Genomic DNA, 251,785 nt, shown 5'->3' on the forward strand with positions numbered 1-251,785 from the left:
AAAACTATCCAAAAAAAAAAAAAAATACAGACATTCAAATGTAGAAAGCTGCAACCCATCACTGGAAAAAGTACAAACACATTTTATGTAAATACAAACATTGATTTTGGACGCCATTAATCTTGTTCAGTTTCTGCTCACCAAGGCTATTTATTTCATCAAAAGTACAGTATAAACAAATAAAGTATTAAAATTGTATATAACCATTTTAATTGTAATGAATTTTCAAAAGTAATTTATTGCTAATGGTAAAGCTGAATTTTCAGCATCATTATTCCAGTCAAATGTATCTTGATTTGATGCTCAGGAAAACATTTCTTATGAATTTCCTTATCATTCATTTATTCATTTTCCTTCAGCTTAGTCTCTTTATTAATCAGGGGAATGAACAGCAGAATGAACCGCCAACATAATCCAGCATACTTTTTACACAGCGGATGCCCTTCCAGTTGCAACCCAGTACCGAGAAAACATGCATACACACTCATTCACACACATGCACTACAACCAATCCAGTTTATTCAATTCATCTTTATAGCGCATGTCTTTGAACTGTTATGGCAACTGGAGTGAAACTGAAGGAAACCCATGCCAACATGGGGAGAACATGCAAACTCCACACAGAAATGACAACTGACCCAGTCAGGAACTTGAACCACTGAGCCACCGTGTCGCCCTTTCCTTATCATAAATGATGATATTTCTGTGAATAACCTGATCTGCACATCTTTTTTAACGGTCTCTTTAAAACAGCATTTTTAATAAAAAAAAAATGTGACAATACAAATGTATATACGATCATTATTATCATCCAACACACAGGGATACAATGAAAACAATATTTTAAGTATATTTTAGCAAATGTCCTGATATTTACCAATTGTCTATGAGCACAAATGGTAGTTCATGAAATTCGCCCAGAAAACGCAGGCAATAGCACTATTTTGAAGAATCAGGCTGGATAAAACACGAAAAACGATGTCTATAAATCCCTTCAAAAAGTATATTTGTACTTTCATCATGGAGTTGAAAATCTCTGGACCAGAACTCAGGTTGTCAGAGACTGACAAAGACAGATGAAGGCAATAAACTAGCAGTTGCAACAAGCACAACAGGTATATTTACCTCAGAGAAATAGTCCATGGATTGTTTTTGTTTCACATTTTTATTTATCCTGATTTCCAACAGCTTCTGTACTTTTGGTAGGCGAACTGGCGAGAACCGCTATGCCAATGAACAATAAATTCATGTATTGTTATTTTTAGTAAAATAAAATTCTTCATTAACAAACTCTAACGTTTTAACCCAAATTAGAGTTTGCACATTCAAATTCTCTCAGATATAAGAAATGAATCAAGCATAATATCCAGTCATTAAAGCATATGTCAAGAATTCACACTTAGATATGCTTGGTGTTAATAGCAGATTTGGTATGCTGTCCTAGGAGAGAACCCTGAGCTCCCACCTGGTCAATAAGCGTGCAAGGGGGGTCCGAGATCAGGTAGGTCAATAGTTCCCCCTGTAAAAGGGAGTAAAAGGAGGAGATGGGGTGGAAGGGGGGATTCTTCCAAAACGAAGATAAGGCAGTAGGGTGAAATCTGTCTATTTATTGTAAGCTTGGATCAGTCTGATTGGATTATTACTGATTATGGATGAGAAGCCAGCCATTATCAATCATATCACATGCTCCTCTCGAAAATTAGTTGATTTAGCTCTATTATGAACTGAAAGTAAATGACTAATCAATTAGGCATCTAAAATAATACAAAACAAACAACAACAATAATGTGCTTTACCCTTTTTTTCTCTTTCGTACAGCAAATTTTAACAAAATGTATGTAAAATTTAATTTTTGCAAGCTAATGTGACTTCCCAGTGGTGTGTTGCAGCTGGTAGGGCATCCTCTGCATAAAAACATTTGCTGCATACGTTGGCGGTTCAATCTGCTGTGGCGACCCCAGATTGATAAAGGGACTAAGCTGAGAAGAAAATTATTGAATGAATACTACTGTAAAAAAAAAGCTAACACAAACTGATAGATTAATAATTATAACTGCATAAATCTGGCACAAAATTTACATATTTGGTGGTATTACATATTACAGAATTGCTAACCTGAACAGTTTATCTGAAAACTGTCAGCTACTGATCAGGCAGACAGAAAATCCCACCACAGACTTACATGATTGGTTAAATCAGTTTTGATCAAATAGATCAGAATAAACAAACTTTTTTAATCTATGGACTGTATGTACAGCGGAGAAAATAAGTATTAAACACGTCACCATTTTTCACAGAAAACATATCTCTAAAGGTGCAGTTGACTTGAAATTTTCACTGGATCTGGTAACAACCAAAGAAATACATATATGCACAGAAAAGAAAATCTAATTAGTTTACAAATGAAGTTATGTGTACTAAAATGAAATGACACAGGGAAGAAGTATTAAACACATGAAGAAATTAAGGTGTAGAAAGGCAGTGAAAGCCCAGACAGCAGCTGAAATCTCTTAGTAGTTCTTCAACAAAACTCTGCCCTTCGTCTTTGTAAATGAATATTAGCTGCTTCAGTCCAACATCTACATAAGCAGGATGATGAATATGAAACCAGGGTGGACATTTTAGCAAGGAATTGATCCAAAACACAGCCAAGGAAACTCTTAAATGGTTTTAGATGAAGAAAATCGAGCTGTGGAATGGCCCAGCCAATCACCTGAGCTGAATCCAATATAAACTATTAAAAAAGGCTCATTTCATAGACCTACAGAACCATCGAGATTTTTTCCCCAGAAAAAACAAGACTTTTTCAATACTTGCTTACGATGCATGTGTGTATTTCTGTATGTGCGAGTGCGTGTGTGTCAGTGAAATCAAAACTATGCCTTTTCAACCAGCACTGAGGAAACTATTTACAATAAGCAACTAAAAACAGGAAACAACGATTAACTCATTAGTTATGCCATTAAACTGAATAAGCAAATACACTTTCTCATTCATGCGCTATCACATAAACAGCTCTTTAAATCTTATGAAAGCCTGATGACTGTTTTGACGAAGGTTTTCATGCCTACCCCAGGTATTTAGCAACCAGGGAAGCTGCTAATCCAAGCTAGCACACAGCGCAGTGGGGCGACAGGAACAAACCCAAAACCTCATTACCAGCATTCTAGCAGTAAGCATGTCTGACCTGGAAAAAATTAGCTGCTCTAGCCAGTTCCACACAGCCCGCTTATGAATTCGCTTTTTTAAAAACCTATATTTCATCTGGAGCAGCGAGGAGAGTTGGTGCAAATGCAGGTCAACGCTTTATCAGAATTTGGTGGCTCTCAGAGCTGCGAGTAACGATATCAAGGACCAACAGAACTTTATATTAGATAGCCAAGGAGAAGAAAATTTGTCTCAAGTGAGGCCTAAAGTCAGGATGGCATAATTAAGTCTGAAAGGGCACTTCTAAGCCGTTGCTAAGGTGGTGTAGGTTGCTAGGGCACTTCTTGGTGGATTAAATGAAAGAGCAAGACTCTTCTGATCCCTGAAAATGGCTTTTGTGGAATTTTCCCCATCTTATATATCATAACTTCAATCATCAGTGTTTTCTGATTCGACAGAAATCATTATAGTTTGCTGATTTGTTGTTCTATTATGAAAGATTATTAATACTTAATCATTAATAATTCATCTTAAAATGATCTATGTTTACATTTGGTTTCTGCTTTACGTTTTAGGATTATTTTATGAAAAGAAATTTAAGGTAACAGGATTTATTAAATTTTTTACATTATTAACTTTTTTGCCATCAAACAATTTAATGTGTCCTTAGATGAAAAAAGTATACAATCCTAACAGTGTTAGGGGTAACGAGTTATAGCAATTAGGGTTGGGCCGATAGACGATGCCATCGTCGATGGCAGATAGACAACATAATGCTGAGCCGACACCGCTGATCTTCCGCCCCACCCCCATCGCAAACTCGCTCACGAAAAACACGAAGCCAAATTGGTCGACATAGCCCAACTCTAATAGTATTGCATGATACAAAATAATATTACTTTTCCAAAGTAATAAGTCATATAATGCAATACTTTTCAAAGTAAGTCATGTTATTTGAGTTATGTTTTACCCTCCTTAAATGGCTTTAACAAAATACATTGGAGAATAAAAATGACCTTAGGTTGAATCACACACTCAATGAGAAAGAGCGTGCTGTGAGGGAACAGGCAGTCGGTATGCACTCATCATCATCATCATCAGGGGCCTCATGTATCAACGCTGCGTACGCACAAATACTTTGCGTACGCCGGATTTCCCAGTCACGTTTGGATTTACTAACGATGAAATGAACGTAAGAATGTGCGTTGGTCCATGCCAACTTCACGTTCATTTCTTTTGTGTGTTTGTTTTAATTCCATTGGTGACTCCTTGAGGCAGTTGTGTAAAATTGCACACTACATTTTTGAGCCATGTAATGGCAGCTGTATGGGACAGGTTCATCCGCATGTCTAGCAGGTATATAAGGTTTCCATACCATGCAGTTGACCAGCCAAACATTTAAGTGCAATTTGAAGCGGTCGCCGGTTTTTTCCAATGTAATCGGAGCAACCTACTGCACACACATTGCTATAAAGGAACCATCTGAAGACGAATTTGTATATGTGAATCAGAAACATTTCCATTCAATAAATGTGCAAATAATATATGATGCACAAACTTATTAATGATTTCTACTTACTTGTCTTCCTCGTGATGAAGAGTAGCCAAAATCTGATATGTAGCAGGGGAAAAAAGAAGAGTGATTCAGCGTACGCAGTGTTTCATACATCTGAATTTTTTACTATGATTTACTATTTACTAAAGTTTTAGTATGATTTCAATGCAAGTCTTCGTACATGAGGCCCCAGGTCTCTCTTTTTTTAGAGCAGATAAGTCAGTGTACTGTGCTACTAACTGCATCTTCCAACTGACTAAATGTTCTACTAACTGATATGGGTTTATTTTCAAATCAGAGGGAGTATCCAACACAATCTCACGGCAATTTGTAACTTTTTTGACTTAGTGGCTAATTCGTATGAATTCGACGATCTAATTTGTACAATTTAGTCTGATTTGCTTATCCCCCAATGTGGGTTAGGTTTAGGGTTGGGGTTAGGTGCCACACCTCCTTTTTAAAATTATACAATTTCGTACGACTGAACTCATACGAATTCATACAAATTAGCCACTAAACTGGCAAAACGTAGTATCCGGTATGTTAGCACTGTTTGAAGATGCAAACCATTTCACGACAAGTTCAATTTAAAGCACTGGTTCGACTAGTTCACTTAGAACAGTGGTTTTCAAGCTGTGGTACGTGTACCCCTAGTGGTACACAGGCTTCCTTCTAGTGGTACACAGAGGAATCCAATGTGTCATATGTACATGCAACATATATTTCAAAATTTATCAAAAATGATTCATATATGAACAATAAGGCATATAGCCTATATTTATGGGGTCCAAGCAACATTTCTAGGTTTTGATGAATAGGATACTATAGGTTAACACTTTACATTTAAGGACAGGAGTTTGTTTTTTACTTTTTAGGAACAGTAGCCCACCCCTTTTAATTAACTTTTAAACGCACATTTTAATTGAAACATTGATATTTTATTTAGTTTTTTTTACATATAAGCACAGTACAGTGTTAATGTTCAAACAATTTATAATGTCTAAAGTGGCTGAAAATATTAATTTTCTTAATAATAGTAGTTAATCTGCCAAGTTTTTTTAACTGTGCAGAGTTGTAGCTGCTTTACTGGGCCGACTACGCTACTGTATTTCAATACTGGTCACTATGGTGGTACTTGGAAGGACAATTTTTTTCTGAGGTGGTACTTGATGAAAAACTTTGAGAACCACTGACTTAGAAGATCTGGTTAAAACAAACGATTCATACGGGAATCATCTGTCATCACTACAGTAAGAAACAAATAACGGCAGACCAGAAACTTACATTTTTGCAGAGCATTCTTTGTTATTTTGAACTCATAGAAGAAAAGAAGTGTTGTTAAATGCAAGTTATGTGTAAGCAAATCTCTTAACAACTGCAAGAAACACGACATCGAAAAAACAAAAACAAAACTGGATGCAAGCACTACACACTTACCCCACATTCAGCTATGATTGACATCAGTTCATGTTCTCCAGGTAAAACAATTAATTCGACTAAACACAAAAAAGGTTAATGCATTTATTATTGAGGAGATGCAGCCACAGTCTAACATTACTGTAAAAGTGACTACGTTTTGTAATATAGTAAGATTTTTTTTCTCTGTTAAGGCCACATAAAGCAATTTATTCAACGAATAAAGCTAAAAGATTTAATTTGATTTGCGGATGTTTTTTTCTCGTTTCACTGTTCATTTTGTTATTAAACATTTCAAAGGTTAATTAATTAATTAATTTCTTAATAAATTATTTAATGTTACCTTGCAATATTTATCTCAGTGGACAGTAAATTTACTTAACGAATAGCGCAAAACATTCCAAATTAACAAACACATTACTGTACATGCTGTCATAAATTTGTATATACAGCATCTATAGCTCAGGCCTCAGAAAGTTCTCAAAATATAAATGTATCCTACATTTTTTAAGAGATGATGAAGGTGTAGGTATTATAGGTGGTTGTTAAATGCAGAGCTTTTGTATAAAAAAGTTAAAAAACACCTGGGAGTTCTGAGATAGATCAAACCTTAGCCAGGAAAGGAAAGGTAACGCAAAAGTAACTCAAAAGTAACTCAAAAGTAATATAACGCATTACTTTCCATAAAAAGTAACTAAGTAATGGAATCGGATATTTTTATTTTTTTTTTCTTGGGGGGGGGGGGGGTTAACTCAATATTGTAATGTATTGCTTTCAAAAGTAACTTTATCCAACACTGAATCCTAATAGCTCTGTTTCTACAGCAGTAAATAACTCATCAGAATATTTTCTGAAGGATCAGTCATTTTCAATTGAAAGGACAACAACAACTACACACCAAGCAATTTTTTGTTTGTTTTAAACAAGTCTAATAGAAGTCTAAACATGGACGTTTGGCTAAAGCAAGGCTACATTTGAGATGTCATTGAAAAAAAAATGTACAAAACGTATCAATTAGACAGACCATAGTCTATTTTGAACAATTGTTAGAAGTAGGATTTCCGTGAGCTGCCCAAATTTAGCCTTGCTTTAGCTAATTTGGCTATTATATTTAATTAATATTATATTTATTTCTATAGCACTTTTACAATGTAGATTGTGTCAAAGCAGCTTATCATAGAAGATCTAATAAATTGAAACCGTGTCAGTCTAGTCAAAGTTCAATTTAGTTCAGTTCATTGTGGTTTAATTTTCACTGCTGAAAGTCAAAACACTAAAAGAGCAAATCCTAGTATATCCATTAGACTTGTTTTAAACACATAATTACTTTGTGGGAAGCTCTTGTTGTTTAACCTTTAAGAAAAAAAACTGACACCCTTGTTAACAGGTGCATGTGAGAGAGGTGTAAAATATAGCCATTGCTGTTTTAAATAACTACAAAAGACATGTGTTTCACATGCATACACTCTCACATTCACATACAAATTAATAAACTACGGCCAATTTGGTTTATTCAATTCACTTGTAATGCATGTTTTTGGACTGTGGGGGAAACCGAAGCACCCGGAGGAAACCCATGCGAACATGGGGATAACATGCAAACTCCACACAGAAATGTCAACTGGCCCAGCCGGAAGACCTTCTTTCTGTGAGGCGACAGGGCTAACCATGAAGTCACCGTGCTGCCCATAATGGTTTAATCTCTTAAATTAAGTTTTAAGCCATAATAGTAGATCCTTTAAGTGGGATATTACCAAAAATAATCAATAAACTGCAGATCATCCACAAAGTCAGAATTTAATTTGTGACATTTTTTTTTTTTTTGTATCTTGCTAAGTCCTCCTGTCTAAAGTAAATCCACATGAATGTAAAGCAGCTGTGACAATTTTGCTTTCACATTAACCTAATTTAACAATTTTTAAGCAATAAAAGCTACCTACAGGGTGAAACATTCCCGCTTTATCTGTATAACAGCTTTCATTTCAGACTTGGCGGCAGAGGGAGATTAACGGCAGAGTCGTTCTTAATTAGCCCAGATAAGGCACATTGTCAAGACTCAGTCTTGTAGCACACGATTGAGAACACGGGAGATCTCTCTCTCTCGCATGTTCGCTTCGGCGGAAATGATGGATATTTGTTGTCAATTAGGCCTCTGAAAAGCTTTGTGTGAAATCAGACTGCTGGAATTGGAGGCAGTAACATTAACCTTCAAGCTCATTATTGCTCGTAACGAAGAAAACAAAAAGATGTCTTATTGCTGAAGATCAAAGCTTATTTCGAACAAATAGTTTGCCCCCCAGACCCCCAAAAAGTTAGTTACTCACCCCTGTTTAAAATCTATATGCTTCTATTAAACAGAATTTTAAAAATTATTTTAAAAACTCCGTTTATATTGTTCATGGGCTGATAAAAAACAGGGTCAACACCAATAAAAGTAGATATACAGTGAATATTTTTATCCATTCTCAGTGAATATGTTAAATATATATTGGTGCATTTTAACAAAACAGATTTATTAAACATATATATTTATTAAAATAATACTTTAGTCACAAAAAATATTTAGAAATGGAACGATTATACATTTAAAAGCATGTACAAAATATTACTATTAATTAATATTAAAATATTACAAAACTACATTTCAACAAAATTGTATATATTTTTTGTCCTCTTGATTTTTGCTATTTTTGAAAATGTTATTTAATATTTTCCCCAAACATATATATTTGGTTTACTAATTTCTGAACCATTATTACAAGTTATTTTGTTAGATTAGCTCCAGAATTGACTTCTGAGTAAACCAGGGGTGCCCAAACCTTTTCTTTTGAAGGACCAAAAACCAAACTTGATTGATGGTAGTGGGCTAAATGTAAATATAAAGCCATGGGTAATTTCCTAATTTATTTAATAACATTTAAAAATGACTGGAATGCATTGCTTTACATTAAGTAATACAGTGTGTTTTTTTTACATTTTATAATAAACTTATTACAGTAAAAACAAAACAATCTTATTTATAACAGAGTTAGACTAGCTTTTAGTGTGTTTTTTTCGCCGGTGTCTTCTGTGTAGTCCTTTATCTGTATTTAGATTTTTTTTTAAATTTGGAAGGTTTAGAAACCCCGGACAGATGCATTTTTAAGTCCCAAAAAGGCGCATCTATTTGTGTTTCTGCAGAGCACATGAGATTGTCTGTGGAAGTCTACGGGACTTGTGCACACACAACGAGATGCAGGAAACCTAAATGGGGAGAGGAGATTTTCCACTAGTTAATTGATTGTGGATGTTTGACTATTGGGGAGATACAAAAAAAAGTGTAAAAAGATGATAATAATAAAAAAAAGAAATGTCACCAAATATGCTTGGGCGGCCATTAATATGAGAGGTGTCTGGCTGCAGACTCGGTGCAGTGCAATCTGAGCTGCATCTAATGCTTTTAAATGGGCTCACCTAACCCTACCCGTCACAGTGATGTCACTCACTACATTGAGTGCCTTGAGTATGATATTGCATCGCTGAGTGATGCAGTCTCAGCTTGCATCATAAAGGCTGCATCCAGATACTATTGATTAATATACCTGGGTGGCCCGCCCAACTAAAGTATATACAGTATGTGCAAAGCACTTACCTAAATACATGAACTGTTTTTTGAGTGTAATTTGATTTATTAGTTTGTGTGTTTGATTGTTTTTGGCTCCAAAAACAATCAAACAAACAAACAAACAAACGATTGCTTATGGCTTTGGCCATAGAGGTTTGAACCACTCAAGGTGAATAAACGCTGAGTAAATTTCTATTTTTGGGTGAACTGTCCCCCTGGGGACAATTTGATTGGCCAAAACAAGCTCATTTGGAGATTTTAAGATCTTGTTTTGTGAACGTGTTCTCCAAATAACCTTTCAAGACAAGACCGTTGAACAGCAGGGTATCACCAAGAGTTCAACCATCAAGCAAACATCACTTTTCCACAACAAAACAACAACCTAGAATGAGTAGACAAGTATAAAATGGGGTAAATACATCTGGATGATTCAGCTTGTGCAAAAAAACAAAACAAAAACATCACATCTCTATCTCTTCGCTGATAAAATAGTATACTTTAGTAGCAATGCAAACATTTCTAGGGTATTCCAGGACACACACCTAGAAATAAAGGTACAAATGCTGTCACTTTAGGCTGGTAATTTTTTAAAAGGTAGATTTTTGTACCTAAATTGACCATAAATGTACATATTACAGTAATTCTGATTGGTGCTGTACATTACTGTACTTTTTAGGTACTAAAAGTAGGTTTAAGTTACCACTATATACTCTATAGGTACAAAAATCTACCTTTTTAAAAGAAACCACCCCAGTGACAGTGTTTGTACTTTTATTTCTGAGAATGCAGGAGAGAAATTGACTATAATGCTGAAAATACAAAAAAAACATGCAGGTATATAAAAAAAAAACAGCACGATGAACAAATATAACCCACACATCACAGATATTGAAAACAGCTTCCGTCTCTATGCGGAAAACGAGACCTTCTGGAAGTAGACAATGCTCTGTACACATATTTGTTTTTCTGCTCCATTTATTGTCCGACTCTTTCCCAAGGGATATTTAAAAACACAAACAAACAAAAAAAAACAAAGGTTACACTAACTGGACAATACATTTGTGAAACCAATGTACTGCATCTTTCATTGGCTATTGCTTTTTGCACATTGAAAAGTGCAGTGCCATCTACAGTACATGGATACGCATGATGCTTTCATCAATGCAAACTGAATGAAGAAGGATTTTGTTTTGTGTACATACAACACACAATAAATATGGTGCATACAGCTTTCATTGTACATAGATTGAATGACATGAGGGTAACTAAATGAAACAGATTTTTTCATCTTGTTTGTTTTTGGGATGAATAGGCACTCAGAATACCTGAGCAACATAGTTTTGTTTTTCAAATCACTTTTGTTAAGTGACAATGTGACATAAAGATGAAATAAAAGCAATAAATGTAAGAATAATAAGAATAATAAATGTAAGATTAGGAGTCTAAAAAAAGAAAACTGGAAATGCTCCTGTGCATGTCGGTTAATTATATAAAACCTTACTAAAGTACTAAAATTGCTCTGGAAACGAATATAGAAGCAGTGTAAAAATGCTTGTAAATTTTACACCAAATTACAAAGAAATGGCAATGATCTTTATTTAAAATACTGGCAAAAATATTTACAGTATAAATTAAAGAAAATTATTACATTTAAACAGAAATGTTTTAAAAGAAATTTAAGTGTTACTTAAAGTAATACAATTAAAATATTAAAATGTTTTATAACCCAGAAAAAGTGTCACTGCAGCGCAATTTAAATAGGCATCTCCAACATTTTTACCATTGATTTTGATAACGATTTCATTAAGTATACTCACCGGCCACTTTATTAGGTACACACCTATCCAACTTCTTGTTGACGCAAGTTGAAAATCAGCCAATCACATGGCAGCAACTCAATGCATTTAGGAATGTAGACATGATCAAGACGATATGCTGCAGTTCAAAGAAAGGTGATTTAAGTGACTTTGAACTTTGTTAATAATGCCAGACGGGCTGGTCTGAGTATTTCAGAAACTGCTGATCTACTGGAGTTTTCATGCACAACCATCTCTAGGGTTTACAGAGAATGGTCCGAAAAAGAGAAAATATGCAGTGAGTGAGAGTTCTGTGGGTGCAAATCCCTTGTTGATGCCAGAGGTCAGAGAAGAATGACCAGACTGGTTCTAGCTGTTAGAAAGGCAACAGTAACTCAAATAATCACTCGTTACAACTGAGGTATGCAGAAGAGCATCTCTGAACAGCATTCAATATTCAAATGGTAGGGTCAGAATTTGGTTTCAACAACATGAAATCATGAATCCATCGTGCCATGTATTAATCATTTCAGGCTGGTGGTGGTGGTGTAATGATGTGGAGGGATATTTTCTTGGCACACTTTGGGCCCATTAGTACCAATTGAGCATCGTGTCAACCTGAGAATAGTTGCTGACCATGTCCATCACTTTATAACCACAGTGTACCCATCTTCTGATTGCTACTTCCAGCAGGATAACGCGCTGTCATAAAGTGTGAATCATGTCAGATTGGTTTCTTGAACATGACAATAAGCTCACTGTACTCAAATGGCCTGCACAGTCACCAGATCTCAATCCAATAGAGCACCTTTTGGTTGTGGCGGAACAGGAGGTTTGCATCATGGATGTGCAGCTGACAAATCTGCACAACTGCGTGATGCTATCATGTCAATATGGACCAAAATCTCTGAGGAGTACCTTGTTAAATCTATGCCACGAAGGATAAAGGCAGTTCTGAAGGCAAAAGTGGGTTCAACCCAGTCCTAGTGAGGTGTACCTAAAGTGGCATTTTGGTATACATTTTGTTTTAAATCACTTTGCATGTAAAAAGTAAAATAATGCTAATGCTCTTTTCTCTATGTGGTGTTTTTACTTCAAAATTCAGTGTTCCAACAAGCTACACCTAAAGGAAAAGTGAATGAAACATTTTCTAGATATTTTAGACATTCCTAAAAATGAATAAAATAAATAAACTTATAGTTATTATAAATAATTATAAAGTATTCTATAATTATAAACTACTACAAATTTATAAACTTATTAAAGCTTAACTATTTTATTGAAACTCCCTATTAAAATGTGGAAACCGGCCGGCTTGATTGACACAAATGACACAAAAAGCATTTCTAGATCCAGCTTTGAAAAGTTTCTCTACCACAGGCTTTTGAAATTCTTGTCGGAGATTTTCAATTGTTAATGCTCTCGGTTTCCTATCAGCCACTATTTCACCACCCACAGGTCTGAGTTTTAAAATACCCCAAAGAAACAAAAAGCAACTTCCCTGGATGAGAAGAAAAAGGCTCTGAATGTATCTTAGGTTTAAATTTCACACACGGAGCCAATAGTATCCTTCAGTTAGACCAAATCTGGTTTCTCAGCTCTACCTCTTGTCGCACCTAGTTGAATGATGGCCCTATTTCCTCTTCCTGTTCGATCACATCACCCTGTCCAACAGAAGAAACGCCCGTGACACATAGCACTTCCCAAGTGACACAGCCGCTTTGTCAAAGTCTCTCAGAGAGTCTGGCGCACAAGATTTAAAGTGCCGCAAAACTACAATGTGACAAACAAAGAGTAACTTCCTCTGGATCTGATTTAACAACAGGATAAAGTGGAGTGAGAGCGGTCAAAACAGAGAAAGTAAATCTAGCGGGATCAATTCCATTACACATCTGAGTCACTGCACACTGGAGACTCCAGCGATCAATTCCTAATCGAGATATCAAAGTAAGCCATTCTGCTCACACACTGCACTTCTGACCAGAAAAACACCGCTAACACACTCACAAAATCACTGGAACTATGAATCGTGCAGGATGTTTTGACAAAGGGGTCGTTATATGCATTTTTTACTAATGTACAGTTGAAGTCAAAATGATGAGCCCTCCTGTGATTTTGTTTTTCTTTTTCAAATATTTCCCAAATGATGTTTCAAGAGTTCCCACTTAGATATGCTTGGCACTTATAGCAGGTTTGGCATGCTGTCCCGGGAGAGAACCCTGAGCTCGGAGATATTTGAGCCCAGGGCTCCCGCCCGGTCTAGAAGCATATCAGGAGAACCGAGATCAGGTAGGTCTCGATCGCTCCCCCTTTAGAAGGGGAGAAAAAGGAGGAGATGGGGTGGAAGGGGGGATTCTTCCAAAATGAAGATAGTGCAATGGGGAGAAAGTGATCCATTTATACTAAGCTAGGATCATTCTGATTGGATTATTACTGATTACGGATGAGTGGCCAGCGGTGCACAATCATATCACGTGCTCCTCTCGAAATTAGTTTATGAAACTTCACTTCAAGAGTTCCCACTTAGATATGCTTGGCACTTATAGCAGGTTTGGCATGCTGTCCCGGGAGAGAACCCTGAGCTCGGAGATATTTGAGCCCAGGGCTCCCGCCCGGTCTAGAAGCATATCAGGAGAACCGAGATCAGGTAGGTCTCGATCGCTCCCCAAAAAATGCCTCTAGCTCGGGACAGCAGCCGAGTATTTCAAAGAATTTCCCCCAAAAAGCTAGAAAGTTTTTACTATATCCGGCTGCTGGATATAGTAATTAAGGAATGAAGAAAGAGTAGGGGGCTCCAGTTGGAGCAAAGTTTGAAACTGACTCCTGTGGAAGCCAGAGCGGGGGAGGGGGTTGGGTGGAGACTAGTGAAGGGGGGCCATAAGGGGTGGGCGGGGTTGGCTCATTAAGAGTCAAAAATGCTCGAGGAACACTCCAAACGGAGATAGAGCAGGGAAGTGGCAGCGCTATATATAAATATATATGTATATATGAGAGAGTATATAAATATATATATATATATAATGGGAAAATCTAAGGCCTGGAGGGGGTGATCAGGAGACTTCTGTGAGTCAGAATGGGCGCTGCGGGAGTTGGGTGCAGCAATTTTTTATTTTGCCATCTCTAGCAGAAATCGTGAAGTGTGATTTGGGCGGTGGAGATTTCTGCTAGAGGGTGAGTGGCAAGTTTGGCCAGACTCTTGCTGGAGTCGATGCTCGTGGAACACTCCGACTGGAGATGGAGCGGGGAGTGACAGCGCTCTATATAAATATATATCTATAAACGAAAGTCCATAGATATACATATATAATGAGTTTCAGTGGCCTGGGGGGGGGCAGTGACTGACCCCTGCGGGGGTCGGCGCCCGGGGAACAGGGCAAGCTGGCCTACTCTAGCAGGAGTCTGGGAAAGGGGATTTGGACAGTGAAGACTCCTGTTAGAGGGTGACGGGATAAGTTAGGTGCTCGAGGAACACTCCGTTAGGAGATGGAGCGGGGGAGTGACAGCGCTATTATAAATATATATCTTTGTACAGGTGTATATAGATATATATATATATAAATAAAGATTGCTAAGGCCTGGAAGGGGCGGTAAGACGACCCCTGCGGGGGTCGTAGCTCGGGGTAACACTTCTGCGGAAGTCAGAGCTTTAGGGGGGGGCGGGGTCCGGCAGGAGTCGGGAAATGGGAGGGGGCTGTGAAGACTCCAGCGGAAACGGCCAGGGTGGCGGGGTGACAGGGGGCTTGGATGAAACTCCAATTATCTATGTGGCTGGGGGAGGAAACTGAGTGTTACTCAGGCTAGAAGGAAGAAAAAGAAGAAGGTAAGGTGGCTGGGTCATGCCCTCGCCCTTGAGTGGATGTGGGATTATGGCTGACAAGAGACATCTGGGCTTCTTTGGGGGGCCAGTGGCTAGGACGCATGTCTTGAAGGCATCAGGTGACCACCTTCCTAGGATCTGGATTTGTTGCTGCCCTTTGTACTTCTGTGATGGCTGCTCATATTCTGAAACATAGTATACAGGAATAAGAGAAGTAATTCCACACTTTAATACTTTTCCCACACATTTAAAGACCTTATCACCATTTTCAATCAAAAAAGCTGGCGAGATTTATCTTACGGAATATTTACTAAATATTAAAATGTAACAAATGAATCCAACTAAACATTCGAATACAGACACATGTATATTAAAATCTAGCCGATTCGACAGGTTGTCACCTATAGAGCTGCAGACTGATAGTGTTGCAGTAAACAAGCGGCTAGCTGTCAAACCTTAGTAGAATTTTACTGATTACGTAACTACCTAGTATCCTGATATTCACGGCTTGAACACAGTCATATGATGATACCTTGTACAACAATAAATGTATTACCTTGTAAAGGAATCTAAGACTTTCTAATACTTTAAGCCCTCAAACTCCTCTATATTGACTTATCAGCCCCCAACACCTTCTGATACTCCGGAGACACCCTGTGTAAGAGTGACTGGGAGTTGATCTGGGGAATACCTGTGGAGCAAAGAACTGCTATAAGCATCTCTTAAATCAGAATCGTGTGACAGGGCGGTTGTGTCATCTATAAATGGGAAGAAGAGGGGGGGGGGGTGCAGAAGGAGAATGAGGCTCGGCGGAGCAACTCTGCTATAGCGGAAGTACAAATGATAGTCAGCATTGGAGCGTTATGAGTGCTAAATATTGTCAATAGTGATATGAAGAGTAAATGGGGGGGGGGGGGATATGTGAATATGGTATCAAGGGTGTGGGCTGTATAGGCAGAAAGTATCTTTGCGAAGAGTGTAAATGCATTAGGAATGGATGAAGAGTGTGATGGGTTGAATGAGGGCAGTTTCAGGAGCTGGCAGTCTTGAACTCTGATATTCGTGGGAGGAGTCTTCATAAGTGTATGGATGATTGTGAATGGAAGCGCCTTTGTTAATGCATGTTCCAATACTTAATGTCACAATGTGCCAGGGTTGTAGAAGTGGGCATTTGTCCTCCTGCAGGGTGGTAATTAGAAGGAGAACTGAGTGTGTGGGGCGTTTCTATGCTGGAAGTCCAGGAAACCTCTTGGAGAGCTGGTGAGATGATGATGGAGTGGAGTTTAAACCCCTTACTGATATAAAAGTTTTTTAAAACTCGAATGTATTTAACACAAAGTATAAGTATGAAAGGCTACTCCATGGCCAGAAATGTCCTCCTCTTGTTTGTTGCAGTCGAGCAGGAAATTGTTTTCTTACTGTCATTATAAACTGACTGACGTTCAGGTGCATTGATATGAGAGTCACAATTGGCGTGATACAAAAGGGTTACTGCTTGATGTGTAGGTTGTCTATCACTTGCTGGGTAATACTCATTTCAGAATTTAAATTTTTTTTTTTTTTTTTTTTTTTTTTTAATACATGTATATATAATTATTAATAAAATGTAAATATATCAACTGCCTACATCATACTTAAAAAACGATGTTGCCACTTAATAGGAACTGTGTGAATGTAATGTTTATCATGGCTTTACTCCATCCATGATAAATAACATGTCTGTAATCTCAACATGATTATTTGGCCAGATTCAGTCTCTGCACGCAGTCCATTCATGAATTTGTCGGGAGAGAAGGCGGGACCGTCTCCAGTTTTGGAAGCTCATTGGATGGTGATACTTTCCCTTTAAGCTATTGGCTCCTTGGAGTCACGGTCAAGAGTTCAGAGTGCAAAGGCCGGCGGCCATTTTGTAGATCAGATCGCTACAATGTTTATTCGTGAAAGTATGGCTCCACTCTCACCAGCGGCTGGTTTGGATATCAGTGCACCTTTTCATGGATGTATATCGACGAATGAAGGTGTTGTGGACATATGTTTATGGATTAGATTGCCTTGTCATTTGCCTTCGAACTATTTCAGCTGTCGAAATGTTATGGATCTGCTGACCAGCGAGAGGCTGAGAGGTGAGTTCTTCATTTAAAGCGTTCTATTCACGCTGATCTTCAGACTTCCCTTTAAAGCATGCACGTTACCGAAAGTGGACCGTTAACGTTAGGTGATCTGTGAGTTCGGCTTCTCTCCGGTGGCTTGAAATCGCCGGCGTCATAAGTTTAGACGAAGTTGTGGCTTGTGTAGTGAGGGGCAGATGAAGTAGAAGATGGAAGAGTTGATATGCCGGCTTCTTGCGGGGATTCTGGCTCGATTGCTGGCGAGGCAGCTGCTGGAGTTTTGGGGAGAGCGGGGTTCTGGTTGGAGAAGTTGTTGTTGTTGATTGTTTGTTCTTCCATGCCAAAAGGTTGAATGATGCTGAAGCGTAGTTTAAATGCTGGAGCGTTTGTAGCGGGAAGCATTCTTCCAAAATGAAGATAGTGCAATGGGGACAAAGTGATCCATTTATACTAAGCTAGGATCATTCTGATTGGATTATTACTGATTACGGATGAGTGGCCAGCGGTGCACAATCATATCACGTGCTCCTCTTGAAATTAGTTTATGAAACTTCACTTAACAGAGCGAGGGATTTTTCACATTATTTCCTATAATATTTTTTCTTCTGGAGAAAGTAAGACAATAAACAAAAACAATAGTCCTAACGTATTTTCTGTTTTACATTTTTAATTTCCACAGCTCCTGAGAATCCTAAAAGGTCCACATATTGATAAATAACGTTACGACAGCTGCTTTAACGTTGAGATATGATTGAATTGCCTCTTGTTACAGTTATTAGAATAGTTTGACAACATGCAGGAAATGTTCATGGGCCATTGGCATCACCACATTGAAATGGTCTATAATAAATTACTTGCACCTTAAAAGATGAAATGCAACAAACACATGGTGGACTTTGGAGGCGCGAGATGCTCTTTGGGATCACAGTCGCTCAAGAAAGCTATACAAAACCATTTTGATGAAGGCATTTTAAAATGACCAAAGCAACATTTTAGATGTCTTACAATCTAGTCTGTCTGCTGCTTGACCATTAATGCCTTCTTAGCCACATAATTTGTTAAACCTAAAATCACATGATTTTTTTTTGATGTGCATATTGGAACATTCATTCATTTTCTTGTCGGCTTAGTCCCTTTATTAATCTAGCGTTGCCACAGCGGAATGAACCGCCAACTTATCCAGCAAGTTTTTATGCAGCAGATGCCCTTCCAGTCGCAACCCATCTCTGGGAAACATTCACACACACACTCATAAACTACGGACAATTTAGCCTACCCAATTCACCTGTACCGCATGTCTTTGGACTGTGGGGGAAACCGGAGCACCAGGAGGAAACCCACGCGAAAGCAGGGAGAACATGCAAACTCCACACAGAAACACCAACTGAGCTGAGGCTCGAACCAGCGACCCAGCGACCTTCTTGCTGTGAGGCGACAGCACTACCTACTGCGCCACTGCTTCGCCCATACTGGAACATATTTGGTCAATTTAATTCCATAATGGTTTGTGTGCAATCTTTATCATAAAAAAACTGTATCCTGTGCATCCGTTTTTATACAAATTTCCAAAATATATGTACATCTTGGCATTAGCTTGAAGCACTTATTTATGCAACATCCCAAAATATTTATAAAAATAGGTGGATGGAAACATAGACACAGTGACTGTTTTCTGTAACATCTGAGATCTATTTTACGCACATACATAGCATTATGCATGAAAGGAAGTTAAAAGTGTAAAAAAGCATTATGACAATTTTTAGGACCTAAATCTTTGTCTGCACTTTGACAGTCACATCATGACTTGTGAGTTTGCTTTTCTAGGATCATGAAAGGTGAGATTAGCATCGGTGAGCAGTTTTATCACTCCACGGTGACTCCAGAGACATTTAAGGTCGTATTTAAAGTATCGGAACACTCTTCAAGTCACACAGGATGATGCGTTTGTCGTGACATGTCGAGGACTGCAGCACGTCTGCTGGTCTGATCCCCGTCTGAATGGGTATTTAAATTAATTAATCTCCGGAGCAGGAACAATGAGAATGTGAATATCAATGTTCAGATATGTAGAGGTTAAAGAAGGTTGGCACACTGGAGAACTGGCCTGGATCTCACAGGTGGCGTCTCTGACATGATAAACTAATAAAAAGAAAGGGGTTGAATGAATTGAGTGCTTGAATGAAATGAAACATTTAATCAGGTTCATCATTAAACTATTATACGCCGGTCAGTCATAAGTGTTTTGGTCTCAAATTGACAACACAATTAAAAAGACATTTTTTTTAAAAAGTCTTTCTGTGTACTACAACAGAAGCAATATGTAATGATTCTTTACGTTTGTAATGGGATTTTGTCTAATCTGGTCAGTCATGTTTTATAAAAACTGATGGTTTGTCTTAGCTTAATGAAAACTTCTTGCAAATGCAAACGTCTTCTGTCTTTCAATTTCTGTTAAAAACCTCTGTTAAAAACTTTTAAATTGACCAACACCTGGTTTATATTTAACAAATCTGAGTTAATATCCAATTTAACATGACAAATTATTATTATTAGGGACCGAGCACCGGCGGTGCTTATTGCATTTTTGATGGTCTAAACATGCCTGAAAACTCATAAAACTTTGGACACACATCAAAAGTGTTAAAAATGTACATTTGTTATAGGGTTTGGAAGTGGGTACGGCAAAATGGCTCGACAGCGCCACCTATGCACTTTTGACAAAGTGGCCCCTAAGCTACAGTACGTTTCATCCACACATACGAAAATTGCCACACACATCAAACATGCCAATACACACAAAAAAGTTTTCTGTCATCCCAAGGCCGCCAGGCAGTGATGAGCCCGGGTGAGAAACCCTTTCATCGCTGCTTGCAGCTTTAACTATTATTATATTTGATGTTTGTACTGAGAGATTATAACACAATTCTGACTTTTAATTAGAAGTACAAGCCTAGAGATGGTTGTCTTTCTGTAAGGTTCTATCCTCTCCACAGAGTGACCATCGGGTTACTGATCACCACCCTGACTAAGGCCCTTCTCCCACGATCACTCAGGAACTTTCAGAGCAGCAGAACTTTTTCTGTAACCTTCTCCAGCTTTGTGCCTCGAGACAATCCTGTGTCGGGGGTCTACAGACAATTCCTTTTTCTGATCAACTATAATCCCAACTCAACTTTGCATATCATGCGATGTGTCTATTGCAGACACACACATTGCGATAGCGATGCTGAAACAATATTTTGTGAATAAAAGTATTTGTAAAAATCAAACAGAAAATCTCTCTCTTTCAACAACTGATGACTGAACAGTGTTGTTTCGGTATATGAAAATAGATGTTGTCGATGTGTGAGGACACTTTCACAAATGATGGTTAAAGGAGGGCCAGTAATTACTGGATCCACTGTCAAATCAGAAATGCACCCTGGCGCGCCGTAAACAGCAACACCTGTGAGCTGAAGAACACACCTGTTGTCTAAATGCTGTCAGCATCATCTCCTCCACTCACCGTGAGCTGCTATTGTGGGAGACAGACAACAGTCACTAAACCTGCACCTGATGCTGAGCTCTACTGTCCCGGATGAGCCACACATTCCTCAGGACAACACATCAAACTCTGCAGATCCATCAAGTTTAGTGAAAAGTCACACCAAGGAGGAGAAATGTCTTTATTCGGTTGGTCGGTTGGTTGCTTGATGGCTCATTACTCAGGCTATGACCTCAGAATCACAACAAGTACTAAATGTTTGCAATGCTAGAGTTAACAGATAATTAATGTTTGACCGAACACCCTGGGGTCTAGGGTGTTCGAACACAGTCAGCAAATAGACTATTAACAAAAGACTAAAGTACATTAACTAAACAAGTGTGCCACTTAGGTTTTACACAGCTTTTCAGTGTCCAACATTGCAGGATAATACCACAAAACACACACACACACACACACACACACACTTCATGCATGACGAAATATTTCAGGAAGCTTACACGTTTGACACTAAGTACATAAAATCAATTCCATGATAGCATTTAATAATGAATATATAAAAGAAAAGTATTTGAAGAGAAAGTTCCAAAAAAGGTCATTTTCAGTTACTTTTTCAGGTTTGCATGCTGCTCAAAGCATTTCATAAAGTGAGAAACTCTTGAATCTCTCACACATATATTGTGTACAGATTTACAGATGTTGGAAATGACTTGCCATATTTATTAATATTGTTTATTTATTTTGTTTGCAGAACGTTAAGCTTTATCATTTTGATTAGTCAAACATATCTCAACACCCTGCCTAATTGGTTTATTAATTTGTTTAAATACAATATATTACAATATAATCACAATTATGCAAACAAAAAAAAACATAAGCCATTCAAATGTAAACATTTACTTCCAAATATTGCATTTTAAATATAATCTAGTTTTGAACTCATTGACACAAAGTTCAAAACAAAGTCCCATCCTGAATATGTAGGTGTTTTACTGAATTCTGCAATGTACCATACTACAGGTAGCATGTAAACTATAGTAGACACCTGCTTGGTTTCTGTTAAAAAGCATGACAGACACGTTGCCATATGTCAACGACTCTAATGAGAACATAAGGGCAGAGGCATCATCCTACACTCAGTCTGTGCTACAATATCACACCACCATTCATTCATTGGGGTACAAACAATGTGACCCCCGAAACTCCGTCTCAACAACAAACCAAAGAGTCCAGCAGACCGTTCAAAAACACTATCTAGCAGTTAGCGAGTTCAGCAGGTTTAGAAACACAACCATAGAAGTCTCACTTACCAGATTCAGCACTGTTTCCACTATATCTCTATTGCTGACCTCGCCGACTTGAATGAGACCGATGAGCACTGCGAATTTCGTCTTGATATTCCGAATGGGAACCGAAGGGTTTATCATCCCGGCTGGTAGCACCACCGAGCCGGAGCAAGACATCATCATTATGTCGCTGGTACCGGAGCTTGTAGCGGCGGTGACGGCAGCTCCGTGCTGCCTGTAGCCGGGAGGAGGTGCTCTGTCGCCCGGCGTGGCCACCGGCAGAACGCTCGCCATATCGATCAGCCGCGGTGTTTAAAAACAACGCTGTATCATTAAGAACAGCAGGTGGTTCAGTCAATTTGAGTTCGACGGTATATTTATAGACTCTTTAAGCGAAAAGATCTAAAAAAACAGTGATTAAATATCCACCGGTTGGAGTCCAAACGCATGTGGCAGGTTGACAGTACTCTGATGCTCCGCTCTGTACTTGAGCTCCTGCTCCTCTCCTCTCTCTGATTTGTGTTCAGTGGTGTAGTATGTGGGTTTGCATTACCCAGCTGGGTGTACCGATCAAATGTTTGTCATGCTGGGAAAACGCCCTCTATGTGCAGTAGACTACCGGAGGCTGCAGTGTGCGTCCTGTCTGCACCTACAGTGCACGAGGCGAAGGGAAGATATAATAGATTATAGATGGATCCCTGCCGATCTGACAGGTGAACGTGGGGTGCAAATGCAACCTAGTGTGAATCACTGTAGATTTTTAGATCACGGCGTAGCAAACATGAACCAGTTCTCATTTAGAATAAATATGTTATTTTTAAATATTTCTCTAGATAGATAGATAGATAGATAGATAGATAGATAGATAGATAGATAGATAGATAGATAGATAGATAGATAGATAGATAGATAGATAGATAGATAGATAGATAGATAGATAGATAGATAGATATAGATAGATAGAGAAGTTTTTCGTTTTGCTTTTTGTTAGTGCAAAATCTCAGGGTGAACAATTAATCTGTGCTAGTTAATATGTTTGTATCATTCATTTATTAATTTTCTTTTTGGCTTAGTTCCTTTATTAATCTGGGGTTGCCACAGCGGAATGAACCGCCAATTTATCCAGCATATGTTTTACACAGCGGATGCCCTTCCAACCGTAACCCATCACTGGAAAACATCCATACACACTCATTTACACTCATACACTATGGACAATTTAGCCTACTCAATTCACCTGTACCACATATTTTTGGACTCTGGAGGAAACCCACACAAACAGAGGGAGAACATGCAAACTCCACAGAGAAATGCCAACTGACCCAGCCGAGGCTCGAACCAGCGACCTTCTTGCTGTGAGGTGATCGTGCCACTCACTGCGCCATCATGTTGCCCATGGTTGTATTATTCACCTTATTCTTCGCGTATGAGTGGGCACAGCCATTTGAATCTTTTGGGCTCGAGACTTTCGGTCTCATTCACTTTTCATTCAAAAACAGCTCGTTCTGCTGCTTGATGTTGCTAACTGACATATTCTTATTATATGATTGTGCTTTGTTTGTATAATCATGCAAACACTTTTTTGTAAAGCAAGTCTGACCGTTTTCTGCGATTAATAATCCTAGTCATTTTTTCCATAGGGAGCTTAGTCGGAAGTTCTAAGCAATCGCAAAAACGGCCGTACTTCCACATTGAAGAATAAGATCAATATACACAGTATTTGGGCTTTAAAAAAATTAATAAATAAGTAAATAAAAAAGGGCCACAACCTGTAGTTTGCTGCAAGTGAAAAATGTTAAATCCAGTTTCAATCTGAAATACATAAATATACTGAAATAAAAGTCTGCAACAACTTCTGCTCCATGTGGACTTTAATTTAATTAAATGTTTTAAAGAATCATGAAATTTACCAATCAAATAATTTTTGTTAGTTTTGTGGCACCATTGGCAACATATAGGCTTACTAGTTTACATTTCATCTAGACTAGGCCTAGTTAAAAAAATAAATTCAAAAAATAATATTCACTGATTACACAGAAAATTTGTTATATCACACTGTAGTTCAGTTTCAATAAAAACAAGAAATTGAATGGTTCACTTTGTATCATATATCTTTTTATATTGTTCTTTTTACATTTTTATTTATTTGTTAATACTGTATTGGTGTTGTGTATGCAGCCTATACATACACTTGCTGTGCATTTGTATGACACTTGAGCACTGAAGTTTGAGGAACTGTTAGCTGTTAGGGGTGTCTGTTTATATGTTTGTTGTTTTTTGTTGTTGTTGACTTTGTTTTTCGGTTTTGTGCAAATTTTTTTTATTCTATAAACAAAGTATTGAAAAATATATATATAAGAGCCTACGGGCAGCACAGTGGCGCATTGGGTGGCACTGTCGCCTCACAGCAAGAAGGTCGCTGGTTCGAGCCTCAGCCCCTGTCTGGAGTTTGTTCTCCCCGTGTTTGCATGAGTTTTCACCGAGTGCTCCGATTTCCCCCATAAGTCCAAAGACATGCGCTTTAGGTGAATTGGATAAACTAACTTGTCCACAGTGTATGTGTGTGAATGAGAATGTATGGGTGTTTCCCAGTGATGGGTTGCAGCTGGAGAGGCAAAAAAACATATGCTGGATAAGTTGGCAGAGAGACTAAGCTGAAAAGACAATGAATGAATAAATATGAGTTTACATTAGCCAATTTAGCCACTCTAAATGTAAAAAAATAAATATAAATATAAAATGCAAGTTGCATATGTATCCTATGTATTATTTACTTCCTATCTGCATCTGTGTTTTGCGATAATGTCTGTCATTTTACTCACATATCAGAGGCCATCGCTACACACAGATGCACAAAATAAATCTGCTAAATAATAAGTATTGATGGCGCAATCAATACATTTAATAACCGTGACATTTCCGCAAACCACACTGAACTTTTGAATTATATATGTGAAGACGGCTCAAAATCTCAAAGGTGCCATTGTCATTTGGACTGTGACTGTAACATTCACAACCTCATCAGACAGAGTTTCACACTTTATGCAAAAGTCTGACTGCATCACAAGGATTTTAATAACGTTATTAAACTTTTAGAGTAAATGTGACAGATGGTCGACCTGGCTCATTTCTGATGTGAATGAACAGACAGTGCACCGCATAATAAACATGAGATGTTGTGTTTCCCAGAATAAAAAACATGGGCATTCTTTAGTTTGTTTGTTATTTAATGGCATCAAAGTGGTTTGTATACTGTAGGTGTCGTTTCAAAAACTGTTTTTATTATTCTGTCAGTCTGGTGCTCGATAAACCACACATCGACTAAATGACAGAGGTCAAATATCTGATATCTGATGGATGTATTTTTATTTATTTTTTGGTCCTCTATTTAAAACCACCACATGATCTTTGATCTTTGAATGTTGTGTCTGCGTCCATTTATAATGCTGTCAGATGTTTATTAAACCATCTACATGTATTTGCAGCAACAAAGTGTTGTTCAAAGTTCACTTGGTGAAATCAATGCACTCTATTATTATTTAAACAAGCATTAAAAATTCATCCTTTTTGTTTGTGGCGTTGTTTCCCATTCCAACATCTAGACACATTTGGTGCTGAAGCATTTAGATATCAAACATGGTAAACAAGCTGGGTTATTTGTTGAAATAAAGCAGCTTTAAAGACAATTTTTTTGGTATGTTTTTAATGTTTACCATTAAAATCTGGCAGTGATCGAGAAGAAGGCTTGATCATGAATAAACACTGACATCTAGTGGATAATAGAAGAACTTCAACTTTAAGACATTTTAAAAAGCTGTGGATTACTTTCTGTACTACAGGTTTGCTAAGTAAATGTTATTGAAGACTACTAGAACAAAATAAGTAATAAAATATTAATAAATAAATGTATGAGCAATATCACACAAGAAGCAGTGTAATGCGACCAGCACTGGGGGGAGGCAAGCGTTGGCAGGTTAGTGTCCCACCAGTGAGGATATAGACACATCGCACTGCTACGAGTGTGATATTGAGTTTACATAACAGTTTGACGGCATAATTGTGTATAAAAACGAAAATTAAACACGGATAGTTTAAAAATCCTTTTGCAAGAACTACTTTCTTCCGCCATTCATTCACATCTGCAACTGACGTCAGAACAGCAGGAACAGTTGCTACTTTACCAAGGTCATTTTAGAGCTAGTGTTTGATTCTCTAGCATAATGTCTAAAGTGATGACAAAACAGGTGATTTTGCCATCTCAGTCTAGAGAGATTTCCCAGTTTATTTTTTACAGTCATTGTTTCCCAGTATTTCTCTGTTGTAATAGGGAGATCACAATAATTAACCCCAAAAAAGTCAAAGCAATCACTACAGGAGACTCATTAGATACAGATTGCCATCTCCGGTTTTAAGACTTTAAGAGGAGTCCCATCTCACACTCACTCTACAAATACTATGGTATAAATACAGCACTACAACATACAAAAGAAATCGATCGACTTAGAAAGTCAGTAACCATTTTTATAATGATTTGATAAGCTGTGTTTAAAATTACGCTGGGATTTTCCTCTTCTATAAGGGCTTTTTATGCATCTCTGTCGCCATCTTGTGGATGGACAACTTTTATCTTTGGCCTGCACAATAACAGGCTAAAGCAGGTCGCACACCAGAAGCGCCGCTCGGCGGCGCGCCGCGCAGCGCCACGCAGCGCCATGTATTTTAGAATTCTAAACATAGGTTTCTATCAGGATACACACACCGGCGCCGCAAGTCGGCGGCTGTCGGCGGCGCCCGGCGACGGCTCAGGACGCTGTTCATTTTTCAGCCGCGCCACAGAGCGCCATCTGATTAGTTTCATGTTAAATATCATTCGAATGTGCGCGTCTGGTGTGTGATACTTTAAACTGTCATGTACGCGCCGTGTCGCGGCGCCGAGCGGCGCTTCTGGTGTGCGACCCGCTTAACAACAGTGTCTCTCAGAAATTATAAATATTTCAAAATAGGCACTATCCTTATAAATTAACTGCAAGGTTTCCATCTAAACAACTATTCTTGACTAAAAAAGCCTCTAAAATAGATTATTATGTCCAACAGCAGAAATATTTGTCAAACTGTAGTGTCCTCTGCTTGTTGCTGTATGTGGGCAGAGTAATACATAAGGGTAAAGGGTAAAGAGGCTGGATGGCTCAGCAAATTGGATTCAAGAACCAGACAGAACTGTTGTGTCACTCAGTTCATTGTAACTGAGGCAGAGTATTATTCTGTAGCTTGTGAAAATGAACATTTGTAAAATTGTTTTTGAAGAATATTAATAATAATATTAATGATGATGATGATGATAATGATGATGCCATTTAAAGGAATAGTGTTTAATTTGAAAATATTTCACATGACAATTCACAAACTATTCAAATATTCTGATTTGTTTAGAAATAATGTTGTAATATTAATGTTGAAATATTGCCTGCTGTCATTTTACTTAATGGTTTACTGTATTATTAAAGAGTGTAAGTATTAATGTTACATATAAAAAAATTAATTAAGTAATTAATACATAAATAATTACATATGATCAATATAATGCACCATTTCCGAATAAAATATTTTTTTTATTACACAGACCTCAAACTTATGCATGATGATGTACTTAGTTATATTTAGGGATACTCCGATCCGGATGTTTGCTGCCGATACCAAGTGCCATCTCCTTGTGATGGTGATCGGTTGAAACCGAGTACCGATTCTGATGCTTCAAGCTTTATAATGCATAAAGCACATTTTCTCAAGTATGCTACTTAAGTGTAGATCTCTCCTGACCCAAGAGAATAAAGGAAGAATGTTGAATATTCCCCTAAACATGTCATTCATAACCAGTTAGTGTGAACATGTCATGGTCAGAAGCAGCTTTAGAGAAAATAATATTAAACAGATAAAAAACGTTAAGGAAAACATTGCAAATAATGGAAGAAGAATTCAACATGTCTCAATCAAGAAAACTTTGGAGTGCATATTTGATGCACAAGATGTTAAAATGCAAACCTTTATATCCCTTACTTCTTTAGTTCTATAAATTATAAAAAAAAGTCTATATATTTTACCACATGTGTTGTGAGCCCATCGATTGCTCACCCATCATTTACCTTCTCACGTGTTTTCGCGTTGCTGATGTGTCATATATGGGGGAGCACATCTGTCTTCCTCTGCATGTAAACTCATAAACAAAAACACTTGTGATCGGTTCATGAGATCAGCCAGATTAACAAGTACAAGTTAATATGACGTCATTTTACATAGTTTAATTAAGAATCATTGTCTTTTTGTCATTATTGTAATCAGGTACTACAAAAGCAGGTCTGAGAAAATCAAACCCAAGTCAATTTGTCCATCCTTTAAAACAAGCACGTAAAAATCCATAATATTACACCCATTCGTGGACAAAGATTATTAAAAGAGAGCAAAGTAGACCCAGTTTACAACTGAGTTACATTTTGTACCATATGAATTACGCTGATATCTGTGCAGACGGACATATCAAACACATGAACGCAAAATGTTTGTACTACATGAGTATTTAAATAGATATATATATATAGTCTATACAAGATTTACACACGAATACAAACACATACATGGAGATGCAGTGCATGCATGTGCAAATATAGCTTTCTTTTTTGCTTTAATTAAATAAAATATAAGCTTCCCAGAAGCACTTAAGAGCTTAGGTGTCCTATACATTGTATAAGATCATATAAAAGAATAAAATAATTAATTATAATACAAATAATGATAGTTACAATAAGAGTATATTTAAAAATGTACAAGCTGAAGGTATATTGGTGAGTTGATGATTTTCCTGGTGAGTTTATGCTGCCCATTGTGCAAAAGGACATGAATTTTTTCAGTTTTTATAGTCACTCAACTGAGATTTCACTTTCCAGGATGAGAAATCGGCTCAGATTTTAGTTTCTGGACCCTCTGTATGGATTGGCTGGAAGGAATTGCGGATACGAGCAGCTTCGGCTGCGCAAAGGTGTCCAAATGCTTTGTTGTACCATTCTGGAGTTCTTCCCCTGAAATAAAAATAAACACAAAAAATGTGAGAAACCTCTTTTCTATCATATCTTTTTATATTATCAATCTTACAAGATGTTTTTAAGCATAATAACTTTTAGAAACCATTCTTGCATGTCAATTTTGTGCTTCATACATTTTGTTTATAAACTGTATTTATAAAATTAAGATGAATAACAATCAGTGTATACAAAAAGTGTAGCATACACTGACTGGCCACTTTATTAGGTACATCTTACTTATTGTGGGTTGGCCCCCCATTTGCCTTCAGAACTGCCTTAATCCTTCGTGGCATAGATTCAACAAGATACTGGAAAATTCCTCAGAGATTTTGGTCCATATTGACATGATAGCATTCCGCAGTTGCTGCAGATTTGTCGGCTGCGCATCTATGATGCAAATCTCTCGCTCCACCACATCCCAAAGGTGCTTTATTGGATTGAGTTCTGGTGACTGTGGAGGCCATTTGAGTACAGTGAACTAATTGTCTTGTTCATGAAACCAGTCTGAGATGATTCACACTTTATAATATGGTGCGTTATAACATGGTGCTAGTAGCCATCAGAAGATGGGTACACTGTGGTCATAAAGGGATGGACATGGTCAGCAACAATACTCAGGTAGGCTGTGGTGTTGACATGATACTCAATTGATACTAATGAGCCCAAAGTGTGCCTAGAAAATATCCCCCACACCATAACACCACCACCAGCAGACTGAACCGTTGATACAAAGCTGGATGGATCCATGCCTTCATGTTGTTGATGCCAAATTCTGACCCTACCATCCGAATGTTGCAGCAGAAATCGAGACTCTTCTGACCAGGCAATGTGTTTCAATCTTCCACAGTCCAATTTTGGTGATTCTTTGAGAATTGTAGCCTCAATTTCCTGTTCTTAGCTGGCAGGAGTAGCACCCGGTGGCTTCAGAGATGCTCTTCTGCATATCTCGGTTGTAACGAGTGGTTATTTGAGTTACTTTACATAAGCTAGAACCAGTCTGGCCATTCTCCACTGACCTCTGGTATCAACAAAGCATTTGCACCCTCAGAACTGCCGCTCACTGGATACTCCCTATTTTACAGACCATTCTCTGTAAACGCTAGAGATGGTTGTGTATGAAAGGTCCAGTAGATCAGCAGTTTCTGAATTACCAATAACCATGCCACGTTCAAAGTCACTTGAATCACCTTTCTTCCCCATTCTGATGCTCGGTTTGAACTGCAGCGGATCATCTTGACAATGTCTACTTGCCTAAATGCATTGAGTCACAGCCATGTGATTGGCTGTTAAGAAATTTGCATTTATGAGCAGTAGGACAGGTGTACCTAATAAAGTGGCTGGTAAGTGTATAAGAGAGTCGTTTTACAAAACATTTTTGTTTTAATCAATTTTGAAAAAGTGTAGTTGCATAAAGTTTCATTGAAACTATAAGTGTATTAGGGCATCAGTGAATGTTGAACTATGATTTATAAATTCTGTACAAGTATTGTTCATGTTAGAAAATACAATAACATTAACTAATGAAACCTTATTATTGATTGGGATACTTCTGATTAATTTATCATTCATTAATAAAAATATTAATTTCTTTAAAAAATGTATAACAGATATGGTGCTTATGGAACAATTTTGGTATTATCTTGGCAAGGACAAAGAAAAAAAAAACAATAAATACATAGTAGAAAATTAATATGAACTAATTTATATAACCTAATGAAAAAAAATGCAAGCACACTGACAGGCATTCATTTCTCCTGTAAGTGTGTGTGTGTGTGTGTGTGTCTCACTCAGCCTATATATCTCCATGCACTCACTTGAGGTCGACTCTGCAGATGTGTGTGAGTCTGGATTTGCCAGATCCGCAGGGCTCCAGTAAGTAATTGGACTCCATCACTATGGCTCTGATTCCTCCGACAGGTGGACAGTCTTCATGCTCGATGGACACAGACACCAGAGAACACGTCCCTCGTGGAAGATCCGTCCTCCACGACCTGAACACAGACATTACAGCTTTATACCACTCTCCCTGCTGCAAATTAAACCATCTATCCAGCTAATACATTTCAGCATTTACACTCTTTCTAACAAATTTAATTAGCTCTTTATTAACCGGGCATTGATGTTCAGTGTGTAAGGATATTTGAAAAGAATTGTAACTTAATGGATTTGTTTTATTTGTTAAATATAATATAATATAATATAATATAATATAATATAATATAATATAATATAATATAATATAATATAATATAATATAATATAATAAAAAAATAGAAAAATCTAAATATAATATAATATAATAATTAAAATAAAATATAACAGAATTATAATAAATAAATTATATATATATATATATATATATATATATATATATATATATATATATATATATATATATATATATATATATATATATATATATATATATATATAATAAATTATAATAAAATAAAATTCAAAAATGTTTCTTGAATTACCAAAAAATGTATGATTATATATGAATAAAATATATAATTAAAAAATTTCATATTTATTTTAAACTTGTTTTAAATAACACTAATTTACTTTCATTACCAAAATGAAACAGAAAGAGCCATGATGGTCGCTGTTTGAACGGACTTACCTGAGCACCACAAAGTCTCTGCTGGGATGAGGAGGCATACAGTTGAGGACATACTGAAACACTTCAGTCTGCCGGTCCAGAACCTCACTCACTTTCCAGTTCATCAGATCAACGTCCCACATGTGACGTTCCCGAAGAACACGGTTCAAAACCACAGACGGAGGAGCCTCCACCTCTACTGAGACCCGCCAGCGGCGCAGAGGATTCCCATCACCCACCTGGAAATAAACCACAGACGATTACTTCATCTTTAACATTCAATTCAATTCAATTCAGCTTTATTTGTATAGCGCTTTTACAATGTAGATTGTGTCACAGCAGCTTCACATAAATGGTCATAGTAACTGGATCAGGGTAGTGCAGTTTTTAGTGATTAAGTTCAGTTCAGTTTAGCTCAGTTCAGTGTGGTTTGAAGTCATTACTGAGAGTCCAAACACTGAAGAGCAAATTCATCGATTTGATATCATTAAAGTTCCCCTGAAATTAAAATCACACTCTATTGAGGGTTAGTATCAATATGTCTTAAAGAGACAGTTCACCCAAAAAAGACAATTTTACACACCCACAAGTGATTCCAAACCAATGAGTTTATTTTTTCTGTTGAACACGAAAGAAGATATATAGAAAATTGGTTAAAACTTGTAACCGTTGACCTCTATAGTAGAAAAATCAAATGCAATGGAAGTCAATGGTTACTGGTTTTCCTAATTTTTCAAAACAATTTCTTTTGTGTTCCACAGAAAAAAAAAGTCAAACAGGTTTGCGGAAAATGAAGGATGAGTAAGGAGCCTTTATTCTTCTGTGTGGATTTAAAATCCAATAACGAACGCCAAACTGTTGATCATGATCCAGACAGTCTAGTTTAGTGTTAATGTCATGTGAACCTAACCTCTATTGACTTATTTTTAAAAAGGGTGAGGAGGTACTTTATAGTCCCACTCTGTCTTTAGATTTTAGTTATTTTAGTTGAAATTAAAGCTGCGCATTTCAAGGTACTACAGTGAAACTTTAAATTCAGCATGAACTAGAAGTTGCTGAGACTTTTTTCAGTATGTTGATGAAGTTCTAGCTCAAACTGAATATTGAGTAGTGGGTGGGGCTTTGTTTTGTGTATCATTCCCTCATAGGAAGCTAACAGAAAAAGGGGCTGGGTTAGGAATAACGATAAGCAGTTGCTATGGAAGCCCTCAACTTAACATCAACAGAAGGATTGCCACTCCAAAGGCAGAAACAAATGGTCAGACTTTGATTGAAGCTTAACAAAAACATTTTTTATTGGATTATTTTGCACAGATTAATTATTGACTTTAAGAATAACAATGTGAGCTGGCAACATAAATATTGTGGATTTTGAGTCTAAACGAATGAAAAAGCCTGGTTTTCTTTATTCTTACTTTCTTATAGGACAGCTCGGTGTTGCCGGTGCTCTGGCAGGACACCCAGCCTTTGGCCTTCTCCCGTGAGTCTTTGAGGAGACCCTGTAGTCTAGCCTCCATGAATGCAGGCCAGGAGCCTTCATCTTCCCCATCATCTTCCGGATGCTGCCGCTTGCACAGCTCCTCAATGGTGGGAGCCTGAAGCTCGGCCTCCACGTACGAATTACGCGACTGTGTCACCATTTCGTGAGGAATCTAGGGGAAAAAAGGAACACAAGTTAAATGAATAGGCAAATGAAAAACACATTTCCACTCAGATTAGGGGTCCATGATGGTTTTCTTGGACACTTTCGAATTGCATTCAAATATGCCTCATGTGAAACAGATATGTGTCTCACCTCAAACAAGCGATTACACTCTGTGATCATGTGTGCCAGGCCCTGCGTGGCAGCCAGGTTTTCATTCAGGTCCTTTTGGTCTGGCCTCCCTGTGGCATACTTTTTCTGCATGTGCATAGCTCTGCAGACAGATTTGGAAATCCTTTAAGATTATATCATTTAAATATTAAAACAATCAGTTGTTTTTAAAATGTATTTATTTTCTTCTTATTATTATTAACTACAACGTTAAAATAATCATTTTAAAAGGCAGAAAATACACAAATTAAATGTATTATTAACATATGACAAAGTTGTATGACATTTCCAAATGTCCAAATACAGTTATCGTATTGATAGATGGATGTTATGGATGAACTAGAGCTGTTGAAATATACTAGTATTCACAATGATTTTGAATTATTATCATTATCATGTTATTTGGGTTATCATGATATAACTATATTGACTATAATATGATATTTGATACTAAAAGAATTACGAATATACAGTACATAATATGCCACACTGCCACATTAGCAATTTTTTATTATTTATTATGTAATTTAATTAATATATTATTTATTTTATTTTTGGCCATAATATTGGTGAAAGTCCATGGTTGAACATAACTTTACACATCACAGACAATCAAAAGAAGTGTTTTCTACCTTGGCGTAAGATTGTCCTTCTTCAGGATGTTGAGATGAAAAAGTGAAGGTGCCAGACACACTGCCAGGTTCATGGGCGTCATCTGATTCTCTTGAACGGAGGAAGTGACATCACTCAGGAAGCAAAGCAGTGTTTGCAATACCTCCCTGTTTTCATCTGACATCAGCATGATGGCCGCCTGCACAGCCTGTAAGCGCTGCTCTTTGGGCACATCTGAAATGGAAAGGAAAATTGCTTGCATTTATTTTTCTGAGAGCAGGAGAAGGGTGGGTGTTAAAGTGAGAGTGTTTCTTACATTGGTAAATGTGGAGGAAGGTTTCACCCAGTTTGCTGGTCAGAAGTGGCTCAGGCAGATCCCTGAAGAACTGTTTGACCATGTCAGCAACATCATATGCAGACTGATCTTCATAGTTAACATCATCTGGAGAACTCTCGTTCATCTGTCGGAGTGCTTGGATACGAGACTTCACTCCTGATTTGCGAAAAAGACCCACCTAGGAAACAGAAGCCATATTATATATTGTTTTAGTTCACATTTCTACATATGAAACAATTCAAATACAAATTTATTTAAAAAAAAAAAGAATACTTTAATGTTTAGTTTCTTGTACTGACTGACCTGATCGAGGCATTGGCTCCTGAGGTAGCGCAAAGCCTGCTGCATGCCGAGAGGTAGAGGCTGACCGAAGCGTTGTACATGCACAATCAGCGGGACTCCAAACACATTCTTATCTTTATAGTCTGGAACCTTCATCCTCTTCATAAACTTTGGCACAGACCTGACACATTCAAAACACCACGCTTAGTTAAATACATATTAGCTTCTTCTATAAATGTCATCACTGCATCTTTTATATTGTATATTTAGAGAGTATGAGGCATCGATACAAGTAAACAAATCATATCAGAGTTTTGCCTGCAGTAACAATAGTGACCAAAAGAGGGCGGACATGATAATATTTACTGGTGCTCCCTCTCGAGCTACAAATGACACAACCACGTTTTAGAAGGATGTTTCAGGCTACAGTAAAACAGTAAAATAAATCTCATAGGGTCTGATCATTTTTCCAACAGATTCTTACCAGGTCCAGCCATGTTTGTTGGACATGGAGTACTTCTCCATGATGGCAGTGAGACGGAGCAAGGAAAATTTTTGTAGCAGGCTGAGCTGGGCTGCAGATTGGCTGGTGATCTGGAGAGAGGCGACTGAATGGCTGAGGCGGTTGGAAATCTGGAAGCTGGGCCATCGCAAGCTAAACACAGAAAGGAGAAACATGTTAGAGATTCTCAACTGGGTGCAAATAAATAATTAAGCAACCACCTAAACTTGCATTTGGACCAGAGGTGTCCATTAGTGTTTGTGGAAAGTCATTGGCTGTATCTGAAATCACCACTATACCCTTAAATAGTGCACTATTTTAAAGAGCAGCCATTTGCAGTAGTGTCTAAAATCATGTTGGACGTTCTAAAGTGTACTCAATCAATCCTACAATGCACCACAATAAGAACAGCTATAGAATACTTATAATGACTTGAGGGAGTTTGTGCGCTGAAAAATTTTCTGTCTGACAACAAAATAGCATCCACAAAAAAAAATCTGTTGGTATAATTTTCTAAAACAATATTTAGTTGTTAAATTAACTTTGTATACATAAAATTTTGTTTGCTCCAATACCTAGACAATTTTAGTGGACTAATGAAGGAAATAGATAATGAGTGTATATGAGGCAATTACAGATACAGTCATTGTCTTAAAATGTATTATTTCATTCCCCATAAACGAACCTAAACCCACTAATGCTAAGTTCAGACTGCTCGATTTAGCCCTGATTTGGACTTGCCGACATGTTTTGAGAAATCGCTGACAAATACCGGAAATCACAGTCAAATCGGTGCTCGTTGACGTGAGTGACAATCACACAGTACGAACTATAAAGCATGTGAAATGAGAGAATCGCAGATGAGTCGCCCACACCAGTGAAATATTTGACATGCTAAATACCTGGAGCTGTCAGCGATTCAAATCATGCTGTGTGAAATATGTTTTGTTTGAAAATAACATCGGTGATTACCTACAGCCAATGACAGAACAGAATCTGTTAGTATGGGTAACTGCAGGCCAGCGGGAGGTGAGTGGAGAAGTCAAAAACGCAAATTTTCAGTTTATTTGGACCCAATAAATATAGGAAAAACTAGTGAAAATTTGGCAGGAGCACCGTGTCTGTTTGACGTGTTATCTGAGCAATATCACAACCAAGTCATAAAGAAATAGTTAATTCTCTTTAAAAGCCAGGTGAGCAAAATAAGTACATATTCTAAAGCTTAAGCCTTCTTTTTCCATTATGTAGTAAATAGCGAAATATATATTATGTGACTTTGCAATGTTTCCATGTCACTTCTCAATTTTCTTTGGTTGTGAGATGTAGTGACAAAGTTGTTGGCGATTATTCCTATTTTAAAGTTTTGCAGTGTGAAACCTCCTGTCCCTGATCCATCCTACAGTGAAAACACAGCACCAACAGAACGCTAACCTAGATAGTCATTCAGTGTGAAAACATCCGTGACACGACTACTTTGAAAGTCATGCAGTCTGAACTCAGCATAACCGAGGTCTTAGTCTCACAGGAACCTTGCAAGTAAGTGTGACAGAGCTGGTACGAGTTAAACTCTAAAGGACAGTGACTTTTCAGATGCAGGATCTGACATTTGAAAGCTAAAACTTCTGCATAGTTTTTGGTGTCTTACTCTCCAATCTTAACTTTACAGTTCTGCATGCAACACTTATAGTGAACATAGCTCTAAATCTTACCGTTTTGGTCTGGTAAGTGAAGCACCGACCCCAGAGTCTCTCCTTTCCCTCATTCCTGTAGATTCTGTTTCATTAAGCGACACCCCATCCCTCTCTACATCACTGGGGGTAGCCTGACCCTCCAGCACTGAATGTCCCTCAAAGTCCAATGTGATCTGGCTAGATGACTGCAAGTCGTCTTGCCCCTCGACATCAAGATCAACTTGCCCCTTTCCTGCATTTTCACTATTAGGCAATACATTTTTGGACCAGTGGTCCACAATCTGTTGCAGTCCGTTAACATGTTGCAAAATATCATCCAAATGTGGGAAAAGGTCTTCCTTTTCCAAGTCTATAAGGTCGCCAGTGCTGGCATAGAGGTGCGAGCCGGGTACATTGTCATAAATGCTGATCCGACTGCCTCGGGTGCAGCACTGCGTGACAGGACGAGGTTCTTTGATGCTAGGTGGACGCTGGACATCCGAGTCCATGCTTGCAGAGTGCCAGTTGATGGAGGTTGCCGTCGAGGGTGAAAGACTCTCAATAGACAGAGCTTTGGGAAATGTTCCAGGCTTGTGATCTTTAGGAATATGCACCACCAGGTCTTCATAGGACCGGAACTCGTTGCGGCGGTTCTGCTCGGCCACACGCTTACCTTGGATGAGACTGGAGAACACATCCAAGTCCTCCAAGTACATCCCGCTTCGTTTGTGATCAGCCCGGTGGACATTGCGTTCCTTCAGATTTGGTGTACTAACAGCACTCCCGCTCGATTGACTGCTGCTCCCTTCACTACTAGACTGGGATAGCAACATCCCTGAAGGTGGTTCCGCTAGATGCACATCTCCATTGATGATCTCCACACAGCGGAGAGTTTTCACAGTCTGAGGTTCTTGTTGGAGAACCGGGGCACTTATAACAAGACTCCTGTTCCCTCCGCTACTCATTGCTCCCCGTAACTGTAAAGCTTCCATGCGCCTTAGGAATTCTTTAGCTCGCGTCCTTCCTCGCTTGCCATGCTTTACAGGCAGAGAACCATAGCTTGAAAGATCAGATGAGAGATGGGCCATGCCAAGTGACGTGTGGTCGGGCATGGCTGCAGAGTCCGAGCAGGTGCGGTGTGAACTGTCCGAGTCTTCTGCGCTGTGAGCACGAACACCACCACTTCCACCGCTGCTCTCGCTGTGAAGAGAAGAGATCTCCGGCTCGCTCAAGTCTGTCAGAACACTCTCGCTGCTGGTTGTTGTCCGCAGGGCAGAGTTTTCCGCAGGTTTCCTGTTTTCCACACCCCTCAGCAGACAATCAATGTCTTGAAGCCTGGACCAGCGACGACTGCTCCATTCAAAGGTCCATTTGTCACTGATGGCAAAGAGGTCATCTTCATCTGAGTCTTCGCTCTGCAAGTTAACAACAGAATTAATAAATACTTTCTTTTTATTGCCTTACCTTTTTCTTTACAACATTAACAATTCAGCACAATACTTGTCTACCATCCCAATCCTTCAAGAAAAACTTTCTTTCACCCTTTTTTTTCCTTTTTCCTTCTCTACAATCCAGAACCCCTGGAGCTAACAGTTTAGATTCACTCAAATGGCTTTTTCTTGTTTTGAAAGGGCACATTCCTTCCTACGTTGAATCATTACATAACCAGTGTGATATAACACTGTATATCAGTTTCTATTCTAGTCTTTAGGTGGTACAGTAAGTGATACTGTACATAAAGAGCAAAAACAGTTGCATCAATTAACACAGATCGTGACATTTTCCTATAATTAAGCTTATTAGGAATAGAATGCCTGTAATTTTCTTTCTGCATTACACTGTGGCAATGATGATCACTTCATACTTACAGGCATTATTACAATACCCCTAATTATTTCCACAAAACTACTACAGTATAACATGAAATCGATTGAACTATGGACATACACAAGCAGAAATGTTGAAGAAATGATGCATCACTTACTTTTTTCTTGGGAAGATTTACATCAAGTTTCATAGAGGCACACTTGTTCAACGTATTCAGTCGCCTGAATGGGACAAAAAGTAGAAACAAAAATATTAGAATCCCTTTCACTTTGACTGCTTTTATGTTGCATTGCTGATACCGTGGTGATGTGGACACAATATCAGCACAGTTTCTGTGACCATCTCTAATATAATCAAGCTATAAGATCTATGTCCCTGCTATCCAATGCTTGGCTCTGGTGAGCAGCAAACCTAATTAGGCACAATAATTGGCCAATGTCCTACTCTCTCTCATGGTGGCTTGCTTTTAATTGGCAAAAGCTTGCAAGCTGCAGTTGTCATGGTTTTCAATAGCCCTCAAGAGCAACTAATGTGGTGTTGATTCCAGCTGCCACATAGTCACTCATCCAGGTCTAAGAGGCCTGTTTTCCCCCCTCAAATTCACAAAACCATACAAAAACGGTAAGAGCTTGCTTTTCTTTGATGCCATTCCCAAAATGTCTTGATAAATAGGTCATTTGTGTGGTCCCTCAAATATGAAAAATGATTTTGAGGTGAAAGTGAAGCAGCTTCCGGAGTTTTTGACAAAGTGGTGGGCTCAAACGGCTCCTTTTTGATCGCAGAGCATTAGTTTCAATTTTGACCTTTTACAATAAATACATTGAATCAACACTTTAATGTATCAGTATTTCCAATAGATATTTAAAAAGATAAAGTCTTCCCATAGATATGGAACCATTAGATTTATAACAATCTATTGGTACTGTAAAGGGAAAGAAAAGAATAATGTGGAAAAGACGACAAAACATTGCGTGCCTCAAGCATCCACTGAAACCGAGCCACTGCTTCTGATGTAATAATCATGACATTTTATGACTCTTTTTATTGTTCAACCGTCTGTGTGTGCTATAAAAATAAAGACTGCAGATATAAAGCATGAATCGCAAAAGTCTGCTACCTAATTTTAGCTATGATGTAAGATTAAGGCAGGGGTGTCCAAGCCGGTCCTGGAGGGCTGGTGTCCTGCATATTTTAGTTCCAACCCCAATTAAGCACACCTGAACAAACTAATCAAGCTCTTTCTAGGTATACTAGAAACTTCCAATCAGATGTGTTGAAGAAAGTTGGAGCTAAGCTATGTAGGACTCCGGCGCTCCTGGACCGAGTTTGGGCACCCCTGGATAAAGGATTTGAAATATGGTTGTACATATTAAATCAGTAATCAATCATTCATTCATTTTTCTTCGGCTGAGTCACTGATTTATCAGGGGTCACCTCAGCAGAATGAACCACCAAATACTCTGGCATATGTTCAATGCAGCCATTAATCAGTATTAACAAATTAAACATTGAGAACTAGTCCCTAAAGCTAAAGTGTTTAGCTTTCATTGTGTTAATAAAGCTTACATTTCTTGTATGTTGGTTGAACATTGCTAGTTAACGAGACTAAGTTAATGAATTTGGTAACAACCCATTAATTACAATTGACAGATTTGTGAACTAAAATCAGCAAACTGCAGAGAGTAAAGTGTCAGACAAAGGTTAAAGATGTTAGCTTTGTCACTGGTGCTCGCAAACATCCGCAACTAACTGACTCCTCCGCACTCTTACTAGGCATGTCGTGCTAGAATTGTTTACCAAGTTGTTCCCCTCCGGGGGATGAAGAAAAGTGAGAAGTCAGGGGGAGAGGTGGGAATGTCGGACATTGTTTCCCACACAACAGTAAACAGGTTTGGAATTTCGATGAGTTGCTTAAGGGTTGTTTAGAGTCACAGTAGACCGGCTTGAGTGCACCCCCTTTGCCCCCAGTGCTCTCCTACCAGAGCAGTATCCAAGGCAACCAAAGTCACTGGAGGGCTCTTTTCATCTTAATTTGGGAACTCAAATTCAGTGTCTAAACAAAACGAAAAGCTAACTCATTGAGAACATTCTGTACTTAATTTCTGGGGAAACACAATGAGTGTAATTTACAAACTTTATTGAGTCACTTGTTGCTTTAATCATGACATTATTTACTCTACTATTACAAGAAGATTGACATGAGAGAAAGTCCTCCAGACCTGAGCTTAATTGATGCAATGCATGAGGGAAAAGCAGACTTTTAGGACTTGTTGTCATTACAGATGAAGAGGACTTTGATAAACCTCAACCACTACAAAATACATGTTTTGAATATGAAATAAAGATCTAAACCCTTTCATCCATTAACTTTATTAACACTCTTGTTTTTGTAAGTGGGATATGATTCAGCATTTCTAACATCCTCTCGGTTACTATTGTGCCTCTTGAGGTAAGGGGAGTAAAAATGAATGAATACTAGAAACTCATAGACCGCTAAAAATATTAAAGGGAATGTGGAGACAACATAAAAAAAATTTTTATTACTTTATTACTTACATTTATGAATAGAAATGTTTTATTTTTTTTAATAAAGACTTTTTCTGATTCAAAATATAACAAAAAAAAAAAAAACTCCCATTTCTTATCTCGCGCACACGGACCTACTTGGACAACACTGGAATACATCACATCCGGTCGGCCGGTCGCATACAGTCTAGTCCCAGGAGTTCAAATATTTCAACAGGTCCACAGCTCAATTGGAATTTCCGCATACAAAGATGATCGGAACTCCACGCAGCTCCCAGACTACTCTTCATTGGAAATTAATCACTTCCGGTCTGTCGCTTGTCGTTTGTTATGTGCAGTGGAAAGAAGGCTTAAGGTTTACTTTAACAGCTCCTACTAAGTGGATATTTGGTCTATGTGGCTTTCATTGCACTCACACCTCTAAAATTCATTTCCATTTAGTTCACACCACCAAAATAGCCCCTTAAGTTCTACTGGTCTGGAGTGAAATTCAAACTAAAGTTTTGGGCCTGGGAGGTAACTGAGTTAACAAGGCTGCAAAAGACCCCATCCCTTGATGAGCATAACATCTTCATTGTACTCTCCTCCTTAAGCCTTACTCCTGCCATGGTCATAACATTATTGTCTCCCTTTCTGTCCTGCTCTAAATGTAACCCCGTCAGTCCTGCACCACCCAACCCACTCCGAGCTGGGATCGAACCGACAACCCTCCACATGGGAGTTGGTAGCTACAACAAGGAGGCTAAACACTATGACCGTAACACTCACCCCTAAACCTCACTCTCATCCTAGTCACGGCACCAATAAACCCCGCAAAGTCCTGCGCCACCCAATCCGCTCCGACCTGGGATTGAACCGGCGACTCTCCACATAGGAGTCGGTAGCTCCAACAAGGAGGCTAAACAGCATGACCTCTAGCGTCTGTTGCAAGAGCACCTTTAGGAGGTCAGAAGAGTGAGGTTTACCTGCACAGCACTTCACTAGATGGCCTCAAAGACCACAACCCCTAGCATTAATCAAAATTGTGTCTCTTAATGCCAAGTGAGTATGGTTTACTTGCACAGTTCCTGTTTGCTGGTCTCGATTGCACTTTACTTTCAACTGGGTCACGGCACCAATGTAACCCCGCTAAGTCCTGCACCACCCAACCCGCTCCGAGCTGGAATTGAACTGTTGACTCTCCAAATGGAAGTCGGTTGCTCTAACGAGGAAGCTAAACACAATGACCCCTAGCAGTTCCTGTTTGCTGGTCTCCATTGGCTTCACTTTCAACCGGGTCATGGCACTAATGCAACCCCACCTGAGTGGGATCTGATCCAGGGTTTCCAGCAAGTCATGATAACAAGGACATTAAAGACACAAATCTATAGTGTCAGTTGCTGGTGCATCTCCAGGGAGTGAGGTTTGTACAACTCCTCTTGATGGCCGCCATTACAACAACATGGTTCTAAAAGTATTTTTTCCTCTGTTTTATTGCTGCTGTTATCTGTTGTATTTATTATTTATTATTAAGCTTAGGTAGTTTCAATGTTTCTCCAAAGATATGGCTTGATTTCTTCAGGGTGTCGAGAAGACTGTAGATACAACACAGTTCTTACCGGCATAGAGGTTCCACAAGGTCTTTGTCCAAGAAGTCATGGTCTTTCTTCACAGGAGAGATGTCAATGGGAAATTGAGAATCTGCAAAGAAACACAGGCGTATCCCATTTCAACAATCAAGTCCATTACAGTCCAATTCAGGAAAAAACAGATGTCTTTTAAGCACCATAACGATTTCCTTCTGATTCGTTAATAGGCCAATCTTGCATGTTCACAGTGAACACAGAGGAATCCAGGCGCCCACACTCTTTAAAAAAACCCTGACAACACATTCTTTCCAGAGCGATAGCCAAGACACAGAGAGTAGCTAACTTGTTTTAAACTTCCAGATGCTAATAAAGTGAGACAGGGTTTGCCCCCCAAATTCTGAGCTTGGCTTTGAGAAGCCATTACGTCTTCAACTGAGTATAGTGTCCAACTTATGTAATGGGGTGACTGGATCCAGACCCCGCCAGAGTTGACATTCCACTAGTACAATTAAATGTTTCATCATATTTTTTTGCCTCTGCTGAATGAAATAAGTAAAATCACAGATTCAAAGAGAGACACTGTGTTCTGGTTTTAAGCTGCTGGATATTCCAAAACAACACTTCTGAAGAGATGCATTATGGAAAGATTCTATTCTGCACTTTGATTCCATGACCGCAAGTATTATTGTCACAAATAAACAAAGAAAGGATTGTATAATAAAAGACCATCTATTTTGCTAAAAACTCTATATTGTTTGAATTATTTTTATGCTCCAAAACATCTGATGCATCCATTTATAAAACTGTATATTATATTATATTATATTATATTATATTATATTATATTATATTATATTATATTATAATTAATTATATTATATTTAATTTTTATATTATATATTTTAAATGAAAGTCTTATAAATTACATTTTTATTATTATTATTATTTTATTTTATTTTTTTGGAGGGGGTGGGGTGTTTTATAACTTTAAATAGACAAGTAACAGAGAACAAAAAAAAAAATCTGGGGTTTTTACTCCTAAAACATGAAATGAAACAAGTGAAAAAACTAGAAAGCTCATACAATTTCATCTAAAGACCAACACTCCAAGATCAAAAGCACTTGCCATGAGCGACTGAAAAAGGCAGCGTTTTTTGCGGCAAGGTTATTCCCATGACCTCTGTCTCTCTTTGAAGATGTCACACTCTATATGTACAAGCGGTACCTCTTAACCTGAACCTGTTTGACCAATGACCTGTACCTCCCAGCATTTCAGATGTAGGGGGTATGAATGCTCTGAGTAAATGAGGCCTTTTTCTGAGGTGGAACGAAACATCAGATCACAGGGAAAATGAGTGAGCTTAAACTAGCTAAACAACATGAGGTCTGACAGACATTAAAGCGCCCATTTAAACATCGGAAACCACATCCCACATTAAAAGCTTGTTTTTGCCCAAAATGACACTCATTTTGGGAACAGGTTGACGTCATGCGATTGTTTGGAAATCTGAATGAGAGTACTAACCGCTCTTTAAACAGTTTAAATCATACTAAAAGTCTAAGTTTTTGATCAGTATGACTGTTAATGGTTTGAAAGATGCCTATTTTACTCATCAAGGTTGAATTATTTTATAATAATTTAACTGTTCTTAATTGGTGTAGTTTAAACTGTATTAATAAAAGTTTTTAATTCAATTAAATAAACTTTATTGTCTATCCCACAGAGGTTAGAAATTTGTCTTTAGACATAGGCTCACAAACAACAGCAAAACATAAATATTCTTACAAAATTATTTAAAAAGTCACATATTTATATATATATATATATATATATATATATATATATATATATATATATATATATATATATATATATATATATATATATATATATATATATACACACACATATATATATATATATATATATATATATATATATATATATATATATATATATATATATATATATATATATATATATATATATATACACACACACATATATATATATATATATATATATATATATATATATATATATATATATATATATATATATATATATATATATATATATATATATATATATATATATATATATAAAAAAACAATGGCAGTGGGAATAAATGTCTTCTTGCACATAGGCTTTTTTGCTAATTATTTTTACCATCTGCCAGATGGAAATAACTTAAAGGAACCATGTACAGGATGGGAAGAATCTTCCACAATAGTGGAGCTTTTTCCTTTTTTAACTGCTATAATTAAATTAGTAAGAAGAATTTGTCTCCAACCAATTATTTTACTCGCTACATTAACTAATCTTAAAGGGACTAAGCCAAAAAGAAATGAATGAATGAGTTTACTAATCTTAAAAGTGTATTTTTACTTTTAATAGAGAGGGAGTTAAAGCAGGCTACAATCTTAAAAGTAAGGGCGGATTTAAAAGGTGATTTATATACAACAATCAAAATGTCCTTCTCAATATCAAAATTTCTCAGTTTTTTCAACAAACTCAACCGACTGACCGATACCCTGACCCACCCTCTACTCCAAACCCAACCAATAGTGTTTTCAAAAGCAATCCAGAAAAAGAAAAGCCACTAGACGAACTGGAAACAGCGGAAAAGTGGTCCACACTGAGATAAATGGAAGCCTTGACGGCATCATACCGCCCTGTATCGTTCATTTTAAAGACTAAATGCAGCCATGCATAGCTCTGACTACATAATTCTCACTCTCCAGAAATACATGGCTTTCATTTTGGGTGTAATAACATTTATGATCCCTACTAATTGTATATTTTCGTGTGGTGAAGCGTTACCTTCAAAAAGTTGGGCGTACTGGGGGAATCCTGCTGCCCGCAGCCAATCACAAGCTTCCTTTGCCTCGATTTCTGCAACACAAAAAGTGTATACTTGTCAGACTCATAAAACATGTCTATCTGTTTAATATATAGACTTCATAAAGACAAAGAAGAAACAAGATTAGAGAGCTCCAATTTCATGGGTCGCTTCGAACTTTGAGATCATAATGACCACATAATGACAAAGTCAGGCATCTTTCTTAAACGGCTCTCCAAAACAAAGCCAAAGAACTTCATATTCACATGGATATTTTCTGCATAGAGTAAATTAGCATTCATAATCCTGTCCACTTCAGCATTTCTTAAGATAAGGAACATTTGCTGTTGTTGTTACAAATATTACACATAAAAAGCATTGATTCAACTTTTGGCAGATTTATTATTAATCAAGTTTTATTACTCTTATTTCCACTGTTAATGTATTTAATTGAATTATAACATTTATTTAATGGTAGATATTAAGAATATTTACTTGTAATATTTTAATATAACTATATAAATTAAGCACAACTAAATAATAACAAACAATTACAAAAACAAATAATAGAATAATTTCTTCTTATAAAAAATATTGTTTTAAATCATTTGTAAACATGTAATTATAATATCTCTAATATACTATACAGATTTCCTATCTTGTTTTAAATGGATAGTTCACGTAAAAAAAAAAAAAACATTTTCTATTCATTTACTCATTTTTATGCATTTCTTTCGTCTGTCGAACACATGACAAGATATTTTGAGATTGGTGGGAAAATATGGAGAGCTGGAAGGGACATGATGGTGTGGAATAAAATGGGTGGAAGAAAAAAAAACTGAGTGATAAGAAGATATATATTTATTTAAGTTTGACAAACACTTCCTGTTCACTTCATTCATGTCAACCCTCCCGTTTTTGCCGGGATTCTCCCATATTTTACCATTCTATCCCTCTATTATCTGTCATTAAGTATTTCTCCCACATTTTTTGATCTTGAAAGCTCGTTGAAATTAATATAAAAATGTCTGAATTCACTTTCTTTCCATCAAAGCTGTGTGTTGATCATCGCCCTTCATATGCAACCTCTGAATCAGTGAATGGATGTATAAGCGCTGACTGACGGATGTGCTCTGTATAATAAACTGATCCCAGATCAGCTTCTGTACACGGCATTTAAAGAGGAGCTAAAGTGCAGGACACTTTGGGATTCAGGTGTGCATTTAAGCAGACAAATACACTTAATAATATGTAAACATGTCCGCCCTCTGTGTTTTATTTTAAACACACTTAATTTTCTCCTAAATGAGCACAAACTGTATCGAAAGTTATCGAATGCTTTCATTATAGATCTGTGTATTCTTACAGTGACACCTCTGTTATCAAACAAAACAAAATAAGAGATTCATTTACTGCTCTTCACTTGTTTAACAACAGAGGTGTCCCTTTAAATGTTTTGAAGCTGATCTGGGATCAGTTTATCATACAGAGCGTGCCCGTCAATCAGCGCTTATACATGCATTTGCTGATTCAGAGGTTGCATATAAAGGGCGATGATCGTCGCACAGCTTTAATGAATAGAAAGAGAATGCAGACTTTTTTATAGCAATTTCAATGCTTTTAAAATTAAAAATATAAGTAAAATATGGGAAAACACTAGATGATAGGATGATAACAGGATAGAATGGTAAAATATATGGGAGAATCCCGGCAAAAATGGGAGGGTTGACGTGTATGAAGTGAACAGGAAGTGTTTGGCAACAACAGTTTTGCGAGGGAACGCAAAACCTATTTGCGAGATAACGCAAAAACTTTAAAAATATATATCTTCCTATCACTTGGTTGTTTTTTCTCTTATAATTTTTTTTTTCGCCCATTTTTTTCCCCACAATTACATCCCTTCCGGGTCTCCGTAGAAAGAAGCAGCCACTGGCATTCACAGTGAGAATATAAATACTATGAAAGTCACTGTATTTTTTTATTCTTCCAAATATGATAACATAATTAAAATTTTTGCGTGAACTAACCCTTTAAGAATGTTCAAATCATCTTACTACAAAACCAAACTACAACACTGACACAATCTTGCTGTTGTTTTGTCAATAAAACTGTGTTGTGTCCAACCAATGAAGCTAACACACATTTTCACAGACAGTTATCATGAGAATTATATTTAGAAACACTTGTGTGCTCTTGGACAGGAAGAGAAGGAGGGAGATAGCGAAGAAAAAAAAAAAAGAGTGAGCAAGTATTACATAACAGCATCAGTTGTGTGTGATTTAATTATGTTTCTCTTCCTGCCGCTGCATGAACGAGGTTATTCCTGTAGGTCAGATAATACATAATAACACAGTCCTGCGAGCCTGTAAAGTCTGCTCATAATCCCACATGATAAAAACCAGGACAGCTCAAGATCTTTGGGATTAAGTGATCAGTTGCATATTGGCATTATGATCCTGTTCATAAAGCAGCAGACCTTTACGTGACGTGTTGCAGTTAATGGAGGGTTAACAGAATGTACTAGAAGACTGTTTGGGATTTTGAGCAGTCAGATTTGGAAAAAGAATATAAAAAACCCCACTGGAAACTATGTGATTCCAGAAGGGAAGGAACATCATATTGATTTATAAGGGCTCTGAACAAAACAACCAGAGCTGACCACAGCAGGTCAGAAACACTCTGGATATTAAGGCAAAACAGTACATAATATTTAAAAATAAATAAATAAATAAAATCTGAAAAAATATCAATTAATTCTTGAAAGTATCTGCAATAAAAATCGAGAAATGGAAATGGAGATTATTGCAAAAGTCTACTTTTTTGGGGGGGAAATATATAAAAACCTACATTTAAAGGGATGGTTCACCCCAAAAAATACAATTTACATCATCATTTACTCTCCTTTTACTTGTTGCAAACCTTTAGTAGTTTCTTTCTTATTGTTAAACTAAAAAGAAGATATTTTGAGAAATGTTAGAAAGCGGTAACCATTGACTTTCATAGTTTTTTCTTTTTCCTAATATAGATGTTAATGGCTAACGCATTTAGTCATTCTTCGAAATATATTATTTTGTGTTCAATAAAAGAAAGAAATAATGTTATGTTTTTGTAATTTTTTGAGCGAAAGTAAATAGTGAGTACATTTTCATGTTTGGAGTAAACTATTTCTTTAATAAATCTCATATCCTCATGAGATTTCGGTGAAATAGAATGTACTTCTCAAATAAAAAATAATATAAATAAGTATTTACAAAAGCATATTGATAAAGATGATGATCATTCGACTCCCAAAATTGTATATATATATGACAAAATTGAGAGAAAATTGAAACAAAAAAAGTTATCTGAACAAATAAAACTTTTGGGAGAAAAGAATATATAACTAATTTCATAAGACACATAAAAACCTCAAACTGTGCTTAAATATACTAATAAACTATCTGCCAATTTCAGAAAAATTACTTAAATTTTTCTCATCCATTTTAAACTATATAAGCTGGGCCATTCACGTCCTTTTACGTGTCAATAATTGTTCAGTTTGTGTTATTCTCAGAGAGAATTTCAAAAACATCTAAGACAAGGTGAAGACTTTCTGAATGACAATGACAAATTCCAACATAATAATACACAAAATGTAATAGAGTCAGCCAAAGACTCAAGAACACACTGTTTGGAATTGAAACAGCTCAAATCTGATATTTACCAAACAATATAAGCACATAAGCGCATACTTTCCATTGTTTAAGACTGCACTGCATTTCAGCCAGCTATCGAGTTACTCAAGTTCACTGACAAACAAATCTAACACCCAGTAAACACACCGTAAAATTCACATTCAGTTCAATTAAAATGTTTTTTTAAGATCTGTTCTCAATACAAAACATTCCCTAAAAAAACTGTCGAACAAACTAGAAAAACGCTTATATATATATATAAACAGTGTAATTAAGTTATGATTTTGTTTTTTACACTTATGAAAGAAAAGTTTTGCTCAACAACGACACAATTATTTGAGTAAAAATACAAGTAAAACTATAAAATTGTGAAAAACTATTAAACTTAAAATATTTTTATATACTTTGAACAAGTAATTTATATCTATTGTATGAAAATAAAGCTGCTGAGGAAAACCAATGGGAGAAACCAAACACAAGTTTAAGCAAATCCATATAATTACTAAACACATGATTACACTGCAAAACCTCATTAACAGCGTCTGTATTTTGTCATTATCAGATTTATTTTGTTTATTTATTGTTATGAATTTCATTCAGGAAACTTGATCTTTGCTATTTCGATTTTTGATGTTGAAAATTTAACTCCTCAGTTTAACAAAGTGACTGTGTTACCATTTTAATAGTTTCAAACATTAAATTGTAAAATAAATAATACAGAAAGTTAGGTTCTATATGGAAAAACAAAACTAGCCAGTTTATTACAAGGTTTTTGTACCATAATATACAACACCAACCCAGACAACATATCACTGAAAACTATTAAATATGTTATTAAAAGCCACTTTGTTAATCTTTTCAACATCAAAAGCTGTTGGAGGAAACATTTAGGTTCCATAATGCAATCCAAAAGAAGAATACAGAGAACTGAAATCTTTTACAGTGTATCAGGGTTTCTGCAGGTTTCACCAAGTTAAATTTAAGACTTTTCAAGACCATTATGAATAAATGTTAGACTTATACAAAGCTAAATGCTAAGGATTTAACATCCCAGTTAGAAAGATTTTCACTTACCCTATCAAAAAAATATTCAATTTGAATAAATTTAATAATACAATTATAATACTAATTTTTCTTTGAATATTTTTTATTAATTTTCAAATACATCCATTAACAAACCCTAAAACCCTTAACAAGAATGGAACAAAATAATTTAACAACAATAATTTAATAATAAAAAATATTGATCAGGTCAGTATCCTTAGCAGTAAATAAATGGAGAACCTTTAACCAAAATGTTTCTGTAAGGAAAGTAATTAAATGCATTTTTTTTTCTTAAATGTAAAGTTTTATTGAGATGGAATGTTGGTGGTTATATTGGTGTTAATGGCCAGATTGGTAGATATCCATATACAAAGGAAAACTAAGACCAGTTTAAAATAAAGATTTAAGGTCTAAAACATAAAATTTCAGTAGATTTACAAATTTTTAAGGCCTAAAATTTAGTTTTTAAAATTTAGGACATTAAGACTTTTTAAGACCCCGCGGATAACCTGATGTACAAATCACCCCCTACATCTAAACATCATCAAAAGAGATATATCTTTTCCTAAATCCTTCAAGATCTATAAAAATCATTCTCACCTGATTCAGTAACAAAGAAATGACTGCACAAAGTCGCTTTCAATAATCCAACAACATGTAAATATGATCCAGCTCAAATTCCAAACACATTCTGAACCTCTTCCAACCCTGCCTGATGACCCTAATCATGTCTCAGAGGGTGTCCTGTGGGTTACAGGGTCTGTGCCCATCCTCTGAGTGTGCGGAGAAGACGTCAGAGCGAATCGCCTGGGTTTTCATTCATATTGACAGTAGGATGGAAAGAATTCCTGCGCTGCCTCCACCCCACTAAGATTACCTTTCTTTTGTGTCGCCTCCTTTACCGAACAATACGGTTTGTTCAGTTCAGTAGCTCCTGTGAGATGGACTAAATGCTCAAATGATATAAGACCGTTCTTTATGAGCGTGTCACGAAACTCGGTCTATAGCAGGAACCTCTTTTCTTTCTGAGAGATGTAAACAAATGTATGTAACTAGCAGATCTGTTGGCAAATATTAGCAGATGAAATGTCCTTGAGGTTTAAAACCCTACGATATGATATGAGTGTACAAATATTTGATGCTATGTATTTTTACAAGGTCATGTCTAATAGTGTTGCTAAAAAACTGCCTATTAGTTCAGTAACACAGAATTGACAATTTAGTTATATAATATTCTCTTAACCCTTTTACATGTAATAATTCTGATTAAGTTTGTAAATTTGATCATGATTAAAAATTTTCATGGTTATGCATCAGTTTAAAACGTAACACACCGCAGACATTTTTTTTCTTTCCTACAAATTGACATACAGTATGTTGTATTTATATTGTTCGCCTCACAGCAAAAAGGTTGCTGGTTCAAGCCTCGGCTGGGTGCTCCGGTTTCCCCCACAAGTCCAAAGACATGTGGTACAGGTGAATTGGGTATGCTAAAATTGACCGTAGTGTATGAGTGTGTGTGTGAATGAGTGTGTATGGATGTTTCCAAGTGATGGGTTGCAACTGGAAGGGCATCCGCTGGGTAAAACATATGCTGTATAAGTTGGCGGTTCATTCTGCTGTAGCGACCCCAGATTAATAAAAGGGACTAAGCTGAAAAGAATTGAATGAATGAATGTATTTATATTGTGAAATGTTGGATATTTTGATTCTCAAATATGTGTAATAACATGCGTTTTATAATTTAAGCAACTTATATCAATATTAACATATTTCTTGATCTATGATGAGTGCCATGTTAGTCTGCGCTGCAGCAGAGAGATTTAAGCTGCTGGATTTACAACATGTTAATTTATCAACTTCTCCAAAAAATACATGAAAGCAAGTGGCTGTTTTATTGGAAGAATAGAGTAAATGTTGTAGTTACCTAAACAGTGTGTATATGATGTAAATAAAGCAAATAATCAGATAATGTTTACAATTTGCACAAAAAAAATGGAATCTGATTGTTCAAAAATATCTAAATACTTAGACAACATCCTTTGAAGCTGTCTAAATAAACACTCTCTAAAATAAAGGTACAAAAGCTGTCACTGGGGTGGCAATTTTTCAAAAGGAAGACTTTTTTTTAAGGTTCAGTTTTGTAATTTAAGGTACTATGAGTTACAGATGTGTACTTTTAGGTATTATTATGTAGCTTTAAGGACCTGTTAGAACCAAAAATGTACCTTTTAAAAGGTAAACCTTTTGGAAACCTGTAACCCCTGACTGGCATTGTATTTGTTTTTCCTACTATGGTCGCCAATGGTTGCATATTTTCAACATTTGTCAAAATATCTTCCTTTGTGTTCAACAGAAGAACGAAATTCACAAAGGTTTGAGGGAGTGAGAGTAAATAGTAAATTTTCATTTCTGGGTGAACTACCCCTTTAAAACTTTTTTGGCATTTATTTTGACATTATATTTTGTCATTCAGGGTTATAAATGGTACAATTATTATATAAAAAAAAACTAATGCTCGTGTGAAAATGCAGAAGTGAATTTAGAAAAAAAACACTGAAATGAAAACAAAAAATTGTCAAAAAGCTTGACCATTAGCCAATATTGTAACATATTAAGTATTTAGAAAGATTTTTATAATAATAGCAATTACCTAAATTACAATAAAAGAGTAAAAAAAAACATCTTTCTAAATATCTAAATATCTCAAAACATCTCAAAATATCTCTATCACTATAACTGTTATGTAACTATGTCAACTAAGTCAACCCAACATAGTGACTGTATTTGAAAGCTGAGCTCTATTGAACAGAAGCTGAGGAAACCTCCTTCGTGACTAAGCGTTCATTCCCTAGAGAGCCGTACAGTACCACTGAGAGCAGCGGCATCCACGTCCCACAAACTGCATTTCGAAACCCAAGCTGCCAGATCCACGTCACACAAGCATTCCGTAACACTATCCTGAAAGCTACTATTTCTTTGCCATCATTGTCCTTTCTCATGGAATCGGAAGGATGAAGAGCTGAGCTTCTGGCTGGTTGCCAGCGGGGGAACTCTTGCTTTTAAATGCGACCAAACTGCGTGCAGTGTCCAATAACTGGAATAACAATAACTTGGTAACATAGCACGACAACAACACAATATGAAAAGCAGAGCGACTATGAATATGTGGGAGAGAGAAAGACACCTTCTTTTCCTCATTGAGTAATCTGATGTAAAAATGAGGAGGCGGGATGTGCTTTTCCCTGCAGGTCAGCCATGGCACACGCTGGCACTCTGGCAAGCTGTCACACGTCCAGATAGGAACTTAATACAATCAAGGATTTTTCATTCAGAAGTTCGACACAAAAATGAAAAAGAAACTAGACTAAAATTGTAATTTCACTTTATGTTTTAGTACAATTTTGGCTATTATTAAAGCATCAACTATGACTTTTAGCTCAACAAATGACTCATTTGCTGCTTATAGTTATTAAAGAAGTGTAAAAAATTAATCTTGAGGCTTGTAATTTTCATTAAAAAAATGTATGTCATTAAAAATAATGTGCATATTTTCTTTTAAAAAATTAATATTTTGGATTTTTTATAAAATATTGAGAAGAATTTGCTAATAAAATCAAGAGATACATTTTACTTATTTTTTAAGCAAACCAGTGCAATTATTAGGCTTAATTTGAGAAACCTATTAAGCTAATAAAATTAAGGAAAGACAGCTTCACGTTTATTTTAAGAAAATTCACTGAATTATGCAGATTTGATTGAGATGTTTGCATCTGAATTTCAACAACGGCAGTGATCAGACGACATTTTGTAGGAGCGGATCAACAGTGAGCATGTTAAGAGGTTAGCATTAACAGTTTATCATTTCTATTGTCTTAAATAAGCTCTCTCAGGAAACACACATGCTGTTCAAGCTCATTCAGGAACCTAGTTTTTGCCATTCGATGTATACAGGGATACACAGGTATTTTTAACCAGCCATTGCTATTTGAAATTTCTTTGTTTATTCTGAATTATATATTGAAATTGAGCAAATTATTTGCATTGTAAAATTGAACAGCAATAATCAGGCAACATTTAAGTGTGGTGGAAGAAAAACAGGGATCTTGTTAAATGGTAAGCCAAGGCTAAGCTAAGTTAGCTATAGCTTTGCAAAGTGTTTTTCCATTTCATAAGGTTCCTTTTACAGCATTGATGATGTAATGTAATTAATAATTAAAATACGTAATTAATAAATAATTAAAATACGTAATACGTAAAAAAAAAGATTATATAATGCTCTATATAAATAATAATATTTGTTTGCTTTATTTTCAGATTAATGAAGAAAATGTTCACAGCATTTTCCCACAAATGAGGAGCGGTTAACTCAGGCAGATTTTGATAGAGAATGCTTGCCATACAGAAGGTATTTTTAATTATGTTATTTGTTTATTATAATGAATTTTAATTACAATAATGCATTAGTAAATGTTGAATTATGAATAATAATGTTGAATAATGCAGTACAAGACTGTTCAGACTTAAAGTGGAATGATTGAAATGTAATTTTCTTCTTGAATTTACTGCAATATTTAATTAAACTTGATTTACACAAACTTCAAGAAACTTCATATATATATATTAAACTCTAACTTAATTCAGAAATGGCTAGTAAAGAAACTACAAGTAGAAATTGCATAACCGAATATTGAAAAACCTAATCCTTTTTATACAGCTTTAAACAACATGTAATCGCAGAAAATAATTTGTAATAGTATATGCATCAAGATATGCACTGCCAACTTGCCATGTTTAACTTGACACAGTTGAAAGCATAATTATTAACCTTCATAAATGTGCAATAATTAGAAAAAAATTATTAAAGTGTGAGTTTTAATAACTTATTTCTAAGAAACTTATTTAGTCTTTGCCATGATGTAATTAAGTTAACTAGACAAGTGAACTTAATTCGCCAAGTTATTGAAAAACTGTAACTTGTTCTGTAGCCAATAGGTAAAAGAAAATACTAATTATATTGACCTTAAAATTAATTAAAGCTGCTTTTATGCCAGCGAAAACTAAAAGAAATAAGACTTTTCCCAGAAGAAAATAACATCATAGCAAATACACTGTGAAAATGTCATTTTAAACATCACTTAGAATTCATTTATTCATTTTCCTTTATTAATCAGGGGCTGCTACAGCGGAATGAACCGCCATCTTAAGCAGCATATGTTTTACGCAGGGGAGGCCCTTCCAGCTGCAACCCAGCACTGGGAAAGACCCATACACTCTTGCAATCACACCCACACATAAACTACAGCCAAATTAGCTTATTCAATTCAGCGATTGTCTTTGGACTGTGGAAACTGGAGCACTAGGAGGAAACCCACACGAACGGGGAGAGCATGCAAACTCCATACAGAAATGCCAACTGACCCAAGTGCTACCCACTGCACCACTGTATATCGCCCATCACTTAAAACTCTATTTTGAAAAAAAGATTTTCTTTGAAAAAGTAAGAATTATACATTTTTCTTCAACTCTATTGTGGAAGTTATCTAAGAATTGTTCAGGTATGAAATCAAATTCACAAATCAATCAAATTACAAACAGAATGTAAAAGCAGATCGATAAAACTCAAAGATGTAGTTTTACTTACGAGAGACTTTCATCTTGGTAAAAACAAACAGTCCTAAAACGCTTTAACCCAAGTTTCCTCCTCATCAAACATCTTGTCTGCGCACTCCAAACTTTCTCCTCATCTGCTTCTCCCTCCTCAGCTTTTGTGTTTCTCTCTCTCTCTCTTTCTCACTTCATTCCCTCCCCTTTATTTTTCACTCGCTCTGTCTTTGGTTTACTCCACCTCTCATTGGTTCTGAAGTCCAAGCCCCTTTCCAGCATTCCTCCCCTCCACTCCTCATGCTTTCTTTTCTCTAGCACTTTAACCATCACAACTCACTCTTTCTCTCTTGGCACTGCCCTTTCGGACGCCCTCCAAGTGGCAGGACACTGGCGACGTGGGACTTTCTTTTCTTGCCGTCTTATGATGTAATCAACCCCCCACTGATCCCATCACACCGCCAAACTCTACAATCTATGTAGTAAAAACTACAGGATGTTTTCGCCTCCCTTAACTTTGAGTTTTATAGCTCAGGGGTGAATTTGTTCTTCCTGGCAAACTCTTCTTAAAAATAAAACTTCTTTATTAGAATATTGTTGTGTTCAGGACCTTTAAAATTTCTGTATTGGTTCATTAAAAGTTTTAACTTGAAAACAAAATAGCTTTTTTACAGTGTTAATCATTGGTATTACTATTTTAATTTAATTAAATGATTTGATTAATTTTAATTTCAGTCAAGACTTTGGAATCAGTGTTTTTTAATGTTTTAATAAGAAGTCTATTATGCTTAGCAAAGCTGAATTTATTTATTAAAAAATACAGTAAAAACTGTATACAAAAAAACTGCAAACGTGAAATATTATTAACAGTTAAAATACCTTTATTATTTTTTAAAATATAGTTTCAAATGTAATTTATTCATGTAATTTAAAGCTGAATTATAATATTACATATTTTTATACGCTGTCAAAAAATGCTGGGTTCCACGTGATTCCTTCATATTGTCTCTGCAAATAGATAAAGTTACTTAATTGTTTTAACAAATTTAGTTGGATTGAACACAAAACCATTAAGTTGTCCCAAAACATACTTGAGAATTGTGTTGGTTCAGCTCATTTTAAGTAAGTAGTTTAAACAAGCAGCAAAATATATATATATATATTTTGAGTTAATGATTTCAGAAGGATCTACGTATTCAGTTTTTACTTACAGGAATAAATAATTAAAATTTAAACTACATTCAACACTTATTTTAAATTGTAATCAAGTTTCACAATTTTACAGTTTTTACTGTGTTATTATAATTGTTAATAAGTCAAATGAATGCTAAAATAAGCTTATTATAAAGACTTTTGTAAAAAGAACGCACTAGACTAACATAAATAGCTCATATGACTTAAAAAATAGTTTAAAAAGTTTATTATTATTATTTATTATTATTATAATTGATCTATTTTAATAAAGTAATATGTACTTTTACTTTAATAAGTAAATTGTTGTCATTACTTACTGAATATAATATTCTTTGGGGAACCACGATTTTTTTCTTCTTTTTTCACTTGATAAAAACCCTCTTTATTTTGGACATGGTTCTGGGGAAAAAGGAAAATACGGGGTGGACTATAGGAAACCCAGATGATCCAAAAATTCCTAAAATGTCCAAATTCCTGCAATGTCTCTTGGTATGATGGAAAACATAGGAGAATGTGACATCACAAGAAGACAAGCATTAAAAATGATTCACCAGGGAATATTGGGCACATTTCAACATATTATCGAGTGTCAGATGATTGTCTGCTGCCCACCCACCATTACATACATCAGCAATGTGACCCTCAAAGCATCATGGGTGGATCTACGTGGGCTTCAGCTTCTGTAGTGGGATCAAACAATAAAGAAAGAAGACAAAAGACTGTCGCCAACTGAATACCAGCTTACATTCCTCTGAACTCAAAACAACATCTTTGTTGTCTGTTTGCACTTCAGCAATGGTGTTAGACTAGATTATAATCGCAAATACATTAAATAGAAATATTAAAGCATTATTTAATATGCTTAATATACAGTACGCAAAATAAGTATTGAACATGTCACCATTTTTCTCAGAAAACATATGTTGGTAACAACCAAAGAAATGCAAAGAAAACCAACCCAAGCTCATTCTGGAAACGTAGCCCCGCGGACGTTTCTGGAGACTGAGATTTACGTGGCCGGAGGTACGTAAAGGCCGCGTTTGGTTTTTTCAAGCGAACACTGCGGGGCGGTGTGGCGCCGCTCCGCCCCTCCTCTTCGCGCTCGCCGGCCGACAGCTCGCCTCCGAGTGGAGGGTTTTCCCGACGCAATCAGTTTGTCCGCCTAGCTCACAGCGTTGCGTCGGCGGAGCGGAGGCCCCGGAGGAGGAGGAGCCGGAGCCGGCCGCGGTGGACGATGACCGGGATCGAGTCCAGGGAACAGCGGGTTCCGGAAATCAGGTGAGACGAAAAACGGAATCCGGAAAATGAGGGCGAGAACACAGCGGGATCCGAAAACGCGGTCGAAATCGAAGACGAGGGCTTTTGCTTTTTTTTTTTTGATCCAGCGGCTTTTCACGCAAAAACGGCGCGGGCGCGAACGGCGCGCGCTCCCGAGAGGCGCCCGCCCGAGACGCGAATAAGCGCGCACAGCGGCCTCTCGCGGCTCCGCGAAAACAAAAAAACGCTTGAATACGTACCTCCCGGGAGGTAAAACGCGGTCTGCAGAAACGTCCGCGGGGCTACGTTTCCACAATGAGCCCGGGTTGAAGAAAACAAATCTAATTAGTTAACAAATGAAGCTAAGTGTAATAAAATGAAATGACACAAGGAAAAAGTATTGAACACATGAAGAAAGGGAGGCACAGAAAGGCAGTGAAAGCCAAGTCACCAGCTGAAATCTCTCAGTAGTTCTTCAGCAACTCTCTGCTCTTCCTTATTGTGAATGAATATCAGCTGCTTCAGAGTCCAGAGTGGACATTTCAGCAAGACAATGATCCAAAAAACAGCCAAGGAAACTCTCCCACAAGACCCACAGTCTGTGAAAAACTCTCCATATGAGAGTCGTCTTTAAACTGCCATCACCAAAAGCCTTTTATATAAAGTATTAAATACATTAGTTTAGCACTTTCCCCTTGTGTCATTGCATTGTTATTGCATTCAACTCATTTTTCAGATTTGTTTTGTTTTTATTTTTTTATGTTTGTATTGTTTGACTTTTTATCAAACTCTGGTTCAATTCAGCCCCTATTTTATACACAAAAACATATCTGGCAGGTTTCATTATTGAAATTACTATTGTTTATACAATACACAATAAGCAAGACAATGCAAATATAAATAAGCAATGCATAATATACAATCTCATCTGATTATCTAGGTAAGATCTTTTTTTTTTGGTTGTTTTTAACATTATTATTAAAACCAGGAACAGGAATAGAACAGATAAACATGCAAAAGCAGTGAGTGTTAGTGTTATGAATCAGACAGACGGGTTGTTAAATGACTGAAAACAGTGGTGTTACCAGCTAACGGTCTATTACTGTAAAGCCCGGTGCTCTCATTGGAAAACACCTGGAACGTAATTCATGGCACAGAAACTAAAGTTAGAGTGGTTGAGTCAGTCGCCCCGAGGAGACGCAGGTTTGACAGACGTGTGCTTTTATCGACCGCTGAATTCAGAACAGACCAGCGCTTCAATGTAAGAGGAAACTGCTTCTATACTGAATGACAGACGAGCATGATGAGTGTGTTGTCTGTGGAAAGCTTTGTGTGTCACCGTAAAACACAGTGATAAGAGAACGAAAAAACTATGCATCAAAGTCAGTCGAAGATCAGTGAGATAAAGATTTCTGGATACACATTAACAAATGAGATTTTCACAGCGTTACTTTAGCATTATTAAACAGCCACTGTAGATTTTATTAATATTTTGAGTTGTTTTTTTCCTTTTCATCTGTATAGTTTTATTTCATTTCAATTTGGTTCAAATTTTTAGTAATTTGGTTCTGTTTTGTCATTTTTGTATATTTTTTTCTTAAGTATGTCTATGTATTTATACATAGCTAATAACTATATAGTATATATATATAGTTTTTTTTAGCTAAATTGAATGCAAATATTTAAGGAAAAAAGCTGAGAATGATAAATAATCTGGAATATGCAGTATGTAAACTTTATATTAGTTTTAGTTATATTAATTTTGAGTTAAATGAAAATGAGGAATAACAATAACAATCTTGGCAATTAGCTTTAAATAAAAGTTATTTTTAAATTGTATTAATTAATTTATTTATTTACTGAGTTAACAATTTATTTTAGTTCAAGCAACAAAACAATGTTAGTTTTATGATTAGGTTAACTACAATATACATACAGTATAACACCACTGAATAAATCTTTAAATGAAGACATTTAAAGCACATATGCAAATATATTAAAACCACAGACTGTAAATAAATAAGGATAATAAGGAAAATAAGGAAAATATTATATATATATATATATATATATATATATATATATATATATATATATATATATATATATATATATATACAGTATACTTTATTTATTTCCCTTGTTTATTATTATTAATTATCTCATGCCCCACCAATATTTATTTATTTATTTATTTATTTATTTATATGGCTTAATAGGATGTAATAAAATAATTAAAACTTAAATAATATTTATTACACAATATCGTTACAAAGTCATTACAAACATAGTTTGTTGATTTGGTGTTTCCCAAATCCATCATTCCAACGAAAGTTTGCATACTACATCGCAACTATACCTCTGGAGCTGTAGTTAGAACAGCCGCTGGGTTTTTAAAACAGCATTCACTGTATGTGTGTCTGCGTCACATGAGTCTATAGACGTCAAAGAAGCGTTCATGCATCAGCAAAACACATATAAACTGGTAATGAGTCACATCAGGCAGTATCTAAAACACATCTGACCAATGCAAGAAGGTCATGTGGCTCTTTCAGTGAGGAATCAGCAGTGAAAACACACTTTGTGCCCTAGGCCTGATAAGAGCTGTGAGTAAAAGCCTTTTTATGGATGTTCTGGTCCAATGCCGCTTTATATCGTGCATCTACCATTTATTTTGGACACTTTTAAAATGTTTTTTATGGACAGATTTAGTAGAAAAAAAAAAGAAGAAAAAAAAAGAAAAGAAAAAAAAAAAAATATATATATATATATATATATATATATATATATATATATATATATAAATTAAAAATGGTGGCAGTTGTTTATTGGTGACAGCAAGGTGACTTATTTTCCGAACGCTTTTATGATCACCACCTCACATCCTGATCTAAATGAAATGTTTTTGAGCCACAGCTAAATATTTACACATTTGAATGCGTCTCAAATGCATGAAAACAGACGATGGTGATAAGACCACAGCAAAGGTGACTAGAGCAAGAAGGTCAGTGGTTCGAGTCCCGGGTGGGCCAATTGGCATTTCTGTATGGAGTTTGCATGTTTTCCCCGCGTTTGTTTGGGTTTCCTCAGAGTGCTCCTGTTTACCCCACAGTCCAAAGACATGTGCTATAGATTAATTGGATGAATTAAATTGGCCATAGAGTATAAATGCATATATGAATAAGAGTGTTTACTGGGTTACAACTGGAAGAGCATCCACTGCGTAAAACATTTGCTGGAATAGTCGGTGGTTCATTCCGCTGTGGTGACCCCTGATAAATAAGGAAATAAGGGACTAAGCCGAAGGAAAATGAATGAATAAATGTTGTTTACTCTCCACGGTCACAGTTTTTATCTATCCATCCATCCATCTATTTGGGTTGCACAACTCCACAGTAGGTGATGTTATGCTATTGGCTAAAGAACTGAAAATTCAATAAGAAAAAAGGACATGTCACCATTTTTCTTAGAAAATATATCTTTAAAGGTGCTAAACTAAACTAATTAGATTACAAATCAAGTTTTGTGTAATAACATAGAATGACACAGGGAAAAAGTATTGAACACATGAAGAAAGGAAGGTGTATAAGTAGAGATGGTTCGGTAAAGTTGCTTGAATGACTATTAACAAATATCTAGAAGTGTCACCGTCACCAGCGATCCAGCCTGTGCAGATAGCTGCTATACACACAGATCGCTAATGAACTACAAATCCGTCATTTCAAGAACTACAAGTTCCAGTCACGCACCACACACACACACACAGGTTCCTGATCCCGTTTGATTACACTCACGCAGCTAAAGCTGCTCAAAGACTGATTAGTTGGACTATTTATACAGCACACAAACACACAGACTTGGCTGAGTGTTGTTTATCTGTCAAGTTAACATTACGACGCGTTTTCATTGCCTTGTTTGTTTGTTTATGTTGTCTGCTGCCTGCCTGTACTGACCATTCGCCTGTTATTTGACCATGACTCGGGATTCCCTGTAAACATCTGTTTGCTCCTGATTGTGATCACTGCCTGCCTGACCATTCTCTTTAAAATAAATCCTGCATTTGGATCCGCACTCTGTTGTCAGCATCTCCTCTGTGACAATAAGTATGCGAATTAGGACACAGAAAGAGTGTTAAGAAAAATATCGCAAGAACTATCAATATCACAATCTATTGCAAAATGTAGGGGAAATGATGCAACTGTTGTTGTCAACAATTCTGAGAAAAATTAGAAAGTGTATATATTTTAGAGTTATTCTAGGTAAAAGTGTCATGTAGCTAAATTTAAATCAAAATAAACTAAAAGAAAACTAGAATAAAAATTTATTTACACTATTTAGACATTTATAGAATATTTTAAATTATAAATTATATACTTTAAAACAAATACCAACAGCTTTTAACACCACAATAATCAAAACTCAACTGCTGGCACAGCAAAACATGGCTCTGCAGGGAAAAGCCCTGGGTCATGATGGAAACAGTGTGGGAATCCTCGTCTATTATTTCGCAGCCTAGGTTTTAATTAACAAGAGCGTTGGTGATTCAGGAACCCCTAATGCTTGACATCCGACATACAATAGTCAGGAGTTATTATTAAAGAGAGGTGCCACTCACTAATCTCACATCGTCATCATCGTGTGCCTTTCTTTCAGTTTTGCCCGTAGAGAATCACAGCTGGGACGTGGGCCAAAGGAAATTACAATCACTAGGAAGTACGCACAAAAGCAGCCCTCCAGATAAGATGCAATAAATTCTTCTTTCTGACAAAACATTTGGAAGAACCGCTGCCTTCACGGTTGGCAAAAACAACAGAGATTAGGTCAGCTGGGCTTTTTTTGGTCATACTCATTTCCTGACCATCTCATGGCTTCCAAATGAGTTTCATCTTATGACGGAAAACAGTAGGTACGTGTTTAAATGGAATCAAGGATAATAAAAATTTTTAAAATGATGAAAAGTCATAGACAGTGACTACGTTTGCCATTTTAATGACTCTCCTTAATGGCATAATGTTGATGCAGGATGTCTAGTTCATACTATAAGCCAAAAAAAGCCATGTCTGATTCTGATTTCCAAGTATCTAACCTCTTCACTTGGGTAAAAAAAATGTTCAAAGGCACACAGTGAGAGCTCATTGATTTTGAGGGTGAAAAACACTTGTTGACTGCTGATAAAGCTCGCTGGGTCATAAGTCGCTCTGTATGTTTTCGTCCTGAAATGAATTCAAACAAGACTGGTGCAGCTGTTGTAACACACTCGTCTGCTCCATTCAAGGACGCCTGCTGACTGTCTGCTTTCATCCACCAACCTCACTAACGCGAAGCATTATTCGAGGTCACTCTTGCTAGTGTTTTCTTATGGCTGGGTGGAGTGTAAGAGTGAATCCAAGTGCCTAACATACATTTTGGCATCCTATTTGTTAACTTAAAGAAACAGTTTACCAAAAAAGAGACATTTCAAACATTGAAAAAAAATGAAAGTAAGTAAACTGGGTGAAATAAAAGAATGAAGGGTGGATGTAAGAAAAGATGAATGGATGAATAGGTGGATGAATGGGTAGATGCAAGGATGGATAGATGGATGTATGTATGGAGGAAAAGATAATAGATGGATGGAGCAAAGGATAGATGGATGGATGGGTGAAATAAAAAAATTATGGGTTGATAAAAGAAAAAACGGATGAATGAATAGGTGGATGAATGAGTGGATGGATGGATGGATTGAAAGAGTGATGGGTGATGAAACAAAAGAATAATGGATGGATGGATGGATTGAGCAAAGGATGAACGGATGGTTGGATGGATGGATGAATGGATGGATGGATGGATGGATGGATGGAAGGATGGATGGATGGATGGATGGAAGGATGGATAGGTGGGTGAAAAAAAGGGTGGATGTAAGAAAAAATGGATGGATGAATAGGTGGATGAATGGGCGGATGCATGGATGGATAGATTGATGGAATTATAGATGGACTTATGGAAAAATATTGATGGATGGATGGAGAAAAAATAATGGATAGATAGATAGAAGGATGGATAAATGGAGAGAAAGATGATGGATGGAGCTTAGGATGAATGGATGGATGGATGGATGTAAGGGTGGATGGATGGATGGATGATGGATGGATGGATGGATGGATGGATGGATGGATGGATGGATGGATGGATGGATGGACAGATGAATGGATGGATGGATAGGTGGATGGATGGAACAAAAAAGATGGATGGGCATGTGTTTAGATGGATAAATAAGAAACTAAATATTTAAAAATGTAATCAAAAACAAACAAGCAGGGGATTATAATCTCAAGAGTACTTTTGTTCATTATAAATGAATCAACAAATATAATACAAAAAATAAAAAATAAAACAAAATTTAAATGAATATACAGAACAACTCCATGAAAACAAACATTTTGGAGGATCAACGATCTGGTTAGTAGGTTTATTATAGAAGATATCTGGGTGATTCTTTAGAAAATTCTTGATTTGTTCCACACACAAAAAGAAAACTCAGTTCAGATTTAATGTAAGAGTGAGTGAAGGTTAAACAAAAGCCCCATTAAGAGTAAAACTGGACACAAAATAAAATCATTAATCTGTTTAATGTATAGTTTTAACAGTGTTTATTGTATACTATTAATAGTGTTTAATGATAATTTTCACAATGTCCATTATTCATAAGAGCACTGTTAATGCTACTGACATCACTGTTAACCTAACTCAGACCTACTTTGTTTGAATCCTAACAAAGAAAGGCTGCTTAAAGTAATCTGTTCATTTCAGGAGTCCAGCACGTGGTGGAAGAGCCTCGTCTAGTAAATATTTGGATCGCTTTGACCACGGAAAATCGCTTTGGGTTGTTTGTCACAGTAGACATGCCTCGTGTAAAATATGATACACAACAGAACGTTCCTCCACAAAAGGAAAAAAAGGAAATATATGGGAGGATTAGAGCCGTATACCAAATAAGCCAATGACGTCTTCAGCATCATGGGTCTTAAATTCAATGGCCCCATAGCCGTAAACTGATAGTACATTTCTTATGGCTGTTCTGAACCAAGCCTAAAAGCTAAAGCAATGAAGCATGCCAGGACTATACAGCAAAAACCAACATATCTCCAATTTCAAGCAAAGCCGAGATGTTCATACTTTATCAGCTTTCCTAACCACAGAATGGATACTCTAAGCTTCCCAAAAGAAAGAGAGAGAGAGATTAAAAAAGGCGAGTAAAATTCAATGCTCTGAATGTTCTTAAACATTTATGGAATGTAAAACGTGACACTTTATAAACAGGTAGAGGTTGTTTTCAGGATGGAAATATAGGATTTTCAAGATAGGAAAAGTGCAGCTGGGATTTCACCAAAAGCTTAGTTGATGTTTCTTGACAATCTAAATATACTGAAATACTAGGGCTGAATGATTTTAGAAAATAAGCTAAGTGAGACATTTCTGACCAATATAGAGATAGAGTTTTTTAACAAAAAGCTCTTGTTCTTTTGTGTTATTCAACAATGACTAAAAATTAATCATTATATTTATAAACAATTTAAGTGTGTTGTGTAATTAATAGCCACCTTCCTAACATATAGTGAGATCCAAAAGAGTTGTTTAAATGTATCGTTAGTTAGTTTAACGTGTACATTGTGAAATTTGCAAGTTTTTTTTTTTTACCAGGAGGCACATGTAAACTGCAGAATATAAGTGTTTAATGCAGGTTTATGCATTGTGTCATATCACTCTGCTCTTTCTGGCATTAAAGGACAGCGATAAACTTCAAAGACTCTGATTATGCACAGGTTGAAATTTAACGCTGCCTGTGTTTTCAAATGTGTTAAAACCACAAAATAGAACTTCAAATACAAGTCATACATATCTAAGCCGGTCCTGTTTGTTAATTATATTAATAATTCAACCTATATTTCATCGACAATACCACTCAGGAGCAAACTTAGTTTTTATAATGCCATAAAAATAGCTAACTCGCTCCTTCTTGCAAAAATAAACCACTCTAACACTTCAGAGATTTAACAAAGAATTTCTAGCATATTATATTAAGACATATATTGCACTATGAAAATCATTACCAACATGTAGCTAATCGATATTAGCACTTGGCTTATCATTGTTACCATGCATTGTAGACAGAAAGTCCCATTTGCTTGCATACGTCAAATGAGCCAATACCCAGGTCCCTACAATGTTCTGAGGTATTGCTGTTTTTAAATGGTTGCTAGGTTAGCCTGCTTTAGTGCTATGGGGACAATTGACAGCTTAGTGATCATACATCAAAGCTTCTTGCCAATATGAGTGATATAAACCAACCCAGATGTCTTTATTAGTCAAAAACTTTACTTGAACATTATGTAAAAATGGCTTGCCATACTTTATTGAAAACACAGTGCTTAATATGTGTGTAATTGATACATGCAAAAATGGTTTGCCATATCAGTAAAAAATGTGGAGTTTGAGTCTGTTTAAGTGGAGTTTAAATTGTTAAAGGTTTAGGTTATTAGTTACTATAACTATACTTACTTTCTCCCAAGGCCGTTTATATCGAAGTTGATATTTAGCCGCACGTTGATGTTTCGTAATATGTCATTTTTAGGAAGTGGGTCATTAGCCTAACGCTCAAGCGCCAACCTGAAGGACCAGGACATACATTCATACACTATGGACAATTTAGCTAACCCAATTCACCTATAGCGCATGTCTTTGGACTTGTGGGGGAAACCGGAGCACCCGGAGGAAATCCACACAAACACGAAGAGAACATAAAAACTCCATACAGAAATGCCAACTGACCCAGTCAGGACTTCTTGCAGTCAGCGACCTTCTTGCAGTGAGGCGACAGTGCTACCCACTGTGCCACCGTGCCGCCCCCACAATAACTTTATTAGTTACTAATAACTTTAGCTAATTAACTGGAAACTAGCTAGCTTTTAATATGTGCATTATAGAACTACACAATATGAGTATATTATATTTACACTTACAAGGCATCCCAATGATGTCAGAAAACGCAGAAATCAATATTCTGATGCTTCCTCTGCAAATTGTTTAACTCTCATGCTTGACATGACCACAGTCTAATCACAACTTTGTGGTTTACAAATTGCAAAAAAAAAAAATCACAATATTACTGCAATTGCAATTAACTGTTCATCCCCAGGCAAAACAACATTTTAGAAACTGTATTCGAAAGTGTTAAGAAACTATATTTTGGAGCCACAGAGCAGGTGTTCACTGTCTGACCTCAAGAGGTCAATAAGTCTTACCACCACACATGTCTTGCATTAAAATCTCTCAAGTGAGTGGCTATACAAGGAAAGGCAGCTCAGCCTGAACCACAAGAATATCTTAAGACCTTCCCTCCAGTTACCAGATCCCTTAAACAAGGCAAAAAAAAAAAAAAAAAAAACATCGGATGAGCTCCCTGAACAAAATGCATCCAACAGACATTCTCCATGTGCCAGATAAACACTTCCAGACGCTGGACTTCAGCCATTTTCCCACATGCTAAAGTGTTTTGACAGCCATCTCATAAGCTCTTCTGTTTATATTTTCAGACGATGAACAACATTTCAGCAGAATTTGTTCATCAAAGCTCAAAGCCGTTTACCGCTTCTGGAGAACACTCAAAGATTTACAGGTCGATTTGTTGGGAGAATGGGTTAGCACTTTTTGAAAGCCGCGTTAAAATAAACACACTATCATCACGCTTGCACCTGCATGAGACAGATAAATGGGTCTGGGTAAAGGAGGAGATGAATTTATCTAGCAGACGACATCAAAATATCTCACTGCCAATGAGTAATAGTTCATCCGAAATAAAAATCGGGTCAGCTTTTATTCACACTCGTGTCGTTACAAGCACGTTCCACTTCCTTTGCGCCATACATAGAATACAAACAAAAATGTGTCAGTGTGAGATATTTATTATATATGACATCATTGTTTGTGTATGTCACACACTCACTCGCAAAAAACAAAACAAAAACAAAATTACTCAAAAAAGTAAGACTTTGTTGTATGGGTTTACAGTTCATAATTCAGTTGCAGAGATCAGGATAAAGGTCAGTTATGTGTTCAAGAAACTGTCAACTAATGGTTATAGTTGATTTTTTATTATTTTTACAATGAATACAAGGAAATCTGATATAGGAATTAAGGGAGTGTGAATTTTCTTTTTGGACATGCTTTATGGAATTTTGTGTGTCAACATTAAGCAATAAGTGAGTAAAATAGGCATTAGCTGGTTTCAATTTTTCAAATTTTACAGTATTATTATCATATTGACTATAGCGACAAAAAATGTTACTTCATTGTATAATGACTAAAAAATATTTTATTGTATATACACAGACCGGACACTTTAATAGGTAGACCTTACTGGTACCGGGTTGAACCCCCTTTTGCCTTCAAAACTGCCTTAATCCTTCATGGCACAGATTCAACAAACTATTCCTCAGAGATTCTGGACCATATTGACATGATAGCATCACGCAGTTGCTACAGATTTGTCAGCTGCACACGTTCCATTCCACCACATTACAAAGGTGCTCTATTTGATTGAGATCTGGTGACTTTGGAGGCCATTTGAGTACAGTGAACTCATTGTCATGTTCAAGAAACCAGTCTGAGATGATTCGCGCTTTATGAAATGGTGCGATACCCTGCTGGAAGTAGCCATCAGAAAATGGGTCCACTGTGGTCATGAAGAGATGGACATGGTCAGCAACAATACTCAGGTAGGCTGTTTCGTTGACCCGATGCTCAGTTGGTACTAATGGGCCCAAAGTGTGCCAAGAAAATATCCCCAAACCATTACACCACCAGCAGCAGCCTGAACTGTTGATACAAGGCAGAATGGATCATGTTTTTGATGCCAAATTCTGACCCTACCATCTGAATGTTGCAGCAGAAATCAGACCAGGCAATGTTTTTCCAATCTTCTATTGTTCAATTTTGGTAAACCTGTGCAAATTTTAGCCTCAGTTTCCCGTTCTTAGCTGACAGGATTGGCACTAACTAAATGCTATTAGTTTTCAACTTTTTTTGGCCCAGTCCCTTTATTATCCTGGGGTCGCCACAGTGGAATGAACTGCCAACCTATACAGCATACATTTTTAAGCAGTGGATGCCCTTTCAGCTACACCCCATCACTGGGAAACAGCCATACACACTCATTTATACACATACACTATGGGAACAAGAGGGAACATGCAAACTCCACACAGAAATACCAACTGACCCAGCCGAGGCTTGAACTAGCGACCTTCTTGCTGTGAGGTGATCGTGCTACCCACTGTGCCACCATGCTGCCCTAACTCCATTTAATATAATGATTATGACTTTTGATTTATTAATTAAGGCATCTACTAAGAAATTAACATTGAAAATGAATTTTGTTTAAATTAACTGGCAATTTAAATTAACGAGATTTAACAAATAAAAGTAATATAAATAGTCACAATTTTTAATGTTATGGGTTGTAATAATATAAATACAACAAAATATTCTATAAAACAAAAATAAACATCCTATTAAGATCTAATATTATTAAAAGGCACTCTAAAAGTTTTTTTATAATATAGTATATGTTCATTATCACCATATATTGAATTACTAAATATCGGTATGCTAAATATCAAGTATACTGAACATCGATATTGAATAATTCTAAAAATAAATCTCTCTCTTTTTCATACACTCTCTATTTTTTCTCTCCGTCTCTTCAATTTATTTCTCCTCCATCTTAAGCCATGTGTGACTATTTTGAGCTTACTTACAAAAACCCAATGACAGCCTGTACATGTGTGTTCAGAATGTGAGAAACACCCCGGACACTGTTATAATGGCATGCCGAATCTTTGTGCTTAAAATCAATACTGTTTCACAACTATTTTCCATGTCATGACCACAGTGTGCATCCTGTAATTCGCACTCCTCTGTGATATAAACACACTCACAACACTGCAATTTGGTTTTCCGTGCCAATGCCTCACAGCTGTAGGATGGTGCAATTATCAGCATACGTGTCTCAGCTCAGGTTGAATGGGTTCAAAAAGAAAACTGCAAACTGGAGAACTGTCCCTATATGCAGGAATAAGTCTTGTGTAGGGAACAATAGTAAGTTGATAGTAACAATATATCATAACATCAATATCACAACATAATAAAGTGACTATATGTATCGTTGACGTTAACGATTTGATTCATAATACTGAGTTTGTTTTATCCAAGAATCAGCTTACTGTATTTATAAAGTATAATTCAAACCAAAATGTAAAGTCTGTTTTTATTTTCTCACCCTCATAAGCTTCAAACCTGTATGATTTTCATTCATCTTTCAAACACAAACAAGAATGATATATGAATTATTAGCCCTGGTTACTGATTTCGGTCACACTTTATTTTGATGGTCCGTTTGTTAAATTTAAGTTACATTGCATTTACATGCAAACTAATTCTCATTGGATTATACAGTAAGTAGACTGTTAGGTTGGGGTTAGGGTTAGTGTAAGTTGACATGTACTTGCAGAGTTACTTATAGTCAGTTAAATGTCTGTTGAAGGAGCAGTATCAACAGATATTAAGCAGACAGTCTATTAATACTCAAATGGACCATCAAAATAAAGTGCTACCCTGATTTCTTTTATCTCTGCCATGATGACGGTACACAATATTTTACTAGACATTTTTCAAGATAGCCAGCCATCAGAAAATCATTCATTCATTCATTCATTCATTTATTTTCTTGTCGGCTTAGTCCCTTTATTAATCTGGGGTCGCCACAGCGTAATGAACCGCCAACCTATCCAGCAAGTTTTTACGCAGCGGATGCCCTTCCAGCCGCAACCCATCTCTGGGAAACCATCAGAAAATATGTCACTGAATAGTTCTTCAAAAATGACAAATCTAGCAATGAAACATGAAGTTTTATGAATGAACCGAATCATTTATTGAAAATAAGACTCAATATACATTTAAATACACTTTTTTTTTTTTTACTAAATATACACTTTATACATTTAGTGCTATCAGCAACAGTAGTAGTAACTCAGTACTGAATATTTTACTATTTATATTTATTCAGCTTATTAATTCTACATATTATTTTTAATACAATTACAGGTTATGAGTTCTGTTTGTTAAAACCGAAAGTTTCTCGCAGCGCTGTTTTTGTAATAAATGGAAAGCAAATTAAAAAATTTTTCGTCTCTTTTTGGCTGATCTGAAAAAATGGTCTGATCCATAACTAAATAACCATAATGTTATCCAAAACATGAGCTTTGTGATGCGATTATTTTTTCGTAGCGAATATAACGTTGTTCCAAACTGTTGTGGACTTGACAGTAGAACCAATTTTTTAAAATATAAGGTTGAATATTATCTGATAGTGACAAATGACTGCTTTTACCAGCGAAAATGGTGCATTTATATGACACTTCTTACAAAAAATAGTACTTTGTGTGGCTGTTGTAAAAGCCATAGGTGTATTTTTTACTACCAATCACTTAAAATATTAACAACAACAAAAAAACTCACAGTGTAATACACACTATTTCAAAGACAGCAGTTTCATTGTTAAAAAAAAAAAAAAAAAAAAAAAAAAAATTTGTTATACATTGTATTCATATGTTAGAAATTATTTTAAATAATTTATTATTTCAGTTAGGGTTTGTAAATATATATTTTTTTAAATACCAATAAAATATATTTTTACAACCTTCTTTGCTTAAATTGACCAACCTTTAACCAACTAAGGTCACCATTGCATTGCACATTCACAATTGCACCAGCAGGAGTCTCTCTTCGGCTAAAAAACACTGTCTAAGCAAATGCAACCTATGCAAATGAAAAAAAAAACTCTTAAAATGGTTAAAAGAAGAAAAAAATCAACCAATACATAGAAAGAAAAGAGACGAGCCCATTACTTCTAGCAATCAAACTTAATTACCATCATATATTAAAACCATGCCAGCAGAATATGTGAAAAAGCCAACAAAGCACTATTCACTGAAAGGGAAAATACCTCAATTACTTTACTACATTAAACACATTCTTCATTCTATCGTTGAACAGGCACTGAAATAATTCTCTGTCATTGGAGATTTATTAATCTCTCTTCGACTTTGTCAGGGCCAGGGTTATATTTAGAAATGCAGAGAAAGTCACGGCCTGCAGGTCTGTTAATATGTCACGTCATCCATGGTCACTGCATTCAGACTCTGGCACACATTAGTAAAGGCTGTCAATGATTGACTGCTGTGTGACACAGATTACCCTTAACAGCTGTCCAGGTACACCTTCACTGAAACGGCAACACAAAGCCCAGAAGCGTGTGAAATGCAGAAATACAAAGAAGTTACAAAATAAGAACAAATGTTTTTTTAATAATAATAGATAATAATATTAAAATGTAAGTCATTTATTGTAGATAAATGAAATCGTTTTGAATTATAATTACTTATACACTAAAATGTTCTTGCTGCTTAATTTTTTGTTTTGTTTTATCAAAGGAACTTTACGGTCATCTGAATTGACATCAGTCAAACTAACTAAAAATATTAAGTTAAACTTTGTATACTTTGTATCCCACGGCCATTTATATTGAAATTTATATTTAGCTGCACCATATTGGTGTTTCGTAACATCTAGTTTTGTTTTTGAACCAGCAACCTTCTTGCTGTGTGGCGACAGCGCAACCCACTGCCCCACTGTGCCGCCCTATAACTTGTATAACTACATAAAATTAAGTTGACACCGAATTAACTCATTAATATTCATTACAACTCATTAATAAGTAAGATAAAAATGTTTGTTTTCGACTTTTTTTAAAATCATTTTTGTACAGTGTAATAGCTACATACAGCTGAAGTCAGAATTATTCGCCCCCCTTTGAAATTTTTTTCTTTTTTAAATATTTCCCTTATGGTGTTTAACAGAGCAAGGAAATTTTCACTGTATGTCTGATAATATTTTTCTTTTGGAGAAAGTCTTATTTGTTGGATTTTGGCTAGAATAAAAGCAGTTTTTAATTGTGTAAAAAACATTTTAAGGTCAAAATATTAGCCCCTTTAAGCTATATATATATTTTTATATCTACAGAATAACCATCGTTATACATCGTTATACATCATTCTCCCAGCCTCGTGATTGTGAAGCGCTTTGGGTGTATGGCTATACACAATAAATGTGCTATATAAATACACTTTACATTACATCTACAATACCTTGCCTAGTTACCCTAACCTGCCTAGTTAACCTTAAGCTTTTAAATGTCACTTTAAGCTGTATAGAAGTGTCTTGACAAATATCTAGTCAAATATTATTTACTGTCATCATGGCAAACATAAATCAGTTTTTAGAAATAAATTATTAAAACTATTATGTTTAGAAATGTGTTGAAAAAAAAATCTTCTCTCCGTTAAACTGAAATTGAGAAAAATAAACAGCGAGGCTAATAATTCAGGGGGTTTATAAATTCTGACTTCATCTGTATATAATTTCAAAAGGATTTCAGACATGCATTTCATAACGGTTCTTAGTTTAAATATTGGTTTTGTTTTGTCTAAAAATGAATATAATCATAGCACCTTTTGGATGTTGTGTGCAGTTTGCAGACTAAAATAAAAATCATTTATTCAAACACATAATGAATAAATAAAAGTTATGGATAATTTTCTTTAATAAAAGGTTTTAAAAAAAGTTTTTAAAAAAGTTTGTTTTAACGTGTTTGTGTTATATACAGTGCCCAGCAAATATAAGTACACCCCTCACAAATCGCTCATTTTAATTAATATTTCCAATAGGATGCTTTACAATATTACATTTGTGCATATACATTATTTAGTCAGTAATGAAGCCTAATATGGAGCTTATCTAACAAAATAACTTAAAATAACGATCCAAAATTAGTACACCCATATATATATGTTAAGGAAAAATATTAAATATTGAATTTAAAAAAAGCCAAATTCAAGATATACAAAAAAATGATAAAATGTTGTTGAAATTTTGTAAGTTGTATTTTTCCCCTCAATATTTTACACGAATTTAATTGTATTATCTTTCAATTTCTAAAGATGTTTTGTGACTAAAATCTTATTTTAATAAATATATCCGTTTAATAAATTTGTTTTGTTCAAATTCACCAAAATATATTACTTATCACCACTGAGAAATGGATACAATATTCATTTTCAAAATATGGTGTACTCACATATGCTGAGCACTGTATATATTTATTTATTATGCATATGAGATACACACATACTGTACACGAAAACAAAATTATACAGAACAATTTTGTTACTTGATATTGTTAATTGATATACAATTCATATATATATATATATATATATATACTGTAAACACACACACAAACACACACAATATTTAACACTCATTTTAAATTATCTACAAAGCAGTTACACAGAATGCTGGAAACTTCTAAAGTACGTAATGATAAAACTTGCCCCATTCACTTTCGCGATTAATGACTTTACCATCACAGCCGTTGACGGTTTGCCACTGGAAACATTTATTTATCCTCGGTCCACACATTTTCCTCATGCCTTGTCTACCATCTCTAAATCTGAGGAGTGCTAACTCTATAATCTGAGGGAAAACCCGCCGGATTCCATCCACACTGGACCAGAGCCACTTCTGAGAATAAATCCTGGGGATACTGTTTGCTTTACAAACTTTTTATTAAGTTCTCTGGGAATCATTTGTCCTCCTGACTAATGAGCACTTAGGCTGGAAATCAGCACTCATTTTCTTGTGGTTTCTTCACAGCCTATTGCCCCTTTCACTTTTGGACTTGTAGTACATTAAATGTTAAAAACTATAGGAAGGAGTGATATGGATTGCGCTATAGATGAATTGAATGAACTAATTTGGCTATAATGTATGTGTGTAAATGAGTGTGTATGGAAGTTTTCCAGTTCTGGGCTGCAGCTGGAAGGGCATCCGCTGTGTAAAACATGCTGGATAAGTTGGCGGTTCAGTCCACTGTGGCCACCCCCCCTTATGAATAAAGTGACTAAGCCAAAGTCTTATGTAGGATTTATTGTGATAACGATATTAGTGATGATGATCCATATGTCTCCACTGAGTCTTGTATCTTGAGTAGTAAAGCAACTATTATCTTTCCTGTTTTATTATATATACAGTACTGACGAAAAGTTTGGGAACACCTTCGCATTCCAAGAGTTTTCTTTATTTTCATGACTATGAAAATTGTAGATTTACACTGATGGCTTTAAAACTATGAATTAAGACATGTGGAATTATATACATAACAAAAAAGTGTGAAGCAACTGAAAATATGTCATTAAGGGTTTTTCAAAGTAGCCACCTTTTGCTTTGATTATGCACATTCTTGGCGTTCTTTTGATGTGTCAAGAGTGGCAATAGATGGTTTATCTGTGTTCTTCAAGCCATTTTGGGTTTTTAATATTTAAATTTATCAGTATATTTTAATGCAATGCTAATCTACATAACCTTTTTCCCAGTATACTATAAAACACTATCATTTTTCTCTGATTCTGTGATATAAAACGACGTCTGGTCATCAAGTGAGGTTGTTTCAAAGTGAATTGGTTGTGAAAGTATGTCAGTAAATCTCTTTGATGGTAATACGGTTCATACTGTACACATGAAAAACTAATTCATTTGATAAATTTAACAAATCTAACCTTTAATTGAAAAATCAAGTTATTAGTTAATAGAAATCAAAGTGCATTACAGTTTTTCTCAGTCGCTTTGGTGCATTTCTCACAACACTATTTACATTTGCACAACAGTTAATGCATTTCTCAAAACAATTAGTAATTTGTGCACATCCTAGTAGCAATTTCTCATTCTTTTCAACAAATTGTGAATGCTTTTGGACAAGCATCAATTGCTTTCATAGAACTCTCTGCTGTTTAGAACAATATCATTTGCTTCTGTCATGTCAGTCAAAATGAACTAAACTTGTGAATGCTGAGTAGTCATTCTATATAAAACTAATAGTCCTCATTTCATTACTTGAGTCATTACATACAAAAATGGTGAACTAGTTGTCAAAATCTGTCAAAGTAATTTTATAAAACAAATTTAAATCTTTATTTACCTGAAAATGTCTTTAAAATTGAACAATTTGTTGAATGATTTACAGGCCTGTGTATGTTGTAGGCTCAGTTCTAATATGTAATGCAATATTGTGTACAGGTGTGCACAGCTCTACCTAAAGGGAGTTTATGTTTGTTGTAAATAAGGTTGTGTTTATTCTTTTGCACAATGCTGTGAGTAAATTAGGATTGCAAAGAGCAAATGCAGAAAAAATGTGAAACATACATATTCAGTGTCTTGTACTCAGATAACTCACTCAATGCAGTGATGTCTAACTTTACTGTAGTTTTCAAATGGCTGTGCAAATAGTATACAGTGCTGTCTTGAGCATTTTTAGGAAGTGTCACCAAAATCTGACTTTTTTTGCATTGAAAAAATGTACAGAGTGAACTGTCATAATGAAAACATGACTAAGCCATTTGACTATTTTGTTCATAAACAATGGTGTCAGAACTTTTCATTTTGACGATACTGACTATTTGATTGACATGAATACTTGCTTTTGAGGAATGAACTATCCATTTTGAGCATGTGACGCGCTTTTGCAGGTTATCAGCTAGGTTTTGCAGTTTGCACTAATTGTTTTGAGAAATGCATTAACTGTTGTGCAAATGTAAATAGTGTAGTGAGAAATGCACCAAAGCGACTGAGAAAAACTGTAACTACAATCTAAACAAGCACAAATTAGAATTTTAATAATGCATTAGCGTTAAATTGTTAAACTAAATTATCTAAATTAAATATTGAACTACAATTGAAATATTGAACTGTATTAATAAATGCTGTACATGTATTGTCCATTATTAGTTAATGCTAGTAAATGCATTACAAATTGAAGCCCTATCATAAAGTGTGACCTATTTATATATGAATTAATTTCTCACTAACTTTCTTTATTTTGTAAAGCAGTGGTCTTCCACCACGAGGCCACGGACACAATTGGTACCGGGCCTCACAAGAAATCAATAATTAATTCAGTTTTAATTATTAATCTTGTTACTTTGAAAAATGATCGCATTTTCTCGCTTACATTTCGGTCACTTTAGCGGCCAAATTTCTCAAACGTCTTTTGAAAGTTTCTTTGTTAAGGAGAAAAGGCCCAGTGAAGGACCCACAAACTGCCAAGGAATAGATCCACAAGACATCTGTCAACACATCAGGTGAATCCACCATGTCTGTGCAAGAAGATCAACTGCTGGAGATCGCAAATGACAGCGGCCTTTCAGGAGGCGTTTGCATATCGCGTCTTTTCTAGTGTTTGTGCAAGTTTGTTATTTCAAATGGAGATCGACACGCAAGTGGCGTTACGCGATCACGTCTTCGAGACGCACACAGTTGAAGGAGCACACCACAAGTCAAATGGATGGTGGCACAGTGGCTCAGTGGTTTAGCACTGCCGCCTCACAGCAAGAAGGTCACTGGTTCGAGTCCCAGCTGGGCCAGTTTCAGTGTGGAATTTGCATGGTCTCCCTGTGTTCATGCCCCCCCCACACACACACACAGTCCAAAGACAGGTGCAATAGGTTAATTGGACAAACTAAAATAAGCTGTAGTGAATGAGTTTGTGAATGTGACTATGTTTGGGTGTTTCCCAGTACTAGGTTGGGGCTGGAAGGGCATCTGCTGTGTAAAAAAATATGCTGAAATAGTTGGCGGTTCATTCCACTGTGGCGACCTCTTAAATAAGGGACTAAGCAGAGGAAAAAATTATGAATTCATATTATTTAAATCACCTGAAAATTAAATGTTATCCCTTTTACTTATTTAGGGGAACATATTGAATTACATTAACTAACTAAACCCAACACTGTGTCCATCCCTATTACGAACTGATGACTCCAGATCAAATGTCGCACTGTAAAAAAATGCAGGGTTCCACACAATTCATTTATGCTGTTCCAACTCATATCAATTAAGTTTATTGGTTTTGACAAATGTAAGGGAATTAAACATAAAATAATTAAGTCCCCCCCACAAAAAAAACAAGAATTCTGTTGTTTTCACTTATTTTAAATAAGTAGTTTTAACAAGCACCAAAAATATATATATTCTATTTTTCTCTTTCGCAACAGACGGTCTATAGTCCCTTCTGAAGTGCACTACACTTTACTTTCCAATAAAGAATTGAGCATCAGAAAGAGTTTGGGCCTCATGCAACCGTTCCAGAGCTCTTCTGAGGAGACTATTTCAGCAAACCTCATATCTGCCACTTCAGCAAGCCATCGTCTGGATGTCCAGAGTGGCACTAAGCTTTTAGTGAATAGATATCCATCCAGTGAAGGAGTGAGAGAAAACGTGAAGTGATTTTCCTGCTATTGGCTCGAGTGGCTCAGGCCTCTCCTCCACTTAAACTTCCAAAAACACACAACAGGAATGTAAAGCTCCACTGTCAAGCTTGTCAAAACCTTCCCATTGTGATGCTCGAGAGGAAAAACCAAAGTCCCCATACTAAACGACTGGCTCACCTTCATAATTATTTCATAATAAAGTCTGTAAAGGCTTTTTCCTGTAGAAACTTTTTTGAGTACACATAAAATACAATAAAGTAATTAAAAATATATGTAGACACCCATAACTGTTGTAAAACTAACTCAACACATCTGTCAATATGGACTGAGATAATCATATGCAAATGTACCAGTTTTTGCATCTAAATCTAGCTGCTCATTTGATTGTAATTTGAATTTGCTGAAAAGTATATAAATAAACTGCACTGCCTTTTTTTCATTCTTTCTTTTTCTCTCAATATATTGCATTTCATGATCCTAAGAAGCTTTTCAAAAAACTATTAATGGCATTAAAGAACTTTAAGCATGTCAAAGAATGAGTTTACAAAACTGCACAAAACAACAACAACAAAGTAAACTGCAAAAAAATGAAAGGTTTTTAGGCAGTGCAATAATATTATATTTTTTCCTAAATGCCACAGTCTATCACTATCAGAATAAAACTACAAAAAGAGCAACACTAGAGCACATAACTTGGAATGAAATCTAAGAAAGTATTCGTTCACTAAGAGATGATGGATGGATTCAGTAAGAATAGATTAATAGATGAATAGGTTGATGGATGGATGGATGGATGGATGGATGGATGGATGGATGGATGGATGGATGGATGGATGGATGGATGGATGGATGGATGGATGGATGGATGGATGGATGAGGTATTGGTGGATGGAAAAACATGATGGATGGTTGGATGAATGGATAGATGGATGGGTCGACTGATGGATGAAAGAGTCATGGGTAGATGGAAAAATAGAATGGATGGATGGATGGATAAGGAGTTATGGGTGGATGAAAAAATATATGCTGGATGGATGGATAGATGGATGAATGGGTGAAACAAAATAATGGGTGGATGTTAGGATGGATGGATGAAATAAGTGATGGGTGTATGGAAAAACGGATGGATGGATGGATGGATGGATGGATGGATGGATGGATGGATGGATGGATGGATGGATGGATGGGATGAGTTATTGGTGGATGGAAAAACATGATGGATGGATGGATGGATGGATGATGAATGGATGGATGGGATGAGTTATTGGTGGATGGGAAAACATGATGGATGGATGGATGGATGGATGGATGAATGGATGGATGCATGGATGGATAAGCTGAGTTATGGGTGAATGGAAAAATAGATGGATGGATGGACGGTTAGTTGGGTGTTTGTGTGGATGAAAGGATAAGAAGTGTTATGGGTGGATGAACAAACAGATAATGAATGGATGAAAAATTGATGATGGATGGATGGATGGATGGGTGGATGGATGGAAAGATTGATAGGTGGATGAAAAAACAAATGATGGACAGATAGATGGATAGATGGATAGATAGATAGATAGATAGATAGATAGATAGATAGATAGATAGATAGATAGATAGATAGATAGATAGATAGATAGATAGATAGATAGATAGATAGATAGATAGATAGATAGATAGATAGATAGATAGATAGATAGATAGATAGATAGATAGATAGATAGATAGATAGATAGATAGATAGATAGATAGACTGTTACCATTGGCAGCAAACAATGATTTTTTCTAAATGTCTCTCTCTCTCTCTAGAATCTTGCGACCCCTGCCACACAGATCTAATCAGCTAGAGCATTTGTCAGATCATTAGTCTGAGAGAGGATGGGAGGTGACAGCAATACAACAGTGAAGTAATGATCTTTGCATGGAGGAGCCGTAAAGAGCTGTGTGGGAGAGGTCAGGACGACACTGCCCTTTGTCTTGAATCCTGACCCCTGCACTGCATATGATAAATAATGAATGACAACTAATTAGGCTGGCTTACTGTACACTTCAGCTGTCTTTTGTTAACACTGTCTTAAATAACACTCTGTTGCTTGGTACCTCCCGCAAATCCATTTGATGGATCGAGACCAGAAATTAAAATTGAATATGAGCTCAGCCTGTCTTAAGTTTCAGATGAATTTTCAGAAGCATTTGACATTTTCATTACCTATTTAAAAAATTAAGCAAAAACTCAAATTTCATTGTCTGGCATCCTGACATTTGAATTACATATACATAAAACTATTTTGGAAATAGCCGCTAGTTCAACCTGGGGGAAAAAATGAGGGGAAACGTCATTAAACATTTTTCCAGAGATATGAATAGCTCATTGATTTTATGCTCTGACAAAATGTGTGTAACGGTCACTGGGTATGAATTGGTGTTTATGTGGTCGGACGGAAATTTTGGAATATTGCGTGTGGAGTCATAGCAGATGTGCAGCAAAGGGTCTGGTGTCCAGATGGGCATCTATTAAGAGGCAAGAACCCAAAGCACCACAGGATTCAAAGCAGCTCCATTACTATAAACACCACTAAAGTATCTAGAGCTTCATTTCAGATACCACAAAACACACACACACACTTTATGGAGACTATGACCTATTCTGATAGACTCTCAAAAAACAACATAAAGTTTGGCAAATGTTTCGTCCATGTAGTTCATCTTATCATCCATTCATCCATCCATCTTTCTATATGGACATTTATTTCCTAAAAGCAATTCAAACTTGTGCTAGTCTCTATTTTAAAGATTTTGTCGACAATTTCAAATCACCCAGCATTTTAAATAGATTGGGCAAGGCAACAAGATAGGCGCAAGACACGTTTGGCGTGATTTGTTGCTATTTTCAGACCAGCGCAACCCTAATTTTCACGTTTTGCGCCACATTCTTTAAACAGCAAATTTAAAAAGGAGGTGTGCAACTAACTCTTAAACGGAATGGGAGATGAGACTCTGATTGGTTTAATGCACGTTATGCTCAAAAAACATCCATAATTCATTACGAGAATAAGCACAACCCCGTAAGACCATGCACTGCAGCGCAAACCTTATTTTTCTGTCCTTAAAATAGCAAAAGGGGATTCGGACATCCCCCTAATGCTTCTGGCCATGTACTTTAGACTTTGTGTCTACATCATTAAAATAGAGCCCTTAATCTTGATGCCTTTTATTTAAACAATAATGAGCTATATGTGCGGAAGTGTTTTTGAGTCACCAATAAAATTACAGTGACTAGTTTTAATTTCATAGGGTTCTTTTTACAGCATCGGTGTATTTAGTTGCTCCTCAAAAAAAATGAAAAACTGTTTAAAAGAAAAAACAATGAAGAGCAACAGGTGAGCTTAGATAATCCATTGAAAATACTGTGGTAAAATTAATGATCTTTTCAAAGACATGGTGATGCTTCTTGTCTGGTGTGAGGTGGGTTTCAGACAGACAGACAGACAGACAGACAGACAGTGTGAAAGAAAAACACACTGCTAAAAAGCAGTTTTGCTGTCAAAAGACTACATTAAGTTTTGAAGTATATCAAAATTGAAAACTTTTTATTTGTAATTGCAACAATATTTCACAACCTGAAAATTATATAACCTTGATGAACATTTAAAAAAGAAAAGACATCAATCTTTTTAATGAAATATTTCATCATTTAACTAAAACACTTTGAGTAATAATCTTAGTTTGTAAATAGATGAAATTAAAGACTGTGTGATGAGTCTTTTGCCTCTGCCTTCCACTGCGGCATGAGCTGATCTCACACTTTCCATGCCAACCGACAGGAAAACATCCTTCAGAATAAGTCCTCAGGAAAAACCTTTACTGTGTAAACAAACAATACATCAGACTGTTTTACAGCTGTATACGTGGCTGACTAAACAAGAATTTGCAATATACTATAGAGGCTAATTGTCAATAAAACTAGTGAATGGACTTCCTGTTTTGAATGGATCGGTCTTAAAACCTTTCCCCAACCCTTCGTCCCACAGCAAAAAGCAGAGCCATCAACATTTTAAAGCCACTGAAATGTCACAACTAATGGTGGCTGTCTGTCTAGTGTTTTCTCTTGACCTAGATAGCCCTTGATGACAAACCAGACCCAACATGTCCTGCTTTTTGCCTTATCACAGCCCATCAAGATCTTAAACACCAGGCATACAGCTGAGAATCTCTGAGAACATCTCCATTCAAACAACAAGCAGAACATTCTGCGTCAGGTAACATGAGAACGCTGCGGAAATGACTCTCTGAGGTCAGTTCAAGAATGTCTGCACGACTGACATAAAAATGAGGGATTCAAACTACACGAGATACTTAATGTGTCGATTGAGTCTCGGTAAACGAAGAGCAAATTTACAAACTGGAAACATTTTTGTTTTGCCTGTTAGCTAATATGACAGAGTTTTTTCAAACTGAAAACAAAATGTAAGCTTCTGAAAACACAGTTGTCATGTCCATGTAAACACATAAAAACAAGAGTCTTTGAAAACAATGACATCATGCGCGTTCATTGTACATGTTTAGAGAGGCGTAGATTAAAGGCAAGCTCAAACAAACATGCATCAGTTTTGGAGGACGTGGTGTTGTTGTTGTTGCTCAAGTGTCCTAGCAGTTCATCAGCCAAGTGTGGATATACTTCACATTACAACCAAGCAGAGATACATCTTACACGCATGGCAAATTGTACATACATATTAGTGTCAATCGCAAAATAGGCTCATTCTGAAAACGTAGCCCTATATACGTTTCTGGAGATTGTGAATTATGTAGCCAGAAGTACGTTTGGCTGCTTTTCATTTTTAAAATTAATGCTACGGGTTGAATAATGCCGTTCCTTTTCACGCTTACCAGCTGACTGCTTAAGTCTGTTTGAACGGCTATCTCGCTGTAATCAGTTTAGCTCGTTAGCTCGTAATGTACATCAGCGGACTAGAGACGCAGATCGTAGTTGACCACGACGACAAAGTTCGAGTCTGATGAAGAATTGTCCCAGAAAGCGGATAAAACATAAACAGAAGCCAAAAAAATAAAAATAAAAAAGTAAATAACTGGGTGAGAATGTGGTATAATCTGAAAATTGTGGTAAAAATCAGGCGAGAGCTTGGATTGCAGGATTGCTTTTGAAAATTGTTGGTTGGGTTTAGGAAAGTGGGTGAGCATGTAAATCAACACAATTGGTTAGGTTTAGGAAATGAGGAGGGTGGGTCAGTCAAACGGTCAGTCATTCAGTCAATCAAACAGTCAACAGCAGCTTCTGGTGGGTTTACGTGGAACAGCAGGCGCGAATGGCACTCACTAGAGAAATTAGAGATCTCAAAAAGCAAACACAGCGGCCTCTGGTGGATTTGCGAAAACAAAAAATACAAAAAAAAAAACGTAGCTCCTGGGACATATTTGGCAAACTCCAGAAATATAGAGGTATGTTTTTAGAATGAGCCTGGGTTAGTCAATCATTTGCCGACTGCATGTCGTCACTTTCCTACAGCTATTTTCTACTATGGTGACATCCCCAACTACTGCCCTGGCAAATGAAGTACAAAGATTTTTGTAATTTTCATAAATGTGTAAATCCAGATCATATTAAAAACATTGTCATGTAAACAATGAAACTTTTTAAAAGTTTTGTTTTTGACAGCATTGTAATATCACATTATATATATATATTTATATATATATATATATATATATATATATATATATATATATATATATATATATATATATATATATATATATATATATATATCAACCAAACTTTCTAAAGAAATCAAATCTGTCCATGTCTTAAAGGCATAGTGCCCTAAAAATAAAAAATAAAAAGATGTAGGTGAGGTTCTTCAGTCAAAATTGAAAGAAGATTGCTGCGGGTAATTGTTAATTCATAAAATGCAAGCCAAAGGATACCATGCCATTGAGAATATCTATATATTGAACATTAACAACAAACTGAACATTGTTTACTAGATTATGACCTTTAACAACAGCCTCAGTCAAACACAGTCAATCTTGTGGATCAAATGTTGTAAGCAATGTTCATTTTCTGGCTCAGACAGATCATTTATTTTAATAAGAACCCATTGTATCATCAAGAGACACAGTTATTAATTTAGCTAAATTTGTATATGCTATTATGTACTCTCATAGTAATGATATTGCCACTGAATTTTCATGAATCAACTGGGTCTATGATTTCAGTCAAAAAACCTTTCAACAATCTACTGGAGAGTCATCCACACGTAAAGGGTCTGTAAGCTAATTTGCAAAACAACCGAACTAGTCTGGTGCTTTAACATTCTCCTAAAATTCTTCCAAACCAAATAAACAGTTAATAAATCAATTAATGTAAATGTACAAATGTGTTCTCTTTATATTATTACAATTTCCTAAAAAAGCTATTTCAAATGACTAAAACAATATAACTAGAGAACTCTTCGCTGTGCTGAGCGAAAGCGCTTACTGACCAGTGCATCATTGATGACATAAGCTTGCCCAGGCCTGAATGTAATGAGTGCAGGCCGTTGGGGGAGACGGGAGGGGGGACAAGCATGCTTTGGCCCGGTTCAAGGCAACTGTACATAGTGTGAGTACACCCTAAGGCCCCGTTTACACTAGTGCGTTTTAGTTTTAAAACGGCGTGTTAGAATGAAAACGATCCGCGTCCACACTCGTTTTACCCAGCGTTTCTGAACTGCTCACTGTCCACACCAAAACGCTGAAAACGCACATCACGTGACCACACAGACACTCTCCGGCAAGCGCTGTAGCCCATCTACCCAGATGAGAGCTGTGCTAGTTGGACTTCTCATCAAGCATCTCCTGCTGGATCTAATCTCACTATATTTATTAAACGTGATATTTCATTCATCTTGTTGTCTTTATATAACGACATATTCCCTGACTTTGGTCATTGGAATCTATTACTTGTTCTCAGGTAACGTGTTTTGGCTGAGCGCAAAGATAAGTTAATGATTAATGCAACCACGTAGCCTATTCTGTATATTGACTGATCGCTTGCCTTTATTTCCTATAATGTATAAACTTATTGTATGTTATACTTTTATAATGGCCATTATCGATTATTAAAACTAATATTCAGCAAAAGTGAGGGTGTGTTTCGTATTTTGACTGAAATTGAAAGGAGGCAGTTGTTATAGGCTCCGTTTTGTTATAAATATTCACACAGTGAAGATGACGCTCATGCAGCACGACGCCTCAACATTTCTGCTGTCTGTTAAGTTGCTAATATTAAAATGAAAATAGGCAGTTCCTTAAATCATGTTTACATTTTATTGTTAAGAAAGTGAAACAACGTAGCCAGGGTGATGTGAATTAAGTTATAAAGTACACTGTTCCCTTAGAAGATTTAACCGTGTCCTCGGTATTGTCTGTTTTCCATATCAAACTGAGAAGAAGAGACTGCAGCCTTGATCAAACTTGCGAAGTCTGAACTTACAACGAGAGAATGCAGGACTGAACTGTGTGTTAGGCTACTTAATATTCAGGAAAAGCCCCAATCAGAGAGGCGAATGTCTGCAGCCCCGCCTCCGTTTTCAGATGTCTCAGTTTTTGCTCATCCACACTGAGACGGAGCAGCAACGTTTCAGAATGAAAACGGCCTCTCCAGCGTTTTCGAAACGCTCCGTTTTCGGCGCTCGATAACTCCGGCGTAGTGTGGACGGTTGGCGTAACCGTAGCAAAACTTGTGCGTTTTCTAACTATAACGCATTAGTGTAAACGGGGCCTCAGTCTCAACAAGTATTGTCTTTCTATAAACAAAAGTAAAATTAGAGGTAAGAAAATGTGTTATCTTTAAAAGTTAAGTGAGGTCAGCCATTCAAGAAAGTGAAAAGTCTGTGAGGGTCTTAATCTCCTTGTAATGTGTGCAAACCCCCTGAGGTAAATCTCACCGATCAACAAAGCAAAAGGGAGGAGCTAAGATGTCAAATGCATTTGCCTGAATGGTCCACCATTGTCCCCTGCAGAAAACAACAGCCAGAGGTGTGACAGCAATGGAGATTCCAAACTAAACATACCTTCACTTCAACCTCAATATAACGCCACTTTGAAGAAGACAAAAAAATTACAGACTTGTGAGTCGAACCAAAGTTTAAAGGTCAAAAGCTAGTGATTGCACTGTGCAGCTCATTCAACTTCATTGCTTTCATACTGAATAACTAGAAATGAATGAGTCACAGAAATGCGAGACCTGACACTTTCGCATTTAAAGTTTGGGGATTTTCTCAAACTAATAAAGGGATAGTTCTTTCAAAAAAGAGAAAATGTACTCAGTAAGTCTTGAGTAGTTCCAAACCTTTTGGAAATTTCTTTTCTCTGCTGAACACAAAATAGGGTATAAGAAATTCTGAAACTGGTAGTCATTGACTTCTAAATTAGGGGGAAAATAATGGAAATCAATGGCTACCAGTGTCCAAACTTCATCAAAAATATCTTCTTTTGTGTTATACAGAAAAAAAACTAGCTCAAAGAGGTCTTGAACAAATGGAGACAATATAAGTAGATGAATCCAATTTTTGGTTACACTTTATTGTAAGGTATAATTCTCTGGATTAATATAAAATTGACAATGGCTTTTGCTTTTAAAAACCTCCTTATTTGCAGCTACACAGCAAAAAAAAAATCTTACTTTGATTTCTTGCCTTGTTTCTAGTCCAAATATCTAAAAATTCTTAAATCAAGAAGAATTTTCTAGGCAAGAAAAACATATTGTCTTGTATTTAGAAATTATATACCAAAATTAAATGACTTTTTACTTAAAACAAGCCAAATAATCTGCCAATTGTGTAAGCAAATAATCTTATATCAAAAGGAAAAACAAGATTATTTTGCTTACCCCATTGGCAGATTATTTTGCTTGTTACAAGGTAAAACTTACATAATATTAGCGTATTATGAATGAAAACAAGAAAATATGTTATGCTTGCCAAGAAAATTAGTAGATATCTGGACTAGAAACAAAAAAAATCAAATTAAGAAAAGCATTTTTTCAGTGTATTAATGGTTATTAGGGTAGACACTGGGTAGGATTAGGGATGTAAAATAAGATTATGAACAAATATGTACTTTATATGTACTAATAAACAGCAAATATCTTAATAATAGGCATGCTAATATAAGCAACCTGTTAATAGTGACAATTAGTTCCTATACTGACGTGTTACCAAACTATAATTCTTGTGTGAACAAAAAACAAAATTTGGTGTATAATGTCACAACAAACACTATTAATTCCTGTATTATGCATCTGAAAATGACTTAAATGGTTAAATACAAAACATTAAATACAAAAAAACTGGTGATACTTTATAATAACTGCAGATTATAAGTGATTTCTTAAGCATTAGCAAATAGTAAATGCATAATTTGTTAAGCATTAAGTCTACATTATAAGACTTTAATTTATAAATACTGCTAGAAATGCTGTATTCTTGACTTTTATAATGTATAATGAGCTTAATAATTGTACTTTGACACTTTGTTACTGATTCCTTTTTCATCACTAAAAGAAGCGTTGCGTTATTTACAAACCATTTGTATTTAAGAGTAGTTGGTGGTTTTTAAGATCATTCAGAATGAGCTAGTAGATGATTAATAAACCAAATCAAAATGTATATATCTTACTATTTAGGAATATAGTAAACCTATACCGTCAGCCATTTTTCCCCTCAGGACGTACCTGCTGCTATCCTTTTAAGTAGTTGCTGACGGGCAATGATCCTGCCCAGCCTGTACCCAGAGCGCCGTCTGAGGTGATCCATCCTCAGGTAGATATCCTGTGTCTCTGGGGTCATGTTGCCCAGGCATTCACTGCTCTCGGTGCGTGGCAGCTCCCTATACATGATCACACAATCGTCCAGCGCCCCCTCCCCGAAAAAAACAAACACCTGAAGCAGTCACGCAACTGTGAGTCTGTCTACCAACAACCCCACACGTGTGAGATGTGAGTCTTTGGAGCTCTAGTATCTGGGAGGAGAGCCAAACGTCAGCCCCGCCTCTATTCCCAATCACGTGACAGGAGGTGAGCCAATGGGAAAGCAGGGTGGAGGGGGTGGGGCTTGCAGCTGAGCTGAATTCAAGGTCTGTGTGAGCGCTGCTCAGTTCAGGAGGGAAATATAAATACCAGAGGAATGCCTGTGAACTGAGCGAGTGGAGAAAGCTGGAGAGCAGGGGGCCGTGGGAGGGGAAGAAGAAAAACAGCGTGGCTCAGATGAAAAAAAAGAAAAGAAAAGAACAAGCCTGCCGCTGTGAAGCCCCACTCAGGTGCCAAGTTTGCTCAGGAAAAGTTTGTTACGAAGGCGAGACACAAATAGTTTTTTCATGCCCCTCTCATTTTTGAGATGTTTTCATGTTTTTTATTTCAATCTAATGTAAAGAATACATCCAAAAAGCTCTATTTAGAGTTAGTTCTGTTGTATTTTATTCATTTCTACTTGTATATTTTAATCACAATGCATGTTTTAAAGGTATAATTGTTTCCTTACGTTTATTTATTTTTCTTCGCATGTACAAAGCTATACATTTGTACCTTGAGCAGCACTTACATACACCAAAAGCCCTATCATACCCAGCGCAATAAGGTAAAAAATGTGTTTTGCGCGATTTGTTGCTGTTTTCAGGCCAGTGCAACCTTAATTTTTCACTTTTTTGCACCACGTTGTTTAAATAGCAAATCCATTTGCGCTGTTTTGTGGACTCATGGGTGTTCCAGTCCAGAAAGGAGGTGTGTAAAGGCGCATTGTTGACGTGTTGCTATTTAGAGAAACTAAAATAGAATATGCAATTGACCAACTGAAAGCAGGTCTAAAGTCCATTGCAGATCACATTAGTTGTGTGCCTTAAACTCAAACACATTGCTTAATACACACCGGATGTTCAGCAATACGCAAATATCTTTACAAATGAAAAAGAATTAAAGGATTAAAATATTACAAAATTATTATTTTCTACTTAAATATAAAAACCACTGCCTTCATGCCTTCTTCATCTCGGGGGGGCTTTTTTCGTTTTTTTTCATGACAATTTGCTTTTGTATAATGTTATTATTATAAGCAGTATTATTTATTATAAACATATTTATATTTGTTTTAATAAAAACTAGTTTACATTTGTCCTCCTGTCTGGTTTTGGAGATGTCTACATCACCATCTGAGGCATAAGAATAGGAGAATAGGTGTTTGGAAAGTTTTTTGACCACACTTCGTTATTATTGTTCATTTAATCATTTGCTGGAAGTTAGAACTGAATTTAGAAATAGTTTTGAAACAAATCTTTGTGCTCAACCTACACAATTAAATATGTAGGCTAATAGATGTCTTCAGTGGAGTGCACATAACACTGTTTCCTTATACACGAAAGTAAAGAAGTAAAGAGAAAGCAAAGAGGCCGAATGGAGGGGGCTCATTCTTTATTCTTGCTGCAGATGGTCTTTTTAACTGTATTCTTGCTAATAAAGCATTGAATACGCCATGTAAATAGCCAATGTACCACGGCGCAATAGGAATGGGAGACTCTGATTTGATAAATGCACGTTATGCTGAAAACACATCCACAACACCCTCATTCTACTCTTATAATAAGTATATATATATATATATATATATATATATATATTTTTTTTTTTTTTATATATATATAAAACTATAGATAAAAATATATAAACAAAACAAAACAAAATAAAAAACAATTATAAATGATTATACATTTTTTTCTGGATGTTCACAATGTGTTTTCTAAATGATGAATTACGATAATAAAAACGTGATTCTCAAAATTCCACTGTGTAAAAACAAAAACATTCAAAAAAAGAAACTAGAATTGTGAAATAGACTTCCATCCAGTGTTTACATTTCTGTGCTAGAAATGTATGCAGATTGGCAAATATTTAATTCAATAGTGCCTCATTTGCATTAAAAAATTATTTTTAAGAAAACTTGAAATAAAAAAACTACATTTTTTAATATAATCAATTAGCTGGGGAAGTATGGAAATAACTGTTAGTTCATCTTTTTAACCTATGCACCTTGTCTAAAAGGGGAAAATAGAAAGTAAAAGAGTGGCAGAAAGAGAGAAATGTTTACTTCATTTAAATGGTTTTGGTTAAATAAAATGTGTTCAAATAATCCACTAGAACAACACAACGGAAAAACAGACCCGGAGGTGACGGTGAGTTTCACTGTAGATGTTAATAAAGGTGTCGTGTTGGTAAACTTGGTCCCCAACCCCCTGTTTGCTTTGAGCTCAGTGGGGCTTCAGCTTGTGAAACGACCATTCAGAATAAAATGGCCCATTTCACACGTTAAAATAGGTTGTACAGGAAATGTCTCAACTCTAGGCTAAACACAAAGAGCTTATTTATGCTGTAAATATGCACTCATATTTATAAAATAAAATTTTATAAAATAAAATTGGGCAGCTAGTGGCGCAGTGGGTAGCACCATCGCCTTACAGCAAGAAGGTCGCTGGTTTGAGCCCAGGCTGAGTCAGTTGGTGTTTATGTGTGGAGTTTGCCTGGGTTTCCTCCGGGTGCTCCCCAGGTGAATTGGATAAGCTAAATTGTCCATATTCTGTGAATGTGTGTACGGGTGTTTCCCAGTGATGGGTTGCAGCTAGAAGGGTATACGCTGCGTTAAACATATGCTGGAAAACTTTGCGGTTCATTTCCCTATGGCCACCCAAGATAATTAAATTAACTAAGCCGAAAAGAAAACTAATGTATGAATGATAAAATAAAATAAAATAAAATAAAATAAAATAAAATAAAATAAAATAAAATAAAATAAAATAAAATAAAATTAAATTAAATTAAATTAAATTAAATTAATTTAAAACAATGTGTAGGAAATTTTCTTTTGTTAAAAGTAAAAACTAAAATACTTTAGTAAAACCATTTATATGAACTATTTATAAAGACATATTATATAATTATAGAAAGAAATGATGACAAAACTTAAAATAAATAATAATATAATAGTAAAAAAGTTCTTAGTTCCACTTATTTTAGTACAAAAATTATAAAAGTATATATTTATTGTTATTATTTATATATATATATATATATATATATATATATATATATATATATATATATATATATATATATATATATATATATATATATATTTATATATATATATATATATATATATTCATTACAATAAATACATATACAGTTACTTTTATTTTTTATATATTATTTATATTCATTTTATATTTGTTTAGAGATTTATTTTTGGAAAAATAAAAAAATTCAAAATTCAAAATTAAATATTTAATAATATTTATTATGAAATAATAAAATGTATTATCTTCAGGCTGTAAATAGTTCTTTGCTCCACCTACTACTTCTATGTATCGATTGGTGTAAGGAGACACCAAGCCCTCGAACTCAAACAACAAACCACACCCTGGCAGTGAAACATACAATCTTAAACATCAAAACCAAGGGGCATGGCCAAATCAAACATTATGAAACAAAGAATATACTACTACTACTACTACTGCTGCTATTCCTTCTCCTCCCCCTATAAGAAATACTACTACTACGAATAATAAATTACATAAAATTCATAAACCATATTTACAAACATACATATTTTTACAAAATTCTCTCCCAAAATTAACTTCCGTCTTATAACGTCTTATAACAAAAAGACGTTTTTAAAATCTGTGTGAACCGAAAGTCTCTGAGACTTTTAATTTAGTTAGTTGATGTCCTTCCAACTGCAAAATGTAAAATATTGTGTAGGGGGTGCGCTTTCAATTTGCACATTAATCCCTCAAAGCAAACTAATCGTAAGAGAGTGAATTAATTATGGATGTCCCGATCAGGTTTTTTGCCCTCAAGGCATTCGATTTTGAGTATCTACCGATAACAAAACCCGGTCCGATATTTCTATAATACACAAAAAAAGAATAAAGAAAACTGATCCAGGATGTTACTTATTTTTTATTTAATTTACCTTACTTTAACATTCAACAACTCTGTTAACAAACAGAGCACTTCTGTAAATAAATAACATAAATTCTTCACTTTTGGACTTTGGTGCAACAGTAAATATAAAAAAAAAAACTAATATAAAAACAAAAAGCACCTCAACTAAAAATACCCAGCAGTCAATCTCAAGTTTACATATCTCACCATTTGCTATGGCAATGTTGTCGTCATCAACTTTATAATACCTCCAGACCCCAGACATACTCGTGCTTTTCGCTTCAAGCTGCTTTCGTGCTCTACTAGCATTTAACCAATAAAGTCTCTGCAACAAAGTGATGTCCTGCCGCACACGTTGCTGTTTCTGTGTGAAGTCAAGAAAGACCTCTAACTCTGTGCCAGCGCATAATTATAGATGATACACATATATTTGATCCTGATCGGGAGGTAACATCTGACTCCTATCAAGTCTGAAACCGCTTGATCAGGCCCAGTTTCCGATCAGATCTGGATATCCCTAGTATTAATATGCAGTTGATATGGAAACCCTCAGGTTGATGTCAACAGAAGGACTGCCGCGGAAGCAAATGTTCACACTTTCATTAAAGACTACAAAAAAAAAAAAAAAAAAAAAATTCAGTGTATTAACTAGCACAGATTCATTATTCACCTTGGTGAAAAATCTACTTTTCAAGCTGTTTAGACAGACGTGTATGTATATATAGTGTATAGACTGTCATAATGGGGTGATATAAACACACACAGTCCCTTTTTTTCAATTTAACAACATAAAAACGTTGGACCAATTGGAGCGGTTTTCAGACCGACCAAAACTTTACATAGGAAAGGGGTCCCCCCGTCCACCAATATTGATTGACAGCCTCACATCACGATCATATCCTCAGTTTCTTGTTTCACATCCGCCATTTTCAGTGTGTGAGTCAAAGCGACATCACTAAAGGAACACCCTTGCTCTATTTTTAGATGAAAGGCTTATTGGGCTCAACACAAGATCAATATTCTCCACATTACCACTCTAATCGGAATTATTGCTTGTACCTTCTGCGTGGCGCGGCGCAGTGCATATCGGAGGTCTGGGCGTGGGTTTCTGTCGGGGTGCACGTGGCGGAGCTTCAGGTTGGCGGCTCAGTGACCACGGCGCCGTTGTGTTTGCCCTGGTGGAGGCCTGTGTTTGGAGTTCTGGAATGCGTGGCGGGACGATTCGGGACACGATTCGGGATGTTTCTGCCGCACCACTGAGAGTGTCTGATGTGCCATGTTCGGGGTGCATTCGGTGTCTCAGTCAAAGTTAATTCAGTGTGTGTGGTTATCAATCTCGGTGTACAAGCTCGGCACTTGTACACCGAGACTATGCAAACTATACAAAGACACAAATGATTTTGTACTCTCTGCTTGGTCTGTGTCCGACTCGTACATGTACGGCTGAACGCTGATCCTAGCTTATCTCAGCTTCTCTCTCTCTGTCAGCCTGTCTGTTGCAAACAGAGCGTGGGAGCTTTTGGCTCCGCCCCCTTATTACGTTGGGCAGGAAACCGAAACTAATGTTCACGTGAAGAAACACGCCCCTAAAATAGAAAACTGTGTAAACGCCATTCAACATGACACTTTTTAACACATTATGATAAAAACATCTGAACTGTGCGCTGAACTGAACCTAAACTGGCTCACTCAGAAGAACCATAATATTAATATTAAATCATAAAAAAGGGGTAAACTATGTGCCCTTTAAAAAAAACAATGTGAGCTAGAAAAATAAACTTTGTAAATTTCACGAGGACTTTAAAGAGCATCTGTTCCATTGATTTATAGAACAATCTTCTGACTGAAAATATAGTGTCTCCCAAATCGCATAATTAAATATGCATTATTGCACTCCATTTTGCAGTATAAAAAGTAGTAGTGCAATCACACTAAAATATAATTTTTTTATCATAAATTCTTAGTCTTTCTCATTTATTTCACTAATTTGGCAACCATCAAACATCGTCTGGGAAATGGGTTAGTTAAAAAATGTTAGCATTCCAATTGGAATGCCACTAAATTCATATCCTTTGCTGTTGAGTGTGTAAGTGCAGAAATACATAATGCATGGGTGTATAGTGTACCATTTAGGAATATTGCTGTTGCCTGAACTCCATCACTCCACAGCATACATTCACTGTTAGCATGCGTTATATATCTAAGTGTGAGCGGACACATAAACACATGATCACAGTATACAAATGGGCACGACACCAAGCCAAACACTCTCTGTGCCTGTTCCAGGACTGGCACACACACTAGTACCAACCACACAAAGACCGCAATTCAACCAGCGCCTGCAAACCCTGATGCTATTTATACACAAACTACGCCGCAGCAAAGTGCTGGTGTTTTCTAGCCTGTGACGGCTGTAAGACGCTCTGTTCAGGTTGTGTCGCTACATTACAAATGATCTCATTTGTTGACCCAGAGCTTGAGCTTATAAACAGTGTACAGTGGACGCTTTTGCAGATTCATAACACACAAAGCTGCTCTGTTGAGCTCAGGTGTAACTCTATGAGTGATGGAGTAACTGTAATGGTGCGGATGATTTTCTAAACATGCCTAATGTAGTTGATTAATGATTGTGCTGAATGGGATATTAAACATAATATATTTTAAATCTTTATGTTTTTTTTTTATATTTAATATTTTATTTAATTTATTTAGGATTTTCTTGCGATTGGTTTATTATATTCTTTATGTCTATATTAAACTAAAATTGAACTTAATGATCCTTGCTCATATTAATAATAATATATTTCTTAGTTTATCTATTGTGTTACATATTTTTGTGGTTTCCTTTATATTTTGTTTTAATTAATTTATAAAGGATTTTCTCCCAATTGGTTTATTATTTTATTTATGTCTATAATTATACTAAAATTCAACTAAATCAAACTATATTTATTTCTGCTGATATAAATATAATACATTCTAGTTTATTTATTGTTTTATATATATTTTTGTGTTTTTTAATATTTTGTTTTAATTAATTTATATAGGTATTCTGCAATTTGTTAAGTATTTTCTTTGTCTATATTAAAAATTCAACTAAATGAAAATATATTCCTTTCATCCTTGCTGATGTTAATTAAAATATATTTCTTTGGTTATTTATTGTGTCACATATAATATTTTACTTTATTTATTTAGGAATTTCCTGCTATTCTTTATGTTTCTTTATTTTTATGTCTATGTTAAACAAAAATTCAACTTAATGAAAATTGATTTTTTTTATAATTATAATATATTTTTCTGTTTATTTATTGTGTTACATATTTTTGTGTTTTATATATATTTTGTTTCAAATAATTTATAAATAATAATATAAATAATAGTATATAATTAATAATAAATAATCATATTTCTCCCTATTTGTTTATTATTTTCTTTGTCTATATTAATATTTTATGTATATGTCTGTAATATAATATAATGTCTATAATATAATATATGTCTATATTATACTAAAATTCAACTAAATTAAAATATATTCCTTTCATCCTTATTATTGTATTAATTCTAATATATTTCTCTGTTTAATTATAGTGTCACATTTTCTATTTTTAAAAAATAGAAAAAAATATTTTTTTTAATTTATTTATTTAATAGAAATTTTATTTAAAAAATAGGTTATGTTTTAATTTATTTATTTAGGATTTTTCTGCAATTTTTCAGTATTTTCTTTATTTACAAAAATTCAACTAAATGAAAATATATTAATTTCATCCTTGCTGATATTAAATATATTAATTCCATTAAAATATATTTCTGTTTATTAATTGTTACATATTTTTTGTGTTTTTTATTTTATGTTTTAATTTATTTATATAGGATTTTCTCACATTTTTTTTATTTTCTTTATGTCTATATTGTACTAAAATTCAACTAAACTTAAATTTGTTTCTTGCCTCCCTGCTTTTTTATGTTTTCAATAAATAAATTATTAATGACATTTTATGTCAGTTATTATCCATATGACTTGTTAACCAATTTAATACTATACTATATGATTTTCGGTGTTCAAACTTACCTAATATTAAGGAAAAAACATCTCTAAAAATATAATAAAATAAAATCTTTTCAATGTTTATTACTGTAATTCTAATAGTATTACTATTATTAATAAGACTGCAATAGAGAACTAAATAATATTTCAAATTTATATATATATATATATATATATATATATATATATATATATATATATATATATATATATATATATATATATATAAAACATAAATGATTATCATATCACTACTTTGCCAATATTTAAAATAAACATAAACATATAAGCATACATATAAGCATACAATGCAATATTACAGTATTTAGTGCAACACCTGTAGTATTACATTTACATACTTTTGTATTAAATATTATTCAATAATCAAACTCTTTAAAATAAGGTTGTATTAGTTAATGATATTTACTATATTTACTAATATGAATAAAATAATGACAATACATTTTGTTAATGTTAGTTCATAGAAACAAAGTTAACTCACAGTGCATTAATTATTAACCATTGTAATGTGTAACCAAATATTTAACATAAAATAATACATAAATAAATATGCATAAATATGACATATTTAGCATATATATAATATTTAATAATATTATGTATTATTATTATTATTATTGTTATAAATTATAAATTATGATAACAACAATAATAATAATAATAATAATAATATCTACATTAACAGATTTCAGAAGTAATATAAAGATTAAACTTTATTCCTTCATGAACTACTGACTGGAACCGGCCTTTATTTGAACACATTTTCAGCTTCATGTAGGAGAAGATGTGTTATTGAAAACAGATCAAACGTCTTTGTCATGCAGAACTGAGTGCATGGCCAGATTTAGCTGGATACTGAGAGCCAAACGTGCCTTTGCCAGACCTCTCATCATCTCTGTACTGAAGCCAAAGAGTGTCTGACAGCTCACAATAAATACATGCTGAAAAACACAGCCTGAGTCTATGCGTTTCAAAAAAATATGAAGCTTACTGTGAAAATAAACAGTTCTTTAACTAAACATCCAAATTTTGGTTGGAAAAAATTAACAGGATATCAACTGTTTATTTACTAGTATATTTATAGGTATTTACTAGATCGATATTTGTACAAAATAACAAGGAAAAAATAACAAAGTTTAATTAATCAAGTTAATAAAATAACATAAAAAAGAAAAAACTGGATAAAGAAAAAAATAATCAAATAAATAAGTGTATGGGAATATAATTAATTAAAAGATAAATTTAAAAACATTAATGAAATGAATGAAAAATAATGGACGATTGAAGCAAACAAATACAAAAATGAATGAAAAATTTAGATAAAATGGGGTAATAACGAAAATAATACAAAATGCTAAATAAAAACAGTAAGGGACATATAAATATTAAAGTTTTGAAATAATAAATAAATAAATAAATAAAGGGAATAAGAAAAGAATAAAAAGGACAAATGAATGAATAAATAAACTATTAAATCTATTTAAAAAAACAAAACAATCCATGACATCATAATCAAATAAATTCATAAATAGCAGAATAAAAAACAAAAAAGAAAAGAATAATGAAAACAAATAGATAAAAGCAAGAACAAGAATAGAATATAAAGGATAAATTAAAGATGAAAGAACAGTAAACTATTTTAATAAACAATAACCAGATAATAAATAATAACCATACAAGCAAACATGATGCAAAATTAAGGGGCTAAAAAAAGATATTAAAAAAATCAATAAACTAAAAAGAAAATAAATGAATAAATAAACTAATAAACAGAAAAAAGTACAAGGAAATGTACTTAGCTTTTCAAAACATGTCTAAAAACATGTTATGTGAGATCATAATGAAGCAAATACATGTACAGTACATCAACAACATCAGCCAAACTCCTCTGCAAGGATCCTTCTTAAAGGGACAGTTCATCCAAAATAAGTGCTCACCATTTAGAAAAAAAAAATACTACGGAAGTCAATGGGAACATTTTTCAAAATATCTTCCTTTGTGTTCAACAGCAGAAAGAATCTCAAACGGATTTATGACAAATGGACAGTGAGTAAGTGATGGCTGAAATTGCGTTTAATTTTTGAGTAAACTGTTCCTTTAAGAACCCCCTGCTCCACACTCAACCTGCCTCAACAGGTCTGCACTCAAATGGCAACAGCATAAAGAAATCTACATCTCAGGTCTTAAAAGAGTGCAGCGTTTGGTTTACACACCGCACGGTCATTATGGCTCTTCATTTTTGTATTTTTCCACTAGCTGAAGTCAGAAGCCAGAAGCATCTGCCAAGAAAGCGTAACCGTATTTGTACACCTTCAGGAATTAATAGCTACATTTTGATGAAAAGAAAAATAAACAGTTCTTGTGGCTCTTCCCCAATCAGGTCAGATGAGGATTTGCCACAAGAGAATATCTGTCAGAACCACAGCCAGTTCCTATACTGCACAAAAACAAATGCCCTTCTTGAAGAATGCTAGACACTCTTATATAAAGCTGAAGTCTACTAAAATCACACAAAATAATTATTAAAAATCAACATGAATAAGAAAATAAGTAAATAAATAAATAACTTAATTTATGAATGAATGAATAAATAAATAAAAATAGCAAAACAGAATTCTTAAAATTAACAAACATATTTATTCCCTAGCAAATACTATAGCACATTAAAACACATAAAATTATTATAATTATCATCATAATGTCAAAACAACACCAATATTATCATAATACTAATATGATCCTATTCATAATAATCAATGATATTCATTGAAACATTATAAGATATATTAAAGTATGTTTAATAATGTCATTATTATTTAATATCATTTATTGAATATATGTAATTTAAATGTAATTTTATAATATCATAATCATAAAAATCAAATATATAATATATTAGAAATACATAAATTATATATGTATAAATATAACGTATAATTACTGTTAATATAAATAATAATAATTAACAAAAAATACTTTATACATTAGACTTTTATTTAGATTTTTTAGGGTACATTTAATTTAATGGATTTTTCAGGTTTTTTTTTTTTTTAAGTGTGTTCTTATTATTATGATTAGCAGCAGCATTCTGAATCTGAAAAACTGCTTTAAAGCTGTCACATTATTCTACACTGTAAAAAAATCAGGGTTCCACCCAATTCATTGATGTTGTAACAACACAAACCAATTTAATTAAGTTAATTGGTGTTGACAAATGTACAACCCAGGCTCATTCTGAAAACTTACCCCTGTAAACATTTCTGGAGCAATATTTTCTTACAGTTTCTGTTTTCGCAAATCGAAAAGAGGCCGATTTCTCTCATGAGTGCCAATAGGCCTGCTGTTCTTGCATAAATCCACCAGAGGCCGCTGTCAACTGATTGTCGACTGACTGATTGACGGATCGACTGACCTTCCTCTTTCCCTAAACCCTAACAAAAGGGTCTTCAAAAGCACAGATTGACCCGCCCACCCACTTCCCTTAAATCCAACCGACAGTTTTAAAAAGCAATCCAGAAAAATTAAAGCCCTCGCCTGATTTTTACCACATTCTCATCGTGTTATTTACTTGTGTATTTTATTTTTTGGCTTCTGTTTTTGTCTTACCTGATTTCTGGAACTGTTCTTAGCTGGACTCGAACCCCGTCATCGTGGTCAACTTTGATCTGCATCTGAAGTCCGCTAATGTACACGATGAGCTAACTAGTTAAACTGGTATTAGCAGGAAAGCCGTCCATACGGAGCTGGTAAGCATGAAAAGGAACGGCATCATACCGCCCTGTAGCATTCGTTTTAAAGACAAAATGCAGCAATATGTACTTCTGTCTACATAATTTGCGATCTCCAGAAATGTATATAGGGCTACATTTTCAGAATGTAAGAGATAAGAGAATCGAACATAAAACAACAAGTTGTCCCAAGAAAAATCTCAGGAGTCGTGTCGTTTCAGCTTATTTTAAATAAGTTTGAACATTGAATAGTGTTTTGAGTATAGTAGCTGAAATGTAATGTAGCTTAAAATGTGATCAAATTTACTTGCTGAGATCAATCAAGACCAGTCAGCTTAAAATAAGATTTACAATCTATGATGACATTTTATAAAAGACTCTATATTTCACTGCCCAAAACAATTCTTAGTTTTTGCAAGTGTAATAAAGCCTCCTCCATGCAGAGAGAGAGAAACTGACGACTCCACAACTCAGAGAGCTGAAGATATCAACACAGCCCAGTGGAAAGAAAAGTTATCGGCATAATATTTACTCTGTGGGTTTCTGGGAAGGGCCGCTGAATGTGGGCAGGAGCCAGATAAAACCAGCAGGTGCTCACGATTCGCTCCAGCAGACGGTGAAATGTTTCTGCTGTCTCCTCTGAATTCTGCTTGAACTCAATCTCCCATTGAAAATGTCAAAGCCGCGTCACTTTTATGAGTCTTCTCTGCTTTGAGGAATCTGTTCTTTTCTTTCAGCGTAACTTTATATGGCAAAACCGGCTAAATGTTGCTGTAATCCATCTTTTCTGTGGCCCTTGATAGCTGTTAAGTGATTATTTTGAAAATAGCTGGGCAGGAGATTTGAATGATGTTTCGGAATCGTAGTAAGAGCGTGTAATATTTTTGGGCAGTGTGACATTGGAGAAAACTGACATTGCCATATTTTTTCTTTTCTGCTATAATGCAATAAGAAAACATTTTCACCAGATGAATTAAAAAGCTCTATATGGAAAAAAAAACTTACTATTTAGAATGATTGTGGTGATTTTATAGGAATATCTATCTATCCATCTATCTGTCCATCCGTCCGTTCATCTATCTATCTATCTATCTATCTATCTATCTATCTATCTATCTATCTATCTATCTATCTATCTATCTATCTATCTATCTATCTATCTATCTATCTATCTATCTGGAGCGAGCTATTATTACAACAAAGTCAAGTAATTCTGCACAATAAAAATAGCTTATTTTTCTACTATTCACTACCATTACACAATTTTTAAAAATTAAAAATTACTTTTATTCAGCAAAGTGTGCGTTGAATTGATCAAATCAGGCAGCAAAGACATTAAAAACGATTAATTTTACTAACGATTTCCGTTCACCAAACATTCATGATTTTGCGCACAACTAATCAGCAGCTAATTTCAATATTGCTAATAGAAATAAGAAATGACTTTAAGCACCAAATCAGTATTATAATACTTTCTAACTAAACATGGTAATTATACTACTGTACAAATTCAGCTTTGTCATGTTACAATAAAAAACAGGTCATTTACACTCACCGGCCACTTTATTAGGTACAGCTTACTAGTACTGCAGTGGACCCCCTTTTGTCTTCAGAACTGCCTTAATCATTCGTGGCATAGATTGAACAAGGTACAGGAAATATTTTTCAGAGTTTTTTTTTTTTCATATTTGTTTGCTGCACATCCATGATGTGAATCTCCCATTCCACCACATCCCAAAGGTGCTATATTGGATTGAGATCTGGTGACTGTGGAGGCCATTTGTATACAGTGAACTCATTGTTATTTTTAAAAACCAGTATGAGATTATTTGTGCTTTAGAAATGGTACATTATCCTGCTGGAAGTAGCCATCAGAAGATGGGCACATTGTGATCGTAAAGGGATGGACATGGTCAGCAACAATACTCAGGTAGGCTGTTGCATTGACACAACACGCAATAAATACTAATGGGCCCAAAGTGTGCCAGAAAAATATCCCCCACACCATAACACCACCAACACCACCAGCCAGAACCATTGATACAAGGCAGGATGGATCCATGGTTTTATGTTGTTGATGTCAAATTCTGACCCTTCCATCCGAATGTCGTAGCAGAAATTGAGACACATCAGACCAGGCAATGTTTTTCCAATCTTCTATTGTCCAATTTTGGTGAGCCTGTGGAAATTTTGGTGAGCCTGTCTTCGCAGATCGTCTTGACCATGTATACATGCCTGAATACATTTAGTTGCAGCCATGAGATTGACTGATTATAAATTTGCATTAACGAGCAGTTGGACAGTTGTACCTAATAAAGTGGCCGGTGATATATATATATATATATATATATATATATATATATATATATATATATATATATTTATATATATATATATAAATTGCCATAATAATTATATTATCATGATGAATGCTTAGCTTAAATGCAAAGATCTTTAAGTATATTTCATGAAAACATTTTGGTTATTAATGTACATTGCGAAGAACTTTTTTTGGACAAATAAAAAGCTATTTTTTTAATATTTTAAGTTGTTTAAAGCCTTAAATTCCAGATTTTCACATAATTGTATGTTGGTTAAATAATATCCTAACCTAACAAACCACACATTAATGGAAAGATTATTTATTCAACTTCCTGATAATGCATAAATATCAATTTTCAAAAATTGACACTCATCACTAATTCACACATATCATGCCAGCCCCAAATATCTGCACACTAGAATATATATAGTCCGCTCAAAAGAATTAAAGCTTTGAATGGCAAACTTTGTTGTGAAGGACAGAACTGAAAGGTGGAGCTCTTTCTGCCAGAACATCCTTCATGCTTGAACTTTTAATAGAGGCTCAAGTCAGACTGAAATATATCCCTCTTGGGAGCCGCACTGATCTCTCCACCGTCATGCCTCAAAAAGCTCCTCATTGTTTGGCATGTGAATAAACAGGCCGCGCACATGACTGCCACCTACATAGCACACAGCACAACCCTGAAATACATATATGGAAATGAACGTGATAAGCACGCCAGCAATGCCTCAACATTTCATCACCACTCCTAACGTGAGCCCAAATAAACAAAGAGCCTTGAACAAGACAAACACATGAGCTGCTAAAGGTCTAGCTCTAACTGCAGACTTTCAATTACTGTCCGATAAAACAACAGATGGAAACGCATAATGCATGCCAACAGCAAAAATGAAATTATAATATGAAGAGTGATTAGTGTTTTCCACTATATTGGGACAGCATTGCATTGACTGACATCTAGTGGTCAAATCATGCAGTTAAACGTCTGAATCCATCAACAAGAGTTATTAGTAGTAAACAGTAGTTCCTTCAAATGTTGCACATATGCCAGTTAAAGGGAAACTTCTGGCACGTAGCCAGAGGGGGTTCGGGTGGTTCGAAAGACACACCCCCTCACCGACAGAAGTCCAGAATTTTTCCCATACATGAGCTCATTCGTCCTATTTTAACTGCTATGCCTTAATAAATTGTGAAAATAATCCATTGAAGAAGACTTCAACACCAAGCAGAATCACGTGTTGGCTGTCACTTCAGCATGACTGAGGAATGTTAAATGTGCTGGCCAGCATGTTATTTATATGAAAGATATTTAAATGTCAATAGGCTGCAGTTTTTTATTTAAAACTTTAACAAATTACTTTTTTCTAGCGATGTATGATGTAATAGATTTGTATTAAAAAAGTATTGTATTGTTCTCATATTTCTTTATTCTATATATTTAGGAAATGTTTATGGTACATCAAAAAGTCGTTCTGAGACCCATCCAGCATAGTAATCCAGCAAAAAAACTAGTGCTTAAAATGTCACTAAAATGCAACCTATTTAAACCTCTTAATAAAATAGAAAAAGAGGCAAAAAACTGAAAAGGAAACCACCTCATTCACCAGGCTGACTACAGGCCTGTTATTAAAGAATTTCAGTATAAATATAACAATAATAAAACCTGTAGAATGCTAATCAATTGCTTGCAAACATTAAGATTTGAAATGTTTTAATGTAGCTAAAGTCTTTTCTCACTAAGAATGTGCAAATTTGCTAAAAAACACAACAAATAACGGCAACATTGTGAAATATTATTTGAAGTATTTAACTTTACCCTGTGAATTAATTCCGATTACATTATTACAATACATTCACATAGATTATTATTATGGTTTATATTGTATTTTTGATAAAAACAAATGCAGCCTTAGTGATAAAAAGAAGCTATTTCTTTTAAACACATTAATAAATCTTTAATGCAAACATTTCAAACTTTTGACTTAGTGTAGATGATTCAAACTCCAAAGAATAATGAAAGAATGAAGTTGCTCTCTATAAGAAAATATAACCAGCAGGCATAGGATGTCCCCAACCAAGGGGAATGTTGCATTTTGTTTGGAAATGAAAATCAGGTAGACATCAGGACTCAACGTCAGACCGACGTCAGTCCAATGTTGGACAGATATAGCATTTTGGTTACTTTCTAATGCAACCTAAAAACAACCAAATATCAACACCTATTTTTGTTACAGCTTGGCTTTGTCTGGACATTACCAATATGACGTCTATCAGACGTTGGATTTTGAAGAATAAATGTCAGTATTTTACATTAATATGACACTGGTTTAAGAGGTTGGCTCGATTTTTATTTTGGTCACTTTTTAAGACAATCTAAAATTATTAATATAAACATCATTTCACGTCGTTATTGAACATCAAAATAACATTGTCCTTAGATGCTGGCGACCTAAATCTAACCTAATATTAGCATCTTATGATGTTATGTGTCAGCTGGGATGTATTATAGATAGCTAGAATGTTTCTACATATGTTTTGTCCAGTTTTCAGCTTTGTTTCCACTGACGTTACCACTTTATCTGGCTCGTTCATATTTGTTAAAAAACTGTGTTTTCATATCTTAGTATCTAACATTTAACATGTATGTTATGTTTTGAGAAAAGTTATTGTTAGCAACGTTTTATAGTATACATTTTGCTGAAAACGTATAATGATTGTGTGATGATTCTTCTTAAAAAAATAGGTGGTGTATTGCAAGTGAATTATTCTAGAAGGTAAGAGTTCAATAATTTATTTTTTTTTTGATGAGAAATTTTGATAAATTTATCTGTCGATTGGAGAAGAAATTATTATGAGCACTGAAATAGTTTATTATAATAATTTCTAATTAAACAGGATAATTATACTACAGCTATTTTACAATGCAACACATGTCATTTATATTGTAATATTATTTGATGATGCGGCTTTTTATTTTTAATTTTTTTTTACAGTTTATATCATCATAATAATTCTATTATAATAATGAATGCAGCCTTCACAAGACTTTTTGTGAATAAAATTCTAAAACTCCAAAAAAAAAAAAAAATCTAAAATGTGATACTTTATGGATCAAAATTATAAATGCTTAGCTTACTCCAACAATCATTACAATATTAAGCAAAGATCATTTTTTTATTTAAATATATTAAAACTAATTTTTTTTATTAGTAATGTACATTTATTAGAACTTAATTTTGACAAATTAAAAACAATTTTCATGATTGGAGAATTCTCAGAATAGCATTGTAATAGCATGTTATTGATGTTGCTGGCTTTGATGAAACATTGGCATAACTGTCTTTTTAGATGTACATCGTGTGGTTTGTATTGTTTTGATGGTCTTTTGTGCTATTGGACCTAGTGCCTGGAATAAAGAAAATAGTATAAGGTGTTTGATGACAAGTTCCACTAATGACATAAAAGAACTGTATCTCTTTTTTGTAAGAGGTGAAAATGAGGAGTTTAGATGCAAAAAACTCTAAATGCCGTTATATATTTTCTTCTAAAATTTGCATTGGGCTTCGACTTGCTTGGGCTCAGAAAAGTTACTTTAATATTGACGAACAAGTTATTTTTATTGCATTTAAAGTGAAATACCATTTAAAGGACTCTTCAAATATTCTATTATTTTAGTAGTCAAAGGTTAAAGTGAGTAGTAAAGGTTTGTGCCTGACACTTTAAAAAATAAACCTACTCTGGAAAATATTTGCATTGGGGCTAGTTTTCACATTTTCGCCACACTATATCGATCACACACACACACACACACACACACACACACACACACACACACACACACACACACACAAAGGTAAACAAACACAAACTTCGTTAATCCCACGTTGTGCACATCATCATATCACTGTCATTTCACGCGAGCGTCACACAACTCCGTGAGCGTCAACTTTTCCTTCAGTGTCACTAACCTGCAAGTCGTCTCTCTCTGACACTTTTCCACAGTAAATCCCAGGCTTTGGTCGTGGATTCTCGGAGCTGCTCGCTGAAAGATCGTCTGAGTGTCAGTGTGAGAGACTTTCGTTTCGCTGTCATCGTCAGTCCGCGCTCATAATAATCAATCAGCGACTCGCGCGCGAACTCCGGTTAAATCTCCAAGACCGCTTCTTCACTTGCCCCGCAGCCACAGACCGCACTTAGGAACTTTTCCGAAGAATAGAAGCATATCGAAAGAAATGAATAATGTGGTAATAATCTCCCGAATAATCCAGTTTGAGGCACGCTTTTGGAGAGAGAGACGCGCGCACTCGCTGTCTGCAGCCGCCGTGTGTTTCACTACAGATGTGGGTTTGTTTGAAGTTTCTCCTCCAACTCGTAACATACGACCACTCTCTCTCTCTCTCTCTCTCTCTCTCTCTCTCTCTCTCTCTCTCTCTCTCTCTCTCTCTCTCTCTCTCTCTCTCTCTCTCACACACACACACACACACACACACACACACAGACACACACACACATTCTCTCTCAATCATCACTCTCACCGCTGCAGGACTTCATTTTACAGCTCACCGTCAAACCTCAGCAAAAAAACTATAATTATTCACAGCAAAAAAGCTAACGAATAAATAATAAAATAACATAACGAACAACAATTTAACTTTATTGGTGAGATATACAATTAATGATTTACGGGTCATTTGTTATAATGTTATAAATACAGCAATTTAATAACAATAAACTGAATACACCAACATGAACAATTTGCCTATGATTATTTTTTTATATCCTTTATTTAGCCTGGATGAGTTCCACTGAGATTTATTAGTGAGATAATAGCAGTACATGAAGTTGCCACAAAACAAAATAATCACACAAAACAGTTACTTTGTAAAGTTCATTTATAAACTAATTTCGAGAGGATCACGTGCTTATGATTGCTTGAAGACGGCCCCGCATTATTCAATTTATAATTCGCCAATCAGACAATTCCTTATGCCGAGTTCAGACTGCATGATTTTCAAAGTAGTCGTGTCACAGATGTTTTCACACTGCTTGACTATCTGGGCTTGCATTTCGTCGCTGCTTTGTTTACACTGCAAGATGGATCGGCGACAAGGACTTTCACATTGCATGACTTTACTATAGGAAGAATCGCCGACAACTTTGTCCAAACTACGTCTCACAGCCAAAAACACCTAGTATATCTTTTATTATTAACTACATAATGAGAAAGAAGCCTTTAATGGGGTAGAAAATGTACATATTGCTCACCTGCGTTTAAAGGGAATTAGCCATTTCTCCTTAACATTGATATAAACTAATTTCTTTCTGTATGAAACATCAAACAGACACGGTTGCTCCTGAGTCCTGTCAAACTTTCACTAGTTTTTTTACACCATTTCGTGGGTCCAAATAAACCGAAAAAGAGCGCTTTTAACTTTCCCCCCAGCCTCCTGCTGGCCTGCAGCAGGTATACACAGTCTATGGTATACACACACGGATACACAAGTGAATGCTGCTCTCTCATTGGCTGTAGGCGATCGCCGATGTTATTTTTAGTCAAAACTCAATTCACACAGCATGATTTGAATCGCCGACAGCTCCAGATATTAAGCATGTTAAATATCTCACAGGCATCGGCGACTCATCTGCGATTCTCTCAGATCGCGTTTTTGATAGTTCATACTGTGTGATTGTCACTCACGTGCACGAGCACCGATTTGCCTGTGATTTCAGGCATTTGTCTGCGATTTCTCAAAACCTGTAGGGGAGCCAAAATCGGGGCTAAAATCACACAGTCTGAACTAGGCATAAGCCACTATAAATACCCTAAATTCCATATAACAGCCATCTTTGTTTGAAAGAATCCCCCTTCCACCCCTCCTCCTACTTTCCTAGATTGGTGGCACGGAGGCTCAGTGGTTAGCACTGTTGCCTTACAGCAAGACCGTCATGGTTCTAGTCCTTACCAAGCCAGCCGACGTTTCTGTGCAGAGTTGACACGTTTTCCCCGTGCTCACGTGGATTTCCCCCCGGTTCCCCGGTTTCCTCCCACTGTCCAAAAACATGCAACTTAAGACAATTGACTAATCCAAATCGGCACCATAGACATGCTCCTATTAAGTAGTTATCTCTTAAGAGCAATCACTATGTGTTCAATAGTTGCTACAGTAGGGGAGTTCTCGAGATCTACCTGAGCTCAAACTCCCTTCTCGCCTTGCAACAGGTGGGAGCCCCAGGCTCGAGGATCTTATGAGCTCAGGGCTCTCTCCCGGGACAGCATGCCAAACAAGCTTTATAATCAATCATCAGCTATGTGTGAACTCTTGAAAAATAAGATGAAGCAAATTAAGCATGCCAAGACTCAAATTGAGCAGATCATACTAAAAATGTACGAATGAGATTGTAAGAATTAATGTGAATTAGCCATTAAATCAAAAAGTTAGGAACTGCAGGGAGATTATGTTGAATACAGTGACAACTCAAATTTCAATTTACACTCAAAAAAATAACTCATTGGATGAACTCAATTTAATTGAGGGCAGGATTTCTATCCAATACATTTGTTTAGCACCGACTACAAAACAACTATTTACACAAATAAATGCCACTAAGTTGGTCCAACATGATTTTATCAAATTAAAGTTTAAATACATTTGTATTTTTATTTAACTTATTTTTTATTAAACCAAAGGTCTGACAATATCATTATGTGTCGTGCATTTCAAAGTCTCTTAGTTTTATTTATTTGAAGTTTTCCTAAACTAACCATGAGTTACATGTTGATCGAAACTGAGACTGATCTCAAAACTAAATTTAGGACAGTTGCAGTATTGGTCATTGAGCAAAGCAAAAAACTGCATTTTTACTTATTAAGCTGCCAACACCCCTAAAATGGGTGCTTCTGCAAGTTGATAACCTCAAAACTCAAAGCGTAACATGAAAATCTTCAAACTAAAGTGAAGATTCTATTTCTAAGATTACTTTTATTGTCAACATTTTACTCTTTTAATTCAATCCCATGCAAAGCATTCTGAAAACTACAAATCCTCTAACCAGGTAGTTTGACCAATTCAATTCCTTCATGTTGACCCAACAAAAATTGCTTAAGTAACTTAATGTTTTAAAAATTTAAGTGGACTGAACATAAAACAAACTGTCTAAAAAAATTACAAGAATTGTGTTTTCAGCTGATTGTAGTTTGAACAAGCAGCAGTAATTATTTTTTGAGTGTACAGTTTGCAGATCATTCCAAGCCCATAAGCAACAAAAGGAGAAAATATTGTTTCCAAATTGGAACTTTTAATCAAATACCTGACTAAGATCGGGTACAGTAACAAAACAAAACAAAAATATTTGATATAGAAGGCATCTTACTAGAAGTGCCTCAGCAACAAACAAAACACTATTTCTTTTGAATAAACAATTTTCAAATTATAATAATAAACAGGAACAATATAATATACGGCATGCCTACTCTTAAACAGAAACACGATCAGATTTTAAAGCACAGCCAAACCTAACGCTAAATTTAGGGTGAATAGATTCTGATAATAATATGAGTTGAATTAAACATGGTCAGACTATTTCTCCATTAGACTATACCTTTTCCCATCACCTTTTCCACCCAAGAAATTCTCAGTTTGGATCATTTCTTCACATTACAGACAGAAACGCTGTCACACAAAGCACTTTCCTCTCTGTTATGAGGATGATGCCATGCTGAGAGCAAAATGGAGCCCGCAGAGGCCCGTAATTAAATAAGCCGTCAGTGTTCACCGTATGTCTGCCCTTCCTCAGCATGAAACTCTTTACCTATAATCAGGTCCTCTGTGCCTCTAAAAACCAAAAAGAAAATGTGAAAAAGAGCATTAGGAAAAGCCAACCCAGGCTCATTGGAAATACGTGCCTTGGCTTACATTTTTGCATAAGGTAAAATACATTGCTTCGGGTATGTTTGGTTGCACGTTTCAGATAAAAAAATACAAGTTTATTTTTTTTAAGATACATTACTTAGGGTACATTTGGTTATGCGTTTCAGCTACATGTACTTTTTGTGCATGTCTAGAAGGTTGGGCTTTCGCACAAATGACCTAGCGAACCGCTAACCTAAACCCTTAACTAAACTAAGCCAATAGCGTTTTCAAAAACAAGCATGAGAAAATAAAGTGCACTGTGACCATTTAGTTTTACCTTTATTTTACATTGCTTTCATCTGTTTTCTGTAATCTTTCCTTACCAGACTTGAAACTAAAGCAATCAGTACATATGACAAGAACAACACTGCACCGTGAACTGACCATGCCAGAAAAGTTGTCCATATGGAGAAAGTCAGGTGAGGCAAGTATTTGATTACAAATAATAGACACAGTTAAGTTATTTTGTGGAATTTATGTGGTGTTGTGCAAAGACCTGCACAAAAATAACCCTTAATTTGTCGATGTTATGTCACTGTACATATCATTAGTGTGAAAAGAAACCGAAGTTGTTGGTGTCACACTGCCATGTAGCTTTCATGTTACCTAGAAACTGCAAATGTATTTTTAAGTGCAGTTTTACAGTGTTACTTTACAGTTTACAGTAAGTACAGTTTCACAAAAAAGTAGGCTGAAACATGTATTTTTAATCAGCCTGAATTGAAAAATGTTCTGTTGGTAGATGTATCAACACCTGTAGGAGCCTCCCAAGACTCCTATCATCCGAACAACTAAAGACGGAAATGTGCTGAAGAATGTCGATACAGTGTCATCTATTGGTCAAATTTACAATTTACAAATATTTTATGACAGACTGCTTCCCAAAAAGACTCAGTTTAAAATTGTTTCTGAAGGATAGGTCAGTGCCTACACTTTTTGCTCGAACTTCATACCAAACACTAAAGAATACACAAGTCATGTCACTCACAGTTTTGAACAGGGCTAAAATGTAACGGTCAAAATGGCAAATAAAGCCCCGCCTACTAGTACAGGAGCCAATCAACAATCACAATAGACTGACAATTCTATTGGGGAGAAACTCAGACCAGACATGTGCTTTTACGACAGTTTTTTGTGGTCAACAAACACACTAGATTCTCAGCGAATACTTGCTTCACAGACATAAGAAATGCATATAAATAAAGTTTTAAATCTGTACTTTTAAATGAACCAAGTGCACTTAAAAACAAAAGTTTTTCGGTTTTGTAATCTTTATGAAACAAACGCAAGGTACAGCAACTACTCAAACGCCTACAAACTTGTAAACAAAGAGTTGCTGTCATTTCTGGAGGAGATTTGCCTTTAAGATCAAGCTGTGAATTACTTTAAAAAAAGCAGAGCGAACTGACCAAGCATTATCCACAGGATGATAATCTGTAGAATGGCCATAAATAAGGTTGGTGATCTCGTTACTTTCGAGTGCGCATGCGCATTAGCTTAGGCAACCTGAAAATATGCAGATTTTGTTTGATTCGGACGTTTGTATGATACCGTTGTTGTTTCATTTCATTGGTGATTCCAAATATGTATTGTAATTGTAAGCTTGGCAAGCAGTTTTATGTTTCCCCATTTCCCCATTCATTTAGTCAGGTAGTAGAGTAGCCTTTATCAAGGTGAGTGTTATTGCGCATGAGCTGTAGTTAGTAATGGAGTCATCTGATGGGAAAGAACACGCGGCTCATCTGCTGTGCCTCAGCTTACGTGTCAAAGGTCAGAGGTCAGGGCCAAACATTTCCCCTCTTGCAGGATCTGCACTGGAATGCCTGGCGTGGCGATATGACTGTCTGACCACTGAAAGAAAGACTAGGAATTGGTTGGATTTGGTTGCTCTGTTAAACATAATTTGGGAAATATTTGAAAAAGAAAAAAATGAAAAACAGGCTAATAATTCTGACTTCAACTTTACATATTTTAAAGGGAAAATTAAAATAATTTTTTAAAAATATATAATAATTTAATTGTTAGCCCTAAAATTCGTGTTTTTTTTTTTCATTCAATTTTTTTTGAAAAAGTTTCTTATCAAAAACTTGCTAAGTTTGTTTAAACAGAGTAAAGAGCATATTTTCAAATATACCCATTAATATTTGATATTTTGGAGAAAATCTTATTTATTTTACTTGGGCTGGAACAAAATCAGTTTTTATGTTTTTTTAAAACAATTTTTAGAGTCAAAATTATTAGCCACCTGATTATGACTAAATTATATTATTATGGTATTAAATTATTAATTTGGCGACGAAGTGGTGCAGTAGGTAGTGCGGTCACCTCACAGCAAGAAGGTCGCTGGTTCGAGCCTCGGCTGGGTCAGTTGGCGTTTCTGTGTTTCTGAGTTTGCATGTTCTCCCTGTGTTGGCCTTAAAAAATACTCCAAATTTCACTAATAATTTTAACAGCAACTGCATAATACTGTATAATATAGAAAGTAAATATGTATAACAGACTTTTACATTACACAAATACAAAAGAATGCTTTTTAACTAGCCTTCCACTCCGGGTCTGCATGCTTCTAAAGCTCTCAAGATAACACCACCTAAATGATGACCTGCAGCTTTCTATTCTCAGCTTCATTTGTCCAACACATAGACTGCTGTCCGTTTAATAGCGCAGACTCAGGTCGTGTCTGTCCACCTCAGCAACTGTCTCTCTTCATCAGTGCTCCAGCTGCCTGATCTGAGCCCTTGATCTCCTGTCTGTCAGCAGCTGAGAGACCCGTCACTTTAAACTTCAGCACAGCCTTTCCATTACAAAACCAGTCTACAGAGCAAAAACACCAAACAAGTGGTCAGCACAACCTTGATAAGCCAAGGCAGAAGCGGCTTCCTCTGCTGTCATGTTGCATTTCAAGCAGTCTACAGTTGAGATTTACTTATTCGACCCCCAAGAGATCTACAAATCTACAATTTTCTTTACAAGATCTGCAGTTTTTCAATTAAAAATCTGTTAATTCTATTATTTTTTACTCACTCAAAAAACTTAAAAAGTTATCACAAATACTGGGAGATGGAATTGCAATTGCCGAATAAACTCTGACATAGCAAAGATAACACCCACATGACTAATCAGCTGTTTACATTAAGCTTACCTTATTAACTGTTGGTTACTAGGTTACCAATACTAATCAGCCACTCTAAAAACTTGATGGAAATGCATCTGAAGCCCCAGTCAGATCACACCAAGTTGTCACGATTTCGGGATTCGTAAACGACAAATGAGCATCTTGATACAATATTCAATCGTTTCTTCTCGTGTAATGTGGCATAGGTCATGACAAATGATACATGTGACACCTCACGACACCATCGCAGAAAGTCTAGCATGTTTATTTTTTTCTCGTTCCTGACAATGAGTTCCATCACGTGGGTGGTACTTTGCAATAGGAGCACATAATTTCTCCGTTATCTCAGCAGGTGCTGCCGTTAATGCGCTGGTCAGGTAATCAAAAAATAGGCTGCATATTTACTTATGGGTGGGTCACAGGTGGATAAGATCAATCATTAGCCCCTTTTACACAGTGATACCGATACAGTAATTTCCGGAACGACTTTACCAGTATATTAAAAAAAGCGCTGTTCACACATCCATTCCAAAATACAGGTAAATTCTGACATCATTAACCAGAAATGAGCACTAAATTGCTGCGCTTGTATTTGTAAACATTTGACTACATAACAAACTCTGGATGGTAAGTTCTGGGAAAAACTTTGATAAAAACATATAAAGAAACACTTTCATGTGTCAAGATGTATATATGTGTGTGGTAGCGCTCACTGGCTGCTTCACGTGCACATGCGTGAAGCGACTGAAGCAGAGCTTGAAGGTTAAAAAACAGCAGTTTATCATAAGCATTTTAACAATATTTTTTTTCCATAGTTGGCATTAAGAAGGAACATGGGAATGTTATCTGACTAACATTTAGCAGCTAACTGTGTGTGGAAAAATAATAAAAGGCTTTTATTTTCATTTTCAGTGCGGATGTGAATCAGTCTGAATATTCTGATTGACTGGAGTAGACGTCTCACGTTCTAAGCATAAACATGCTCTTTCCGGCAATCTTCCTTCTGCGTTTACACAGCGCATCATTCCAGCAATTTAACAGTAATGTTATAACTTCTCTTTCTGGAAAATTGCCGGAACAAATTTACCGGTATTGTTAAAAAGGGCCCATTCACACATGATCCCTTTCCAGAAAATTGCCAGCAAGGTTTGTATGTGTGAAAGCGGCTTTTGGTTATGCAAACTTGAACTACCTTTTCTAAAATATTAAGGTGTTTAAGCAGTTTTATCAGACAGACTGGCAAAAATATGCAGACATCTTCATTCTCAGCAAGTTTCTGAGTTCTCTCAGCCTTCCAAAAGAATTTGTTCTTCCAAGGTAATCTAGGAACATGTTCAGGGCTGCATATACATTGCAAAAGCATTTCTTGCTTATTCAAATTTGTCATTAATAGTGAAAACAGTTTAATATAGGCTTCTCTGAACCTGTAAATATTTCACTTTAATTTTATTTAGGTTAGTCTATTATTTTATTTAACAAACCAGTACAATCTCCTGGCAATTTGTGCTTTGGCGCATATAACAGACTTGTTTTGAAGCACATCACCTCAGATGTTATTTGTTATTCTAGTTTATCTAATAGATAACTAACCAACAAAAAATACATTTAAAATTAGGATACAAATGATTCCAAACGAAATTCGTTTCAAAGCATTATTTTTTCCAAGAAAAATATATGAATTATATTTTTGTTTGTGCCCCTCCACTACTTAACTATACGGGTGGATGATTTGTTTCGCTTTGAGAAAAAGAAGGATTTAAAGAACACTTCACTGTGACAGCTTTAAAAAAAAACTCAGTTATATATTTACAAATTTTTTTAATGTCATTATTTTAAAGATTATGTCTTGAGCATCTGATTTTTCTTGTTGCTGATGAGCTTTCATTTTCTCCTCACTCGCGGCAAGTTCATGTGTGTTTTATAAGCAACCCATAGCAAAAAAATATACATTTAGATTACAAAGAAAATATCTTAATATTAAAAAGGAATCATAAGTTTGATCCTATCCATGCCATTAAAAATGCCCTTAAATAATGTGGTTATTAGGTGTCTGCACGCATTAGTGTTTATTGAGATAAAAATAAGATTAAAAAAACTGAAATTGGGATTAGAAATATTGTTATAAAAACACTTGTGACTGCTTTGGGAAGTAACGCTTGTCGTAGACATCACAAGATGACTGATCATGAAGGAACGTGTGGTATTGCACATTTGTTACCCACGACAAGTCAAGATCTTATCAAGAAAAAATTGGTACCACTTTATTTTGATGGTCCATTTGATTATTTCTGTACTGTCAGCTTAATATCTGTTGATATGCACCTTTAACAGATATTTAACTAATTATAAGAAACTTTGCAAGTACGTCAACGTACACTAACCCCAACCAAACAGCCTATAATCTGAGAATTAGTTAGCATGTAGATGCAATGTAACTAAAATTGAACATTCAGAACAAAACAGACCAAAAAAAAAAAAAGATAATCTGACATAGTGACTTTAGTAATTGACAATAAAAATTGTGTGATTTGACCGGGGCTCAATTTGCAATGTTTTTGTGAATTTTGAAAAATTTGTTAAAATGGAAACCAATGGAGTCAATTTTGATGGTCACTTTTATCTATAAACTTCATATCCTTAAAATCGCACTTATTTATAAACTTTTCATATTAGTTTACCATTGCTTTCACTGAAATGAAACAACCGGAAAGCACTGAATCATAACTGGATACATTTGCAACGGTTCCAAACGTCTCATTAAATAAACTGATTTCTAAGATTAAACCCGAAATGGATACTGTGAAAGAAATACACCAGCCCAGATGTGAATCTACGAGTGCTTATGTGAAGTAATTAGTTTCACAGAATTACAGCGCAAGCCCTCAACGTTTGCCAGCGAGAATATGAATGTGGTACAGATGGTTGAGCTTCAGCGTCAAGAAAAACCCAATGGGACTTCGGCCAGGCAGCACATTTTGCACAGTAGCCAAGTTGGTGTCTCTGCATTCTCAACCAGCGTCAAGCTACGCAATTGAAACCACATGGACTTTTCAGATTGCCGAAATTCCTCGTTTAAAAATATTTGAGCCTCTTTAACGCAAACCTTCAGACGCTGTCTGGTCCTGTGCTCGGTAATGGGGTCAAGCGGGTCATGTTCCTGATCAAAGCCTTTGACAGGAAGCCCTGCGCTCATGGCTCTGCGCTATCATTCCTTCTGCATTGAAGATTCCTGCATCTTTTTGGTTGATATCGAGGAGGAGATTATTCTGGCTAGACTTTAGGAGGACACGCAGAGGAAGCAGTGACGTAAGCTGCAGTCACAATGTGAATGACTCTCCACACAAATCCACTGGGGTTGCTTGTTTTGGCAAAACCCCCATCAAACTCTTATCCACTCTCTAAGCAGACCCTATAGTCTGCACGTGTGTGAATATAACACATTTTACTCTCTAAGTGATGTATAGGCAAATGAAGCTCTTGAGTAAAATCCAGTAAATCAAGTATTAATGGTAATTTTTTCATTATTTTTCTCATTATTTTCATACCAGATACATTGTTAAAGGTAATTAATAAGCTACTTGCACATCATTTTTTGAGTCTCTAACAGTATTAAGGTTTATAATACTGTATTATTTTATATTCATATTATATATATTATTTAATATCTTATTAAATAGGCAGACACAGTGACTCAGTGGTTAGCACTGTCGCCTCACAACAAGAAGGTTGCTGGTTTGAGTCCTGGCTGAGTAATTTCTGTATGGAGTTTGCATGTTTTCCCCGTGTTGGCCTGGGTTTCCTCTGGGTGCTCCTGGTTTCCCCCACAGTCCATAGACATGCGCTATGGGTGAATTAAATAAACTAAATTGGCCATAATGTATGTGTGAATGAGTGTGTATGGATGTTTCCCAGTACTAGGTTGCAGTTGAAAGGGAATCCACTGTGTAAATCATTTGCTGGATAAGTTGGTGGTTCATTCTGCTGTGGCGACCCCTGATGAATAAAGGGACTAAGTCGAAGGAAAATGAATGAATGAATATTATTCAGTAATAAAGTAGCACTTTAATGTGTGCATGTTGTACACTTGTCTATGACCTCAATGGATTGAACATACTGTATTCGTTTATTCAAATGTAACATTGAATCAATTATGAACAAAGACAATATTTGGCTATTCTATTTCTATTAATTTCTGTTCAATTTAAAGTCTACATAAACTGGAAGTTGCTAAGGCATTTATTTCAGCTTGTTGATTTACTTCAAACTGAAACAGATTATTAAGTAGGGGGCAGGACTTTCTCTGCAGCATCATTCCCTCATACCTAAATAACGATAAGAGAGGGGTGGTTAAGAATATCGTGGCTGAAGTTGTCAAACTGACATCAACAGATAAGAATCGCCACTGCAAACAAAGAAGCAAATGATCAGACGTTAATTGAAGAATAACCAAAACAATTGTTCAGTGGATTCACTTGCATGGATGAATCTATCCCCTAAATAATAACAATATGTGCTAGCTAAATAAACATCATAAATTTTAATTTCACATGGACTTTAAATTGTACTTTTTAACCCAATGGTTGGGTTTGTGCATATTTTTTAGAATGCAAGAACCTAACCAGAAAAATGCAGGGCCTCAGACACAAGCCTATATTACATCATCACCATATAACTTTAATGACAAATTTTTGTTTTGGCTAGGACTGGGCGACATGGCACAAATACAATCTCAATAATAATTTTCCATATTGAACAATAACAATATATATTTCAATATGAGTTGTTAATGATTCCATATTTAAAAGAGTATCACAACAATGACTGAAGCCACAAAAATGCTAAAATTATTAAATGGCATAACATATTTTTGGCTGATACCTTTTCGATGGCCAAAAATTCAGAACATTTCTAATTTCAACACATTTTTAGATTCCCATTGTTGCACATTTCTGCTATGCGATTGGCTATTAGAGCATTATAGAGTAGAAACGTCCAGATCCTATTATTGTTATTGACAAATTTTATCACGATTCCATATAATATTGTTTATCGGCTCAGTCCTGGTTTTGGACAAAATTCATTTGAAATGACGTCACTTCAGAGTGTTCTTTGATTTAGCTTGAGCTGCACTGGTGCTTTAAGTTTTGTACACATGTAGAACAATCAAACAAAATGAAAATAAAAAATAGACAACAATTCGAAAAAATAGCAGAGCTCACAACTAAAACTAAAGCAACTCATATGAATGATATTGATGAAATCACTTATTTTTTCAAAACATATCAGATTTTTTTCTGTTGATAAACACTAAAAACATCTACAACCAATGAGAAATCCTTCCTACTTGTAAGAATTTCAATATTTAAAGTGGACGATGACAAACCTGCAGAGCACACACTTAAAATGAACCAAATAATATTACGAATTGGTTTGGTTTTGGTGTGAATGAGTCTTTAATCTATACTCAATGCTCTGCGATAGTTCCCACACACGTACTAATAAAATATGTATTCACCAGCAAGAGGTTTCATTTAATCTGCACTATGAATTATACATGAAACCGCATCTTGATCTTCTCTTGCACCTCTTGTTTGTTTGGCTTCAAGCCCGGCGAATTGAGCTCCAGACTGACCACTGAGCTGGAATGAGAAAAGGCCCAGATGTTGGGAAGCTGGGCTCCGATTTGGCCGTGAGGTCCCAGGCCAGGCTCCAGGAATTCTCCGGGGGGATCACGCTTCCCAGCTTAATGCATTCAAGGCGAGCAATTCTTCCCCCAACCATCCTTCTGCTCCCACTCACACATACGCACACCCGTCTTATGTATGCGCTATAAATTTTCTGAGCAAATATTCCCAAGCCGGGCCAGCAGTTTTCCAGAGAAAATCACAAATGTAATGTATATCTACTTTTAGACTGAGGGCTGGAGGGGGAGGAGAGCCTTAAAGCAATAGTTCACTCGAGTGAAAGTGATTCATTGTGGTAAACATCATCAGGTCATTGCTTTACAATCACGAGGTCAGATGTACACTGTAAGAACCGATTAGTTGACTTCATTTAAAAAAGAGAGTAAACTCATTGCCTTATAAGTATTAAGTAAACAAAATATGTGCATAATTGTAAAAGTTCAATGGGTTTACTGAGCTTTTAAAAGTATAATCAACTTGTTGCTTTTAAGGCAATGAATTTACTCACTTTTTACAGTGTAAATTATTAAATCACTGTCCCAATTCATGCAATTGAGTGACTGTGGTTGTGCTAGGAATAACACATTGGTCAATACTATTTTTGTGGTATACAATATTTGCAGTGCTTTCAACTTTTCCAAAATGACACTAGTTTGCTGCTTCTTAAAAAATGATAATATGATAGAAGTTACAATATCTGGAATTGCTTAATACTGTAGATTATTTGCATGCTAGCTGTAAGTTAGCCTGAGATATAGAGCCACATTTGCTAGATTGTGTTGAACAAACAAAGCAAATAAACAGAATTAACGAACACACAACTGCATGAATTAAACATTCCAACACAAACAGCCAGTAAACAGTGACAGAATCAACAGTAATTATAATATTTTGCTAGACAAATGGTTTAACGTCTCATCTGAAAGAGGGTGCTCACTGAGCAGTATAGAGTCACCATCAATATACTGGGGCATTAAGACCCACTCAAACCGCAGGTTGAGCACCCCCTGCTGGCCTAACTAACAACCACTTCCGGCAGCAACCTTTCCCATGTGGTCACCATCCAAGTGAACAAGACTAATAAGTAGGAGTGTAATGATACATCATAATATCAAGAAATCACAAAATAAATACGCACCTATCGCTGATGTAAATGACAAGATCCACAATATTGAGCTTGTTTTATCAAGCCGTTATCTTACTGTATTTATAAAGTATCAGTGGCGGATTTAGGCATGGGCAATATGGGCAGTACAGGGAAACGGTGTAAAAAAAAAGAGCCTCAGTAAAAGCTTTGAGATACACTTTACTTTAAGCAAGATCAATAATTTACAGTGGTAATCCCAGAATAAAGACATAAGAGGCCATTCACATTTGGCGCCTTTTGCACGTGCAAGTTTGTTGTCCTCTGTGTGCAACCAAAACAGGGCTGATGAAAGCAAACTGACACATGCGCACAGGAATGCCTCGCGCGCTGTTCTGCTCCCCGTATGAATGCCGGTTGTTTACATGCACGCAAATAAAATACACGCCGCTTATGCACTGTAAAACCAGAGTAACTTTTATGCAGAGGTGTCAGCAAACAGCGAGTTTTGCAGGTCGACAAAACTAAAGGTATAATATGACGATAATCTTATTTTGACTAAACAAAGCTATGAAGCAGAATGTAATGTAAATGTAAATGTAATGTGTATTTATTGTGTATGGCCATACACCCAAAGCGCTTCACAATCATGAGGGGGGTCTCTCCACACTACTACCAGTGTGCAGCATCCACTTTGATGATGCGACGGCAGCCACAGGACAACGGCGCCAGTGCGCTCACCACACACCAGCTATAGGTGGAGTGGAGAGACAATGATCGAGCCAATTCGGTTGAAGGGGATGATTGGGAGGCCATGAACGTAAGGGCCGATAGAGGGACTTTGGCCAGGACACCGGGGTTACACCCCTGCTCTTTCACGAGAAGTGCCTTGGGATTTTTAATGACCGCAGAGAGTCAGGACCTCGGTTTAACGTCTCATCCGAAAGACGGCGCCCACTGACAGTATAGTGTCCCCTTCACTTTTACTGGGGCATTAGGACTCACACAGACCACGGGTTGAGCGCCCCCTGCTGGCCTCACTAACACCACTTCCAACAGCAACCTAGTGTTCCCTAGTGGTCTCCCATCCAGGTACTAACCAGGCTCAGCCCTGCTTAGCTTCAGTGAGTAACCGGTCTTGGGCTGCAGGGTGATATGGCTGTGGCATATCACCCTGCAGGCAACGGAGGAAAGGAATAAGGGAGGTAAGACTTAACATTAATTCTAGGCCATGAGTCGGGTCTACAACAACAGATAGTTACATAAAACATATTTTTTTGTATTCTATAGAAATGTCATTAATTTTCAGGCAAAAAAAATTTCATATCGCTCCAGTTGTGTCTTTAAATCGTTTTTCAGTTACATTTACGATTGATTTCTGTTATTTACTCTGGTTTACTTTAATGGGCTAAATGATGATATAATTCATGACTTTGCAGTAAAAAAAGGCAAGGAAGGTGGGGGGGTTGTATATGGGGCTGTATATAAACCGCCACTGTAAAGTATGATCCGCCAACAATGCCAAATTTGTTTATTTATAGTATGTAACATAATGACATGTTAGTGACAATAAATATAACTGAATCAGACAACCGAAGGAAAGTAACACATTTTACTTTAACATTACTGCACAACCCAGGCTCATTGTGGAAATGTAGTCCCGCAGACGTTTCTGGAGACCGCGGAATACGTCCCGGCGGGTACGTACGGCTGCAGTTTTTGTTTCCGCGAATCCGCAAGAGGCCGCTATTGTGCGCACCTCAGACGCCTCTCGCGAGCAAGTTCGCGCCAGCGCTGTTCTCGCATGAACCCGCCGAAGGCCGCTGTCCGACTGACCGGATGATTGACTGCGCGACCGGCCAATCGGCCGACTCGCCCTCCTCCTTCCCTAACCCCCCCCAATTTTACCAATCGACCTGGCCGCCCGCCCGCTCGCTTCCCTAAACCCGAGCAACAGTTCACAAAAGCCGTCCAAAAAAAATAAAAGCCCTGATTTTTTTTTTATTCCACCGCGTTTTCGGATTTTGCCGCGTTCTCACCCTGTCACGAAACTCGTTCACTTAATTTTTGGGATTCTGTTTTTGTCTTACCTGATTGCTGGAACCGCTCTTCCCTGGACTCGAAACCGGTCGCTGTGCTCACCCCTCTCCGCATCTCGAGCCTGCCGACGTACACGCTGAGCTGAGTGGACAAACGGGTTGTAGCGGGGAAGCCCTCCACAAGTAGGTAAGGCAAGCGCGAAAGAGAACAGTGTCACACCGCCTCGCAGCGTTCGCTTGAAAAAAATTAACGCAGCCGTACGTACCCCCCGGGACATATTCCGCTGTCTCCAGAAACGTCCGCGGGACTACGTTTTCAGAATGAGCTTGGGTTGTTACTGCATGGTCAGATATTTGCGACTGAATGAATAAACAAATAACTGAACGGAAGCCATTCAAATTCAGAATAATATTTAGCCAAATGTAAGCATTAACAGAATGAACAAATAAAATGAACATGAGTAATTTAATGACCTAAAGAATAAAAATTAAATTAACTGTATATTAAAGTATTTTAAGACACAGCATGTTACATAGTGGACAAATGTAGACCAGGACACAAAGAATTACACACACATGTCATGAAGGAGCTGAGGGCTCTGTGAACGCTATTGTTTCACTGTTGCAAAATAACAGTATGACAAAGCATGTAATGCTGTCAAGTCAGAATCTGTTAGGACTCAACCAACCACAGAAATCCATGGGAAAACATTTACAGTCACACACACACACACCACTTGGCTTCTATTAGCAGAGAGGAGATTATAACACACACACATATGTATACACACACACAGTGCCCTCTTACCCAATTTGCATGTGCGCAGGCTGTGATTTGCGCAGAGGAACACACTGTAAGTGCAAATTCCCATTTAATGGAAATGACTTGAGCTGCTTACTGGCTGAATGCAAAAATAAGTGGTTACCATCTGATTTCAGACAACATCTGAATTGATTTAAATCAAACAGATGACAACTGTACAGCTCAATCCGACCCAACACAAAGCCAAACAAGAAACAAGCAATAAAACGAGCAAATCCAATGTTCTTCTTTCTTTGCAGCTGACTAAATAGATTCTCTTAGTGAAGCAAGATTAAACCTTACTTTAGATGTAAAACATTTCTGACTACAGATGTGTCGTTCATCAACAAAGTAATAAATCAATACGACAGCATTTTTACAAAAGAAACAGAAGGCAATTCAGACAAGCTGCTTGGCAAAGCTCGGAAGCTCAACTGAAAGTCTGTTTATTCTCTCTCGTTCGTTGCCTTTTTGATTACTAGGCCAAATTGTTTAATAAGCATTTAACCACAAGAAAGCCCTCATATCCCACAGGGACACAGCGGGATTATATAACTGTGCAGGCATGAGACTTAAGAGAGGCAAGGTGTTTAGATAGTAGTGCATGAAGTATCCTGCTCTGCAATCTGCTCTTCTTGTATCACTACATTGAGTGCGTTGAGCCAAGTTGTTTATATTACCGAGTAAGCAAGAATGTCCTTAAAATTAAACACTGCAACCTATTAATAGTAACAGAAAAGGGAAAATGACTGAAAATGCTGACTTCAGCTTTATGTCTTCATATTTTAAAGGGATTGTTCATGCAGATATAAAAGTTTGCTGTTGATTTACTTATTTATTATGCCATATAGGTTGTAGCTGAAGGTGAAACCTTGCTGATTCATAATAGATAAAGCAAGTCAATTGCTACAAGCATTTTAAGAGTTAAAAAACATATAATGGTATAACACGAAATACTTTCAGATGTTTTATGAAGTGAAAAGATCAGTCTGTGCAAGAAACTAAACACTATTTGTAACAGTTTTCCCTGGTAAACTATCCTTTTAAGTTTTTAACTTGTAAATTTCACTAATTTCCTTACGAAATTACAAGACAAAGTAGTCACACCTGTCATCAAGGCTTTAATACTGTAGAAAAACGTTTAAAATGCTGATTTATTTGTTGCTTTTTGTTGTTGTTGTTTTGAAACTTACTAATGTTTTACGCACCATTGCTTTTTTCATTATTACAAATTATTTACATATTTTAAAGCAATGCTTAAAAAACACTGCTGTATTTATTATTTCTTTAAACAAGACAATATTTTTGACATAGCACTTCTACTACCTCTTTTATTACAAACATTTAGATATTTGGACTAGGAACAAGACAACAAAAATCTGAAGCCACTGAAGTGAGTTATGATATGGGGATGGTTATTTGGCTATTTGGTTTTTAAATTTGGCCAGGATGCCGGGGTTAAACCCCTACTCTTTTTTGAAGGGCGTTTTTAATGACCACAGAGAGTCAAGACCTCGGTTTAACATCTCATCCAAAAGATGTAGCTCACTGAGCAGTATAGAGCCCCCATCAATATACTGGGGCATTTGGACCCACACGGACTGCAAGCGCCCCCTGCTGGTCTCACTAACACCATTTCTGGCATCAACCTAGTTTTCCCATGTGATCCACCATCCAAGTGAATAATCAGAATAACTAGGGCTAGATTCTCAATATTAAACTTGTTTTATTAAGCAGTCATATAACTATGTTATAAAGTATAATCCACCAAAAGTCTTTGTGTACTACATTGCATAATAATGTATATGTGACCACGAAATGTAACTGAATCAGATACACAATATTTATATATATTTTAAAGCAATGACTAAAAACTGCTGTATTTCCTATTTTCAATTATTAGTATTTTATTATTCAATTACTATTATTAAATTATTTTATATTTTAATTTCCTTCATTAATGTTCAAAACATTCATTAAAAAAATAAATTTCTTGTACATCAAATCAGCAAATTAGACTGATTTCTGTAGGATCATGACTAGAAATTTTAGGGAAAATTTCACTTTGCCATCACAGTGAATTGCAATTTTAAGCATTAAAAAGTCGGCGATTCATTCTGCTGAGGCGACCCCTGAATACTAAAGAGGTTAAGCCGAAAGGAAAATGTATGAATGAAGGGTATTAAAAAGTTATTTAATATCTTTGTTGTGATCGCCAGCAGTGTTTTCTCCGCAGGAGATTACAACCACTATTTCAACAAACTACAACCCCCAGAACTCTTTGCGCCCATCAACTCCTGCAACAGCTGACAATAATCCCACAATAATCTCACACAGACACAGCTGTAGCTCATGATGGACTGAAATATTAACGAATTGTTTTTCCTTGTTTGTTTTCCCGTGTTTTTGATTCTTGACTTGTTCCCGTTTTGATTCTTGGCCGCCTAGCCTGACCTCTCACCTGTATTTTGACTAGTGGTGGGCAAAGTGAGGCTTAATGAAACACTGAAACTGTCGTAGCAAATGTGTCAAAGCTTCGAAACGTTTCAAAACTCGTCTCTACACTGACATCTAGTGGTCATTTTTTAGGTATTGCTCTGGAAAAGCTTCAGCAAAAAAAAAAAAAAAAAACAGTATTAAACCCCATGTTGAAGAGTTGAGGTTTCAAGTGATTTAGTTGAGATATGAGAGTCCCTGACTAGCATGCTGAGATAATGGGTTCAAATCCAGTGAAATGCACCTGTAGATGTTGGTTTTTAAATGCTCTGCTTTGTTTTGTTTTTGTTTTAACATTGGTCTGACATCTGAATGAAAACTGTGAATAAATATGTCTTTTTTTTGGTCATAGAAAGGAAACAATAATAAACTACATCAAGTCATAATCATAGAGTATTTGTACAAGTCGGGATTCAAACTCGAGCCGTTTGCTGGACAGTTACTCCATGCACACACACAGTCCGCTAGGCTATTTGAGATAGATATGTTTCCGAACCTGTTAGTCAACCACAGATTCGCTAGGTCTCAAAACGCTTCTGAAATGGCTGATTCATTGAATCGCTTTAGTCAGGTGACCTGGTGTTTCGAAACACTATAGTCATGTAACATGGGTGTTTCGAATCACCTTAGTCATGAGACCTGAGTGTTTCAGATAATGCTTCAGTGCAGTGTTTCAAATCCCTTCGGGATCTCAACACTATGTCGAAACATCAGTTTCAAGTCAGCCATCCCTAATCCCTAAAACCATGTTTATTGGAGTACCTTTTTTCTATTGTTTTTCTGCTATTTTTTACCAATGCCTGTACGACCTTGCTTTTAATAAACTGCATTTGAATCCACACATCTGTTTTCAGGATCTGCTTCGTAACAATCCTAATATTATATATTATCCCCACCAAAATCTAAATGTATAAGCAAGATTTCACAGTCAATTAATCTATGTATTCGGCATTTTCCATTTCAGTTCTGACAAGAATTTAAACCCCAAACACTCACAAAGAGTTCACTTCATTTAAAGAAACAAAACAAAGCTCAAAGAACAGAAAAGAAAATGTCCAACAGCTTCGATAGTCTTTGGATGTTTATACATCCTGGGATTTGCAGAGCACTCCATGTAATTGCTGGGGGTTGCAGAGGTGACAAGTCCTGTACAATGGGGCCTGATCCAAATTAGTGACCGTTCAATCCCTGCAAGACACCTCCTATTGAGAGGACATCACAGTCTGGCAAGCATGAGTTAATTAAATTATAAGAGAATTATTGAGGCAGATTCCTTACCGCAAGAACCTGCATTGGAGCAGTAAGGGCAAATTAAAATGTTACATTCTGGAAATTGCTTTATAAACACAAAGGCATGGTGAGCAGGCAACCAAAACAACCCATCAATCCTCATGCAAAAACAATCACAGGATTTATAAAACTATCAGGACCAAAAAAGAGCAATTCCAAAAGGATAGAATTCCAAAGTGCCAGTGCCAACAATAGAAGTACACAGGAAACCACTAGCCATTTTCCATCTTTCCACATGTGGAATATTTCATGGCAGTGTGGCTCTCTTTACTGCACAGCCTGCCAGGCCACATGACGAGCTGCCTGTAAATTTAACTCATGATGTCATTCATTTTGCAGGAGCAATAAGATCACATAATAACATAATCGCATAGGCCTACCCTCAAATGTGAAGTGAAAGACCGTACTGACTGGAAGCTTACAGACAGGTAAGTTTTCAAATAAACAAGTGGTTCACAGGCCCCATGTACTCAGGGCGAGATTTACCCAAGTCACACCCACCCATCATGTAATTTACACACGGAACAATGGAACAATGGTAGTCCGGAGGCGTTTACAACAGAAGATAACTTTTCAGAAAAAAACTCTCTAAACAAAATTGATTGCTAGCCGGATTTTGTTCATCAGTTCTTCTTTTTTTTTTTGCTTGATGCTTGAAATTTGCTTGAACAATTTCAGAGACTGAAAACTTGACAAAATCTAATCATTAAAAATCCAGAATAACTCAATCTAGGCAGAACATTCACTTTTGTTAATAACTCTAAACTGTAAAAAGAGGAAACATCACCATTCAAAAAAAGAAACGATGCGTCTGAAATCGCGTACTTCCATATAGTACTCTAAAATCATTATACGAGCCGAGTAGTATGTCCGAATTCATAGAATTCGAAAATCTGTATGCGAGAAGTACTCGGGTGGCTTACTAATTTCGTCAAGATTCTGGAGTGATTCAACCAACCAACAAACCAATGAACCAACTTACAAATCACCCAATGAACCAACCAATCAACCAACCAACCAACCTACAAATCAACCAACCAACCAACAAACCAACCAGCCAACCAACAAACCAACAGACCAACGAACCAACCGACAAATCAACCAATAAACTAACCAACCAACCAACCAACCAACCAACCAACCAACCAACAAATCCACCAACCAACCAACAAACCAACCTACAAATCAACCAACCAACCTACATATCAACCAACCAACAAACCAACCAACCAGCCAACATACAAATCAACCAATAAACTAACCAACCAACCAACCAACCAACCAACAAACCAACCAATAAACTAACCAACCAACCAACCAACAAACCAACCAATAAACTAACCAACCAACCAACCAACCAACCAACCAACCAACAAACCAACCAATAAACTAACCAACCAACCAACCAGAAAACCTACAAATAAACCTACAAACTAACCAACCTACCTACAAATTAACCAACCAACAAAAAACCAACCTACAAATAAACCAACCAACCAACCTACAAATCAACCAACCAACAAACCAATCAACCAGCCAACCTACAAATCAACCAATAAACTAACCAACAAACTGACCAACAAACAGACAAACAAACAAACCCAGCAACCAACCAGCCGACCAACAGACAAACAAACTAACTTACAAATCAACTAACCAACCAATCAACCAACAAACAAACCAATCAACTAGCCAAAACTCTTACATTTCTACCTGTTGTATGATCTCTACTGGAATTTCCAAGTCAAAACATTACTATACGAGGACTATATTTACACTCTCTCTGAAAAAATGTACATTTGTCCTACTTCTGTTAAAACAATATTAGAAAAATAATTTTAAACAGTGTGTGAAGGATATTAAGTTAGTATGTTCTTTTTTATCAGTTTAATGTCAATCCAGAGGTCGCTTTCCATTAGGAAATGTGAATTTGTAAAGCGAAAAATTCTGGCTGCCATTCAAATAACCACATCACCTTTTGTACCACCAAGAAGCGTTATTCTAGCTCAAATAACAATCTGCAAAACTATTACCCTCAAAGGCATCTCAGCCCTCGTACAGTGAAAATAATGATCTAACAGTATTTATTTGTTTTGCTTCTCTGCGCGATAGCAGCCAGCTACTCATTTCTTTTGACAAGGGTATTTTGAAATTTGTGGTGGAAACCAAGGTCAGAATAATAACTTCTAGCGCTGGGGCTGTTTTTACAGTTCCACCCTAATTTTCGAAGCACAATAGGATCCAACAGTAGAATTGGCATGTGAAAATATACACCTTCAGCGAACATGATATAAAAGCACTGGCGGAAAAGACCAACCAGTTTCCTTCAAGGACATCACTCCCTTTCATCTGACGGTAAATCAGGCACAGATCTGCTGGTTTGTGTCTTAAAAGGGCCTTAAATAAAGAGGGCTCCACAGAGACGGAGTGAGTCGGGCTAGACAGGACTGCATGGTGAGCGGCTGCAGCTGTTGGAGGTCACTCGCACAGGCCTCTCAGAGCCACCCTGGATGAGAGAAAAAAAGAGAGAGCCCGTCTGGGAAAGCAGCTGGCCAGAGAAATTTCCCCCAGAATCACCCTGCACAGCATAGAGGCAGAATGAGAGTTCACAACATCACTGCTGACAGATTTAGACTACAGTAGAATTGGAAAAGAAAGAATAGAAAAAGAGAAGAGATGAAAAAAGAAAAGAAGACAAGAGAAAGGGAAGGAAAAGGAACAAAAGGAAAAGAAAAGAAAAGAAAGAAAAATAATTAAAGCAAAGGAAAGAAAAATTAAAGGAAATGAAATGAAAGAGGAGGAAAAATGAAAGGAGATGAAAGGAACGGAAAGACAAAGAAAATGAAAGAAAAAAGGAAAAGAAAAGAAAAGAAAGGAAGAGAAAATGAAATGGAAAGGAAGAAGAAGGAAAGGAAGGGAGAAGACCAAAGGCAAAGAAATTAAAAGAAAAAAGGAAAGGAAAAAAGCGAGAGAAGAAAAAGACGGGAAAGGAGAGCAAAAGAAGGAAGGAAAGAAAGAAAGGAAAGGAAAGGAAAGAAAAGTGAAGGAAAGGAAAGGAAATTAAATGAAAGGGAAAGAAAGGAACAGAAAAGGAAGGAAAGGATTGAGATGAAACAGGAAAAAGGAAAGCAAAGCAAAGTGATGGAAGGGAAATGAAAGGAAAGAAGAGAAGAGAAAAGGAAAATAGAAGAAATGAGAGGAAAGAAAATGAAAAAAAAGGAAAGGAAAGGAACGGAAAGGAAAGGAAATTAAAGGAGAGGAAATGAAAGAAAGGAAAGAGAAAAGTGAAAGGAGAGGAAAGGAAGAAAATAAAATAAAGGAAATGACATGAAAGAAAGGAAAAAGGAAAGGAAAGCTAAGAAAAAGGAAAGGAAAGAATAGGAAAGCAAATGAAAAGAAAGAAAAAAAGAAAAGAAAAAAGAAAAGAAATGCAAATAAAGGGGAGGGGAGTAAAGGAAATGAGGGAAGAGAAAAGGTGAGCAAAAGAGAGCAAAGAAAAGGAAAGGAAATAAAGCAAGGAAAAGAAAAGAAAAGAAAAGCAAGGATAAGTGAGGTGAACAAAGGAAAGGAAAGGAAAGGAAAGGAAAGGAAAGGAAAGGAAAGGAAAGGAAAGGAAAGGAAAGGAAAGGAAAGGAAAAAAATAAAGGAGAAGGAAGAAAGGAAAGTAAAAACTGAAAAAAATCTTAAGGGCGAAAGAAAAACAGGAAATAGAAATGTAAAAAAGTAGCAGAAACAAGTGTTAAGCATTCGAAATGGTACAAGAGCTGTAACAGGTCTTTTCAAAAAGTCTATGTTTGTACTTTTTAGGTGTTGTTATGTGTACCTTTATTTCTGAGAGTGAAGGATAATAAAGGAAAGAAATAATAGGAAAATTAAAAAATGACAAAATGGAAGAAATGTGAAGGAAATTAAGAAAATAAATGTAAAAACAAATCTGAAAATCTAAATGAAAATAGAAATGTAATGGTGGAAAAGGAAATGGAAACAGGGAAAAGGGAAAGGAAGAAAAGGACAACTGAAATTTCGAAGGGTCAGAAAGGGGAAGAAAATTAAGACAAAAATCAAGACAAAATAAGAAGATAACAGATATGATACACAGGTGAAAAGAAAAACCACAAAGGCAAAAAGAAAGAAAAAAGATGGCAAAATAAACAGAAAAGGAAAGGGGAGGATTAAAGATGGAAATGGAAATGAAGTAAAGCAAAATAAGGCGAGAGAAAGGTAAGGAAAAGACAAAAGGTAAAAAAAAAAAACAGAAAATCAGAATTAGATCAAATAAAAGAAATGATAAGAAAAGAGAGAAAGGAAAGAAAATTAAACAAAAAAGGAGTAAAAATAGGAAATAAAAAATGTTAACAAATTAACATAAATGAACAAAATTGGAAAAAGGAAAGAAACACGAAAGAAAGAAAGAAAGAAAGAAAGAAAGAAAGAAAGAAAGAAAGAAAGAAAGAAAGAAAGAAAGAAAGAAAGAAAGAAAGAAAGAAAGGGGAAAACAAGAGGTTTGTAATGCTAGTGGTGATTGATGTGCACTTAAATCTTCTGGGCATATATGTGGTCAATACAAACTGCATTAGCTGAATTAGCTTTCCATGATCGATATTACCAAAGAAGCTGGAAATTAATTTGATCATTACGACTTGATTAATGCAAGATAAAACTAAAACAGAAGCACAAGATCAATGAGGTGTATAAACATAGCATTCATCATATACAAAGAGGCCGACTGATAATTTCCTCACAGTGACAGTCACATTGATCATTTTTGTACATTGTCTTCTATTTGCTCTATTACAGTGACCCCAACTGTGAAGCATTTTCCTTGCAGCAGAAACTGGCAATCAGTTAAAAAAAAACATAAATCTGGCTTTAAAGGGTTAGTTCACCTAAAAATGAAAATGATGTTATTAATTACTCACCCTCATGTCATTCAAAACCATTATTCGGAGCATAAATGAAGATATTTTAGGTGAATCTCAGAGCTTCCTCATCCTTCATAAACAGCACTGGTCTAGACTCCTTTAAAGTCCAGAAAAATACCAAGAAACATCCTCAAAACAGACCATATGCCTTCAGTGGTCCAATGGAAATATAATGAAGCTTCCAGAAAACTTTTGTGCTCATAAAAAGCAGAAATACAGACAGTTTCTTATCCTTAGTGTCAGTATAGAGTGCACATTCCCCAGAGCTCTGTGCTGTTTATAAGGACGTTTTATCTTGGATGCGCCTGTTCTTTATTTCAAACAAAGTAAGTCAGTCGTAGTCATCCGGAGTATACATCAGTGCACAGTGCTCATAAACAAGCTCCTACACTGACACTGAGGAGAAGAAACTGTTGAAAAAAGTTGTCATTTTTGTCAGCTCTCAGATCTTACTCAAAATGTCTTAATTTTGTTTCGATGTTGAACAAAGGTCTCAGGGGTTTGGGATGACATGAGGGTGAGTAAATAATAAAATCATGTTTAGAGGAAACTAACAATTTAAATTGCAATGATGTTTTATTTTAAGCAGATGAGGCGAATTGCTTTACAGTTTAATTCCATAAAATGGGATGGATGGATGGATGGATGGATGGATGGATGAATGGATGGAACAAAAGAAAGATAGGTGGATGAATAATGGATGGGGCAATGGATAGATGGGTGGATGGATGGATGGATGGGTGAAACAAAAGAATAATGGCTGGATGGAACAAAAGAATGGTGGGTGGATGGATGGAACAACAATGTGGATGGGTGGATGGATGGATGAATAGATGGATGATAAGTGGGTGAAATAAACGGATGAATGAATGGAACAAAAGAATGGATGGATGGATGGATGAATGGGTAAAAACAAAAGAATAATAGCTGGATGGAACAAAAGAATGGTGGGTGGATGGATTGAAAAAATATGATGGGTGAATGGACTGAACAAAAAAATGATGGGTGGATGAATGGAACAAAAGTATGAATGGACAGATGGTAGATAGATGGATGTATGGATGGATAAAACAAATGAATAATCGGTTGACACAAAAGATGGATGGATGGATGGATGGATCAAAAGAAGGGTGGATGTGTGTAAGGAACAAAATAATAGTGGGGGTGGAGAGATGGAAAATGTGATTGGTGAATGGATGGGACAAAAGAAAAGATAGCTGTATGGACGGATGGACAGATTGTAGATGCATGGATGGATAGATGAATGGATGTATGGATGGATGGATGGATGGGTGAAACAAAAGAATAATGGCTGGATGGAACAAAAGAATGGTGGGTGGATGGATGGAACAACAATGTGGATGGATGGATGGATGGATGAATAGATGGATGATAAGTGGGTGAAATAAACGGATGAATGAATGGAACAAAAGAATGGATGGATGGATGGATGGATGGATGGATGGATGGATGGATGAATGGGTAAAAACAAAAGAATAATAGCTGGATGGAACAAAAGAATGGTGGGTGGATGGATTGAAAAAATATGATGGGTGAATGGACTGAACAAAAGAATGATGGGTGGATGGATGGAACAAAAGTATGAATGGACAGGTGGTAGATGGATGGATGTATGGATGGATAAAACAAATGAATAATCGGTTGATGAAACAAAAGATGGATGGATGTATGGATGTATGGATGGATGGATGGATGGATGGATCAAAGGAAGGGTGGATGTGTGTAAGGAACAAAAGAATAGTGGGGGTGGATAGATGGAAAATGTGATTGGTGAATGGATGGGACAAAAGAAAAGATAGCTGTATGGACGGATGGACAGATTGTAGATGCATGGATGGATAGATGAATGGATGGATGGATGGATGGGACAGAAGAATAATGAGTTGATGAAAAAAGATAGATGGTGGATGGATGGACGGATGGGTGTAACAAAAGAAATGTTGAGGAATGGAACAAAAGATTGATGGGTGGATGGATGGAAAAAATATGGGTAAATGGATGTAACAACAATGTGGATGGATGGTTGGGTGGATGGATGGATGATAGGTGGGTGAAAAAAAAGGATGAATGGATGGAACAAAAGGATGGATGAATGGATGGAACAAAAATGATAGATGGATGGATAGAACAATAGGATAGATGGTTGGAATAGATAGATGACAGAAGGAACAGAAGAATAATGGGTTGATGAAACAAAAGATAGATGGTGGATGGATGGGCGGATGGATGTAACAAAATAATGGTTGAGGAATAGAACAAAAGAATGGTGGGTGTATGGATGGAAAAAATACTATGGGTGAATGGATGTAACAACAATGTGGGTGGATGGATGGATGGATAATAGGTGGGTGAAACAAAAGGATGAATCCATGGAACAAAAGGATGGATGGATGGATGGATGGATGGATGGATGGAACAAAAAATGATAGGTGGATGGACGCACAGACAGACTGATGCTTATCAACATATCTTCAGTGTGGTCATTTAAAGAATTCCTCCTAAAGCTGATTTGAGAACTGGGTGTCCTGAGCAGAAAAGAAATGTTTTCAACCTCCTGAAGCCGTACATTGTTTTGATTCACGGGCTGAATGGCTCTGTATTTTCCCTGTCAGAGTAGAACAAGAACAGCGAGGGAACTCTGCGTTCAGACTGTCTGTCCAGCTTCTGGCTTCAGCACCAGTGGCCTGCAGCTGACAGTTCTGGGTCGCCTTTTCCTCCTCGTCTCGCTCATGTCTCTCTTTGTGAGACAGAGGTCTGACAAGGTGACGTTTACCATAACAAAAAGACTGCGCCTTTTTAAAAACAGCTCTAAACGGGACAAATGAAGGACATTTAAATCCAAAGTACTAAAACAGTGTTTCATCGCACACACTTGAACACTGACTTAAAATAGTAGGAAAATAGTAGGAAAAGGGTATTATAGGACGTTTTACAGTTAAAACAGTTGATGGATTAGTGTATTCTTTTTCTTCTACAACAATTTTCTACAACAAATCAGGTTTACATATTGTTTACTTTCATAGATATTTATATACTTATATTTTACATTCAATCTTCGGTCACTTCTGTGTATATATGTGTATTTATGTGTATGTTGTGTATGATGTGTATGTTGTGTGTATGACTTCACTGTGGACGGCAAAGTAAGAATCTCACTGTACAGGGAGACGTGTTTCCTTACTGTGCACATGACAATAAACAGTTGAATTGAATTGAATTGAATTTTAAGCAGTGTGGTGCACTGTAACAACAAAAAGTCAAGACAACAAATATGTCTGTATTGCTACTTATTTAAATAAGGTTATCATGTCTGTATTGTAACTTACTTTAATATGTTAATCAGGTCTCAACTTAAGTGTTTTTAAGCTATACAAAGCCCAACTTAATATTTTGAGTCAGTTTAGTTTATTTGATTGAAAGTTATTTTAATTCAACAACAACAAAAAAAAACTGAAGGCAGCAAGAATGTTTTACAGTGTGTTTTGGAGAAGAGGTCAATCTCTTTCTGTTTATATCCGAGGAAAGGCAAACATGTGAAAAAAAATGAAGCGGGTCAGAGGGGTTGAGTATTTTTCCATGTGTCTGGCTGTTTCTTAAACACGAGAACAGAGGAATCTGCTGTATAAGTCATGTCATCCCTGCTGATCCAGTCATTCAGCGTGGATTATTAATTCACATCTGCTCATAACCTGGACCTCTCAATCGATAACTGCCATGTCTAGACGTGGATAAAAACACGTTCTTTGAGTGCAGACCTCAAAGTAGGGAGAAGGAGGATGTGCGTTTTATGTATGGTCAAGGAATCCAAGAGTTGAAGCGAGTTCTTGAGTTCTTCACAGGGGTCTGGCGCTGCTGGTCTGCATCACAGCTAATGGTCTTTACGAGGCGCAGGGATACTTCTGTTTATAGGACCCTGCGGGGCCGGTGGGCTGGTCAAAGTGACCATTATAGACAGGAACTTGGTTATGTGGCCTCAAAGTTCTCATTCGGAAACAGTTTTTTGTTTAAATTGCTGTGTTACTTCTTTATGTGCGTTTAAAGAAGGTGTGTAAAAAATTTAGCTAAACACATACTGCAAATTTCTGTTGAAGAAAATATATATTTTTTAAAATTCTGCACACTCTTATGCATTTAATTTGAGCATTTAGGGATGACTTTAGGGATGTCCTTTCCAGTGTCTACATATTTTGTATCCTGTTATTTTGTGAAAGTCCAGAAAAAATAATAAGACAAATAAATGTTATAATGTATAACTATATTCTGTAAAGGGTTTATTTAGGGTGATACATAAATTGCACATCCTCACATCCTAAAGGGACAGATTTGATCACAGATTTAATCAATCCGTATTATTTACATGTAAATGTGAAACATGTAAATGTGAAACAAAACGTAAAATATAAAAACACATAATAAATAAATAAATAAATGAATAAGGGTAAAATATCAATAAGTAAAAATTATATTATTAGTGAAATATTATTATTACTGTACTTATTATTATTTTTTTAACTATTAATATTAGAATTAATTAAATGTGAAAAATTGTAAAATCCAAAACAAAATAAAATAAAGTAAATATCAATAAATAATTAATAATTTAATAATTATTAATAACTATTAATAACTATTATTATTACTATTGCTATAATTAATATTACATATTATTATTATTATTATTATTATTAATTTCATTGTTGCTATTTTTATTATTGTTGTTGTTATTATTATTGTCATATTATTATTATTACTATTATTATTAATTGTATTATTATTATTATTATTATTATTATTATTATTATTATTATTATTGCTTTTATTACAGTTATTATATTATTATTAAGTCATTTTGATTATTATTGCTTTCATTATTGTCATTATTATTGTTGTTGTTATTATTATTACTTTTCTTATTTTTATTATTATAATTAATAATAATAATATTATTACTATTATTATTATTATTATTACAATTATTACATTATTTTTATGTCATTATAAAATTATTATTATTATGTCATTATTGGTATTATTATTATTAGTAGTAGTATTATTATGCCATTATTGGTATTAGTATTATTATTATGTCATTATTATTATTATTATTATTATTATTGATATTATTATTATTATTATTATAAATTAAATGTGAAAAACTTTAAATATAAAACAAAATAAATATCATTAAGTAAAAATGAATATATAATTATAACTATTATTATTAATGTTATTATTATTATTTTTAAAAGTGCTATAAAATAGTAAAAATGTCAAACAAAAATATCAGAGAAAGTATTAGAGGAATTTTTATCTAAGTGGCCACTTGTCATACAAAACTCCATTCTGTCTCAGAGTTAATAAAGTGAAAATAGCTGAACAGGTGGCCCACAAGGTGGTCCGTGTCATGTGACCAGGACACCCAAACAGTGACCTAGCAACCTCTGTGTTTTTTTCCTTTCTCCCAAGTCCCAATTACAGCATCTATGCGACTACTAAAAAAATGATTTAAAGCAGTATAGAGCATGCTAATTTCAAGTGAATGAAATTGTAAAAAAAGAAGAGAGAGAGAGGTCATTTTTTCTCTTAAAGGTCACATACATTTACTGAACAGACTTTTATAGCCACTAAAACCTATTTTTGCTCTATTGCGTGATCTTTAACCCCATCAAATGCACGGCACTGCACTTTAAACAGCAGCAAATGATCTGAAAGCACACTGATCTGAATGAAATAACATGTTTTAATTTTAGAAGTCATCATTAAATGCTCCGGTGCCTGTACGTGAGTTCTGGACGGAGTCTTTCTGGAGACTGTCACCATAACGAGGTGTGTCGTACATTATGGAACCGCTCGGCCATCTGGCTCTGCAGCACAATGACATCATACAGTCAGTAAAATACGAGAGGGGAAATACTACACCGCATGTGCCCTTCGCTTTACGTGTTTCTTTTACAGCATCATCGTTAATACTATTAGCATGGCTATCCAATTTAAAGACGTGGTTTGTTTAGGAAATTTAAAAAAATATGACATCCAGATAGGCCAGACCAACTCACTTTTTTACACACAATAAAAAATATCCATAAATGATCAATTTATCATATTTTGTAATACATGTTTTTATTTTTCTCTATTTATTTATGCTTTTGAATCACATTACGACATCTTGATCTTTCTTCTGACAACTTTTAACTTTAAAAAGTTGGAAAAGGGGACTTTTATTAACATTTTAAATAGTGTAAAGAGCTAAATTGTCTGGGTTGGTGTTGTATATTATGCCACAAAAACCTTGCAATAAGCTGCCAGTACATTTTCTGTTATTTTACAGAATTATTTCCATATATATTGTTTATTTTCTACTAAAATGTCAATAAAAGTCACTTTGTTATTGTGGAGTTGAATTTCCAATATTAAAAGTTAACAGAGCAGAGATCAACATCCTATAATGCAATTCACAACCGTAATGGAAAACACGTCACAAAATACGGAAAGCGTTAATTAGCAGATTTTTTTACAGTGCATGAACTGTACAGACCTGGAGAGGAAGCAGGAGTTTGGTCACTTAGGGTGCTTTCACACCTACACTTTTGTTTCGGAACGTGTCTCGATTGCCCAGTTAGCGCGGTTCGTTTGGCATATGTGAACAGGGCAATCGCGCTCTGTTACGCGCCAAAGTAATCGCTCCGAGATCGCTTGAATGAGGTGGTCTCGGCTCGACTGAAACGAACCCTGGAGCGGTTCGATTACAGTGAGAAAGCGATCTGATCCGAGCGCGGTTATATCACAGTGTTTTATGGATATGTAATAGGCATACAGCTATATGAAGAGAGAATTATGAGCATGTCGGGAAGTTTCGCGAGTCTTCTGATGCACTCGTCTTCTGAAACGAGTGATGATCTCCCGGTAATCTCGCCTCTCCCTCCCGGTCCTCAAATAGGCTACGTCGCGCACCCTTCTCACCCCTCCCCACCGCATCTCTCCTCAGACACGTCGCGCGCTCGCGCACCTTGTCAATCACCACCAAACCACCACCTCTCCTGACAGCTTAGCGGGACGCTGCAAAATAAACCCTGACACTCTGACCAATGTGAGGAGAGTTTACTCCCACGTGACTTGTTTTAGCTCTTTTGGTCCGATTAGAAACTTTGCAATGTGAAAGCGAACCGTTTCAAGAGCAAAGAGCAACAATGTAACAATTGTAATCTCTTTTTCGGAACAACTGAATCGATTCACAGGTGTGAAAGCACCCTCATAATACTACATGGTAGAGGGAAAGCAAAATATTCCTCAGACCAACATGTGCTTCCTTTCAAGCATTCATTGCCCAATCAACCAGCAAATTTCATGCAGAACAACATGAAAAATACAATGATAATGAAATGGCCAGCCCCACATCCTGACCTAAACCTGATTGAAAATCTTTGCAAAATCCTTGGTGACAAAAAAAAAACTCACTACAGTCACCAATGTATGGAAGAGAGCGCACTGTAAAAAATATATATGTATTTTGTGGTTCACAAGTGTTTTCCGTCCATTTACAGTTGTGAATTGCATTACGGGATGTTGATCTCCGCTCTGACAACTTTTGATGTTGAAAATTCAACTCTACAGTTTAATACTATCTGTATGTTTTTTCCAGTGAGTGCACTCGAGTAAGGGGCGTGTGACGCTGAAGATTTTTTTTTCTTATTTACATATTTCTCTTTAGTTATTTAAAGGTGGGGGAGGGATTAGGTAGCGGGTGTTTAATTTGTTATTCTCTTTGATTTGGCACCGCTTATTGTCCTACCCTCCATCAGGTATGTTTGTTTACCTTTTGCATTTATTGTACATATTTGTAAATATATTTTCGGTGATATGAATATTCATTTCTTTATCTCTATTGTAATAAAGCGAACCAATTTTTTGCCACCTCGTTGTCTGTGTTGATTCATAGCCGTTAACATCTCAGGGGAATTCTTAAAATATTGGGTTTTCATAATTATGTTAAGGTCTTTTTCATCCTCCGAGCCACACGGGGCGTAACACCTAAATTGACATTTTAGTAGTTTAAAATAACATAATGTATATAGAAACAATATAGAAATACGTCCGTAAAATAAAAAAAAAAATAGCATTTGTGTAAAGATGTAAAGATTTTTGTAGCATAATATACAACACCAACTCACTATATATCCCTTTAAACTACTAAAAATGTTAATTAAAGTCACTTTTTAAGGTTTAAAGTTGTTAGAAGAAAGATTAAGGTCTCATAATGCAAATCAAAGTCATAAATAAATGTGGAAAAATAAAAATGAATCACAAAATATGGAAAACTGACAGTTTATGGATTTTTAACAGTGTGGAATAAAACTAGTGATGTCTGTGAAAAACTAGTGATAGCTGTAGCTGCAGATGTGATAAAGTCAGTCAAAGCAAGGGGTAGTCATTTTTGAGTGCTGTAACCTTCAGAAATTAATCTTTGCTGTTCCCCAATTTGGATCAATATGTTTTCCACAAAATAAAAGCTTTCAAAAGTGTCTCATTTTGTAAAACACTTCTCTGCTGGCATGGTAAAAATGGTTCTGTAATTTTGGCGTCCACTGTATATTCCAACTGGGACCCTTGGGCACATCAACCCAAGTCAAATATTTCAAACAGCAACAATGCTCTGGTATGCCCTCCTAATTTCATCTGGGTCCCACAACAAGCCAGGACACAGAAATAGGGCTATAAATGAGGGTCTCGGCGAGGAACAGAAGAGCACCTGTCTGTGTCCATCACACTCCTGCTGGAGCTCACATTAATAATGAGAGCAGAGAGAAAGAAGAGAAAGCACAGAGAGGAACAGATGTTTTATCTTCTAGTGGAGCTTTTCTTTGACTTATCTTTAAATATTTCTCTCTCTTTCTTCCTTTCTTCCCTTTTTATTTTTTGTCCTTGAACTTTTTTTTATTTTGAATTTATATACCGCACACAGCAACACTTATAACACAAAAATTAAATATAAAATAATACCAAAATGACCCCCATTCAATTTTGCTTTACATGCTCTCCAAATACTGTAACAAGCTACCCCATTTCTGATTGAAAGTATGGGTGGTATGATGCAATAGAGGCAGTATTCGAGTTCTTCAAATTTAACAGCACCAGTCTCACAGCCATGATACATCCTGAAACGACTAGCCCAGCCTGTGCCTAGATATTCCCTTCTGTAGAGTAGATGTCATCCCCAGGAAGACAAACTGTTGGTGTATAAGATAAAGGTTGACCCAGCCACTTTTCAAGGTTTTGAATAACTCTTGTACAGAATGGAGCCACTAAATGACAGTTCCACATTAAATGTACAGGTGTCCCTAGAATGACCACACTTCCAGCAGTGGTTATTTTTCATTAATTCTGGCCCATGCTGTCTTACTTGGGTCCAGTAATATCGATTAATTATCTTATAATGTATGAGTTTACTTCTAGCATCTCTCACAGAATCCCCTATACCTAAAACTACTGCTTCCCATTCACCCTCTTCAAACTCCACCTCCATGTCTATCTCCCTAACAATTCTTAAATGATCACTTTTTCCATACATGTTGCTTGCAGTATTCTCATACACAAAGTATGTTTGACTGACTTATTTAGAAACCCTAATAAAACACTTTCTTCTGTTCCTGCCAGACGGAGTCTGTAAACATTTTTTGCTATTTGTTATGGTGGCCGTATTTTGGTGGGATTTTTGCATCCCGTTCTCTCTCTCTCTCTCCCCATCTCTATCTGTCGTATCCTCTAGGTCCGACTTCGCGAAAGCCGATTGGTCAGGAGACCAGTCACTTATCATTGGGTGACGTGGCGCTGTCACATATAAGGACGCCAGGGAGAGCAGATGAGCGCGCTTTTCCTTTGATCATGTTTTTGTGTGTTTTTGCCGACATGATTTTGTTATTTGTTAATTTTGCTTAACTTTCGTTTGGATAAAATTATTTAGTATTATTTCTGCCCATTTTTAAACTACTTTGTGATTTCTGTACATTTTATTTTTGATTGTTTGTATATCACTTTTTGGTACAACTCTTACCTGGCAAAACAAAAGAGATAATATTGAGAGTCGACTTTGTCTTAGAGTAAGGTGGACAGGGAAGATGTCGTACGACTTCAATCCTACATACACGTAGTCAATCCATTGTTTACTTTATTATTATTGTAAATATTTTTCTTATTGTATATATATTTGGGCATTATTCTGATTTCACTTTTTGTACATTAAATCACTTTTGTTGGCAGTTTTGTTGTTTGTGTCTTTTGTTTTCACCCATCATCTTGTAAAAGTACCACACCTTTTAAATGTTATTATTTTTACCCTAGACTAACATCAAAGAGGTTGTAACATATTTCTGCGCAGAGTTTTGTTAAACATCTGCAGATTTATGAGGAATGCTTTCAGGAGTATCATAGCTAAAACCTCAATATATGAAGTAAAAAGTAATACATTTTTAACTTATTGTATTTCATGTTTGCAAATCCAATTAGATCCACTTCATTTGATAAACAAAGCAAGTCTCTCATAAAATATATAAAAGACAGCAAAGATTACTTTACAAACTGTATTGTGAATAAATCACATAAATGTTTTCATATTAGTCAATAATACTACAGAAATTAATTTAAAAACTGAATAAATATAAATTTACACACATTTACTCCAGTAAATAAACAATCAATGATGGGCTAAAAATCTGCAGAATTCTGCGCACGCAGATTCTGTGTGGGCCTACTTTATATCCCACATATCTTATACTACTTTGCAATATATTTCCAGAAATCCCCTTTATTTAATCATTTAAACTTGTGTTTCAACTCCTGAAATGAATACAGTGCCCTCTGTCCATATAAATAATAAAAAAAAATTCAGGTCTTTTTTACACCAATCCTTGCAATACACTGTTTTCTTTCCTATCAATAGCAGGGTTATTCCATAATGAAGAATAGCCTTGTTTATAATAGGACAGATTAAATAACTTATGTACTTATTTCCAGACCTGCTGAAAGTGTTCCAATATAGGGTTAACTTCACCATTCACAATCAAATGTAAAGATTTCTGAGATAAAGCATCAATAACACTGAATCAGGACGTCAGAGTTTTCTCTATTCTTCCCCTTTTTTCTTTTGATATTCTCTTGGTTTTTCTTTTTTTCTTTCCCCGCTTTTTTGTTTAGCCCAATCTTTCATACAGTGCTTTCTTCCCTCCTTATGTAATTCCGTATTTCTTTTTCTTTCAAACCTCCATTCATATTTCTTTACCTGCCTTCTGTATTTATACATTTCCTCTGTTCCATATTTATTTCCTCCCTTCAGTGTTTCTTTCCTTTGTCTCTCTGTATTGCCTTATTTCCATTTTTCTCTCTTTTCGTCGTTCTGAATGTCTTTATTTGTATTTTTTCTTTCCTGCCATCTTTTCCATACTGTCCCCTGTACCTGAATTTGTTTTCCTTTCTTCCATTATGTATTTTTTTCATTTTTCCTTTCCTTCTAAGTGTATTGCTTTTATATTTTTCAATAAATCCTTCTTTTAGTGGCTAGCACTGTCGCCTCACAGCAAGAAGGTCGCTGGTCCGAGCCCTAGCTGGGTCAGTTGGCATTTCTGTGTGGAGTTTGAATGTTGAATAAACTAAATTGGTCATAGTGCATGTGTGTGAATGGACATTTCCCAGTACTGGGTTGTGTCTGGAAGGGCATTCACTGTGTAAAACATATGCTGGATAAGTTGGCGGTTCATTCCGCTGTGGTGAACCCTGATGAATAAAGGGACTAAGCTGAAGGAAAATGAATGAATAAATTAATGAATGAATTAATGAATGAATCTGCTCTGCTTCTCATTCTCGATCTTATTTTTCTTTTTCATTCTGAACCATCCAAGCTTTTTCTAAAATCCCGTAAAAATCTATACACATTTCATTGACTTTTTCTAGCAGAGAGCTTATTTAATTCCACAACAAATCCAGAAAGTTCACAAAGAAAAAAACTCTGCCTGAGAATATATTAGAAATGTGAGATTTTCAAGCTGCGACATCAGTCAAGATTAAAAGAAAAGCCTATTCCAGTCCAGGATAACACAACAAGAATCTTGTTTCATCCTTGAATTAGTTACGCTCCGGGCAAATCTCAGGACAAGCTCAGGGCGCAATTTGAGAAACAGAGGGCTAAAATATTTGAGCTGTCTCACAATTGCATGCTTTAGTCATTTAATTATATTAGGAGCAATTCAGAGAGCCTCTCACTAAAACCCAGGTACACAATGTCACACAAATCCACAAGCCAGTCTACTTAAAAAAAAAAAAAAACAGATTTTAAGACTTGTATGGCCTAATATACTGTATGTGTGCCTGTTGAAATATTTGCTGGAAATCCCATTAAAGATTTATGTTATTTTTAAAAATTCACATTCATTTCTGATTATGGTGGGTGTGATTATTTTAGTTGCAAAGTGCATTTTTTGTCGATGATGTCAAATAGTTGCATTCTGTGAGCTATACTGGCACTAGCTGTCACAATTTTTAACACAAACTCAGAAGATAAAATATTTTTATCACATTGTGCAAACAAACAGCAGCCTTCTTTATGTGCGTTCAGTCCTTTCATTCTTATCAGCCTTTTCTTTTTTGAGTCCTCATAATCTTCCTTCTTTGAACTTTTTACAGATAGAACTTTCTCTCCTCCTGTATTCCTTCAATAATTCTGTATTTCTTTTTCTTTTAAACCTCCATTTATATTTCTTTACTTCCCTTCTGTATTTATTTTATAATATGTTCCATATTTATTTCCTTCTGATAGTGTTTCATTACCTAAATCTTACCTTTTTAACTCTGCATTTATTTCCTTATTTTTTATTATTAATTTCCTGTACAGATCATTTCTGCATTATTGATTTATTGTATAATTAATTTCTGTATTATTAATTGCCTGTATTATTTGAATCCTGAAATATCCCAATTTGGATATTTCTCTCTTTTCATCATTCTGGTTTTCCTTAACTGATTTTTTTCTTCCTTCCTCTCCCATCTGTATTTCTTTCATTACTTCCAGCTTCCTTCTTTTTCTTTCTTTTCTTTTATTATTTTCTTCTCTATTTCTCTCCATCCCTGCCTCTTTTCTTCTTTCATTCATTTTATATTTCTTTCTTTTTATTTATTATGATTTCTTCCTTTTCTTCTGCTCTTTTCTTTCACTTTTTTACTTTAGGTGCAAAGTGCATATTTTGTTGATTTTGTGAGCTATACTGGCACTACCTGTCGCAATTTTTACAGCAAATTTAGAAAAGAAAATGTTGTTACAACATAGTGGAGCTATTGGTTATAATTTTTAACCAAACGGCAACAAGAGAAGAAAAACAAGTGTTCACTTCCATTCAATTCGTCACTTCAAGAAGTCTAAACACCCACAATTGATCCATGCTAAGAAATGCTGGATGCCATCCTGGGAGGATGCAAACATGCAGATGCTTTCAGGCCCAGAGCGGGTGGTCCGAACAACCTACCACTGACTGCCAATAATCCAGAATTGGTCAGGTTTTTTTTTTGTACTGTACATGAGCTCCCTTGGCCCACTTTTTGACAGCTCTGCCATCATAAGTTTTAAAAATAACATTTAAAGAGAGCTTTAAGACCAATCGGAATCCTCTGCCGGCTATCAAACTGTCAATCCTCAGCAAGCAGCACTCGGGCTTTTCACTGTGACGATCTGTGTTTTTGATTTTAGCAAATAAATTTGAACAACTGCAAACAACTATTTTCAAGAGTCTAGCCTTGAGCTGCACAAGAAAATTCTCTGTCTTTCTGAGATGTGATCAATAAAGGGATCTTCCACTGTTGACTATTGTAATGTTAAACAGAGTAAAACATTAGTAACTCTTATTCTTAACTTTGTACCTTATTCTTGAAACACAAATGACCAATAAAAAGTTGAAAGCACCAAGAGCAGCCTATATTAAAGTTAATTTTAATGCATATTAGGCTATTATTGTTATCTTTTAATTATTAAGTATACTTTTCTATAAAGGAGACAAGAAAAATTGTAAAACAATGAGTACATTAATAATTTTACGCTTTATTTTTTTATTCAACTGACCAAATTCAAATGACCAAATGACCCGAGATCGGTTAAAAGTTTGTTAATTGGTTAATAAATGACAATAGGTAACAATTTATAATTTAGTTTTAGTAGTTTCCTGAGATATTAGTTTTTGTTTTTTTAATGACATATGCTTTGATGAATTTGTACCAAAGTGTTTTACAGAATATTTAATATTTCTTTATGTAATACATAACATATGTAATATAAAAAGGTAATATAAAGCATAAGAGTAAAATAGATATCTCTAAATAAAAACTTCAGTAATAAAATAGCACGGTAAGGAATATGACAAAATTGTAGGAAATACAATGCTTGGTGCATCAAAAAGCCTGCACATTATACCAGCTGACATGAAAAACTAGCAAAAACAGTGCTTACAATGTCCATACAATGCAGTATTTACAGGTCATAATTAAACACAAAATGAGGTGAATAACCGCAAAAAGGCTTACTTTTTGAGAAAAAGAACCACCCCTTTTAGACTGCCTTTCACACCACCATAGATCAAACAAGATCATTCCGTATTTACTCAGTATGATACATTAAACATCATTCAAACCCTTCTTACCACCAGCACAGTTTGATACATAAAGGTAAATGTGTCCTCACCTGCACCTCCATGCCTCTTCTTGATGGACATCTGAAAACAAAAGGTGAAATCTGTTGAAACCAACTTCAAGGCTGAGTTCATATTTTCAGTTTTTACAGTAACCGCATCACACAAAGTATTTCAGCTCTCCCACAGTGAATAAAATCAACACCTGACCATCAAATTTCTTCCCTTGGATATGCGGAGCGCTACATTGACCCAGGTCACAGTGATTTACAGTGCTTCTGCCCTGCCAAGAGGGAAAGTGCTACATGTTTATAGAGAAGGGTCACGTCCAACATTCCAGCTGTAATCCACGAGAGACCTGTTTTCTATATTCACCTTTCTGGTACCACGCTCAGGTATCATGTGCCGTGTGAGAGAGTATTATCACAGGACTCTCATATGCAATTTTATGGATTATAAATGATACTTTTCCCCATGAAACCCGGTAATTTATTATGATTATCATCATTACTATTGTATTATTTGATTTATTATTTACTTATCGCACAACACATGAACACGACCTCAATCATTTTTGGTGATGCAATATACTGTATATCGCCCATACATAAAAAAAAACAATTCTATAAACATTTTAGCTGATTTTGCAACATCTACATCTCTATTAAAGGTGTCAGTGTCAGTATGGTAAAAAAAAAATTACAGTATTTACACTATAAACTACTTAAGTATATTTTCATAGGGGTCTCTGACAACTGAAAATAGATCTTGTAGCAGATATGGCAGCCTCTGTTACGTTTTACCTTGCACTTTTTTGTTAACATGTATTATTATTGATTTAGAATGTGCCTTTTCACATTCTGTTTCCAATGCCTCATTATTCAATTGTTAAAATGACTATAATTAAATGAAATATTGTTAAGAATGAAAGATTATGTGTTCTTTGGAAGAGTGTACAAGCATTGTGCTGATATTATAACGTCATTCTGGTATTATGAGTGGCATAAAATGACAATAGTATCATTTATCCTAATATATATGCAATATCTCATACAACAAACAATAGATATCGTGACAGGCCTAGTTATTAAAATGAAAACAAAAGCTAAAAAATATTCAAAAAATTTAAATAAGACAACAATTACTATTGATGTTGTTGACTGATAAAAATACATAAGATTTAATATTAAGAAATCATGCATTCTATAATAAATGTGCTTTGCTGAAATTTTTGTTGCCATCTCTACACAGTATTTAACTATAATATGAACTGTATTTTACTGTAGGTCAGTTATGCTGTACTGTATTTTAAAGTTGCACTGTGAAAATTACGGTATAGTTTACAATAAAGATACAATGTTGGGCACGTTCCTTTAAAAGAATAATTAGTTATAGTTACGAGTTAACTAATTAACAGTTACTAAGTTTTAACTGAGTTCCATAATTATAAATGTTATAAAACATTGTACACTAATCTACATTACTTTATTGTTGATGTGGGACAATGTGAAAGAAAACCATCAAATTCTACATATCATTAGAAATATTAAAAAACAGGCAAAGGTAGTGCTTATATTTCCAGTTTGGAAAAGTGAACTTGTTGGATTTGCCATCGTTCTGACTCCTGGTTGTTGGTGTGTGTGACTGACAGTGCATGTGCTTGTGTACAAACATTGGAAATGTACTTTAAGCCAATCATCACGTTCTTAGATACACCACGTTCACAGACACACAAATCATCCCACCCCAGCCCCAAACACACTCACCCAAACTCTGTTTGCAAAATACCCAACACAAAAGAAAAATCCTGTGACTCCCGTTTTTTCCCCTCCCCTGTCTAAGTGAGCATACCCAGATTCATGGATAATTTCAGTAGCAGAGGCAGCGGATGTCTCCTAAACACAACAATGATGTAAAAAATGATGCTTCACACGGGTCTCAAAAGGTTAGGGGCATTTTCCATTGACAGAAAGCAGATGTGTTGTCTGGAATCACAGCAATCACCAAAACATCAGTAATTTCAGTGTAATTCAGCACGTTTTGAGTGTTAAAGCTCTTTAAAGTGCCTTTTGATCATTGTTGGAGTTTTCCCTCAGTTGTAAATGTACATTGAGGCCCTTTTGCCTCCATTTAATGAGAGTGGGGTCTGAAAAATACAGGGGAAATGATGGATGATGTCATGCTTGCTTATAGGCTGCGAGATTTTGCAACGAGGGGTTGAATTTTCACCACACATCTCAAAGAGTTATAGTGTTCAAATGTGAGTACAACTGAGGGTGTTACTCTCGTAAAGTAGCTTAAACAGTCCGTGAAGAACTGTAAACCGAGACCATTTCAAGGTATGTATATTACATGTTATTTTTGACAAGGCTACCAAGAAGCCTGCTGGAATGGCGCCTTTCATAACAGGTTTGCAGAGGATTACTACAGTATGAACTGAATGGAGTACGAGTGCACATATGTGAAGTCCTGCTGTGTGTCAATGTGGTAATTGTAACTGACACAATGATGGTTACATGACATGCAATTAAGTGTCAGTGAATGATGACTAGCTTTAGGAAAAGCCTGCATTGGAAAAACAGATCTGGAGGAAAAAGGTGAGACCCTGAAATATACACACGTCCATCAATCAACCAGACACCAAATGATGAATGAACAGAAAAAAAAAACAGTTAATGCATTAACTACTGTTTACAGATGAGACCTTACAGTAAAGTGTTACCTACTGTACTGTAAAATGCGTTTGCAATTTAATTAGTTTGAAACTTTGAAAAGTTGTTTACTCTAAACATTTAATGACACACAAAATCTTTATTATAACTCCTAAAGTCTTATGTCAAAGTTGTAATGAGTGCAGTATATTGTGATAAAAGCTTCAGTAATTATTGCAACCGCATTTGATACTGTCAGATGCCTGTAAGACACACTCTTCTCTCCATATGCACCAGACACTTATCAACACTCCATGATTTTAGAAAAATGCAATTTTTAGGGGCCGATCAGACTATTGGCTCTACTTGGTTCTGTAAACGTGAGGTGCATCACACTGCCCTTTTAGGCTAGAGCTGCACAATTAATCGTAAAAAGACCGCGATTTCGATTCGACGCCCTAGACGATCTTCATCCAGCATTTCTAGGATTCTGTCAATCATATTTTCAAGTTCAGGAGAGAAGCAAAGGTGGCCGCACAAGTCTTCAAATTGTTTTACATACATTGTTCAGCAACGTGGACATCTCCAAATGGTGTTGAAAGAGTCACATGCTTTATTTATAACAGTGGTTCTCAAACTGTGGTACTTGTACCACTAGTGGTATGCGGGCTTCCCACTAGTGGTACGCGAAAGAATGAAATATGTCATGTACATGCAACATATATTTCAAAATGTATTAAAAATTATGTATATATTATGCCATATATGACATATAGCCTATATTTCTGAGGTAATCTGCCACATTTTTTTTTTAACTGTGCAGAGTTGTAGCTGCTTTACTGGGCCTACTACGCTACTGTATTTCAATACTGCTCATTTTGGTGGTACTTGGAAAGACAATATTTTTCTAAGGTGGTACTTGATGAAAAAAGTTTGAGAACCACTGATTTATAAGATACAATTCACCTCAAAAATGTAAATTTCTGTCTTCGTGTAAAGTTTTTGCGACCGCAAAATCACACGTGATGTGAGCTGACCGTCAGCTGTTACCACGCGCGCCTCCGAATGAAGTTTACTTTAGTGAACAGAACCTGCATAGGCTGTGAACAACAGGTAATAAAGTTGTAAATAACATTCAGTTTGTGGCACAGAGTGATCGTTTGGGAGCCGCGCCGGAAGTCAATCGCTCTTAGCAGTGAAAATGAAACCGAAAGCGCACACTTTGTTGCCAGATGTAGCTGATTGATTCCAGCCCAAAAAGTATCCAAAACCCGCCGAAATGCAAAAATACCCACCCAGTCGTCTATCTTTACGAAAATCACATCAGTGACAGATTTTAAGCAAAAAATGAAAGATTATAAGCATATATACAATAATTCAACATTAGAATTATCTTCAGCATTAATGACCAGGACAAATCTAAAGTCTGTTCAAATCCACCATTCCAAGTCTATACAAAATTTAGCAGTACAGCTACACAAAGCCTATTGCTGTTTGAGCATAACAATAATAATAGCCCACTCATATTAACCTTTATTTTACATATACAGAATCATGACAAAAACGTGATCTTTATTTTAGGCCAAAAAAAATAGCGATTCTCATTTAGCCAGAATCGTGCAGCTCTACTGCATGTGCACAGAGCACTGCATCACAAAAGCGGAGAACAGCAGGCTTTTAGATAGCAAGGCACCCAGTGTGCATATCAGAGCACAAAACGTTTACTGCTAATAGAAAAACATTTTTAAAATCCACATCATACCAAAAAAAAAAAAAAACTGTTTGTGGTGATTGGAGCCTTACGGGTGGTTTATATTCGATGCGTTCACTAGTTCGCTTGAGTGCGCACGGCGACTGTGACATCATCGCAGTGTTTGTGGAGGTATGATTTTGGTGCATGATACAGGATTGTGGCTGGCGGAGTGCACTCATTTTTTTGAGATTGAATTGAACAGTTCGTGCAGTGCCGCATAGCATTTAAGTTAAATATGAAACGCTTTGAAGATATTTTGTCTAAACAGGCACGCCTGTACAGACATCTTTATGTTCCGTCAATGTGTGGTCATAGGGATAACCAAACGGCCAATAATTATTGGATAGAAATAGCAAAAGCAGTGAGAAAGAAAGAATGTTTTTCTTTAAAAGTTTAGAAAAACTTGAGGGATACGTTTTAACCAAAAAAGAGGCCATGGCAAAAGTAGAGACCCATGTGGTTTTAATATTATAGAATATTCTTTTTCACCACTCATAGGTGTTACATAGGTTGTATATCTTATAATCTTTAATTTAAAACAATTTAATAGTTACATAACTAAAATGAAGTAACAAAATAAAATTTTTGATAACTGAAAAAGAATATTTGAACTGGGTTACAATATATAATTGGTAGAACTGACCGAGATATGAACAAAACCAAGTGGTGTATCAAAGTTTGATTAAAAAAATCTTGAAAGGTTATAAAAATATTTATAATCATTAAAATAATTTATAAAAACAATAAAAATAATTAGTTTATAAATATTGAATGATATTAATACTATGACGTAGTTCCGGAAATTACATCAATGTCTATCCATCTAATTTTTACGGTGAGATTTTTACGGTTTATTGACCGCCTCCTGTCGTTTTAAAGAATATCACAATAGTGAACACGTCAAGTATAAAAGCCTCGTCCGATTCATGAAGTGCACACATACTTAGCGGAAGTCTGCGATGCAGCACCAGGCGAATCTATAATCCAGCCTTTACTGTCAAGCAGGTAAATGGACTTGATAAACCACCTGTAGAATACACACTTCTCTCCTCTCCATATGCACCGGACACCTTCTTATAAGCACCCAATACTTCTTGAAAAACATTGTGCAATTCTGAGTGCGCTCCACACAGGTGAGTGGGCTTCAAAAAACATATACTTATCATAGCATTTCTATACTGCAGATATGAAGTGCATCTTGTATCCCTCACAGGTAATCACTTTGGATAAAAGTGTCTGCTAAATGACTAACTGTGAAGTGTTGATGCCATTCAAAAATTGTTTATATATAATAATATGTTTCACATAAAAATGTTCTAAAACCACATTATGTGTTTTTAATACATTTATTTCACATGGTCTTCCATGTATTTCACATGTAATTTTACCATCTGATTACACATTTAAAGCTAATGTGGGTTTTCTGTAGGGAATGGATCAAAATACAACAGCAACGAAGTTGTTTTGACACATGTGGCCCATATACTAATGAGCGCCTTCCTAGGATGTGTGTAATTTTCTTGGAAATGCTGGATTCCTGTGCGTGAATGATGAGGGCTGACAGGATTACAGTACAAGGGTAATCGCTTCTCAGTCTGAAATAATGGATAGACAGATGTAAAATAATAACGCCTGAGGAAAAGTAACTACGCAAGTTGAACAGCAGCGCCTCCGAGCGAGATACAAGACCCTAAACTGCAAAAAGAAAAACATATGGCGTAATTTCCAGAGGCAAGGGTGCCGATACATAAAGATCATTGTTCAAACAAACATCATTTGGGCCGAATCTGAATTATGAGCTGTTGGCGATTGTGAATAACACAGCGGTTGAAGTTCAAGACGTATTTTGTATGTCTGGGATTCCCCTACAATTCATTTTGAGCAGTTTTATTTGGCATGCATGACTAACGTCTATCATAATATTCATTGCAGATTTATGAAGGCATGTTTGATTATTACACTCGCGATCCATGTGGATTTGATGTTGATTGGCCAAAAGCAACTCATTTTAAAGTCAACATGCAATGGTTCCTGTTCTGTTGTTATCTGGATACTGCTATTAAGTATTTAAAGGATTTGTTGCGGACTGAGAAAAACTAAAATGCAAATTACTGTATTATTATTTTTTTTTTTAAGAAACGCAATTATAAATAAAAGTGCATCTTGTATTTAAAGCCCACTATATACATTTTATAGTGTTATTGTTATGACATAAAACAAACAATAATTTGACAGAACTCAAAATTGAAGTTATATATTAACGACCACTTTTTTAGGTACACTTGTCCATATGCTTGTTAAATCAAATTTCTAATCAGCCAATCACATGGCTGCAACTCAATGCATTTAGGCATGTACACATGGTCAAGATGATCTGCTGCAGTTCAAACCGAGCATCAGAATGGGGAAGAAAGAGAATTTAAGTGACTTTGAACGTGGCGTGGTCGTTGGTGCCAGACCATTTCAGAGTATTTCAGAAACTGCTGATCTACTGGGATTTTCACGCACAACCTTCTCTAGGGTTTACAGAGAATGGTCTGAAAAAGACAAAATATCCAATGAGTGGAAGTTCTGTGGGTGCAAATGCCTTGTTGATGCCAGAGGTTAGAGGAGAATTGCCAGACTGGTTCTAGCTGATAGAAAGGCAACGGTAACTCAACCTTGAGGCGGATGGGCTATAGCAGCAGAAGACCACACCAGGTGCCACTCCTGTCAGCTAAGAAGAGTAAAATGAGGCCAAAATTGGACAAAAAAAGATCGGAAAATGTTGTATAGTGAGAATGGTGACCTGGCATGGAGAGTCTCAATTTCTGCTGCGACATCTGGATGGTAGGGTCAGAATTTGGCGTCAACACCATGAAAGCATGGATCGATCCTGCCTTGTATCAATGATTCAGGCTGGTGATTGTGATGTAATGGTGTGGGGATATTTTCTTGGCGCACTTTGGACCCATTAGTACCAATTGAGCATTGTGTCAATGCCACAGCCTACCTAATTATTGTTGCTAACCATGTCCATCCCTTTATGACCACAGTGTACATATCATGTACCCATCACCGTGGATGTGCAGCCGACAAAACTGCAGCAACTGCAGTCAATATGGACCAAACTCTCTGAGGAATATTTCCAGCACCTTGTTGAATCTATGCCATGAATGATTAAGACAGTTCTGAAGGCAAAAAGGAATCCAACCCGGTTCGAAAAAGGTGTACCTAATAAAGTGTCCAGTAATTGTATTAAATAGGATTTGTTGCGCACTGGGATAAAAACAAAAAGCAATTTTCTTTACTTATGTTTTACCTCTCAACACAGAAAATATTACTGAGTGCAAGCTTATTTTATTGAATACAGTGTCAAGATTGATCACTAAAATCAAAAACAAAAAGATGTTTAGAGGCAGAAACGAAACAACAACAAATACTTTCCTTTCACATAGACAAACTGTCAACAATAAGACCTGGAATCTGTATGAAAAAAGCCAACAGGATAATGTAATATCATTTAAAAGCCAGAAGTCAATGAACAGACTAAGAAAAGATTGGGGGTGTAAAATGATGTATAACACAAGACAAAGCAAAGGATAAAAAAATGAAGGATGAGAGAGAAAGTATGTGCTGTAAAGTACAACAAAAAACAAAAAAAACTCGGCATTTACTTCAAAGTGACCCCAGAGGGCTCGGGTGGGCCAGATGTGGTCCCGAGAGCAAAGCCTCATCCATCTTGAATTCCATCAAACCCCCTGCAGCAGGACGTTTCTAAATTTAGTTCAGCCTTGCTCAAACCATTGGAAAAATGTTCCATGTAGTGCCTGTGTTCTCCACTGCATTTGTGCTTTTTTTTTAAAATTGGGTTTGTTGTTTTTCCCGTTTGTCAGGGTTTGGACGGATGGTCTGTTTGGGCCATCAAGCCGAAGACCATTTATCTTGCAAAGCTGAGGTGGACGTCTGAGTTGGTGGTATTTTTTTGAAGTTGACAACTAGAGGACGTCAAAGAAAAACAGCTAGAATGACGCAAGGTCTCGATTTTGGTATGACAGAAACAGCCTTGGTGAAATGCGCAGATAAGTAGCCGGAGAAGAGGTGGAATATGTCACTGTCATGTGGGAAAGAATCATCTGATGTAGCTTATTTGTGATTCTGGACCGCATAAACTGGTCAAAAGTGTCATTTCCAAAAACTTGGATTTATACATCAACTTAACTCTGAATATGGGTAGTAATCAATGCAGTAAAAAGTGTTTAAAAGTGTTAAGAAAAAAATGATTTACTTATGCAGTTTAAAGTCTGATGGTTGAGGTAATATCAGAGGTTACTAATTTATTTGTATTATTTTTACTGAATTGTACTGTAGAAAATGTCTTATAATGTGACATCAAAAGTGAAGAAAAACAACTCCTAATTATCTTCAAATATTCTTGTGTTATTATTTATTGATTTCTCTTCATTGTTTGACATGTACCTTCATATAGAGCTATTAATTTAATATGAAATTATGACAATTATTTTTTTTCTCCAGGATTTTTTACTGAATCATACCATAGAAAATGTCCTATGGTGTGATATAGCAAAAATAACTCTTTATAATTTACAAGTATTGAGAGTGATTTATCTTCATTGTTTGACACTCATCTTCATTTAGTGCTGCTTATCTTTTATGAAACTTTTTTCTCCTTCATGACTTGTCAAACTTTTCTGTGGACGTTTCTAAGATTTGGCTCAAAATGTAAAAAAAAATTAATTGAAAATTAATTTTTGATATATAAAGACATTTACTATATATATATATACGCACACACACACACACACACGCATCTTCATGAAAATTATTTTACTTGATATTGTAATTACTTTTTTTTTGCATAAAAGAAAAAGTTGTAACACTTTAGAATAATGGTCCATTAGTTTATGTTAGTTAATGTATTTACTAACATGAATAACTAGTAATACATTTATTACAGAATTTATTCAACTTTTTAAACTTTAGTCAATGTTAGTGTTCATTCATTCATTCATTTTCTTTTTGGCTTAGTCCTTTTATCAATCCATTGTCGCCACAGCGGATTGAACCGCCAACTTATCCAACACGTTTTTTACACAGTAGATGCCCTTCCAGCTGCACACATCTCTAGAAAACATCCATACACACTTATTCACACTAAAACACAACGGACAATTTAGCCTACCCAATTCATCTGTAGCGCATGTCTTTGGACTGTGGGGAAAACCGGAGCACCCGGAGGAAACCCCCACGAACGCAGGGAGAACATGCAAACTCCACACAGGAACCAACTGACCCAGCCAAGGCTCGAACCAGCGACCTTCTTGCTGTGAGGCGACAGCACTACTTACTAGACCACTGCGTCGCCCGATGTTTATGTTATTTAAGTCAAATAATGTTTGTTCATTTTAAATTTACATTTTGAATTACATTTTATATTTGTGTGATTTAATCACAGTTACTAAAGTCAATGTATTTGCATTAGTTACATCACAAATATAGTTTTCATAAGAAAAAAAAGGCTTCTTTTAAATCACATTTTCAGTCAGTTAATGAGTGTGCGCTTTTTAATTGCTGAAGAATGCGAGCTGAAATAGCTGTTGTCGAGAGTGACTGCTTCTCCAAATAGAAATACAGACATTACTTTGATTTCATAGAGCATAAAAACTAAAATATTGCTGTGAAATCCAGTCTAAAGAAATTTTGACTTCTTTAAACTCGACCAGAAACTTGTTCAACTACTTAAACAGAAAGCATTCTCACTAACACTCATCACCAAGGTGGACACATGTGCCCAAAAACACTTTGTCCCAACTCAGCCTAAACAGGCTAAATTGGATTTTTGTGCTGGATCGGGAGTGAAGGTATCTTCTAAATGTGAAGAGAAGCGTAGCTGCTTAGAGCAGTTTACATCTCTCGTCTTTTGCCAGGATTGGAACAAGTGAATGAAGAGAGAATTTTAAGGTTTAGGTGAACTCTTTAAGTCTTTTGAATATGTCAAGCTGCTGTGATCAACCCATTGTAACGTTTTTCAGTGAATATTACATTACTGAAAGAGCTGTAGTTTATTTAGTATTTTTATAGGTATATTTAATATGTTTTAAAAGTAACTTCAAAGTAAAGTAATTAGTAATCTGATTACTTTTTTACATGAAGAAATTCATAATGTAATCAGGTTACAATTTTCCAGCAGTAATCAGTAACTAGTAATCTATTACTTTTTTTTTTTTAAAGTAACTTACCCAACATTGATGTTAACTCACTGTGGATTAACTAATGTAAAAAAGCACAACTTTGGATTTTAATGATGCATTAGTTAAAGAAATAAATTAGTTCAAGTTAAACTAACATTACCTAAGTATCAATAATCTTGTAAAGCATTTATTAATCATAGTTCAACATTAATGCATCATTAAAATCCAAAGTTGTGCTTTTTAGCATTAGTTAATCCACTGTAAGTTAACATGAACAAACATTATTTAACTTAAATAACATTCACTAAAGTTAAAAAAGTTGAATAAATTCTGTAACGAATGTGTTACTAATTATTTATGTTAGTAAATACATAAACTAACATGACCTTATGGACCATTATTTTAAACCTCAATACAAAAAATAACCCATAATTTGTACTATGTATTTTATGCTATTGTGAGCGATATACCCATGCAACATAAGACTTTATAAGATAAGATTTTGTTGTCCAGGGTCACGTATGTTCTGTGCAATGCAGTAAATGCATAAACAAACATTATATATTAGCTTAAAAACAGCCAATCCTTTGCACAAGCATGTGCCTGTTTTCTAAAAAGGAAACTAAAGAGCTAGGGTTGAGTACTTAAGGAAATGAAAGATGACTTTAAAAAGGAAGGATAATGTAGGATCAAACCTATTGCCGAATTAGTCCTGCTTTTAAAGGAAACATGGGGAAGTTGAATAAGCACCTCATGTTGCCGCTTCTGAAAGTACTGTATATGTTAAAAGCCCCTTTAAGAGCTGTTCTGCTTCTGGGCTCGCTGCCAGAATGCCTCTCAAGACTAGTGGTGGTGAAAGCTCTATGCATCACTCTATACAGTGTGTACGTGAGTGAATGTGCCGGCATTTGATGCACAGTTTCTACACATATTAATCTGGCTATCTGAAAGTGCAATAAAGATTGGCATTGTGCCCAAAAGGGCAAGGTTTTGCCAGTTTGTATGGTCCAGTGAGCCCCTGCTGGTAGATGTCAGAATTATAACATCTGGGCCTACAATCAGCTTTTCCCTTTCTCCATCTCTCTATCTGCCATTTTATCTACCTTCTATTCTATCTATCTGCTGTTCTATATGTATATATCTGTCCATCCATCCTTGCATTCATATTAATCTGTCTATTTTTCATTCTAATTATCCCATTTTTTATCTACACTGGAAAACTATTACTTGCTGCATTCTATCTATCCATCCATCCATCCATCCATCTGTCTGTCTGTCCGTCCATCTATATATTTGTCTGTCTGTCTATCCGCCTGTCTATCCATCTATTTATCCATGCATCCATCCATCCATCCTGTCCGTCCGTCTGTCTATTTATCTGCCTGTCTTTCCATCTGTCTATTTGTCTATCCGTCTATCCATCCATCCATCCATCTGTCCGTCCATATATGTCTGTCTATCTATCTATCTATCTATCTATCTATCTATCTATCTATCTATCTATCTATCTATCTATCTATCTATCTATCTATCTATCTATCTATCTATCTATCTATCTATCTATCTATCTATCTATCTATCTAGTTGTCTTTCTGTCTGTCTGTCTGTCTGTCTGGCTGTCTGTCTATTTGTCTATCTGTCTGTCTGTCTGTATATTTATCTGTCTATCTTTACGTATGTTTATCTATCTGTCTATCCATCTATCTATCCATCCGTCCATCTGTCTATTTATCTGTCTGTTCATCTGTCTATCCATCTATTTACCATCTATCTATCCATAAGTCCGTCCATCTACTCTATCTATCTATCTATCTATCTATCTATCTATCTATCTATCTATCTATCTATCTATCTATCTATCTATCTATCTATCTATCTATCTATCTATCTATCTATCTATCTATCTATCTATCTATCTATCAGTCTGTCTGTCTGTCTGTCTGTCTGTCTGTCTGTCTGTCTGTCTGTCTATCTGTCATTAACTGGAGTTGTAAGCTAAATCTTCGGTTACAAGACCATAATGTTTACTCAATGCATTCTCGTTTTGCCTCCGGTGTCACAGCACAGGAAATGTGAACTCGCATGCTGACGGCATACATGAGGTTATATTTGCAAACCCTGATGAGCAAATCCTTCGGGAACCTTTGAGAAGGATGTTATGATTGTTTTCTATGAGCGTATGCGAGATCACATGTCTAAAAGAATATCGATACTGTCATTATAATGTATACAGTATAGTAAGTGGGAGTAAAAACAGCACTGCTCTGGTGAATATTCAATAACTTCAAAATAAAGTAACAGTTACCAAAAAATAAAAAATACAATTTTTTTGGCATCCCAAATACAGTGAAGATCAGTGGAGTTTAGCGGCACTGTTAAGGTCAGATTACAATACAAGAATAATAGTGCAGCTTTTAAAACCATTTTCATAAATCACTTATATTGCTGATAAGTTCCTTAATTATCTGACAAACTCTATTTGAATAAAAACCTAAACTACAGTTTTCACAAATTCATTTGTATAATTATTATTTTTTAAAGATTTTTATTTTTCTATTTTTTTATTTATTGGAATAAGACAGTATTTATGCAGGAGTTAAGGCAAGTTCTTTTTAATAATAATGAATAATGAAGTATAAAAACCGAAGCAATAATAATACTACTACTAATAACAACAACAACAACAACAATAATAATAATAATAATAATAATAATAATAATAATAATAATAATAATAATAACAACAATAATAATAATAATAAAAATAATAATACATCTAATAAACATGATCTGAAAAAACAACAACTGTATGTATACTGTATGTCTGCTGATTCTGCTAATTTTGAACATGGTGATCGATTCCAAAGTAATTAAAACTCTCCAAAAGCAGGTGGAGGCCATCCAAATGGACGATCCTTTCAGCCGTAACAAGAGAAGTTGGTCGTACCAAGTGTGTGATTTCTAGAGCATTGCATCTTTACAATGTCACTCAATCATTTAAAACCCCCAAAAAGGATGGTCGTCCACAAAAGACAAGTGCATGGAAGGACAGGATATAGGATGTATAGAGACCCTCATTCAGCAACCAGTTTAACACAGCAGTTGAAATTTACAAGTTCGGAATTAGAATCTGTCTGAGCAGACAGAGAGAGTGTTTACATGTACGTTCATAAGCCAATTATGCTTAATAAGCTGATGTGTAATTATCCAGGAATTCCATTAACAGTATCCGCTCTTACCTGTCCTGGCTATAGACACGCACCTAGTTTGAGTAGACACTTCTAGACAGGACTGGCAGAAATATTTTGCACACTCTAACACTTTTAATTTGTCTCAATGAAACACAAAATCACATCGTCGGCTCACACAGTTGATGCAGAATCTTCAAAACAGAAGCGATAAAGAAAGAAGCGATAAAATACAGAAACCTGGCAAAATTTTGAATGTCACATAAACATTTTTCTTCATAGCCAGTTTGCTGATTTTCATGTAAACACATAAATAAATAATAAAAAGAGTCTTTGATTTCCGCAGTGTTTTTCGCAGTATTTTCGCAGTGTTTTGTTGAAATGCCTGGGTTATTTTGTAAAACACTGTTCCTCTAATACAGTATAAGTACTTATATAGTTTCACTATATAATATACAAGTATTGGTATACTTATATTGGTAGAACCAATTAAGATCACATTTTTAATCAATCATTTACAAATCGTCCTCTGAAGGAGATTCTGCTAAATTCCAACAGAACGATTAAAATACATGTACCTACAAAGCTCACAGAAGTTTTTTTTCTGAGGTGAAAGTTCTCACAGTCTTTCAAAAACAACATTCTCTCAGCTCTTGCAGATTCACAAGGACTCAAACATATCCCACAAAAGCACAGGAAAAGAAAAAGAGCAAAAGCTCACAGCATTGACCTCTCAACCCAGCCGTATTTTGACACTTTGCAGGGGCGCTCCTCACCCAACGTCCCAAACCGAGGCTTAACCTCTACTGGAGCAGAACAAATCCTGGCCTCCTGAGTTGCACTTGGCCCCGTAATCTATCTTCATCCTATTGAGCCGCTTAGCTCCCCTCTCCTGCCCCAACCGAAGACCCCGCGGGGAGTTAAAGAGCCAGCGTGGACCCTCCACACAGACGGATGGAGAAGACTCAGCTTCCCATCGCTCACCGGCACCTACAGGCTTTTACAACAATAGGTGGATGGTAACGAATAGGTCAGAGGCAAGTGTTTTGCCAAAGCATTTGTGAGTTCCCTTCACACAATCATTCACACACATTGAAATTCTATAAGCCACCACAGATGAGATAAGGTAAATTAAAGTGATGCAATGAAAACAACTGAATTTCATAGAATGCAAAAACCATGGAAAGTTGTCCAGGAGCAACTGACTAAATAATGACTTATTTTTTAAATGCTTGATGCTGGTTGGCTAAAATCTTGATCACATTAGAGTTCTATATTACATCCATGTTTTTTTTCAAAACCTAACAAAAAGCTTGAGGTAAGACGTACAACATCTGAACAGCGGGTTTAGGTGCAGTAACCATAGTATAAGTGAAATAACTGGGTGTTTATTATTTTCTAATAATTCAGTGACCCAGTGAATCAACTATTCCTTTCTTAGCCTTACCCAAATGTCTGTGTGAATTGTTCATTTAAAATGTGTTTTTGTTATCCTATGCAAGTCTCTTGGATAAAGAAATGTCTGGTAAATGCATTTATGTATGTAAAATATGGCTGGTGGGTTTTTTTTTTGCAGTATGGCTACATAAAAAAGGGCTTTTACAACATCTTGAATAAATCCTTGTTTGCAAGTAAACAAGCGATTTTTTGGGTTGTATAACTGTGTCAGCTGTATAGTTTGGTGTAATAGTGACGGGATTGACTGAAGCAACCTCTTTCACATTGCTTGATATTATTGCACTAATAAACGGATGAGCTAAACTGGCCTTGTGAGTCACATTTATGACGTACAGCTTCCTCGTAACACTGGCTAAACATAAACACAAAGCATAAACATTCTCTCTTTCACCAGGCCAACTAGCTTTTTGCCTTCTGATTAATATTTTCGAACAAGCTGCCAGCCACAATTTAGCCACCAAAAAATCCAATGCAATGTTCATGTACTGTACATCATAATGGGTGTGTGAGAATAAAGTGAAGCTGACAAAGATGGTAACTAGAGTTGTCTGCCTTACAAAACTTAATTTTCATGTCACCGAATTTGTAGATGCAGACAACATCAAGTAAATCTGAGTTAAAGTAAGAAGTGTGAACAAATAAATTAATAAATCAATAAGAATTTAACTGTAAATGCCCTTAATACAACAGAAAAGGGCAGGAATATATATTGTTATATACAGTGATACAATAATAAGAGTTCAAAATATTTTGCTTGTAACTGAATAAAAGGAAGCAGAAGTGTGCATAATAAATGAACAAATAACTAATATGTTATGTATTGTACTAGAATGTGTTATTGACAAAAGAGATTTATTAAAGGAAAATAATTAGCATAAAACCGCATTATACTGATGAATAATGCAGTATAACTACAGCAGCAGTAATAACAATAACAATAATAATATTAATAGTAATAATAATAATAATAGTAATAATAATACTAATGTCACAATTACCAGCGATCTAGTCCATATAGTTCACTGGAAAACTACAAATCTGCCACCAAAAGAACTACAAATCCTGTCATGCACCACACTCACACCTGTTCTTGTTTCACTTTGATTATACACACACACTTACAGCCGGGGGATGGTTATGAACTGATTAAATGGACTTTAAAAGCAGCACAGGCACACTCTTGTTTAACTGCTTTTGTGACATTACTGTGCGTTTCCTTTGCCTTGCCATGTTTTGCCCTCGCTTTGTTCTGTTTATTTATGTTGCTTGCCACCTGGGGCCTGTTTCAGAAAGCAGGTTAAGTTAAAACTCAGAGTAGTTTAACCCTGAAATGAGAGAAACTCTGGGTTTTCCATTTCAAAATGGCAGGTTTGTTAAACTCGAGAAAGCAGGGTAAGTCAAGCCTGTTTCTAAAAGAGAGTTAACTTGAACTCAGAGTCAGTTACCGTGGTAACTTACTCTGTGAATCTAACCTGGTCCGGAGCAGGTTTTATTCTCTAAACTCTGAGTTTCTGTCGGTCTCCTCCCCTTTTTAAAGATGAAGCGGTATTTCTCGCATTAGTCTTACATTTCCACACACTTATTTTAGAGCTCATTTTGGAGATGTGCATAAAAAACATTGATGGAAACGTCATGATTCACATAACTTTTGAAAATATGCATAATAAAACATGTGCATAACTTGAGTAGGTTAAACTTTAATTTGATAAGATGCACATAAACTACGAAGTGCACTTAACAAATTACAGTATGTACATTAAAAAATAGTTTGTTAGAGATGATGATGAAAATGTGTGTGAAAGGACAAACCAGCAGACTGAGCACACTGTAGAACATCTTAAATGTTGTTTTAGTCATTGTAAAATGCCTAAACTGTTACAGTATTAGTGTATATTATTAATTACCTCCGAGCGTCTGGAGCGTGTCAAGATCTCCGCGTCTGGCTTCAAACGCCCCCACGTGTTCATTGTGTGTCAATTGTCTTCTGAGGCGCAAGTACATTAATTAAATAAAAAATCATTGATGCAGCTTCTTCTACCACAGTAATTCTGTTTTTACTGTTGATATTTGGTGCAATTTAATCAGGAAGTGACGATTGTGTTCTCTTTGACTCTTTGGATAAAAACCGTGTTTTCCCACGCTGTCTCTGTTTCACTGATGGTTGCTTCATTTTAAATATATACACTCATATTTGCTATAACTTTGCATGAGCACATCAAGTTCAGCCGGAGAAAGAAATGCTGAAATGCTCTCTTTTTTAAGATGTTTCCATGGTCACTCGTAATATCTGCGATCCATTGATAATGCCTTTTTATAGTCACGGTGCGCGCGCTTAACTCTGAGTTGGTCTACTCAAAGTTGATTAACCCAGCTCAGATCAGCTGTGTGTTGTCAGAGTTCAAGTTTAAACTCCGAGTTGTTTGAACCTCCTTACTGAAACAGGCCCCTGTACTGACTGATTTGCCTGTTTTTTGATCATGCAATTCCCTGTATGTATCTGTTTGGCCCTGCTGACGGTTGCCTGCCTGACCATTCTCATTATAAACTGCACTTGGATGCTTCTTTGTCCAGCGCCCTCACATTACAAATAATAATAATAATAATAATAATAATAAATAACAACAACAACAACAACAACAATAATAATATATTAAATTAACATAATTTGAATATAATTGTATACATATCAAAATATTAATCAGATTTCATATATATAAAAAATTCATTTATTCATTCATTCATTCATTTTCTTTTCGGCTTAGTCCCTTTATTAATCTGGGTTTATATATAGGATTATGTATAAAAATAATTGATGATTCTTAAAACAAGAAGGTAAATGAGGAAAACAGGCTTGGTGAGAACCACAGATTGTATTAATGTTAAAAGACAGCTGATAAAAAGCCAAAGGAGCTTTCAAAGTTTGGATTTGTCATCTACGCGAGGGGTGGCCTACATTCATTCCAGCAATCTGAAGGCCTCCACATGCCTCTGGAGCTTTTGACCTACTAATCTTCTCCAAGAACCTCCAGACTTCATTTTGTCAGAGCGCACAAAGCCAAATCATTCTATTACCTTCTCCAATCCAATTACCCTCTTCAACTCTCTCTCTAACCTCCCAGATCCCCATGCCAGAGGCCTTTAGCAGGGTTTCCCAAGCAAGAACCGCAGAAAGTACCAGCGCCGCTTCAACTATGCGGAGATTAAACAAACACATCTGGCCCAGTTCTCCAGCCGGACGGAAACGGACAGAATTCCCACAGATATTGTGCTCATTTAAACCCACTGTTGCTCATCGGATATTGTTTTGGGAACAATGCAAAGGAGTGCGTGCCTTTGAAATGAAAAAATATTCACAATGAGCTAAAAGGAAGAGCTGGCGATTGTTTGTTTTCGCTGTTTCTTGCAAAGCCGGGGTGGCTCTAGACAGAATAGTTCACAAAGTCCACCATAAATTGCGGTCGATCTGAAGCCGGACTAAAACAGCTGTAAATCAGCTGCGGTGATTGTCCATGAAAACTCTTATTTTTACATCCATTGCATGTCAGATTCGTTTCCAGAAGGATAGAACATTCCTTTCGGTATCTTTCACACAAGCCCAGGACCAATAAATCAATCGCTCAGTTGTCAGCTCTTTCTGCGCTTTCTCTGAGCACCAGGACACACATCCAGACCTCTGTAACCTCTGCTGGAGAATGCCTGGGCTGCTTACAAACAAACTGAGAATGTTTTACAGGCCACGCACAACCTGAAACTACACTCTTACCTTTAAAACAGAATGGATGATTTAGAAAAAAAAAGGTCTCAACTAGAGATGAACCGATTGCAATGTTCTTGGCTGATTCCAATTTCAGATTTTTTGATAAGTATGACCTGCTGATACCGAAAATGACGATACTTCTCTGGGTTTGGAGGCAACTGAGATGGACCACAATACGGTGGAAATGTGCACAGTGGTCAGATGAATCAGTATTTTTAGGAGAAATGGACACTGTGTGCCAAACCAAAGAAGAAAAGGATCATCCAGACTGTTCCCAGCAACAATTCTAAAAGTCAGAAAAGTGCAAAGAGATTTTTGAGCACAATCTGATGCCTTCTTTTCCAGGGACGCCATGCATGTTTCAACAAGACATGCAGAGGAAAAGGATACAGGTACTTGACTGGCCTGCCTGCAGTCCCGACCTGTGACACATTTTAAAGTGCAAAGTTTTTGCAGGAAGAATGGGACAAAATTACACCTGAAACACTTCATCACTTGGAGTCTTTTAAGTGCTGTGAAAAGCACTGGCAACATTACAAAGTGGTAAATTCTTTACTGTTCTTACTTTTTTATTAAAATGCGTTGCAAGAATCAAAAATAGAACACATGTTTATTTAAAAAAAAATTTATTAATTCCTAAGGAACACATTAAATAATGTTTGTTGTATTGTCTGCAATGTAATACAAGTCCCGGTAAATAAAAAAAAACACTAATTTCTTTTTTATTTACATTTTACCATACTGTCCCAACTTTCTCTAATTATAGGTTGTATAAATGACGTGCCACCTGCAACAGTCTGAACAGTCTAATATAAGTCCATGGCCGGTTGATTAGTGCAACTCTAGTCTTGACTAATCAAAACACAATAAAACATGCATTATTCATGCTGAATTTGACATTTTGTCAACCACATTTTCTGTAATATATATTTTTATAATAGGGTATGTTTGCATGACAACAAACACCAGAAGACAGGAAAAAGTAAAAACGCTATATTATGCACTCGCATAGACTAAACTTAATATGCATAATACACTTTACAAAACTACTTTTTGTAGGCTTATTGTTGTACACTTTTCTTTTCAAAAATTTGCACTTTGACAGCCATTTTCAAAAGCTAACATTATTAGGCCCCCGAAACACTGTTGTCATGTAAATGAATGGGTGATATGCAAACAAATTGTTCACTTTTTAGTTGAAATTGTGAGATAGTTCCATTAAGAACCTCCTTTCAACTTTCAATTCTAAATAGTTTTCTGGATCATTACTATGTTTTTATATCTAGGACATAAATAGCTCTTTTAAGATCTACTGAGGCGGCACAGTCTTTGGTTTGAGCCCCGATTGGGCCAGTTGACATTTCTGTGTGGAGTTTGCATGTTCTCCTCATGTTGGCACTGGTTTCGTCTGGGTGATCTGTTTTCCCCCAAAATCCAAAGACATGTGGTTTAGGTGAATTGGATGAACTAAATTGGGTGTAGTGTATGAGTGTGAGTGTGTATAGATGTTTTCCAGTACTGGGTTGCGGCTAGAGGGGCATCCGCTGCTTAAAACATATGATAGAATTGTTGGAGGTTCATTCCGGTGTGGCGACCCCTAATAAATAATGGAAGAGGCCAAAGAAAAAAGAATGAAAAAATACTGATTAAAAGGTTCTTTGGGGAACAAAAAATGGTTCTTGGAACCTTTTTTATGGGTTGTGTAAAATGCTGAGTAGATAGAGTTTATTTTATTCACTTGATATGCTTTAGACATGTAAAATGGTGTTTTACATAATTTGCTGGGTGCTTTAACACATTAAAGTACCTGTATGTTTTGCACATTCATGCAAACTAACAGAAATAAATTGTCAAAATCAATCAGTTTTAGCAAATAATTATTTCCTAAGGCTTACAAAAAATTTAAAAAATTATAATAGTTTACAGTTTATTGCATTATTTTGATTAATTAGACCTTAATGTAACATCAGGAGCCACAAGTATTTACTTCGCATTTCTTGTTTTGTTCTGTTTTGTTTTTTTCTCCTGTGGTAAAATCCACAAGGACTACAGTTCAGATAAAAAATTGCACTGGAGAATAGAGTCCTGAATGGACTGAAGTTAAATAAATTAACAGAAAATTTGCATTTTTGGGTGAACTATTACTTTCAGGTATACAGCATATTTGGGAGATAGATGAAGTCAATTCCCATTGCAATAACTTCACAGTAAACTCATTACAAAACCTGTTTTAGGGGTTTAACCATTTCTGGTTGCACTAACTTACATTGGATTGGATTTCAAACCAGATGTGATGTCCTTAAACTGCCCACTAAAAGACTTCATTTAGAGTCATGTTAAGTTCATTAATTAAATTCCCCAGACTAAGGTGGAATCCTGTTTGGATTAGCAAGGGACAATCTAATTAACTCAGTCAGTCCTGTTAATTCAGAGAAGCTATTAGAAACACGATTGTAGTTCTTAAAGCTCAACCCCACAAACTTTTTGGGCTCTGTGTTTATCAGGAAAAACTTTTAGACACAATTAAGTGTATTAATTTCAATGCATTAATTATTAAAATATCAAACCGGAACACACCTCTAAATATCTCTAATCTACTACTAGTTATTACTAATTATTAATTACTGGTTAAACAAGATTATTGTTATAATAAAGATTTGTAGCAAACAGACAATAATGACAAAAAGCTTATTTATATAAATTTTTTATTTAATAAAACATATTGTGGTAAATAGAATTATTAATCAAATTAACCACACACCTGCAAACGAAGCTACTTCAAATGAAATTTTTTTTTTTCTCAAAGTATAATTTAACTTCGGTTCAAACTATATAGTTATTTATATCCAAGAAAAAAATACCTTAAGAAAAAGTAATAAAAAATATTGTCAGAATAATCACTGCTTTTACAAAGCTGCTTTTATATTAGCCGAAATAAAACAAATAAGACTTTCTCCAGAAGAAAAATATTACAGGAAATACTGTAATAAATTCCTTGCTCTGTTAAACATCTTTTGGGAAATATTTAAAAACAAAAAGAGACATAAATCACAAGAGGACTAATAACAGGCCCATAATTTTCACTTTAACTATCTAATTTTTTTTTTAAACTAAAATTTCTAAATGCTTCCAGGTGGTAACACTATAGAGAGAACAATTCCTTCAAATTCTTCAAAGCGGAAATGCTCACCTCTGTCTTTCTAGCATGTGATCTCCCCATAGAGGAAGTGGCTCCTGCGTGTCTCTCTTGGCTTTGGCGTTCCCTCGTGTCGCTTCTTCTAGCCATGTTGATCCAGTTGATGGACTGATTTCCTTCCACAGCCCCGCTCTGAAACAACAACACAACCATTACAATCAAATGGGATGTGTTTGATCCAGATAAGACAACATCAATGCAACACCTCAGACAGTTAAACTATTGATATCGGAAGAACCTGAAGGAAAATGATGACCTTGTCCAATGCAATATGTAGATCTTGTCTTTCACTAAAAACAAGAGCTCTGAAATCCATCATGTCATTTCACTTACCATCCCTAAAGGATATAGTGATTCAAACAGATCAACAGACCCCCAGCACAAGACATCGTTGTCTCGAGGAACCAAAAGGCACTTTTGTCTTGCTGTGAACTCTTGCTACAGGGTGGTTCTGTCGTGAGCTTGCATGCATTTTTTTTTTTTTTAAACGACACTGAATGTTCCCTATGGCAAACTCCCAAGACAATAGACCTCTGTGTCAGTGTCACCAGTCTGATCTACTTTCTGCCAGCATACAGCACATTCTGTCTAAACCATAGCACAGACAGACGCCATGCACTGGCACAGCACGCACTTCAGCCGACACACTATTTCAATTTAGTCATTTATCAGAAAAAATTTGAGTTTATAGGGTGATTTTTTACTCACACACACTCATAAACACATATATTTGTCCCCCTCCAAAATTTTATGTCTGATATTTATGAAATCACTCTCTCTCACTCTCTCATAATTTTAATGGTTCTTCAACATTTATCAAAGTCATGCTATAACTATTGAATAACTCACATTCTTGTTTTAGGACATAGATATATACACTAGATATCGCATAGGGACCCTGAGCATGCGTCAATAGCGCCGCCACATTGGTACAGTGCTCCCAGGACAAATGTCATTCAACTGCACTAGTCAAGACAGTGTTATTACGTGAAGATGCTGGACTTTAGCGCTGTCTACGGGTGTAGTAACGCCCAAACAAAGAAAACAAAGCACAAAGGCAGAACATTTCATAGGTAATATAAATTTTTTTTTCTGTTTTTGTATGTTCTGAACTTTTGTGCTAATCAGGTAACGTTATTGATGATAACAGTCACTTACTGCATTCACCATGAGGCAAAGCAGCTCCAACTCGCACTAAACACTCGGCTCATGCTAGTTTTGTTGAATAAAATCAGCAAACAATGCAAAAGAAATATGACAACGAGGGGGATTCATTCACAAACGAATCGCTCCCTCCGTCAGTATGAGAAGTGAAAGCAGGAGAGGTGGTGTGTTTCAGGACATGATCAGATCAAATTCAACAGGGAGGGTGAATAGTACATTTCTGTACACACATACACAATCTTTTTGTCAGGAATGCCCGTGCGGTCACTGATCCATCAATGTAGAAAAGTGATGTAAAATTATAATTTTCGTAATTAGAAAAAAAATTACATACTAACATCCAGGAAAACTCCCGATCATAGATATATGTGTATATCTCTGGCTTTGGATGGCCACAGTCCTCCACTGTACCTTGGTCTCGCATTAATTTCAAAGGAGCGCTACCCTGTACCAAGATGGTGGCGCTATTGACGCATTCCGTCCAATAGACAACAATAGGCCAGGCGACATCTAATGTATATATCTATGGTTTTAGGACATTTTTGATCCACTTCAAATGTTGGCTACTTTATATACAGACATTTTTTGTAAAATATATCATCAGTCATTCAATACTACATTACCTGATGTGTGGAAAAAAATATCCTCTGTGTGTATCCTCTCAAATTTTTACTTAATATCAACAAAATAAAAAGTATTTTAATAACAATGTCATTATTAGGTATAATTTTAAGTAATCTAGATGCTGAAATAAACACACACACACACACACACACACACATACAGTGCTCAACATAAATGAGTACACCCTATTTTTTACCCTGTTTTTATTTATTTCTCAGTGAATATAGGTAATAGTTTAGTGCATTTGAACAAATCAGATTTATTAAACAGATATATTTATTAAAGGGTGACATGGTGGCTCAGTGGTTAGCACTGTTACCTCACACCAAGACAGTCGCTGGTTCGAGTCCCAGCTGGGTCAGTTGGCATTTCTGTATGGAGTTTGCTGTTATCCCCCAGTGTTTGCTTGGGTTTCCTCTGGGTCCTCTCATTTCCACCACAGTCAAAAGACATGCGCCATAGGAGAATTGGATAAACTAAATATCTCTCTCATTATTCTGCTATTAAGCATAACAGTAACTAATTTGATAATCCTAATTTATCTGACTTTTTTTTTGTTTATGTTTATGTGCCTTTTTATCCAGTGTATGTAAACTTCTGGTTTCAAATGTATGTAATATTAAAAATAATTGCATATACAGTATATGCACAAAATCTTTGTGTAATACATTCACTATTAAATTTACTGACGTGTGTAAAAGTATGCTGTTCATTCATTCATTCATTTTCTTGTTGGCTTAGTCCCTTTAATAATCAGGGGTCGCCACAGTGGAATGAACCGCCAACTTATCCAGAAAGTTTTTACGCAGCGGATGCCCTTGAAGCCGCAACCCATCTCTGGGAAAAAAGTATGCTGTGTGTGAATAAATAAAAACTAAATTTAGAAAATTAGCATATTATTCACGTTATGTCATTATTAAAAAAATATTTGATTTAAGTTATAATGAATCAAGAAAAAAATCTGAACAAACAAATCACAATAACACTTTACAATAAGGTTGTTTTAGTTGATATTAGTTAATGCATTTACTAACCAAACAATGAACAATGCATCACTATGTAATGAAAATACAGTTGTTCATTGTTAGTTTGTTAACTCACAGTGCATAAACTAATATTACAAGCATGCATTTGGATGTTAATAATGCCTTAGTTAATGCTGAATGAATTAATAAATGCTGTACATGTATTGTTCATAAATTAGTTCATGTTAGTAAATACAACAACTAATGAAAGCTTATTGTAAAATGTGACCCAAATCACAATATACGTCAGAAGAAAGAGATTAATAAAAACCTGCAGTGCTGTTCTATCATTGGCTGTGTATCTACGGGCGGAGCTGGGTGTGTCAGAGGGGGAGGAGCCAGCGCTCAGAGCCTCCTCAATGTCCAGATTGAGTTGATCTAACCTCTTCATGAGCTGGATCATGGATTTAGACCATGGAGACACGACCTGAGGAGACTCCTGCAAGCAGACAAGAGGAGACATTACAGACAAATAACCACTGAGGAATAAATCGATCAGACAGAGTCATTAAATTAGACACGCTCATTCAGTAAAGGGTCTGTGTTTTGCCTTGAAGTACAGAGCCAAAAATAACCAGCTAGATAAGCCAGCACTGATTTTTTAGGGCCGTATCTTTTTAGTGCTTCTAGGTTTCAAAGACAAACTGAACAACACTCTGCATTAAAACTCTGATTGACGCCAACACTTGTGTGCTTTCCCACAGACTTAATGGGGGTCTCAGTTGTTACTTCAATAACAACTTTGTCTCAGACGATTCACTTAAAATAAGATTACTTCTGTAATCCAAAAATGCCTGAGCTTGGACAAGTACACGTGGACAATATTGGTAACACTTTATTTTAAGGTGTCCTTGTTACACATGTTCCATATCCGTACTACAGTAATTATACAATTTATTCTGAAGTTATATGCAAACCTTAACCTAACCAACATCCTAACTATAACCAAGTTAGTACATGTAATTAATTAGTATTGCCCCTTTAAGTCAATCTATCCATCCATCTATCTATTTTTCAATTAATGTCTATAAATCCATAAATCCATCCATCCATTCATCCTTCAATCAATCAATCTTTCAATCAATCAATCAATCTATCTATCTATCTATCTATCTATCTATCTATCTATCTATCTATCTATCTATCTATCTATCTATCTATCTATCTATCTATCTATCTATCTATCTATCTATCTATCTATCTATCTATCTATCTATCTATCTATCTATCTATCTATCTATCTATCTATCGTTACAATGTAAATCTGTCATCCTTTATTCACCATTTACTGTTTGTAAAACCGGTATGAATTTCTTTCTTCTGTAGAACACAAAACTAGATATTTGGAAGAAAGCTGGAAACCTGTAACCATTACATGACATTGTGGTTGTTTTATTCTACTATAAACGTTGCAGGTTTTCAGCTTTCTTCAAAATAACTTCTTTAGTGTTAAAGAGAATAAATAAACTCATAAAGGTTCGAAACCACTTGAGGATAAATAAAATAGTAAGTACATTTTCATGTTGGGGTGAAAAAAATATCAACCCAGGCTCATTCTGAAAACTCAGAATGAGTTTTCCCTTTTAAAAATTTTTTTAAAAGGAAACCATCTTCTAAGAAGACCAGTTTAAGCATAAAACTTAAAGTAAGCATGAACTCTCCATTGCTCTGCATTTGATCTAAAAGCTATCAGGACAAAATAACTGAGGGATTTACAGGAAGACAGAATGAAAGTAAAAAAATGGCAATTGAATAATAGATAGACAGAACTATAGATGAAACTAAACGATAGATGGAAAGAGCGAAAATATGCACTGTTGTACTTTCACTTCATTTTCTCCGCTGTATATACCACAAAATTCCTCACTTGTACTTTATATTTTTGCTTTGATGTATAGATAGTTCTATTTTTTAAACAAAGCATATAGACAAAGACTATATGCTTTGTTTAAAAAAATTAATTATCTAAAGCTGAAGTTAGAATTATTAGCCCCCCTGAATTATTAGCTCCCCTGTTTATTTTCCCCCAATTTCTGTTAAACCAAGAGAAGATTTTTTCAACACATTTCTAATCATAATAATAATAATAATAATAATGATGGTTTGTTCTGTAGACTATCAGAAAATAGTTAGTTAAAGGGGCTTTTAATTTTGTCCTTAAAATTGTTCAATAAAAAAACATTTTTTTAATAAAACAAATAAAACTTTCACCAAAAAAATAAATATTATCAGACAGGCATACTGTGAAAGTTTCTCTGCTCAGTTAAACATAATTTGGGAAATATTAAAAAAAAAAATTCAAAGGGGGGCTCATAATTCTGACTTCAACTGTATATAGCATATGTGCTTCTGTGTGTGTGACAAAAATCAAACACAGTTTGACAGTGGAAGTGGCCATAAAAGCGTACCGAACTGTACAGTACCGTGACACTCAGTGGAAATGGGTCAATAGAAACTCTCAAAAAACGCTAATTTAAATGAATAGACCAAATTTAACACAACATTCTTCCTAGTACGTATATGTCTGTCTCTGTCTGTGTGTGTGTGTGTGTGTGTGTGTGTATGTGTGTGTCTTAATCTAAAATCAGACAGACAGATAGATATGCAGTGTAAAGTTGATTTATATTTCAATTTATACACCAAATTCCAACACCAACTCATTTAACTCAATTTAACTCATTTGTGTTTAAAAAGCCCAGCATTTTGAGTGCAGATATCTAGTATGGTGAACAAAAGAACAATAAGTAGAGGTCCCAGTGTGCCAGAATTATAAATAGACAGACAGGCAGACAGACAGGTAGACAGACAAACAGATCATCACTGCACACATTTAAACCAGCACTAGCGAGAATCCCAGCTGCCATTGTGGTGCAAACACAGGCGTGTGTGGATTCCTCTCCCTTCTTCCACTGCTACTTTCACTGCTCCCCAGACACCCCTGCCAGAGAGTATAAATAGACTGTCCCGTCCTGCTCAGAGCTATAAATTACCCTTCACCTACCTCATTCACCAGGCCATAAATCAACAGGGTTGCCCCTTTACCAACAGGAAGTGAAGGGGCCAGAGGAGCAGGAAAGAGGGCAAGGATGAACTGAGAGGAACATTTAACAGTAACGTCCCACTGCGGGAGACACAGCAGGCGGAAACACTCCAGTCTTTCTGGAGATCTGGAGCCCCAAGGCAGAGATTACGGCTCCCTCTCATCCACACAATGATGCTATTGACGGCTGTCATGCCAGAATGGGAGACATTTGTCTCAGACACTAGAAATACATGGTTTGGTTGTAAAGGGGGGCGACATACAAGGCACGAAACATCTCAAGGAATGTGGGCATGGTAAGAGCCTTCACCAATTAGACTCAAGATGATGACATTCCTTCAGAAAAAGACAAAGAGGCAAAACAGTCTAGGACTATATAGGCCAGTTTTAAACGATACACTAACATCCAAAAGGCAGAGTTTGGGAAAAAGTCTCACTCAAAACTTAAATCCAGTAAAATGGTAATATTGGTAATATCAGCCTGATCTCATGAGGAAACATAACTATTTTACGTTTAGTCAGTTTAGTGGTGAGTTCAATATGGTGTGGCACCCAACCCTGCTCCTAAACCAAACCATCAATGGGAGCAAATCATCCTAAATAGTACGAAAGAAATCGAGCAACAAATTGCTGTTAGATTGCGTTAATAATATATGGGCCATTCTTCAACTATGGGCACTTTTAGACTTGTGAAGTTAAAAAAAAAAACTTGTTCAAAATGAACGTAACATAGCCTCATAAGTTTAAACAATTTGTCTAGTTTTAAGATCTGTAAGAGGACAAACTTGGATAAAAAGAGAATTATTTTTTTCCATCGTGAACTGAACAAATGTCAATTCCACCACATCTCAATATACAGCTTTTATTTCAAAATGAAATAATTTATGGCGGTCAAACAATGTCTAGGATCATTTTTGTATCCAGTTTAACCAATCTTTCCACAATATATATATTAATTATACAATTGTCAATGAAATAAATTAGTTGTATGCTGAATTGTACACCTGTCACACTCAATTTTTATTCATTTGGTTAAGAGTTAATTAGAAAATAAAATTGAAATTTTGTTTGGTTTTTAAAAACATCTTTGAATGTACAGCATGTTTGGAAATGACGTAGAATAAATGTATTTCCTTATAAAGCAAGATTTTCCTTAATTTTTATTCGTGTTGTTGATAAAAATTTAAATTCCCTCCATCTTGAACACGTTCTCAGATGGCACAACTCACTTTCATAGAAACCACCCAAATAATCTTTCACACAATTTTTTTAAAGCAACATTACAGTGTTGTGGTGGAAATGACACTGATACTGTGCGACAGCTATATTTTGTATAAAAAAATAATATTGATAATAGTCTCAGATTAATAACTATAAGTGTTTTTAATTATTTTACTATTGCTTAATTTAGATACATTAATAGATACCAGATCAATAATATTTTTAAATGTTATTTTCATTGTTGTACTCTGGGTGTGCGACAAGGTGAAAACATTTCTATTCATATAATAGAAATGTAGTAAAAAAAAAAAATTAAAGTAGGTTTTGTTGTTTTAAAAAGCATCAAATGATTATTAATGGAATAAATCGCAAGACGTGGTTTGAATGCTCTTAATGCATTTGCAAAATTTTGTTAAAAAGGGTAGAGGTCTTTTTAAAGCATAAAACTGCAACTTTTGGTGAGCTGCATTCCTGCTGAATAAAAGTATTGATCTATTTTTAAAAAAAGTGTGTAAAAATCTTTACTGACTGAAAGCAAATGCAACAATCAGATGTTTATGAAGCAAAACAAAGTGAGGATGTTATAGTGGCAACAATAAAATGGATTTTAGTCACAGTATTATGTGTATGCTACAATATTTCAAGGCTCTCGTGAATACCAAACATAAATCAGGCTTGATATATAATATATATATTTCACTTGACAAGCAATTTCTGTGTTTGTACTGAAACAAAAAGGTCACCCATTCAATTATGAGGTACAGAATTTTCAACCATAAAGAAAGAATAGGAGCACAGATGAGAGAAAATATTTGAAGTAAATAGAACTACAGTAATAAGTCTGGTAATCATTATATAACAAGGACGAGATATTTACTTGATTATTTGTTTTGTTTATCTCAAATGAAAGTTTACAGAGAAATTTAGAAAGATAATGATGTGGAAAAAGCACTTTATAATAGACTTGTATTAGCTAATGTTAGTTAATGCACTTACAAACATGAATAAACAGTGAACAATACATTTATTGCAGTATTTTTAAAAGTCTATTATCATTAGTTAGCGAAAGTACAGTTGTTCATCGTTAGTTCATGTTAACTAATGTTAACAAGCATGAATTTCTATTTTAATAATGCAGTAGTAAATGTTGAACTATCATTAATAAATGCTGCAAATGTATGGTTCATAATTCAAATGAGTAAATATTAACTAATGAAACCCTATTGTAAAAGTAATACCTCATTGTATTTTACAATCTGTCCGAAAAAGCTAAGTTCCCATTTTAGTTTGGAGCGGGTTGTCAGGTAGAGGTCTGAATCTAAGTGATATGAGCTCATGAAGTCCAGTCTGCCTGACCTTTGAGTTTCACGAGTCAAAGACAATGAGAAGAGTTTTTTCGTCGTCCCTCTTAAGACATTAGCGCCACTCAGTCTTGCCCTTCTGCGACAGACCATTAACCCTCTTGACTTTGACAAAAGAAGATGCATTTGTTTATAATGCTCAAATAAGGCCCCCCATGCGGAGTCAAAACAATTAGCTTCTTTTCAGGAATGAGATGCATGTGCTTTGCAGTGCATGTTAAAATAAGGTTTAACTTATAACTTGCAAACCACAGAGGCAACTAAATAAAATGTAAATCTAATGAGTATTAAACAGAAAGACCATATCATTACTGAAGACTGTTCCTATCCCTTAAACATAACATTTCAGATTTTGCCATTAAAAAGACATTTTAAGCAACCTCAAGTAAAGAGACATTATTTGTGTCAACTGTCATTAGCATTACACTTGATTTTAGAGAATTAATAGAGTTAATTGTGTTTTTAATGTAATGTATGCTATGATATTGAATGTATACTTACCGGCAACTTTATTAGGTGCATCTTACTAGTACGGGGTTGGACCCCGTTTTGCCTTCAGAACTGCCTCAATACTTCTTGGCATAGATTCAACAAGGTACTGGAAATATTCCTCAAAGCAGATTAGAGTTACTGTTGCCTTTCTGTAAACTTGAATCGGACGGGCCATTCTCCTATGACCTCAAATACTCAGACCAGCCCGTCTGGCACCAACATATGCCACGATCAAAGTTATTTAAATCCCCTTCCTTTCCCATTCTGTTGCTCGCTGCAGCAGATCGTCTTGACCATGTCTACATGCCTAAATGCGCTGAGTTGCTGCCATGTGATTGGTTGATTAGAAATCCACGTTAATGAGCAATTGGACAGGTGTACCTAATAAAGTGGACGGTGAGTGTATTTGCAGTACTTGTTTTTTTATGACATATGTGATATAGATGCTAATGTAATTATGCGGTGAAGCCAAAAATAAATTTCCACTTAATAAAAAAAGTCATAATTTGTGTCGTGTTATCATTCAAAAAGTCTGAGGTCTGTAATTTTTCTTTTCAGAAATAAATATCCTGTTTTAGTAAGGACGTATTTAACTGATCAAACTTCTAATGTTACAAAAATAAAAAAAGTTTTCATTAAAATATTAAGAGGACACATTTAGTCCATCACTGATATTAATAAAAAAAAGATCAAATGGAAATAATAAGAAAAGCAATGGTCCACATACTGAGCCTTGCAGGAATTCATATTGTGACACCTCTTCATTGAAAAAGGTCAGGTATGTAAAATTTCAAACCATGCCAGTTCAATCCTAATGGCAGAATAATTTTCAAGATTATCCATTAGACTAAATCTTAAAGAACAAATTAGATTTTAAACATATCTTAAAATGTATCTTAAAATATAAATTGTTTAATTTATAGAAACATTTACATTTTTTCTGTATTTTGATTATATAAATGCAGACTTTATGGGCATAATATTTCTTAAAAAAAAATTTTCTTTGTCCAACAACATAATTAATGCAGTAAATATAATGCTAACAATGAAAAATTAATCATATTTATTAATACTACTAAGTAATATTTGTCATTTAATTACTAAATTTAAAAGTACATACTAATAAATCCTTTAATATCTAATATTGCATTTTTTTACAATATTTATTTTCAAAGTACTTTTTATGTTTGTTCATAATATCAAATAAACAAAGTGTGTATTTATACATCATAATGGAGCTATTAGTATATTGCACAAATGAACAATTATATCCTACTGAGACAAAAAGTTTTTTTTTTGTTTTTTTTTTTTCCTGTGATTTCCTACATCCTTTGGGTAAAAAAAAAACTACAATTTAGAGTTTTTACATTTTGTTTTTATTTTTAATTTTACAGCATGTCCACGGTAGTAGACCACAGGACCATTGTAGTTCGAAACGACCGCCACTCAGACAAAAAAAAAATGTACAGGATATGGCTGTAAACGGATATTAATCCAATAATAATGTAACAAAAAAAAACAAAAGCCATTTTTTCCTTTTGTATTGAAACTCCTGAAACAGTTTAGTCAGAAAGAGAGCCAAACAAAAAATAACTAAATAAATAAGAAGTGATATTAATTCAAAACAAAAGTGATTTAAACCTGATTGTTATTCTCTAATTGTCTCTAACTCTCTAATTGTCAGACTCTTAATCAGAGTCTCCCTCGACTATTTTTTAAAGAATCCTCTCTGCTTCAGTTCTGCCTCCTATAACATGCAGTCATTAATTACGTTAAGATGGTCCTGGTGTCCACAATAGTGGACATTTAAAAAAGGATGGTATTTTGAAACACAAACAAGTTAACAGCTTTGAAAGCTAAATGTATTGTTGTAATAATAATAGTAAAAAACATTTAAAAAGCTCAATTTTACATGCCTCTCTCCTTCCCATAAAATGTGCTTTTTTGTATGTCAGCCATTTTGTATGCAGTGTAAGAAGTAGTTCCTGGCATGCCAGCCAATCAAATGACATATCACTAGAAAGCCCAGGATGTCCTCTGAACAATACAACAGGACTTGACAGAGTGGTTTAAAAAATTCAAAGAAAATTCAGGAAAATGCAGTGTCCATTACAGAAGACACAAGCCAATGGTCGGGGTCTCGGGAGGATATAGAATAAAACTTCTAATAAATTACAGCAAAGTGTCAACAAATACTGTAACTTGTCCAAAACACAACAACCCCCCGCCCCCCAAAAAAATCAAGTGTCAATTTCCATAGATGATTGATTTTTCCTCACAAAAGTTTGATAGCCCTCGGGAATCCGTTCTTCATCCGGAATGAATGGTATTCAATAACCCGGCATCAGTTACAACAGCCCTTTCCTCCCTGTCAGTCGTGAGAAAATACACTAGTCATGGCAACTGGACCGGTATGAGTCAGTCCCACCAGATCAGCTCATCATTGTTATCTTGCACGGCAGACAGAATGGCCGAGGAGCACAACTGCACCGCCGCAAATTGGCCACATTGTAAATCTCAGCACTGGCCCATTGACATGGAAATGAGGAGTCAAGTGCCTGGCTTTGGCACCGCTCTGGGCTTCATGCCACGGCCATGCCACCCACTGAGTGTGCCAGCCTCCGCCACAGAGAGAATGTAGCAATATGTCATCCTTCAGGCCACCAGCCATAATCCGTTTGCTGAACTGCTTCAAATCCAGGTCAGATAAGACCCCGAGGAGCAAGAAAATCCTCCTGTTTTTGTGTTACAGCAGTCGTCCACTGTCATACATAGTGGCTTTTCTCACAAGGATATGGCCAGGCGGCTGGAGATGCTGATTTTTTTTTTTTTTTTTACAATTCCAGGATGTATGCAGACAAAAATCCACATTAAAAAGTATAAATAACTCTATTAGTTCTGTTGGACACCATTTGTGCAAACGTTTGCATAGAGCGCCACCAAATGGTGAAGAAGCGAAATGCATATTAAAAGGAATTGAGTGAAATAGCAACTGTTTAAGTTTAATATACAGTGCCCAGCATAATATTTTGGTGACTAAAATATTATTTTAATAAATATATCTGTTTAATTAGTCTGTTTTGTTCAAATGCACCAAAATATCTTACCTACATTGACTGAAAAAATGGCTAAAAATATTCATTTTCAAAATGGGGTGTATTCAATTATGCTGAGAACTGTGAGAACTGAGAACTGCTGTGTTATGATTTATATAATATACTGTATATAAATATATACAGCAATGAAAAAAATTAAGAGACCACTTGACAAACTTTCAAAAGTTTGTGATTTATGTTGACTTTTGAGTAAAATGTATGCTTTTTTTTATAATACTAATGAACAAAAATAAATAAAAATGTTGCTTTTCTAGCAATAAAACTTTAAATCTTTATGTGTATTTTATTATCCAATGTTTTATCTTCAGGTAAGATTGAAAAAACTTTGAAAAAATAAACAAATTAACAAATTAACATATATATATATATATATATATATATATATATATATATATATATATATATATATATATATATATATATATATATATATATATATATATGCATGTATGTATGTATGTATATATACATAAAATATATATAAAATATTTCACAGTATTTCTGTTAATATATTTTTTTCTTCTTTTTCTTCTCTTTTAGAAAGCCTTAACAGTTTTTAATTTTTGAAAACCATTTTAAGGTCAAAATGATTAGCCCCCTTAAGCAATATTTTTTTTCCGATTGTCTAGAGAACAAACCATCATTATACAACAACTTGCCTTTTTACCCTAACCTGCCTAAATCTAGATATGCCTTTAAATGTCACTTTAAGCAGAATACTAGTGTCTGGAAAATATATCTAGTAAAACTTTATGTATTGTCATCATGGCAAAGATGAAAGAAATCAGTTATTAGAAATAAGTTATTAAAACTATTATGTTTAGAAATGTGTTGAAAAAAACTCTCCGTGAAACAGAAATTGGGGGGTGGGGGGAATATAAAGGGGCTAATAATTCAAGAGGGCTAATAATTCTGACTTTAACTCTATATTTAGAATTATATATGAAGAGTTCAAATGCAAAAACAACCTCTAAGTGTCGTCTGAAATGTTCTTCTAAAATGAGCCTTTTTCTCTGGCTCCTGTGTGCAGGTCTAGTCATTTCACATTCATGGTTCTTTTCATTGTCTTTAAAGTGAAATAATTGAATATAAACATAGGAGGCTGATTTTAAAATGGTCATTTTTGAAGAAAATTTCAGATATTACTAATAGGCCTTCGCAACTGAACTTTATTTATATGCATATACATATGCACGGCTTATTGAGAGGGTGCAAATGGGGCAAGGTCAGCGTTCACATGAGGGGCTCCACATTCTTTCACACGTCCGTCTTAAATCAAGCATGACCACAGAATGAGTAAAAGACAGAGAGAGTGAAGCACGTGCAGCACAGAGGGGAGCGGGACCTAACAAACTCAGACAACCATCTGAACCACGAGTCCTTCACAGCTCACCTGCCCAAAAAATGTTATTTTACATAGTCTTTTCTTGTACAAAAAAAGTAGGGGTTGTTTCATTTGTTTTGTTTTGTTTTGTTTTAGAAATACATTATTTTATTTTTTATTTATTTTTAACTATTTTATTATAAGATATTATTTTAAAATCATATTTTTTGTGTGAAGCGCTCTGACAATTGAGTTTTGAAGGTGCTATATAAAAATAAAATATTATTATTTTATTTTATTTTAGTCAATAATTTTATTTCTAGACATAATTTTAAAATCATATATTTTTGTGTGAAGCGCTTTGAGATTTAAGTTTTATTCATTTTCTTATCGGCTTAGTCCCTTTATTAATCCGGGGTCGCCACAGCGGAATGAACCGCCAACTTATGCAGCAAGTTTTTACGCAGCGGATGCCCTTCCAGCCGCAACACATTTCTGGGGGAGATCCACACACACATTCACACACACACTCATACACTATGGACAATTTAGCTTACCCATTTCACCTGTACCGCATGTCTTTGGACTGTGGGGGAAACTGGAGCACCCGGAGGAAACCCACGCGAAGAGAACATGCAAACTCCACACAGAAACGCCAACTGAGCCGAGGTTCGAACCAGCGACCCAGCGACCTTCTTGCTGTGAGGCGACAGCACTACCTACTGCGCCACTGCCTCGCCCAGATTTAAGTTTTAAAAGTGCTATATTAAAAAAATTACTTTGTTTTATTTCGTTTTTATTTTAGTTAATTGTTTATTTTTTATAAATAATATAAGGCAACACGGTGGCTCAGTGATTAGCACTGTCGCCTGACAGCAAGGTCACTGGTTCGAGTCAGAGTTTCCCCTTGTGTTGGCGTTGGTTTCCTCTGGGTGCTTCGGTTTCCCCCACAGTCCAAAGACATGCATTATAGGTGAATTGAAGACACTAAACTGGCCGTAGTGTATGTGTGAATGAGAGTGTTTGGGTGTTTCTCAGTACTGGGCTGCAGCTGGATGGGCATCGGCTGTGTAAAACATATGCTGGATAAGTTGGCGGTTCATTACACTGTGGCAACCCCTGATAAATTAAGGGACTAAGCCAAAAGAAAATGAATGAATGAATGAAATAATATTAAAATCATAAATTTATTTACATTTACTCAGTTATTTAATGATTATGACTTCAACAATACAATATTTTAATACATGTCCTTCTAAAACTTCCCTAAGAGTTTACCTATTTATTTCAGAGGCCTGCCTCTTCTTTTATTGCAGGCAGTAACTCTTTTCAGAATGACACTCGATAGATACAACCACCTTTTATTACACTTTCCAATTAAACTAATAATAAACTAAATAAATCCATGCATATAAACACATAAACGCATTTCTAAACAAAAGTTTGAATATCTAATGTCTAAACTCTGATATCATTTATCTTTGCCATGATGACAGAACATAATATTTAACAAGATATTGCTCAAGATACTAGTGTACAGCTTAAAGTGACATATAAAGGCTTAACCTACCCTACCATGTAGGCAAGTTAGGGTAATTAGGCAAGTTGTGTGACGATGGTTTGTTCTGTAGACTATCTGGAAAAAATATTGCTTAAAAGGACTAATAATATTGACCTTAAAATGATTTTAAAAAATAAATAAAAACAGCTTTTATTCTAGCCTAAATAAAACAAATAAGACTTTCTCCAGCAGAAAAAAAAAATTATAGAAAATACTGTGAAAAATTCCTTGCTCTGTTAAACATCATTTGAAAATATTTAAAAAAAGAAAACAAATGCAGGAGCGCTGATAATTTTGACTTCAGCTGTATGTATACAATATGTACCATATGTCTACAATAGTGACTTTAAAGTATGTAAATATTGGAAAGTATCATTTCGAAAAACATCTGGGTAATAGTGAAAAAATATGTCAAACTGGACAATGGTAACTTTGCTCTTATGTAGTGATAAGAACAGAGTAACAGGGTGTGACGGCCTCAACTCTACTCTTTGTCCTGGTTATCTGTGGTATGAATGGAATGGGACATTTTTACAGGATCTCTTATCCAGCATGGTAGGGAATACGCTCTTGTGTTTTTATATGTACGTCCACGTGACGCTTCTTTAAAGGCTTGGGATGGTGAGGTCACAGGTTGCCAACAGTCACTTCAGGCATGAGGTTCAGAGAAAGACGTAAATCACCCGTGACTGGCTCCAACCAAATGGGGCTGTAAGTAATGGAAGGCTAAGTTCATTACTAAATAGACAGTTGCTCTGACAGGACATTCCACGATGACTGTGACTATGATAGATGCATTGAAAATCTTCGCTTTATGGCATTAACAGTCTATTGAATACACCGTTAAAGTTGATGGATCACTGATTATTATTCGTTCAGTCTTCACTATAAAATATGCTGCGGTACTCACAGCTGACATGTGTTGAGGCACTATGATGGTATTAAGTTAACTTATTAAGTATTGCAAATTTAAGTGGATTGAAAATTACACTATTACGTTGTCGCAAAAAAAACTCAAGAACTGTGTTGTTTCTAACCCAAGCTCATTATTAAAATGTACCCCTATATACACTTCTGGAGATCGTGAAATACGTCGCGGGAGGCAACTTTTTTCCAGTTTTTGTTTTCGTGAATCCACCAAAGGCTGCTGTGTACACTTTTTCAGATCCACCCCCTTCCTTAAACCCAACCCAAGTGTTTTCAAAAGCACAGATTGCCCCAATCTCTCAGCCCGGCGTTGACCAATCGTTTAAAAAAAAAAAAAAAAAAAAAAACATTTTGGCATTTTGGCTATTTGTTTACATGATGACACTTTGGGAGTATAAAAAGGGCACGTTTAAACACAGGATTCAAAGTGCCCGTTTCTGAAAACTAAGTGCACATGCAGGTTATTTGTTCTTTTTATGGATATACAGTAAGAGCCTAAATTATTAGTAAACTATTAGTAGAAAAGTAAGTTCTTTTTAAAATATCTCCCAAGTTTAGCAGAGCAAGTAAGGTCAAATTTCACATTATATTTTATTATATTTTATCCTCTGGAAAACATATTATTTATTTTGCCCAATCATTTTCCTAATTAAACCAAACATGCCTAATTTACCACATTAACCTAATTAAGCCTCTAAATTTTACTTTAAACTAAATATCATCTTGTACAATAAATAGAAAAATATTATGTACTGTCATCACGAATTTAGGGTTTGTTTACACCTGTAGTTCAGTTCTCTTGGTTGGGTCAGGACCAAACAAGAAAAAGATATATTTGGTCCTGGTATACATTGCATTCACACTGAGATTTTTTTAAGACTAAACCTAAAGGTAATAGAAAAATCAACTTAAAATAACAATTTACTCACGAGTTGGACCTCAACTATAGCTTTCAAGTATGATTTAATCTACAAAAAAAAAAACTAATCTTGCTAAATATTAAATTAATTTCAAAACAAAAAGTACAAATCTATGTTATAGAGGAATTTACTTCTTAATTACTTTTTTTTAGTTTATTTAACTGTTAATGTAGCCGTTTACACTATTTACTACATTCTTATTACTTGCCTATTATAAATACATTAATTGTTTATTAGCACTTAGAAAGTATGGTCTTATTTTACAACCCTATCAAATACTTAAACCCAACCACTTCCTTAATAACTTACTAACTATTAATAAACAGATCATTTGTAAATAATTGAGCTAAAAGTCTAAGTAAATAGTTTGTTAAAAGCGTGAATTGTACATTAAAATAAACTATTACCATGTATTTAACAAAACTGCCAAACACTTCCTGAAATTTCCACACTGTTACAAATTCTTGCTCCCGTCCTTTGTTTTAATTGAAATTTGATTTAATCTCAACTTACATCAATAAAACTGACTAAAACATTAAGCTAAACTTCGAATTACTTTATTAAATTAGTTGAATCCTGCGCTGTAAAAAAAGAAAAACAAGTTGATTCAACTTAAAATTTTAAGGCAACCAGCCTTATTGAGTCAAGTGCAGTACTTGGGTTGAAAGTTGAACTCAAAAAAAGTTCTGCTGCAAGTTGCCTTACAATTCTGAGTTGAGTCAACTTTTTTTACCCTGTGAATATTTTATTAAAATAGGTTAAAGCTACATTAATATATTTGTTGCCTTGACTTTTTGACTATTTTAGAGTGCAGGCTTCCCATGACCTTTTTTGTTAAAATGATCAATAAACAGATGAAGCATACTACCATATTTTAAGTAATTTAAACTATATTAATCTCCAGCATTTAACATTCAGCCTTATAGATAGCAAACATAAACCAGAACACTTGAAGAATATGGATGAAGGAACGAACGATCGAATATACTCTGTAAAAAAAAAATCTGGGTTCCACACAATCGATTTGTGTTGGGACAACATGAAGGAATTTAGTTAGCTTGTTACAAATTTAAGTAGATTGCACATAAAACAATTAAGTTGTCACCAAAAAAACTCAAGAATCGTGTTGTTTTCAGCTAATTTTTCAACTCAAGCAGACTGAACAAAGAGCAAACACCATTTTTGAGTGTATAAATATGTTGAATTGAAAGCAATTCGGAATAAAAATGTCAACACAAAAATGTAAACTTCACACAGCCAAGCTTTAAAAAATAAATAAATAAATCGCAAAAGGCCAATTAAACTTGTCTCCATCCTCACCTCAGTGCTGCTGCTCTCCTCCTCAGCCTCATAACTGCTCCTGCTGGTGAGTGGAGGTTTGCTTCCAGATCTTTCTTCTCCAACTCCTTGTCCACAGGTTCCTTTCCTTCTCAGCTTCTCCAATCCAGCCCTGTTTCTCCTGGAGCAGGCCTGAAGCTCTTTGCATTTGGGCAAAACCTCATTGCCATCATGGAAAACCACATCCTGGCCTTCATCTTCAGAAGAGGTCTCAAACGCATCTGAACTCTCGGTGGCTCTGGAGTTCTGGATCAAACCCAAAAAGTCATTGTAATCTGCAAAGGTAATGGAGCTGGGTTTGTGTTTGATGATTCGGGGTAGATCGGACCCTTTGGAAACTGGCAAAGGAGCAGAGTAGGGGTGCTTGAGGTGGGACGATCCCACTGGAGAGGATGTAAAAGAGTAAGCGGGGTTTGAAATGGATCTGATTTTTGAACTAGAGAAAGGGTAGGAGGTCAATGATACGTTTGAGGGATCAACATCAGCGTTGTTGGTCAGAGGACTACCCGAGGGAGTCAAAAAATGGCTTTTCATGTGAGATTCATGATTAATTCCGTTCAACTTGGGGTTTGGACTTGAAATTGAATCTGAAGCACTTTTGATGCATGTTTTAGTCTTTTCCTTTGTGAGATGATTTGAGATTTGAATACAAGGGCCGTCTTTGCTGATTTGTGAGGATACAGTTTGACTGATCTCTCTTTCCAGTGAACTTTTATTTTTCAGTTCCAGTTTGGTTTGGTCTTCCAAAGGATCATCTGTGATTGAGAGGGAATTAGGAGTGTTTTTTGAGGTCTGGTTACAAGCCTTGGTTGAGTCCGCCATTGAAAGCTCTCCGGAGAAAGTCATTTTGAGCGCTGAAGATCGTCGCTCCTCTAAAGCCATCATGGGTGGATTGTCCATGTTTCAGTCTACTGTTTGGAGCTAGGCATATGGAATATCCAGAAAAGTCTTTGTATTATTCCAGAAACTGCCATGTTTGTCATGTTCCACCATTTGGACTGAACGGGTTTCTTTGTGAAAGTCAGGGCTTTGTGTTAATCATGCTGAAAAGAAAGAACAGAAATTGTCATTAATTTAGCATTACATGCTTTTATGATTTTTTTAAATATGTGTTTGCTAATTTAGCATACGTAAAAACAGTGTTCACTGAAAAAAAAATCTTCTATTAATTTACCCTCAGGCCATTCAATGTGTAGGTCCCTTTTCTTCCTAATTAAAACTTTAAAGAAGATTTTAGCTGAAATTGTGGTCTTTGGGCATTCAGTTTAATCATTTCGCTTCCCAAGGCCTGAATGCAACATCAGGATCTGAATTAATTTTGTAATTGTTTTGGCCTTGTTTTTTTGGCTTTCAAAGGTTTGACAGTCACTTTAATGTTCTGAATCACAAACAACCACAGTTTCATTCTGAAACTTTAATATCCTGCTGAAGGCACTGGATTGCCTGAGGGTGAAAGTAAATTAACAGAAAATATATATTATTTTGGTAAACTATCCACTTTAAGAGCATCTAATCAACAGCTTAATCAGACTGGGAAACCAGAAATGCACCCCATAAGATTTTAAGTTATTTTTTTACATATTTTTGTGAGATAATATGGAACTGCAGAAGCATCATTACAACAAAAACTCAAAATAGATCAGTGCTTCTCATGGTATTTCATAGAAAAACCTTCGTATTTCACAGATAATTACTCAAACTAGGGATGCAAAATTGAATTTTTGACCAATACTGATAAATAAAACAAAATTCTTTATATTCAAAGGCTAATAACCGATATATTGGCCAATAAATATAAATATAAAAATTTCAACCTAGTAATAGGAAACACCTATACACTCATTCACAAATACACTCATACACTTTCAAAGGAAACCTACGCAAACATGGGGAGAACATCCAAATTCCCAGTACTGGTTTGCAGCTGGAAGGGCATCCGCTGCGTAAAACATTCATTCATTCTCCTTCGGCTTAATCCCTTTATGTATCAGGGGTCGCCACAGCAGAATGAACAGCCAAGTCATGCAGCATATGTTTTACAGAGCGGATGCCCTTCCCGCTGCAACCCAGTACTGGGAAACATCCATACACAACTCATTAACACACAAACACTACAGACAATTTAGTTTACCCAATTCTCCTATAGCACATGTCTTTGTGGGAGAAACTTCACGCAGAAATGCCAACTGACCCTGCTGAGGCTCGAATCAGCAACCTTCTAGCTGTGAGGCAATTGTGCTACCCACTGCGCCACCGTGACGCTCCCCAAACAGCATTTTTTTATGTATTGTATATGTAAATGTAAATATGAGGAGAAATCAGGACAAAAAGGAACAATGTATCATTAGGAAACCAAAAAAAAAAATTAAAGTTGTAAAACGCAAGAAAATCAATGGTATCACATCAGAAACTATTTTAGAACCTGAATGTCTACGAGCGAATCCCACAGAGCCAGAAAAGTGATAACGGCATCCCAAAGTGGCAGAGAGGGAATAACTGGGACTCTTGCACAAGTAGAGGAGGGAATAACAGGGGATCTGAGGGGTTGAACATCTGGCTCGGGCTGAGAGCGTTCAAGTCTGGATCTGTTGAAAGCACGACGGTGGTGACATCAGTGCTATGAGGAATCCAGCCCTTCGCTCTCCAGTGGCTGATTTACAATGCACCCGTCCATTCATCACACGACCTAAATGTCCCAGACCAGGCTGTGGTTAGCGATCCTGCTAACCCCCTCATTACCCCCCAAAACACGGTCCGCAAAAACACACATTAAACCAGAGGAAGAGTCTGATTGGTGGAGAAAAGAAAGAACATTCCTTTCTGACACTTTGGCTCAAGAACATCATCTAGACAGATGAACTGTGAAAGACCAAGATTATTCCTGGCAGGATGTTTCTATCGAGGGGCTACGAGCGTGAAATCATGCCACTCACTGGCGCTTTATTAAGACGTGATTGGTTTGCTTTGTCAGATTGATCAGTTTAAACGCGAAGTGTATCTGACAGGCCAGATCATTCCAGAGGCGAATGCTATCGTGTTGAAAGTGGCGGTGGAAGAAATGACTAATAAAATCTGATTTAAAAAAAAAATATAAAACAGAAGATTCATATGATTAAAAGGTTTACATATTTTGAATGCTGTACTTCATTTCCATCTTTTTTTAATCCTTAAATAGATTTTTTTAATTCCGGACAAAGATTAATCGATTAATCATATCAAAAATAAAAGTTTGTTTTAATATGAGATATATTCATTTATTCATTTTCCATTGGCTTAGTCTCTATTTCAGAGGTTGCCACAGTGGAAGGAACCACAAACACAGAGGATGCCCTTCCAGCCGCAACCCAGTACTGGGAAACACCCATACACACTCATTCACACACATGCTCAAACACTATGGCCAGTTTAGTTTACCCAATTCACCTATAGGGCATGTCATGGACTGTGGAGGAAACCCATGTGACTAAAAGTTCTATTCATTAATTCATTCATTTTCTTTTCAGCATAGTCCCTTTATTGATCCGGGGTGGCCCCAGCGGAATGAACCGCCAACTTATCCAACAAGATTTTATGCAGCGGATGCCATTTCAGCCACAACCCATCTCTGGGAAACATCCACACACACACTCATTCAAACAATACGGACAATTTAGCCTACTCAGTTCACCTGTACTGCATGTCTTTGGACTGTGGGGGAAACCGGAGCACCCGGAGGAAACCCACGCGAACGCAGGGAGAACATGCAAACTCCACACGGAAACGCCAACTGACCCAGCCGAGGCTCGAACCAGCGACCCAGCGATCTTCTTGCTATGAGGCATCAGCACTACCTACTGTGCCGCCTAAAAGTTATGTGTGTTAAATATATTCATTAAAACTTTTTTTCCATAGGTATTTAAATTTACATATAATCTGTTCAATATGCATACCTATTTTATGTCTACATAATCAATATACATAGTACACACACATATATTATGTCAAAATGAACTTTTATTTTAGATGTGAATAATCGCGATGACCAAAAATTTCATGTAGTCTGACAACTACATATGCATGTAATTAAATATAAGGCATGAAAACAGATATTCGCTGTTTTAACCATAAAAATGGCTACATATTTTAACCATATAAGTGATCTTTATGGACACAAACCAAATTACTCATTTATTTTTGTAATAGTCATTAATTGGTAGTTACAATGCGCTCAACAAAGAAAAACTATAGAGAGATGATTTAAAAATGTTAAAAAGACTACAACAAAACAAGAGAAGCATTACAAATTAAACTAAAGTAAAATAAAAATAGAAAATAAAAACAAACTTTGTTAATATTTATACTATTTTTCATCTACAAAAAAAAAACTTTTTTTTGGATGCAGTGATTTCATCATTTTTAATCCTTTTAAATATTTTCATATTTATTAAATATGAAAAATGTTATGTAGTCTGACAACTATATTTGCACGTAAAAGTGCTTTAAGTAGATTTTGACTCTTTTAAAGCCTAAAAATACCATAATATGTTTGCAGATATTTACTGTAGGAAACATGCTAAGTGAACATTCTCGTTTATCTAAAAAACAATGCTGAAGCTTTAAAAATCTCTGTTACATGCTGGAATGTCTGTCTTTGTTTTGGTTTACCCATTGCCAATTTAGCCAATCATATTTCAGAATCCCAGGTTGCCTTTGGGCAAAACAGTGTATTTTCAATTTTTCAGTCAGAAAAGCTCTCAAAGTATGAATCCGTGCGCCCTCAGTGGACAGTAGCAGGAGGACTCTGAAATAAGTTCTACATGAGCATATTAATAAGAAAATGATATAAATATTACGACCGTAAACATTAGGTGAGAAGGTTACATTGTAACCCCATGTCCTAACAACACGCTACGTGATGAGATTTACAGTGTTAAGCAATTTTGCATCATACGAAACACGACAGAAATTTAAATACCGCCATTCAGAAGCACAGAATAGTGCACTCACTGCACTCCAGCTAAATGGTAAGGTTTATAATTTAATTCATACATTTCAAACCTCTTTAACATTATCAAAATGACATGCTTATCACTGATATGTGTTGGCTTGCACTACGTCACAGTTCAAAAGTTCAATTTATTTATTTTCAAAATCTGAGGTAAACTATCTGCTGCTGCTTTCAGTATATGGCAATAAATGCCATTTAAAATGGCATTCAAACTCACTTTATTGGCATTAAACACTGAATAAAGCACATGAGGTGTACATGAGGAGATCATTGTCAGTTTATCAGTTTGTTAGCTGCAAGAAACAGATGTTTCTAAAATATACATATTTCAGGTGTTGTTTACAACAAAAACTTCTTTTAATATGGAAAATTCCTCTTATCGCGTACCATTGCTTTTATGTATAACACAATTTCATTGGCCTTAAATCAGCCTTTAGGCTCAATTATCAGGTTAGCTCATGTTGGTGTCGTCAATCTGCTAACCTGCACTTGACTGTGTTTTGATCCAGGAATGCAATACCTTCTTCAACCACTGGGTGTCAAACTTACAAACTGCACCTTCAGGGCTGGAGCAAGCTGAACTGCTGCTCTAGGCAGAGGATGATCACGCCGCCCTCAACCCCAATGTAAAAAACGAAAGTGACTGGTTATGAAAATGAAGTGAGGTGTCGCAGACCTCTACTCTGCCGCCCTATGCACGGATATAACTGAGGATGCGCGGGAGCTGAGGGAGGTGTCACGGACACCGCCCTCTCTATTCTGCTTTCCTATGCGCGGATATAACTGAGTGAGGACGCGCGGGTGTCTTGGACCTCTATACTGCCGCCCTATGCGCAAATATAACTGAGGACACAGGTGCTGATGGAGGTGTTGCTGACGCCGCCCTCTCTATTCTGTCGCAAATGCACAAATATAACTGAGGAAGCGGGTGGTGAGGGAGGTGTCGCGGACATAACTGAGGACGCGGGTGGTAAGGGAGGTGTCGGGGATGCCGCCCTCTCTATACTGCCACCCTAGGCGGCTGCCTAGGTCGCCTCTATGGACGCACCGACCCTGTGCACCTTTGTATATAAGACATGTAAACAGACATTCACACTTTTAACTATGAAAATGGCTAAATCTTTCAGCCATAAAAATCTCTATAGAAACAAACCAAACTACTCATATATTTTTGTGACAGTCATTCATTGGTAGTTGCAATGCGCTCAAAAAAAAGTTAAACTATAGAGACAGTTTTGAAAATGATTAGTCATTCTATTGTTGACTACAAAAACTAACAATCTAGAACCCCCACACCACAAAAAGATGTTGAAACACACACACAAATGTATCAATAAATCAATCTGTAAAAAAAAAAAAAAAAAAAAGGTCAAACAGACATACTTCACTGACTGATACACTTATCTTCAACAAAGAGTTTCCTTTCATGCACCTTTCAAAATCAAGCATTAGCGATCATCGACAGATGGAAATACTGAATACTCCAGTGTGCTCTCAAGCATGCATAGAAAATCCCAGCTGAGTCTGTTAGTGTGCTGTATCTGTGGCGTTAAATGTGAGAAGGGGCCAGCTGGCAAGCCCTGACTCTGGCCTTCACATTTAACACGTTGCATTGTGCTGCGCTCTCAATCTGCATTTATCACACACACACACTCACACCCACTCTCAAAAAAACATGGTCTAATTTCATCAAGAGAAAGAAAACACACACCTGCCCATAACAAAACCTCAGGGCTTTAACCTTTAAAAGCTGATAAGAACAATGACCAAACAGCGGACAAGGTCAGTGACTCACAGCCACCTACAGCTTCCCACGTGCACGTGAAATGCATGCAAAGAATAGCTGGCTCTGCTTTCACCTGTAGTTGGTTTTGTTTGGACAATCGGATCACAAGTGGACGAAGAAAATGCAAAAATGGTTTATTTATCCATGCTTTTTTGTCAATTTAAACTTACTTTCCTGATTTATTTGATGGGAATCTATGGGTGGATGTGTGCATGGATTTTTTTCAAATTTGTTGATCTGATATTGCGAAATAACCTCACAATTTGTAGCACAATGGAGATGCACAAAAAAAGAGAATGGAAAACTATACAAACAGAAGAAGCTTTCATTTCTGCTCTAATATATAATAATCTCTAATAATCTATAAATTACCAGCTTTCTGTAAGAATTTTTTCATCTATTTATGCTTTTGAATTGCATTATGGGACCTTTGATCGTTCCTTGAACATCTGTTGATGTTAAAAAGTTTAAGAAGTGACATTTATTGACATTTTTAATAGTTTGAAGTGATATATGATCTGTATTGGTGTTGTAAATCACTGTACAAAAACCTGGCAATAAACTGACAGTGCTTTTTTTGTTATTATACAGATTTCTCTCTGTATTATTTCTTACACAATATATTGATTCAAACTATTGGAAGGTCAATGAATGTCATTTTGTTAACCAGCAGAGTTGAATTTTCATCATTGACAGTCAACAGAGCAGATATGAAGGTCCTGTAATGCATTTCATAAGTGTAAATAAATGGAAGTGAAAACTGTGAATCATACATTATTGGACCAGTTAGTTTGATTTGTTTAATCTTGGACTGCATGGTGAAAGAACATTGCGCTGTTTAGACGTTTTTCATTTTTAAACCAAACCAATGATTGACCTTAATGTCAAATTGACATCAAATTGACATCTAAAATTGGCACTGCAGGCTCATTGTGGATACGTACTACTGTCTACATTTCTGGAGAGTGCAAATTATGCAGCCAGAGGTACGTCTCTAAAACGAATGCTACGGGGCGGTATGAAGTTGCAGACGGCTTCTGTTTATTTTAGCGCTACCAGCTGATCGCTTACCTCTGTATGAATGTTTTTTTCTGGTGTTACCTGTTTGCCCAGTAGCTCGCTGTGTACAGTACATCAGAGCGGAGTTGACAACGAGGTTCGAGTCCAGCAAACAATGGTTGCAGAAAACAGGTATAACAAAAGCAAAAAAATAAAGGAATAAATAAATAAACAAATAAACAGGCTGAAAATGTGGTAAAATCATGCAGCTGCAACAGCTTTTCTTTTTCTAGATTGCTTTTGAAAACACTATCGGTTGGGTAAGTTGGTCAGTCATTCAGTCGAGAGCAAGTGTAAATTAGTAAGTGAAATGTATATTGCGCCCTCTGGTGGATTTACTCGAGAAGAGAACATGCAAGAGGAATTTGAGCGTACACAGTGGCCTCTGGTGAATTTGCAAAAACAAAAACTGTGAGCAGACATACCTCCGGTTCCGTATTTCTCTGTCCCCAGAAATGTAAAAATATCTAGGTATCTGCAATGAGCCTGGGTTAAAAATTGGCATCAAAAATTAATAACAGTGTTTTTTGATGCCAATGTTAGATGTCAAATTTATGTTGTTTTGACATTATGGTAGTTTAAATAAATTGTAGGGATCCAAAAGAAAATTCTTGTTTGGTTATTTTGGTGGCCAAAAGAGCATCAGGGTATAGATGTCAAAAGGTTTTGACATCAAATCGATTTGCATTTTTTACATATTTTTGATTTGTTTTTTGATGCCTTTTTGACATCAAGATGTCTCTTGGGAATGTATAAATCCTGTCTGTCTCACATGCTTTAAGAAAAATAGATGAAAAGTCGGTGGTCTCTTGTGGTTGTTTGAACACATCTGACCACATGAGGGTTTTCACTGACCTCTGGAAGTGGTTGAAAGTGGACATGTCCTAAAGACCCTAATTTGTTTACACCTGTGTATAGAGTTATCTACAAAAACGGATCTCAGTACCAGCTGTAAACAATGCCTATAATGTAATGAAATACACAACACTTCAACACATGTCATATTTTTAAATATTATATGAATTACAGTGTATTACAGATATTAAGTTACACGCAAATTCATATTTTGGGAAACTCTCCTGTAATTACGCTAATTGTTTGCTGATTGCTATGCATTTTTAATGGAGCTCATAATTTGAAATTGAATGTTTACACTTAAAAAAAAATCACAAACCAGATAGACATGTAAAATAACCTAGTGAAGACAATGAGATGATTATAGCGAAGAAATGTAGATGACCAGTTACAAAACATAATATATACCTTTAAATGGAATTAAATTACAGTTTAATGTTTCTTATTTATTTTATTTACTAGCAAGACCTGGCAACCTAAGTGAGACAAGATGAGCATCATTTATAGGATTTCATATCCATTTCAACATATTTATATATTAAAGCCTAATTAAAATCTGCTTACTTTATGTAATGTTTTTTTTTGCGATCAATTTAATTATTTTTTAAGTGAATACTCTCATTGCCCTGCAAAATTATACAGTAAACTAATATGTGCCTAATTATAAAAATTACATTCAGTCATTTTAAGTGATAATGGTGTTACTAATTTTTTAAAGTAAAGTTAAATTGTAGCTTTTAAGAAAAGGGGGGTTTCTAAACAGACTTTATTATGCCTCTGATAGACACAAATGCTCAAAAAATGACATGGAAAGAGGTACATCTCATTTGGTTTGCCAGATCACACTAGAAAGGAAACAATAAATAAGAGAAAGGTGGAAAAAGTAGCACAACTACTTTATCGTGAAAATAATAAGCCACATACTATAATAACTGCGACCCACATACTGTATGCCTACTTTTTTAATTCTATCAACTGAATCAATTAAGTCAACTGAATCAAGTAAGTCACTTACTGTACACAACATTTCCTATAAAAAGAGGACATGGCAACACTTGAACCAAAAACTGTGCAAAGCAGCGTTGCAATCATAAACAAAACACAATGCCTTTGTTTATGGTGGATTAGTTATAATCAGGGCTTGGCATTAACTTTTTTGATCACAAGCCACTCTGGCTAGAAGTTTTCCAACATTACAAGCCACTCGCCATTTTCACTAGCCACACTTTTATTGTCATGAATATAAATATATTTTATTGTTGAAAGTATATTTTATACACATAAATATGACTTTGACATGCTAAAATTACTTGATTTAGATTTTGTGTTATCTCCACATGCCTCCTCATTCATTTCACTTTTTTTGTGTCGTGAATGAGCTCAATAATCATGGGCAAATAGGCAAATATAGCTGCATACTACACTTTTTATTTTAAAACAAACATATGCACAGTAATCTGTCCAGGCTAAAGGTGCCAGATCACCAGTTAACTATACATAAATGGGGACTTAATACCCCATTAAAGCAATGTTATTGTAAAAAAATGATAATTAAACCATATTAACGCAAAAAAAAGAAGATAAAAAAACATATTGTGTGATAATGAAAGGATGATTACACACACGGTTAATCTGTTCAAAGATTGCTTAAAGCGAAAGCAATCGATGCTGCTTACAAAAAGACAAATCTGGAACTCTTGAAAGCAGCAAGACTGTGGGTGCATGTTCATCACTTTTTGTCTAGTCCATCTGAAAGAGAACCGATCACATCAGTTGTGTTTCTAGACACAGTTGCTTCACGCAAGGAATAGGGGGCGCGCGCACGTTTTAAACAGCCATGCGCATCACCTCAGCTGTTAGCGTGGGTGATCATCCTCTCATTCAGTATTCACCTGCTTTCTATTGCTCGCACGATACAATTATTTTTACCAGTTGCTTCCCAATTCTAAGATCCCCTTTGCATGCATATAGGACCATCCTTATTGTCAAACCCTGCTTTTAAGAATTATTGTCTGGGAAAAAACATTTTCAACCAGCCAAAGTGGCCAGTGGGAGTATCTTACCCGCCACCGCTGAAATCTACCGGCATTTGGCGGGTTGGCAATTGTTAATGTCAAGCTCTGGTTATAATCAACAACCATAATCATTCATTGTGTCACTGTAACATCACCATTTTATCGAATGGATATCAAATGGTATTAATGAATAATAGTTTCAAACATTGAAATTTGAGTCATGTTTTATAGACACAAAATTATAATTTAGTGAATCCACTTCCATATATTGAAATGTTGTTGTCAATCCTGAAGCTTGTGTACAGCTGTAAATACCAAGATTATAAAGTCGAACCATTTTTTAATCAACAAAAATAATAATTTATTCAGCAAAAATCCGGAATGTCACAGCATAAGACCATGTGAAGACGTTAAAAGTACACACGCTATTATAGACATAAAATCATGTTTAAGAAATCCCTGGAAAGGAGGTACATTTCTTTGGGGTTGCCAGATCTTGCTAGAAAAGAAAACCCTAAATAAGAGCAAGGTGAAAAATCAAAAATGCTTCTTCTTGAATAAATAAACCCTATACCAAATTAATTGTGGCCCACATATGCCTACTTTATTAATTCTATAAACTGAATGCCAAAAGACGTACAACAAATTGCATTTAAAAGTGGACATGGCAACAATTTATGCAAACCATTTGCAAAGCACCCTTACAAACGTAAACAAAGCACAATGCCTTTGTTTATGATGGATTAGTTATAATCACCAACCATAACAAGTCACTGACAACTGTATGATTACTTTGGAGATATCACGTAGTAGAAATACACTGCAAAGCTGCTGCTGACTAAACTTCCAGTTACTTTCCAGTTGCTCTCAATAAGAGAAAAAGTTGTCCTTCATGAGAAGCAGTGTTGCAAGTGTAACCCTGATTTGATCTAGTCCTCTCACCTCCTTTCCTTTAGCCCGTTTCTCTGTAAAGCCACAGAAAAAGGAGGCCTCCTCATTCCCAGCTGTATAAAAGACTTGATCCAAACAGCCAAAGAGGATTCTGCACTGTGAATGTCACTCAAGCCTTCTACAAGTTTCTCGTTGAGCGCAAAGTGTTGCAAGACATGAAAAGGGGCGAGTGGTGTTTTCTTTACACTTTACACACTGTGAGTGACTGTTAACGCCGCCATTCCCATTCACTTTGCAGAGATTGTTATTAATTCATTACACAGCGTATGTTTCGACAGTACTGTAACGGTCCTGTAAAAACATACTGTGCAAACGAGTTACTGGCACGTGGAAGGTGAAGTAATCCTGCTTCTCCTCATACACACGTCTGAGTACATCAAGTGTTAAAAAAGTTCTTTCAAAATTCTATTAGTTATTTCAACTGAATAAAGTGATTGATGTGAACTAAATGTTGTTTTATAAACATTTCATAACTAAAACTTCATCATTATATGACCTATTTTAAGAAATAGCTAAACTGTGCTAGAAACATGTTGTCTTACCTTAAAATAAGGAATTTTGTGTGTGTCTTACAGGTCCTGCATGCCTTATTTTCTCTCTTTAGAGAAAATTAAATTAAATTAAATTAAATTAAATAGAATTAAATAGAATTAAATTAAACTAAATTAAATTAAATTAAATTAAATTAAATTAAATTAAATTAAATTAAATTAAATTAAATTAAATTAAATTAAATTAAATTAAATAAATTAAATTAAATTAAATTAAATTAAACACTTTGAAATTAAATAAACTCATTATTTCAACAGGTACATACAATGTATGTCCTGAAAAAATAATTGATTTAATTTAATTTAATTTATTTTACCATTATCTTTCAAAATTTAGTTACTCACATGCAAATTACCCCATATACATAAGAAAATGTTAAACAATTTTTAAAGCAATTCTCCAAATTTCGCTATCCTATTTAAAAAAATCTTAATCTTTAAATATATTAGATAAGCTCAATATCCCAATAGGTAATATAATAAATATATATATATATATATATATATATATATATATATATATATATATATATATATATATATATATATATATATATATATATATATATATATATATATATATATATATATAATATTATAATAATAATTTGATTTAATTCAAATAGCAAGATGTATTTTATTAACCATTTAAAAATATTTTATATATATATATATATATATATATATATATATATATATATATATATATATATATATATATATATRTRTATATATATATATATATATATATATATATATATATTTTTTTTTTTTTTTTTTTTTTACAGTTTTAGTTTGTTACAATCTAGATAAGTTAATGTACCTGTGTTTATTTTTGTATACTTGTAAAAATAAATAAAATTATAATAAACTGTAAAGTATATTATAGTCACATTGTGAAAATGTGATTCTAAGATACAAAGTTGCAATTATGAGGAATAAAGCTTAAATTGGGACTAACATTCAATGTTGGGAGGACTAGGTCAAACTGCAAGATATTAATTGGAAGATATAAAGTTGCAACTATGAGAGACAGTGTAGCAACAATTAATATATATAAAAAATAAAAGTTAAATTATACATACACAAAAAAAACAAAGTCAGTTACTCACATAACAACAAATCTATAATGCAAAATTTCAACAAAGTCATCTAAAGATGTTGAACAAAAAGAGAACAATGTTTTCCATCAAGCATCTAAATTTCACTTTTACACTTTTACACACACACTTTTTTACAAAAAAAAAAAAAAAAAAAGTATACATATTAATTTGTCACACTTTTACCAAAACAAACTTCAAAATATCCATTCGCACAGTGTGGAAGTATATTTAACTAAACAAATACTAAAAATTTGAAATCCGATAAGCTTTAAATCCCAACAGATATTTAAAAATGTCATCTAAAATTTAAAAATAAAGTAAACAAAATAAACTCAAAGACTTGAAATAAACAAGAATGATAATTACAAAAACATAATTTAGGTATAATTATTTGTCACTTGGTCATGACAACGTCTTTAGTTCATTGTAACTTTTTAAACCAAGTAAATCATGTTCTAACTTAATTTTTTGAGTTATGCAAGCTGTTTAGTCAGTTTAATGTAGAGTAAGTTCTAATGACTCATAAGGTTAATTTGATTTAACTTAAAAATTTAAGGCAACCAATTCAATTTAATTCACAGTGTAATAACAAATTTATATCTAAACATTTAATGCAAAAACTGTTTAAAACATTCATAAAAACGTATGTTATTAATTTATTTATTTTTCATTTGAATAAAATTTTTTACTTAATAATTTTGGATTAAACCATTCTCAACATGGACGTAAAAAAATCAAAATAATCTCCCCAAAAAAATTTGTAAATTGTAAAAATGACACTCACAAAAATATATTACATACAGATATATAATAAAAATGTTTTAAAATGCATGAAAAATGGAATTATAACAATAATTAGGTCAAACAATTTTTAAAATTAAAATCTTACATTTATTAAAAGTTTTCGTCAGTCAGACTCTAATATCGTATCGGTTTAAAATAATTAAAAATATCAAAAATACATAACACTCTATGGATTCTAAAAAGCTCTGATTATTTCAAAGTTAAATAAATACATCATAGCCATCTAAATGTCAACAACAAACTCAACAATGTTTTCCAGCAAGCCTCAAAATTAACTTACCACACGCTTTCGTCAAGACTAACTTCAAAATATCCACAGTCTCCTCTATCGGTAACCTAAACCGACATCCACCTGCACCCAAGAACTGACGTCTCTGTCCAACAAACTGACTTACTAATAAATACACAACAAAACAACATCTCACCTCAGAATGTCCTGGAAACTCCATCACCCGTCATGGTCACGATGAGTATCCCGAAATGTGTCCAATGTCCTGTTAAAACCTGGAAACATGCATTGGGACGTCCTCAGCTCTCGATATCGTCTCTCTTTCCTCTTCTCCTCAGATATTCAAAGCAACTCCTCCGCAGAGGGAGAGGTGCTGTCATCACAAATTCCCCAAAATCCCCACAGGCAACGGGAAGCCTCAGCATGCAGTGACTAAGTCATTCAGAGTAAGAGTGGAAGGAGAGGAAGAATGTATAGCTGTTAGACTGATGGTTTGGAGGAGGAGTTACAACTAAAGAGAAAGTGAGGGAGAGAGAGAGACTTTGACTTTTAAAGCCCTTTTAATCAAACAATTCAAAGCTGAACAAATACACTATCAAGAAATGCAATTAATGCAAAATAATGAGGTAACACTTGACAATACAGGACATGCAGTTCATGTATTAACTCTCATGTCTAAGGACATTTGCGGTTTGCTCAAAACACTTATTTAAATTGAGCTGAAACAACACAAATCTTAAGTTTTTGGGGGTCAACTTAATTGTTTTATGTTCAAGTTAGCTTAATTCCTTCATGTTGTCCCAACACAAATGAACTGTGTGAACCCCAGCATTTTTTACAGCGTACAAACAATGAACAATACAGTATTTATTAATCTTTTTTTATTTAGTTCATGAAAATACAGTCATTTATTGTTAGTTCTTGTTAACGCAGAGTGCATTAATAAGCATTAAATATTAATGATGCATTATAAATGTTGAATTAAAATTATTAAATGCTCTGGGGGTTCATAGTTTGATCGTGTTAGTAAATACAACTTCCCGTAATGTAAAGTGTTACCAAAAGAATATCAATTGTAATACAAGCTGTGCTACCATACTCATCCACAATATCAAACTTGGTCAGTATGTTGATAGTATGTACTGTATATTCAGCATTCACTAAATTCTACAATTTTGCATTGACTGGATTTGCAAATAGTTCATTCTGATTGACCAAGTAAAAGATTGGTAAGAACACATTCACTGTAAAAAGTGATCAATTTCTTTACTTAAAAAAAAACATGAGTAAACATGTTGTAATGGAACTGTTAAGTTGAATTAATTTTTATAATTATGTACATAGTTCATTTACTTTATAACTTTAATGCAACAGGTTTACTCCCTTCTTTAAGTAAAGTCAACTAATCGCTTTAAAAGCAGTGGGTTGACTCACTTTTTTAATGAATGTCAAGAAATTGCTTTAAAAGCAACAGATTTACTCGTGTTTAAGTAAAATCAACTAATCGCTTTAAAAGCAATGGGATTACTCGCGTTCTTAAAGTAAAGTGAACTAATCACTTTAGGAGCAACAGGTTTACTCACTTTAGGTAAAGGCAACTAATCGCTTTAAAAGCAACAGGTCTACTCATGTTTTTAGGTAAAATCAACTAAACGGTCTAAAAGCTATGAATTTACTCACTTTTTTAAGTCAACTAATCGCTTTAAAAGCAATGGGGTTACTTACATTCTTAAAGTTAACCAATTACTTTAAAAGCAACAGGTTTACTCACATTTTAAGTAGTCAACTAATTGTTTTAAATCAACATGTTTTCTCATGTTTTTAAGTGAAGTCAAATAATAGTTTTAAATAAACAGTTTTACTTACCTTTTTAAAGTAAAGTCAACTAATTGCTTTAAAGGCAATAGGGTTACTCACATTCTTAAATAAATTAATAAATTAAAGCTAACTAATCAATTTAAAAGCAATAAATGTACTCATGTTTTTTTAAAGTAAAGTCAACTAATTGCTCAAAAAGCAATGAGTTTACACACTTTTTTAAAAGTAAAGTCAACTAAATGCTTCAAAAGCAATGGGGTAAAAGCAACTTATCATTTTAAGACAATGGGTTTACTCAATTTTTTTGAAGTAAAGTCAACTAATCGCTTTAAAAGCAACAGATTTACTCAAGTTTTTAATTCAATTATTAATTCATTCAATTTCTTTTCGGCTTAGTACCTTTATTAATCTGGAGTCGCCACAACGGAATGAACCACCAACTTATCCAGCACATGTTTTACGCAGCGGATGCCCTTCCAACCGCAACCCATCTCTGGGATAACATCCATACACACTCATTCACACTACAGTAATTTTAGCCTACCCAATTTACCAGAACCACATGCCTTTGGATTGTGGGGGGAACCGGAGCTTCTGGAGAAAACCCAAGCAAATGCGGGAAAAACATACAAACTCCACGTTTTTAAGGAAAGTCAACTAATTACTTTAAAAGCAACAGGTTTACTAAATTTTTCAAGTAAAGTCAACTAATCACTTTAAAAGCAACATGTCTACTCACATTTTTAAGTAAAGTCAACTAATCGCTTTAAAAGCAACAGGTTTACTCACTTTTTGTAAGTAAGGTCTACTAATCGCTTTTCATGTTGCTCTTCCCATGATCTCCCATGTTTAAATTCTAAAATAAACTGACATTTATCATCAACAAAACACAATTTTCTAATCAAATGTCCAAGTTATACACACAAAGTATCAAGTCACAGAGTTATGTGCATTAAAATAGACGTAAAACGTCAATACCAGCTATAGCACAATGAAATGTTTGCCATTAAAGATCACTAATCTTTTTTTTTTTTTTTAGGTAGGAGGCTTGTATAATATTCGCTACACAAATAGAAAGCTTATCTCTCTATTTAGTATCAGTCCTTCCTAACAATTGTCAACCATGCACAGATTTGACACAAATATAATAAAAACCACAAGAAAAACCTCAGCATGCAGAGAAGAGTTCAGAGTAAGTGTGGAAAGAGAGGACGAATGTTTTAGCTGTTAGAGCAATAGTTTGGAGGAATTACGACTTAAGAGAAAGAGAGAGAGAGAGAGAGAGATACTGTTGTGTAAACAAGGCCCTGCACACTGCATATTTGGATGTAAATGTCCCGCACTGGCTTTAATTGTGAAGGAGAACAGATCCATGTCTCATTGTATGGCTCTGACCCCCAGTTCAACAGATTGGACGCATTCCAGGTTACGGCAGCATTAGCCGCTGCTGAATGCCATAAGGATACTTTCTGAAACAAAAGGAATGGACGGAATAGGGGAGAAAAAGGGTTTTACCATCAGCTGTCTAGATCACCCAGGAAGATCCCAATCCTCTGAGGCGTACTGTAGGTCAGTGACTGATCAGACGGCTTTACTTCCAGGACTCCAGGGAACTGTAACGTCACATCTAATTATTTGAAAGAAATGGAAACTTTTAATTTGAAATCAAACAAGCTCTACACTTAAAAAAATATTTCAGCTGGTTGTTCAAAGTACTTATTTAAAATTAGCTGAATCAACACAATTCTTTAGTTTTTTGGGGGACAACTTTTTTATTTTAAATCCACTTAAATTAAGTTCACTTAATAGATTTATGTTGAAGGAATATGAAGGAATAGTGTGGAACTCAGCATTATCCACAGTGTAAATCCCAAAATGCACTTTAAAAAAAATGTAATCTAAATGTTAAAAATAAAGTAAGTCAAGTCTTGTCTTGTCGTCGTTTATTTATAAAGCGCTTTTTAAAAAAACAACAAGTGCTTACCAAAGTGCTGTACACACACAGACGAAGACTCTCATATGGTTATAAAAACCAAAAAGTAAAAATGGATTCTAATACTAGATTTTTAAAACAAAAAAGGGTTGTGGCCTGCCTTACAAAGAGAGGAAAATTAACCTTTAACCTTATGCATGGAACAGCCAAAAATAAATCATCAGCACATCTAAGTGCCCTTGTTGGAGTATACAACTGAATTAATGCAGACAGAAAACAAAATAAGCTCAAAACATGTACTAATGATTTATTTAAAAAAAATAAAAAAATAAAAAAATTTATACATGATTAAAACTAAGATGCTAAGCACAAAACATGCTTTAATGATTTATAAAAAAAAATCAAACATGATTAAAATGAAGATGCTTAAAGACTTAAAATGTGCTAGAATGTTAATTACAAAAAATAATTATATTATGATATATTATTATAATATATTCATAATTACAAATATTTCTAGAATGTTTATAGTTAAAAACTTATACTTTAACTTTTAATGTAAAAAATATTCAAATAAAAACTAAAGTTTTAAATAACATTTATAATAAAAATAAAACATTTAGAACTTTAGAATGTTTAGAATGTTTTGATTTAATAATTCTTACCAAGGACTTTAATAAGCTCAAAAAAACAAATTAGCAAAAATGTAGAAAAATTTTTAAAATTACAGTACAATTATATATATATATATATATATATATATATATATATATATATATATATATATATATATTCTGTATATGCAAAAACATATTTTGTATGCAGGAAAAATAGAAGTATAAAAATAATTATGTAAAAATTTGACACAAAAGGTAATAAAAATCTACCATTTTATAAAAGATTTTATTAATCAGTCCATACCCGTCAACCCTCCCGTTTTTCCTGGGATTCTCCCGTATTTTACAGTTCTATCCCGCTATCATCCCATTAAGGTATTTTCCCATATTTCTCCAGTAATTTCAATCTTTCTATGAAGAGTAGCAATAATATACGCAACCCATACCGCCGAACCACCAGGGGACACCCCTCGCTCTTAAATGTGAGACTGTTCTGTGCTTTTGTTTTATTTTTTTTAATAAATATAAAAAGTTAGGCAAGCATGCTTTCATTATAATGTTAGATGTGTGCATTTTTAAAGTGACATCTCTGTTATTTAGTGTAATCAATGTGTAGTTTATGTGTAATTTATCGTGAGCATATCCCTTATTTTTACATCCAAGTGTTGACAGGTCTGAATCAGTCTCTAATACAATATGCAAGACAATGTGCATCTAAAATCACTAAAAGTACAACAAAGCACATTATAACTCTTTATATATTTGGATTAAGAAAAGTTCTAATTCTTCAAATGATAGAAAAAAATTTATATAATGTATAAAAATACATACAATTAAAAAAGAAAATCTGCTTAAAATGCATACATATTCAAAAAGACAGTCTAAAAATGTTTTTAAAAACGTTTATAACACAAGTTCAGACATGCTCTGATACTCTGATTATAGACATGACCTCTTATTCTTTACAATTATCTGATAAGGTATACCTTACTGTAAAGGAAAACTCGGATGCTGATGTTCTCGTGTTCTAAGGTACCCCTGAATCTACCTCTGTAGTTGAGAAACATTTAACCACTTGTTTGTTCACCACTGTCCTCGATCACCCTGGAGGAAACAACAGTCACAAATCACCACGGACTCCTGCTGACCCCATCCAGAGGAAAGAGGAAAGAGGAGGGACAAAGAGAAGCATCTCCTTCATTCACAAAACACTCTTCCTTTCTGCCTGCAGCCACTCCAGACTATCAGCAATGCTTTCATGTTACTTCAACAAGGCACATATATCAACAGTGCAAATATAAGCAATTAAACTTTGATCCTGTTTTATTTTAAAACAGCATATGTTTGAAACTTGCGACCCTCTGTGTAATCAATTAAAATGAATTATAACTGTCATTTGTTCACTATGTCGTCCATTTTAACTGAAATTACTGAATAGATCTAAAGAATCTTAAATCGTCTGTGGAACGGTTGCAAGTTGCGTAGAATGCAGCTGCGAGGCTTTTAGCCAACACCAGTAGGAGGTTGCATATTACTCCTGTGCTTAAGGCTCTTCATTGGCTTCTATTAGTTTTAGAGTAAATTTTAAGATGCTGGTAATTACATATAGAGCTCTGCATGGTCAGGCCCCCCTTTATATTCAGGATCTTTTACATGGTCACTCCTGTGGCCAGTCTCCGAGGTCTTCAGACCATTAAGCCATTCCCAGAAACAAGTCTTAAGACTAACGCCTGTTTCACACCTCAAGCGTCAGCGGCGCGTGAGCAGAGCGTGAGCAGAGCGTGAGCAGCGCGTATGTCGAGCAGTAGCAGCACGCAGGCGTTTGCCTTTCACACCAGCTGCGTCTGCAGCGCGCAGCTCTTCGGCAGCTGCTGCTGAGATCAACCTATCTCTGTCTATTCTATCTAGTTACCCCTCTATATACAAATACACTTTTTAAACTTTTCATCTGTACCAAGGCCCCTCCTATGCTGTTTCATTAACCTGCAAATGTTTATTTTACAAATTTTATAGATCAAATAGTACTGTATGCTTCTAAAGCTAACTTATATGAGAATTGTCTACAGTCAGAAGACAATCGCCTGTGATATCATGTCATTTGTTTTTTGATTATCAGGTTGCTGTAGACCTAGTTATAATCATATTTATACAATATAGTTATAATGATATTTATACTTGATCAAACTAGTGTTAATTTCTCCGCTTTAGTGATGTCCAGCGGCAGAATAACAGCTCGTTAATTCATGCTCGTGCAGATGATGAGACGGACAAAAGTAATTAATGCATGCCATTCTTTTACTTATTTTCGTGTTGTCAGATTCACAGTGCAAACAGCTCCCGGTAGGAATAATTCGAGTGAACATAAAACAAAGCCGATTAAAACTTTCTTGCTCTGCTAGCTGCACAGAACACAGCGAGCTCACATAATTCAGCATGCGTGTCGCACTACACTACCCACAATACACTTCGCTATGGACTACAAATCCCGTAAATATTCCATTTCCCCTCTCCTACAACACTAGTGTGCAACTTAAGCAAAACTGATAGTAAAATAGTTTTACATTTGGTTTTGTAGTTCGGGCCTAAATAAATGTTTGTTGCCGTTTTTAATCGTTTTAAGTTCATTTGAATGACTATATATAAACCATTTGACATTATTAACGTATTTATTGGGTAAAATTGTTAGTTTTTACTGTCATTCAATGTGTTTTGGTCATTCTCAATGCACTGTCACTTTAATTGAGCGTGAGCAGCGCGTCAAAAATAGACCCAGCGCCGAAACTATCGCTGCACTGCTGCTTCGGCGACGCTCACGCCTCGCTCTGACGCGCTGCTGCTGCGTGCGGTATGAAAGCTCTAATCTGTTAACATGGACGCCGAAAACACACGTGCTGCTCACGCTCTGCTCACGCGCCGCTGACGCTTGCGGTGTGAAACAGGCGTAAGGCCCCGTTTACACTAGTGCGTTTTAGTTTGAAAACGCATAAGTTTTGCTACGGTTACGCCATCCGTCCACACTACGCCGGAGTTCTCGAGCGCCGAAAACGGAGCGTTTTGAAAACGCTGGAGAGGCTGTTTTCATTCTAAAACGCTGCTGCTCCGTCTTAGTGTGGATGGGGAAAGACGGAGACATCTGAAAACGGAGGCGGGGCTGCAGACGTTCGCCTATCTGATTGGGGCTTTTCCTCAATATTAATTAGCCCACACACAGTTCAGTCTCGCATCCTCTTCTTGTAAGTTAAGACTTCGCAAGTTTGATCATGGCTGCAGTCTCCCCCTTCTCAGTTTTATATGGAAAACATACCGAGGACACGGGTAAATCTTCAAAGGGAACAGTGGACTTTATAACTTCACAGACAACTTAACAGACAGCAGGTATGTTGAGGTGCAGTGCTGCATATATGAGCGTCATCTTCACTCTGTGGATATTTATAACAAAACGGAGCCTATAACAACTGCCTCCTTTCAATTTCAGTGAAAATACGAAACGCACCCTCTCTTTTGCTGAATATCAGTTTTAATAATCGATAATTATAAAAGTATAACATACAATAAGTTTATACATTGTAGGAAATAAAGGCAAGCGATCAGTCAATGTACCTGGATTAATCATTAACTTATCTTTGCGCTTAACCAAAACATGTTACCCATGAACAAGTAACTTAATAGATTCCAATGACCAAAGTCAGGGAATTGGCCTATGTCGTTAGATAAAGACAACAACATGAATGAAATATCACGTTTAGCAAATATAGTGAGATTAGATCCAGCGGGAGATGCTTGATGAGCAGTCCGACAAGCAGATCTGGGTAGAAATGCTGGAGCGCTTGCCCGAGAGTGTGTGTGTGATCACGTGATGTGCGTTTTCAGCGTTTTGGTGTGGACGGAGAGCAGTTCAGAAACGCTGGGTAAAACGCGAGTGTGGACGTGGATCGTTTTCATTCTACAACGCCATTTTAAAACTAAAACGCACTAGTGTAAACGGGCCTAAAAGTGCATCCTGTGTTGCGGCCTTCTGGAACTCTCTTTAGCAGAGAACTCTGGGATCAGTGGAATTTAAAAAAAAAAAACATTTAAAGACACATCTTTTTGGCCGAGCTTTTGAATTAACAGTATGGTGAGCTGGTTTTACATTGGTGTTACTGTTTTTACTGGTGTTACTTGGTTTTTGACTTATTTTGATTTGTTTTCTTTTACCTGTTTTTCAGTTTACTTTTATTGTAAAGCACTTTGTGACTTGGGGCTCTATTTTAATGATCTAGGCGCAAAAGCACAAAAAGCATTAAGGGCATGTCCAAATTCACTTTTGCTATTTTGAGGATGGAAAAATATGCTCTGCGTCACGGCGCATGGTCTAAAAGGGTTGTGCTTATTCTCTTAATGAGATATGGGTGTGTTTTGAGCATAAACCAATCAGAGTCTCATCTCTGTTTAAGTTTAAGTGTCAGTTGCATCGCGCTATGGCATATTTGCTAGTTACATGGCGGACTTTGTAAGTGAAAAAACTGAATGCTTCACTAATGAGAAAACGGTTAAACAGAGCATCTGCAACATGAGAATAATAAATGAGCCTCCTCTAATTGGCCTTTATTTTCACTTTCTCTTTCTTTCGTGGATGAGGAAACGGTGTTGCACGTACTCCACTTAAGACATTCATTAGTCTACATATTTAATTTAGTTAGTTAAGCACAAATAATTGCTTTAAAACTATTTCTAATTTCAGTTCTAATTTCCAGTAAACGAATAAATGAACAATAATAACGAAGTGTGGTAAAAAACTGAGTTATATACAAACACACGTCCTATTCATATGGCCCATATGGTGATGCATACGTCTCCAAAACCTGACAGGTGGACAAATCTAAGATTGTTTTTAACAAAACAAATATAAATATGCATATAATAAATATTACTAATAACAAAAACAACATTATACAAAAGCAAGTTGTCTGAATAAACTGAAAAGAACCCCCCGAGATGAAGAAGGCATTGGGCTGTGGTTATGTAGAAAGTAATAATTTTTGTAATATTTTATTCCTTTAATTGCTTTTCATTTGTAAAGGTATTTATGTATTACTCTACATCCTGTGTGTTTTAAGCAATGTGTTAGCTAGGCACACAACTAACGCACTCTGCGCTTGACTTTAGACCTGCTTTCTGCAGGTCTTTTGCACAGTCTATTTTAGTTCCTCAAAATAGCAACCTGCCAAGAATGCACCTTAACACACATCTTTTCTAGACCGGAACACCCATGAGACCACAAAACAGTGCAAATGGATTTGCTATTTAAACAACATGGCGGAAGAAGGGAAAATTAAGGTTGCACTGGTCTGAAAATAGCAACACGTCGGGGCAAACACGTCTTGCGCCTTGTAGACGAATAACCAACCTACGTCGCACATGATGTCACACAGGTTCCCGGTTGCAAAAAGAGACCGGTTGCAATAGCAAACATGTCGTGTTGAGCAGTAGGATGCCAAATACTGTAAATGCTTTTAATGCCTACTGCAGATGTCTTTGGCTAAAAGGGAGCTGAATGAATGCTGGACTCTGCAGTTCTCTATCAGGTAAGTTCACGCTATGCTGAATCATATACATTACTGATTTCTGATTGCAGCAATGATTTCAGCATAAACAGATAAACGCGGTTAATTAAACTGCGGACACTGAATGCTAAGAATGAAATATGAAAGTGTAAGTTATTAAGGTAAAGTTGGTTTTATAATCACATTCATTCAGTGACAACTTCTGACGCACTCCCTATATTGTTTACCACTGCACTTTGAATATTCGGTCTGAAATAACCTGTAAGTGTGACTTGAAAACAACATTAACACTGTTTATTTGACTGTGAACAATATTGTACTTTGATAGTCATTGGCTGCTAATATGATTTCATTATTTAGAGTTTGCAAGCAATACTGCTATCAATTTATATTATTAAGGTGAAAGTCCGAATGTGCGAATATAAAACCAACTTTACCTCTATGTGTAAGTTCACACTGCTGTACAGGTGTAGTTCGTTGTCAGAATGCAGTAGCTTTGCTTGTTGATGATTACCTAGGCCTTGTACACTTCCGTCTTTTTTCCTTTTCTTTGGCTAGGCAGAACCTCGGTTTTTAGCACTATAAAGTTTTGAATCTGGTAATTTATGGAACATTATTTCTTGCACATGACCACACAGAACAAAGTTGTTGGCATCCAAAGACTTGTAGGCCTTTAACTTTTCTCTTGTTAAAACACCTGGAGCTTCAATGATATTGTATGTTTGGGGCTGGATGCTTGGCCATTTCGTCTTATCCAATATCCACTGGGAGGATGCTATCATAAATGGATTTTTTCAGCCAACTCGCAGAGCGCGCATCCTGAATGTTTACAAACATGGTAATTCATCTATTGCACCGGGTATTTGATAGAGCCCTCAATGTCTGTGAAAGTTGCTATATAAATAACCCTTTATTTTACTTTACTTTCTGAAATTTCAAATTACAAAAAGTGGAAGTTTGACATTTTCTCAGGACAAATATAAAATTTTGTGCGTCTACACAAAACTAATTTTCCACAATGCTTTCAGTGTTTTATGTGGCTTTTAGCATGGTAATATGGTAGCAAGAGCATCTCAAATAAAGTTACTGTGATGTTTTAGACTTTTTTTAGGTCAGTCATACAGTAGATGTTTGATCCATCAAGAACACCAAGAGTGTTTTTACACAAGTGGTTAAGTCCCGACTCAAAAAGAAAAGAGTTGCATTTCCAGCACCTTTCAAAAAGCTCAAAATGAAATTTCAAATTGAGAATATGGAAAAGTAATATATTTATTAATTTATTAATATATTTGTTAATTTATATAAATATAAAAAATGTGAGATTCAACTTTTTGATAATTGTGTTTTAGCTCAAATGTCACAGAATTAAAGAACCCATACAGAACTATGGGGTATCGCATTAAAAGCACTGTAGGGGAAAGGTATTTTTTAAAGTAATATATTACAATCTTAAGTTTACAAAAGTAAATTAATATGGGACATAGCATTAGGGTTGGGCAATTAACCAAAAAGTCGAAATCGACACTCAGAACCTATAATCGTTCAATTTTTTTCAGGTCGATTGCTTTTCCTATACCTTGTGTGGAGTCATGTGGCTATTCTTTTTAGACAATGTGTGTTTTCATTTTAGTTGCTTAATGTTAATGTCCAATAAAGAATAGATAGTTGATGATGTGTGTTTCCTTCAATTACTTCAAAATCAAGTAATACACCCTTCATTCAAAAATCTCTCACTTGAAATATGTGAGCATATTTACTGTACAAAAGTTGTCAGTGAATTATTAGGGCAAAAACTAAAATAAATGAATAAAACAATTGCTCATTCAAAATGTTAATGTTCAGTAAAAATATTCAATTAATTGAGATTTAGATTTTAGGCCAAATCATCCAGCCCTTACGTTACTTCAGCATTCTTTTTCCCCATCTGGGTCTGGAATGAAGTTCATCAGGACTTAGACATGGATGCAGGAAAGAAAGTTCAACTTCAGAAATGTATATTCTGAGTTTGCATTTCACAGGTTTCATTCATTTTAAAAGATACTGAATTTTAAAAGATACTGTTTTCTGCAACTGAGATACATGCTCACATTTAAGCTACAACTACATACAGTAAGTGTCATATTTACATACACAGACAACTAGACCTAATCCTGATTCCACATGAACACGAGGACAGGACAGCTATCAGTCAATAAATGGGAAATAAAGTAATTTCCATTACTTTTAATTGAGATATTTTCTTGGAAATGAAAAATTGATGTGTCACTTCACTGATTGAGCATGTAACATAAGATGAGTTACTATACTTGTAATGCAAACTCCAACACTGATTATAGACATATGTCTAAAATCCCTTCAAAAACAGATTAAAATATTTCTGTAGATAGGATGGGTTTATTGGATCTTCATGCTCCTTGGTGCCTTCCTACTCTACCTCTGTATTTTACCATACATTTTTGATGCAAAAAACATAATAAATGTGTGTGTGGCACAAATGAAAAATGTGGAGTTTTCTACTTACAGCTACAGTTTGCTCAAGCTATGAAAATGAGCCAAAATAGCTCTTAAGCCAAGAATATTTGGATTCCAAAAGCAAAACACCCACTATTCTAGCATATTTACGTAAAAAAATAAGCATTTTTTTGTTTTTAAATCCCCATTTTATATTATTAGTCATAGTAATAACCCTCATAATTCCTCACCCACAAAATAAATGAAATAAAGAAAACACTGAATGGCAGCCAAAGCTGGCTCAGCATTGCTATGGGTGCTGCCAAAATTCTCCATAATCTTCAAAGGCACTCGAGCAAGAAAAAAGCAAGATCTTGTGAAAAAGAGAAGACTTGTGTCACCAGCAGTCTGTACTACATGGGGATCACCACAAGGGCAGCAGATGAAAGGCAGCAGCGGATTGGCAGGACTGTGTGAATGGATGTCTTTATTTGCAGCGGTGGAGCCCTGGAGGTGAGGTGACCCTTCTTTGCGCTGTGGGGGTCCGGCTTAAACACAGCTGGATCTTCATGTAGCTCGGCCAAAGAGGCCCGCTTCTGATCTCTGTCCTCCAGGGCTGAAAAGCTGCCCTGTTTCTTTGACACTTTCTGTTTCTGTTTGTGGTGAGCCCGTAGTGGGATGACAAGGAACTCTCTCTCTCTTCTGTGGAAGTGCAATAATGCACAATACATCAACATTCGACTGATCTGCTCGACTTCAAACTGAGCATCAGAATGGGGGAAAGGTGATTTAAATGACTTTGAACATTTCATTGGTGATGGTGCCAGACAGGTTTGGTCTGGGTATTTTAAACTGCTGATCTACAAGTATTCCATCCCATTAACAAATAATTGAGCTCCTAAAAAATATAAAAATAAATAAATAAAACAATTCCCTCTTTCTCCTTACCCTAATTTTTCTAAGCACTAACAGCTCCCCTGTATACGTAGCACTTGTTGTTTGAATAGCTTCTTCATGTTGAATGCCTCTTTATAAGTCGCTTTTGAAAAAAAGCTAATGCTACATGACTAAATGTAAATGCAACATTTTTACAAAGAACATGCTCAGTAAATAGTGGTTCTGGTGGGCGAAAAATGCCTTGTTTGAAGCAGACTGCTTCAAGCTAATAGAAAGGTAAAAGTAACTCAAATAAGCACTTGCTTCCAGAGGTTTAGAGAAAAGCATATACTGTAAAACCCAACAGTCAACTTTAGCAGTAAAATGAGTGTAGTTAACTCAAAATTGACTGAAAGTTAATACTGAAAGTTAATTCTACTCAATTAAAAAGGTTTTGAACTCAGTGTTTAAGGTAATAAGTTAATTAAATACCTCATTACTTCAACTTAAAAGGAGTATGTTCACAGTACTTATATCGATTAGTTTAACTCAAATGGTTTGTAGCAATCGGTTTCCTTAAACAGTTTAAGTTGCCTTAACTTATTGTGTTTTAGTACTCAGTTGGTTTGAGTTCTCTTAACCTATTGGGTTTTACTGTGTTCAAACTGTGTACTGTGTTTACTGTGTTGCTTTGTTTACTCGAGTGGATTATTTCACAGTACTCACTAGGATTAGTTTTTTTTTTTACTTGAATGGTTTGTTGCAATCGGTTTTCTCAAATGTTTGAGTAACTGTAACTTTTTGGGTTTTACAGTGTATATAAACATACAATAAATCAAACCTTGAAGAAGCTGAGCAACAGCAGCAGAAGAAGGAAAAGGAGAAGACACTGGGAAGTCCTGATTTCTGATGTGATGGTACAATCCAAATCTGGCATAAATACGAAAGCATCAACCATCTTGCTAAATTGCTTTGGACAAAAGCATATGCTAAATGACTAAATGTAAATGTAACATTTTTACATAAATAGAAAATGCTCAGTGAATAGTGGTTCTGGAGAGAAAATATGCCTTGTTTGAAGCCAGAGGTCAGAGCAGATGTAACTCAAATAATCACTTGTCTCCAGAGGTTTAGAGAAAAGCATGTCTAAACACCACAACAAATCAAACCTTGAAGAAGATGAGCAACAACAGCAAGAGGAAAAGGAGAAGACAGTGGGAAGTCTTGATTTCTGTGATATTCAGATGGTATGGTCCAAATTTGGTATAAATATGAAAGCACCAACCATCTTGCTTCATTGCTTTGGACAAAAGCACATGCTATATGACTAAAGGTAACATAAAGAGAAAATGCTCAGTGAATAGTGGTTCTGGTGGGCAAACATGCCTTGTTTGAAGCCAGAGGTCAGAGCAGACTGCTTCAAGCTAATAGAAAGTTAAAGTATCTCAAATAATCACTTGTTTCCAGAGGTTTAAAGAAAAGCATGCATAGACACCACAACAAATCAAACCTTAAGAAAGATGAGCAACAACAGCAAGAGGAGGAAAAGGAGAAGACACTGGGAAGTCTTGATTTCTGTGATATTCAGATGGTACGATCCAAATCGGGCATAAATATGAAATCATCAACCATCTTGCTCCTTTGCTTTGGGCAAAAGCATATGCTATATAACTTAATGTAACATAAAGAGAAAATGCTCAGTGAATAGTGGTTCTGATGGGAAAAAATGCCTTGTTTAAATCCAGTAGTCAGAGCAGACTGCTTCAAGCTATTAGAAAAGTACAAGTAACTTATAACTCAAAAGTTTAGAAAAAAGCATAATAAAATAATAATAATTAGAATAATAATTATAAATAATAAGAATAATATAACTACTGTTGTGATTTCTCTTGTCTGGAATTTATTCAATTCAATAGTAAATAAAAACAAGGTTTTGTACTGCCAGTGTAAAAATGTAAAAAATGACAGTAAAAGTACTGTAAAAAATGCAGTGTTGTAAAAGGAAAAAGTACTAAAGGGCATTTTACCAGAATAAGTTGCGATAGGGCCCTGCTACTGCAAAACACATTTACAAGTGAGTTACTGTAAAAGGGCAGTTGCTGTAAATTGCTGGCAACGGTGCTTTTCAGTTTCAAGGTACCGCAATAACACACTAAAACGTCTAACAGTGCAATTTGCCCTCAGTTGTTTTACCAATTGACAAATCTGTTTGTAGAAGAACTGTTCCTGGAGCAAAACAAAAACATTTGGTTCTAGCACTTGTTTGAAATAAAGCCCAGGTGGAGAATTATTCCTCACATACGGTCTTATCTACGGTTGTCAACCATACTGACACATACACCAAGATCCATATGCCAACCCCCACAATCTGCTATAAAATATGACAACACCTCAAGCAGGATGCATCTCGTTAAATCTAAAAATATTTACATGCCTCCACACACCAAGGATCAGGCCTGTTTCGTTTGGCAATGTGCATCCAAGATGTCTTACACACACAAACACGCATATACACAAATGGATAATGCTTTGCAGTAAAACATACAATTGAAGTCAGAATTATAAGCCCCCCTGAATTATTAGTCTTGTTTATTATTTTTTTTCCTCAATTTCTTTTTAATGGAGAGAAGACTTTTTAAACGCATTTCTAAACATAACAGTTGTAATAACTAATTTCTGATAACTGAGTTTTTTATCTTTGCCATAATGACAATAAATAAACTTTGACTAGATATTTTTCAAGACACTTCTATACAGCTTAAAGTGACATTTAAAGGCTTAATTAGGTTAGGTTAACTAGGCAGGATAGGGTAATTCGACAAGTGATTGTTTAATGATGGTTTGTTCTGTAGACTATAGAAAAAAAATATATAGCTTAGAGGGCCTAATATTATTGTCCTATAAATGTTTTAAAAAATTAAAAACTGCTTTTATTCTAGTCAAAATAAAACAAATAGGACTTTCTCAAGAAGAAAAAAATATTATCAGACATACTGTGAAAAATGTGTAGTTTTTTAAACAACTGATTACATTTCTTAATGGTTGAAATCAAATTTAAATCACTGCGCTCTACCAGATAAGTTTGATTAAATTTATTTAAATGACAAGTAGCAAAGAGGGTCTGCACTTCTAATAACTTATTGAATAAATCACAGGATGCAGCGCCAATAGCCTAGTAGTTAAGTGTGCTGACATATAGCACCATGGTACTCATGGCCACCAGAGTTTGATTCCCGGCTCGAAGTCCTATATGCCAACCCTTTCATCTCTCTGCTCCCAATGCTTTCCTGTCTCCACTATCCTATCCCAATAAAAGGAGAAAAACCCCTAAACAATAATTCTAAAAAAATAAATTAATTAATCACAGGAGAAAAGAAAAAACAAACATCGCAGCTGTGACAAGAGAAATATAAAAAATAAAAACGTTTTGGCTTTTCTTTTCTACTGTGAACTTGTCATTTGAAGAAATTTGGTCACAGCACCAAACGTATCATGTAGAGTGCGGTGATTTACATTTGTTTGATTTCTTAATTTGAATGAAAAATGTTGTCATTTAGAGCTTTTTTGCCTACAATAACAAAAATGCTACCATGTTTTCAGATATGTTTATATTCATTATTAGACATATAAAAAAAAAATCTGCATCAGATCAGGGTATGCGTTTACTACGAGCAATGTGATGCTTCCATGCTGATAATGTACTGAAAAAATTCAATGAAAAAAAATAAAAATAATAATTTTTTAAGGTAATGGGTTGCAAACTCTGGAAAAAAAAATTCTAACAAAATGAAAATGAAAATTCAAATGCCTAAAAAGATCAAATAATAAATCAAACTCTCAAAACAACTACTCAAATGATAAATTGCTCAAACTATCAAATAACAAATCAAAATGCATTCTCAAATGAGATCAAATGTTTAAACTGCCAAATAACAAATCAAAATGCATTTTCAAATAAGAGATTAAATAATTAATCTGCCAAATAACAAATCAAAATGCATTCTTAAATGAGACCAAATGCTCAAATGTTTTGATATTTAATTTTCCTGATCAACTCAGTATAAACCTGTAATAACTAAATGATAAATAAATCAAAAATAATAAATAAATAAAACAAATAAATAAAATGCTCAAACCAACACCACAAATGATAAATCAAATGCTCAGATCAGCACCGCAAACAAAAAACAATTGATAAATCAAATGCAAATGAGGAGTGCCAATCAACCAGCCTTGGCTGACCTTTAAGGCGGAAGAGTTTGGTGACAACTACCACTAGCCATAAACATTATAATAGATAGCTACACTTATCCATCATAAGTTTTAGGCAGAGGCTGCAACCCATCACTGGGAAATATACACTACGGACAATTGAGCTTATCCAATTTTACCTGTACCGCATGTTTTTGGACAAGTAGGGGAAACCAGAGCACCCAGAGGAAATCCACGCCAACACGGGAAGAACATGCAAACTCCACACAGAAATGCCAGCTGACCCAGCCGGGGCTCGAACCAGCGACCTTCTTGCTGTGAGGCAATTGTGCTACCCACTGTGGCACCAAGATTGGTTTATTATTTGATATTTTTAGGCATTTGAATTTTCCCTTTCATTTTGTAAGAAAAATAGTTCCATAGAAAACAATTTATGTGGGCTGAATTTAAACAAACAAATTCAATTTAATAACAGTCAACTTAATTTGTTTGTTTAAATTTAACCCATTTAAATTGTTTGCAATCACTAACCTTAAAAAATTAAGTAGATCCTTTTTTTTTGGTTCCTTTCTGGACTCTGAAAATATGGTGATCCGTGCTATCTGTGAAGGATGAAAGAGCTCTCGGATTTAATCTAAAATATCAAATAAAATATAATTTGTGCTTCAAAAACGAACAAAGGTCTCAAGGGGTTGGATGACATGAGGGTGCGTAAATAAAAACAGAATTAAAATTTTTGTGTGAACTAACCTATTAAATCTATCGATTAAAGCACTTCACAGGGTTTTTAAAGGTCCCGTGAAGTGCTTTGAAATATGCATTTTTATTCGATGTTTGACATAATCTCAACAGAAACACAAAGAGAGCGGGAAAGTGGGAAATAGTGTAGCTCCTCCCCTTTTAAAAAAACAGCCAATAAAGTTTTGTTTAATCACAGCTCTGCCAGTGGGAGTTGTTGAGAGAGCTCAAGTGCAACAAATAAAAAGCAAATGTGAAGTGTTTTTAAGGGGGCGGGGCATGAGAGATACTAGAGAGCATTTGATTTGTCAAATTTTGATGAGAAACTGAAGTATGAGGCGACATGAATAAAACTGTTGATCCATTCAGGTGGAAGTGACAAACTACAAGCTTTACATGTTTATATCAGTTTTACATCCTCTAAATGTAAATTTTGTTACTGTTTTGGAGCACACTACACCATAGTTATCCTTAAAAACTAACAATAACAACTAAAAAACTTGATTTTTATTTAATGGGACCTTTAACACATTGCAAATCTGATTATATATTCTGTACAATCATCAAGATTATTCACTTTGCATTAGCAGAACAAGGTCCAAAAATCTGCCTGCTTATCTAGTCCTGCTTCACTGTGTAAACTGCTGCTTCAGTATTTCATTTGCATGACATAGTGTTGAGAGAATAATAACAATGATGTTCAAATCAAAACAACTCAACTCAAAATGACGAAAAAAATGCCAAAGCATTTGCTAAGTGGCATTCCACAGATTAACTGAGGCTATTGTGCCACTGTTTGCTCTTTTCGAAATCAAGATAATGAAGCTTCTCCAAGCTATTGTAAACACAGAAACTGAAGAAAAGGTATGTCTGATTACAGTGGGCGACGCTGCTGTGTTTACAGTATTAAAGGGATAGTTCACACAAAAATACATATTTACTCATTATTTACTTACCATCAAGTGGTTCCAAATCTTTATGAGTTTATTTTTTGTGATGAACACAAAAAAGATATTTTATAGAATGCTAAAAACCCATAACCATTAACTTTCATAGTAGGACAAACAAATGGAAGTTGATGGTTTCCAGAGTTATCTTCTTTTGTGTTCAACAGAGAGAAAAAAGAAAGTCAAACAGGTTTGGCACAAGTAAAGGGTGAGAAAATGATGACAGAATCTTCAGATTTGGGTAAACTAGCCCTTTAAGTAATGGGTGAATAAAAGAAATAGACAACTTTAACATCAATCACATAAAAAAAAAAAATTGAGATTTGAAAGCAATAATGAATGTTTTGTGCGATATTTGACATGCCGGCCTCATCCCACACTAAACCTCAAGATTCAGACACTTATGCAACCTTAAACTGCTTCTAAAAAAAATCCCAAGCACACACACAGATGAGAAAAAAAACACCCCAGCACCGCAACTTGTTAGAACATTCCAGCGATGCCTTTATCTTTGACTCAATATTCCCATTCCGTTTCAATTTTCTGAAAGATTCCCGACATTCCAGAAAGCCGAGGCAGGTGTTGTGCATTATCTGTTCACCTCGCACTCCGGATCCGTCTGTGCCCTGAGACACTCGACCCATCCGTATAAATCTAGCTTAATGCCCTCGGTGGCAACAAACTCATCGCTTTTGCTCTGGCTGGTGCTGTCAGCCTCATGGATCAAAGTTCTGGCGTTGTTCTCCAAGCAGTTGCTGTACATCACTCAGGTAAAAGTAAAGGGGATGTTTGTTGCTGGTAAATAAATAAGAGCATGCAGGAATAACTTCAAAAGCAGATTATGATTGCAAAATTTAAAGGGGTACAGGTAGTGCCAAAAAAAGGATTTTGTCATAATTTACTCATCCTTCATTTATTCCAAACCTGTTTGACTTTCTTCTGTTCAACACAAAAGATGAAATGAAAACCTAATATAGCTGTTTTTTTTCCCCAACATTCTTCAAAATATCTTCTTTGGGGCTCATGAGAATAAATAAATTTGTCATCATTTAGAACCACTTAGGTGTGAGTGAATGGTGAAGAAATTTGATTTCGGGAGTACAATCCATTTAAAATAGAGATATGACTGCAAGAATAGATTATTATTGCACCATGTCACATTTTTCTTAAACGTTTTGTCTTGCTTTAAAGTAAAAAAATGTTCATATTGTTCAAAAACCGGAATTTAAAAAAAAATCTATTTACAAACAAAACAAAATTGCAGAACATATCTGTTAAAAATACTTGCACTGACATCATTTTGTTACTTTATATACAATAAATTACTAATCCAATGGATGTGGAAATTATTCAGACCCCCTACATTTTTTTACTCTTTGTTATATTGCAGCCATTTTCCTTAATGTACACACAGCACCTCATATTGACAGAAAAAGAAAGAATTGTTGACATTTTTGCAGATTTATTAAAAAAGAACAACTGAAATATCACATTGTCTTAGGTGTCAGACCCTTTGGCTCAGCATTTAGTAGAAGCACCCCTTTGATCTAATACAGCCATGAGTCTTTTTAAGAAAGATGCAACAAGTTTTTTTTACACCTGCATTTGGGGATCCTCTTGCCATTCCTCCCTGCAGATCCTCTCCAGTTCTGTCAGGTTGGATGGTAAACGTTGGTGGACAGCTGTTTTAGGTCTCTCCAGAGATGCTCAATTGGGTTTAAGTCAGGGCTCTGGCTGGACCATTCAAGAACAGTCACAGAGTTGTTTTGAAGCCACTTCTTTGTTATGTTAGCTGTGTGCTTAGTGGCAATGTCTTGTCGGAGGGTAAGCCTTCAGCCCAGTATGAGGTTCTGAGCACTGTAGAGAAGGTTTTTATCCAGGTTATCCCTGTACTTGGCCTCTTTCTACTCAAGCCATGGTTGATGTAATCAATTGTCCTGTGCTTGCCGCTGAAAAACACGGCCACAGCATGATGCTGCCAACACCATGTTTTACTGTTGGGACTATTGTACAGGTGATAAGCAGTGCCTGGTTTTCTCCACCCATACCGCTTAGAATTAAGGCCAAAAATATATCTTGGTTTCATCAGACTAGAGAATCTTATTTCTCGTCCTTTAGGTTTTTTTTTTTTAGCAAACTCCATGCAGGCTTTCATGTGTCTTGCACTGAGGAGAGGTTTCCGTTGGGCCACTCTGCCATGAAGTCAAGACTGGTGGAAGGCTGCAGTGATGGTTGACTTTCTACAACCTTTTCCCATCTCCCGACTTTGTCCAGGGCTCCTCTCCCCTGATAGCCCAGTATGGCTGGACGGACAGCTCTAGGAAGGGTTCTGGTCATCCAAAATGTCTTTCATTTAAGGATTAAGGAGGCCATGTAACCTTAAGTGCAGCAAAAAAATATATAATAATTTGTAACCGTGGCCAGATTCTGTCTCTGAGCTCTTCATGCAGTTCCTTTGACCTCATGATTCTCATTTGCTCTGACTGCACTGTGAGCTGTAATGTATTATAAAGACAGGTGCATGTGTGGATTTCCTAATCAAGTTTAGTCAGAATAATCAACCACAGCTGGACTCAAATGTAGCTGTAGAACCATCTCAAGAATGATCCGAAAAAATGGACAGCACCTGAGTTAAATAGTGTCACAACAAAGCATCTGAATACTTAAGACCATGTGATATTTCAGTTTTTCTTTTGTAATAAATCTCCAACAATTTCAACAATTCTGTGTTTTTCTGTCAATATGGGGTACTGTGTGTACATTAATGAGGAAAAAAACTGAGCTTAAATTATTTTAACAAATGGCCGCAATATAACAAAGAGTGAAAAATTTAAGGGGGATATTACTTTCCATGCCCACTGTATTATTCTTATTTTAGTTTTAATATAGTTTAATTTATTTTAGGTCTAAGTTAAGTGAAATTAAAAGTCTGAATATTTATTTGGCAACTAACTCACAAAAAGTTATTTTAATGATGACTGAAATTTCAGTTTTGGGCGAACTATCCTTTTAAGAGCAGAATCTATTATATTGACATTATAAATAAATTTATAATAATTCTTTACGTAATATAGCGCTTTTCTAGACACTTAAAGTGATTTAAACTTTAAATCTCCTCATCCACCCCCAGTGTCCAACATCCGCCTGAATGATGCAATGGCAGCCATATTGTGCCAGACTGCATACCCCACACCAGCTGACTAATGGAGAGGAAACAGAGTAATGAAGCCAATTATGATGTGGACGGAGGCCAGTGGGCAACTTAGGCCAGGATGCCGGTGTAAACCCCTACTCTTTTTCAAAGGACATCTTAGAATTTTTAATGACCACAGAGAGTCAGGACCTCAGTTTAACGTCTCATCCGAAAGATGACGTTCGCAGAGCAGTATAGAGCCCCCATCAATATACTGGGGCATTAGGACCTATACAGACCGCAGATTGAGCGCCCCCGCTGGCCTCACTAACACAACTTCAGGCAACAACCTAGCTTTTCCATGTGGTCTCCCATTCAGGTACTGACCACCAGGCTCAGCCCTGCTTAGCTTCAGTTTAATTAAGAAAGGCTTTAAGAATGACTTTGCTACTTAAAAAATAAAACGCAAGAAAGAAAAATACGGGAGGAAAAAAGCAAAGAAACAAAATTCAATTTATTAGATGGCAGTTATGTATGAAAAGAAGCCCATTAGTGAGACAGTATCTGATACATATGGCAGTTCAGATCAGGAGAAAGTGCTGACTGATCGGCCTCATGCCTTCAACTGGCATCTTTCAGATTGAGTCCATCTGCTCAGAACAGACAGAAAGTGATCCCTCATGAGCAACACGGCATAAGCATATTAGCATTGCAAGAATTCATTCCTGCCTTCCAAAAAGATTACTTCACTCCATGCTAGCAAATGTTTAATTTGCGCATCAGTTTGCTGATCTCACAAAGCTTCATTGTTTCCCTATCAGTAGATTTTCCTATTAGCAGTATTTCTGCCTGACACGTTTATGCAGAAACATTTTTGAAATATCTCAGGTCTTAAATACTGGTGTGGGTTTGCATTTGCATTCCATCAAATCTCCAGCGTCCCATATTTTAAGCGTTTCGCCCATATTTCAGGCCATGTGGCAACAGATGACAACATTCCTGGGATTTATGAATAACCAGAGTGTCGTTGCTCCGGCTGTGCGGCCCGTTCGCTCCTATTTTCGTGACAACATGATTGGTTGGTGACTTCCCAAGAGGATTAGAAGAAACCTCAGTGTTGATATTTTCCCTCATTCGTGCTTTTGGGGTTTATAGATTTCCAGATTCATTGCAAAACCAATAGCGGGGAAGCGAAGAGGCGTCCAAACACGCAGGTTTGAATCGTGCTGAAGGAATATGACTCGCAAGAAAAAAAGAAGTAAAAGAGCGAATGCTGCTGGAAGAGATCAAAGCGCTTGTGCTTTTATGACCTGGAGTCAAGGATGTTTTCTATGAGAAGATAAAGGTGCACCTTTAAAAACATCTACAGAAGATGGGGAAATCAAGTGCAAAAATATAACTAATAGATTAAAAAGTTGCTCATATAAAAGAAGAGTCCTGTTCAATCAATTAAATTTGGAACTATTATCAGACATTTTGGTTGCCACAGGCGTTTTGATTGGTTGATAATCCTCCCAACGCAACAATTACTATAACTATCATGTTCAACAGCTTTGCAAAATATGATGCAAAAATTGATGATATTGACACACATATATATATATATATATATATATATATATATATATATATATATATATATATATATATATATATATATATATATATATATATATATATATATAAATAAATCTTGTTGATTATTTGGTATCAAAAGTGGCTTTTATGAAGGGCAAAGGCCTCTAGATTATGCTTATTTTACCAAAATAAAATATGATCATGCCTAGATTTTTATTTATTAGATTAGGATAGTAAGGTCTGACTTTGCTTAGACAAAAGTCTTGTCACTTAACAAAAATAATGTACAGTATAGAATATAAAGTCATGGTGCAGTGGGAAAAGAGTTAATATTGTGTATGACTCCCATGAGCGTGGACGACTGCAGTGACTCAATTAACTTATTAAAGTCTTCTGGAATGGCAAAGAAAGCGTTCTTGAAAAGATCCCAGAGTTTATCAAGGTTTTTTGGATTCATCTTCAATGCCTCCTCCTTTATCTTACCCTTGACGTGCTCAATAATGCTCATTTCTGGTGACTGGGCTGGCCAATCATGGAGCACCTTGACCTTCTTTGCTTTCAGGAACTTTGATGGGATGGCTGAAGTTTGAGGAGCACTATCCTGCTGAATAATTTGCCCTCTCCTGTGGTTTATATGTAATGGGCAGCACAAATGTCTTAATACCTCAAGATGTTGCCGTCCACTCTGCAGATCTCTCGCACACCCCCATACTGAAGGAAACCCCCAAACCATTTTTCCTCCACCAAACTTGACTGATTTCTATGAGATTTGTGGGTCCATGTGGGTTCCAATAGATCTTCTGCAGTATTTGTGATGATTAGGATATGTGGTTCAACGAATGTTTCATCAGAAAAATCTTTTCTGCCACTTTTCCAAACAATCAACTGGAAGTCAAGGTGTGTGTGTGTGTGTGTGTGTGTGTGTGTATATAAATATATATATAGCCCGAAATATTTACATGAATAATTTTGAGCTTGACTGTACATGCACATGCATGCATACATGCATACATACATACATACATAAAGATTTAAAATATATATATATATATATATATATTTGAGAAATGTATTTAAAAAGATATAACCTTGACTTAAATCACAGAAAAAATATTTAAATTATATATTTTTGAAATAATTCCTAAAACATTGTGACTATTATTACTTAACATCGTAAATTACTAATAAAATAATCAATATAATGGATAATTGATATAATTAATACCAAGAAGAAAATTTAAATAATTTTAAAGGTATTGGCAAAAAAATGAAATTGTATTTAGAAAAAAGTATAAACAATAACATTTGTCAAGCACCAAATATCAAGGAAAAAATGAAGACAACACATAACAACAAAAGATGCACTTTTTAACCTCACATCAAACTGAACATGAATGTGTGTCCCAAACAAGCAGACTGACCTTTATCTATTCATCTCAGACCCCCAGCACACGACACTGCTTTGAGTGTGTTTGTTGTTGACAGCAGGCGTCTTTTATGAACCGATGACGGACGTTTAAGTAGTGAGTCTGATGAACAAAACATGAGTGATGATAGCCTGTCATTTCAGCAGCGTAAATCAGAGTCTCCTTGTGATTATCAGTTAGATGTGGTGTGTGTGGAGTGTTTGCTTGTGTTTATACGACCTCTGCGGTCTTCGCTGAAGAAAAGCACAGCGCGTCAGGAGTATTCGATGGAATGAGGAGCAAATTAATTCACCTTACAAACACACTCCAGTCTCACCTGCCTTAACATGCTCGGTCGATGGGCAAAATCATGGAGAAAATTCCTTCTGGTAAAAAGCAGAGGCAGATGAGGGGAACGTGGTCTGGGATGGCCAACAGCATTGGACATGTAATTTCCAAAAACACAGTACACATATGGGTTAACGTTCATCATCATGTGCATATTTGCTTCTTTTTTCTTAAATTAGAGTCCTCAATTACTGCTTCATCACTGTAAAGGTGAATTCAGTGGGTAACTCTATGAACTAAATGAACATCAATGGTTTTCTGCACAAGCTCAGACAACTCATGTTATTAAAGCCACAATTATTCAGGGTTAATATTATAGTGCTGGTTTATTGATATTGTTTGTATAACCCTGGTTTAGTGGCATGGTTAAATTCTAGTTAGTTTAGCAACACTATGGTTAATTAATGGTTACCTTCTTTAACCTAAAAACATGTTAATCGTTTATTTTTAATAAAACCAGGTTAACTTTCATGATAGTTTGATTATGGAGTATATTTGAGACTAATATTGCATGAGAGACTATAGTTTATAATATTAAAACCTAAACACATAAATGTTTCAATACACACTTCTGATATGTAAGAAGAAAACATTCAAAGCCAAAAACCTCCATCTTGTGACATGATGTCCTGTTTTTAGTTCATTTCGATGACTTTGGTCTGTGTTGGGTTGATAATTGAATCAAACCACACTAGAGTTTGTTTAGAACTGGATCAAAGCCCATCTTTGCAGCTCTCGGTCCACTTTTCTGATTCAAATGGCAGCATTCACACTTGAACCAGGATAACAGAGTTAAACCCCACAAGTGTGAACATACACTAAACTTTAAACAAAAAAACAAATGGCCAGTGAGAGCCAAAAACGTTCTGCTTCCAAAGAGAAAACAAATGTTTACTTTTCAGTTATTATTGTAAACTGACACTTTTTCTTTCCTTGAAACAAAAAATAAAATTAAATGACCTAAAATACACTAAAAGGACCCTGAATGAATAAGCTTTCCATTGATGTATGGCCAGGATAAAACAATATAAAGCAAAGAAAAAACTATTTGGAAATATTCAATCTGAGAGTTTCAAATTATTACAACATTTAGAAAAAAAAAAAATCTTTAAAGTATTTAAATTAAGTTTAGTTTTAATATGCAGTATTTATTAACAAAATATTTTTATAGAACATGATCTTTAGCTAATATTTCAATGGTATTTAGCATAATAAAACAATGTTATTTTAGCTAGCCATGCAATGCAAGACATACATATTAAGTCCTTACTTCTGAAGTAAATGTCTCTTGATTTAAAACAATTTCTAATATTTGAAACAATGTTTTAGAATTTTCAAATTCACATGTTTCTACAAAACGAGATATTAGCAAATTTACTAATCTTTTGTTATGTTTTATGTCATTTTCCCCTCATTGACTTCAATTATAATGACATTTTTTGATTGCAAAACCTTGAAACCATATAACCATGCATTCTTGATTGTTGGTGGTTTTCAATGTAGGGAAAAGGTACAGTAATATTTGTAATTTACACTGTTTTTCATCAGTGTAACACTGTTTTTAATCACTATTAACCCTTTAGATACGCCTGTTTCTGGCTTTTATATGGAGTTCTGTGGTGTGCGCATGAATACACTTACTATGTTTACTATGTTCTGAGAGTTGAGGTATATTCCATGAAAGCTTAAAACTAGGCTTTTTTGCACTATAACCGATTATCAACAGTACAAATTAGAAATGTTACCTCTTAAAAACCACCAACAATAAAGAATGCATTATATGATGCCATGGTTTTGCAAGTAAATGTGTCAAAACACTAAATTTATTGTTGAGTTTTTGAAAACTTTCAAAGCATTTTCCCAAAATGTGCCTTAAAATAAGATTTGTTACTAAAAATTATTACATTTGCTCAAACACAGAGAAAGTTGTGGCCAAATTAAGCCTCAAAATCACCACAGATTGTATGAAAATGCCCCCAGCGTGACATAAGGGTTAACATTTCTCCTTGAATTCAACTGAAACATCAATTCTAAAATCTCGCAACACTGCCTGGAAACACAAGGTTGTCTTTATATTAGCATATAACTGCTCCATTCCATTCATAACACAGACATCAGCCGGAAAAATCAGACAGGAAATTCAAGACATTCACGTTAGCCACTGAGACAGCAACTTTGGCAGCACGTGCGCATTGTTCTAAATGACTCAATATAGAGTAGCGCGGGAGGTCAGAGGAGGTGTCTGATCAGAATTCAGCTTCAGATTCTGCTGGGTTCACAAAGGCCGAGCTTGTTTCGACAGAGACCGCAAGCACACGCAGCTCACAGCTGTGCACACTTGTAACACGCTTTTCAGCCTATAATGAATCCTCATTGAAGCATGAAGTGCTGGGCTACTGATCAGTTGAGTCACATTTCCAGTGATGCCCAGGTAAAAAAAAACATCTGAATGAGAAGTACGCAGAATCATGTATACAGTATGTTCCATTTTCCAAGCATTTCTCATTCTGCACCAGGCTGTACTGTGTGGAAGTTGTGACTCTACAATCAATCAATAAATCAATCAGTTTATTTTATAGGAAACATTCCTTTCAGGTGCATCAGAAAATATCAGAAAGTAGCACTTGATTTTGTTTATTGCCTATAAAAACTCTAATAATGATAATGATAAACACAGGCTCACTGGGAAAATGTGCCCCGGGATACATTTTTGAAAACCAAGAACTATGTGCCGCGAGTACATAATGGCTGCATTTTGTTTGTAAAATGAACGTTATGGGGCAGTACCACTCACCGCTTACCCCCTTTTTCAGACATGACTGGTTTGCTTATTAGCTGGTGTGAACAGCACCAGACTTGGGAGACATAGCATGCCAGGGTTCGAGTCTGGCAAAGGATCCTAAAACCAGGTAAAAAAATGCCCAAAACTGTGGTAAAAGCACGCTGGCACAAGGGATTTCTCTTTCAATTAGTTTTCTACAACACGCATACATCAGTATTCACAGCCTTTGTCATGAAGCTCTAAATTGAGCTCCGGTACATTTTGTTTCCACTAATCATTGTTGAGATGTTTCAGCGGCTGAATTGGAGTTCACCTGTGGTAAATTTAGTTGATTGGGCATGATTTGAAATAGCATTCACCTGTTTATATAAGGTCCCAGGGTTGACAGTGCATGTCAAAGCACAAACCAAGCATGAAGACAAAGGGATTGTCTGTAGACCCCCAACAAAGGATTGTCTCGAGGCACAAGGTTAGGGAAGGTTGCAGAAAAATTTCTGCAGCTCTAAAATTTCCAATGAGCACCACTAAGTTATCGGGTGAGAAGGCCTTTAGTCAGGGAGGTGATCAATAACTCTGTCTGAGTTCCAGCGTTTTTCTATGGAGCGAGGAGAACCTTACAGAAGGACAACCATCTGTGCAGCAATCCACCAATCAGGCCTGTATGGTAGAGTGGCCAGACGGCACATAGCAGCCCTGCTGGAATTTTCCAAAAAGCATTTAAAGGACTCTCAGACCATAAGAAACAAAATGCTCTGATCTGATGAGACTAAAATTTAACTCGTTTTAGTCAATGCCAGGCATCACATTTTGAGAAAACCAGGCACCGCTCATCACCAGGCTAATACTATCCCTACAGTGAAGCATGGTGGTGGCAACATGCTGTGGGGATGTTTTTCAGCAGCAGGAACTGGAAGGCTAGTCAGGATAGAGGGAAAGAGGAATGCAGCAATGTACAGAGACATCCTGAATGAAAACCTGCTTCTGAATGGTCTTGACCTCAGACTGGGGGGACGGTTCATCTTCCAGCAGGACAATGACCCAAAGCACACCACCAAAATTTCAATGGAGTAGCTTCAAAACAACTCTGTGAATGTCCTTGAGTGGCCCAGCCAGAGCCCAGACCTAAATCCTATTGAACATCTCTGGAGAGGTCTGAAAATGGCTGGACACCGTCGCTTTCTATCTAACCTGATAGAGCTTGAGAGGTACTGCAAACAGGAATGGGCAAAAAATTCCCAAAGACAGCTGTGTCAAGCTTGTGGCATCATATTCAAAAAGACTTGAGGCTGTAATTGCTGCCAAAGGTCCATCAACAAAGTATTGAGCAAAGGCTGTGAATACTTATGTACATGTGATTTTTCAGGTGTTTTTATTTTTAATACATTTTCAACAATTAAAAAAAAACTTTTTTCACATTGTCATTATGGGGTATTGTAAGTAGAATTTTGAGGAAATAAATGAATTGAATAAATTTTGGAATAAGGCTGTAACATTAAAAAAAATGTGGAAAAAGTGAAGCTGAATAAATATAAATTTACACACATTTACACAAGTAAATAAATAGACTCAATGATGAGCCAAAAATTCTGCTGAAATCTGCGCAGATTCCATGTGGGCCGAGCCGAACTTATATTTCTATGTCTACTTTGTTGTTCTATGTCTTACTTATTATAATATCCCAAAATTTAGATTCTTATTGATAAGACTTTTTTTTTTAAGGTCACAGGCGGTTGTAAGCATTTCACCGCATATTGTACTCTGTATGACTATGTTTGTGGGTAATAAAGTTGGAATTGGAATATGTTTACACCGCAACCATGCGCTAACATCTTGTTAAGTTTAAATTATAGTAATTATAAATTACAATTAATTCTAAATAATTTTGGTAGGGTTTGTCCCTATTTTACCTGAATTGGAGTTGAAATAACCCACGATTTTAAGATTGTAGTTCATAAAGAGACAATAACCATTTTGTTTTCAAAAAACCTTGCACTAAAAATGTCCATTTTTTAGGCCCCTAAAAAGCCTAAAGCATCTTCTATTCTTAAAAAAAGTTGTCAAGTGAATGCCACTTCAAAAACAAAATGAAATATTCACCCAGACCAACAAAACAGCAGAAGGCAGTGCACAAAAATGCAGTCTGCCTTGTTGGTTTTGCCCGGGTCATCTGAGAGGCTTCAGAAAGGCCTGGCGGGGGAGGCATTGAGATGCAGTGTGTGAGACTGAGGAGGATCTGCCAGGCAAAGAGTGCCAGGAGAGCAGTTGTACCAGCACCTGTCTGATCTATTGTTCATCCACCCAGCCAGAAACACTCATCCACACCAACTGAAGCAGAACAGCTGCCTCTCTCTCCCTCTCTCTTATGTGTACCAGAGCAACGCCGTGACTCAACTCTGCTAATGAGCAAACAGTTTGAAACCCAACATACATTTGAAAAAAAATAATCAAGAGGCCCCTTGTTTGTGTGCTTTGTAATAAGGTGGGGAATCGATTGCTGCGTGTGGAGATTCATTACGAGGTTCGTTTTCTGTGATTAAATAAGTGGAGAATTGTGGGGTGATTGTGGTCGTTGAATTTGCCGTTTCAATTGCAGTTTTAATGAGAGGAGCAATTTCTCCTCAGCTCTTCACACTTCACTTCAGCATAAACAGTATTTATCTTGTAATGCACCGATACGTATGGCCACAATCAAATTATTGCCACTTCAACTCATAATTATCGTCAAACCTGTAGCTATAAATTCATTGACATTTCTTTTGTGTCTTTCTTGATTTTCACATAAATTTGCTAAACAAATTAACATTTTTTTCAATGCAGTCCCCACAAAATGTTTGAAGTAATAATAATAATAATATTTGTTTATAAAGCACTGACTCAACGTACATAAAGAATCTGGTACTGAAAGCTAGAACTAAAAATTCAGCTTATTTAATTTAACTACTTATTGAAAATGACCTGAATCAACCCAAAACTTAAAAACTTAACTATTTTTGTTTAATCCACTAAAATTTATAAAAACAATTAAGTTATCTTGATGTTCACCCTGTGCTTGTGTGGGTTTCTGCTGGGTGCTCTGGTTTCCTCCAAAGTCAAAAACATGCTCTATACGTGAATTGAAGAAACTAAATTGACCGTAGTGTATGTGTGTGAATGAGTGTGTAAGTTTCCTAGTACTGGATTGCAGCTGAAAGGGCATGTGCTGTGTAAAACATATGCTGCAAAAGTTGATGGTTCATTCCACTGTGGCGAATAAAGGTACTAAGCCGAAGGAAAATGAATGAATGAATAATTTGTGTTGGGACAAAAGGAATTGTATGGGACCCAGCATTTTTATAGTGTATTTCACTAAATAGAAAACAGTTACTTCATGGAATAAACAGCAACAGACTTTATGTCTTTTTTCACTTTTTTGTTAAAATCAGAGCCATTACTTTCAGTTTCGTTTTAAAATAGAAAAAAAAAATATTACAAGAAATAATTATTACAAAAATAACTTTATTACCACAAAAATCCTTCAAAGTGTTTTAAGTAAACAAAATAAATACTTTACTGTTTTTCTGATCAAAGACAGCTTTTTTTAACACTCAAACAGTGCTATTTTATTATTTAAAGTTAATATCCCTCCTGTGAAATTGTTTTTTTTCCCTAATATTTCCCAAGTGAAACAGAAAAAATGATTAAGCATTTTTCTAAACATAATAGTTTAATAACTAATTTCTGTAGTTTTTACTATGGCAGTAAATAATTTTTGACTGGTATTTTGCAAGATAGCGTTCAGCTTAAAGTGCAATTTAAAGGCTTAAGTTTAACTGAGTTAATAATTATTATTACAATAATTTTATATAAATAAATTACCAACCGCAAACTTTTGAGCACTATTGTGTATATATTACAGATAAACAGGCATGGACAGATACTTGCAGTGATGTAAAGTAACAATTTCGAAAAGTAACAATTACAAACTACTGTAAATGAGTAGTTTTTCTCAGAAATTGTAATTTACTAAGCAGTTTTAAAAAATACATTTTTAGTGCTGTATCTGTACTTTTATGCCACTATTTTCCTTCAACCTGCAGTAACTACTTTAGTTTTTCCTGTCTAAATTGATTGGATGAGTAGCAAAATCAGTTCTGTGATTCCTGCCCAATCAAATCGCGTCATACTGAACAACCTCAAGACATGGGGATGCTTTATAATGCAGCAAAACATTTATAAGCATTACAAGTTCCCAAGAAGATGCCCAAAATCTTTACACACAATGACCCAGCGACTGTTTAGACTGCACATTACTGATGAGAAGATGACGAATGTTTACTGTATGATGAGTGAAATTGCTAAATAGCCTTTAAAAATGCACTATAATGTTACGTTTTCAAACGCAAGCATGCATGTAAATGCATCAGCCTTTCACAGCGTAATACTCACTACTCTTGAGTACTTTTAAAAGGGATATTTTTTAATTTAAGTCATTTTTATACTCTACTTGCACCACATCTTTGGGCTAGTCCTTTTACTTGAGTTTGATTTTTTCAGTACTTGTTTCACCACTGCTTACTTTTAATACCTTAAACAATGCCTTTAACTTAATAAACTTCTCATTACAGCAAACAGATCAAGGAATCACTGAGCCAAACTCAAAAATTAAATACCTTTTTTCCTGCCTTCTTTAGATAAAAACTGGGAGAGAATTTTACTGACTGACTTATTCCAGAATTGCCTTTTTTTAACAAACTGGAAACAAAATAATGATTCAATCCCACTGAATATTACACATTTATATCAAAAACGGTCACAATTAAAAAACAACAACATGGATAAACATAAAAACACAACAGAATCAAACATGCTGATAAGTTTAATCAACAGGAAAAATCCACTGAACTTGACTTCAACCAAAGAACAACTTTACTTCCAATTAAAAAACCATACACAGACAGATCAACCACCAACAACATTTGTCCAACAGCCTATCAGGTTCTCCATTCTAACAAAGAAAACCCTACTGAGCCAAATCATACGGCTGTTTTAACCTCAACACTTCCTTCCACAAGCATTCATCACTTCCTCTACAATAATAATAACATTAATAACATATTACTTACCAGCTTTTACTGAAGTGACACTTTGATTCTCCTCAGTTTAGCCTCGATGAAGTGTTTAGACTGCTGTCATTGTGTTAGAAACAAGACAAGCGCCTCCTTCAATCAAAACCATCCCTCATTAGTGTGAAAGCACAGAGGCGGGGAGGCCATTTGGAAGATAAGCAGTCAATGGGTATAAAGAGGAATTCACCCGGGACGGCTGTCACATGCTCAAGTGCAAAAGGGACAGATTCATCTAATTTTTCAGTCCCTCCAAAATTTCACAAGATATTTTTCTGATTTCTGCAGTATAAAATGAACTTTTTAAAAAAGTTTTTTGGTCAATATTTGCACCCTTTCTTTGTGTGTTTTGCTGTGAAAATACAGATTGATTTTTTTTATTTACAGTACATAAAAAAATAAGAAGAAAAAGGGGTAATTCATCCAAAAATAAACAAACTCTGCCATTTTTAATCTTCCTTCACTTGTTGTTTGAGCTCAATCTTCTCTTGAACACAGAAAAAAGATATTTTGAAAAATGTTGGAAACCATTGACTTCCATGGTGTTTATTGTAAACGGTAACCAGTTTCCATCATTTTACAAAAATCTTTGTTCTTCAAAATATCTAACCCTAACAGAAAAACGCAAGTCATAAAGGTTTGAAACCATTTGAGATTGATTATATAGCGAGTAAACTAAAAAGGGTAAAATAGTGAGTCTTCTATATTCATCTCATTGTTCAGTCCCTCCAAAATTTTGCAGGACATTGTTCTGATTTTTACAATGTAAAATTCACTTATTTTAAAGCTTTTGGGTCAATATTTGCACAATTCGTTGTGTGTTTAGCTATAAAAATACACCATTTTTTTTATTTGAATATAAGCGAAAAAAGAAGAGAAAGGGATAATTTCCCCAAAAATAGACAAACTCTGCCCTCTTTTACTCTCCCTTCGCTTGCGTGAAACCAGTTTGAGTTCAATCTTCTCTTAAACGCAAAAAAAAAAAAAAAAAAGATTTTGAAAAATGTTGGAGACCACTGACTTTCATAGTATGTTTTTTTTTTTTTTGTCAACCAGTTTCCATCATTCTTTAAAATATCTTTGTTTTCCTAAAGCTTTGGAAGCATTTGAGCAAAGGGTGAGTAAAACATTAACCTTTATTAGCAAAATTATTAGGATTGGAAAAATCATTCTTAAATATATTGATTAAATATGATGTATTTGTTTGTTGAGTCAATAAGCATTGCAGCACAGCAGAACAAAACTAAGCACTTAAACAACATTAGATTATCAAAAGATTTACAATAAATATTATATAAATACAATAAATATTATGTCAATATAGAATTATATTTATTTATTTTTTATGTGAACAGTCTGCTAGACTGTAATTTTTTAAAGTGGCTTAAACATAAAATAATTATTTGTCTAAAAAAAAGCTCAAGAATTAGATTGTTTCAGCTCATTTTAAATAAGTAATTTGAAAAAGCAGCATCTGCCATGTTTTGAGTGTATACTTTTATGAAAGAAATAGCTAATTAATGCAAATTTTGGCCATATTAAAAACAACTGCACCACATTGCTATTATGGCCCAGATTAAGTCGCTTTAACATTCTTTTTTTATATTCTCACTGTTATAGCAACTGTGAAATAAACGTTCTCAAACACTGTAAAACTGCCGAGTTCCACAGTTTAAATTTGTGTTGGGACAACATAAAGGAATTAAGTTAACTTATTAGTTTTTAGGTAACACTTTATTTTGATGGTCCATTTGAGTATTAGTAGATTCTCTGCTTAATATCTGTTGATATCCTTCAGTTGACATTTAACTGAATATAGAAAACTTTGCAAGTACATGTCAACTTACACTAACCCTAACCCCAACCTAACAATCTACTCATAATCTACTGAGAATTATAATTATTTTTTTTTTCGGGGTTTTCACCTTTATTTTTGATAGGACAGTAGAGAGTATTGACAGGAAAGCATGGGGAGCAGAGAGAGGGGAAGGATCGGCATAGGACCGCGAGGCAGAATCGAACCCGGGTCGCCATGAGCACCGGAGTGCATGTGTCGACACACTAACCACTACACCACTGGCGCCGACATAATCTACTGAGAATTAATTGCAATGTAACTTACATTCAACAAACGGACCATCAAAATAAAGTGTGACCATTTTTTTTTTCAAATGTAAGTGGGTTGAACATAAAACAATTAATTGTAAATTGTGTTGTTTCAGCTCAATTTAAATAAGTAGTTTGAAGAAACAGCAGTGAAATAAATATTGGTCATATGGCCAAAATTTGGTCATACCGCAAAAATACCAGCCCTAATCTGACCAAGTGACTGAACTTAAAACTACTCAAAATCTGCTGGAAATCTGCACACGATCCACTACATTTTTTATGACATTTGAATGATTTTGTGAAAAATTATACAATCTCAAAATCTCCTGAGGGTCCACAGGGACCTGATTGTCCCTGTGGACGCAGAGCAGAAATGATGGTCAAAGGTGAGCATTTTTACTTTCGAATTTTCAATCATGCAATGTTTTTGGAAGCGAGACTGCAATGCTGAAATTTTCCATACTCATGTGGAATACTAGCAGTAGGAGGTCATGATCTCATTACCCTGTCCCAGATTGAACAATGGCAGAATGTGCAGTGAAAGCAGACGGGTGCCGAAAGAGCCCTCTGGTGCATGGTAATGGATATATTATGCAAAGCTGAAAACCTGAACTCGATTACATTATACAGGGAAAGTTATTATGAATGAATTATGGAAATGCAATTCAAAGTAAATATTGGAGCAGTTTTGTGTGATAAATACCATAATTATTAGTAATAATTTTAATGTTGATTGATACAGCAAGGTCTGGCTAAAGCAATGTCAAAACTCTGGGGAGGGAAAACCTGTTAATACAAACAAGGACATTAATTTTGCGATTACATTTGATGCCTCTAATTCTACAGATATTACAAGTTTTGACATATGTATGCAATAATAAGATGTTTTTTTAGTTATTTATCACAAAATGTTAAAATAAAGATCCATTGGTTGGTACAGCAATTATTAATCAGTTTAGCATGTACTTATGTATTATTAAAATCCAAAGTTGTGGGTAAACATTAACTAACAATAAATGAGTTATTTCAGTAACTTAAATACTAACATAAATACTGTAAAAAAGAATACTGTAATAAATGCATTGTTCGTTGTTTGTTCATGTTAGTAAATACATTAATTTATCAATATTTTCAAATGGTACCCATAGACACGTTATTATTATATTAAAGAAATAATTTACCAAAAATGAACAATCTGTCATTATTTACTCACTTTACTTGTTTTGAACCTTTAAAAGTTATTTCTGCTGATGAACACAAAGAAATGCAAACCTGTAACTATCAACTTCCATAGTATTTGTTTTTACTACTATGGAAGTCAATCGGTTCTTAACATTCTTCAAAATATCTCCTTTTGTGTTCAGCAGAAATAAGATACTCAAAGCTTGAACCACTTGAATTCGAGTAAATAGTTAGCAAATTACATTTTTGGGTGAACTATCCCATTAAGATTCTAATATCTCTTAATTTTAAAGTTTTAGGCGTTTTGTTGTCTTTTTTATTTTCTTAACCATTCATTTGATTATACATACATATATATGTATACATATATAATGTGTGTGTGTGTGTGTGTGTGTGTGTGTGTGTGGTGTGGTGTGTATATATATATATATATATATATATATATATATATATATATATATATATATAATTGAAAATTACAAAAAAGACAACAAAACAAATATATAATTATTTATTTGAATAATTAATGAATGAGTTAATGTGGTTTAATCACTGAGATATTTTAGTATGATTGATGGTTATATAACTAAACTTTTTTTAGTAAGTAAATAATATGTTATTTTCATAAAAATGTTCATTTTAAAGCTTTAGCCTACAGTAAAAAACTTCAGGAAAGGATTCTTAGAAGGTGGCGTGCTAAAAGTGAACATGATGTTCATGATGTGATCAGTGGACAATCATTCCAGAGAATGCTTTGAGCAAACAGGGAAACGTTTCAACATGCAGCTCATACATACCACGCTGGATGTGCTGCAGGGACTGAACTGTGACAGCTCATCCGCTTCACATCTCAGGAGATTTCCACCCGGCCTCACTTCAGGACCTGATGCACTTAAAATACAATTTGTCTTTGAACAGACACCTTCTTATCTAAAGGAACTACCAGCATGCTCAAAACAGGAACAAACCCTTAGAAGTAACTTAGGGTTAAGCGTTTTGCTTAAGGATACTGTGGCCAAAGGTGATGGCAGTAAGTCTTGGCTCGAGCATCGCACCTTGAAGGCTTTCAACCTGCAAACCTCTGGTTATAGGTCAGATTTTTAACTGTTAAGCTTTCACTAACCTTTTGTACTTTGCCTGAACTAAATTGTGAAATATAGCAGACAAAAACTAGATCTACTCACGTCACTCTAAACCAGTGAGATTCATCAGAGAACATCAACACATCACCTAACAGGTCATCCCTACTTCATTGTGCCTTCACTGTCAAAGGCAATTAGATGACTACTTAAAAAGTGAGCAACGTGAAGTCAACTAATTGCTTTTAAATCTATCCTTTAAAGTAAAATCAGCTAATTGTTTTTAAAGCAAACGGTTTACTCACATTTTAAAGTAAAGTCAACTAATAGCTTTTAAAGCAAAAGGTTTACTTACTTTTTAAGTAGTCATCTAACTGCCTTTGACAGTGAAGGCACACTTTACTTAAAAAGGTGATAAACCTGTTGCTGTAAAAGCGATTAGTTGACTTCAATTTACTTTAAAAAGTCACTAAACCTGTTTATTTTAAAATTATTAGATGTCTTTACTTAAAAAAGCGACTAAACCCATTGCTTTAAAAGCGATTAGCTGACTTTACTTTACTTTAAAAAGTCAGTAAAGCTTTTTCTTTAAAAGCGATTAGTTGCCTTTACTTTAAAAAGTGAGAAAACCCACTGATTTAAAATTGATTAGTTACCTTAAGTTATAAAAATGAGATAACGCGTTACTTTAAAAGCAATTAGTTGACTTTATTTAAAAAGGTGAGTAGACCTATTGCTGTAAAAGCGATTAGTTGACTTCAATTTACTTTAAAAAGTCACTAAACCTGTTTATTTAAAAATGATTGGTTGACTTTATTTAAAAAGGTGAGTAAATCCATTGCGTTAAGTGATTGGTTGACTTCACTTTACTTTAAAAAGTCACTAAATCTGTTTCTTTAAAAGCGATTTGTTGACTTTATTTAAAAAGGAAAAATAGCTTGTTTCATCAAAAGCAATTAGTTGACTTTACTTAGTCACTAAATCTGTTACTTCAAATTAAGTGTTTATTTGTTTTTACTTTAAAAAGTGAAGAAAAAAAAACACTGCTTTAAAAGTGATTAGTTAACTTTACTTATAAAATGAGATGACTTGTTATTTTAAAACCAATCAGTTGACTATTTAAAAGATGAGTAGACCTATTGCTGTAAAAGTGATAAGTTAACTTTACTTTAAAAAGTCAGTAAACCCGTTTATTAAAAAGTGATTAGTTGACTAATTTAAAAGGAGAGATAACTCGTTGCTTTAAAAATTATTAGAGGACTTAAAAAAGGGACTAAACTTGCATTAAAAGCGATTAGTTGACTTCACTTTAAAGTTTGAGAAAACCCATTGCTTTAAAAGCGATTAGCTGACTTACTTTACTTTATTATATATATAATATTTATTTATACATTTTATACTGCATTATGGAAGGTTTATCTCTCCAATTTTTGATGTTGAAAACTTTAACTAAATTATTTTCATTGATGTACGAAATTACAAACTCTCTCAGTTGGTCATGAAAATTACACTAAATAAATAAGATGATGACTTGCCCCTACTTTTGTTTTCACTTTTTATATTTATATCAATAAGTCACTTTTATAAAATGTAATGCTGTTGTAACAGATCAAAGACCCACACGGCTATTTAAAAGCATAAAGAAATATGAAATACAGTGTAGACACTGTTTGCAGGAATATAAAGGCTGTAACGCAACTCACAGCAATCATTAATCAGCTAATCATTTCAGGCCGTTCAGAATCAGTTCTTTCATTTTGGAAGACAAAAACTTAGAAAATTTGCATACCTTTAACATTCACAAATTACAAATACTACATGCAGATATTCAAAATATTACTTTGCCAGCCATTGGTCACCATTCACTTTTACTCCATAAAAAAAGAGCAAGTCGGACATTCTTCTAAACTACTTTGGGTGTTACAAGAATAGTTCACCCAAATATACAAATGCACCCCCCCTCAAGCCTTAATGAGTTTCTTTCTTCAGTTGAACACAAAAGTAGATATTCTGATGAATGGTGGAAACCGGTAACCATTGACTTCCATAGTAATATACAATACCTGACAGAAGTCTTGTCGTCGATCCCAGTTTTAAGTGCAACAAATAATAACTTGACTTAGAAAAGCTGCAGAAGGTTTATCTGCATCCCAGTCACCACAAATACTGCAGAAGTCCTATTGGATCCCACATGGACCCAAGATTCTCACAGAAATCAGTCAAGTTTGGTGAAAGAAAAAACATGATTTGGGGTTGACATTTGTGCTGCCCATTACATTACAAACCACAGGAGAGGGAAAATTCTTCAGCAGGATATGCTCCTTCTCATACTTCAGCCTTTACATCAAAGTTCCAGAAAGCAAAGAAAGTCAAGGTGCTCCAAGACTGGCCAGCTTAGCCACCAGATATGAACATTATTAAGCATCTCTGGGGTAAGATGAAGGAGGAGGCATTGACATTGAAGATTAATCTAAATAATCTTGATGAACTCTGGGAGTCCTGCAAGAATGTTTCTTTTGCCATTTCAGATGACTTTAGAGTCATTGCAGAGATGTATGGATGCAGTCTTGGGAGTCATACACAATATTAACTCTTTTCCCACTGCACCATGACTTTATATTATATACTGCACATTATTTCTGTTAAGTGACAAGACTTTTATCTAAGCAAAGTCAGACCTTACTATCCTAATTAAGAAGTTAAAAATCAGGTTTTGCTAAAATAAGCATAATTTAGAGGCCTTTGCCTTTCATATATACCACTTCTGATAGCAAATGATCAACTAGAAGTCAAGTTATTATTTGTTGTTCCTAAAACTTGGATGGCTGACAAGACTTTTGTCAGTTTGTGTATAGAATGCAATGGTTAACCGTTTCCAACATATTACAAAACAACTTCTTTTGTGTTCAACAGATGAAATTAATTAAGGTTTGAAGCAAGTAAAAGACGCATAAATGGTGAGAGAATTCTTGTTGTTTTAGTGAACTATCCCATAGAGATGTGGGACAACATGAGTATTAGTGAATTTTATTAATGTATAATAAAACTGAGCTCAAAACAGTTTGCAGTAATAATAATAAATTAGCTGAGCAATGCTTCACATTTACAGTAGGTAAACAAACCTGGTCTTGTCTCTCACAGCTGCTCTCATGTGTCGACTGTTGTAGACTGCTAGAGCATTTAAAGGATCCTTTATGTAAGGGTAGCGTGGTGGTACACACCATTCCACTAGCCTGCTTGAACAGATGCACGACACAGACTGACTGTATGATATAATGGCAGAAGTATCTGAAGAATGGTATTTGGATTTAAATCAACAGCCCAAGGCGAGGCACGGGAACATCTTGGGCCTCTTCTGTAAACATAAGGCCCCCACTCCAGAAGGAAAGCAGATAATGCCACATGAAGAGCTGTAAAAAAAAGAAGAAAAGAAAAAAAGGATGCGCATTCATTTCATTTGTGGCTAGACTGAGAATGTCAATATTTATGGTATGATGAGAGAGCGGTGCATTATGGGTCACGCTATTCAAACATAACATTGCAGGGGAAATGATAGAATACAAGAATTTGACACACATACCTCATCAGGAGTGGGTGGATGATTGACACAAATGAGTGGGGATGGATGAGAGATGTCTGTGCAAATATACAGGTGGGTTGAAGAGTTAATTAAATAATTAGCATTAAGTCAATGACAGTACAACTACAGCTGCTGCAGTTGATGAACCATGAAAAGTGCCAATGTAGTCTTATGTTTAGGTTGATTAAAACTATTAAAATTATGAATAAATACATTTTAAAATATAATGCTATATATATATATATATATATATATATATATATATATATATATATATATATATATATATATATATATATATATATATATGCAGTTCACATAATGCTAAAGAATGCATAGGTAATAACATATTTCTTTTTACTTTATATCAAATTCAAAATATCGATTAAACTATCATTATTATCATTGAGTGAAACTATAATTATTTTTTTGTTTTGTTAATTAAAAGAAGTCTGAATAAAATCAAACAAATATAAATATAAAGTTAAGGTGATAAACCGGAACGTTTTAGCAACTAATTTAAAAATAAAACTAAACAAAAATATAAAGACAATAACTTACACAATTCACAAATTTTGAAACTAATGATTTATTTTAGGGGCGACACGGTAGCTCAGTGGTTAGCACTGTTGCCTCACAGCAAGAAGGTCGCTGGTTCAAGCCCCAGCTGGATCAGGTGGTGTCTCTGTGTGGAGTTTGTGTGGAGACACTAGCGTACAGTATATGTGTAAATGGAAGTGGATGGATGTTTGCCAGTACTGGGTTGCAACTGGAAGGGCATCTGCTGTGTAAAACATATGCTGAAAAAGTTGGCGGTTCATTCTGCTGTCCCTGCTGAAAAAAACAGCTTAACCAGCCAAGGCTGGTTGGCTGGTTTTAGCTGGTTAACCAGGCTGGTTTTAGAGGGGTTTTGGCCACTTTTAGGCTGGTTTCCAGCCATTTCCAGCCTGGCCTTAGCTGGTCAGGCTGAAAAATGACCAGCTAAAACCAGCTTGACCAGCCTGGCTCCCAGCCTGACCAGCTAAGACCAGGCTGGAAATGGCTGGAAACCAGCCTGGAAGTGGTCAAAACTCCTCTAAAACCAGCCTGGTTGACCAGCTAAAACCAGCCTAGGCTGTTTTGAGCTGGGGGGGGTTTTCAGTAGGGGTGGCATACTCTGATGAATAAAGGTACAAGTGGAAGAAAAATGAATTAATGATTTACTTTACTATAACGTCAAATTATATCAATAATAGCAAAATAGCTTTTTTTATTTATTGGTCAAAATATAACGTTTATATAATTTGTGTTAATTGAGTAAAACATTTTTTTTTATTTTGATATTTGGTTAAAATATTACACATACATTTTATCATGAGATTTAGTCCATTTATATTTAGAAATGCCATATTATTTTATAACCAAGACAAACATATTACAGACGAAACAGCACCCTTATCAAAAAAATCATTAAATATTCCAATAATTATGATTCCTAAAAATCACATAGCCCTTTGTGAGGCAACACAAAAGGGGACTTAATAAAGGTAAATTATTTTGGAAATACTAAAAGTTGTTTAATCGAATTTTAAAACAAAATGTAATTGAGTATGAGGACAAAGGAGCAATTAAAACTTGCCTGGACAGAAGACGAGCCACAGACGGTTCAGTCGACGTCTTTGCGGTTTTTTGTACATTATTGTTATTATTAGTTTATATGCAACGTGTAACTTTTCGTCGAAGCTGCTCATATTTTCTGTAAACCCCGTTGTGTTCATGTTAACCTTCAGCAGTACATCTCTTAACGTTGTCATCATGCTAAACGTTTAAGCTAAATAAAGCAATAGGTTTCGGTTATGACCAAACGTGAATCAATCGATCGATTCACTGATTCATTTCCTTGCACTGGCTCATATTTGTTTGTTTACCAAATTCTCGAAGCATTTTAAGCTAAAGTAAATAAATATTTGGCAAATTTATTCAAAATGTAAACATAACTGATAAAAAATTACAATTAGGATGATGCATATTAAACGATTGGGATTTTGATGAATCGGGTGAGTGAATGAACACATTCCTCATAAAAAAAACTAATGTCACTTTCGCCACCTATTGGCAAAACGACGCAAAATAAGAATTTTATTTAATTTGATTTTATTTGATGTTTTTTTAAATAAATTATTATATTAACTAATAACAGGTTATACGATGTCTATAACAACCTAACACAAACATATTTTTTGTTTTTTGTCCAGTTTATGAAATTGTCTAGCTACTAAACACAGGAATTGTTTATCCATCCATCCATCCCTCTTTCCATCTACCTATCCATCCATCTATAAAACTCATCCATCCATCCATTCATTCATCCATCCATCCAACCATAAATCCATCCATCCATCCATCCATCCATCCATCCATCGTTCATTCAGTGGCTGGATTTTCAGTAGGGAACCACATTGTGAAAAATATGTTCTGCTTCAGGAGATCTGCCAGCAGCTTCACATCATTACAGGCGGTCTATTTTCTGCCTGGAAAATGTTCCCATGTCCTTCACACATTTATTTTCGTGATGGTGTTTTCTGCTTTTCTCGAAGACAAATTACAGGATTCTGAGAAAGAAGCACATTATATCTGACAAGCATGACCAGGGCCGGATTAACCAATGGGCATTATGGGCACAGGCCCAGGGGCCCGTTCGCACTAGGGGCCCCTGCGAGGGGGGAGAAAAAAAAGGACAATTTCGGAGTGTCTTTTTTTCGCTAATTGCAAATAGCGCGTCTAGTTGGAATAAGCTTTTCAGGGTTTACGCCCGTCGATGCTTGATTGATAGAGACAAGAAGAGTGAAGAGCCATGAAACATTACAGCCGCAGTGGCGCACTTGTAAAGCGCACAGGTTCATCTTTTGGCGCGATAAATTATAAACTCGGTTCGAATCCACCATCAGCTGAACTCGTGCTACTTTTTTTCTCCCCATTACATATCAGATTGGAAATATATTTATTTTTATCAGGAAGAAAACATTTTTTAAAAATAATGTAAATGTGATATAAAGTCACAAGTGTCTCGTGGGTATTAAATAATGTTTAGCCTTATTGTAGGTTCCTCCCTCTCTGCAAAAACTATATTGCTCAGACAACTGTATTTCCTCTGAGCAAAAAAATCGCGATAGCACATTAATATTATTATTATATTTAAACTGCCTTTTTTTCTTTAACTAAACAGAATGCTGTAATTGGTCAAGCGCTGAAACGTCAGTTTTGTAATAACCCGCACTAAACTGAGCGGACTGTAGTATAACGTTATATCTGTCATAGATCAAAAATGAGTGGACAAGTGTATTTAGCAAACGCGAGAGAAAGAGGAGAGGAGGCATCTTCATTGAGGCATTTTCCATACACACCATCTTTAAACAGACCTATGATAAGGAGAATGAGGGTACAGAAGACATTATGGTAACTTTAAATGATGAGAAGCTAGCATTAACCAGGCGGAGGAGGCTAACGGCAGCGCAGCGCGGACTGGATTCATCGTGTGAGAGACAGACAGAAAGGGAGAGAGAGAGGGAGAGAGAGAGAAAGGCCCAGAAGAGGAGAGAGAGGGAAGAGAAGAGGTATAGTGTCTGTGATTTCGGATACTTTTAGGTTTATAATCAAGTCTTCTTCACGAGAAGAGTGGAGAAAATACAGGGAGAGAAGGAGAGACACAGTAAATCAGTGTTTGTATTATGAAAGACTCAGATTGATAGAACTCAGATTCATAGAACTGGATTGGAGAAGCATTGTGCGTTATATGCCATGGCAATAATATGCTTTATAAGTTTGTAAAAGCAATACATTAAAATACCATATACATACACATATATATATATATATATATATATATATATATATATATATATATATATATATATATATATATATATATATATAGTTTTATTAATATTTTTATTCAATGCTTTGAAAAATAAGTTAAATCTTTGTAGACTATAAATACATATGTACTATATAGCATTTATTTAAATTTGTGGGCAACAAATTATAGATTAATTTTATTTAAAAATTATTACATTATTCTTATTTTTTAAATTCAACTATAGGGGTGGTAGGGGGCCTTACAAGACAATGTGCCCAGGGGCCCCTGAGTTCTTAATCCGGGCCTGAGCATGACAGTGTAAACTACCCACAGCACAGCCAGTAAATAATCTGCTTTTCAGTATAAAATTACCTTGCTTGACAACAGTAATAAAATCATCTAGAAATAAGCCAGTCATTCACTCATTTGCTTCTCCTGCATGCACATATGCTGCATCCAAAATCATACAGAAAGTCCCTTTGAAAATAAACATGTAAGTTTTGATGCTGGTTTAAGCTGGCTCTTACTGGTCATGAAGTGATTTTATTGCCATCCTTAAATCTACTGCATGAAGTAGTAGTAGTAAAAAACAATCTCATCTCCATCACAAACTCTGTGAATGTATTTAGTTTTCCCTCATCAGTGTGGACTATTTCTCATCAAAGGGTATTACTCGTTTTTGACTGAAGTAATTGTATATTTTCTAATGCTAAAAGTACCTGCATTAGTGTAAAAAGAGTTTAGCAAGACAGTATTCATAAAAGTTAAAGCAACAAAATCTTACTGTGTGTGTTTGGAAGGTCAAAATTTACCCAAAAGTACAGCCTTCTTGAAAATATAAAAATAGAAGGGTCATTATAACTATAAAGTGCCTTTGATGTCCCACAAGACTGAATCAGCCCCATATGGACATGATGTGAAATAATGAAATTATGATGTTTTACAGTTTTTCTTCATTGGTTTAGCTCATTTCTTGAAACAGAAATTATATTCTCTAAGCAACATGGACAAACCTCCAGAATAGAATTTTTCCTTCATTTCATCAAATTACAAATGTCTAAGTACATATTTGCAAATGATTAAGTACAAATAGCCTAAATTTAGCACAATTTCCAAGTAAATAAATCCTGTTGATCTAAACTGATTGTTAATTCTCAGTCTAATGGTTGTTCCCTCCAAAATGTGTCAGCGTCATTTCATTGTATAGGTCATCACATGCACAATAGTCTGTTCAATTGTCAAAATTGGTCAAGACCACAATACCATGAATACCATACAGCAGGTGAATCCTTGGAACATTTGATTACAATTTATTACAGCTACTTAAAATAAATAAAAAAAATGAGTTACCATTTCCTTGGCAGTATGAGTGCAATGTGTGATTTCAAACCTTGGAGGCTACTCTTACCCTAAAATATATATATATATATATATATATATATATATATATATATATATATATATATATATATATATATATATATATATATATATATATATATTCTTTTTTTTTTCTTTCCTTTTTTTCAGTTTCATACACCGTTGTATTCTGGGCTCAGACTGTAAGGTGGACATAAGGGATATTTTGGAGGTCCTGTGCCATAATGACAAAACATCTAAACATTTTGACTTGAAACGCTCACATAATGCTAAAGAGACAAAGCATTTTGGGGGCACTAACTGTTTAAATGAGAAGAAAATTTAGCTTTGACACATGAGTGAACTGTTTTGGGAAAGGTATGAGCTTTTGCTAGTGAGCTATAGTGTTGTGCTAAACTGTAACACTGTTTTGCCAAATGATCTTAGAATTTTGAGAATCTATTTTCTGTTTCAAGAAATGAGTCAAACCAATGGAGGAAAAACTGTAATATAATTGGTTAAACCTTTACACACACGCAGGTAGAATTTGTATAGATATTTTACACTTTGGAATATGTTTTTGTTCATTTCTGCCATATTATTTCATTGAATGAATGTGATTTTGCCATGTCCCACACACTGCACAGCCAACTTTAGAAAGTCTAAAAAGTAGGTAAATTTGATAAAATGAAAAAGATTTTTAAACATTTGTATTGTCTTTAACAAGTTATTTGATTTTAAAAAAAGTCATTTTAGTCACTTTTACTTTGTTTTCATAATAATAATAATAATTTTGCACGTGTCCTTGAAATTGTTGTCCACCCTGTGATGATGTGTTAAATGTCCCTTTAAGAAGCCCTCTGATGTACTCATTGGCATCCCCATGCATTTTGCCTTTCTTCAGAGGAGGTTAAAACATCTGCTGTGCACACAGTAATATCTACACTAATGTTTCCTATTTTTCCTCATATTGTGTTGGAAACTGAATGTTGTCAAGCTTAACATGTCCACCCTGTCATAGTGAAATATTAATTAAAATAAAACATTTTCAGAAATTAAAAATATAGATTTTAAACTGTATACAAAGAGCTTAAATAGGAAAACACTACCAGCTGCAGGTACAACACGTGTTGAATAAATACTAACTTTCGCCAAAAATGTCCTCCCTGTCATTGTCCCCCCTGTCACAAATCCTTCCTTGACAGGGTGCGCAAATGCATTGTTATTGACACTTTATTTAATATTTTAGTTTATTAGTAATGTTTTAGCCAGTCTATTTAAAGGATATACCTTTAAAAGTCCATATATTGTAATGGAGACTGTTTAAAAAAAAATTATGTCAATGTCCATCTTGTTTTCCACCGTCATGTTCAACTTTTATGAAAATAAACAAACTATTTAGAAAACAAAACATCTTGTGTGATTTCTTAATAGACCAATAAGGGCCAGTTAACATTGTTTGACAAAATATTGTAGATCTTTGGTTTTATTTTGAAAAAAACGTGCAACGGTTGCATATTTTATTGGGAAATAAATGTCTTGTCCATTATTTTTATTAATATAAATATACTTTTTCCATAATCTATAAAGTTGGGTTGGTAAAGGGACACATTACCTTTGTGAAAATATACATTTTAAAATCACACTGCAATGAAAATATACTTATGCTACTTTGAATTTGTCCATGACAGGGTGAACACAATTTGAAGTTTGTTTACTGTTTTTCTGCTTGCAGATTATTTGTATAAAGTGCAGGAGCTTGACCAACATTAATTTCTTACAGCCTAAGGTCTAATTAATGCAACAACTGTGTGGTTAACTTAAAAATCTCATTTTCTCATTCCGACATCTCAAAGGCACTTTAAAGTGATAATGACCCAGAAATATTTTTCTCTAATGTGGGTCATTTAGGAAAAGTCACCAAACATTTTGTTTTCTGATATTAAAATGGTGGTCATGTTTGACCCATAAGTCAATAGAAAGATTAAGCTGGTTCTTTGCAGGTCATCTGCTGGTTTAACTTTCCTGTTGATTTAAGGATCAAAAATGACCTGAGCACCATTTTAACAGCAGGAAAAAAAAAACTAAATGATGCTTTTATCTTGAAGTTTGATGACGGTTTTAATTTTACATTTCATTTCAATCCTTAAATCTATTTTGCATGAAGAAACATCATCATCTCCATCACAAACTGTGTGAATGTTTATGGCAGGAGTGCCCAAACTTTTTCTTATAAAGGGCCAAAAACCAAATATCATTGAGAGCTGTGGACCAGAGTATATACTAGACCATTTTACAACAATGGGTAATTTCCTAATTTACTTCATAAGATTTTAAAGTAAATAGAAAACTTTTCTTTAAATCATATTAATAATGCCGTAAGACTTTTTAAATGGTAACTTACTGCATAAAAACATGAACCATCGCATTTATAACACACTGGAGTTCAATGTTGAATACACTAGTCAAGCAGAATCTACCTTTGACTTGATTTGCTCACTAATGTGTCTGCATCAGGTGACGATATGTACAAAAACAAAATCAGATTATTTCACGCCATTTAATTTAAAGTTGATTTCAGCTGGCTTATCAAAATAAAACAAAAGGTCCCATTAAATTTGAATTAACAATCTCGAAACATCGCCATCACTCTCCCTCTCTTCTCAGATGGGATGGTGGGCCAAATCAAATCTTACCATAGGCCAACTTTAGCCCGCGGGCCCTAGTTTGAGCATCACTGGTTTATGGTTTTCCTTGATCAGTGTGGAGTAAATTTCATCAAGTATCTCATCATAGGAAATCACTGGTTTTTGATTAAAGTAAACCGTATTGGTCACACTTTACAATAAGGTTTATTAGTTAATGTTAATTAATGCATTTACTAACATGAACAAACCATGAATAATACATTTAGTACTGTATTTGTTCATGTTAGTTAACGTTAGTTAATGTAAATACAGTTGTTTATAGTTAGTTCATGTTAACGCATGGTGCATTAACTAATGTTAACAAGCATGGACTTGGATGTTAATAATGCATTAATAAATGTTTAATTATGATTAATAAATGCTGTACATGTGTTGTTCATGATTAGTTCATGTTAGTAAATGCATTAACTAATGAACCTTATTGTAAAGTGTTACCACAGTTTTTTTTCTAATGCTTCTATAATTTAGAATTTTCTAAAGTTCTTGTATGAGACGTCTTTCGGATGAGACGTTAAACAGAGGTCCTGACTCTCTGTGGTCATTAAAAATCCCATGGCACTTCTTGTGAAAGAGCAGGGGTGTAACCTCCACCCCACCAATAGCTAGTGTGTGGT

General features: G+C 35.3%; 2 protein-coding genes and 2 long non-coding RNA genes across 21 annotated transcripts in view; 1 reads left to right on the forward strand and 3 right to left on the reverse strand.

Moving 5' to 3' along the window:
* nbeab (neurobeachin b) overlaps positions 1 to 22,759 on the reverse strand; it is a 770,985-nt gene extending 748,226 nt beyond the window's left edge. For all 12 annotated transcript variants that reach the window (XR_012390920.1, XR_012390919.1, XM_073923810.1 and 9 more), the window contains exon 1: positions 22,238 to 22,759. Coding sequence is in view for 10 of the 12 variants with exons in the window: in XM_073923810.1 (XP_073779911.1) it covers positions 22,238 to 22,507 (270 nt within the window). In the remaining 2 variants the exon portion in view is untranslated. The remainder of the gene's footprint in view (positions 1 to 22,237) is intronic.
* A 5,730-nt stretch (positions 22,760 to 28,489) lies between these two features.
* On the reverse strand, positions 28,490 to 202,286 carry stard13b (StAR related lipid transfer domain containing 13b). Of its 7 annotated transcripts, XM_005157638.6 has the most exons (18): positions 202,029 to 202,286; positions 187,475 to 188,535; positions 172,464 to 172,631; positions 169,374 to 169,511; positions 147,239 to 147,269; positions 45,850 to 45,921; positions 43,056 to 43,137; positions 39,089 to 39,152; positions 37,144 to 38,519; positions 35,417 to 35,587; positions 34,954 to 35,113; positions 34,630 to 34,828; positions 34,334 to 34,547; positions 33,684 to 33,804; positions 33,304 to 33,540; positions 31,910 to 32,127; positions 31,101 to 31,277; positions 28,490 to 29,283 (listed from the first exon to the last, which is right to left on the reverse strand). In XM_005157638.6, exons 2-18 carry the CDS (start codon positions 188,390 to 188,392, stop codon positions 29,166 to 29,168), a joined length of 4,464 nt encoding a protein of 1,487 aa, XP_005157695.1. In that variant the 5' UTR covers positions 188,393 to 188,535; positions 202,029 to 202,286; the 3' UTR covers positions 28,490 to 29,165. The 7 variants fall into 7 exon arrangements, with proteins under 7 accessions (XP_005157695.1, XP_073779935.1, XP_073779936.1 ...); XM_073923834.1 differs by lacking the exons at positions 172,464 to 172,631; positions 187,475 to 188,535; positions 202,029 to 202,286 and adding an exon at positions 169,636 to 169,880; XM_073923835.1 differs by lacking the exons at positions 172,464 to 172,631; positions 187,475 to 188,535; positions 202,029 to 202,286 and adding an exon at positions 169,713 to 169,837.
* LOC141377875 (uncharacterized) lies at positions 107,064 to 121,347 on the forward strand. Its single transcript, XR_012390972.1, has 3 exons — positions 107,064 to 107,505; positions 111,402 to 111,494; positions 119,797 to 121,347. It is a non-coding gene; the product is annotated as an uncharacterized lncRNA (long non-coding RNA).
* Positions 202,287 to 241,420: 39,134 nt separating the features above from the next.
* LOC141377873 (uncharacterized) lies at positions 241,421 to 245,330 on the reverse strand. Its single transcript, XR_012390969.1, has 3 exons — positions 244,888 to 245,330; positions 243,270 to 243,325; positions 241,421 to 243,099 (listed from the first exon to the last, which is right to left on the reverse strand). It is a non-coding gene; the product is annotated as an uncharacterized lncRNA (long non-coding RNA).
* Between the last annotated feature and the right edge of the window lie 6,455 nt (positions 245,331 to 251,785).

This window comes from Danio rerio, chromosome 15 (assembly GCF_049306965.1).
Source record: "Danio rerio strain Tuebingen ecotype United States chromosome 15, GRCz12tu, whole genome shotgun sequence".
Taxonomy (NCBI): Eukaryota; Metazoa; Chordata; class Actinopteri; order Cypriniformes; family Danionidae; genus Danio; species Danio rerio.

Excerpts from the sequence above, each read along its gene's own strand:
- stard13b (XM_005157638.6), bottom strand. The coding sequence starts at position 188,392 with ATGGACAATCCACCCATGATGGCTTTAGAGGAGCGACGATCTTCAGCG. Across the intron at positions 172,632-187,474 it reads AGGAGAGCAGCAGCACTGAG|GAGTCTCCTCAGGTCGTGTC; the intron begins GTGAGGATGGAG and ends GTCTGCTTGCAG. Across the intron at positions 35,114-35,416 it reads AACAAACATGGCTGGACCTG|GTCTGTGCCAAAGTTTATGA; the intron begins GTAAGAATCTGT and ends TGAATGTGTCAG.